Below are 288,358 nucleotides of genomic sequence, written 5' to 3'. Positions count from 1 at the left end.
CAGTGGTGAAAGTTCTGACTCCCCACTAGTCATCCTCTGATACTACTCCGGGGGGATGGGATGGGGTGTCTCAGCATTCTGGGTGGGAGTGTGACCCTGTGGGGAGGTGGGGTTACTGCCTGCCAGGGATGAAAGGGGCAACTTCTTACTTGGTCTTTTCTGACAACACCTGATGAGGGTGGGGGGTGCCTCATTACAGCCTGATTAGGTTAGAAATCTAGGCTCCTCGCGGCCTTTGCTGGCACAGGTGGAGATAAAGCCACAGTGTCCTCTGTGCTTTTTGGCAGGAGTAGAGCGATTATTGTCTAAAAGTCATCTCTCCTGCTAGATCGCCTCTTTCCTGCTCCTTCGGCTAGGGTGAACAGGCTCGCGTTGAGGCTATTTTTAATATGTGCCTGTTGCCATTTCTGAGCTTTTAGTTTCTTCAGCTCTGGGCCTGGCATACATGAAGCAAAAAGAAAACCCAGAGAATGCAACACTGCCTTGTCCTTTGGGTCCTGAGCCCCTAGCCAGCCTTCTGCCTTCTCTACACATTTCGGAGTCTTGTGTTTGTGTTATGGGTAATGTCCAGGTTTTCGAGTTGTAGTTTGTGAGGGGAATAGAGAAGTGTATGTCTCCTCCATCTTCCTGGAGGTGGAAATACGCCCATGTATCATTTTTATGATGAGAAAAAAAAAATACATATTTTTTAACAAAACAAAAAGACTTAAACTGCAGCTGGAGGGATATGAATCAATCAAGGAGTGCTTGTCTGATTTAATCCAGAAAGAACAAAATTGATCACCACGGTCGTGGGCGATGAGGAGCAACAGTAACCATACTTCATTGAGCACATCTGCGTACTTTCTCCCATTTTCATGAATCCTCACAGGAACCTGTGAGGCCAGCCTTATTCCCATTTTACAGTGAAGTAGACTGAGGGACAGATAGTCTAAGAAACTTTTTTCCAATGTTTTATATCTAATGAATGAGACAGGAGGGAGGGATTCACACTTTAGCCCGCCTTGATTGAAAACCTGAAATCTCTGTTTCATTGCCTCTGTGGACTTCCTTTTACAAGAGGAATCTTGGAGAACAGGCAACGTACAGTGTGACCGAGCAGTCCTCATTATCTGTGTTCTGTAGAAAGCACTTAGACCCCCGTGCAAGGAGCTGTGTTTGCCTAGACTACCGATGGCGTTTCTACAGAGCTTATGTTTTATACGACTTCCTGAAACAACTTTGGGATGTAGGTGTAAGCCAGATGGGGAATCTGTAGCTCAGAGAGGTCGAGTGACTTGTCTAAGACCATATGGCATTTAATGCTGGAAGCAGACCTGGAAAAAAGGTCTTTTGAGTCCAGTAGGAGCTGGTAGGCCCTCCACCAGCCCCCAGTGCTGCCTCCAGCATGGTCTCTGCTCGGTCACTCTGTTCTTACCAAGGTGATGGCGGAGCTTTGCTGCGGGAAAATCAGGGCCCCTCCTCCTGCAGCCTCCTGGCCCGCTCCAGTCTGCGGACTGGGTCTGATGGAAACCTTATGTGGAACAAAAAACAAACCTGAAAACCAGACCCATCTCAGTATCTCCATCCGCTGGATAAACATCTCTAAGACAGACGCACAGGGAGGCCCAACTCCCTTTGCCAAGTTTTTAACCTACAGTTTGGAAGCGGTTTGCATTTTCCGTAGAGCAGTAAACTATCTTCATTCCTTTTACGGGGAACGACTCCTTATGGGGTGATAATTTACTTTTAATCTCTCTTTCAGGAACTGATGGTTTTGCCTTCTTGCATGAAAGAAGTTGTGGGTTAAAAGAAAAGGCCCATTTTTTTTTTTTTTGAAGTCTTCTTCTTTCCCATCTTTCCTTTTTTTCCACCCCCCTTTTGAAAGCCTGCTTTGGGAGTCTTTGGAGACTTGCCTCTTTATTCGGAGAGAACTTGGCTCCTCCGTGGTGCCCCCATTCCTCTGCCGAATCTAATCTGACTGTTCTATTTATAATTCTTGAGCAAGATGAATCTCGTCTTTGTGTTTCTTTCTAAGCAACAGCGTCCCCTCCCTAGGACCACAGCCATTTAACCTCTACAAGAATCTCTTTAATTTCTCTGCAAATTGCCAGAAAGCAGGCAGCTGAAACCCTATCAGGTCCTGGATCATATCAGACCTGCTTTAAACTGGCACCCTCCTCCATCCCCCAATCTCCTGGGAGTTCATTTAGGAACAGGGCTGTGCAGAGAAGTTCCCAGCAGCCCTCTGGCGACGCCAGCATGGTCTGGGAAGTCTGACAGGGAGGGGCACGCTCTGGAGGGCAGAGAGGCTCGAAGACGGAAACCCTGCCCACTTCCAGCCATGCCTCGGTTCCTCCCGGATCCCTCAAGGCTTAGACATACATGACATGCTATTTACCTTAAACTTACATTCATCAGTTGTTCTGCCTGGAAACCATCTGGCCCCAAGCCCTCGTTTTACAGAGAAGACAATGAGGACCCAGAGAAGGCAAGTGACAGACCCAAAGTCACGCATCCAGTCCGTTCAAAAGAGTTCAGATTGTAAAGTCGGGAACCCACCTGGACCTCCTTGAATTTAAGGAGGGATTATTTAGAGGAAATGTGAACACTCCACTTAAATGCCATTTTTTAAAAAATGCACGTCTATTTTTATCCATTTCTAATGTTTATGCATCTTCTAAATTCCTCTTGTCATTCCCTGTCTCTCATTCCTCATTTGTGCCCATTTCTATATCCAGTACAGGTCTTTCTGTTCTCAGGGCATCTTAATAGACTCCCTTAATAGACCTCTACAACCGGCGTTCCAGAAAGAGTTGACGAGTCTTAGAACCCAGAACCAGAGCAGGCAGATCACTGGGTGTGTGGAGATCTGAAGGCCGTGAGGGACTTTCTCGGGGTGTCTTAGCCATTCAGTGACCATGCCGGGCTTCGAGTCTGAGCCTCTGCCATCTTCATCCAGTGCATTCTGCCCTTCTCCATTCCTGCGGGCTCTGTGTGGCTCCCAGTTCTGACCTGGGTCTGGCACATTCCTATAGACAATTCCCGTTAGTTAGGGCTCACACGGACCAACCAGACTTTGAGCCTGGCATTCATTTGTAATAAAAGAATGCACCATCACACTTGCGAAGCCAACCCCATTTTAACCTCATTTGCAGTGAGCGTCCCCGTAAAATTAAATAAGAAAGGGCCGCCATATTTACTTTGACCTCCTTAACATTACGGTCTTCTTTTCTATAAGACAAACTAAGATGGTCTTCTAAGTTTTTAAGGATCAGGAATCAGTGTGTCCCCTTGAACGTACATAAGCACATTTACCCTTTAAAGCTACCGAGACCCATTCGAACAGAACACAAATGCAACTCTAATCCAAGCATAATTATATTTAATTCATACTGAGATCCAGGTGGAGCAAAGGCTGTAATCAATGGCTTCCTAAGCTTGTGACTGTCTCAGGATCCCTGCCTCCCTCTTTCCAAGAAATACCTTTTGCTTCAGGTTCTAAAGTCTTCGGGAGGCATGGCATGGTGCACTCTTTGGAAGGCACCAGAAGAGAGGAAATAGAGTTTAAATGTTTGGAAAGAGCCCCCTTGCTTCCCTGTGGGACTCCAGGCTTGCTTACAATGGAGGCATTGCCTCTAGTCAAGTAAGAATATGAACATTCATTTAGGACACAGACAGGAGGGAGATTATACTCTTTGAAGGTATAGTAAGTATGAGACACTGTGCCACATTCTTCATAAACATGTTTCTCTTTTAATCCGCACGTTATCTCTGGTGGGCAGGTATGGTTATCCCCCCTTTTAATAATGGACAAATTAAAGCTGAGCGAGATTTGAGAAATTTTTGCCTGAGGCTCCTCAGAATAAATGATTTACACAAGATTTAATCCAGGTCTCTGACACCAAACCCAGCTACTACTATGAACGGTCTTGTATCTGGTGGAATATGTGTGAGAATTTCATGGTGTGTGTGTGTGTGTGTGTGTGTGTGTGTGTAGAAATGGAATAGCTCAGTCATGAGGAGTGTGCAGCTTCCACATGGAGAGACTTTGCCAAATTGCTCTCCGTAGCGATGGCGTGTATTTATAGTCTCCCTAACAGTGTTTAAGAATTCTTATTGCTCCATGTCCTTGCCAACATTTGGTGTGATCAAGATTTTTAATTTTTTTTCTGGCACCACTTGCTACTTCATTGTGGTTTTAATTTACATTTTACTTGATTACAATGAGATTGATTGTCTTTTCGATGTTATTATTGCCCGGTCAGGTTTTCCTTGTGAAATGCGTTTGTCATTTTGCCATGTCCTCTTTTTCGGTATGTGTATTTTATTCCTAGTTGATTTGTAAGAGTGTGTGTGTGTTTCTACATTATATATGTTATAGGTGTTATATATGTATGTTATATATATATATATATATATATATATATATATATATATATATACACACACACATATATATTCTGGATTCTAATCCTTCCATGATTATATAAATTTTAAATATCTTTTCCCAATCTATAACTTGACTTCTTTTTTCAGTGATGGCTTATTTTTTTTAAAGCAAGCTTTATAGATCTCTTAATTTGTAAACCACAAAATTTACTCATTGTAATGGAGAGATTGATGTGTTTTAATAAGTTCATGGTTGGACAACCATTGCTACAATTTTAGGGCATTTTCATCACCCTCCAAAGTTTCCTCTTGGCCATTTTCGGTGAATCTCACCTCCCAGGCCCAGCCCTAGCCCCAGCCAACTACTGATCTGCTTTGAGTCTCTGGTTTTGCTTTTTCTAAAAATATCATATAACTGGGAGTATACAATATACAGTCTTTTGTATCTGGCTTCTTTCATCCGATATAATATTTTAGAAGTTCATCCATGATGTTGCATATAGCAACTACTGTTGTTTTTCCTTTTTTAAATTGCTGACCAGTATTCCATTGTAGGGCTCTACCATTGTGTTTATCTACTTCAATATTTGTATCGTTTCCAGCTTTTAACTATTGTGAATAATTTGCTATGCACATTTGCATACACATTTCTGGGTAAATATATATTTTGATGTCTTTTGGGGGGATATCCAGAGTGGAAGTGCGGAGTTGTGTGTTAATTCTGTGTTTAACGCTCTTTAAGAAATGATTAAAATATTTTACAAAATGGTGGTACCATTTTTCATCCCCACCAGAAGTGTATGTACCTTTTAAAAGTGGGCACATGATTTGAGTAGACACTTCACCGAAGAAGATACGTGAATGGCTAATAAGAATATGGAAAGATGCCCAGCATGATTAGTCAATAAGGACATGTAAATTAAAAGCACAATGAGCTAACACTAAGTACCCACTAGAATGGCTGTAATTATGACGATTGGCAATACCAAGAGCTGGTGGGGGTGTGGAGAGACGGGTTCCCTTAAGGTGTGTTGTCACTAAGGTATCAGCTGAAATCTTTTATTCTTATTTTAATTTTTATCTTGGTTTCCTGAAGGTCACCCCTGTGTCTGTACAGCTAGTGGTCAGCCAATGATTTGGGCAGACATTGTGCTTGATTCTGTAAAGCTTTAACCCCGTGCTAAATGATCTATGGGCGCACTGGGAAATCATGTAGACTTGCAACCAGTTCTCAAGTCTCCCTTGGATTTATCTCCAGAACTTCTTGAGTCTCCCTTGCACAGGGCTGTAGTTTTGCAGTCACTAAGGTATGTGTGGGAAGTCTATTTCAGCTCTTCTATGGCTTTCTTATTTCCTGGATCTCTCCATTACATCTGACTGGTCTACCCTTCACCACAACTAAGGTTGCAATCTGGGACTAGCAAGCTGCTATGGGTTTCCCCCATTTATTTCCTACAGAATTTGCCACTTTTAGCTGGAAAAGCCCTAGGTGTTGGCTCCCCACGTCACCCCTCCAACCACCATTATGAATTAAGCCGGCTCTGTCTGGCAACGAAGCTCCTGGTTTTGCAGCTGACCCAGGACTGGCAAAACTACAATGCTTACCTGCCAAACTGGGGCAAGGGATAGGAGCAGCCCCAGGCAAGAAGACCACAGATGCCTCCTGCCCTTTGTTCTCACCCAAAGTTCTAGCAGCTTTTCAAGAATAAAGTTTTCAAGTTTATTGTCTACCATTGGTTGAATTCTAAGGCCTTGAAATGATTGATTTTGACAATTTGTCCAGCATTATATGTATTTTGGAAGAACTACTTCTTCAACACGCCATAATCAAAAGTCCCTGCAATGATGTCTTTTGAAGGGCAGAATATTCTGACTTCAGTATAGTCAGATTATGCTTTGAGTCTTTAAGGAATTCGTCTGCAATACAAAGCCATAAATATATTCTCTTCTGAGTCTTCCAAAACTTTTAATGTTTATATTTTTGTTGCGGTTGTAAATGGCTTTTAATGGGTGTGGAATAAGGCAGAAATCATTCTTTTTTCTTCAAGAGATTAGTTACCCTAGTGCCATTTATTGAATCACCCATCCTTTCCTCCTAATTGGTAATGTTTCCTCTATTATATGTAAAGTTTTCTCATGGAAACACGGATCTGTTTTTGAGCCCTATAGCCTCTGTGTGTGTGTGTGTGTGTGTGTGTGTGTGTGTGTGTGTGTGTATTTCTTCATCCCTTTTCCAACTCCAGTGTTAGTCTTGAAATCATTTAAGGCAGATGTTTTTTAAGATTATCTTGGCCTTTTCTTGGTCTTTTGCACTTTCATACAATTATAGAATTTGGCTTCTTAAGTTCCATGAAAAATTCTATTAGGACTTTGAATATTAGAATTTTTTTGACTGCGTAGATTAATTTAGGAATAATGGACATACGTAAGATATTGAGCATTCTTTTCCATGAACTTGGTACATCTTTCTATTTGTTTAGGTTTTTATTTTATTATTGTTATTTTTTAAAAGATTTTATTTATTTATGCGACAGAGAGACAGCCAGCGAGAGAGGGAACACAAGCAGGGGGAGTGGGAGAGGAAGAAGCAGGCTCCCAGCGGAGAAGCCCGATGTGGGACTTGATCCCGGAACGCCGGGATCACGCCCTGAGCCGAAGGCAGACGCTTAAAGACTGCGCTACCCAGGCGCCCCTGTTTAGGTTTTTAAAATATCTTTTCAATAATGTTATATCATTTTATCCTTAAAGATTTTATACATTATCTGTGAGGCTAATTATTTGGTTCCTTTATACTGGGTGTTGTAAATGGTATTTGTAAAATTACATTAAAATTTTTTTGCTGAATTTATAAGGGAAGGCAATTAATTTTTGTGTGTTTATGCTATATACAACAATAGTAAATCTATTGTTTTTTTCCTATCGATTCTTTTATTGTTTCATGTAGGAAATCACGTCAACTGCAAGTATTAACAATTTTGCTTTTCTTTTCAATCCTTGTACCTACTATTTCTTTGACTTTTCTTACTGTCTTGCTCAGGACTTCTATTATAAAGACAGATGTGTTGATAATGGGGATTTCTGCAACTTTCCTATAAAACTTTAAACATTTGATCATTAAAAAATGATGTCTCAGAGAAGTTTCTGGTAGATGTAAAAAAATCCCTTGTATTCTTAGTTTGCTAAGTTTTTTTTCTTTTTAAATTACAAATGAGTGTTGAATTTTATCGATTTTTAATATTTTTCTGTGTCTATGGACCTGTGGGTATTAGCATATGGTTTTTCTCCTTTAGTCTGTTAATGCAATGTAGTATGTTAATCAAACTTCAAATGTTAAGCCATATATAAATTCTTGGCATTCCCCCAACTTGATCATAAGGTCTTTTTTATTCATCGTTTGATTTCTTTCACATTGCCTAATAATTTCTTTCACATTGCCTTATCTATGTCTGTAAGTGAGTTAGGCTTATGCTTTTCCTGACTGTTGCTTATTTCAACTTTAGAATAGTAACAGGAGAGTTAATTACTGAATGGGTCATCCTCTTCGAGACCTCTACTAGGGTGGGAGCAGTGGAAATGGGGCATAGGCAGAAGACAGTGAAAAGGAAAAAGGCAAGGATTTTGTGAAACAGAGTTGGGAAGCAAGAGCCTGAATATGAGTCCCACCACAAACGAAGTGAAGAAAGTGAGGATTGGGAACGGTGTAAAATAAATATGAATGATAAAAAAGTTAAGTTTATGGAAAGATATGAGTTTGAGATGTTACGATAGCCAGTGAAACTGTCCAGTATGCAATTAGGAATTTGATCTAGAAATTGCCATGTCATGGCTAGAGATACGGCCACAGGAGTCGTTGGCAGTAACCGGACTGTGTAGGTGGATGAGGTCATCATCCGGGGTGAGTACACAGGCAAGAGGGCAGAGGATGGAACCTTGAAGGGTGCCCACAATGCGAGGATGGGGGAGGAAGCGAGAGAGAAGTTGTGGAGCAAAGAGCCATGAAGGAAGCAGAGGTCATAATTTTCTGAGCTAGTGTTCAATATAAAATGTGAGAGCAGATGGGGTCTGCTACCTCCTCATTTAGTTCACACAATTGAGAAAAAGAGACCATTACATTTCTCAAAAGATTTCTGGAGGAACCATTCTTTTTTTTTTTTTTTTTAAGATTTTATTTATCTGTTTGAGAGAGAGAGTGGGGAAGCTTTAGCAGGGGGTAGGGCAGAGGGAGAGGGAGAAGCAGACTCCCTCCTGACTTGGGGCTCGATCTCAGGACCTCAGGATCATGACCTGAACTGAAGGCAGGCACTTAACCGACTGAGCCACCTGGGCATTCCCGGAGGAGCCATTCTTAAAAACACTGCCTCTCGTGGCCTGGAAAAACAGACCTTATCCTGTAGATCAAAGATAGTCGTATGCATTCTATCATCCGTTGGTTTCCAGCTTATTTGCCTTTTTAGTTTTTAATCCAATCTCATGAAAAATCAGTTTAAGTATGACGGGAAATTCAGAACAGATTTTTTACTTATCCTGTAGGTTATCTTTTAGCCTTATCCTAGAGATAGTTGGTAGTAGAGACATCAGTGTATCCTTGATGCACCTCAATCAGCAAAGAGAGGCATGCAGTGTTTCAACGTTACAAGGGATGGTAGAAAGCATTGTTCTCATTTCACAGATGAGAACACTCAGAACCAGAGAGGTGCAGTGACTTGACCTGGGTCACTTGGGGAGTTAGAGGCAAAGTTTGGACGAGAGCCCAGATCTCCTGACTTGTCGCCTTCACGACCCAGAACCTTACCAGGATCAACACATGAATCCCTCTTGCTGATGACAACACTGTTTGAACTAATAATCTGTTCATTTTACTGATAGCTGTTTCCTAAGTTATGAGCTGTTAGTTTATCCAAATGGGATTTGCTGGTGTCTACAAACACACTGTATTGCATTCCATTTTTTAAATGTTTAAATGTATTCTTTGGATATATAGAGGGCCCATAATGGAGACAGTTAAATAACTATGCCATTAGTTTGTGAACAGAAATGTTAACCGAGGCAGGATGCATTAATTTGTTGATAAGTGATTCACTGGATGAGTCCTTCAGCCTATTTATTAACGATCCTTAATTCATCCTTCCTGAAGCACAAATTGAGTTCTTAAAAACATATAAGCTCACCTCATTGTATTTCCTGGACTAGAAGCTCTTAACGTCTGATATTCTTTTATTTGACAATATTTAAGGAGTGCCAAGTGCATGCTTGGTCCCAGGGACATAGCAGTGGGCAAGACGCACGAGGTCCCTACCCTCAGGGAGCGTATGTAATAAGAGCAGGGAGGCAGACAATACATGTGCAGGTAAATGGTGTTTTCAGACAGTGACAAGAGCAAACGGATGGAGAGTGACCAGAGGAGGAGTGGTTTCGCATCATCTGGAGTGACCGGGTGGGGCCCTGGCACGGGCTGGTTCATCAGGAAGACAGCTCTGAGATGGGGATTACCGTATAGGGAGTTTATCGTGGAGCTCTTTTCGGGTCAGCACCCATGGGGGAGTGCAGGCAACGGGATTTGGAAGAGGGAGTAGTTTGGCTGTTACAGAGTCGCAGCAAAGCCTCAGTCTCCAAAGCCACGGGGAACTTTGGAGCTGAGAACCCCGAGCCGGAGCTAGAGGGCTGGCCTTTAGATGCTCTTAGTGGCCAGAATTGTACATGGGTTGCCTTGGGGGCGTGGGGCACGGGTGAGGGCAATCTGTGAGAGGCCCCAGCTGTGGGTTGTCAGCTGCCAACACTCCCAGCAGCTACGGGAACGGGAATGACGCCTTAGTCCCGAAAGGGGGGGAACGGAGTGACACCTCGCAGCACCCTCTGTTGCCCCTCAGTGCAGGGGACATTTGAGCTGAGACCAGATGACGCGATCCCATTTAATCCTGCGTTTGATATTGTGACTTATCCCTGTTTGGCCTCTTAGAAACTCAGAGAGGTAAAGTGACTTGCTCCAAGTCACATAGCTAATAGGAAGCAAACCTTGGGGTCCCCTAGTCCGGGTTTTTTTCTATGACCTGACTTTGTGTTGTTCCATTTATGTCTATACTTGTGAGTGTGTCATTGGCATGGATTTCTGTAAACACTTTCATAAAGGTCTTGGGTAGACTGCCAGCAGGATAGAGGGTAGGGCCCTGTGCGTTTCACTGGAAAGCGTAATGATAGGGCAGGTCCATAAGGCCATGTTTACAAATTTGTTCAGATACATGATTAGATATCTTTCTGCAAAATAGATCTTCAGAATTTTAAAAAAGCTTTCCAATAATATGCTGACAACTTAGTTAAAAGAAAAACAAGTGGAACAAATATCACTAGATGTTACTTGCTCCAAAAGTCAAAAAGCTAACCACAGCCATGCCAAACATCTGCAAGTATTTTTAGCCTTCGAATCGGTAATCTTTGATCGGTTTCGAGTAAGAGCAGAGAGTACCGGGTGTTACAGCTTTTATTGTCAATATTGTCAATTGCTCAAAGTTTGTTCCTTGCCCGACTTTCAGCCTGTGACCTGTTCAGCCCGTCTCCTGTCTAGGCTGGGCTGCAGTCAGACAATATCATAAATGTCATGTCCCTCTTGTGTAAGTGCTTTTGTGTAAATTATTTCATCCAGTCCTTGTCAAAACACTGGGAGATGTGGATCTTTCTTCCCCTTTCACTGATAGAGAGACTGAAACCCCGAGAAGTGAAGTGACACAGACGCGTAACATGAACTCAAGTCCTTGGGTTATAAGACCGCACATTCTTCCTATTACCTTTCTGCCCACAGAGCTCTGAGCTGGGTTTCTGGGCCGGGGGTTGGGAGTAGGGATTTAAGAGAAAAAAGGAAGCCACAGGAATGAGGAGAGAACAGATCAGTGTTCTTAACTATCTGGGCAAGTCACGTAACTTCCTTAGGCCTCTGCTTTCTCATTGGAGAAGTAACAGAATGGAACTCGATTCTTTCTAAGACTTTTCTTGACTCTAAGCTTCTCTGGTGTTAAGGAAAAGGAAAAAAAAAAAAAATCAGCACAATGAGTCAGCAACAACAGCAAAGAACAACAACGCTACCCCAGGTCTACGGCCATACCTGCACCTGCGTAGTGACTCTGCCTTGCGGATGTTTCCCATTGGCGGAGAGCCTTCATTTTGAACACTGCTCAGGTAGCTGCTGATTTCCTGATACCAATGCCGCTGTTTTACACATAATGGTGAACAGACTGAGGAGATCAAATTAAATCCATTTCCACTTTAGGATAGGAAATTTGTTTGGAACAATCAAGAGGGTTTGGAGCAGTAAGCATGGGTTTTCAATTGCCATCAAATGGTAAATTGCTTAATGTCAATTGGCATTAAGTGGACTGATTTGTACCCAATTAATATACCGTGGTTGGAAAGGAAGAAAACAATTTCGTTTAGCTAGATTGTTCTGCCCTGGGTTCTTCCTGCATGAAGCCCCAAGCAGTTAGCAGGCATGCTCTTTCAGTCCCTAAATCCCCTACCCCTGTTGAGCCACATCCTCCCTTGTTGGGAACGAAGTGGCCTTGGAGAAGCTCTCTTTAGGTTTTTTCATGCTCCAGAGTCCCATTTAGGGAATGGCTGTTGCAGGCCCCCCCATGCAGCAAACATCGGTGGTGTAAGAGAGTTAATGCAGCTTGCAGAAGCATTTCGTTCCCAACCAGAGCTCCGTGTTGGGCCTGGACAAAGCTGGCCTACTGGCCATGAGGCCGAATTACAGGGCCAAGCCACTCCCAGCATTTGCTTGGAAGACTCCCGCTGGAGAATCCAAGGGATCAAAGTCTTGCTAGCGGTGACAAGTCAGAGGCATGAAGACTCAGTGTCTCTGCAAGATCTGAGCCCCGCCCCCACCCCCCATCCCCGGCTTTGACAAACAACCACAGAGGAAACACAGGTCACCCGATCACTGCCAGCTGAAAGGCTGGCACACAGAAGCTCAGCTAAATCCATGCTCCAGAGACTCCCCAGATGAGAGAAAGCCATGTGCGCCCACACTGGCCAATTGGAGCTGGATGAAGGACGATAGTAGTTTCATTTTCACATCCATGGATTTTATGCTCCCTTTGGTCAGTAATTTACATTTATATAGACTCTTTCAAACTCTGGCTCTAAAATGGATTTGCTGGTTTATATGTATAGGGCTCCACTTTGTATCAGCAGTTGGCTCTGTATGTATAAACCAAACCTGACCATCTGTATTTAAACAAAAGCATGTGGCTCAGTTTTAACTTGGTCATTTTAAGCCATACCATACTTGGATGGATTCCTCTGAGTGTTTTTTTTTTTTTTTTTAAGGGCACATAAATGTGGTATATGGTGCTACTGGAAGAACCCTTTAGTCTGACTCCATTTTGATGCAAGGTGGTTCTGTAGCTGTCCTTCCTCCATGATTTATGTATGAGCATAAAAAGAGGCAATATGACTGAGAAAAACACAGGCGATGACCCTCTCCTTCAGCCTAAGAGCCAAAAAGCATTTTCTGCTCTTTTCCATGAATTTGTCCAAAGAAACACCTGAAGAGAAACAGAATGTACATGGAAATCACTTAGCCAATTGCCAGGCTCCATCCATCAGGGCGCTTATGCCTGCTGTGACTATGGAGGGAAGCAGCTTCTCGTAGCGGGAAGATTTCTGCATCTAGCTAGAGTCAGAAGGCCTGGGTTGGAGCCAAATCAGTGCAAGCCAGCAGCAGAGAGATCTTAGCTTCCAAATTTAAGTGGCGATATACCGATTCTCTTTGCTCAAGACAGTTGGTGAGGAGGGATGGATGTCTGCCTGGGGCCTCAGTCATCAATGGCCACCAAGGGTTGATTTGGCTGGTTGGTTGGCTAGACAGAGGTCTCTACCCCGTTCTGGCTCAGCTGGAGAGAATGGCTTTTCCAAATGGAAGAGGGCTGTTCTTGGGTCACAGCTATGTGGACAGATGGAAGACCTCTAACTAGGATTGTTGCAAGGACTGCATATGATAGTGTATACAAAAGAGACTTGTTCCCTCTGAGAGCCATATGAATGCATACAAATCTCCATTCAGGAACCCGCTGGGGCTCCCAAGACTGCTAGTGGGTCTAACCACTGAACTCAAGATGTTGTCTCTCTACAAAGATTGAAGGATCCCTGGAAACATGAATTGGTGCTCCTCACTGCCTCTCTTGTGTTAGACTTATTCACACGTGTGTCATCGTGTCCCTTAGATAGAGTTTCTTGATCTTGGCACTGTTGACATTTTAGATCAGATGATTCTTTGTGGTTAGAGACTGTCCCATGCAGTGCAGGGTGTGTAGCACATCCCTGGCCCTCCCGCTAGAAGCCAGCAGCATCTTCCCCTAGCGGGACAATCAGAAGTGCCTCCAGACATTGCCAAATGTCCCTTGGGGGGTAAAAGTCACCCCAGCTGAGAACCACTGAGTTAGACTCTGAGATCTGTGGCAGCAAGTTTTATTCTTTATTTTTTTAAAGATTGTATTTATTTATTTGGGGGGGGGGAGACAGAGAGAGAAAGTGATGGCGGCGGGGGGGGGGGGCAGTGATAGAAGGAGAGGGTCAAGCAGATTCTGTGATGAGCTCAGAGCCTGATGCAGGGCTCAATCCCAGGACCCTGAGATCATGACCTGAGCCGAAATCAAGAGTCAGGTACTTAAGTGACTGAGCCACCCAGGCGCCCCTGTTTGTTTGTTTCTTTCTTTCTTTCTTTCTTCTTTCTTTTTTTGTTGTATCCTTGTACCAAGTAGCATAGTATCCAGCCCTAGTAGGTGCTCAATAAAAAGTAGTTGCGTGAAATTTCAAACTGAACAAAATAGCAAAGTTCCACTCAGGGATGAGAGCCACCTCTTGCCAACTTTTCAGCCTCCGTTAAAGAGGCCACATTGAAAAGCAGATGAAGCATGTGGTGGTGTTAAGCAGTCCCAGCTCAATGGGGAAACACTTATTAGCAAAGAATAGATGTTCACAGCTTCACTTGATATGGATTTAGAAGTAATTGACTAACCCACATTGCCGTAGGGTACCCAAGCTCTGAAATTTAGGGAGCTGGGGATTTATTTGTACCTGTCTGTTCATTGTTATTACCCTCACCCCCCACCTTTCCTCCATCCTCCTTAGCCAGAGATGTGCTCACAATACAATTCTCTAGTCAGCTTTGGGTTCTTGACCTTTTCTTATCTCAGGTTTCTTGCAGGGGCTCTGACAAACCTACAGGGAATTGTCATTGTGCTGGTGACCAGACCCAATTGTGCCGGCAGACCCAGGAAGGAAGAGCAAGGGAGATGTTAGGTGGTTTCAGTCATTCTGGCCAATATGGGACTGCTGACTTCGGGCATTCCAGGGAGCCTGAATCTTCTGCGATTTTAGCGGGTAACCGGAGGAGCCGTTTCCAGAGGTTCTAGATCATGGGCACAACCTCTGGGAGTGCCAACCGGCCTTTGGAACACGCTTCCCCTCCCAAGGCAGTGACATTTCTCCAGGTGGTTCTTCAGCTCTGCTCTCCCTCACAGTGAAATGCCTTGAAATAGTGACTGATATGCGGTGTTCCAATTCCCTCTGTCTCGCTTTCTCCCGAACACACCACACTCAGGATTTCACCCCATCACTTGACAGAAAATTATTCTTGTCAAGGTCACCATGACCTGCCAGTTGCTAAATGCATGGTCAATTTGCTCCCCCTCCCCACTTGATATATCAACAACATTTGACCCAGGTGACCGTCTGTCTTCTTTGAAATGCTTTCTACTCTTGGTTCTGAGGACACCACACTCCCCTGGCTCCCCACCCCCCAAGGCAGCTCTCTCTCAGTGATTGTTGCCAGCCCTGCCTCATCTCCTTGTACCACCCCAGGGCTCCTCTCTCCTCTCCTCCCTCTTCTCCCCACCTCCTCTTCTCTCTTTTATACACTAGTCTGGTGGCATTAAATATGTCTATAGACTGACCCCCAAATTCATATGTTGAACTCCTAACCAACCCCCTAGTGAGAATGTATTTGGAGATGAGGCTTTTGGGAGGTGATTGGGTTAAGATGAGGTCATGAGGGTAAGATTCTCTTGATGGAATTAGTGCCTTCCTAAGAACAGACACCGGAGAGCTGGTTTCTTCTCTCTCCCTCTGCCACGTGAGAACATAGAAATAAGGCGACTGTCTACAAGCTAAGAAGAGAGCCCTCACCAGGGAACTGAATTGGCCGGCACCTTGATCTTGGACTTCCCAGCCTCCAGAACTGTGGGAAATAAATTTCTGTTGTTTAAGCCACGGGTCTATGGTATTTTATCATGGCGGCCCAAACCGGCTAACGAAATACTAATTGCTGGTAACCCATGCATTTCTGTATTCAGCCTGCATATCTTTCCAGAATGCCAACCTCAGATGCCCAATTGCCCCCTCAAAATCTCTGCTTGGATGACTAATCAGTATCCCAAATTAACAGACCCCAAAAGGAACCCTCTCACTCAAAAACCTACTACCACAATCTATTCCACCTCAGTAAATGGCATCTCTATTCTTCTGGTCAATCAGGCCAAGAACCTTGGTGTTCTTTCTCTCAGACTTCATATCCAATCCTTCAGCAAGACTTCTAGCTCTGTCTTCAGATATATATCCCAGACCCAATGACGTCTTCCCACCGTCACCACTCACCGCCTTAGTTCAACCACCAGCATCCAGGATTACTGTCGTGCCTCCTAACGGGCTCCAGCGCCTGCAGACTTGCCCACCACTCCTGGTCTTCTCCTGTTTGCTTTCAGCACAGCAGCTAGCCCATATGGCGTTTCAGCCGCCCATCCTCCAAAATCATCCATCTTAGAGTAACATCCAAATCTTACTGCCGCCTAAGTTCCTTCATCTGACCCACTGCTGTTGCTCCAAGCTCATCTCTTGCCACTTGTCCCAACCTTATCCCTGTTCCATCCTATCCTAGTACACTGTGCTCCTTGTTATTCTCTTCCTCAAATACCAGGATTCTCCTGCTTCAGAGCCTTTGCACATGCTGTTCCTTTTACTTGGAATACTTTCCCCTCATGTATTTGCATGGCTCACTTACTTACCTTCATCAAGCCAAATAGTCATTTCCTCCAAACAGCCTACCCTGACCACCCATCCTACATAAAATACTATGCCTCCCACCACGCTCATTTATTTTCTCTGCATCACTGAGTCATGTTTGTTATCTGTTTACTTTCTTATCCTGTTCCTCCTCGAGAATGGAAACTCCCTGAGTTTAAGAAGCCTTATTCCACAGCTGCAACCCTAAGACTTTCACAGCTTCTAGCCCATAGTTGGTGCTCAGTAATCTTTGTGGAGAGAACGAATAAATCTATGCCGGCAACTCCCAAGAGCCAACGTGATAAAGCTGACTTTGTCAACAATTTCCTGGAAGATTCTAGGTTACCGATGCTTCTTTATTAAAGTAACCATTTGAGCTTCAAAATGAGATTGTACATGCCGCTGCTTCTTTCCAACGTAAAATGTAATTTTTTTTTTTTTTTAGTTGAAAATGGGAGATTTAAGTTTGGCGAACATTCCAGTCTCTAGCATTCTGTGAACGGGTTAATGGACCAAGGTGTCCTTTGATCATGTTCAGTTTAATTCAACAAACATTGATTGCTCCCCACCGCATTCCAGGGTCTGCAGGAGACAGAGATGCAGATTGCTTAGACAGGAGCCTGTCCTCAGGATGGTCATAGATGTCTAGGGATGTGGAATACAGACTACCATTCACTTTTTCAATATTTAAAAATTTTGATAAATAGTACCAGGTTTTGAGGGGCACCTAGGTGGCCCATTCGGTTAAGCATCTGACTTCAGCTCAGGTCATGATCTCACAGTTCTGGGATGGAGCCCCTAGTCGGCTCTCCACTCAGCAGGAAGTCTGCTTGTCCCTCTGGCCCTCCCCCTGCTTGTGCTCTCTCTCTCTCTCAAATAAATAAATAAACTCTTAAAAAAAAACTTAAAAAAAGCAGTATCAGATTTCTATTCCTATCAGGAAGTTGAAGTCCAGTGAGAACATTAATGTCCGCAGGCAGATTACATGTCAAACTTCCTCTAAAGGGAAGTGCCGGGACCAGATGGATTCATGTGGTCCAAAGAGCACAGCATTGATAAAAGCCATAAGGGAGATGTAAACAAAGTGTTGTGGGTGTTCTGCAAAGGGAACAGTCACATCTCTTGGGGGATATTACGGACGGCTGCATGAGAGAGCGCACAGGGAAGCGGGGCAGTGACAGCCAGGTGCGCCTCCACATGGACGGAACAGGCACCTGAGCCCAGGTGTGCAATGGGTGACTCCGGGACTTTTTCTAGAAATGGTGATGACCAAACGTGGCTAAGGCATGGAGCAGGAATGGGGCAGTAGTTAGCAATTGGGATGGAGGATAGCCCAAATCATGGTTAGTAATATTACCTGTTTCAGAAGTACTGGGAAGGAGGAACCCTGTGTTTGTGACAACAGCAGAAATGATGCTTCAGATCTGATCATTCTCACTTGCTATGTAGTGTTTGTGCAGAGTTTTGGACTCCTCAAAGAGGATTCATTTATTTACAGCAACTTTTTGGTGGATTTCCATGTCTCTTTCAATCTTTGAAAATTGATAATCCATATGCAGCATCTATAAAGACTCTATTCACCACCTACCAGAACAACCCATGACTCTCCCTTGATGGATAACAGAGTTTACTGTAAGTGCCTTTCCATGACCGTGATAGAATTCCCCCCATTCTTTCGCTTTTCCCATAAAGCCCACATCTGCTGACCTCCAGGGTTTGATAAAAGGTCTCTCTCATTAGTTCCTGCAGCTCCAGCTCTGTCTGAACAGGATTCCAGGAAGGATGGCTACAGACTCAATAACGGTCTGTCTCTCCAAATACCATGGACTCAAACGCTTAGAGCAGACCACATTTTAGTACTTGGACACAGACTATCTACCAAGAATAATTATAAACTGTTACGGCCCCAAATGCAGACCATTATGACAAGAATTCAGGGATCTGGTCTCCTGAATAAACCACAGCTGACATTGACCTGGATCCACAGTCCATTTAATACAGTTTTACCACGACGTGGGTCCCAAAGCAAAGCTCGGGGAAGGATTCACACGGTATTTCCAAGCTGGGAAACATATGTGGGTATTTGGTTGAATTGTCCTTGTTTATAAACAAGAAAGTTGAGGTCAGAAGAGGTTACACCTTTAAGAAAGGTCAGTGAAGGCGGGGCTTGAACTCGTGCCTGGGAATGCAATTCTTCCCACAGGGAAAGTGGCCTTTCAGTGACCATCTGTGGGAGACCCTCCTCGTGGGCTGGTCTTTGGATCTCATGCTCTTTAAGGGCCCCTGTAACTCCTACCCTTTGTTTTTCTGCTAGACCTTCACCTTCACCTTCTCAGCCTTGGTAGGCTGTGTATTAGGTAGGGGCTTTAGCACCAGCTCGGGCCCCCAGGCTACGGGTGACCATTGTGAGTACAGGGAGCTTATCTGTCTCAACGCATCTTAGTTACCTTTCTTTCTACCATGGAATATACTCGCTCAGTTGAACTGACGTGGTTGGGGAAGAGGGTGGGTATGTGATGCAGGGAGGTTGTAAGTCACTCTGTAATCCACCAAGCAGGAAGGCGTTGGAGAAAAAAGATATGTAAGGAGAGGATAGGCGAGTAAAGGAAAAGAGAGACAAAGGACGGGGGAAAGTCAGAAAAAGATCACATTGAAAAGCACAAAACTGGCTCCTGTTTAAATGCAGACATGAGTCCGGGGTGTGTCACATGTATTCAGCCTGTGCAAGTGATTATGCAAATTAATTAAAGAGAGGGAGGAAAGCAGAGGGGATGGGAGATGAGTCCACATTGAAATGCTCCCAAAGATCCCTTAGAACGGCTTCCTTCCCCACATCGGTGTGTGGAGGAGGCTATGGACCCCGTTTGTGCTGCTGCTGTGGGAAAAAGGAGGCATTAGGTCTGAGCAGTCACAGGGTTCTCACTGCAGAACCAGATGGGGTCTTATCACCCACACAGTGCAGGGCAGGGAGGGTCAACTCCCATCTCCCATGATACTGGCTCAGCAAGCATTCGGGGGCTCCACTGGCTGCTGTTAGATCATTTTCCCATGGACACCCCTCAAAGGTACTAATTCCACTGTCAACCACGCCCGAGCCGCGGGTCACCTTCGTGCTCCATCTGCCTCCTGCGGGTTCCGGTTGCTCCAGGAAGCAGGGGCCGGTTGGCAGTGGGAGTTCTCTTCCTTAGCTGCTGCTTCGGAGGGAGTCGGGCAGCAGGTTATCTTGGATACAAGCTGGTGGGGCTGCAGCGGCAGCCTCTGCTCAGGCCTTTCCCCTGCTTTCTTTCCAAGTGAGCTCCACGGAGCCTGGACAAGTTGGGACTGGGGCCCAGACACCAGGGATGCTTGGGGAGTGAACCCTTCCGAGTCCCTGACGTCATACCAGGCTAGAGCAGCCTGCTGCGTGCAGGAAACATTGAACATTCTGAGTCTTAAAGAGGGAACCTGGAACAGTTCCAAGATTACACTTAATACATCTGCTGGGAGCTACAGAGAAGGGAGACTGGGAGAATCTGTGAAAATAACCCTTGCAGAGCCAGGCAAGCACACGGCATCAGGATGGCGCAGGTAATGAGTCAGAACAAAAAGGCTCCCTTTCCTCAGGTAGCAGGTAAGCTTTCCAAAGCTCATTCATACGCACGACCTCTTTGTTCGTCCTTGTGGTTCCGGGAGGGAGGCCCGGAACGTGATTCTAGGTAAGCTGCTAGGTTATGCATCTGTACGTTTCCCGCAGCACTTAACCTAGCAGGCTCTCCAGTAAATGGCAAGTAAAGAAATGGATGGCTGAATGGACAGACTTGCATTTTGCAGGTGAGAAAGTCATTCAGACTAGTCAAGTTCATTGCAAAACACTGAACATGGGGTACTTAGTACATGCCAGGCACCCGTGCTAGACCCTGGGAAGCCATGGTCCCCTTGCTTGAGGAGCTCACCGTCCAGAGAGCGAGGTGGCTAGAAGTGATTACACGGTCTGATATGTATTCTATTTGAGGCGATCACAGAAGGCTCTGGAAGACAGAAATGAGAGAGACTGACTCCAAGCCAAAGGATCCCAGGTGGCTTGTCTGATGTAGGAACAAGTAGCAATGAAACTCCTATCCAGGCGTTCAGACTCATCCTTCCTTTGTTTTCCCTCTCCCCTGATCAGGAAAGTTTCTCACCCATTTCTCTTGTCCCCACCTCTACCCTTGACTCATTCTATCATCTTCAGGACTTTATCTTTCAGCTTTAGGCTATATTACTGTTTCGAGTAAACAATTCCATGGGAAAGACAGGTCTGTGAATAAGGGATAAGAGAGTCAGGTTACATGTAGATGACAGGGGATACAGAGGTGGGGGCTCTGAGCCATCTAGGGGTTTCTGTGGGACAGGAAGGCGATGAGGGAGAGGGAAATGGGAAGAGACCGAGGATTATTTAAGGGAAGCACTGCCTTTGCAATTTTGCTTTTCTCCCACGAGCACATCCCTGTATCAACATAAACGCACATATATATACAAATATATACATACACATACTTATATATAAACACATACATATACATACATATATATGTATATATACATACACATGCATATACATGTGTGTGTGTGTATAAGTCTATGTATGCACACACACGTGCACCAGCATCGTCTTTAAACCTGTCACCAAAATGGCGTGCAAAGTTTCTGCCAGCCCTTCTTACATTAAACAATTCTGTAGTGATGTATGTCCCATATTGGTGAGCGTGAAGCTTCATGTAGCTCGACAGCTGTGGGTTTCAAATTTTATTAAACTTCGGCCTTGTTCAGTCCGATTTCTTTAAGGCCTTATCTAACTGCCTTGGGCCACAGGACCGGTTACCACCTTGGCCATGTGCAAAGATACACATTTTACCATGTAACTGAGGGAAAGCCATAAACTATTGTATAATAAATAGCAAGGAATGGTGATGATCCGTGTCCTCGTGGAAGAACGGCTCATAAAAATAATTATGACATGATACATGCTTACGTTGTTTACAAGGTACACGCGTGCTCTCCTGTCTCCAAACGCTGTTGGGCATTTGGATCTAATCACCAGGAATCCAGGCATTTCCAAATGCCCACATGTGTGTTGATGTGTAGTCCAAACATCTGGGTTGTTGCCTGAGAAATGTGATTTTCTGCAGACCACTGAGTTCCAGGGACCCACAACCTGGGTTTAAGTCACTTCTGGGAAGAGGCGGCGATGCTCCTGCGTGACTCAGCTCCCCCCTTCGTGTCTCCAGAGTACCGTACGTGTGCGTTCACTGGTCTCTCTCTCCCCACAGGGATGGGAGCACTTGGAGGACAGTGATGGATCTCATTCGCCTTTCTTACTCCCAGACATCTGTTGAAGGAATGAATGAATGAATGAATGAATGAATGAATGAAGTGCCCACCAGGCACTTCTCCGTCTATACAGTCAATGTAGTGCCTTGCATAGACGAGAAAATATCGAATGAGCATCTCTGTTCCCGGGTAGAGAGAGTCACGTCAGCTGTGCTGCATTACACAGATTTTTGTTTAAGCGTCTCAGAGCCTGCAAAGGCATTTTTACACTGCCTCCTCCAGCCCAAGGGGGAAAACAGATAAAAAGAATGAAGAACTGGCAGCGCCAGGAGGGGTATGAATTCCCCACGTGCACTGGGGGAATGAGGCCCAGAACCCCACGGTTTGGATTTCGCTTCCCTCTGCTCTTTCCCTCCTGCATGTGTGCCTCCCTCGGCCTTTCTCTTCACATTAGAAGTTGGCCGAGTGTTTATATGTATTACGGGGCCTCTCTATGTAAACCCACATTCCATAAATCCCAAAGCTTTTCTTCTGTTGCAGAGCAAGAGGCCGAACAAGATATATGGTGGGTTTTTTTGTTTTTTGTTTTTTTGTAACCAGCAAATGGCTTTTTTACCGATTCACCTCTTCTTCTAACAGCAGGGTTGTCCTGATGCGGCCTTCAGGGCTCTGTGGTATCTCTCTCCCTGTCTCTCTGTCTCTCTGTCTCTCGCCCCACCGCCTGGCCCCTCTCTCCAGCAAGGCCCTTCTTTAAATTCCAAGACACTAATTGTTGACTCCCCGCCATCTCTCCCTTCCCGCAATTTCTCTGACCCCAGCCGTGTTCCTAAGCCCCCAGCTTCTCCGGAGTCGTGTACTTCCCGCCTGCTGTGGCTAGAATTTTATGGCCCTAATCAGATTTTGCTGTTTTTCTCCACACCGTGTCCTTTCCCCATCCATTCTGCCCTTTTGACTCTTTTCCCCCGACCCTCACCTTCATGGTGCACGGGCCTATTAAATGGTGTCCAGTCCAATTTCTGGCACCCAATAAATCTAAATTTTCAAGCTTGGGAAGCCAGGCTCACCCAGTGGCACCCAGATAAATGAGTCCTCCATGAGAAACCTACACTGGTCATTACTCAAGACTCTCCAGAAGCCCCAACACCGGCTTTCCTGCCTGGGAAAGTCAAAGTGCCCCTTTCCTCCCTCACCCCCCCCCCCCGAAAAAGAAAACGCCCCCACAGCACACGGAGACTGGTCTTCATCCGGGCGCAAGGATGCTCCGGACGGTTCCCAGCCTCCCACCCCCAGCACCCGGCCGCTCCCACGTCACTTCGCCGCAGCAGCGGCTTTGAAATGAGACTTAATATCCCGCACACGCGCCTGCACTGTTCAGCTCGCCGGGGCTCCGAGTGTGGAGCGGAACAAAGAGCCTCCGTGCAGACGTTTCATTGTCTGCAACCCGCGCCACCGACCAGGGCTTCCCTCCCCAGCCCTCCCTGTGCCGCATCCCTCGCCTTTTGGGGGGTACTGTTTCCACACCCAAAATCGACACCGCGCCTGAGGGACAAGGGCCTCCACGTGGTCTCATGGGGGGAGGAAGAGGACGGTGGGGGCCGGAGGCATTTGAAGCCAGCTTCACATCCTGGAGAACTGGGGGAAGGGGTTGCACAGAGTCAGGGCTGCCGAGGGGGCAACGCGGGTTATGATCTGTGCTTCTCGTACACAGACCCAGCGACAGTGGTCTGCTCTTGAGAACTTGGGCGCTATTTGTATTTACTTATTTGTTATTTTGACTTGTGAAATTACCCCCTTTCACTCCGCCAGCCTTCTGCTTCTGCACAATAAAAATTAATTACAATGAATTAGAACCTTTATAAACCACCCTCGGCAGTACAATGGCTTGGAGACAGCCCCTCCTCTGGCCTCTCACTGGTCTACGGCTTAAAAGCCCATTAGAAGAGCCATTCTAGAAGGCAAATGTCTCTAAAATAAAGTACCTGGTTTGGCTTCTGTGGAATAAATCTGGAAACTAATCGGATGCTGTGATGGTTGGTTTTATGTGTCAGCTTGCCTAGGCTTGGTAGCCAGGGACTGAATCAAGCACTAATCCAGGTGTTAACCTGGTGATGTTTTGTTAATGCGATTAAAGGGTGCAGTTGATTGACTAAGCAGATTGCCCTGAATAATGTGGGTGGGCCTCATCCAATCAGTTGAAGGTCTTAAGGGCAGAAACTGAGGTCTCCCAGAGAAGAAAAAAATTCTGCCTTGAGATTGCAGTATCCACTTTTGCCCAGGTTTCCAGCCTGCTGGCCTGCCCTATGCATTTCAGATTTGCCAGCCCCAACAATTCCTTGAAATGGATCTCTTCAGATAAAAATAAATATCTCTGCCTCGATATCTCCATGTACTGTTGACCTCACCTCTTCGGAGAACCCTGCCTGATCTGTTTAGAAATCTTATGCTTAATTTGAATTGTTCATTGTGTAAGTAACTCCTGGAAGGATGACCGCTCTTTTTTATTTCTCCAGCACAAAGCCCTGTGTTGTGCACACGGGCAGAGCTTAATAAATGCCTACTGAAGTGACGGAAAACCCAAAGAAACCCCATGCTCTTCTCAACTTCTGCCACTGCATTTTCAGCTCATGAAAGCATTTGCTCCTTCTCATCCCTGCAGGACTAATCAACCCTACTCGAGGCTCCAACTCTTCTCAGGACTTTCCCATGACATCGTCAAGTACCGATGCTCTCCCCACTCTCTGCCTTTAAACGATATTGAACAAGCCACATCTCCCCCAAAAGCCTCACTGCAGAGTCCAGGCACTTAACTTACCCCGCCGTCCTCAATGCTCGTACAGGGTTTATGGTAGTGGCGCTCTGCTGTGCCTGCCATGCCAAGATGATGTTCCCCCTTTCTCGTTAGCTGCTGGGCCCTCTGGGGCAAACCTAGGCTCTGATGTCGTGGAACATTTATGGTCTTTGGAATCAGCCAGACCTAGCTCGAGACCTGGTTTTCATATAAGCTTTGAAAACCTGATGAAATCATATAACTTTTATGAGCCTTCCTTATTAGCAAAATGGGGGTTAAGTGACTCATAGGAACCTGTCAGGGATAAATTAAGCAAATAGTGAGTGATCAATTATTTTTTTAACATTGCAGTAAAACACTCATATTTTCCCCGAGTGAAATTCTCCGTGGACCAGCAGAACACAAGGCAGATAAGAATTACTGTGGTTTGTTCTAAGGAAACGCTCCTTCTTGTGTGCTGGAACTCCTGTCTTCCCTCCTATTCAAGGACGTGCCTTTAGCAGCTCTCCCTCCGTCTCCTACATGAACCTGTAACACAGCTGTACTAGATCATTCCTGCCAGCCTGAAAATATGGTGGAAAGGTCTCCATCTTTCAACCAAACAGCCAACCCAAACCATCTTACTTCACCCTCTCCCCTCAGCAGTTATTACCCCATCCTGTCTTTTTCTCTACTATAAAACTCACTGACAGACTTGTCTCTACATTTTTTCTCCATAATCTCTCCTCCTGTTCTTTCACGAACACACTCCAGTTGGGGTTTTGTTCCCACTACTTAGCCACGGCTGTAGTCAAGGTTGCAAAAGACCTTCACGTTCCAGACGTAACAGCTGATTCTCCATCACCATCTTGCTCGGTCTACCAGCAATGTTGGGCAAAGTTGGGCACACCTTCACCTTGAAGTACTTGCCTCGCCATCCCTGGGATACCGCTCTCTCTGGGTTGTCCGCACCAATCCAATGGCGAATGCCAGATGCTCTATACATTCCAAATCTAACACTTCTCACCACGTGGACCGGCACAGTGAGTCTAGTCCAGTTCACTATCTTCCGTCATGTGGATTATTTTAACAGTCTCCTGACTGTCTCCTTATTTCCCCCTGTGTTCGACTATAGGTTATTTTCAATATACTATCCAGAATGATCCTCCTAAAACATTAGTCTAATCATGTCTCTCTTCTGCTCAAAATCTGCTGATAGCTTCCCATCTCACTCAAAGTAAAAGGTAAAGTACCATTAAGGGCTCAAGGCCCTGCGCCGTCTGTCTCCAGCAGATCAAGGTGGAAGGTTAGTTTCTATCACATTCCTTGTCCCCCCCCGCCCCACCCCTCCGAGTGTGGTCATCCACCTTTAGTCACGATCTCCTTGCTATTCCCCAAACATGGTGAAATAGACACGCACCTCAAGACCTTTATGCATGCTGTTCCCTCCACCTGGAACAGTTCTCTCCGGCATAAGCACATGAATCCCTCCTAGATATCCACAGGGATCCCTCTCTTCAGAGAAGAGAACTTCTCCGGGATCTGAACCTGATCAACCTGTATAGAAAGGAGCACCCTCCCTCGTCTCTTTGTAGCCTCCTTACCCTGCTTTATTTTTTATAGCACTTATCAATACCTGACATATTATATATTCCTTCGTTTTTCTACTTATTGTCTATTCTCACAAAAAAATGTAAGTTTGAGGCCTCAGGAGCTTTGTCTCTTGCTCACTGTTATGTTTACTAGCACCAAATACAGCACAGAGTCGATTCTCAATAATTATCTGTTGAAAAAGTGAATGAACGAAGTGAAATCAATAGGTCAAGAACCCCATTCACGGTAATCTCCACCCCTGGGCTCTGAAACCATCCCCTAGAGATGGTCTCATCCCTAGAGAGCTCTCCCGTGCCTTCTCAGGTCATTGCTACTTGACCGTAAACATCACCGGTTCTTTCTACAGTTCTGTAAAGACAATGGGGGTTCAGGCAGCATTTCTAAGTTTGTTCACACTCTGCAATGTAGTTTGTCTGGATTTAGGGGTCTGGACGCTTAAAATAAGTGAGTCGTTCTCTGACTATGTTCTGTTCCCTTTGGGCTTTCCTTCCAACCACAGCTGAATTGTCTCCACCCCCACCCCGTGTCTGAAGACCAGTTTGAAATTGCCACAGAGAAATCTGGACACAGAGCTGAAGTCACTTCAAATGGTAAAAGTAGCGTAGACGTGTCAAGATCATATCTTACAGATTTGGGATCACTTGTTATTGCGCTTTAAGATCAGGATGAATCAGTTGGGGGGGATGTTGTAAGTGTACTTTGATTAGAAGTGGGTAGCTGACGAACCCGCTAGCGACAGTTTATTGCTCGTGGAGAGGTTTATAGCCTACGCTCATGACGGAAGCAGAAGTAGTTCCCGTAAGATCTATTTAGAACTTAACGTGAATGGCAAGCAGGGGCAGAAGACAGACAGCACATTCACGTGGAGCGGCTGAGGAGCGTTTCATGAAGGGGCTATTGACCAAGGTTCGGGAAGGCTTCAGGAAAACCGACCAGAAGTGTTGAAGCAATCAGGGGGGAAGCCAGAGGTGGGAACTGTGACCATCAGGGCCTGGGGAGTCAAGGGGAGGGAGTCGTTCCTATGCCTGGAGAGAGTAGCTAGTTTTGGGAGAAGGCTGTGTGAAGTGTGGCTTTCTCAAAGCTACTCAACGGGGGAGAGAGCCCGGGGAGTGAACACTTAATGCCTAATTCACTTCTGCCTTCCCTTCGATAGCTGGTGCTCCTTTGACAGTTCCCAAGCAGACACTAGGGAGCCAGCGAGCCCCTGAGCTAGTCTGGAAAGGTCAGCCTCCTGGCGTCCAGGGCAGAGTGCAGAGGGATGGAGAGACATGTGAAGGAGTGAATGGGGGAGATCCAGCAGGGGTAAGCTTAGGAATGACCAACTTTTGAAGAAGTGAGGGCTTTCTGCAATAGTTTCCTGTGATGTCTGAAATATCTAATAATAAGTACGTATTTTATTCATTGTTTTCACGTTGAGGGTTTTTTTTTTCTTCCTTTTCTTTTTTTGGTGGTAGTGGTGGGATTATGGACTTTCCCATTTGATTTGATTTTCTGTATTAAAATGACCTTGTACTGCTCTTTAAAAATTAATGCGAGACTGTATGATTCCATTGTAGGGTTTTAGGAACCGAAGAACCCAGTGTATGGTGATAGAAGTGAAAATAGTTGTGAACACTGGGAAGGGGCAGAAGGGAACCTTTCTAGAAAATGTGTGTCTTGAACTGTGTGCTGGTTACAGGGGCATATATATTAGTAAAAATTCAATGATGTGTAAACTTAAGATTTATGTATTTTTTGTATATAAATTATACCTCCGTAAAAAAAGTGAAAAAAAAAAAAGAAAAAGAAAAACAGTATGGCTGTGTCCTTGGAAACACAATGTTTGTAGCAGTATTTTTATGTGTTTATACGACTTATTTTAGCATCTGTATGTCAGTCTTGCCCTGTCTTCTCTGTTCTCTCTACCTTGTAACCAGTACTCCGATTTTCGAGGGGCAAAGATAGGGGAGGGGTGTCGACTATCTCGGGGAAAGCTACAGACAATTACCCTCAGTTGAAAATAAACATAATAAAACTATAGAAGTCTAATTTTTGCAACTTGAGAGGGTTTTTTTCTGTAGCTATTCACTTCTAATCACTCTCACCTAATAAATGAATAGAATAGCTAATGTGATTAGACTAATTCACTATTCATCAAGAATATTAAATGAATAGAATATTTTGCATTTCGCCAGTCACACATCTTGAGTATTTACCTGATATTACAATCAGACATGTGTTAGATTTTCTCTCTGCTTCTGGGCCATAGCTCACGGATAATTATAGTGTTTAATTAGCCCCACACAGCACTTGGCTCTCCGGTGTGGATGGAAATTACAGGATGTAGAAAGAACAGATCAAAGACTGTAAAGGAAAGTAGCCCTTTGCTATGTTCCCCTGGAAGCATTAGCAGGGGCGATGGGCAGCACAGGGTGAATAGTGTTATTCCGCTTGAATAGAAAAGAAGTTGCTTTTCATAAAGATTTTAAAAGTACATTTTTTTTTTGAAATACAGCTAGCGAGCATGAAATGGAAAATAGGTAGTGAGTTTAATACACTTAAAAAGAGGATTTTTTTTCCCCCCTGACCATTCTTGACTGGCCCTTCCATTTGATGAAATAATAGGATCCTGAGTTGGTTGGGAGCTTCCTCTGAGCAAGGTGACTGTAGTCTCCGGCTATTGAACTGACTGTCAGAGGTTAAGGTGACTGTTTCTTGGTCCCTAAGGCCTGAAAGTGCCATGAACAGGTTGCTAGCTAAAAGCCCGATTTCCCAATTAAGAGCGCTAATTTGAATCAATCCAGTTTCATTCCAAACACATATAGCGAGCATCTTCTCTGGTAAGACATGGTGCTAAGTGCTGTGGAGGACAGAGAAGTCACACAATACCATACTCTCTAAGGTGGGGAACTGTGGGGAGAGGGAGGGTAAGAAGGCACACGGGAATGGCCATCTGGGATGGGGCGCTAGAGGGTACCTTCGGCAGGTGATGTGGGGGAATCAAGAAACAGTTGATGATGAAGATGCTGTTTTAGATGGATCTTGAAGGATGGGTAGGATTTTGAGAAGTCGAGGTGGGGACAGGCCAGGCAGAGAGCCATAGAACCAAGACGTGGAGGTGGGAATCTAGTTTGGGCTGGCGGAAAAAGGTGTAGGGAGGCAAAACAGCTCTGGTTTCCATCAAGGTTGACTACACTTGACCCAGACTTACTCTAGAGCCCTTGACAGGAAAGAAAATATATAGCTCATTTGAATATCTTTCTTCCATGAAAGTCTTCCTTTGTTCTCACTCTGATGTTATATGGATTGAATTTGCTCATTTTCTTTTTTTTTTAGATTTTTTTATTTTATTTTTATTTATTCGACAGAGATAGAGACAGCCAGCGAGAGAGGGAACACAAGCAGGGGACATGGGAGAGGAAGAAGCAGGCTCATAGCAGAGGAGCCTGATGTGGGACTCGATCCCATAACGCCGGGATCACGCCCTGAGCCGAAGGCAGACGCTTAACCGCTATGCCACCCAGGCGCCCCTTGAATTTGCTCATTTTCTAAAGAGAGTTACAAGGTTATCCTAAGCCGCCTTTAATTCTACTAAAAAAAAAAAAAAAAAGCACCAGTAGAGAAAACTCTATGTTCTCTGATGTGTAAGCTATTGGACATTTTTCACTCATTCAGCAAATATTCATTGAATACTTACTATGTTCCTGACACGCTAACTGGGGCTCTGGGACACAACATTGAACTGATAAGTGCCCTCTGTCATGGAGCTTACATTTTAATATGGTGATGGGAAAGAAAGACATACATTACGTCATCTGTATTACCTCATCTGTCAGGAGGTGATAGTACCATGAAGAAAATAAAACAGGGTACAGGAGATAGGAAGTCCCAAGGCTGGTGTTCTTGTATATAAGGTCTTTGGGGAAATTCTCTCTGATATTATTATTTGAACAGAGAAGAAAAGAGTGAGGAAGTGAGTGGGTATCTGGTGGGTATCTGGGAAAAGAGCAACAGGAAGAGCAAATGCAAAGGCCCTGCGGGCAGAACACACTTGGCGTGTAGGAGGGGCGTTGCGGTGAAATGGAGGGAGGGGTATACATCACATCGGGAGATGAGAGGGGACAGGGATCAGGTCATGAAGTGAAGACTTCGGCATTTTCTCTGGGCACATTTTCAGTGGAGGAGTGACGTTTTACAGGAAGCACTAGCTGCCGTGTAGATGTTAGACTGGATTGGGGAGGGGGGGGACAAAAATGGAAATTAATATGGCGGTTAGGTGTCTACTGTAAAAACCCAGGCAAGGCAGCTTGCTAGCAGTGGAGGCAATCAGTTACCAGATTCTGCACATATTTTGAAGGTAAAACCAAGGGACTTTGCTGATGAATTGGGTCTGGGGTATGTGAGAGAAAGAGGAGTTAGAAAATGGAAAAGTTGCCATTTACTGAAACAATGAAGACTTGGAGAGGAATAGTTCCGGGATGGGTTAGAATCAAGTTATTTTGAGAAACATTAAGTTTGATATTCTTATTGGACAGAGAGTGGAGATACTGAGGAAGCAGCTGGTTATGTGAGTCAGAAAATTCAGGGGAGAGATTTGAGCCAGAGATAAATTAGGGAGCCATTGTATGTAGGTGGTACTTCGGGCCTTTGGGTGGGATGAAAGCTTTAGGGAATGCTGTGGGTAAAAAGGCTAGAGTCCTGGGAAACTCCAGCACTTAGGGGTTGAGGGGGATGAGGAAGAACCAACACAGCTTATGGAGGAGAAGCCAGAGAGTTTGAAAAGGTTGGAGAAACAGTGGCTTTCAGAAGACAAATCAAGAGTGTTTTAGGGTGCCTGGGTGGCGCAGTGGGTTAAGCATCTGACTCTTGGTTTCTGCTCTGGTTGCAATCTCAGGGTTGTGAGATCGAGCCCCGTGCTGGGCTCTGCCCAGGGTACTGAGTCTGCTTGAGACTCTCTCCCTCTCCCTCTCTCTGCAACCGCCCCCCCCCCCCGTCCACTCTCAATCTCTCTCTCTCAAACAAATAAACATTTTTTTAAAAAAAAGAGTGTTTTAAGTAGGAGGGCAGAGTCATCCTTTGGAAAGAAAAAGAAACTCTCTTTAGGTATACTACATGCCGCACAAATGGAGTTTGCGTTGCTAAGTGTGGCAGGCAGAATTCTAAGATGCCCCCCTCCCCCCATCTCTTATGCCCCATGCATGCATGCCCTGTGTAATCCCCAGGGCTGTGAATACGTTGAATCTTACTGCAGTGATTTACTCTATGACCATTGATGGGCCTGACCGAATCGCGGCAGCCCCTGAAAGGCACAGTCATCTCCAGCTGGTTGCAGAAGATGCAGTCAGAGAGACAGACGGCAGGTGCTCTGGAAGAAAGCAAACACCACGTGGTGAATGGCCGATGGGGACGCAGGGCAGGAGCCTGGAGGAGCGTCGGGGAATGGAGAGCAGTCCTCAGCTGACAGCGAGCAGGAAGATGGGCAGCTCCATCCCATTGCCTCAAGGATATGGATTCTGCTGACAACCAGTCACCTTGGAAGAGGACCCGATGAGAACTGCGTCCCAGCGGGCCCCTTGATTTCAGCCCAGAGGGACCCTGAGCACAAGATCAAGCCACGCCCTTGCCAGACTTCTGACCTGGAAAGATGGCCAAATTATAAATTTGTGTTGTTTTAATGTGCTCATTTTGTGGCAATTTTTAATGCAGCAATAGAAAACTAATAGCCCAAGCGAGACGAGGATTTGAAAGCTTATGATAAAGAGAGAGGGAGCAAAATAGGGGGAAGGGGGGAGGGAGGAGACGGAAAGGGGAAAGAGAGGAGGCAAGGGGGAGTGACGATGAAGAAGTGAACCTGTATGAGTATTTTCAGGGCACTATTAATCATAAAGTAAATAACTCTCCTCATTGCAGAAAAGGAATTTGAGAAGAGAAACAATGATTTATTGCTGAGTTCGCGAGGGTTTCAGACTAAATGCTTGGCCAGAGCAGAAATCAGGTTGCTCTGGAAGGCTCATTTAGGGACTCCTGCTTCCCTCTGCTCAGTATGTGATTCAGGGCTTTCTCCCCTGAGAAAGTCACTGGCCTGGGCTGGGTTTCTGGGGGCACAATTTCCACTTTGGCTCTCATTGTGAATTACCTCCACAAAGCCTTCCTTATTTCAATATGGTCCACACTGACTTATTATTGACTTGGAGATCCAGAAATTCAAGTCTGAAGGACAAGGGCTGTGGTCCATGGCACAGGTTTTCAGTTTTTCTGGGCTATTTAGAGCAAGTAGAGGAGGTCACAGGAGCCCACAGACATGGGCTTTAGTTTGGTCTGTATTTATTTATTTTGTCTCTAGCTGTGTGACCATTAAGACATTGTTGACCTTCTTGGAATCTCACCCGTAATTCGGGGAAAATTCCAATTGGGACTTACTTCTAACACAGAAAGTAGGGATGAGAAAGTGAGGAGTAAAGCGAGTTGTACCATTTCAGCTTTGAGGGTGAGCTCAGCAGTGTATGGTTTCTTTTAATCCCAAAGGTTCTGCCGTACAGTCTGTTAACATCCCCGTCACCTAGGACCTACCCTTAAACATCACAATGTTAGGGTGTTACTCCGAGTAGAGACACAGAGAATGGGGCAATGAGATTGGCTGACACTGTAGATAATATTATCATAAAGGTAAAATTCCATTGCAATGACTATTACGGGACTATGCTTCAGTGCTATCTTGAAACAAGTACTCTCTCTAATCATCTAAAATAAACCAAAACAAAAGCCTGCATAAGATAGTGAGTTTCCTTTCTAATGATGGTATTTGGTTGTGAGCTGTCTGCTGGACACAGGGAAAACCTGAATGGAGCTTTTGTCTTCCTCTGAAGTAAACATTAGCCTGCAGTTTCTTCTCTTCCCTCTTCAACCTCACAGTGGCTGAAACGATATTTCACTGAATTTCCAAACCACCACCAGGGGTCACGGGGAGGAATGGAGAAGGGGAGGAGTCCAGACACCTTCCTTTAAGCAGGTGGAAAGGGCTCCTTTTGCCCTTTCAATTCACCAGAGAGAGAATGGACACAGCGGGTCTTATCTCCAACTCCTGCAGACGGGAAAAGTGGCAACATATCCTAACAGAACCCCGTGGTGCGTGCACGCGCATAAAGGAGAAGAAAATGCAATCTCAGAGCGCTCTTCACGGAGAGATTATACTTTTGGAACACAGCATTGTTTAAAGGGTTGATACAATTATTTGCTTTTTCAGATCAGGCAAGAGAAAAGGTGGGAAGGAATTGGATTTCTCTATTTTGCAGCACAAGTTAATGGAGCGCGTTAACATGGCACGCAGCCGTGAGCAATGCGGAAAAGGGTCCCGCTCACGTGGAATGTATGTTCTAGTGGGGGAGGCAGGACGAGTGGGGTAACAAACATGTAATATGTCAGGTGGTGGTAAGTGCTGTGAAAAACAACGGAGCAGGGTCAGCGTAGGGAGATGGCTGCGGGAGGGGTCGTTGCTATTTACATAGGGTGGCCAGTGAAGGTCACGCCGATAAGGTGACCTTTGAGCTGAGAACGGAAGAAAGTGTTGAGGGAGAAAACCGCATAACAGTTTTGGGGAAAACCACTGCAGACAGAGGGAACAGCAAATGCGAATAAACGTCCTGAGAGGAGAGCACATCCAGCTTTCAGTCATGTATTCGTTTATTCCTTTGTGCATTCTTTCATTCACCTTCTTTCTTACAAATAACAACTTTAATGCCAAGTGTGTATTTCTAGGGAACATCTTTTGTTAAATTTATAGTTCATTGTGGTTATGAAATGCATATTCGTTGGGGTGCCTGGGTGGCTCAGTCGGTTAAACGTCTGCATTCGGCTCAGGTCATGATCTCGGGGTCCTGGGAGTGAGCCCCCAGTTGGGCTCCTTGCTCAGCCGGGAGACTGTTTCTCCCTCTGCCTCTGCACCCCCTCCCCCCGTTTTTGCTGTCTCTTTCTCTCTGTGTCAAATAAATAAATAAAATCTTTTAAAAAATGCATATTTGTTGACTAGCTAATATATATTTGACATAGGAGGAAAACAGAGATGAGTCAGGCAAGACTCTTACCCTTAGAAAGAATACAACCCAATCTAGAAACAGACATAAGCCAATAAATGTAATACATCTGGAGGCTTCCTGGAATTGGGAAAATAGCATGGGCTTTGGAGAGGGACAGCCTTATCCAGCCGTGTGTAACTAACGTGGGCAAGTTAGTTTCTTCTTTGAGCCATAGAACCCCGGGCAAGCGATACCAATTTTGTAGGACTCTTGTGAGGAGTAAATGAAATAATCTATCTGAAATATATAACGAATAGAATGTCTAATTAATGTAACATCTCTTCTCCCTCTCCTATAATAATAGCACACTATGGTTAACTAGTTGAACACATACTAAGAATAGTATGTATTAATAATCCTAATATTTGGCACATTGTATTGTGGTTAACTGATCATGGGCCTATCTGCGATATTAAACCAAGGTTTTCTTCAAGATAAGCAACATTGTTAATAACCATTGTTTCTATTGGGCCCAGCCCAACACCCGTCACATAGTAGGGTATTCAGTAAATATACACTGAATGAGTGGAATTAACGAACGCTTAGAATCTGAGTGGTCAGCATTGTTTTCTGCCATAGATAATCACACGGAAAGACAGAAAGGTTAAACTATTTATTCTTGATTACACAGCAGAGGGCAGAAGTCAGACTTTCTATATGGTCTGTAGAGTCTCGAGCATTTAAAACATAATTTAAAATCTTTCTGAACATGGTATATTTCAGAGGCCAGTCTGAAACAGGGCCCCTCCATGCATTTCTTTTACAATGTGTTTAAATAATTAGGATATGGTAAACTCTTTCTTCTCAACAGTAATGGAAACATAATTGAATCCCATGGATTATGCAGAAGATCATATTGTCCATTGGTTTCAACTCCTCTTAAGTGGACTTAGTTAATTTCATTTTATCTTCCTCTTCTTGTTTACTCTCAGGCAGAGAAATGGAGCAGCTTTGAATTACACTGGCACACAGTCGATACTCCATAAGTATTTGTTGAATGAATAAATGATGAAAGAACTCTTTTAGCCACTACTGCTCCCTAAGATGCTGATCTTTACTTTCATGAAGATGCCAACACCCTCAGCCTCTCCTTCACCTGTTAAACTGCATCTAGGCCATCTTCATCCCTGCATCGCTCATTAACACTCTCATCCCCTCCCTCCTCCCACATGCTGCAGTGCCCGCTACAGCTGGGTCAGTCCCGCTCTACTCCTCGAAGGCACAGCATCAGGTGAGAGGATCTCTAAATGCCAGTGACATAGACCAACACACGTCCTGGCCTTCTGACGTCAGTGGGCATTTACTGATAACCTTATTATTCATATATCGTGCATTTTTCCTGGCCTTGTGTCACCATTTTCCCAAGTTTCTCTGTGTTCCCCCAGCCCTTAGCATCAGCAGACTACTTCATCTGCTACCCCACTGGGAGTTGGGAAGCCAGCAATGTCCATCTTGGCACAAGTGAGATCTGTCACATATGTTGGCTAATCCCCTCAACCAGCTTCCTTATTTATAAATCTCTGTCCATCTCTGTTCCTCCCTGGGCTGTTTCTGAATTGTCTCTTCAGTCTTGTGAGGACCGCTTCCAGAACTCCCATGTCTTTGCTCTGTTCTTGCCTACTCTTCCGGTTATCTGTTGCTCCATATCAAAATATCACCCCCCACTCGTCAAAATTAGAAGTTTTAAACAACTCCATTTTATACTATCACAAAATTTTGTCAGGTGTTCAGGCAGGGCCTGGCTGATTGGCATCAACCGGGTCAGCTGGGGTTTGGTCGGAAGGGTCCCAACCAGTTTCATTCACGTGCCTGCCATCTTGCTGGTGTATGGCTGGGAGACTGGGCTCCGCTGGCTTCCTCTGCATCTCCAAGGAGTCTCTCTATGAGATCTCTCCAGCAGGAGAGATTGGACTTGTTCTTTGACACATCCAGGCTCCCGGAGACAAAGTTATCTTAAAGGTTAGGCTTAGAAATGACAAAGTGTCTCTTCTGACATCATCTAAAGATCAAAGCAGTCATAGGCCAGCCCTGATTCAAGGGAAGAGGAGACAGACTCTGCCCGTTGATGAGAGGTGTTTGAAAGAATTTACTGCATTTAAACTTTTTTCTAACATAGTGAAGGACTGCACTGTTCTGTGACCAGGGTTATGACATTGGACATAACTTCTTAATAAATTCTCTTTAAAATTATTAGGGATGCCTGGGTGGCTCAGTTGGTTAAGCTCCCACTCTTGATTTTGGTTCAGGTTATGTTCTTGGGGTCCTGGGATCGAGCCCTTTGTTGGGCTCCCTCCTCTCCCTCTGCCCCTCCCCCTGCTCCCATACTCTCTCTCTTAAATACATAAATCTTTAAAAAATAATTAAAAAAAATCAGAAACCAGGGATGTACTGTATGGTGACTAACATAATATAATAAAAAAATTTAAAAAATAAAAAATAATAAATAAAAATTCTTAATAGACTTTTTTTTTTTAACAGCAATTTTGGATCACAGCAAAAGCGAAGGGAAAATTACAGAGATTTCCCATAGACTACCTGTCCCCACATATGTTGGTCTCCCCCATGAGAGTGGCCATTTGTTATAGTCAAGGAAGCTACACTGACACCCCCTTATCACCCAAAGCCCATAGTTTCCATTAGGGTTCACTCTTGGTGCTGTACTATTTATGGGTTTGGACAAATGTATAATGACATGTACCGCCATTGTGGTATCGTACAGAGTAATTTCACCGCCCTGAACATCCTCTGTTGTTCTGCTCTTGCGTGGTTGATCACCATCCAGAATGCCTCCTGAAGGAAGGACTTGCTACCCAGTTCTGGAGAATACTGAGAGCAGCTCTCAGCTGTCAGCATCTCCCAAGTCGGCCTCGGCTGTCCAGGGCATGATTTTTCCTGAGCTCCTGCCTTTCGGGGGGCAGCCCACATGCAGAGACTGAGCGATGCAGGTGTATGAAGGCCCAGGCACTTTGGTCCAGCCATTTCTGACACAAGACAATTCTGACTAGTGACGCTTAACTCCAGAGCTCTCCTCTGGGCTGATGGAGGTCTGCGTTGCGGCTTTGCTTCTCCTTTTGCCAAATATAGCTCCTCCCTTCCCTTCACAAGTATTGATCTTGCTAACAAAACAGTCTCAGCACCTGCTTTCAGAGTACCCTGACTGTTACACAGATCTGTAACCAGAAAGCTACATATATACGTACGTGTATGTACACATCATATAAGTGCATATATGAAATATACATGACACACACACACGTATATATTCACATCCATCCTGGTGTCTGAAGATGTGCTTCTGTTCCTATCTAACCACGTCTAGTTAATATTGGCTGTTTTCATCTGTCCTGTACCTCATTTCTTCACAGTCCGTTGGTCAAAGCACCCTCTGTGTTGTGGGAGAACGTAGAAGAGCTGCTTCCTCATCCATGTACTTTTCTAATGGGGACTATCAGCCCTAATCTTCTGTCTTCCCCTTCTTTCTCTGACTCTAGGGCTGGACACAAAATTTAGACTGAACCTATCAGAGTCTTGACAGCATGTAACAAGAGCTGAGGAGAAAGGCTTTCTTTTCTGATGGCAAAGTTGGAAAGATACATGCCAAGGGCAGTCCATGGAAGGGGTCTGGTCTCTGCTTGTCTTCATGGGAGTGTGAAAGATGCCTAGGGGGCAGCAGAGGTGAGACAGTGGTCCTGGAAGCATCCAGTCTCTGGGTACCGCCATCTTCAGCCGCATGCCCCCTGTTGCTGGTCGTGTAAGCCCATAGGTTCCTGTTTGGCCCTCGGTCCGTTGACGAAGATACACTGTGACTTGCAACTAAGAGTCCTGATGAATAGATCCCTCCAGTTTTGCTCTCTCTACTCTTTCTGTCCCTTACAGGACCCTTCTCCTCCAGTAATCCCACCTCCCACTGTCTTTCCTCTCTCCCTCTCTACATTGCATAGAATGAATGCCACCCTCACCAATGGATAGTGGAGACAGGACTGCCCATCGAGCCCTCTGTTTCTTTAGCTAAATTCTTTTCATAGTGGGCCATACCCACCCTTACATCCTTACTTCCTTCACTTAAACCCCTACCATCTGTCTTCTGTCTTCACCTCTCTGCTGAAACAGCAGTTTTGAACCAATTATCTAGTATTGGCCACAACAAAACAAACTTTCCTCAGTTTTATTATCTTGGGTCTATTTCTGGCACATGACACTATTAATCACTGACAACCTCCTTTGCCCTCCAAACAACACGGCCTCAAACTTCCCTTCTTGGAGGCCCTCCATTCCACCGGCATTCCTGAGGAGTGAGCTTCTGGTGGAGTCATGAGGGAGAAGATTCAGAGCATCGGAGAGGAGGATTCTCTCCTCCACTCTGGAGTCAGGAGGAGAAGCTATAGAGATGGTTTGGAGAGCCGTGGGAAAAACCGGAGGGAACGTGGTTGGGTTGACGTTGTTCTTAGTAAAGTAAGAGTCAAGGCCATTGGCCGAAAGTGTGGAGGACTGGATGGAAATATGAGTAATGAAGAAAATGGATTAATGTTAGGAATATTGGAAAGAATAAATTACCATACCCCCCCAAACGAATAATATGGTTATAAACCAGCAGCCAGGGCCCAGATAAGGTAGACAGTTGGAATTAAGTCAGCACAATTTCATAGCTTTTGCCAAAAGTCCAAATTTAAGGGAAACCAGGTATGGGAGATTGCAAGCTTAGAGGCATCATGTTAATGGCTCACTAGGAGGCCAGACTGGATGACATTGAGGCCAAAAGAGGCTCTAGACTCCAGACCAAGGCAAATGTTAGTTTAGCAAAGGTAGAAGAAATAGAAACAATGATGACAAATTGGTAAAGCAGGGATCTTAGAGTGGAAAAGCTCCAACTGATGCCATGACCCCTGCCGTGGCCATCCTTGGCACTAGCTGTTCTCAAACGTGCATCAGAATCACCTGGAAATCTTGTTAAAGCAGATCCCGGGCCCCACCCCTAGAGATTCTGATTCAGCAGATTTAGAGTGGGTCTGAGATTTGTATTTCTAGCAAGTTCCTGGTGATGCGGATGCTCCTGGTCCAAGAAGCATGCTTTGAGGGCTGTTGCTTTGTTGTGAGAAATAGAAAGGAGGTGAAGGTCATTGATGGTGAGGAGGTGGGGATCTGAGAGGCCAGGGTCATCAATCTTCAACAAAAGCTTAGCATACTGAGGGAGTCTCAGGTGAACAGGTGCTCAAGGCATCAAGCGTCAGAAGACTATATCAAGGGGGGAGGGAAGGGGGTTGCAGAGGAGAAGGGGTCATGTGCGATGGCCGTAGGACCATGCTTTGCAAGGAGGTTGAGAACAAGTGTGACCTTCTACAAATTGGGGCGAGGAAAGAGGAAACAGCTTCTTGGGGGAAGGGCTTTGAGAACTATTTATAATTAAGGGAGAGCCACATTCCCATTTGGACAGTGAGGTAGAAAGAATATTGGTATCAGGATTTGCAGCTATATGAGAGTTTGCTCATTGAACAGAACACGATTCCACAGAACACCAAGTCACTGGGTGGTGAGTGGAGCAGGTGGCTTGGAGTGTGAGGGCTGGATGGGAACCAGGTTTTTGGATGGAAATGGGACTGACAATGGGAAAGTAGGGAAGAAGACAAGGTGGGTAGGCTCTGGCTAGGCACTCTACCTTCCCCGTGGGGATTGAACCACGCCTCTGTCGTGTGCTTTTGCTTTGAGAATGTCTGCTTAGCTTCTGATGATAACAGTGCGATGGGGTAAAAGGTAGGCAAAAGGTACTGTGATTGGGGCAGGAGGGCAGGCTGAGGCTATGCCTGTATGGATTTTTTTTTTTACCCTTAATGCTTTGCAGTATAGTGGCCGCAAGTAAATATTTGTTGAAACAATTGATCCATATAACTGACCCCTTTCCCTGTCCTCCTTGTTGCATAGTACGGCTTGGGTCTCATCACCCGTGGAATTGCATTCACCATTGTAACAGGAGGATGCTAACGGGCAAACACAGCATTGGTCACTCTGCTATAATAAGACCAAGCTAAGAATCAAGGTTTTTGTTTCCAGTTTATTTGTGACTTTGGTAGTATTTGGGTCTACGGTTTTTAAAGACACTTGCAATTGGAAACTGTCGTGTGTAATGAAAAAAAGAGTAGTTTTAAAATGATAGAGATTGTAATCCTACTTCTATGTCAGCTTCTTCAACTCTGGAGAAGTTATGCAAACCATCTTGCCCCCAGTGTCTCTATCTTTACGTGGTAAAAAAAAAAAAAAGTGGTCTCATAGGGTTGCTGCAAAGATTAAACGAAACAACATATCTGGCATTCTTAAACACATTTCTGGGACATACTAAGTGCTTAATAATATGACTTATCTTTTTTTCTTTCCTTCCCCAGTCTGCACTTTTACCTTTATCATCCTGTACACTTCCAGGGGTCAGAGAACTATTTTACAGCAGGGATCGCAGGGTGCAGATGAGCAAAATACGATTTGAAGCACTCGCCTACAACACTACCTCTCACTGTCAGGGGAATAACTTTCTTGTTTGGCAGGAAACTCTCCTCCGTGTTATAAGTTCCCTTTTCATGAAGTACGTGCTTGTAAAGCAGGGCTTGGATGTTCTAGAAAGGGAAAGCTTTTCAGAAAAAAACAGGGATTACATTTCCCTGTACATACTCGCAAGTATGAAATTAAGAGGAAAAGGCTTTGCCAAATTTGTGCCGTGCTTGGACACTTGTTCTGAACCTGAATGTTCTTGGCAGCTCTTACAGCACGCACCTCCCTGCCCTGGATGGGACCTACCTGATGGTGTCAATTAGTTAAAAAAAAAAAAAAAAAAAAGAAGAAGAAGAAGGAAGGCCTCTATTTCCAGTGTCCCCCATTTTCACAGCGAGCCCATGTTGGCCACAACTTTCTCTGACTGTGAATACATGAAAACTGCTTCAAAACAGTTTGGAGAAAACCCTGCTTGAAACAGACTCTGTGTAGACTTGGTGTGTCTCAGGGAAACTTGCTTACAAGTCACCAAAGTGAACTGAGGGGGTGGGGGACCGCCATGCTTTCTACATAGTTCTTTCCTATTGCGGGACTCTGGGTTGGGGGTGGGGGAGAGAATTACATCCTGTGAAGGAAAAGGTAGGGCGTACTAAGGTTTATTTTGCACTGTGAATTGCGACGATAAAATTTAGACTCCAGAAAAAAGTCTTCTATGCACTTGAGTTGAAAATAAAATCAGAATGGAGGGAGCTGACATCCTCTTTCACTTAATATGTAAATGGTGGTGTTGCCAGCACGTGATTTACTTAGGCCTGTCTTACTTTGTTTCCATCACAGATCGTTTCTCTTTAGATTCCTTGAGTTCGATGCTGCAAGTCAGGGATATAAATTTATAGAGTATGATCATGAGAGAGCCGCCTTGATGTTTTTCTTTCTTATAGCGGTGTGTGTGTGCGTGTGTGTGCGTGTGTGTGTGTGCTTGTGTGTGCGTGTGTGTGTGCGTGTGTGTGCGTGTGTGTGCGTTTTCCAAAGGATATGGCCCTGAATCTGTTGATTTTTTAAAAGATGTTTTGAGGGAAGATGAGGAGTTGTTAAAGGAGGTGGGAAAGCAAAAAAAATATCTGAACAAAGTGAACGCCATGGTTTCGGGTGGCACATTTTCACCATCCCTTCTGGGAAATGGTCTTTTCCACGGTACATTGTCCCAACGGGCAGGTAGGTTTGGTTTCGTCTGTAATACCCGATGTGATGTTCCACATTCTTCTCTTGAGGGTGAAATTAGAGGAACAACAGCGGCAGCTTCCTTGAGAGCACATAGAGTTAAGAACCTAAGGAATTTGAGGCATGAGGACGTTCCAAGTAAAATAGGAACAAAAGCTGGGATGAGCGGCCCCATCCCAGACTGTCTGCATCTTCCCCTTATCAAAGCACTGCCCTTGACCTTACTATTTGGCTTCCTGGTTAGTTTGTGGGACCACCGCACACACTGTTCCCCAAAGATGGAGTCGAAGCTTACATTTGCTCGATGAACCTTGTCTTCTCTCTGTAGGCTCTGTTCCCAGAACAGGTTGGCCTCATTCAAGTTCTCCTATTCAAGAGCACCAAAGCAGTCTGTATTTTGTCCCTAAGATCTCAGGGAAGCCTCCAGCTGGGGCGGGGGGGGAGGGGGTGTCCATCTAGCTGTTCTAGATGAGTCTTTCCGAGCAAGCACTGACATGTTGGCATTCTGCTCTTGTCCTAGGATTCATCATGTCACATAGAACAGCAGATACTCCTTCCTCCATTACTATTTCAAAGGGTGGGGTGGGGGAGGAAGGAGTGGGTCATGAATATTTAATTGGGGAAAAGTAGGAGCACGTTATTTGGATAAACTATTGAAGAGCCGTGCTGGCCCCTCCTCAGATGTGGGTAGATGCCACATTGCCAGCCTAGCACCAGACGTTTGCAGGCTTTCATCTTTAATCATCTCTTCTGGGTTTGCTTTGAGTGGGGATATACGAAGGCTCCTGTCTCTCCATCAAAACGCATCTCTAATTTAAACAGCTGTTAATAAGGGTTAAATCTGCAGGCTGAGCTGGCCCTTCACTTGTTACTTGCAAAGGGGGAAAAATCAATGGAGCAGGAAGCCAGAGGGGCGTCCATTTTGAAAAGCCGTAATGAATTACGTTTCCTTAGCGAAGCTGGCAACCTCCAGTCCTGCTCTCACAGCCTCCCTTTCACATATCCAAGCCCTCTGCGACACATCAAATTTAATGAGACTGCACAGATCTCAAATAAGGAAGGGGAGCGCTGCTGCTGGGGCACTTTATTAAGGAGGATCAGAGAAAACTCGCTGGCTTTTAAAAGGAGCCCTTAAAGGCAAAGGATCTTTTGGGGGGAGTGGAAGGAGGTCCCTGATTTCAATGTTTCATGTCCCCTCTGGTCTGGAGCGCTTGAACGACCTAATTCATTGTGAGCTCTTGGGGCTCAGCCTTAGCAAACAGGTCCCCGAACCTCAGGACCACCAAAGACCAAGAGGATTAGGAACGTTTTGATTTAAGTGCCACCCCCACCCCCTCTGGTCCATTAGAAGCAAATGGGGAGAGTAGTTCTGCAACTGTCTTCCGCGTGATGAATCATTGTCATAACTGTATTTTCCAAATCAATAATTAAATCACTTATTTGGCCAATAGAACAGCACTTATGAGGGCGGCGGGCAAGAGATTCTGAAATCTAGAAAATCCACTAGATATATTGACTACATATTTAAGAGCCAGAACGTTATCTGGGCATCAAGAGAACTTTCCTTTCGAGTATCAGCTTTGTTGCGAATTTACAAAGCTTCCGTGATAAAATGCTATAACTCGGACCTTCAATTTACTCGTTTATAAAATGAGAGGGTGAGAATAATCTACAATTCTCCACTGAGACTTCGAGCTCTGAGTCAGTCTTGGAAAACAGAGGAGACAATGGCGCCAAACCAAGAACCCTTGTGTGAGCTAAACACAGCTCTAGAGAAAAGCAACCCATCTCTGTGGTGAGTCTTCCCTAGATCCTTCCAGAAAAACTGCTCTGACATGCGGAGCTCCAGGTGCAGTCCAGAACCGTTTTCTTCTCCTAATCTCTGTCGACGACAAGATTTTTCTTATGCCCTATGTAAGAAAAATAATAATAAAATGATAGCTGACATGTCCAACAGTGCAATCACAGTCTAGGCACGGGGCTGAATGATGGATGAGCGCTGTCCTGAGAAGGGGGGTAGAGGAGAAGGCAGGCAGGAACCAGTCCCCCCGCATTCAGATCACCTCTTTGCTACTTCCTGGCTGTGTGACCTCAGGCCAGTTCCTTAATTAACAACACTGGGCGCATAGTGGGTGCTACAGAAGTGCTAATGTTATGATCTCATTTAAATCTCAAGTTATTCCTACAAGGTAGGTATGATGATCTCTGTTTTCTGGACAGAAGCCTCCAGCTCGACAACTGCCCTGAGATACTGGGCTGGTGAGTGGTAGAGCTGGGGATCAAAACCTGAGCTTCCAACCAGTTTGGGTCTTTTCAAGTCTTCTTTGTGCTTTAGCGGAAGTAAAATCAACCCGTGCTGTTGGAGTAAGGTTTATTCTCTCCTCCGCGGTCTATCTCAGAGCTCTTGGTCAGCCTTCCCAGCCTTCCCTGCTTTCCCTGTCATCCCCTTTTCGGTAGGTTTGCATCAGAGTTCCTGTCTCCATTTCTTTCCTTCTTTGTGTGGCCTTCTCTTCAAGGTCATTGCTGCTTTTCCTTGAGATTCCATTCTGAGACCTACATATGATGTCTCCCTCTGAGCCACTGATTGGGTGAGGAGGAAGGCTGGCCAGCTCCTCCGGATGGGGATGGTCCCAGGGCTCCTAACTGGGACTGATAGGAAACCAACCCATCAGGTAGGTCTGGACCCCCAATGGCAGCTTTCTGGAACATAGAGGCCCGGGAGAGATAGCAGTTGAAAGGAGGGGTGGCAAAGGGATTTCGTGTGAATATGGGGAAAAAGCCCTGGAGTATGGGGTAGGCGAGGTCATAGAATGCAGTACTGTGCAGTTGTGACCTCGTTGGGAGAATGCACTGGAAGAGAGCAGCGACATTAATCGTAACTCTTTGAGGGTAACATTTTGTTTAGTTTCTGTTGGAAAATAATACGGGGTGTTCAGTGAAGAGACTCGGAAAGCAGGCCAAAGCGATGGGGTCATTTGCTTGGTCCATCTGCGTCTCTGGCTTCATACCTTAGCTCCTGGTCTGATTTTCATCTCTAGGTAGACAGAGGGGAGACAACTTATGCACGTATGCATGTAGTTTGCAATTTATTGATTTAAAGTCAAGTTTTCTTTGTGTCCTATGTCTTTGTTTTCTGGTGGTGCATCCTCTTTCTCTGATCATGCCACCATCTTCGTCTTGAAACTCGTTAAGACCACCTTGTTTCTTCTCTCTGTGTCTTCTGGCACTTCCCGCAGTAAAAGGTATTATCTGTTTGGACTATTTCCTTAGAAAAGTCTTTCTTGGAGTAACTGAGTATTCCCAGAGAGGACTTTCCTCTTTCTTCTGCCCTTTCTGGCTCTCAGCATCCTACCCTGGCAGTCAATAGACTTTAACAATACATGGAGCCAGAGTTATTCGGCTTATGGTGAGCTATCTCTACATCTAGGGATAATACCAAATTAATGAGTTACCGTGGGCTGTAGCAAGTGCCCTCATTCGATCTAGAGAACTAGGTGAAGGGTTTCTTTTGAGACTGAGCTAGAAATGGAGCCAATGACAGAAATCTGAGACATATCTTAGGAAAACACTAACAAATCTCTAATCAGCTGGTACAGCCTAGGACCCCAGTAGCAAGAGCTCCACTCAACTCTGAAACCCTGACCATGGGCTTACCCCTGCGTTTTCTCTGATCACATTGTTCTGACCAATGAAGTAGGGGACGCAAAGGAAACTTCAAGGATACAGATAGACTTAATGCCGGAGGAATCCAGGTTTCTAGGTATAAGAAGTTATCTAACATGGAATTGGTATGCGCCCAAGGTTTGCTAGACTTGATGGTCCCTGCAGATACACTATAGCCATCCAGGTATCTTTTTTCTCACACAGAGTCAAGAGGTTCAGAAGCTGAACCATGAGAAAGCCATCTTTAGCTGACAGAGGATAGTGGATATCTGTATTTATACTTCCATGGCTGTGGGTTCGTAGTCCCCAACTGGGGCACTGAAATCTGATGTGAGAGACCATAAAGTTCACTGCTAATGTGTTACAGGATTGCTACTGTTCTGCCCTAGTCTGAGAGTGGCTAGTAGGGCTCTAAAGATGGTCGATTTGGAAGGAATCAATATGACCTGGCTTGACTATCTCTTGGTCTCTGATTTAAATTTTTCCTCTTGATAAGTGGACATTTACCGGTGTCAATCCAGCACCTGCTGTGTGCAGAGCTGATATTATATGCCATCTGATGGACAGGATTAGGAAGAGAATGTCTACTTCTAACCAGGTACTTGAAGATATAGGCTAATAGGCATAGGTATTAGGCAAATGACATAACCTATCTGGGCCTCAGTTTCCATATCTGTAAAATTAATTAATACAGTACCCACTTCATAGGATTTTGGAAGATGAAACAAGATATTATGTATAAAGCCCGTAGCACATGACATGATATATAGAAAGTGCTCAGTAAGCCCAACAAGAATCACCGTGGAGAGTATACACAAGGAGCTCAGTGTAACAGACCAAGTCCATGAAAGAACTTCTTGCTGAAGAAACATAGAGATCCAGAAAGATCATCCTGAAGTTTAAGATGAAACTAGGGCTTATATAATGACAAAAACCATAAAAAAGAAAAAAGAAAAGAAAAGACCCCCTCCCCTAAAAACTATCGGATCAATTCTATGATTTCACAACTGGTCAGTTTTGTGAAAAATACTTGTATGTGTAACCTCACACTTGCTGCTTCACCATATTCAGCGAGACCTAGCTTGTGTGTGCATGCAAGTTGTGGTTCAAGGGTAAGTCTTTCCCGCTGTGCTGCTCTTCACGGGGATTGTGAGCTTTGGCAAGTCTACTGGACTTTCTAGGGGAAAATAATCCAGGATGGTTAAAAAAAATGGAGACAAAGGTATGAAAAGCATCTGAGTCTTTAAAAACTAACACCAGCCCTCGCTGGCAGTAAACTAGGGGACTTGGCCATTGTAGACGCTGGCCAAGAGAAGAAGAAAGTCTCCAGAAGGGCATTTATAAGGGCACAAGGGGACAACTTGACAACAAGCCCTTTCTGCTACTCAAGGGTAACACTTGACGACTGTTCAGTGCCAAAGTCTGCGACAACACTGGGGCCGAGGTTTAGAGCGTAGCTTTCTGAAGCGACTTCAAGCATATAGCAAGAAGGAATTGGGAAGTGGTCTGTAAAGAGAAGTCTGTGTTCTGGGCAGAGAGGCTCCCCCATCATCAGTGCGGGATCCCCACATCCCACCACGCCATGCTGGAAACATCCCCGGGATGCCCTGTCCCCGGAAAAGAGTTTCCAAGGGCTCCTCCATTGCTTTCCTCCTCCCCACTCCCACCCCTGCCCCGTCCTGAAAAAGTGAAATAAAGAAAGGAAGCAAAAATGGTGGGAGAGAGGGAAGGAGGAAGGAAGGAAGGAAGGAAGGACGGAGGGAAGGATGGCTCTCTTTCCAGGAAGTAAGGCATTTAGATGACTTGCAAAGCTGGAGTCAGGAAGTTGAGAGTTAAAAGTCTAAAAAAAAGAGAATGCAAAACATCAAGACTCATGGTGCCAAGAGGTTAGGTCTATTGAAAAGCCAAGGACATTTGGCTGAGTGTGTGGTGAGGGAAGTGGTATTAAATTCAGGCATTTCAACTGGGCGACTTTGGGCAAACATCAAAATGAACAGGCTAAGGCCCTGGGCTGTGGTGCGAGAGGTATGGTATGTGGGACAGTCCCCAGGGTCTGCCCTGCCTCCCCCCGTCCCCAGTCCCCCCTGACTCCCCCTCCCCACCAGGGCAGTGGAGGAATGTAGGTGGAGCCGGCCTGGGCTGGGGCTCTACCAGGGATAACCGAATTCACAGCCTCTGCAGCCAGTTCCTAGGGGCTCCGAGAAACAAAGGGTTTGCAAGACAGGGGGAATATTAACCACCTTGTTTCTGGGTTCTGTACCTGACTCCAACATTTCAAAATGTTTCGTTGTTTTCCTTTACAGTCCCAACTCCTTTCTTACATGATCTGTTTCCTTCTTTTGATCGACTGTGCTCTGGGTTTCTGTGCTGGGTGAGGACGACAGGTGGGGGGGTGAGGGGAGAGGGTCAGAGGAAGCCGGAAGGAACAACTCCACAACCCGACCTTCTTCAGCTGCGTGAAAATAATTCCAGATTTGAAAAGGGCTTTGGTGAGGTTGATTGTAGGTTGGGGGTTGGGGGGACTGTGACATCGCCAAACAAGAGCTTTTGTCTCTCTCTTCCCTGGTGCCTGGGCCTTTTAGTCTCCCTGAGCCCCACTACTTTTAAAGAGTTAAATCTAAGGGAAAACACAGTTTGGAGAAGGTGTTTCACAGAGGGACAGAGAACAGGCTGCCTGATATTTACGTAATCTGGCAAAAGGGAGGCTGTGTCATGAGACAGAAGCCAGGGCTCAGGAAATAAAGAAAAAGAGGAGAGAGAGGCAGGAAGGGATGGAAGAGAAGAAAAGGATGAAAGGAGGGAGAGAAGAAGGGAGGGAGGGAAAGAAAAAAGGAAAAAAGGGCAAATGAACCATAGTTGGAGGTCCCAGGAGGATAAGTAAAAGGGGAAAAAGAGTAGAAAGAACTAACATAAATGCATATTGCAGAATTTCTTACCACTGTCTGTTCGAATGATGCAGCTCTGAACAAACTGCCTAGCGTAGACGTGAACTTTACCTTCAAAACACGGGCAGGCTGGAAGTTTATAGCATTTAAAACATTTTAAACAACACTCCCTGATCTATGCAGTGAGACTACGGAGAGCCTATGAGCTTCATACTCAAAGCAACAAGAAGTCGGTCGCTGAAACATCATGTCAGTAAGAACAGAAGAAAAGCAGCAGTTTCTGACTTAAGTGGAACGGACTACAGCGAGCATATTGTTTGCACCGTGACTTACTTCTAATTCGGTTATTATCTTGAACCCAACCCAATCTACCTCATAAAAGCTTGCAACTCAACTCCCAGGCTGTTTTCATGAGGAAAAGTCCCTTAAACCCTTTCTTCTCCCTCAGGGTCTCGAACTCGGAGTTTGGAATATAGCTGACTGGTATCAGAAAAGACTCCAAGGCCCGCCCTGTGTGTGCACACGCTCTTAGGTGAAGATGCGGACATTTGTGCCCCAAGGTCGTTTCCTCTGCAAACTCAGACACCTACAGATGTACACACCACACAAAGCACAACTGAGCCCCCCTCCGGCCCCCACCCCGGGAAAATGCTTTTACAGTATTTACAACTGCTGTGCATTTGAGCAGGAATAAAAAGTAGAAGAGACCAGGAAATGAAGGGGAAATCTGCCACTCGCCGAGTACCTACTGTGTGTGATGAATTGGGCCGAGCACACTTTATATGGAACACGGCAATTCATTTGGTTTAATAGCTGCTTTTCGAATCATATTTTAACACATTGCACATCCGAAACAATCTCTTCGGGTAAACTGTCTTCGAGAGAGGCCATTTCTATTTGCAAAGCCAGCTGCGCGGAGCTGGGAGGCACACAGCTGCAGACAGCTGGAGGGCTGGTACTGTAACAGGATCCTTGCAGAAGTGAACTCTGGCTCACAGGCCCCGAGGCCGCGTGCGGGAAGGCTCGTCAGCACGGAGGAGTTGCTTCCATGCTCGCCCGTCCGCGCCTTCCACTGCCTTTCTCATTTCTCTGGTAGATCAGAACCGATCTGGAACTTACAGAACCCAGGGGCCCAAGAATGAGAGTAGGTTCCTCCGAGCCTTCCTCTATCTCCGTAACAGATTCCCACGTGGAGTATGGTGACTTTAGCCTCCTAAGACCACCCCACCCCTGGATCCCACTGATTCGTGGGTTGTCTCTCCAGGTCTGGAAGATGCTTTTTGTGGGCTCCAGCAGAAATGGGACACAGAAGGCTTGAACCAAAGAAGGCTCTGGAAGAATGCTTGCAGGGTTGGGGTGAAGAAGAGAAGCCGCTTCCACTTGCCAGGGACATATTTGCCCCACACACGAGAAGGGAATCTACGCTTACTTCTCTCCATTCAGTTTTTCTAGAGAAAAAGAGTGGCCTGAGTTCTGGAAACCCTGACTAGTGATTTGACCTCATGAGCCTTCTCTCAGCATAAATATAAAAAATAATATAGTTAGAGAAAGCTAATAACACTTCCCAGCAAGAATCGACTTTGGACTTTGTCATTGAGACTTACCATTGGGTAAGAGAAATGCTTTTTAAAACACATTCTGAGCAAGGAGAATAAAAAGGCTTGGGTCAAAACACGACCGAAGGAGGATCTCCTCATTTGACTCTGTGGCCGGGCCAGTGCCTGGGGTCTGTAGGCCCACCCTTGCCACTTAGAAGTGCCCAGAAAGGCCAAGGTTCTTGTCACTTCTCATCGTTCAAAGGTAACAGGCTAGAGGAACAATATCGAATGTCAGCTAGCGGCTGCAGAATTTCAGACTACAGACAAGAAGCAGGTCTAGGGGTTAGGTGCCAAGGAAATCAGCCATTGGTCAAGAAGGAGACTGTGAGGTGGGTCAAAAGCAAAAAGGTTCAGGACATAAGTCGAGAACCTAGAAAGAGTGACAGAGAGTTGGTACTTACTAGGGGTTGCTGCCTGGAAGCACGCTGGGTCCAACACAAGGTTTTATCTTTTACACCGAGGGAACCAATCCACTGCCTGGAAAGTGGGGGATGCTAATGGTTTACATTTGCTTTGTAGTTAATAAAACCTCATTGCAGAAATCATCTCATTTGTACCTTTAGCAATGTTGGAGGTAAGCGGAACACGTGGTATCGTTCCCATTCAGTAGACATTGAAACTTATTTTAAGAGAGATGAAGAGCTTTATTCCCAGTTACTAATGGCAGAGACAGCCTGAGAACTCAGTGCTCTCCCTGCTGTATCATAGGACTCAAGGACGTTATTTAGAAAGAATTGAAACACAAGATAAGGAAGAACTGGATGAGGGAAGCTTCTGGAATTTTGGTACCAGGAGTTGATCAACTTTTCCAGCTGTACTACCACTGACTGAAAGAGCTCCATCTTCTTTTTGCCCCTTAGTGGTTTCTTCCAACTGCACTATTACCAGAAATAATTTATTTGACCCTATCTGGTCCTGTGAGCCTGCTTGAGCTCAGAAGGTCTCCCATGACTGACAGCAGCACGCGAAGACAAAGAAGGGTCTCTCCCCCAAGGAGGAAGCCTGGGCCTGCCTTGCGTCTCTCTGAGGGTTACCAAAAGGTGCCAAGGAGACCACAGAGGCTAAAATTCTTTCTGAAGTGTGAAGCATTGTATATAGTCACTCACTTTTTAAATGGGGAAAAAATACTTGAAGGGGCACCCGGATGGCACAGTTGGTTAAGCGTCTGACTCTTGGTTTCAGCTCAGGTCATGATCTCAGGTCTTGGGATCGAGCCCAGCATCGGGCTCCACGCTCTAGCATTGAGTCTGCTTGAGATTCTCTCTCTCTCTCCCTCTGCCTCTCTTGCTCGTGCTCTCTCTCTGTGTCTCTCTAAAATAAACAAATAAAATCTTTGAGAAAAGAAAAAAAACACTTTAAGTGCCTGCATTGTACCAGATACCATGTTAGGTGCTGGGGATACCTGCATACAGAACAAAATATAACAAAATATCCACGAAATATACCTGAATAGAGAGTTTTTTTTTTAATTTGATGAAAGCAAGAAATGTATTGCCTGGTTGTTTTGTCACAAACATCGCACAAGCCCTGGACATAGATTGTCTTTTTATTCCTTACTCGACCCCCCCAAGGAGGCAGCTATCATTATCTCAATTTCCAGATGAGGCATGAGGTTAAATAACCACCAGGAAGGGGAACCCTGAATTGGAAGCCTGGGATTTTGACTCCACGGCTCTTGCTCCTGAGTCGAGCTGTCAGAGAATCAGACCCACAGACTCCGACAGAAGGGGAATGATGGGGGGAACTGGGACAGGCGACGCAGAGAAGGAAACACGGAAAGGTTGATGAGAAGTTAATTGAGGAGACAAAGTGATGGTCGGGGGTCCGCCCCAGGCTGAGAGAAGAGCAGATAAAATAAGGCGAAGCAATTCTGGGTGTGGGAACCAAGGGAAGCAAGGAGCTCCTTCCTCTACCTCTTCATTTCCTTAGTTCCTTTCTTATGGTTTAATATCAATGCATAGAAAAGTTCTGCTTTGAATTTCAGTGTTTGTCTTTCCATTGAGTAATAGTTCCATTCAAGGAAAAATCATTCTGGGTGGTAAGGAGGTCACTATTTATTTATTTAAGATGTGGGCAAACTCCTAATCAAAACTTCTCCCATCATCTAAGCTGGCATTTCCCCAACGTGCTTTGTGAAAACTTTTGCCTACGGCTTTCAGATTTGGTTTGCTAGTTAAAATAATATAATTTGGCAATTGCTGAGGCTTTGGGCGCATCTGTTGTGTGTTTAAGTGGAAACTCATGGAGGGTTTGGAAACGCAGGTCACAAAGGCAGCTTTCGAGCTACCTCCCTTTGGAGACATAGTAGGATTCCATCACTCTCCGTCACCGTCTTCGCCATCATTGGACTCAATGCCTTTAGCAGTGGGATCTGTAGACTTCAGTTTTCATCATGGGACCATGCGGTATCCCCTCTGGGGGAGCGCTGTTTGGAATGTGTGTTGACAGGCTCAAACAGGAACAGGTAGATATACACGTAGGATGCAACGAAGAACCCAGGAAACTCTGAAACAAGTTAGAAGGTTGCGCGTTTATAGAAGTTTAATTGGCAAGGGTCTTTGGATGGGGCCGTGGGAAGTGGTGCTGGGTAGGAAGCAAACCAGCAGACTCGCATCCTCTCTATCCTCACTTGAACTTGCACTAACTGCTAAGTTTGAAACTTCTCTGTTAGCTATTTAACGTTGAAATTCACCATCTTTTTTTTAAGATTTTATTTATTTATTTATTTGACAGAGATAGAGACAGCCAGTGAGAGAGGGAACACAAGCAGGGGGAGTGGGAGAGGAAGAAGCAGGCCCATAGCATAGGAGCCTGATGTGGGGCTCGATCCCATAACGCCGGGATCACGCCCTGAGCCGAAGGCAGACGCTTAACCGCTGTGCCACCCAGGCGCCCCATGAAATTCACCATCTTTAAAAGAAGTAATACATACACCAAAATTGCTTTATGCCTTATAAAGTTCTAATGAATGGCTAGCGGTTCCCACTTTTCTTTTTGAACAGAAGTCCCATGCTTATTCTTTTCGGGCTCTGGAAACCAAGGCTCAGAGTTTGGTGATTTGGACAGAATCACTGAACAAATGAACAGAAAAGGGTGGAACTAAAATTCAGGTCTCATGACTTACCTCTCAGTGATTTTTTGAGGAAAGCTTGCCACCTGTCTGTATCTTGCTTTCCCTTATTGGGAAAAACTCTGTGCAGAACATGGGATTTCAAGTAGAAATACGGTGGGCAGAGTAGTTTCATAAGGAGAACCCGGTTGTAAGGCCAGAATCTCAGGAAAGCTAGCTTTTGGATGTGACTTACCGGAAAGCCTCCCCATCGGAAGCAGGGTTGTGCCAGAAGTGTTCTTGCTCATGTCCTATGATCTTGAGATTTTGTTGAGTGGGATTTCTTGTCTTCCCAATGACAAAGAAAATGGCGGAGGACCTAGCACTCAGTCATTCCTATTATTTCTATTTACCCAGGCAAAGCACTGTTAATGTTACTACATGAAAGAGTCTAATTAGGAACATAAGTCTTGGACTGCAGACAACCCCTTAGCCGCTCTCCACGAATGTTGAGTTTAAAAGAAAGAGAATTAAAATGCCGAGTAGTATCGTGCTATCGGTTTCTCTCTCTCAGTCTCCCTCTCTCTCTCCACCCCTCCACTTCCTTACCACAGTGATTCCCTTGACTAAGTAGTCCCAACCAGCATCTTGCCTTTCGGATTTTCCTCTTGATGCATTCTTTCTAGTTTTTCCTATGCCACACAGATAATATGAAGCAGATATCTTCTGAAAGTTACTTCTGCTTTGCGCGGTAAATCATTTCCAGAGGCAAACTGTTCTCTTTTGTTCTGCAGGACTTTTTTTTCCCTCAGGTCTCATGTTGATCCATCCATCTCTCCATCCATCTTAAATAACAGTTTATCGAGAGCAGAATTATGAAAAGCATGCGTTAACCAACCCACGGGGAGCATGTTTAACGTTTGCACCCACCTCCCTTACTATCCCAGGTTGGAAGACAGGGAGCCATGTCCAGCGTCCAGCAGAATGCACATATGAGGTTCTCCATAAATGAAAAATTTGCGGGCACACACCATTGATAGTATCCTTTTCTAGAGGCATATTCAGTTGAAAGAGATTTTTTTTTTTCTTTAAGTTAGCCCCTGTTGGGGCGCCTGGGTGGTTCAGTTGGTTAAGTGTCTGACTCTTGATTTCAGCTCAGGTCATGACCTCAGGGTTGTGAAACTGAGACCCACGTGGGGCTCTGCGCTGAGCACGGAGTCTGCCTGAGATTCTCTCTCTCCGTCTCCCTGTTCTCTCTTTCTCAAAATAAAATAAAACAGAATCTTAAAAAAAAAAAAAAAGTTAGCCCCTGTCTTTCTCTCTAGGAGATTGATGTATTAGGAAAATAATGAATCAATTTGAAATACTGCATAATAAACAATTAGATATTAAAACAGAGAGGTTGATGCCTAACAGGCTGTGCACATTTAGGGAAGGCCTGCATTGATTAAAGATAGCACATTAAAGAACGAATTTGGGTTTTTATTTTTATTTTTTTTTAAAGATTTTATTTATTTATTCGACAGAGATAGCCAGCGAGAGAGGGAACATAAGCAGGGGGAGTGGGAGAGGAAGAAGCAGGCTCCCAGTGGAGGAGCCTGATGTGGGGCTCGATCCCATAACGCCGGGATCACGCCCTGAGCCGAAGGCAGACACTTAACGACTGCACCACCCAGGCACCCCTGAATCTGGGTTTTTAAAGATGGCTAATATGTGGATGATTAAAGAGGAGGCTGAAGGAAAATAAGGGGAATTTACTATTTCCTAGGCTATGTTCTACATGATACATATATAGAGAGATATATCTATATATATATATCTGTCTCTATCTATATACTCAGTTAATCTGTATAGAAAACTATGGTGTGATACTATTTTTTTTTTTTTTTGGTGTGATACTATTAACCTACTCATTTTATGGATGAGTAAATTGAAGAAGAGAGAGTTTCAGTAACATAGCTAGGAATTGGCAGTCAGAATTTGAACCTAGACAGACTGGCCATAGAGCATATGCTCTTCACCATTGTGCAATAGGACTCATACAGGTAGACAAGATGGATGGAATAGGAAAGGCTAAATGGGAGAGGCCTGTGGAAAGAAAGTATCAACCATGGCTGAGTAAAGGATGGGATGTTAGCACTCTTTACTTCACCAAATAAATGAATCATTTCAAAGATTAAGTCAAATCTCTGCCATTGACATGGTTTTTTAAAGGAATATCTGCTGCTCCTCACAAGCTCATCCCCGGGGCACCACAACAATGGGTTAACTTTTTCCCTTGGTCTACATTTTATTTTTTCCCTGGTAAAAATAATATTTAATATAGAGCTCAGACCATGTGATTAATCGCCTGTTTGAAAATCCTTTTCATCACTGTATATTTTACCAGTAAATATTTAATCCTTGGCACCAAATGCCACCCTGTTTATTAACTTTAGAGCTCATATTTTATAGTAAACCAAATTCCAAAATATCCTACGAAGAGAAGGATATTTCATCTACATAGTCCAAGTAGAAATTGTGTCAAAGCAACCCCAAATAACACTACTTGATCACCCCTTTAATTATTGGAGAGCTTGGTCACTGCAACAAACTTTCCTTAACAATAACAATAACAATAATATCTATATTATATTTCGTTTGCTGCAGAATCTCTAGTTTTCATCCCAAACAATTGTCTTGTGCCCAAAACATGACCAGACTAGATGACCTGGCTGGAGACTTCACGCCTTTGCATGGGTGGCCCCATCTGCCTGATGATTCTGTTTTCCTGTCTTTGAGGCTTTGGTTTCAAAAACTTAAAACCACCAGACTCAGAAAAGATAAATCTTTCTCAGTTTGCTTCAGAAAATCTAAACCCAATAAAATCCACGTCAGTGGCTTCTGGAGACAGTTACTCATCTGTCTCTCAGGAATGGGCCTTTTGGGTTTTAACAATTTCCCTCCTAGACTATTGGAGTTTTTCTCTACAGCAAGATTCTAAACCACCTCTCAGTTTTCTTGCCTTTTTGCCCTTGCAATACCCCCTACATTTTAAAATGCATGCTATACTTTCTTATATGTTGTTTATACCATTCACTCTCAGGGAACTGCCTTACCCTCCCACCCTCCCCCTAGTTATTGAAATCGTAATCATTATTTTACTCAAAGTTTAATATAAAGAGATCACTCTCATGAAGTCTTCCCTGATTTTAAGAAGTTAAATATATAATTCCTTATACATATCTTAATTCTTAATACAATTTCACCTTCTTTTTTTTTTTTTTTCCATTTCAATTCTTCTCATTTCCTTACATTTACTAGAAACCTTAAATTGTCTCAGTTTTTGAAATGGGGAAGATTACCGGGAAATTGCAGAAAGATCAAAGTTTTAAAGACACTCCAATCCTAATAAAATTAAAGTGAAGTAAAAAGATTGAGAAATAAGTATAAAAACAACTATTCACGATTTAGTTTGAGTATAGTTTATTACATTTAATAGACACTTGAAAAAAGGATTTCCCATGAGTAGTATATGTGTATGCCTGGAAATGCATGTGATAACATGTTATAAGGTATAAAGAAATTTGTCAAGATTCATATTATTGTGTATGGTAAGAGCTCTTTCTTTCCATAAGATTTTATTTATTTATTTGAGAGAGAGAGAGTGAGCACAGAGGCAGAGTAAGAAGCCGACTCCTCACTGAGCAGAGAACCTGACATGTGACTCAATCCTAGGACCCTGAGATTATGAGCTGAGCCAAAGGCAGATACTTAACTGACTGAGCCACCCAGGTGCCCTGTAAGAGCTCTTTTAACATGCCTCTAGTTAATTGACTTGGGTTAATGGATATTCTTCCTTTCCTCTATAAGACTTTCTGACTGATGCCAATAGCACAGTGAGTACTCATAACTAACAGGCTTCTTTCTAGTAAAACTATGAAGTTCTGCTCAGAGAAATTAAGTGTTCATTGAGTCAGTTGAGTTTATTCTTAATCTGTTTATTCCAGTTATATTTGTATTATGTCAGGCAATGAACTATGAATGTGAAAAACTGTTGTTTATTTGAAAACACAGTTGAAACAAAGTTGAAACATTTTCAAAAGACTCAATAAAAATGGATTATTTTAAAAAGATTGCTGTTGATTACATATGGGTGAGACAGCTATAACAATTATGACAAAAACATTTAAAAATCCAGAGTTCTGCATTTAGCTTTCTTTACAAACCCCTCAATTTATTAAGACAATCTACAAAAAATTCACAGCTAATATCACACTTGAAGCTTTCCCATGAAGGAAGATCAGGTACAAGGCAAGGATACGCCCTCTTACCACCCCCTTTCAACATTATACTGGAAGTTCTAGCTAGTGCAATAAGAGAAGAAAAGGAAATAAAAGGTATACAGATTGGGAAGTGGGAAATAAAACTGCCTTTGTTTGCAGATGACACGATTATCTATGCAGAAAATCCAGGAGAATTAACAAAACTCCTGCAACTAATAAGCGATTATAGCAAGGTTGTAGGATACGAGGTTAATACACAAATTCAATCACTTTCCTATATACCAGCAACGAACAAATGGAATTTGAATCTAAAAGCACCATACCACCTACATTATCACCCCCATCCAAAATGAAATACTTAGGTATAAATTTAATAAAGTATATTCAAGAGCTACATGAGAAAAACTACAAAGATCTGATGAATGAAATAAAAGAACGGAACAAATGGAGAGCTATTTCCTGTTTATGGCTAGGAAGACTCAATATTGTGAAGGTGCCAGTTCTTCCCAACTTGATCTAGAGATTACAATCCTGATAAGAATCCCAGCAATTATTTTGTGAATATCCTCAAACTTATTCTGATGTTTGTATGGAGAGGCAAAAAGCCCCAAATAGCTAACACAATATTGAAGAACAAAGTTGCAGGACTGGCATTACCTGACTTGAAGACATACTATAAAGCTACAGTAATCAAGACAGTGGGATTGAGGAATAAATAAATAACTAGATCAATGGAGTAGAATAGAGAGCCCAAGAATAGACTCACATGGTCAACTGAATTTTGACAAAGGAACAAAGGTAATACAGTGGAGCAAAGATTGTCTATTCAACAAATGGGGCTGGGCAACTGCACATTCGCATGGAAGAAATAAGTCTAGACACAGACCTTCCACCCTTTGCAAAGCTAACTTGAAATAGAGCATGTAAAATGTAAAACTGTAACACCTCTAGAAGATAAAATATATGTGAAAACCTACATAACTTTGGCTATGGCAATGACTTTTTTAAAAAAGATTTATTTTTATTTTAGAGCATGAAAGAGAGAAAGAGCACAAGCAGGGCGAGGGGCAGAGAGAGCGGGAGAAAGAATCCCAAGCAGACTCCCTGCTGAGTGCAGAGCCCAACACAGGGCTTGATCTCACAACACTGAGATCATGACCTGAACCGAAATCCAGAGACAGACACTTAACCCACTGAGCCACCCAGGTGCCCTGGCAATGACTTTTTTTAAGTACAACACAAAAGGCACAGTTCATGAAGGAAATCATTAGTAAGGAGAACTTCATTTAAATTAGAAATCTCTGTTCTCGAAAGACGAGAGAATGAGAAGACAAGCCACAGAGAGAAGAAGATTTTTTCAAAGGACATATTGCATAAAGTACACAAAACTCAACAATAAGAAAACAAACAACTTGATTTAAAATTGGGCCAAACCTTAATAGACGCCTCACCAAAAAAGATATTCAGATGGCAAATAACCATAAGAAAAGCTGCTCCACATCCTATGTCATCAAGGAAATGCAAATTAAAACAATAACAAGATACCACTACATATCTATTAGAATGGCCAAATCCGGAACACTGACAACACTAAATGCTTTTTTTTTTTTTTTTAGATTTTATTTATTTATTTGAGAGAGTGAGAGCGAGAGAGCTAGCCCAAGCAGGCAGGGGTAGGGGAAGAGGGAGAAGGAGAAGGAGACTCCCCGCTGAGCAGGGAGCCCGAGGTGGGACTCGATCCCGGGACTCCAGGACCATGACCTGAGCCGAAGGCAGACTCTTAACCGGCTGAGCCACCCAGGCACCCCCGACAACACTAAATGCTTATAAGGATGTGGAACGGCAGGAACTCTCTGGTAGGAATACGAAACGGTATAGCAGTTTCTTACAAAACTAAACATACTCTTCCCATAACATCTAGCAATTGTTCTCTTTTGTATTTACCCAAAGGAACTGAAAACATGTCCACACAGAAACCTGCACGTGGATATTTATAGTAGCTTTATTTGTGATTACCAAAACTTGGAAGTAACTAAAATGCCTTTTAGAAGGTGAATGGATAAGTAAACTGGGTTATACCATGAATATTATTCAGGGCTAAAAAGAAATAGCTATTAAACCATAAAAAGACAGGGAGGAAGTTTAAATGCAAATTACTGAGTAAAAGAAGCCAATTTGAAAAGTCTATATACTGTATGACTCCAACTATTTATTACATAAATAATACACTTTTAAAAATTAAGACTATCTTTTTAGAGGAGTTTCAGGTTCACAGCAAAACTGAGGGGAAGGTACAGAGATTTCTCATATATTTCTTACTCTCACATATGCATAGTGTGTTATCTGTGCAAAAAAAGCCTAAGCAGAACTCTGATTAGCAGATCCATATTCAAAGAAAAATTGTTGGCTTTACAAGGATTTTAAATAAGTTTACGTTTCTATTTGCTTTTAGTTAAATTAATACTTATGGTAATTTTTTTATAAGTCCCCATCTATACATCCTCAATTTGAAAGGCTTTTCTGATTAACTGTGAAACTGAAGGTTTCTACCAGAGCATGTTTCTGAATAGCTATCAGTGTTGGACAGAACTCATTCCTAATGAGGCTAACCTCGTCTGATCCCTTTTGACCAATGACCCCTTCTATACAGGAATATCTGGGCACTGGAGAGAGCATCAAACAATAACTTAGGTCTAAGAACGGAAGCAAGAAGTCTGTCTCTCTGCTGAAAGAGCCTCTTTCTCTCCTGGCATGACATGACTCCGTAGACCTGGTCTGAATCAACACTAACGGGAGCTTTGGTAGCCTGGAGAGGCCCTGTAGCCTGTGAGCCCCAATATGAAGCCAAATCAGGTGAGATGTTGACTCGAGATGATTGATGGCTCTGGAACTGGAGGGAAAATATGAATCATAGTTGAAGAGAGAATCAAAAGGTCATAACCAGGGAAGTTGTGCCAAATGTTGGTTCTAAGGGCTAAATAAGGTTGTAAATGGAAAGATGAGTCAAAGGCACAAAACTTGCCTGATTGGAAGCAGGATGAAAAGTTTTCTATGAGATCGTCAGAGCCAAAGCTGTGATCAATAAAGGAGTTTGAGAGACCTGCTTTTTTTTCTTGGGTCAATTTTTGATTTAGGAACCAAGCAGATGGAGAGAGACGAGGCAAGATGAAAATGTATCATCTTTTGTGGCTGCATTTATGTGTAGACTACATGAGTATATAGAACAAATTTATTGATGAACTGCATTGTGTTAGAGATGTAAATGTGAAAGGATTCAATTTTTCTATAACTTGTTTTTTGTGTCACGTTGAATTTGTTTTTTTTTTTTCTTGTTCTGGATAGTGGCTTACCTCATGGTATCTTGGCCTGGTATATAACCCCTACTGCTTTTGGTTATATAAATAATTTGGTATTAGTTTCTGAGAGCTGGTACGTTCAGTACTTCCCATCTCATATTATATTCAAAGTGGTCTTTTTCACCCACTGCTGGAGATTCACTGTCTTGGACTGAGGGTCCGGTGTGTATGGCTTGGCTCTCAGGTAGCTTTATCCTTTCCTGGCTGTAGTTTCTCAGGTGTTGGTCAAGAGAAAAAGAAGGCAACTTTCCTTTATGACTGGGCAATGGTGCAGTCTTGCCCTTAGGTAGTCATGATGGTTGTTCTAGCTCATTGTTCATGAACTCTAAGTACATGGATAGTTGCTCTCACATGCCTTGCTGATGAGGAAATCCCCCCTGGGGAAGCTTTCCTCATCATTGGTGATGTCTTAGAAAATTTGGCCTCATCTTCCTGCTGATTCCCAGGAGGTGGTATTAGGCTCTGCTTCTCTGATGTGCCATTCTCAACCTGCTGTGTCAGCTGTAGAGAGATCATAGCTCTTAATCGCTTCTGCTCCACGTGGCCCATACTCAGAGTGTGGGCATGTATGGGATGATTTTCGGAATCCCTCCAAACTAGGAACAAGGATGGCAATCCTGTCCTCACTCATCACTGGTGGTCGCCCGCTATGCCATCTCTCCCCAGTGTTTGTTTCTACTGCATCTAGTAGCCCAATGGATGTCTTCTGGTGAAGCAGATATTCAACCATGGAATGACATACCAGTCACCTCATGTTGCTGACACTCTCAGACTTTACAAAGCGTTTCTTTTTTGGGGTTAGGGAAAGAAATTCCTCTAAGATGAGGCAGTAAAGAGCTCCTCTTCCCAAGCCTTGCAATGGCACCAAACAACCTTTTTCAGCAAGTTCCTTTCTCATATTACAGAACTTGATAGAGATGCTGGTTTGTGGTGTGGTGCCTCTGAATTGGCACCTTTTAGTAAGCCTTAGGGTGGTAGATGACATGTCCCCCCCCCAATAATTCTCTGAAATCAGAAATGGGATTCTTAATTCTTTTTTTTTTTCCCCCTGTCCTTAGCTTTGAGTCTTAACCAATGAGAAGAGCTCAACTTGATTTTCTCTGACATATACTTTGGTAGCAATGATTTTCAATTATTTTTTTTCCTTTCTCACGCATTATCGTTGGAGATGTGAAGCACTTTCCTGGTTCCAGATCCTTTCTTGATTCCAGATAATCCTGGGCCAGACATACTCCTAATGAATTCGATCAACCCAATCTGAGAAGAGGCAAGTATAAAACACTCGGCATAGACAAATTCATCAGACATTTCTTTGAACTCAATTTAGTGTAGTTTTTATTGCTTTTCTACTGTGTGCAAGTACCGCATGATGACACAGAGTCATGGTTCCAGGCTCCAGGTAATCTAGGCAGGTAGAACTAATTTTTTCTTTTTTTGAAAAATCAGTGGATAGGCTTTGCCACAGATGTTGAGGCTGTCTAACTTTTAACAAACTCTCTCCCTCAGTATCCTGAGGAATTGGGCAAGTTAATCTCTAAGGGATCTGATATTCCTTAATAATATGAACCATAGGTGTCTGTTTCTTCTTGTTCATGTCCTCCTGCATTAAGGGTACCCTCCCTATTTCCTTTCTGCTTTAAAAATTTCCCTCTTCTCTTGAAGGGGATGTGACTCAAAAAAAAAAAAAAAGATTAAGAATTCCTGCAGTATACATTTTTCTTGAGCACTGAAAAGAAAAGATGTCCTGGAAATGTATCGGAATATATTAGATCTGTAGACAATTGGGGAGAACTGAAACCTTAACAATATTAAGTCTCCCAATCCATGAACATGATAGGTATCTTTATTGATTTAGATCTTTATTTATTCAGATCTTCTTTGATTTCTTTCACAGTGTTTTCTAGTTTTCAACACAGAGTAAGCACATATTTTTAGAAACTCTTATACCTAAGGATTATATGGCATTTGTTTTTTTGGTGTTTTGATAATTTGGTAAATGGTGTTTTAAAGATATTTAATTTCCAATTATCCATTACTAGTATGTTGAAATAAAGTTGATTTTTGTATATTAATCTGTAATCTTGCTAAACTTACATAATTCTAGTAGGTTTTTTGTGTCATCTGTGAAAGAGACAGTTTTATTTCTTTCTTGCAATAGGTATCTTTTATTTGCTTTTCTTACCTTATTGCATTGGGTAGGACCTTCAGTATGATGTTGAATAAGACTGGTGAGAGAAGACATCCTTGCTTTTCCCCCAAACTTAGGAGGAAAGCATTCAATCTCTCACATTTAAGGATGATGCCAACTACAGGTTTTTGTGGTAGATTCCCCTTTTTAGGCTAAAGAAATTTCCTTTTATTGAGAATTTTTTTTTTTAAGTAGGCTCCATGCCCGTTGTGGATCCCAACAAGACCTGAAGGTCAAGACCTGAGCTGAAATCAAGAGTCAGACCCTCTACTGACCAAACTACCTTGGCACCCCTTCATTTTCTTTCTTTTTTTTTTAAGATTTTATTTATTTATTTGACAGAGATAGAGACAGCCAGCGAGAGAGGTAACACAAGCAGGGGGAGTGGAAGAGGAAGAAGCAGGCTCATAGCAGAGGAGCCCAATATGGGGCTCGATCCCATAATTCCGGGATCACGCCCTGAGCCGAAGGCAGACGCTTAACCGCTGTGCCACCCAGGCGCCCCTCCCATTTTAAATTCTGACCAGCAATGGATAAGGATTCCAATTTCATAAACATCCTTATCTGTCTTTTTGACTATTGTCATCCAGTGGTATGGGTTTGATTGGCATTTTCCTGATGACAAATAATGTTGAGCATCTTTTTAGGTCCATATTGGTCATTTGAATATCTTCTTTGGAGAAATGTCTATTCAGATCCTTTGCCCATTTTAAATTGGATTATTTATCTTTGAGTTGTAAGTGCCCCTAATATATTCTAGATACGAGCCCCTTATCAGATATATAACTTGAAATATTTTCTGCTGTTCTGTGGGGGTTTTTTCCCCCACTTTCTTGATGGTGTTATTGTAGCACAAAAGTTTTAAAGTTTTGATGAAGTCAATTTATCATTTTTTTCTTTAGCTTGAACTTTTGGTGTTCCATCTGAAAAGTCATTGCCTAACCCAAGGTCATGAAGATTTGCTGCTCTGTTGTTGTTGTTGTTGTTGTTTTCTGAGAGTTTTATGGTCTCAGTTTTTACATTCATGTTTGTGGTCCATTTTGAGTTAATTTTGTGTATGGTGTAGAAAGGGGTTCAACTTCATTCTTTTGCATGTAGATACTCATTTTTTCCACAATCATTTGTTGAAAAGTCTATTGTTTTCCCCATTTAAATGTCTTGGCATCTTTGTCTAAAATCAACTGACCATAACTATAAACATTTATTTCTGACTTCTTAATTCTAGTCCATTGATATATATGTTTATCCTTTTGTCAGTACCATACTATCTTGATTACTGTAGTTTTATAGTAAGCTTTGAAATTGAGGAGCATAACTTTGTTCTTTTTCGGGATTGTTTTGTCTATTTTGAGTCTTCAAAATTATTGATGTAATGAATTATACAATAAATATTTTGACAGTAAATCATTATTATTGAAACCATAAAGGAAAAAAATTAGGCTATTTGACTGCAAACTTCTACAAGTGATAAAATATTGTAAATCAATCTAAAAGGCAAATAAAGCATAAAAGTATTTTCAAATTATGTAAAGACAGTGGGTCAATAAGCTTAATCTATAAAAATTAAAATAAATTAATAAGAACAGGATAAGCATTCAAATTTAGAAACAGCATAGGGCCTGAACAGATACTTTATGAGGAAAATTCCAGTGGCTAATAAGGTTAATCAAAAAATCCAAGGTCAAGAAAAAGAAAAAAATTAGAATTAAAACAAAATACTTTCATTTTCTCACTCTTCCAACAAGCAAGTGCACATATTTTTGAGTGATAATAATTGATGTCGGTAAGAATTATTTAAACAGAAACGCAGGTCTGGTTGCTGGAGAGTGGAAATTGGAGCCACCTCTCTGGAGAGTGATTTTCAATACTTGTTTAGTGTATGCTAAATACCCTTGTTCATACCCTTGTTCAAGTAATCTCATTTCAAGGTATTTGTACTGAAAAATTATCAGAGATTGTCACAGAAATTTATGTGCAAACAAATACAGCCCAGTGTTAGTTATTAGAGTGAAAAAAATGAAAAACTGGAAAAAATATAATAGTTGACCGAAAGTGAATAATCAAATCACTGGTTTAGCCATATAACATGATGTCTTGGAGGTATTAAAAATAAATAATTTGAAATAAATTTATGGTCACCACATTTTTATTTTTATTTAATTATTTTAAAAATATTTTATTTATTTATTTGTCAGAGAGAGAGAGCACAAGCAGGGGGAGCAGCAGGCAGAGAGAGAGCAGGAAGCCTGAAGCAGAACTCGATCCCAGGACCCTGGGATCACTAGCTGAGCCAAAGACCCTTAACTGACTGAGTCACCCAGGCATCCCACTTGCCACATTTTTAAATTTAATAATTATTTAAGATATAAAAGAATTATTTGGTACTCATAAAGTTTCTTTTTGTGGAGTCATACAACCAAATATTAGAAAGGAATTAGAATATATTACATCTATAAACTTAATGTAAAGTGTCTAATATATATTTATATATATTATTATTAATATATATATATAATCAGGATAATTTTATCTGAAGAGTAAGATTTGATGATTTACAACTGCAATGCTACAAATAATTTCATTTGCTTCCATTTATTACCTTGAACCATAGTTTATAGTTTATCTGAAGGAAATCTTCATCATCTGGGGCTGTAAGTCAACTAAAGCCATGTTAAAATCAAATTCACTTGGCTGTATTTTTAAATATTCTTAAAATTTGTGAAGTCATTGTGCTAATCTTAAAAAAAATCCTAGAATTAAAAAACATGACAACATTAGTATATCTATTAGAAGGTAAAAAATGTTAAGATGCCCACACATCTTTCTAGGAAGAGGATAAAGTTATTAGTTTTGGATTTAAGTATGCATAGTCTAATGCAACCTCTAAACATAAGAAAGAAATTGAATGATAACATACGATCTACTAAAAGAATACAAGAAAGGGGGGAGAACCAGAAAAATAAGGACAAGCAAGACAAAATAAGCAAAATAAAGCAAAAATAAAATATTAGGTTTAAATCCAAGTATATTAGTGGTTTCAGTAAATAAAAATGGGTTAAATTTTCCAAATTAAAACTAAGTGAAATGTACACTATCTACAAGAGACACAAGCAAAAACAAAGATATAGATAGATTAAATATAAAACTTGGAAAAATCTATCATGTAAATTGTATAAATGCAAATGAAGAGTAAGAATGTATAGCTTTGTTAACATCAACAAAATAGACTTGAAGTTAGGTCATATGAGAGATACAGAGCATCCTTTTGGAATTATTAAAACTTAAATTCACCTTAGAGATAAAACTATTTTAGGGGCGCCTGGGTGGCTCAGTCAGTTAAGTGTCTGCCTTTGGCTCAGGTCAAGATCCCAGAGTTCTGGGATCCAGCCCCCACTTCTCACCCCCACCCAGCGGGGAGTCTCCCTCTCCCTCTGCCTTCCTTCCCCCCACCCCCGTCATGCTCTCCCTTTCGCTTGCTCTCGCCCTCTCTCTCAAATAATTAAATAAAATCTTTTTAAAAAAAGATACAACAATTTTAAATTTACATGTGCCTAGTCTTAGAACATGTGAAGCAAGAATGGACAGAACTACTAGGAGAAATCAATAAATCTACAATTAGAGGGAAAGGATTTAACCCTTCCCTCTCTGTCACTGAACAACTAGAAAATACGTTTACTTATCTGAGGATCCCATCAAGCACAAAGTTCTTTAGAGTTAAAGGGAAAATACATGTCCATAAGAGCAAGAAAAATAACAACTCTAATGAAGTGTTTAGGAGGAAGTGGTACCTTTCTGAAAGTAGAGAATCAAAAATGTTTCATAATACTATGAAGAGGAGTTCAGTGTTATAGTTGGGTGGATGAGAAGAATTGTTCTCAGGTGATGTCCAGAGAGCTCCAGGATTCCTAAAGTTACTGGCTTCATGGGTAGGCAAGCTCAAGTTACTGTCTCTTTTGAGGGATGGGTCCATCTTTTCATCCTAGGAAAATGTTAAATGAAGTATAAAAACATGTAAGAAACTAAAGACTATACTATTAGTATTTTTACAATACTTAATAATGATACTAAATAATGTAATAAATTTTATAATCTGCACATATATTTTATGTACCTACAGTCTTTTATAGAATTTATGTCTTAGACTAATAGCCTCATAATGTCAATTTAAACAATATAATTGAGCAATTAATTTACACTTGCGCATTTAAATTGAAACGTTATGCAAAGTATTGGACTGCATATAAAAGGATTTTAGGGTCACCATATTTTTAAATTATAAGAATTATTTAAGATATAAAAAATTATTTATTACTTATAACAGGTTCTTTTTTGTTGGATTCATACAACCAAATATTAAAAAGAAATTAGAATATATTATACCTACAAACTTAGTTTAACTTATTTAAAGTGTCTAATTAACTACATTCATAAATGGGACCAAACATTATTTACAGATCCTTTAAAGTTATTGTTAAAACTTATCAGACATGTAAATGACTAATGAGATTTTTAACTTGAAGTTAATGAGGTTTTTGAATGTATAATTGAAATAGGTTGAATATCAGTCAAATTTTAAACCAAAAATAATCTTTTCTATATTCAAAAGCTCCCCCAAAAGCATTAAAACACTGCATATGAAGATGTTCAAACTTCCTTTATTTTGCTTCTTAATATCTTGGACAGATACTGCTTCTGTAGCCTTTCAGTTATTAGTTAATGCAGTCTCGTTCTTTGAATTTAATTTGTTTTAAAGTTTCTATTTCATTTCCAATGTAGTGCTCATCTTCGATCCTCCCTGTCCTGGCAAGAAGGCTTCAGCTCAATGGACTGATTTTACTTTCCTCCTCTCTCAATGCCACTGGAACTTCCTCCACTGGCTTGATGGGGGAAGTAAATCTCCCATCCCAAAGAAAAGGGAGAGAAAAAGCCACACGCTCCCCTGGGAGCCTATAGACCACATTTCTAGTCAATTCTTTGAATCCGGACCCAAATCTTTCTTCCTCTTAGTAATCTGCTTATGCCCCTACCAATACAGCATGTTGTCGATGTTGTGTTTGTGTTTGTGTGTGTGTGTGAGAGAGAGGACGTGCCTGACCCCACTTATTTTCGGCTTTCTTCGGAACATGGGGTACTGCAGTTCTCTTTGTCCTCAGTATGAGTTTCTAGCTACCAATAGGAAGAAAATAGGATTTTAGCAATTGTTGATCATCTCTGAGAAGTAGAATCATGGTTGAAAGTTAAACATAATTTTTTTAAATTAGCATTCGATATAGATATAAAACTTGAGCTCTTTTTGTAATAGTCATAGAAATTGTATATATGGTAAAGTATGAAAGCATTTTAATGTGAGGAGAAACAACATTTTGTATACTTTGACGTTGAGAGACACCTCCTCCTTGGTGTCTTCTGAAGAGATTCTTGTATGTTGGGTCTTCTTAATCCGTGTTCAAACATTCCCGAGTGTCTGGAGCCTTTCATGTCCCTGAAGTGATCTTCTTAGGAAGAAACTGTGAAGGGAAAACTTCCAATGGGACACAAGGAAGCTGAGTAGAGATTTCCTGACTGGAGGGCTACTGGATTGGAGTTGAAGGCTGAAGTTGAGAAGAGCAGCATAGCCGGCTGCTCGAGGCTTTTCTTCATCAGGGCAAGGGTGTGGAGGAACCGAATGTATAAGCTGGCAAGACTGGAAATACAAAGGCAGGAGAGGATGGGATGAGGACACTCAGAACACCTAATATTTCCCCACAAATTAGTCATCTCTTGTGGATGGACTCCATGACGTGAGAGTTACTTCCTGTCTTGTTTTCCAAGCGCCTTGTGATCCACACTGAAGGGAGCTGGCGGGAAGACACAGCCGACTGGCTGATGTAAGAGGGCTAAAAGAGGATGACATGTCAGCAACACAAACAGTTTCTGCTTCTGACTGGCTCTGAGTGTGAAAATGTCAGAGTTGAGCTCTGCCCCGCGATGCTGAGGAGGTGTGATGTTAATGCCGATGACACAGAAGGAGTCAGCAAGAAGCTTTGGCCGTCGATCCTCCAGCCCAGCTCCACCCTTCTTCTGTGGGCCTCTGGGGGCTTGAGTCGCTGTTACAGAGATGTCTGAATGAAGTTTCGCCCTTAATCTTGTGGTTTCCAGTTGCAAACCCAAAGAGCTGGTGTGAGCGGATTCCTAAAGTTAGAGTTTGTCCAAGTCTCCGGGGGAGTGTTGGGTTGTGGTGAGGAGAACACTCAACTCTAAACTAGAATTGTCTGATTACTTCACCATCTCCTTCAGCAGGCTGTGAACGACTGGAAGCAACAATAGCATTCACTGTCTTCTCATCACCTGGCACAAAGGAAGTGATCGATACAGCTAAAAAAACCAGGGAGTAAGCTCCTCAAGCCACTGTTTGAAATATTGGCTTTTACATTTAGTCTATGTAGTATCTGTGGCATCTCTATTTTCCCTTCCTTCTTCAAGCGCCTCTTGGGGAAGTCATTTGATATAATCACAATGTAGAAAAAATGTATCTTTTGAGCACCCATGGGGTCCCCAGAGTCAGGAAATTGCCTTGCCTTATGAATGAATATTAATCTTTTTCTGTATGGACAGTGTAAGGGATGGGCCTGTTCATCAGCTTTAACCCAACAACAAGGCCAGGCAGGTCCAACTTGTCACCATTAATGCGTATTCAAAAGTCAGATGCAGAGAAGTTTCCACTGGGGGAATTTGAACGCTGTGACTTTTTATCAGGCAAGAAACCATCCGGTGGTATGGCAGACAATGAAAATAATGCCACTGGGCTGATGTCCCTTTGTCCACCCCTGCTTCATTCCCAAAGGTTGGAAGTTAACACCTTTTGAAGGACTACAAATAAAAGAAGAAAAATTTTTATGGGACTAGAACATCAATAATTGCTGAGGAGGAGAACCTCCTTCCTCCTCCCATGGCCAACTTTGGAAACGAGTTTATTTTCTCCACAATAGTCTCAAATGATTTGGTCACCGTGAATAGTATGATCCTATGGTTAACAGGAATGCCAAGGACTAGCAGTCCTAGGTAGTCGTCAGCAAGTTAATAATGTCTGTGGTCTCAAAGTGAGTCCTCACTTTTGGACAGACAAAGCAGATGAACTTTGTTATGGAATTTGCTCTTGGTTACACTGGGTAGAGATAGTAAAGACACAGGAGAAGAGACACTGCAGGCCCAAAGCAGTGAACAAAATCCCAGAAGCAAAGGTGTCAAGGAGAAGAGAGCACGCCACGTCTTGGAGATTTAAATGAGATAATGTTCTGTTTCACTGTTCCTTCTGGGTCAATACCTAAGAGCTGTCCTCTAGACATTTTATGAGGGTCAGGAAAATGCATGCTTTTAATCCAGGACACGAATTCTCAGTCTAGGTCAGTTTTGAGGATGAAATGAATTTTAGAGCTAAAACAGTCTAACGATAGTATAAAGTAGAAGACACACGGGGCTAGAGATTTTAAATAACTTGCTCACTACTTAGTGCTCAAGTTACGATCAGAACCTACTTTTCTGGTCCATTGCTTCTTTCATAGTACCTGCTGAGTTTCCATTTTACAAAAACAACGTGTAATACCGTGTAGATTAATTAAAGAAAAGAAGAAGAAGAAGGAGAAGAAGAAGGAGAAGGAGAAGAAGGAGGAGGAGGAGAAAAAGGCAGCACGGCATTTATTAAAAGACTAGAGGAGGAGGCGTGATAGTGGGTAGTGGAACGGTGAGACAGGTCTGAGAGCCTGGGTCCGTGACACTCCTGAGCTGTATATAACCTCAGGCAAATTTTAAAAAGCCTGAATTCCATTTTCTGGGAAATGGGGCTAATGAGGGTATGTATCTCAGGGTGATGGGCTTTAAGTGAGATAATGCATGCAAACCGCCAGGCACAGAGTCATTATTTCAGTGTCTAGTCCGTCTTGACTTGCGCATTTGCCGACCCGTATACAGTGAGCATTCTTCATCAATCTGTTCTCCTTCACTGGCATGGCTGCAGTGGCCCTACGCTTGGTTCAGCACTTGCTGGGTGCCTTCTCTTAACAAATTAATGGTAATTGGACAACTGATAAAAAGGGTGAATGATGACTTCAGATACCTACTTATAAAATAATCAACACTCGGAACTTTAGAATGGTGTGGTTCTTAGAGGCGAAGTAGGTCAGTTCCCGAGGATGAAACAGAAAGATCTCCCGTGTAATACTCCAGAGTTAAAAACAGACAAACAAAATAACCCACCCAGATGTCTTGGTCCCCTTCCTCAATTCAGTCCAACCTTGTTCAGGTCCCAGCTAACATTTACTGAGCACCTACTGTGTCCTGGGCACTGGAGTCTATGCTCTCTGTGTGATCTCAGCTAATGCTCATAATAATCTTATAAAGCTCTGCTGTTTTCTCCCCAGTTTCAGAGATGTATACACTGTGGTTCAGAGAAGTTAAGCAATTTATCTTTGGACACACAGAGCACTCTAATTGCAAGTCCATTGACTCCAAATCCTAAGCTCCGTACCACCTCCCACATAAAGAATTAAGCCAGAATCATTCCTTCTGAATCATGTATATGCTCATTTGCTTCAATATGTCTGTTTCTAATAAATCAGATAGATGAGATTGAATTAAGGTAAGTTTAAGGAGATTTCTCATGCAATGCCTTAAATATAACACTTCATTTTACCCGTGAACAGATAGCCATAACTTTAGCTCACAGTATAACATGAAGTTTTTTAAAAAAAAAAAATTGCTTTTTTTTTTATTAGATATTTACATTCTTCATACTTTTCTTCCTTGACTGTAAAGATAGTGATGCCAAAGCATTTGGCAGAAACTCAAAGAAAAATATAATATTGTCAATTATTTTGATTTTTCTAATTCTCCAAATATTTGATCGATGTAGCCCAAACATCTAGATAATTAATCAAAGCTGCGTCTACACACATGGCAACCACACTGTAACTGAGCCATTTCAGCCAAACTGGTCAGCCCTGGCTCCATAATGACTACAATCTGTTGACCCTTGCCAGTTCCACCACTGTGTGGTTGCAGCAAGAGGGCCCATCTGCCGGGGTGGGTTCATTTCAACTTTGGAAGGAGCCTTGTTTCTCTCCTTTGGGTTATTACGTTCTGCTGCCCTGCCAGTCCAGTCCGCATCATCCGAATTGTAATTTTTCTATCCAGGAGCGTGGGCGGGGCAATCAGGCTGGGCAGTCCTTGTTCTGATGACCCCACCCCTTGGAATGCTGCTTCCTCCTCCTGGGATATTCAGATATTCTAGCTCCCAAACTCCTGCGTGAGATCGAACACCTTCCCCTCCCATTCTGCTTCAGCCCCATTTTTTCATGCAATGGAAACTGTTTAATCCTCTAGTGCGCAGTACGCTTTGCTGCCTTGCCTTTATCTGCCATGGTAACACGTCAAGATGCATCTTAACACGATCGCTTCGCTCTTCTTTGTGATTTTTCTCTCCTTGACATTAGGGTGAAGATAGTTTGCTTTTAAAACAACTCCCGGCAAGTCTCTGCCCTTTTGTTCTGCTTGGATCCGAGCACCCTGTCATTTCTTCGCGGTCGTCGGTTTTATTTTCCCTCTGGCATCCCAGGAAATGATGGTGTCTCCCTTAGCAATGTTTGCTATGAAGAGCTCATGAGCCACTTTATCCTTGTCTCAGCCAACTGCAGAAGAAACTCGAATTCCTCTGGAGTTGTTGCATTTGGGCAGATTCTCGTAGCAGTTGAGGTTATTGACCGGACTGGAGCCACGTTTCCTTCTCCAGCTTTGCCCCACAAAGCTTTTCCTGCATTTGACTTCACCTGGCTTGCAGTCTCCTGGCTCTTGTACCCTAATTTAACATCCCTCGGGAAACTGCTCAGTTTGCTTCTGAATACTCACAGCCAGCTCAGCCTTTCCTACATGGCCCTTCTGGGTCTAATATCCTGGGCTCATCAGTTTCCATTGGCCTGGCTGTTCCTCCTTCCTGTGAGTTCAGAGCATGGAACCGTGGTGCAGTGGAGGGAGCATTAGCTGGATTGGAACAAGGACACCCTTCATGCTCTGGTACAAATGGGTGGCGTTGGTCAAATCATAACACCTCCCTGGACTTTTGTTTCTTCCATGGAAACACACGGACTGTATCAGAGTATTTTAAGGGGCCCTGCCCGCTGGGGAGACATGTTACGGATTGTTGAGGTCTTCGAAAGCCTGGAATGTCCTGGTCGGTGGAAGGTTAGTTGGATCACTGTGCAGTAGTCCTTGATGATAACAAGTACAATCACCTTAATTTTCTGACCAAGTGAACTAATGATTTTCGGCAACAGTCTTGTTAACACCACCTTAAGATACACCAAGGGATTTCATCAGTTTTATTTATTACCGTCTTCAGCCATTTCATATAGTTTGGCCCATCCCAGCCTAATGAAAAGAGCTTCTTTAAAAAAATCATGCATTCATTCACTTACTCCCTAATCTGTTCACCAAAGGACCATTCCAGACATTTTCTATGTCCTCAAAGAATTTATACTCAAGCTAATTTAATTTTATTGGCTAAAGTCTGTTTAGAAATAGGGTAAAAAAATGACAGTCCTTGTGTTATTTTAGGAGGCAGAAATTAAAAAAAAAAAAAACTCATGAAAGATTCATTCAGTTTGGAGTGATTCCCTCAGGCTAGCTCTAGGTTCCATGTAATTGGTATGATTCAATTCATTGGGATCAATATTAGGGATTTACTTGGAAATATTGGCCTCACTAGAATCTCAATGCATTTTGAGAATGTTACTTTTTATTATTTTTATAATGAGGAATTGGCCTAATAGGTGTGATAGGTGGGTAATTCTGACACTAAGAACTATAAGACATTTACCTTTCAGATAGATTTTTCTTAGACCTCTTCACAGGTAAAAAAGAGAATTCGGTAGCACGTACATGTGAAAATGTACATTGATGGTGATGCATCATTTTCATGACCATGTAGGTTGCTGAGATTGGGTAGTGGGGGAAAAACATGGTCGGATCTGTCTGCAGAGTGCTAGAGAGTTAATTAAACAATTATTGGAACAGAAAGCCCATGCGTGCGTCACCCAAATCAAAAGATTTACTTCCCTCCTTGGATAAAGTAGATCTGCTTCATGGGGTGACTTACATGGTGGTATAGAATTTGAGAGCCAGAGTGATTTTTATGGGCCAACAGCACATGTCAGGGCCAATAACTTTGACTTGGAGAGAAATGATGCAAACAAGAGATAGAAATGAAATGAGGCCATCTGAACGCTATCACGTAAAAACACTCCTTGCTTGAGAGTAAGACATAACTAAAATAATTATAATCTATGTGCAAAAATAAAGCAAAGTTGAGCTCCCACTGGTCTCTCTGTCTACCACCCCCTCGTCTCCCTACGCTATGCTCATCCCACATACTCTCAGGCTGGGATGTCTCGACTCCAGCCAGGCGGGCCCACGGCCATTTTTGCTGGTGCCTGCTTCTGAACCTGCATCCCCATCTTTTCTCAGCAGCTGGGACGTTCTTGCGTTTAATCATGTTTTCAAAACCCACTCTTTCCTATAAAGACTCCTCAGATGCCTCTCCAAAATACTGCTTTATTTGGATTTTTAAGCCTCTTTCATAGCTATTTGTCTCATCTTGCCCGCTAGACTTTTAGTTCTTGGAGAGAAAAATCATTACTCCTCTTTTCCTCTCCTGACTGCATTTGGTCCTGTCTGTCCTGTCATTGGAGCAGTTAGTGAACAATATTATTGACAGAGAAACAGACTTCTGGGTAGAGCAGTTAAGTTGCAGCAAGATGCAATCCCAAGCTATGCAAGGCCTTGCAATGCTCACCCATAGAAAAGAAAAGACATTTTGGAGTGACATTTGATTCCCCATATACTAGAAATATAAAGGAGTCTAAATGTCGACCAAGTTTTAAGTTACTTACAGACAAGCTTTCCACATCAGTGACTTCAGAAATTGGGCGGATTGTTCTTTGTCTCATAAAGACTTCATTTTTAAGATGCTGATGGCCTTAGCTCTGGCTGGTGGCCGGGTTCAGGAAGTGTGGTTCACAAGCCAGCAAGGACTGCGCATACTCCACACTCCTTGGGTAATGCAATTCTGGACCCAAATCGATTCCAGAAGTCTGATCTTCCAAGAGGGGCCAATGCTCCGAGCCTGTTGAACTGCTCCCTCCAGACTCCCCCTGCCCACCACCCCAGTCAGCCCGGAAGGGTTAAGCAGCCAATCAAGGAGCTAAGGGAGCAGTTTGGTGAGACCAAAGTTGCAGGGATCTCAACAAGTTGATGGGCTTGGCAGCTTGTGTCTGAAGAATTTGTTTCATGTTTTGGATAAAGTCTGGGAATTTATCCTTCAAAATTCCTTAGATTTAGTAACATGTCAGTGCACTGTGTTAATGCCAGGAGTTTTCTTTTTCTTCTTTCTTTTCTTTTCTTTTCTTTCTTTCTTTCTTTCTTTCTTTCTTTCTTTCTTTCTTTCTTTCTTTTTTTTTTTTTTAAGGTTAAAAGCCGCCTTCCTTTTTAAGTATGAGTAATCCATCCAAATCCTGTCTAAGGGAACAAAAGGGGTGCCGGTAATTTTCTCTTTCACAAAATGCAGAGACTTCCTCTCTGTCCTCTCCAAGTACTATTCTATGAACTGAAGGGAAATTACACTCCTCACCATTGAAAAAGAGATTATGCAAAATGAGAAGGTAAAGCCAATCACCATAATACAAATACAAATGCCAGCTTAATTCCTTGCATCTGGAGAGCCCTGTGCCTTTCTCTTTCCAGATGTGGGGGTATAGCCACATCTACCTTAAAAAAAAAATCTATTATCTGGTATTTTCAGAGCTCGCACAGAATTGAATCCTAGGCAAGAACATCACGAGCTCCAGCTCTGTGCTCCAGATCTTACTAAACCCTCCTCTTTCCCTTAAACATGGAGGATCTCCATTGAGGCATCTCGCTGGGGGCACTAAAACCCAAGGGTTTCTTTTTTGGGTAGAAATTAACCAAGCAGAAAAGGATGAGAGGTGGAGGCTGAGAAGAGCATCCCAAACAGAAGATACAGTTGGATAATACCGAGTCGGGAATTACAAGCTGCTCAGCAAGATGGGATATCCACCATACTCACCACTCATGAAAGACTCACTATGTGCTAAGCCCTGGGCAAAGCACATTGTATATATTATTTCCTTTTACCTTATAGACTCTGTGAAGAAAGTTTATCTCTAGTTTATAAATATGGGCGCTGAAGTTGAGAGTGGTTAAACCATTGGCTCATGATTTAGGAAAGGATAGAGGGGCCATTCAAATCCAGGTGTATCTGGTTTCAACGCTATTGGAGGTGAGGAAGAGGGGAATGGACTCAGCCTCTGGAGTACTGTAGGAGTCAGATGGCAGACAAAGGAATGTGGAGTTAATCTTGTAGGCAATATGTGATGGGAAGAGAGTAAAGGTCTTTGGGCGAAGGGCATGATGAAATTCATGTTTTAGAAAGATGATTTTGTCAGCCATGTAGAGGATAAATGGGAAGGGGGAGATTCCATATTTTTATTTAATGCTCATATCATTCTACTTTATATTATATAATATATTAATATTTTATATATTAAATATATTAATATTATATATTATCATTCTACTTCATATCTACAGTGGTTTTTGCAATTACTCTGGTGAATAGGGGCGACTTAATTCTTTATCCTTCTCATAGAGCATGCTACTGAATGAATGAATGAATGAATGAACACAGTTTTAATTTATAAAGCGTCTAGGTATGGCAAGGAGACCAAATGGCCACTTATCTAATTCCATTTGCTGATCCTTAAAACTGTCTTCAATATAAATGAAAAAGGGGCACTAACTTTGGGAAGAAGTCTTATGATGTATAAAAATACAGCTAATTTTGGAGAAAGATCGCTAACCTAAAAAAAGGCCTAGTCTTTAGGAGACTTGATTTGAACTCCAGCTCTGCCACTTGTTGTGGGGGCTTACGCAAATCTCCTCATCTTTCCAAGCTAGAATTTCCTCATCTCTATAATGAGAGTAATCTTTGAGGAGGGCACTAATGATTCAGAGAAAGCGAAAGGGGAGATTCTGGGTACTAGTAATATTTAATTTCTTGATCTGGACAATGGTTATATGAGTGTATTCATTCTGTGAAATGTCATCAATTATACATTTACATGTATATTTTTCTGTATACGTTTTATATTTCAAGAAGAAACTGTATCAAGAACAACAAAATGAGGGAACTTTGATCTAATCTCATTTACTGTTTTTCCAGTTTGGGTACTTAGTGGCCATAATTATGATCCTTGACAGAAGTAAAAGTATAGATACTGTCATTTCAAAACACAACTATCATGAGAAACTAGTCCATGAATGCTCTGGAACAGCTATTTTAAGAATAAGAAAGAAATACACCGGAACAGAGGGACTGCCGGTTAAATATGGCAGAATGAACACAAGCATTAAGCCCTACCACTCAAACCTCACTAAAAGGGCAGGAAAAGAATATAAAGTGCACAAGTCTATTATGACCAAGAAAATGGGAGAGTAGATGACAGAAAATAGAAGTTAATAATATTTCAAAATTTATTTTTATTATTACTTTTTATTTGAAATAGTTCAGGATTCATGAGAAGTTGCAAAAATAGTAGAGAAATCTCCTGTGTATCCTTCACTCAGTTTTCCCCAATAAGAACATCTTAGAGAATCATAGTACATTGTAAAAACCAGGAAATTGACATTGGTACAATGCTATTACTTAAGAACAGATCTTTATTTTTTAAAAGATATATTTATTTTAGAGAGAGTGAAAGAGAGAGAGAATGAGAGAAAGAGAGAGCGTATGAACCAAGGGAGGGTCAGAGAGGGAGAGAGAGAGGGGCAGACTCCCTGCTGAGCATGGAGCCAGACCCAAGGCTCGATCCCACGACCTTGAGATCATGACCGGAACTGAAATCAAAAGTCAGGCTCTTAATAGACTGAACCACCCCGGCACCCCTACTTGAGAACTGATCTTATTTGGATATCACTAGTTTCCACGTGCTTTTTCTTTGAAAATTTTTTGGCTGTATGGTTTTATGAAGTTTTATCATATATCTAGAGTTGATGAACAATTACCACACTCAGGATACAGAACTATTCCATCACTACAAAGAAATCCCCTCATGTAATAATCGTATGTTTTCCCCAACCCCTGACAACCACCGATGGTTGATTTTTGTCATTTGTGCTATGATTTTTGTCATTTGAGAATTTTATACAAATGAAATTGTACAGTATATAAATCTCGATATTGACGTTTCCCCCCAATAAGCATAACACCTTTGAGTTCCATGCACGCTGTGCCATGTGTCACTAGTTTGTTCCTTTTTGCCGAGTAGTAGTCCATGGCATGAAATGTACCAGTTTCTTTATCCATTCAACTGTTCAGGTAAATTTGGGTTGTTTCCAGTTTGAGGCCATTATGAATAAAACTGCTATAAATATTTGCATGTAGGTTTTTGTGTGAACATAATCTTTCATTTCTCTAGGATAATACCCAAGAATGTGACTTCTGGGTTATATCGTCAGTTTATGTTTAACTTTGTAAGAAACTACGAAATTTTCTAATAGCTTTACCAGAAATGTATGAGAGATACGGTTATTCTATCAGTGCTTGGTATTACCAATATTTTTATTATCAGTATTTTTTTATTTAACGATTCAAATAGTGTAGTGGTATCTTAATGGAGCTTCAATTTGCACTTTTCTAATTACTAATGATATTAAACATCTTTTTGTGTGATTGCCATCCTTGTATCTTCTCTGGTGAAGTGTCCATTCAAATATTTTGTCCATTTTTGAATTGTATTATTTGTTATGTCACTACAGAGACTAGAGAGTTCTTTATATATCCTGGGGACCTTTGTTAGATATATGATTTGCAAGTATTTTCTCCTTGTCTGTGACTTGCCTTTTCATACTCTTATTAGGGTCTTTCATTGAACAAATATTTTTTAATTTTGATCAAGTCCAATTTATTAACCTTTTCTTTTATGAATCATGGAGTTGGTAGCATATCTAAGAACTCTTTGCCTAACCCTTAGTCATAAAGATTTTCTCCAATGTTTTCCTCTAAAACTTTTATATCTTATGTGGTGTATATAGATATATGATCCATTTTGAGTTAATTTTTGAAGAAGGTATGAAGTTTAAGTTCAGGTTAAGTAGAACTTCCCCCAAATTGGAGTCAATCCTTTCAAATCCTGCCACAGTCTTATCAACTAAGTTAATGTCATATTCTAAATCCTTTGCTGTCACTTCAACAGTCTTCACAGCATCTTCGCCAGGAGTAAATTTCATCTCAAGAAACCACTTTTTTTGTTCATCCATAAGAAACAACTCCTCATCCGTTCAAGTTTGATCATGAGACTGTAGCAACTCAGTCCCCTCTTCAGGCTCCGCTTCTGATTCTAGTTCTCTTGCTGTTTCCACCGCATCTGCAGGTACTTCCTCCCCTGAAGTCTTGGACCCCTCAAAGTCTACACGAGGGTTGTAATCAAATTCTTCCCAACTCCTGTTAATGTTGGTATTTTGAGCTCTTCTCATGAATCACGAATGTTCTTAATGGCATCTAGAATGGTGAATCCTTTCCAGAAGGGCTTTAAATTCACTTTGCCCAGATCCATCAGAGGAATCACTACCTATGGCAGTTATATTTCTTAAATAATAAGACATAAAATCAAAATTACTCCTTGATCCTTGGGCTGCAGAACGGATGCTGTGTCAGCAGGTATGAAAACAATATTAATCTCTTTGTACATTTCCATCAGAGCTCTTGGGTGACCAGGTGCATTGTCAATGAGCAGTAATATATTGAAAGGAATCCTTTTTCTGAGCAGTAGGCCTTAGCAGTGGGCTTAAAATATTCAGTAAACCTTGTCATAAACGGATGTGTTGTCACAAGGCTTGTGCTGTTCCACTTAGAGAGCACAGGCAGAGTAGAATTAGTGTCATTCTTAAGGATTTTAGGATTTTCAGAATAATAAGTGAGCACTGGCTTCAGCTTAAAGTCACTAGTCCCCAAAGAGTGGAGTCAGCCTGAGCTTTGAAGCTTTGAAATCAGATATTGACTTCTCCTCTCTAGCTATGAAAGTTCTAGATGACATTTTCTAACAGAAGGCTGTTTGGCCTACACTGATAGTCTGTTGTTTCGTGGGGCCACCTTCACCGACTCCCTTGGCTGGATCCTCTGAAGAACTTGCTGCAGCTTCTGCCTCAGTACTTGCTGCTTTGCCTTGCACTTGTATGCTGTGGAGACGGGCTTTCCTTAAACCTCGTGAACCAGCCTCTGCTAGGTGCTGTGGAGACGGGCTTTCCTTAAACCTCGTGAACCAGCCTCTGCTAGGTTCAAACTTTTCTTGCACAATTTCCTTGCACAATTTCCTTACCTCTCTCAGCCTTCATAGAATTGAAGAAAGTTTGGACCTTGTTCTGGATTAGAAAAATTCAAACAGCTACAAATATATAATGAAATGCTCAACTTCACTAATAATTAGAAAAATAAAATTAAAGGAAAAATACAGTAACATTTTGTATCCATTAGATCGGTAAAAATTAGAAAGTCATACAATATTTCTCTCCCTTATTTGACTAGAATGAGGGAATGAGAATCTTCATATTGATTATAATAATAAAGCCTGGTATAGTTATTTTACAGATGAATCTGGCAGTATTTCAATCAACAAATATTTGAGTGCTAACAATGGGCCAGAAACTATGTTAGATGCTAGGGAAATCAACAGTTAGTGAAAACAAAAACATATACAAACATGTGCCTTCATTAAACTTACAGTTTAGTAAAGAGAAAAGACAACAAACACAATTAAAAAGTAAAATTAAGGTATGTCATCTGGTGATAAATTATACGGAGAAAAGAAAGACAGGGTGAAGGGGTAGCGATGGCTAGAGGAAAATGCAACAGTTAAAATTTTAAATCTGGTGGCAAGCAAAGATTTCATTGAGAAGGAGACATTTGAGCAAAGACCTGTGAGGGAGAAAGCATGTAATTCTGGAGCAGAGAGTCCCAGGCAAAGTGAACGGCAACACAAAGACCTGAATTGAGAGCAAGCCTGAGATGTTTATGGAACAACGATGTTAGTGTGGCTTGAGATGAAGAAGTTGGGAGGAGAGTAAGTAGAAATGAGGCAAGAGAGCGAAATGGGGGCAGATAACAAGCACATTCATTGCACGTATTTCAAGACTTTGGATTTCATTCTGAATAGGATGAGAAGCCATTTAAAGGTGTGGTGGAAGGAGTCTTCTGGAAATTAAGTATGTATGTATATAGTCATACTTAGATTATAGATTCAGCCATTCAGCCATACTTAGTATATAGATTCAGCCATTCCATTACTGGAATTACGCAGAAAAAAATATACAGAAAAACCAGTGCATAAAAGCAGAAAACATGAACAAGAATTTTTTGGGGTGTGTGTGTGTGTGTGTGTGTGTATGTGTGTGTGAAAGTGAGAAATAGGAGGCAATTGAGGCATCCCACACTAGGGCAATGAATAAGTAAAACCCTTTCAACAGTCAGAGCAGTAAAGAAGAGATGCCTGTATCTTCTAAATAGTGCTGAGCGAAACAAAAAAGAAGAAACAAGATGAAATCTATGGCACAATACTATATATATATTTCATAAATAGCAAAGGCAATACTATTTTTCAAAGATACATAAATATCCAAGGATGTGGAGCACTTAGAGTGAGTGTCTATGAGGAGGTAGTAGGAATAAAATAAGAATTGGGGTTGTAAAAGAAAAATAAATACATTTTTAGAAAGAGAAAAAGCTTAAGGAGATGCTAAAGAAAACATGCCTGCAATATTATATTCCCTCTGACAGGATCAGTAGTCTATTTCTCTCCCTTAAAAGATATATACACCCAACCTTTTTTTAATTATAGGGAATTTTGAATAATATAGCAGATTACCATGTAGCCATTATCCAGCCCCACAAATCATTAACCCAGGCCAATCTAGGTCCATTCACACCCTCATCCACTATCCTTTGCTTATTTTTATTTATTTTTTGAGTATTTTAAATTAACTTTTTTTGGAGATATAATTTACATATCTAATAAAATGCACCCATTTTATGTGTACATTTTGGTGAGTTTTGAGTATAATCAGCACCCCAATCAAGTTATAAAATATCTGCCCCCAAAAATTCCTGGAGCCCCATTCTGGTCAATGTCCCATCAGCACTTCTAGTCATCTACTGATCTGTCTTCTGTCTCTATAGATTAGATTTGTCTTTTCTAGACTTATGTCTACAAGCAGCATGAAGTTTCCATTTTGAGCATGTTTTCTTTTAAATTCTTGAACATATAACAGTTTGTATTTTGCTGATTGTATCCCTATGCTGTAGTTTAACATGTTTCTTTATTAAATGCACCTTGTTGGTAGTTGGACAGAGAAGAGACAACTTACAATATTTCATGTTCTCATTCACGAAGGTCTTATCTCTTCATTTTTTAAATTCTATTTTTTAATAATCTGTGAAATTGTATGGGTTTTGTTTTTGTTTTTGTTTGCAATTCATGAATTGGACATTTCTTGCTTTCCTCTTGGGTTCCTTATGGTTTTTTCTCTTGCTGTTATATTTAGCCTACATTTTAGTTCCCTTTAGTTAGTCAGGTGGCTGTTGGCCTGGCAATTATTGGGCAAACCTCACTGTCTAGATTCATCTGCATAATACAGAGCAATGGTTATATGATACGTTTGAATACCCTGCATACAGCATGGAAATGCTTGTTCAAGGATCCCCAAACAGATACAAAGACCAAATAATTGCAATTCACATGTTGAAAAGGTCTCTAGGTGTGCATCTTGATGTGAACTTTGCTTGGGATATCTTGTTCTTTTAAGGCTTGTTAGATTCCCTTTAGCTGCTTAGGTACAGAATTAGTTAGTTCAGTTTAAAAGTCCAGGTGGTCCTTCTTAAGTTTCCTCTGTCATTTCAAGCCAACCAATGCACTGGAAGAGCTGGGATTTCCCTCAGAAGCCATTAAATCAGTCTCTGCCTCTTGTTCTGGGGTTTGGTGAGCACAACTACCTGAACCTTTGTTTCCATATCTTCAAAACAGAAATAATAACACTGGTTCTGAGAAACTCATAGGGTTGTTGTAAAGAACAAATGGGTTGGTATTTTTGAAACTTCTCCATAATAGTGCTGTCCAATAGAAATATAATGTGAGCCACAAAAGTATTTTAGATTTTTCTAAGCCACATTAAATAAGAGTTCAGTGAACTTAATTTTAATGATATATTTTATTAAACCCAATGTAACCAAAGTATTATCGACATGTGATCAATGTGAGAAGATTATTAAAGAGATATTTTACATTCTTTTTTTAATTCTAAGTTTATGAATCCAGTATATTTTACACTTATAACACATTTTAATTTGGATGCTAAATTTTAATCAGAAATACTTGGGGTGCCTGGGTGGCTCAGTTGTTAAGCATCTGCCTTTGGCTCAGGGCGTGATCCCAGCATTCTGGGATGGAGCCCCACATCAGGCTCCTCCACTGGAGGCCTACTTCTTCCTCTCCCACTCCCCCTGCTTGTGTTCCCTCTCTCGCTGGCTGTCTCTATCTCAAATAAATAAAGAAAATCTTAAAAAAAAAAAAAGAAATACTTGATATGTATTTAGATTCTATAATATTTTTAGTTGATGTAGATTTGTAACCCCCAATTTCCCCAAACTTAGACAGTTTTTCAGTACTGAATGAAGTACTGATTTTTAAATTAAAATGAATTAAAATTAGGCAACATTAGAAATTCATTTCCTTAAATATGCCAGCTGCATTTCAAGTGCTTGATAGCTGTATGGGTTCGTGGCTACCATATTGGATAGAGCCACTGCATAAACTGTTGAGCTCCATATACTTGACAGCTTTCCTAGAAGTTCTCAAATCTCAATTGGATGCTGCATTGTTTGTTTCACTTTGGGCCTCCACGTTAGAGAAATGAATTTCCTTTGCTTTGACCTACAAAAGAATTTCCCAAGGAAAACCTCCCAGCTTTCCTGACAACTGGACAACAGATTGCTTCCATTTCAGTTATCAGAACTTATTTTGTCTGAGAGTCACTACACATTCTGGGAAATAAATACATCTCTAAGAGTAGGGGAAAGATGACCAAAATAGACTGTTTTTAAAGAGCTGAAAAATCGATTCCTGGTAGTAATGCAATCTGGGATACATGAAACCATTAGCACAGGGAGCCCACAGTGAGGTCAGGATCTATTCTGAGCTATGGAGAATGAAGCTCCCATGTGACTTCAATGCATTACCAAGAACAGACTATAATTCCGGGTAAGGCCAAACCCATCATCTCAGGGTGAGGAACATCACAGGGGGTCACCTCACCTGTCTGGGATCTGGTGGCAGGGGTGTCAGGGCATTGGGGAAATGATGAAGGACACTCTACCCTAACCATTTATTTCATTAATTCATCACAGAATTTGGTACCAAGGTATTTCTGTCTTCCTTTTTATCTGAGTAACAGAATAGGAACTCCTCAGTTTTTGTTTGGTTTTGTTTTGCTTCTACAAAGGATCTTTGATCTGAAAGAACTTACTGCGTTCAGTCAGTTTGGACTCTATGAACAAACACTTATCTAACACTTACCATGTCCCAGACATTGTTCTAAGCACTTTACCTATATTAACTCATTTAATTCTCATAACAAGCTTATGAGGTAAAGGTTACAGTTTCCCTTTACAGATGAGGAAACTGAGGCCAAGGGCGATTTAAATAACTTGCACAATGTCATTCTGCTAGTAAGTGGTGGGGATGGGATATGAACCCAGACAATACAGGCCATAGCATTTACATATACCCTCCATAAACACCATGGCCTTTGCTGGTACTGGAAATGGATCAGAAGCTAGGCTTCCAAGCCAAGTCCAGAGTGTCTAACCCTGCACTTGGTCACCAGAAATTCAGATGCCACCTTCTCTAATTAATTAGTGAGGTCAGAGGGGAGCTCAGAAACCCATCCTCTCTCTATGGCTGCATCCTGCTGATCCAGATTGCCCTCTGTCTCCATGGCTACTCTCAAAATTCTACTCATCCTTCAGGGCTCAGATCAAACAAGACTTCTCCACTGGGTTTTCTAAATCTCTACAGTGAAATTACTCCCTTTCTCATCTCTCCCAATCTTTTACTGCTTAATCTCCAATCCTGTAGTTTTTTTGAAAGCTGACTTAAATTACAGGGCTGTTTCCTCCTCTCCTAGGCTATGAGCCCCTAGAGGGTGGCAAGTGCATGTAATTCATTTTTGTATCCCCTGCAGCACGTAGCATGGAGCCTTTTGCCTTCTAGCAGTCAGTAAATATTCATTACTAATTCATTACTACTTATATATTTCTAATTTGAATAGAAATGTGATATATTGAAAAATGTACTGTGGTGGGTTTCAGGAAACTCGAATCCTAAACTTAGTTCTGTCACCAAGTAGCTACATACATTTGGGTAATTTATTTCACCTCTCTGAGCCTCAGTTGTCTGTAATTGGATGAGATAATCTCTAAGGCCTCATGACATTTATGGAATAGGCTATTATTTGCTCTGAATTTATGTACACAAAAGGTTTTTAAACAAGTCCCTGAAGGATGTTTCATATATTCTGAGATCACTCCTGGGCTGCTGGGGTGAGGTACTTCTAAGCAGGAACACATGAGAAGGGTCAGCAGAAACAGCCCCTTGAGATAGGCCAAGGCTGGTTGGCTGTGCTTTAAAATTCCAGCCTGGTTAAAAGCCTCCATCTTTAAGGAAAGGGCCCTACGGAAAGTGATGGATAGGGTAGGAGACAACTTCAGTGTGCTTAATATGTGGTGGGGATCACTGGCTAGCGAGGCTTCCCTCAAGAACACTCTGGAAATAGCATACAGATAAGAGGAAAGCGCAGACAGGTGATAAGGCACTCAAAAAAGAAAAAGGTAAAAAGTGTGGGTGATTAGAACCCTTCCACACCGTTGGTGGGCATGTAAAATCCTGCAGCTGCCATGGAGAACAATATGGACGCTCCCCTTCCCACAATAAAAATAGAACCGCCAGGGGCGCCTGGGTGGCACAGCGGTTAAGCGTCTGCCTTCGGCTCAGGGCATGATCCCAGCGTTCTGGGATCGAGCCCCACATCGGGCTCTTCCGCTATGAGCCTGCTTCTTCCTCTCCCACTCCCCCTGCTTGTGTTCCCTCTCTCGCTGGCTGTCTCTCTCTCTGTCGAATAAATAAATAAAATCTTTAAAAAAAAAAAAAAATAGAACCGCCATATGATCCAGCAATCCCACTTCTGGGTCTATATCTAAAAGAAAGGAAATCAGTATCTCAAAGATATATCTACATTCCCACATACATTGCAGCATTATGACAATAGGCGAGATATGGAAACACTCTAAATGTTCATCGACAGATGAATGGTTAAAGAAAACATGGTATATTCACACAATAGAATGTTATTCAGCCTTTAAAAAAAAAAAGGAAATCCTGCTATTTACAACAGTATGGATGAACCCGGAGGACATTATGCGAAGTGAAATAAGCCGGTAACAGAAGGACAAATAAGGAATGATGTCATCTCTATGAGGTACCTAAAACAGTCAAACCCACAGAAGCAGAGAATAGAACGGTGGTTACCAGGGGCCAGAGGATGAGGGAAATGGAGAATTATTATTCAATTGGTATAAAGTTTCAGGTATACAAGATGAATACACTGTAGGGATGTGCTGTGCAACACAGCGTCTATAGTTGACGTTACTGGGTTGTACACTTAAAAATGTGTTAAGAGGGTAGATCTCACAGTAAATGTTCTTACCACACACACACACACACACACACACACACACACAACCCAAACAAAAAACAAAGGGACACAAGGAAACTCTTGGAGATGGTGGCCGTGGTATTGGTTTCAAGGGTGTTTGCAGAAGACCAAACTCATCAAATTGTACACGTGGTATCTGGGCAATTTATGTGTATCAGTTGTGCCTCAATAAAACAGTAAGTAAAATTAAGAAGTAACTCATAATCTTTGCAACCTAAAAATAAAAATATTTTCAATGCATAAAAGAAAAAAATAGGTCTGACTGGATCCCTTGCTTAGAGTTACGTTCAACTTCAAGAACACATGAAGAGAGTTAGGAGACAGAAAATAGCAGGATTGATGAAATATTGGCCCGGGTCAAATCGTCTCCAAGTTCCTAAATGTCCAATATAAATTTGTAGGTGATGAAATGTTGGATTTAAAATGTTTATGTATTTTGAAATTACTTCTTAGTGATCTACCCTAATTCTCAGATCCATAGAACAGAAATTGCTCATGTGTTTCTCTCTTCACTGGATAAAGCAACAGTGGAGAAACTTTGTTTTTTTGTTTTGTGTTTGTTTTCATCCCCCCACTAGCATACAGTGGAACAAACTCTAGATTCTGAACCATAGAGCCCAAACTCTAGTCCTTACTCAGCTGTTAGGAAGGTAGACCTTGGCTAAGTCACCCTACCTTGCTGGGTCTTTGTAGTACCATCCGTAAATTAAAGGGATTTATGGTGAATGATCTCTGCAAGTCCCTTCAGGCAGACAAACGTTCTGAGATAGACATCTGCCTCCACAAGACTATCTCCCCCTGGAAGGCAGGAGGAGCCAGTGAAGCCCCTGGCACATATTGGGAACTCAATAACTGTTGACTGGATTGAATATAATAGACGAGGAAGCCAGACATGAGAGCCAGAAAGTTAAAAATGTGACCGTAAGTCTTTCTTTCTCTCAGAGGACTAAAGCTAATAAGAGACTACTTGGTTAACAGGTGAAGACCCCCTACTGAAGAAGAATGGGAGGGACATTCCACCCCTGCGGCTGTAGAAGCCTCGGGGGTGTGCAAATGTCTTGGGGAAGGCTGTGGGCTATAAAGTAAGAATGCTGATAAATTACAGATGATAAATCTAACCAAGGTAGGTGTATAAAGCTAAGCCTTGATACACAACACCACATTAAAAATTAGTGGGGGGCACCTGAGTGGCTCAGTCAGTTAAGCATCCAACTCTTGATTTTGGCTCAAGTCATGATCTCAGGGTTGTGAGATCGAGCCCTGATATAAGCTTTGTGCTCAGTGGGAGTCTGCTTGTCTGCTTGAGATTCTCTCCTCCTCCCTCTGCCTCTCCGCCTGCTAGTGCTCTCTCTCTCAAATAAATAAATTAAGTCTTTAAAAAAAATTAGTGGAAAAGCTTCAAAATTGTTGCTTAGGTTTTCAAAATGTAAATAATTAATTTTGAATAGGTAATGGAGGCACAGAAGATAAAATTTAAAAGATTCACACAGCTTTTATTGGAAATATTTATTCTTGATATAGGCCATTAGTTGTTTGAATCAAAAGTGTACTTCCTGGATTGGAGTTAAGATGGCGGAAGAGTAGGGGACCCTTTTTTCAGCTGGTCCCCTGAGTTGAGCTGGATAGGTACCAGACCAGCCTGAACATCCTCAGAATCAGCCTGAGACGCAGGAAGACGCATCTGGATCTCTACAAATGAACATCTCCAGCGCTGAGTATTGAGGTACGAAGCGGGGAGCCGTGAAACCGCGCACAGATATCGGAAGATAAATGGAAGGGGGAGGGAGCCGCCGCGTTCGGGCCCCGGAAGCGGTAGCCACCTGCACGGGGAAGCGGGTGGACTCGCGGACCAGCACCCGTGAGAGAACAGACTGAGAATGTGAGCCGGAGCACAAGCCACTAGACTGAAAACCGGAGCTCCGGTGTGCTCACTGGATCCAGACTGAGACCGGGAGCTCCGGGAGCGCGCAGGGCGGCTGGCGGCTGGCGGTGTTAGAAACACAAAGGACAGAGACGCGCCGGCCTGGAAGTGAGGGCTGGTACGCTGGGTATGGGGCGCACATCCCGGGACACTGCAGGGTTGAGCAGCACCGACAGTAACAGAGTTAAAGTGGCCAGAACATCAGTGGAGAATGGTCCACGATCCCTCTGTTCTGAGACAGGCTGGGATTCGGCCACTGCTGCTCTGACTCTCAGAAGAGGCACAGCAAACCTCCAGGGAAAGCCTCCAGAGAACAAAAGCCTGGAAATACCGGCTCACAGTGTGCCCAACCCCATCCCCCCTTGCAGGGGACACGGAGACTCTACCCAAACAGGGTTGCCTGAGTATCGGTGCGGCAGGCCCCTCACCCAGAAGGCAGGCTGAAAAATCAAGAAGCCCACATCCCTAAGATCCCTATAAAACGAGGGCGCACGGCCTGGGTCCCGGTCAATAATTTGGGCTCTGGACAACCCCACAACCTCTCCTCATCAGAATGACGAGAAGCAGAAATCCCCCCAGCAAACAAAAGACAATGAGTCTGTGGCCTCTGCCACAGAACTAATGGATATGGATATAACTGAATTATCAGAAATGGAATTCAGAGTAACAATGGTCAAGATGATGTGTAGACTTGAAAAAAGTATTAACGAAAATGTTAACGAGAATATAGAATCTCTAAGGGCGGAAATGAGAGCGAATCTGGCAGAAATTAAAAATTCTATCAGCCAAATGCAGTCAAAACTAGAGGATCTGACTGCCAGGGTGAATGAGGCAGAAGAACGTATCAGCAAATTGGAGGATGGGTTAGTAGAAGACAAAGCTAAAATAGAATCTGGACTTAAAAAAATCCACACTCAAGAATGTAGGTTATGGGAGATTACTGACTCAATGAAATATTCCAATGTCAGAATCATAGGCATCACTGAGGGGGTGGAGAAAAACAGAGGTCTAGAAGAGATATTTGAACAAATTGTAGCTGAAAACTTCCCTAATCTAGCGAGGGAAACAAACATTCGTGTCCAAGAGGCAGAGAGGACCCCTCCCAAGCTCAACCACGACAAACCTACGCCACGTCACGTCATAGTGCAATTCGCAAATGTTAGATCCAAGGATACAGTATTGAAAGAGGCCAGGGCCAAGAAATTTCTCATGTACCAAGGCAAAGGTATCAGAATTACGTCAGACCTGTCTACACAGATCTGGAATGAGAGAAAGGGTTGGGGGGGGGGCATTTTTAAAGCTCTTTCAGAGAAAAGCATGCAGCCAAGGATCTTTTATCCAGCAAGGCTGTCATTCAGAATTGATGGAGAAATAAAGACCTTCCAGAATTGCCAGTCATTGACCAATTTTGTAACCACGAAACCAGCCCTACAGGAGATATTAAGGGGGGTTCTATAAAGGTAAAAAGGCCCCAAGAGTGATACAGAACAGAAAGTCACAATCTATAGAAACAAAGACTTTACTGGCAACATGGCATCATTAAAATCATATCTCTCAATAATCAGTCTCAATGTAAATGGCCCAAATGCTTCCATAAAATGCCACAGGGTTGCAGATTGGATAAAAAGACATGACCCATCCATTTGCTGTCTACAAGAGACTCATTTTGAACCTAAAGATACATCCAGACTGAGAGTAAGGGGATGGAGTACCACCTTTCATGCCAATGGACCTCAAAAGAAAGCTGGGGTAGCAATTCTCATATCAGACAGATTGGATTTTAAACTAAAGACTATAGTTTGAGACACAGAAGGGCACTATATTATTCTTAAAGGATGTATCCAACAAGTGGATATGACAATTATAAATATATATGCCCCCAACAGGGGAGCAGCAAGATACACAAGCCAACTCTTAACCAGAATAAAGAGACATATAGATAAAAATACGTTAATAGTAGGGGACCTCAACACTCCACTATCAGAAATAGACAGAACATCCATGCAAAAAATCGACAAAGAAACAAGGGCTTTGAATGCCATACTCGACGAGTTGGACCTCATAGATATATATAGAACACTACACCCCAGAACCAAAGAATACTCATTCTATTCTAATGCCCATGGAACATTCTCAAGAATAGACCATGTTCTGGGACACAAAACAGGTCTCAACCAAAACCAAAAGACTGAGATTATTCCCTGCATATTCTCAGACCACAATGCTTTGAAATTGGAACTCAACCACAAGGAAAAATTTGGAAGAAACTCAAATACTTGGAGACTAAGAACCACCCTGCTCAGGAATGATTCAATAAACCAGGAAATCAAAAATCAATTTAAACAATTTATGGAGACCAACGAGAATGAAAACACAATGGTCCAAAACCTGTGGGATACTGCAAAGGCAGTCCTAAGGGGGAAATACATAGCCATCCAAGCCTCACTCAAAAGAATAGAAAAATCTAAAATGCAGTTTTTATATTCTCACCTCAAGAAGCTGGAACAGCAACAGAGGGACAGACCTAATCCACACACGAGGAAGCAGTTGACCATGATTAGAGCAGAAATCAGTGAATTAGAAACCAGGAGTACAGTAGAGCAGATCAACAGGACTAGAAGTTGGTTCTTTGAGAGAATCAATAAAATTGACAGACCACTGGCAAGAGTTATCCAAAAGAATAGAGAAAGGACCCAAATTAATAAAATTATGAATGAAAAAGGAGAGGTCACAACCAACACCAATGAAATTGGAAGGATTATTAGAAACTTTTATCAATAGCTTTATGCTAATAAATTAAGCAATCTTGAAGAGATGGAGGCCTTCCTGGAAACCTATAAACTACCAAGACTGAAACAGGAAGAAATTGATTTTTTAAACAGGCCAATTAATTATGAGGAGATTAAGTCAGTGATAAACAACCTTCCAAAATACAAAACTCCAGGCCTGGACAGTTTTCCTGGGGAATTCTACCAAACATTCAAAGAAGAAATAATACCTATTCCCCTAAAGCTATTTCAAAAAAATAGAAACAGAAGGAAAGCTACCAAACTCATTCTATGAGGCCAATATTACCTTGATCCCGAAACCAGGCAAAGACCCCATCAAAAAGGAGAATTACAGACCGATTTCCCTAATGAATATGGATGCCAAAATCCTCAACAAGATCCTAGCTAATAGAATCCAACAGTACGTTAAAAGGATTATCCATCATGACCAAGTGGGATTCATCCCTGGGATGCAAGGGTGGTTCAACATTCGCAAATCAATCAGTGTCTTAGATTTTATCCAGAAGGAAAAATTCAAAAATCATATAATTCTCTCAATAGATGCAGAAAAAGCATTTGACAAAATACAGTATCCCTTCCTGATTAAAACCCTTCAGAGTGTAGGGATAGATAGTACATTCCGCAATCTCATAAAAACCATCTATGAAAAGCCTACAGCGAATATCATTCTCAACGGGGAAAAGCTGGAAGCCTTTCCCTTAAGATCAGGAACACGACAAGGATGCCCACTCTCGCCACTATTATTCAACATAGTACTAGAAGTCCTTGCAACAGCAATCAGACAACAAAAAGGGATAAAAGGTATCCAAATCAGCAAAGAAGAAGTCAAAATGTCTCTCTTCGCAGATGACATGATACTCTATATGGAAAACCCAAAAGAATCCACTCCCAAACTATTAGAAGTTATAGAGCAATTCAGTAATGTGGCGGGATACAAAATCAATGCTCAGAAATCAGTTTCATTTCTATACACGAATAATGAGACTGAAGAAAGAGAAATTAGGGAATCCATCCCATTTACAATAGCACCAAAAACCATACGTTACCTTGGAATTAACTTAACCAGAGACGTAAAGGACCTATATTCTAGAAACTATAAATCACTCTTGAAAGACATTGAGGAAGACACAAAAAGATGGAAAAATATTCCATGCTCATGGATCGGAAGAATTAACATAGTTAAAATGTCCATGCTACCCAGAGCAATCTACACTTTCAATGCTATCCCGATCAAAATACCGATGACATTTTTCAAAGAACTGGAACAAATAGTCCTTAAATTTGTATGGAACCAGAAAAGGCCCCAAATCGCCAAGGAACTGTTGAAAAGGAAAAACAAAGCTAGGGGCATCACGTTGCCGGATTTCGAGCTGTACTACAAAGCTGTGATCACAAAGACAGCATGGTACTGGCACAAAAACAGACACATAGACCAATGGACCAGAATAGAGAACCCAGAAATGGACCCTCGGCTCTTTGGGCAACTAATCTTTGATAAAGCAGAAAAAAACATCTGGTGGAAAAAAGACAGTCTCTTCAATAAATGGTGCTGGGAAAATTGGACAGCTACATGCAAAAGAATGAAACTTGACCACTCTCTCACACCATACACAAAGATAAACTCCAAATGGATGAAAGACCTCCATGTGAGACAGGAATCCATCAAAATCCTAGAGGAGGACATAGGCAGCAACCTCTACGACATCGGCCAAAGCAACCTTTTTCATGACACATCTCCAAAGGCAAGAGAAACAAAAGATAAAATGAACTTGTGGGACTTCATCAAGATAAAAAGCTTCTGCACAGCCAAGGAAACAGTCAAAAAAACTAAGAGGCAGCCCACGGAATGGGAGAATATATTTGCAAATGATGCTACAGATAAAAGACTGGTATCCAAGATCTACAAAGAACTTCTCAAACTCCATACGCGAGAAACAAATAAACAACTCATAAAATGGGCAGAATATACGAACAGACACTTTTCCAATGAAGACATACAAATGGCTAACAGACACATGAAAAATGTTCAAAATCATTAGCCATCAGGGAAATTCAAATCAAAACCACACTAAGATACCACCTTACACCAGTTAGAATGGCAAAAATTGACAAGGCAAGAAACAACAATTGCTGGAGAGGATGTGGAGAAAGGGGATCCCTCCTACATTGTTGGTGGGAATGCAAGCTGGTACAGCCACTCTGGAAAACAGTGTGGAGGTTCCTTAAAAAGTTAAAAATTGAGCTACCCTATGACCCAGCCATTGCACTACTGGGTATTTACCCCAAAGATACAGAAGTAGTGAAGAGTAGGGCCATATGCACCCCAATGTTCATAGCAGCATTGTCCACAATAGCTAAATCATGGAAGGACCCGAGATACCCTTCAACAGATGACTGGATTAAGAAGTTGTGGTCCATATATACAATGGAATATTACTCAGCTATCAGAAAGAACGAGTTCTCAACATTTGCTGCAACATGGACGGCACTGGAGGAGATAATGCTAAGTGAAATAAGTCAAGCAGAGAAAGACAATTATCATATGGTTTCTCTCATCTATGGAACTTAAGAACTAGGAAGATCGGTAGGGGAAGAAAGGGATAAAAAAGGGGGGGTAATCAGAAGGGGGAATGAAGCATGAGAGACTATGGACTCTGAGAAACAAACTGAGGGCTTCAGAGGGGAGGGGGATGGGGGAATGGGATAGACTGGTGATGGGTAGTAAGGAGGGCATGTATTGCATGGTGCACTGGGTGTTATACGCAACTAATGAATCATCGAACTTTACATCAGAAACCAAGGATGTACTGTATGGTGACTAACATAATATAATAAAAAAACATTAAAAAAAAGTGTACTTCCTTTTTTTAAGCAAGCACCGAGTGGAAATATCAGCCCATCTGATATGAGACCACCAGGGAATGGAGGCCAGACCCCTCTACACAGCTGTGTAGCGGGATGGCAGGTGAAATGTCCGCCTCTTGATGCTGGTCGGCTTTGTTAGATTAGGGTGAAATCCTTATCCCATTGCACAAAATGGGAGCTTGAGGCCTAGGAAGAGGACGTCATTGAGACAAGGTCGCTTGAATGCACAGTGTTAGCAAAGCTAGCTAACCTCACTCTGTCCATTCATCAGGTGCTGGATCTTCTGTCTTCCTGCCCAGGTCAGTTTCACTGAAAAGGAAGCGCACTGCAGCTCTGGGGTCAGGACGGGCGCACCTGATCGCTCAGCGCCTGCCTGTCCTGGTAAGAATGCTTCTCTGGCCCAGGCTTATGACAGTTTTGGGGGAAGAGTCAGGTTCCCTTTGGAGAGGAACACATTGGGATCTTTGTTCCCCAACGGGTTACATTTCCTCGTGTTTATTGAATTCTCTCAATCACAAACTTGATCTCTGGGTCCCAGGAAGGGCGTGTGTGTGTGTGTGGGGGGGGGGGGAGTTCACTCGCTAGAGAATGTGCGAAGTTGAACTTTATTTACTCTTGATAAAAGACTCAAAAAGGAAGTTAACTTTTTACCCTGTCTCTTCTCAAAGCCATCAAAAGAATTATGAAGTCTTTTCAAGATCAAACACTGAGGTTCTTCACAAAGGGTGTCACGATGAATTAATCTGCAGACCCTTCACCCCTCTTTCCCACTGGGCAGAAACGAGGGGACAGTTTCTCTCCTCTCTGCGTGGGTAGCAAGTATGGCAGGATTCCGTGCCCTCCTCTCTGCACTCCCCCCTTCCACCACACTGCATGCCTCCGCACCTGCACCCCGCGGCCGAGTTCGAGGACTAAAGCAGAAACACAGGAGTAGGGACCTGCCTGTTCTGCCCCCATGAGAGACTGTACAGGCAGTTTGATGAGGGACGTTTTGAGGTGGTAATTCCGGAGGAAGGCACTAGTCTGCCAGTCAGCCAAGTTCACTCGCTTAACTTCTTTCTGCTTCCACGGCGGAGCTGCCTGTGCGCGCTGAATAGGTTGTCTTTATTGTTAGTACTCCCGACTTGCTCCAATCAACACATTTCTTAAACTCCTTTAAAACAAGCTTGTTAGAGCTGTCTACGATGCCATGAGGTTCTAACTTCCTCTGATTAATTAGGAGGCTTAGCAATGTGTGAGTGTGTTTTAGGAACTGTGCTGCGGGTTTTCGCGGCACCGAGCAACTTCACTTACTTAATATTTAATGCTGAGCTATTTTCTACTCTAAAGGTAGGTTGGGGGGAGGGGCCGTGTGCTAGCTAAAAACCTGTATTTTCATCGCTACTTCTTTTTGGCATGTGTTGCTAACCCACTTGGATCCCCGACCTCCAGCCACATAAAGCCGTGAAGAAAAGCAACACTGGAGAGAAGCATTGTTCTTCAGGAGGGCACCGAAAGAGGGCGCTACGAAAATTATCCAGGCCACCTGAATTATGTGCTGCTGCCTTTGGAGAGGAGACGTTTAGTATATGCGCCATGGTCATTTATTACAGGTGGCAAATATACCTGTTATCCGGTGCACCACTGAGCTTTCTACAACCCTGTTTTGCAGACCTCATGCTCATAGCCCGTCTATCCTGGTGGACTGAGCCTGGGCTTATGTGTCTCTCCATCTGTCTAACTACTCATAGGCTGTCTGGTCCCTAGGTGGCTAACCTAATCTATTTTGCATCTTACCATTTCATTATTGGATGTAACCCTGTCCCAAAATCTGAGACTGTCACCTCCATGAAACTTCTCGAATTCTCTCTTTACAGTTCATTGATTCATTTACCCAATAAATATTTATTTGTTAACTGTGCTGGGAGTTTGGTGTCCAAGGATGAAGAAGACAAATACATCCCCTTCTTACCTTTGGAATGAAGAGTTTAATCTGAACGATGATTGCTGAACGAGAAATTGCGCATGTGATTAATGTCATGCTGATATGCAGGGAACTATGGGAATGCATCAGAAGAGACTTAACGTAGAATTCCATGGGTCACGAATGACCTCCCGACAAAGGGCGATCTCACTTGAGAACTAGAGGAAAAGAATGAGCAAGGAGCATCCCAGGTAGGTAGAGAGGAGTCACATGTTTGAAAGTTCTGAGGTAGAAAGGAGGGTGGTGTGTTGTAGGTAGCGGAAGGCCAGTGTAGCTAGAGGATAATGATAGCGAGTGAGTGACATGCTAGGTAGCTGGTAATATTCAAAGCGGTTTACACGTATTTATTGAACCTTCACAATGAGTCTATGATGAGTGAACTGAGAACGCAGAGGAGTTAAGTAACTTGCCCAGGGTCACACAGCTAAGAAATTTCATAGCTGAGATATGAGTCAAGACAGTTTGGCTGTAACCCCTGCCCTCTGAACGCAACTCCAGACTTTAGAGGTGGTAGAGGGAGATCAGATGAGGGCCACATTGCACGACTCAGGAAAAAAGAGGGAAGGTTATGTAATTAATTCAATTTAGATGACCCTGAAATTTAAATATAACACTCAGGTCTTCTAAATCCGAACTTCAATATCTTTCTTCATATGGACAATTGGGGGGGGGGGGACTTGCTGAGAGTTTAACTCTAGGTTAGGGGCTGAAAAAAACAGTCAATTTGGTCCTCAAAGGGTGACTCAGTCCCCTCCTAACTTTAGGGGAAAGTAGAAGTTCAAGGAGGATAGAGAGCTGAAGAGTTCACGGGGCAACCCGTACTCATTGTGACCTCATAGGAATCACTAGGATTCTAGTCCTGTGAAAGCAATGAAATGGGTTTCAAATTATGTCCATTCCTTTTTCATTCTCCCTTTTTTTTTTCTTCGGTATATACTTATTGTTTTTCTTCTATATGCCCGGCTTTCTGGCAGGAATGGAGATTGGAGCAGTGAGCTGGGCAAATAAAGTGGAAACCAGCATGAGCAAGGGCCCAGGAGGGAGGGTCTGTGGATGTGGGTGGTACTGAAGAGGCTGGTCTGGTTGGTAGCCGAGGCCCACGTCGAGAGTCATGGGCTGAGCTGAGGGGCGGGTGCTGAATATTGGTATCAAGAGTGAGAATTTTGTTTTTCTGACACATAATGAGAAGCCATTGCTAATTCTTGTGTCAGAGGAAAAACAATTTCTAGAACACTTTGCCCAGCCACTGGGCACAGGCTACTCCACATAGCAGGGAGAGGCATGTGTTAGTGCTACTTTGGGTCATGGGGGAGAAGGTTCAAGGAACAGATGAGTAGATATAAATGTCATGTACTCTTATTTCTCACTGGCCCTGAACGTGCTTTAAAATGAAAGGTGCTATGGATTAATGTATACTTTTATTCTTGAAGATCAGGGTTAAACCAGTTTCTCTCAGTCTATAAAAGTAGACAGGATTTCTGGCTGATGGTTTGGACCAGTTTTATTAACCAAAAACTACCTTTCCACTTGGCCCGTCTTTAGCCAGAAACAAACATATTATTCACCCTGGACTGCCCTGAACGGGGTAAGAGAAATGAAGGTAATTCAAGAAGACGGTCCTTAATTAAAGGAGCCACTTGCTAAATTTCAATGGCTGCCTTGTTTTGGGTAAGCTCTCCTCCCTCCCACGCCCACACCCCCACTCCTCCACCATTTTACTATACTTTTCCAAATCATCTCGTTTGTTGCAAAGTTTATCGCATTTGGCTTTTACCCGGTCAATTTTTGTCTAATCTGCAGCGGATGCTGTGTCAGGTTGACTCTCACTCGAGACTGGCATGTGCATTGTAGCTTCGCGCCAAAGCATTGGGAGGATGACGGCCGTGAGGCAGTGAGTGCCTCCTGTTGTGTGGCTCGGAGTTCCCAGGTTGACCATGCGCTGCCCTGGCCTTTCAGTGCAGCCAGAGGGGCGAAAGGGGTGGATTTCTCTTCTTTTTTTTCTGGCGTACACAGCTCAGAGCCTACCTCCTCCAAGGAGCCCTCGGAGTGGGCTTTTCTCCACGCCACATGCATATTTTCACTGTCAACCGAACGTTACGCATTTGGTTGGTTGGCATTAGATCGTGTGTGGGTAGAGGTGTCTTTGCAGTGAGTGCTGCCCGCAGCCAAACAAGTTAAGCAAGAATGCTCGTACTGTTTTAGTGAGCACCCTGCATCGCCCATTCACTAGTTGCGGAGCGAGGGGGATGTGTGCCCAGACACACACATACACGCACAATCTGTTTTTGCCCTCGACTTTTTTTTTTTTCATAGCGTCTTAAAATTCTGAAACTGGAAGGGATTTTATAGAAGGTGAAGTTTATCCCTGTTATTTACAGACAAGGAAGTTGAGACCTAGACAGGAAAGGGGCCTGGAGGCCAAAGGCCACACGGCTGGTTAGGGAGAGCAGGAACGACAATACAGATTTCCAGACTGTCGTCTGGGGCTCTCTGGACAGCTCACCACCTGAAGGGTTCATCCTTTATGCCTAAAGAAACGTATATTTGCAAGATGGGTCACTTATAGTGTGAAAAAAATGGACTTAAAAGTTATTGGCATAGAAAGATCTCAAACTCAGGTCTCTAGACTCCCAGACAAGGATGATTCTATGGCAGAAACAGTGGGGGGCTGTTTCGATGTGCTTAAAATGCAGGGGTGGAATGGAAACAGTTAAAAAAAAATGCTCTGAGTCTCATGCTCTGTAATTCCTGACACCTTCAAGCCCTGACCCCATCATCCCCAAGAAGACTGCTGGCTGTATTTTTCTTAAAAATGTCAAGAGACCACAGAGAACATGCTCAGAGTGTTCTGAGACAGCCCACTGAATACATATTCCAGCACAACACTTCTGGACACCATAGTTAATTACTTCAAATGTGCAGCTTAAGTGTGGCTCATGATTCAGACCAGGACCAGTTCCTGGAAATTGGGCTTTGATAATGAGAGCCTTGGGTGGCAAGAGTCACAGTGGGGGGCGGGGAGAGTAGCCCAGTGGGGTTCCGGGTCTTCGGTACCGCCTTGCCAGAGCCAGGGTAAGCAGGAAGTGAAGTGGGTGTCTGGAACCTACCACCTCTGACCCTCTCATTGCAGAAGGCCCTGTGGGGCCTCCGAGGAGGAGCTGCCCGGGGCTGCCCACTCCAGCATGTTGTTTTCATTGGCCTTCCCTTGGCAGCACTCTCTATGCTGAAATATTCTTCCCAATCTGCTCTCGGTACCCCTTCTTCCAGCTAAACTGGCCTGTTTTGAGTTCCAGCACTGTCTTCTGTTTTCCTTTGTAATTATCAGGTCTTATGCATTGTTCTATGGAGGATATTTTCATCAATATGGAGAATTTATATCTTGTGGCATTTGCACATGTGTTAGGACCATTGTAACAAAATAACGGATGAGGTGGGTTCAACAACAGATTTGTTTTCTCATAGTCCTGGAGGCTGGAGGTCCAAGATCAAGGTGCTGGCAGGGTGTGTTTCTCCTGAGGCCTTTCTCCTTGGCTTTCAGGAGGCTGCCTTCTGGCAGTGTCGTCACATGGCTGAATTTTCTCTGCGTGCAGGCATCCCTGAGATCTGTCTCTTCCTATATGGACACCAGCCAGATTGGATGAGGGCCCCACCCTTATGACTTCATTTAACCTCAATTACTTCCTTAGAGGCCCTGTTTCCAAATGCAGTCACATCGAGGGTTAAGACTTCCACATATGAATTTTGGGCCGATACAAGTCAGTTCATAACAACACTGTAGGCTGTTCCTCTCTGATAAAGAGATCTGACCCGAGGCAGGACCCTCCAGGAGCAATGATGTTTCGGACAAAGACTTCTACTTCTCAGTACATACCTCCCAGTATGTATGATCACGGCAGACAAATAAAGCTAGCTATGAGCACCTGAAGATTTGTGTTTCCAATCTCCGTGTGATGGGTAAGCAGGGTAATAAAATCCCAGGATTATGACTCCAGGAGCTGCACAGATGGCCCTTTCAGTAAGGGGAGGGAATTACCAAGGTGCTATGACCACATTCCTCAGGAGCCCAGCAACCATTTTGTTTGACAACTTAAAATTCATTTTAAATATTTAATTTTAGAAAGTATGAAGATGTATATTGATATGTATATTATTTATAAATGTGTGTGTGCTCTTGCTGTGAGCTTTGAGTAGGTTACAGAGAGCTCACAAATTAAATCAGAGCGCTCACAGTTCTGAGCTAAGTTGTGGACTGAGAGGCCGTGTTATTCTGCAGTGAACCAGGCATTGCTGCGTTCAGCACCATGTGACAGTAATATCTAACATTTAATAAGCGGTTGCTCTAATCAATTTTCATTGTGATTCTATGAGGTAAGTATTATATGATCCCCGTTTTATAGAGAGAAAACTGAGGCATGGTTTGGTCAAGGTCACACAACTACTCGGTGGGGAAGGGGTATCTGTTTGATGTAAGCATCCAGATGCATTTGTAGTCCATCTGAAGAGACAATGCCCAAACACCTAGAAATCAAAAACAGAGGGCTCACCTGTTCACAGACCCAGTGCTGTGGCGTAAGAAAGAATGGGGTGATTGGTTTGAGGGTAAGCTGTTTGAGAAAGCGCTGCAAGAGACATCACCTGAACCGAGCCTTGAATCGTAGAAAAGGGGGGATGTGTTCATGTTTGTCAGGATTGGCACCAGACTCAGTCTTCAAGTGCAGGGAGCAAAGCTGGAGTTAAATCTCAGAAGGGGTAGGGTTTGGAACTAGTACGTTTTCATAGACAGCAGTTCACCTGAATCCTGGGAATGAGCTCTCCAACTGGTGGGAATATTGAATATTGTCTATTGAAATTACTGCATAGCAAATAGCCACCAGCCCGTCTGCCTAAGGAAAATAATAACTATATGTCAGGGAAGTAAAAGAATAAAACCAACTCTTGACATTTTTGTAGCTTTGCCCTCTCTTGGGTGCAGATGGACTTGTGGGGAATTGTTCTTATTTACAAGGGGGCCACAGTCTGAATGAAAGTGTGGGTCACAGTTCAATGCCTTCTTTGAGCCAAAAAAAAAAAAAAATTCTACACAATCAATCATCTGATGTCCTCACTCAAAAACTTGTTTAAGATGGTCAACTCAGACTTCGAGACTCCTTGAATTACCTTGAAGTCATTTAACTCCTGTTCACCAAACAAAGACGTGTATGAAGATGACCTCAGGATTAATTATTTTCCAACACACTGTGTCTTCTTTCTCATGGGTTTACAGGATCAACTGCTTGGTCATGTCACTGAATATAGCTCTGTGTTTCTAACCAAAGGCAGCTTCTTCTATATTCCTGGATCTTTAATGTAAATCCAATGGTCATGTTGTCTTTTCCCCCTGCTCTAGATTTCTCTTCCCTTGGGAGACGAAGTATCAGAAGAGAATGGAGGACTTTGGTGAGAACGTTTGTCATATGGTCATTGTGAACAGAAATTGTCTCACCGAAGTGGTATAAGAAGGATCAGGAGCAGTTGATTTGGCAATAAGAGAGCACCGGCATTGGTTGGATGTGGGGCGGGGCGTGTGGACAGCCTAGAGAGGAATTGCTGGCTGGGAAATTCTCAAAATTCCAATCCCTGGGGGTAAATCTTCAAGCGCAGAGTGCTTACAGATTGGTAGACTTTGTGACTTTCCTAAAACAGAGTCATGGAAAACCAGCACGACCTCAACCTGTCATTCTATAAACTTGACAAAACCCAAATGATCGCAGCATCATCTACAGACATTTTCTGAGCACTTCTTTCTGTGCCAAGAGAAGGGAAATATCAACAAAAATAAATGATGGGCCCAGGATAGAAGTATGATCACGGCTTACTTTGGACGCTTGACCTAGCTCATGAAAAATTAATACGGAATATAGGCTGATGTATAGTTTAGTCCTAAACAATCACACAGAATCCAAGTGTTCTCAAATAATGTGCATCACCTGTGGATTTGTGAAAGTATAGATTCCCAGGCTCTATTCCTGAAACTTCTGAGTTTAGGCTTTTGCATCTGGGACTTTTAACAAGGTCCGAATCTACTAAAGGACTCTTGGTAAAGAGGATAATAGGAGAGGGGAAGACCATCACGGGTTGGGACGTAAGGGGAGTTCCCAGCACTGAGCACAGAGGTGGAAGAGGCAAGAGCCTGAGAGCAGACAATTGGGGTGGAGGGAGGAATTTAAAGGGAGTTGGTAGATCCACTGGGTAAATGTCCGGATGGCTTGTAGATCATTTCCACCCTGTGAGAGCAGGAAGGTTAAGAGTGGTTTAATTCTTTCAAACAAGGGCGCCGCCAGAGAAGGCGATGGGTTAGACAGGCAAGTGGAGGGGAGAGGAAAATGGGTCTCAGATCTTAGCTGGGCTCTCATCTGCTGAGGCCCCTGGAAGAAAAGAAGATGGCGGTGGGCACCTACGGCCTTTCCCCCTCCCTGTCTGTTCAGTAAAGCTGCGAAATTTCTAGCACAATGCAGGGTGCACTTTAAACAAAACACTAAGATTAGCCAACCCACTTACCTCCCCCCAAGGATCTCACTCACCCCGCGGAAGCCTGACAAATGATCATGTAACATATTATGCTTTTAAGAAGGTTCCTTATATCTCCGAGAGTCAATATAGTCCATTATGTCAGTTCCTATCCACTGGCTTCTTTCTCAGCTACTTATATTTCCATTTAGTCGAATCTTAAGGAAAGCTCACCAAGGCCCAGAAAATTAAAGTTATCGGAGACTCGTTAGTTATCTTTTCTAAAATCATCTATCTTCTTCATTCCGTTCACTCAGGGCCTGGCGGTGTGTCTTTCCTTCTTACTTCCTTCTGAGCCTCTCCTGGGTGAGATCCTGCCCTTCCTGGTGTTCCCACTCCTGTCCTTTTGACCGTATCTTTTCCTCCATTGGTCTTCCTTCCTGTTTCTGTTCTTTTTTGGTGGGCGGAGGGGAGGAGGACAGAGGGAGGAAATGACGAGGGGAAGAATCTGGCCTCCTATGTTCTCCGGCACACTCTCATTTGACTTGGCTCTCTTGTACCATTCTGCTTACATTCCGTACCTTGCACACCCTTGTCTGTGCAATCTTCCTTAAACACTGCTCAGAATCACAGGAGAGATGACACAGGTGTATATTGACCCAGAGATAAACTGACAGTGCCTGGAAAGACAACGTTAGGAAGGAAGAAGAGAAACAGGAGAGAAAGAAGAGAAAGGGAGGTCTTCAGAGAAAGGGACGGGAAAGACAAGTATAATAATAACAACAATAACAGCAACAACTTCTGTGTGTGAACTACTTCATACCTGCCAGGCAATGTGATAGCATTATTCTCACAATGCTCCTTTGACTGTAGGTTATTTCTTCATTTATAAAATGGGGAATGGGGATAATAAGACTCCCAAGAGTTTACCCATATTTCTTAGGGTCATACTGCTAGTATGAGGCACAGTTGGAAGTCAGACGTAGTAAGCAGGTATTCTTTTTTAAGGTTTAAGCACAAGATGTATTTTTAAAAAAAGAGTTTATTTATCTATTTGAGAGAGTGAGAGCACCCAAGCGGGGGGCAGGGGAGGGGTAGAGGGAGAAGGAGAAGCAGAATCCCCGCAGAGCACAGAGCCCAGACTTGGGGCCCGATCCAGGACCCCGGGATCATGACCTGAGCCGAAAGCAGACACTTCACTAGCTGAGCCACCCAGGTGCCCCTCAAGATGTATTTTTTAAAAGAAAGTTTCCAAGACCTAAATATTTGGCGATTTCAATTTGACACACCCATATACCCACACACACATGTATACACAAATACACAAATCGAGTGAAAGTTATTTATTTAGTTCAGTAATGTGCTTTCACTTTATTTCATAATCTTAGAGTTGGAAGGGACCACAGGATTCTTGTAGTCCAATGGCAGGAATCTCTCCCCCACATTCCCTATTTTACCTCTGTTTCAGTCATTTCAGAGAAAGGGGAACTTGCTACCACAAAGACAGTCTGTTCCATTGCTGCTCGGCTCAGATGTTTATATAATTATTCCTCGTAGGGTGCTGTGGGAATGATTTCAGAGCTGGCCAGCTACTTTTGCCCTCTGAATGTACACAAAATACATCACACCGTTCTTTCTCAGGATAACATGTGTGTGTGTGTGTGTGTGTGTGTGTGTGTGTGTTGCCAGGCATGTCCCCACACCCACATGCCCACACACGCACACACACCTACACACACATGCGCACGCACACACCGAGACGTGAAGTCTCTTTTCCAGCTAAGCACCACTAGTCTTGCAACGATGACTCACACGACATAATTTGCATCTTGCTTCTTGTCCTCTTGACCAACCTTGCCCTAAAACTAAGTATAAAGCTCAAAGTAATGGTCAGATCAGCACAACCCAGAGAAGGACTTTCCCTTCTTATTACGGAGCATTCTGCCTTCCTGGAGACGGCGTAGGTTACGTCAGCATTCCGGCAGTCAATGACACCGTTGATTCATGGGCTTTCAACCTAAGGTAAGGATTTTAGAAGTATCTTTGTGAAATTTAATCTTGTTAGTCTGGCCCTTGTTCTCTTCTGGAAGATCTTTCTAGATTGTGATTCTTTCCTCGGTGACTGTCTTCCCTAGCTTTGTGTAATCTGTAATTTCGTAAGAACATTTTCAATTTTGGGGGCACCTGGGTAAAGTCGGTTAAGTGTCCGACTCCTGATTTTGGCTCAGGTCAGGATCTCAGGGTCTTAAGATTCTTTTCCTCTCTCTCAGCCTTTCCCCCTCTGCTCATGTGTGTGTGCGCGTGTGCTCGCTCTCTTTCTCTAAAACACGAAGAAAGTATCTTCAATCTTGTTCATAATATGTTATTGAATATAAATAATTAACTTAAAATTCGTTTTATGATATAATATTTTCGTTTAAAATACCTTTTATTTGGGGGTGTTGGGTGGCTCATTCCGTTAAGTGTCTGAATCTTGGTTTCGGCTCAGGTCATGATCTCAGGGTCATGAGATTGAGCCCCTCAATCAGTTTTCATGCTCAGCCGGGAGTCTGCTTGAGATTCTTGCCTTCTGCTTCCCCCCACTTGCTCTCTCTTCTTCTGTCTCTCTCTCAAAGAAATAAATAAATCTTAAAAAAAATGCCTTTTATTTCCTCAGAAATGATTCTGGGGATGTACCAAGCGTTAATAGTCCTAATCTTAGAAGGATCATATTACCTATAACTTTTAATATTTGGTTATATATTTTTTCTGATTTAATAAATGGATATTATTTCTAAAAGGAGTCCTTCGACCTGAAAATGCTGATTTATTCCACATCTTTTCATTTTGGCTAAATAGTGTCTTTATTATTTCCTAATTGCCATGCAGGCCTTGACTCTTCAATTTGATTCAGAACTCCTTGAGGACAGGGCAGTGGTACTTTCGTTATCGCTCATGGCAGCTGGTCTGGTGCTGGACCGATTGGTTTCCTTTAAGTTAACTTGTCTTCATCCAGTGCTAAAGTCATGGCCTTTTTCTGACTTTATCTCTTGTTCAAATCAATATCTTAAAATGATGGGAACATGATGTTTTATCTATGACCTACACTTAAACAAATTAGTCTAATTCATTTACTGGTGAGTAATTATTTACTCTGCTAACAAATCTATTTAGCCAATTGAAAGCTGATTATTTTGATTTATCATGGTTGGTTGGTAATCGTACAATGTAAGTGTAAATAATGGAATAATTTTGGGGAGAGACTGGTGAGCCTTCCAAGTAATGATTTATTGAGACCAGCACTATGCTAAGAATTCCTACAAATAGAGATAAAGACATGACTCTTGATTTCAAGGTGCTCACAGCATAGTTGGGGAGGTAAGACTCTGAAAAACCAAAGGATGTCAGCTTGCATATTGGCATGCTGGGCAGTGTTTGATACTGTCTCAAGGTCATTATATTTCTTTCTTCTACAGAGCATTTGGTTAAGGGGAGTTGAGGGTAGGGATAGGACTGGGTCCTCTAGTTGTAACCATTGGGACATAATAAACCTAAATACACAGAGAAGCTATTTGTATAAAATATTTCTATATATTCTTCATACTTGTTTCAATATAGAAACTACAATTTTTTTATAAGGTAGAAATAATTTACCATGGCAAAGTACTCTTCCCCCTCCCAGCCTCCCTTGCTACCCACACACTGTTGTCCACCCTGTATCTATGAGGTAGTCCCAGCAGGTTCTGGCTCTTCCCTCTTCCACCATTGGAAGAAGAATTGGCACCCCAATTTCCCATTTATCTGGGGTCTCTGGGAAACATGGACCAAACAGATCCTTTGTCCTTCAGTGACTACGCAGATTACCTGGAAAATCTGGTTGTGTTAAAGCTATATGTATTCACAAAGGACAAAGGTTAATAGGAGGTACTATAAAATTATGAAACTTCTATGTAATTAACTTTTAGCCCAATTGTTGTATCCAATGCTTTACTCTTAAAGTTACCTCCTTGGGCAAGGATTTTTTGTTGTATTTTCTTCTTCATTCGTATCAATTTTTCTCAGTCCTGAAAAGCCTAAAGTGGCCTAGAAAACAAATAATTCTTTTCCCCCCTCCTTTCTCTTTCTCTCCCTTTTTCTTTCCCTCTCTTTCTCCCTCTTTTCTTCTTGGGTTATTTTTATCATTCTTTTTAATCCTCTAAACAATAAAAAGAAGGAAGAGTTATTACCTTCCCTTTAAAGATGAAAAATCTGAAACTCAAAGAGGAAAAGAAATTTCCCCAAGGTCACACAGCTAGTGAGAGGCAGAGGCAGGGTTCACAGAGAAATCTTTCTGCTCCAAAGCCAGCATCAGTCCCTTGACAAAGCAGTGGGTACCTTGGGGAGAAGTACTTGGGACTTCATCTCCGTCTGTTTAGGACCTGGTGTAGGTCTTGGCACGGGGTGATCACTAATACATTCTTTTTTAATTGAATTAGGTTGGATTTTGGAACCCTAATTTGGGAGAGCCTCAGAGGTCATCCAGAACCTTATTAAAATAGTTTCATAGTATCATATAGTGTGATAAGGGAGGAACTCCTCTGACAACCTCAAGGAGGGGGTGGGTCCCGGAGATATCCCTCCCCAGCTCTTCTTGCTTCTCCCACCACTCCCACACAACTCTTTTGGCCAGCTTCCCATTCTGTACAAATCAGGGAGCACACCTGTTTGTCTCTTAACTAACCTAAATTTTTTCCTTTAAACAAAATTCATGTATCTTCGTTGTAGAAAATGTAAAAAACCAATTTGGTAAAAAGAAAATTAAAAACCACACATCATCCCACTAACAGGAGATAATCGCTATTATCTCTGCTGTACTTCCCAGTGTTTTTGTTACACACAAATATTTTTTAAACAAAAGAGTGCAGTCATACTGTGCAAACTTTTATAACCGAGTTTTCACTCAACAATATATTGTGTACATCTTGCAATGTCAATAATTATAGATAAACATCACCTTCGATGACTCCATAGCTTTGTCTGTGCTGGACAGGTGGGCGGCTGGGTCATCATTCATCACCTAGTTCTCTGCAGATGAACATTTAGATCACGACTCTCTTAAAACTTTTTCAGATAAATTGTTTCTTGATGATGTCACTTGTGCAGACATTTGCTAGCAGGAGTGAGGAGTTGTGTAGTTTACAAGTTAGCCTCCCTTCCATCTGAGCCATGCTACATCTCTGCAATGGATACTTCTACAGAAGAACACAGCGTTTGTGTGTGTGTGGAAATATCACATTTAATTTGGTACATTATGGCAAGAAGATGTATCTAATGGTTCAGAGAGTACAATGAGTTCAGATGTAAAATATTATTCATAATTAATTTGACCTACGCATAAATTCAGTTCCAATGGAGATGACATATCATATATGGACGTGTGTTTTTACTCAAGAAAAATAATATTACAACAATGATCTAATTTTATGATCAACAAGGTAGTGCTTAGGTAACTGTAATAGAAGATAATGTATTAATGTGTTAATTTCATTTCTTATCTATTCTTCTTCTATGTCTTTTGGGAACAAATGAGAAAATTGTTTTCTACCTACGAATAGCCATCTTCCTTAATTTTTGTGCAGCAGACCGGATATAACTAGAAAAACAAACAGAAGGCATTTAATACAGGGAACTAGTTATAAAGGACTTGAAGAGATGAAACCAGGCAGAAGGGGAAGAAGTAGCCCAGAAATTACTTACTGTAGGAAGGAAACATGGCTAGAGAACAAAAGGAAGGGATTGGTGTTTCCAGAGTGCAGAAAAGACTGCCATGCTGGTTTGTGAGCGAGCTGTGCACCATGCAGTTTCTGTGGAAGGTGTGACACTTAGCAGATACTGGAGCCATGGGATGGGCCACCCAGCAGTGCTGACCCCATAGAGAGGGGAGCACGTGGTCATTACTAGGACTACCATGGAAGGACTGCTGCCACCAAAGCTGGGATCATCAAAGCAATATAGCCACTTCCACAGTTGCTGCCAGAAGCAAACGAAGAAAAAGAAAAAGAAAAAGGGGGAATAATAACTTCTTTCCACTTGTAATTTCTTTTCTCCCCCCAAGATTTTATTTATTTATTGGAGAGAGAGCATGCAAGTAAGTGAGCAAGAGAGCATGGGGGGGGGGAGGGGGGAGCAGAAGAAGAGGGAGAGGCAGACTCCCTGCTGAGCAGGGAATCCAATGTGGGGCTCAATCCCAGGACCCCGAGATCATGACCGGAGCTGAAGTCAGATGCTTAGCCAACTGAGCCACCCAGGCACCACTCTACTGGTAATTTGTGATCTCCCACCAGTGCCCCCTAATATACAGAACCTGTTAGGGAGGCAGCTGGAACAGAAGTCTGAGCAGAATATGGGGGATGAGGATGAGGATGACAGAGAGCAGATAAATAGCTAACCCATGAGCAAGACATCATTATCTTCCTGCCACTTGGTGACACAGAGGAGGCTTCGGGACAAGGTGAGATCTCGGTTGTGATTGGATTGGAGCCCTGGCAGTCTCACCTGGAACTTTGGCAGGAATGCCAAGGCAGGGAGAATAACCATCAAAAAGGCCTTTGACCTTCCATACCCAGCCACAAGTCATGGGGGAAGCAGGTGCCCCGTTACCTGGTTCTGCAAAAATGGGGTCTGGGTCTTCTGTGTCAGTTATGGTAGTCATGGCATAGGAAGGGTGGTGAAAGGCACAGCCCTGGAGAGCTTGAGGACCTAGCCCCAGTCAATATGTTTAGATTTCTTCCATCTCCACTGTCCTAACCTCACCTACCTACTCCCAGGCCTCCTGAGACAAGCCTCAAGAGAATCATCTAGTCCTGAGCTTGAACAAGGCACTGAGCTCTCAGACGAGGCTAGTGGGCCCCAGATTTCTGACTCCAACTTCTTGATCCTTCTCTTCCACCCTGATCCATGCTCCAAATCTCAAGGCAGGGATGATGTTAAGAGTCTTCATTTAACTTCTCCGAATGACCACTGTCCCAAGCACCTGCACACGACTCCCACGGCATCGCCAACTGGGTGGGTTGGAGGGGCGCAGAGTGAGTCACAGACTTTGGTCCAAGTTAGATGTGTGTAAACAGAAAACTGGGGAAGGAAGTAGGGAGGCAGAAAAGAAATATAGCTATCCTCCCACCTTTGAACAACTCCTACATGGCCCTTGAGAGAATGAATGACTGCAGAAACCTCAATCCATTCATTTTTTCATTTGATGCATAACTATGGCCTAATATGTGCCATTCCCTCTGCTGGGTCCTGGGGATACTGTGGTGAGTAAGCACTGCAGAACAAGCTATAACACAGGTAAGAACCACCTCTCTTTCAAACTTCGGTGAGGTTCCCCCTCCCAGTGCCTTCTCTAGACCCTTGAACATCCTAAAGGTGATTCTATTTTACAGATAGATATATACTGAGGCCTAGAGAGAATTATTGACTTCTTCAGTTCCCATTGGGGGTTAATCAGTCTATTAGAATGGAACCTCTGAGTTGCAGGTTCCTTGATAGAATCACCTCCCTCCTCTTCATTCTCTTCTATGCTATGTCCCCAGGTAAGTGGAGCTGTGTGCCACGATGTGATCAAAGGTTTTTGGTATTGACCTATTGTCCAGGGGGCCGATCTTGCTGTTAGTGACTTGCAAGGCTTGGGATGAGATATCCCTGTCCTTACAGCTGGTATCACTGGAAGTCTAAGTAGAACAGATACTTCTGGCCAACACAAATCATTTCAAGCTGTGTTTGGCACTCTGGAGCCACTGTGTGGGATAGCTGAGATATGGTCAGTAGGCACTTCTGCCTGGGACAGACCCTTCATCTCTCCGAGTGAGTGTGGCACGATGGACAAGGACAGGTAGCCCTTCAGCAACAACAAAGTCTTGCCCTTGTTGGTGGTAGAGGACCAGTAGGAAGTTTCTGTTCTCATTGTGATCCCCTTCCTTTGGGTCTTGTGGTAACTGCAGTTTTGTAGCTTCATAGTCTGTCCCAGAAAGCTCTGGGCTGAGGTGTTTCCCAGAATCCAGTTACTCACCCCCTGGGCTAGACTTCAGAGGCCAGAATAAGATCCTCAATGGAAAGTAGCCTCCCTCTCCCTAATTCGGGCATGGGTGCAGGACCTGATGGATTTCTGTCCTGTGTTCATGATAGGCCTCGTCATGAGCAGGGTCCTGGGCAAATGCTGGAGTTTGAACACATAAAGCTCAACTTTTCAAGACTGTCTTGTGATTGTCCCCTGAATAGATGTTAAAGTAGTTCTGGTTGACATGACCCTTCTTAAAACATCAAAGCATATTGCCTATGAGGGTGTTGGAGTGACTGTTTACCCTGTTGGGTTGGTCCTTCTGAAAGAGGTCTGTCGAGAAGCTGAGTGGGCACGAGCGTAAGTCTTCCATGACACAGCTCCTTCACTGTAAACATGGGTTCCATACCCAAGTTCTTGAGCCAGGCCTGATCCTTTTCAGCAAGCACCACCAGGCTAGGAGCAACAGGGCCAGGTCAGTCCAGGACCTAGGGTGAGCAGCAGCATAAAAAGCCACCTTGGCACTGGCCCCATGCTTTGTGGGAGTTCATGCCTTTCTGCAGAACTCAGAAATGAATAAATAAATGCATTAGCAAAGGAACACATTAATCTTGTCCTTGCCCAGAAAATATACCCTTGCTATGACAACTTCACTAAAGGACTGTAAGATTTTTTTCTTACTCAACCATTCTCCACCATGCCTTTTTACTTCCTGTGATCACGATGGGAGAAAGGAGCCATTGAGTCACAAAATCCTATAGGAATTCAGAGAAGGCAAAAAGCATTATATTGAGACTTTGATAATGCATGACACTTGAAGGAAATGTTGGCTTGAGATGGCAGAATCACTGGGGAAAGTTATTCCAGACAGGAAGAACCACAAACATAAAAGCACGGGGGTAAGAAAGAACATGTTAGTGTGAGGATAGAAAACCAGTTTGATTGAAACACTTAGTGTTGTTGGAAACCATGAGAGCAAAGGTCATATAGAGAATGTTCTTGATGAGTAAGGACTCTTCAATGTTAGATTTAGGATATGCCCTTTGATTCTGTATCTTTCGTGCCTCACCCGGAAGCTGACACTGAACAGGTACCTAGTAAGCGTTTGTTGAGTGAGTGAATAAGTGGATGAGTAAATGAATACATAGGTAAAAGAACAAATCTGATGGGAGAGAAAGTAGTCGAGTTGAAGCCAATGAGCCCAGAAGGATGGTGATGCTATTGATGGGGATGAGAAGTTTAGACATGGTAAGTTAGAGATAATGGTAGAATCTTCTTCAGTGGAAATTTCCCATAGGAAGGCATTTGGAATTAAGACGTGCGTGTGTCTAGGGGTGGAGATCTGTAAGTGGTAATTACAATGGTAATTGAAACCACAAGTCTGGATATGCTCTTGAGGGCAGTTAGTGTAAGAACTGGAAAGCAGGAGGCAAGGGCTGAACAGTGGGGTTTACACCTTAGGCAGTGGTAGAAAAAGAGGATGAAGGAGAAACTGTGGCCCTTGGAGAACCAGGGAAGTAGTGTCAAAGGATCAAAAAGAGAGAAGCATTTTTTTTTTTAAGAAGCGGGGATGGTGGCTGTGACAAGGCAGCAGAGCTCAGAGACTGAGAAGGTTGAGAGTAGCCACGTTCATTAGACAGTCAAGGACACAACAGTCAGCAGGTGGAAGCAATGTTGGGACCTGGCTGGGGAGTGTTCTGTTGGCAAACCTCCAGGATACAGAGAGAGAACAGGCAGTTGGGACCAAGGAGATTGCTCCAAGGATGGGATAGCAACTGCAAAGTCGAGGTTTGAAGCCTCCTATGTGATCTTCTGGGGCTGGAGATGGTAGTGTTCTTCTCAATCAGAAAAGCCGGTCGGGAGCAAAGGCATGAAGAAATGCAGAATTAACTCATACTTGCGGTGATGTTTATGAACTAGGCTTAGAACAGTCCTAAGACTCTCTGACTTGACAGCTTTGTCAGAATAAACTTCTCATCTCCAGTATAAGTAGGCAAGTCAGTTAAGAGAGGACTTGAGACTCCATCTAGAAAGGAAATCACTAAAAAACAATGATTAAGAAAAGTCAGGACTTCCATCTGATGGATCAATGATTATCAAAACCCTGAAGTCTCTCTGAAACCTTTTGGTTTCTTACAGGTTTTTCCTGCAGTGGTGGTCTTGATGGTGATCTGGAGCAAGAGGAGGAAAGAAGGGAGCAAGGAGACTCCCTGCTGCTTCATTGCCAGCCTTAGAGGAGAAGAACATGAGGATAGAGGCATGTTCCAGAAAAGTAAAAGAAGAGATAGCCAGGAGCAGCTGAAGCCTATAGGAAGGAAGGAAAGAAGGATGTGTGGGAGCCAATGCAGAACTAAAGGGCTGCCTGGAGCCTCGGCCAGTTGTCCCTGCATGTGAGACCAGTAGTAAAGGTGAGGTTACAGCCATGGTCAGCCTCAGGGCTTCAGAGTCCTACAGACCCAGAGACAAATTCTGCCTTTTCCACTCTGAGACAAATGATTGAATCCTCCATTTCTCACCTATAAAATAATACATGACAACAACATAATAGAATTTACCTCCTAGTGCTCTTGTGAGGATTAAATAAAATAATGTGCCTAGTACAGGGCCTGACATTCAATAAGTGGTAGTTTCTAGAAATGTAGGTACTTAACAGCAACATATTAACTCTTTGGATCCTAGTGGTCCTACTGGATAAACGGTGACTCCAGCACCCATTTACCTAAGTCCTAGCCCTCAAGACTGCTAAACAGACTCTGGACACTAGAATCCTCTCTGTGCCAGGTCGTGAGAAGGCTATGTCAGTTGTTTTCCAGGATGGTAGGCAATCTATGGGGTGCCATTTAAAGCCAAGAAACTCAAATGAGACCCAAAGGAGAGAAATCTGCTAATGAGCCCATCAAGATAAAGAGGTAAGAGTGTCAGCTTCTGACCATCTGTCTTGTTCTGGCAGCTCATGCTGTCCAGACCCCACCCCCTGCACCTCATCCGAACCTTGCCAATGCCATTGATTTGTATTAATCTGATTGAGCATTCATTATCCCAAGTACCAACCTGTCACTGTTTGCTTAGCTTGCATGAAATCAGAGCTACACAAAAATCAATGTGTGAAATCTTTGTATCAACATATAAGAAATGAAAAGGTTTCTGCTGGCAGATGCAGGTTTTTCGACAGATTAAAACTGACAAATTGGCATGATCCACGATGAAGGCAATGATGAGGCGCAGTGAAATGTCAAAGGTTTTGAAAATGGCATGCTGAGGAAAAGAAACGCATTGCTGCCAGGAGTGGAAGAAAGGAAAAAGAGAGTCTTGTTTATAACAACCTGCTTCGGGGTTTGCACAGTGCTGAAGAATTTTTTTTTTTTTTTTTTAAGAATGGACTTGTTTTCAGCAAGGTTGGCTTGGTGTTATTGTCCTCTTGGAACCAATAAGAAAAACAAGGGGTTAATAACTTCAGCAAGTCACGGTGCCCGGTGGCAATGCTAGGATGGAATGGAGAAGACTGGATGGCCATTTTCCCCCAGTCTGAATTCTCTGACCCTCAGATGGGGAGATCGCACCTCTTGCCCCCTGTGTAACTTCTCCCTCTAAGAGATGATTGAGGGAACTCCGTCCCATTCCGACAACTGCAAGCCGCCAACAGAATTCTATAGCCCACTGAAAGCCAACTGATGAGGACAGACATCTGCATGTTTTCTAGGCTTCAACTTACAAGACACTCATGCACTCGGGCAAAAGGTCTTTGCTTTGATTCAAAACACCTTTACTAAGGATGAGGGCCAACTTAACAAAGAAGAAAAAGCCACTTCTACTTATGACATACACTGTATACTAGGAACATATATATGGTGCACCACAGCACTCCGTAGCTGTGGCAAAAATTTCTTTTAATTTCGATTCCCCATGACTCACAGCATACTTGTCAACCATCTGCTTTCAACACCGTTGAATTGTATATGCTTCAGGAATGCAAATTCTTTTTTTTTTTTAATAATAGGAGCCAAGAAAGGTAAATAAATACACTGCTGCTGAAGCAAAAGGAATCTGATCCAAGCAACCCAAAAGCATTAATAGCACATACGTGCAAAACTCAAAGAGGAGTCATCTTTGGCAAATATGGAGGATGGTGTAGCGGAAAGAAGCGGAGCACCGAAGTCAGACTTGAGGTTGAATCTCGCCCCTACCGCTCATTAGTGTGACATTTTTTAAAAACTCAATTCTCTATTCCTTTTTCTGATCCTGTAAAATAGAAGTAAGATTTTGTCGAATTTTTACCAGGATCAGATGAGAAGAGGAATGTGAGATATAGTACAATGAAAATTTTGCCTAAAATGTAGTTGACTCTCAACGCAGGTTGGTTTTCCGTGGATCATTCGTAATCGTGAACGATTATCTATAGCCTCACCTCCATCTACTGGAGTGCATACTGTAGAAAAGTTATGGTTCGTGCTTTGTTATGTGGTTGTCAATGGAGGCAGACATATTTGCCAGTTCCACAGTGTTCACATCTCAGAGCAATGAAGATGCAATCAAATAAATAAAATTGACCTTTGTTACCATTTGGCTGGGATTCATCTTCTGTTGGCCCTGACCCTTTTTATTCTGGTTATCTACTGCTGCATACCAACCCCCACCCCCAAAACTCTGTAACTTGAAACAACAGCAATCATTAATTTTGTTCACGTATTTGCAGTTTAGGCCTGACTCTGCTCCATGTGGTATCACCTGAGGCAGCTCCACTGGGGCCTGAAGGGTCTGCTTCCAAGATGACTCACTCACACTGCTAGTTAGTTGGTGCTCGATGTTGGCAGGGAGCTCAGGTGGGGCCAACTCTAAGGGCCTCAGTTTCTCTCCACATGGGCCTCTCTGTGTGGCCTGGTCTTTCTGATAGAGCAATGGCTGACTTCCAAGGACAAGCATCTTAAGAGAGACAGAACCAGGTGGAAGCTATGTCACTTTTAATGACCTAGCCTTGGAAGTCAATAGTGTCACTTCTGTCATACGCTATTCATTGAGGCAGCCACAGAGGCCTGCCCAGGTTCATGGGGGAGCAGTCCTAGACTCTACCTCTCGATGGGGCATGTGGGATGGGAATGTGGAATGGGAATGGGAAATGGGAAATATCATTATGGCCATTTTTGAAAAATATAATCTGCCACAATTATTTTTTCCTGATCTTTTGATTTCCATCTTGGTTCATTTTTGTTTTGTTTTGTTTTTATTTATTTTTTTATGTTATTAAATTCCAGTTAGTTAACGTACAGTGTAATATTAGTTTTAGATGTACAATTTAGTCATTCAACACTTCCTTACAACACCTGGTGCTCATCACAAGTGTCCTCCTTATTCCCCATCACCTATTTCCCCCATCCCCCACTCACCTCCCCTCTGGTCACCATCAGTTTGTTTTCTATAGTTAAGAGTCTGTTTCTCGGTTTACCTCTCTTTCCCCATCCCCTATGTTCATTTGTTTTGTTTCTTAAATTCCACACATGAGTGAAATCATATGGTATTTGTCTTTCTCTGATTGACTTATTTCACTCGCGCTATACCCTCTAGATCTATCTTGGTTAAAACCTTTATTATTAAACTCGCTGGAACTAAGACATTCCCCTCCTTTCTATTTGCTTTTCCATTTGATCTCTTCTTACTCTCTTCTTCTCTCTCTTTTTTTAAAGATTTTATTTATTTATTTATTTGAGAGAGAGAGAGAGAGAGCTTGAGGGGGGAGGATCAGAGGGAGAAGCAGACTCCCCTCTGAGCAGGGAGCCCGATGCAGGACTGGATCCCAGGACCCTGGGATCATGACCCAAGCCGAAGGCAAAGCCTTAACTGTCTGAGCCACCCAGGTGCCCCGCTTCTTACTTTCTTCCATATTGAATTCCACTCTTAAATGTAGGAAGGAAAATTCTGATTATTCCCCACCTTCATCCCCACTCTAAAATCTTCTTTGACGGCCCATTACCTATGAAATATACTTCAGATCTCTTCACATGATGCTCAGTGACTCCATGTACTTCGTGACCTTGATACAACTTTATAGCCCAAGCTCATTCTAGTCCAATACACACAGCCTACTGTCTCAGTGAAAGTTAAACTAGGTTCTGTTTTCTCAGGGTCACCACGTGAGATGGGAAGATTTTGGATTTGATGACTTTGCACTCAACCAGACCTGGGTTCAAATCCCAGCTCTTGCCACTAGGCTGTCTCATTTGTAGAATGAACTTAGTAATTCTTACCTGGCAGAATTGCTAGGAAGATGAAATAAACAATGTAGGTAAAGTGACTGTCACAGAGTAGATTTCGAGTGGATGTGGCTTCCTTTCTCTCTCCATGTTCCTTTCAAGTATCTTATTTCAGGACCTGCCTGTGAGGAGTGTCCTTCTGAAGCCAGACCGATGCTTCCCCCTGCATTGCCAGCAGCAGACCAAACAGGACTCACATGCAGGTTGGCAACACCTGTGAAAACACCAGGCCTCGTGTCCCTAGCCACAGAAATCCATAGCATGAGTTGGTGGCACCAATGCACAGGGTAGACCACTTACAATTCTAGTCTGGGCACCTTGAGTGGTTTGTCGTACATGGAGAGAAGTGTATCCTTATTTATACATCCTTGGAGATAGTTGCGGTGGCGTGGTTTCTTTTCCAGAGATACACGCTGGGCTGGGCAGATGTCAAAAGCATTCCCTGAGCACATCCAGTAACTTCCCTCTAAGTGTCCTTACTCTTTGGGAACTGTTTAAACATCTCAAATCAATTAAGGTATTTTTGGGTTACTCCTCACATTTTGCCTAAACAGTTCCCTTATTAATTCCTTTAAATGTATACCTTTCAGATTAGATTTCCATTTAGCAGACAATTTACTTAAGCGATCAATAGGAATTTTCCAAGAATTGCAATCTCCCTATTTCCAATAATACGTAGAGTCTTGGAGAGGTCATTGCACTCATCTCCATCAGAAGCAACAGGTCGATGGTGAGCAAGCCAAGTTATTAGACTTAACCTTTTTAGAAGTTATCCACGCTAAGAATAGCTCCACATTACAGTACACTCAATTTTTAATGGCGCTCTACTAAAGCTATTCTTCATTCTAGGATAGAATTTGCTTTAATGCTGGCATCTCCCCATGTCTCTTGCAAGCCGTCCATCCACAGCCTCTCCTATGGCATTCTGCTATTTTGCGGTTCCAGACAGTGCTTAAAAATCTGAAAGTCTGTGGAGACGGGCAGTGTGGGCATCCACATCCAGAGACTGACCTGTCTCTGCTTATGCGAGGCTGAGGGCAGAGAAATCATGCCCCCTCTTGTCTTCTTCACCAACCCCCAATCCTGCTTTCAAATTCCTATTGCACGTTTACTTCCTCCATGAAACCTTTCCTCATTTAGCTCCATCGACTTCATCACTTTATTCACTCCATAATATGAATAGCTACTATTTCGACATTTATTTAGCTTTCCTACCTGTCAGACCCTGCGCTAAGCACTTTATATTCATTATCTCATTTATTTCTCAAAATAACCCTGTGAAAAGGTATTCTTCTTCTCGTTTCGTGTCATAATGAAATTGAAGCTCAGAGGTGAGGGAACCAGTCCTGTGAGCACCCTGCAAAGCCGTCCAGACCGGGAGGGTTTCCTGCTGTCCACCCTGCCACCAATTTCACAGTCCCTGGGACGGAAGACTGTATATGTGTTTGTGCTTTTCAATGAGTCTTAATGCCCATTTCCTGTGTACCTCTTTCTCTGTTCCTGAGACTAAGAATTGAAAAAACAGGAAATAGATGATCTGATCGGTGGTCTAGAGCTTTATTTACTCCCCAGGTAGCACCTCTGGTGAAAAGTGTTGAACTGGACACATCATGATTTGGGAGCCAACTTTGGGCGTCCCCTCTTATCTGTGCAAGGTTGGTTGAGCCAATCTTGCTGAACCCATGTTCTCATCTTTAAAATGATGGTTATTGGGGCGGGTGGGTGGCTCAGTCGGTTAAGTGTCCAACTCAGCTCAGTTCATGATCTCAGGGTCATAAGATCAAGCCCCCTATCCGCATGGGACTTGGAGCGTGCTTAAGATTCTCTCTCTCCTTCTCCTTTTCCCTCTGGGCCCCTCCCCTCCCCAAGCCACTGGCACATGCGCACATGCTCTCCTTCGTTCTCTCAAAAAAAAAAAAAAATCTATCTATCTATCTATCTATCTATCTATCTATCTATCTATCTATCATCTATCTATAAAATGATGACTGTTATACCCATAGTAGAAGTTGTGTATCTACAAATGTTAGGTAAAACATCATAAAGGTCTGGAGAATTCTTTTATGTCATCTCTCAAAGCCCCTTGCAAAGATTTTTGTTTTCAGAGGGTGATAAGTCACTTGTGATAGTTTCTCATCCTGGGAGAACAGTGCCCCTAGTATAGAAAGTAACTCCTCAGAGGAGCCTGGGGTTTGGGCCTGGGTTCCTGCTGGGTGGTGGGGAGCCAATCAACAAATGCCCAGAGCTGTTTCCTCCCCGGAACAATGGGAACACGGAATGGTGTGACTGGCCAGGGGCCAGACAGCTGTTCTTTGAGTCCTTGGAGGATAGCAATGGTCTCCCATGGCAGAGAGAGGGATTTAAGTTAAACCTGAGGACATATTTCCTGAGTATAGGCGCTGTGAGACTCTGGAATGCAAGGTTAAGGAAGGCTGGAATGTCCTTCTTTGGAAACGCTGAAAAAAAAAAAAAAGGGGGAGAACAAAAAAACAATCTATTTGACTGTTGTATTGCCTGGAGGCAGAAGAATGGATTAGTTCCTTTCAGACCAAGGAGTTAATATTGAGAAAAGAGATCTGCTTCTTGTCTGTCTCACCTTACATAATAGAAAACTTCTTTTCAGTGCTTGTAAGAAGGGACACATGTACTAGACCCTGATAATCATCCCCACACTTCTCCCCTTCCCCAAACATCTGGTGCAACTATCAGTGTTGTTGGATGGGGGCGGGGGGTGTGTGTGTGTGTGTGGCAGCTGACTCCTTGTCCACAGAATTCTCCAGGAAGCACACGCTCCCAGGAGCCAGATCCTGACATCTAAGCAAGTTTCCAGGTCCAAAAACACAGTGCGATACACGACACGAGGGCTGCAAGAACTACCTTCCCTAACGTGTTTTTATAGGTCGCACTTGACTGTGGGTTTTCCTTTGCAGCTACAGCTGGAAGCTTCCCACCAATCAATCAGGAACCAACAAACACACAGCATTGGTTTTGTGAGCAAGAATGCACAAACTCTTTCTCTTTATTGTCTCATTCCTGCCAACAGAGAATACACTTAATTAAAAGTCATTGGGAAATGCTCCAAACAAAAGAGAAATGAAGCTTTTGAAAGGTGGAACATGTGTGAGCTCTGGGCCCATAAAATCATTAACTCCTTCAGAATCCCGGGAGCTGCCAACACAATTGTGAAGAGTGTGGCATTTCTCCCCACAATGTGGCAAGCACATCAAGGAAATACACAGCCCCCCCTCTACCCCCACCCCCAGCAACTTGCAAAGTTGCCTTATTTTTTTTTTTTTCAATGTTTTTAAAACTTCTCAGTGTCTCCGAGATACAGTCGGTCCAGGTGGGTGATGAGAGCCATGTCTGGTGTGACAGCTTAAAAGAAAATGTTGTTTCCAAGGTTTGCTTTGTCCCCCCAAGACCAGACTAGTTTAATTGTTGTTTTAGTCCATGGAGCTGTACCATTTGCTTGGTCCTCAAAAACACCATTAAAGCAGGGACCTTAATTTGCCATCTATGGATGGGTTTCAGGAGTCTATGAACCTATTAAAATTATGTCCAAAATATCATGTCTATATGCTGTTTTCGAGAGGAGGCAGTCCAAAGCTTTCTTCAATTCTCTTAGGGGATTTGTGATTGTAAAATACAAAGAACCACCACATTGAAGGCCACCTTCTCTCCAATCGCCCCTCCGCCATCAGAGCTGCCTGGCATATGCCACATAGGTGTCAATGTCTTGTCAATGATTTGCGAGGGGAGGCCCCTCCCCTTGATGGTAATATCCAAGGAGAAGCAGAACCCTGTGCGTCAGGCAAGACAGGGGAATTTGTCATCAGATGCAGCCCTGACAGAGAGATCACAGAGGATCTCTCTAGGGTCTCTTCCAATCCCAAGATTCCACGACTCCGTGAATTGTGCCCTAGGAATAGGAATTTGGGGCCACATAATAGGCATTTTATTCTGGCTTTTCCTTGAAGGGAAATTGTTCATTCTGCTTGCCTTCCTGCTCTTCGGGGTCTGAATCTGACAAGTAGAGTGGGAGATGGGGTGTGTTGGCTATCGGCAGAGGCTGGAGGGTCTCCAGGACAGGGGATGTGGATAGGTGAAATGTGCAAGGGACAGAGCAGATGTTCTTAGAAAATGTGGGTGTCGCCGGTGTGACATCCTTGTACAGGAAAATGCCTGTAGTCTGTGTTTGGAAAGGGGCTATACGAGTTTTTTTGGCATCTCCAGAAAACTGCTTTTAAAGAGTTAATTGAAGTTGTTGCTTCTCCTTTTCTTTTCATTAAATGAAGCTAAGAATTGATCTGGGTATAGTCCTCCACCTGCCACCTCTGGTCCCGCTTGGCTTTGGCAGGAACAGATCTTCGGAATAAAACCAATAAAGCATCACGGCATGGTTACTGCAGCTGCACCCAAACCTTCCTCACCTTCTGGGCTCCTGGGTCTGACTGTGGAGGGGGAAGGGTGCCCCTCCAATGACTCGAATCAGCAACCACAGGCGGGGGAGATCAGTGGAAAGTTACAACAAACCCCTGTTGCTCAGTGGGAGAAACAACAAAAGCCTAGCATGAGAGAAACAGGAGGGGGAGTAACTTAATTATTAATTAATTAATTTGTTCAAAAAATGTTAATGTTCTTACCATGTAGATAGCTCGGCAACACCGCAGGAGCCCACTGTGGGAGAATCTGTCCTCAAGGAACTTGTAAAGCCACTTACAGGAACCGTAATACTTTGAAAGCTGAAGTGCAAACAGCCCAATTAACTAACTGGGTACAGACAGTAACTGTTCTGGGAATTTACAGAAGGGAAAGATCTCTCTATGGGGGATGGTCAAGGAAGCTTTTTGGAGGTGGGAAGAATATAAGTGACTTGAGAAGGTGGCTAAGATTTGGGGAAGGTGGCTGATAGGGGGATTTCCCGGTTGGGAGGGAAAAGATGAGCAACATTGGAGTGTGTGAAAATATCAGGTATCATCGATCAATAGTGAGCTAGCAGGAAGCTATTGTGAACGACCTTGAACATCATGCAGAAGGGTTTGATTTTATCTTGTAGGCGAGAGCTTTAAAATGTTTTAAAGGAAGCAACACTTTACAAAGTTTTCCTTTTTCCTCTTCCCTTTCTCTTTTGTCCCCCTCCTTCCCTTCCCTCTCTCTCTTCCTTTCTTCTTTTTATTTTTCTAAATTCGATTTGTAGGTTTTGCCCAATCGTGACTGGGTACATCTCATTCATGGGGCAGCCGTGTAGTATACTGGGATTACAACATTTTTCCTCTCTGCAATTCATAATTATACTACTTAAAAATTCATTTTCAATGCTTTCCCCACTAATTTACCCCTAGACATAAGGGCTCAGAACTTCTGTTCAAACATAATCCCGTACTGTCTGTTCTAAGTTTTTCTGGAGACCCCTCTGGAGTCCTCCAGGTCCCTGCTTCCAGTTGGACTAGACGCTTTCCAGACCTGCTACGCAGCATCTCTCTGGCATTTTGCCTTGATCCTTCTGGATATTCCTCGCACCCTTCTCCTGAGTTGGATATCCTGTTTCTTGCATCTTGCATTTCCCCATTTTTTGTTTTATTTTCTCATGTTGGCAGAGCCCATCCCCTAGCATCTGAAGAATGAGCTCAGAGAAACTGCTTTCAGGAGAACTTGTTTGTCTGAAAACATCTTCCTTTTACTTTGACTCTTTATCGATGGTTAAGTATAGAATTCTAGATTGGAAATCATTTTCCCTCGGAACGTTGAAGATATTTTTCTGTCTTCCAGCTCCCTGTGTTGCTGTGAGAAGTTTTGTGCTATTCAGATCTCGATCCGCCTGCCTTTGCGGCTTCCGGGCTTTACCTCTCTTGCGGGATGTTCTCTCTGGCTGTGGTGATCAATTTTGCTGGACACTTCCAGCCCTTTCTATCTGGAAACTCCAGTCTTTCAGTCCCAGAAAGTTTACTTCAATTATCCTTTTGATATCCCTCTCTCCTCTCTTTTCTCCATTCTGTCTTAGAAGAGTTCTTCTAATTCGGATGTTATGAATCCTTTCTAATTTCTGTATGTTTTCTATTTCCTATCTCATTGTCTTTTTTGCTCCACCTTCTGTGGAAATTTCTGTGATATATCTTGGCACAGCCTTGTTTTCCAATTATTACATTAAATCTCTTATCTCTTCTATCCTTGCTAATCCTCCCAAGGGTCTTAATTATAGTTTTCTTTCTCCTTCTCCTCCTCCCACTTAAAAAAATATTATTACTTCTGGCACTGTTTCTATTTCCTCTGACTTTCTCTGTCCCACTAACTTTTGGTCTCTGTTCCGTGGGAGGTTTTCCTCAAGTATATGGGGATCTTTGACTCTCTCTTCCTCCTGAGAAGATTGGCATCATAAAACCTCTTGGAAGCTCTTTTAATTTAGGAGCTATTTGTCCATCGGTAAGCTTCATGGTATGTTAGCACATGTGGGAAACCCCAGTGGTCAAATCTCTAATCTTTTGCTTTTCATGGGATGTGAACTTGTTTCTTTTTTTTTTATTTTTCAGAGACAAAGCCTCCCAATTCTTGACTGGTTTGAGGAAGGGGTACATGGACCAAAACCCGTCTCTTAGTATTCATGACCTAATAGGAAATGGTGCCCAAGGATCAGTGAGAACTGTTCCATGTGGAGATTTTATTTTATTCTGTCTTCTTTTCAGTAATATATCCCATCATCAGCTTGCCTGATGTTCCATGTCCAGAGTCCTCCTGGTTTATCCTCTCGAAGAGAATAAATCTTCAGTCTTCATCCAGGGCAGAGGAGGGAGAGCTACTGTGTCTTATGCAGACTCTAATTCTTTAATTTTTCAACCCCACCTTCTCCCTTGGTTTGAGAGGGATCTCATGTTTCCAGTTACTGAGCCCTAGTGAAGTTCTTTGGAAAAAAAGAAGCTTTATAATATTGAAAATCATCCAAGTCAGCTACTGTTCTCTGTTGGCTTTCCAGCTTCCAAATTTTGGGGGTTGTATCTCTTTTTCTAGTCTCTTAAGGATTTGTGTCCTTTCTGTCTTTCTGCTGTTGTTTTCGTAGAACTACAGGAGGGAGCGCAATGTTTTAATCCATTACTGTGAACCAGAATTTAGGACAACGTGGGTAAGTCACACAAGCCACACGCTTGAACGCTAGTTATGCCTACTTGTGCCAGACTCGCCCTTCCTGCAGCGTGGAGGTAAGTCGAGATACGTACATGGATCTGTAGAAGTGTGCTGTATTCGCAGTAATGCCAGAGCTCACAGGCTGGGGCAATGTCTTCATAATGCTGCATGCCGCTGGGAGCTGCGGAGGGCTTCTGCCACTGAGACATTGAAAAGCAGGGATTTGGAAGGCGGATCTGCAGAAAATGGGCTGAAGGATAAACCGGATATGGGGAAGGCTAATGAGAGAGGCAAGCACAGCATTTTGGTCAATAGCTAGGCATAAGATAACAAGGTCTACGTGGGGGATGAGGGTCATTCATTCAATCAGCCATTATATTTAGAGAGAGATCATTAGGTGCCAGGTATTTGGTCAGACCCTGGGTTTATAACCAGCAGGTTGTACTTTCCAAAGATGGCTGCACTGACATATCCCATCCTACCTGCTCTTCTTACAGTGTGATTTGATTCTCCTCCATGGGGTCGAGAGAAGGCTCATATCTTCTCCCCACTGAATCGGGTGGCCCAGGACGTGGTAAAGGAGGCTCTGGGTTTTGGGCTACATGACACAAGGCAAAGTGGCCTCTGCCTTGTTCACCGTCTTTTGGATTACTTGCGTTCAGAGCCTTGAGTGGCCATGTGAGATGTCAAGTACCCTGAGGCTGCCGTGAGGGAAACACTGTGAGGACAGACCACACAGGATGGAGACAGCCTCAAAGGGCCCCAGCGGCATGAGTTTTCCTAACTTCGTCACCAGCTGTGAGTGTGATGAAGCCTTGGGGATGATCCCAGCCCCAGCCCCAGAGAGTAGTTGTGGAGAGACGCTCTGGAGGGTGAGAACAGCCTCCCTGTGCCCCATGACACTCGGGATCTGCCGGAGAGAACACTAAGAATAAACGGGGCTGTTGTTTGAAGCCCCTAAGTTTTGAGGTGGCTTGTTATGCAGTCCTAGAGGAGGGTAAATAAATAATTACAGTACATGTGATAAATCTCATAGTAGCTGTGCTGACACTGTGGAGCGAAGGAAGGAGGGAAGTGCCTGATTCTGCCCGCTCGGGGTGGGAGGGGAGGTGCTTACGGGAGAGACAATGGATGAGCTGCAAGTTACTGATGAGTAGATGTGTACCAACTAGGACTGGAAATGGAGAGAAACAGACAACTATAAGAGGAGAAAAAAGAAAGGACTGCTAGCATTTTGAGACTGCCTGGCTCTGGGGCAGGGACCCCGAGGAAGAGAGAGGGCATAAATGGCCTTGAGGTCTTACTTGCTTTCTCTTACTCATTTAAAGATACTCTACTCCTGGTGGCCATTGCCTACAGAGCCTCTTTTGTCTCATTTAAATTAACTTAACCTGGGGACGCCTGGGTGGCTCAGTCAGTTAAGCATCTGCCTTCAGCTCAAGTCATGATCCTGAGGTCCTGGGATCGAGTCCCGCATCGGGCTCCTTGCTCAGCATGGAGCCTGCTTCTCCCTCTGCCTGCCGCTCCCCTTGCTTGTGCTCAAACTCTCTGTGAAAAATAAATAAATAAAATCTTAAAAAAAAATTAACTTTACCTGAACTGGATCAGAACGTACAATGTTCAACAAGAGTCTTTATGGGGGGAAAGGGCAAAGACTGTAATCTAAAGGTGCAATAGTGACTAGCATGTGACCTCCCCTCTCTGTGCGGGACCATAAGATTCACTGCAGTGACCTTGAGGTGCGATGTGACTGTGTCTGTGATTCATGCTCCGAGCACCCTCTTTGCACCTGCCGGGGGTTCGGGCCGTGCTCCTCCAGTGGCACACACACCTGCACTCATTCTGAGATAAAGGGGATGCACTCCCAAGTCCCTTGGCTTATTTACCTCTGGGCACTAGCCCATGACTAAGTGACATGTTGGGGGTGGGAAAGTGAGGTGGGCGTGGAGGAGATGGGAGGAGAAATAAGCATTTTCCTGGAAAAGGACTTCTTGGTATTCTCTTCTGATCAAGAGTGCGGAAGACAACTTAATTAAGAGACAGTGCTTAATAACAAGGAAGGAAAATGTTTTCTTATCTTGTGGATTCCTCTGCTAATGGAATCTTCCAGCTTACCCTGGCTAGGTCGATTGACTACGCTGGGAGGATTCATTGCCTTGAAAGCTCTAATGTTACATTGCAGGGCAGGAACCCTCATGATGTGGGCAGGGACTGTAGCCATCCACTCTTTTTTGGGTGCTCCTCGACTTTGGAAATATACCTGCAAACACGCCTCCGGGACTTTCCCAGAAAATGGAGGCATTGTGCAGGATCCCATTTCCTTTAACCCCATACATGAGCCTTATTTATTCCTGAAGCACAGCATATATGTTTATGTCTTTCATAGGTGGCCTGTATTTCTGTCTGGATTTCTCTTCCCTCCCTTCTTCATTCAACACACTCATTCTCATCCTCAGAACCAGACGTCAATGGCACCTTCTCTGTAAAAGAGGTCAAGTTGATTGCTTCTACTAAATACTACCTTAGTCCATTGGCAGTAAAGCATAAAAGCTGTGAAAATGGATTTGGGGGGGTCAGATAGACATGCATTCAAATCCTGACTCTGAAGATGATGAGTTCTGTAATTTGGAAGAAGACAGTCGTACTTGTTTACTCGGGTTCTTGAAACAAAGTGCCATAAACTGGGATGGTTTAAAACAACAGAAATGTATCATCCTACAGGTCTAGAGGCTAGAAGTCCAAAATCAAGGGTGTCGCAGCCCATAATCCCTCTAAAGGGTCTTGTCTCTTCTAGCTTCTGGTGTCTTCCTGGCATTTCTTGACGTGTAGATGCACCACTCCAATCTCTGCCTCCATTACCACACGGGCATCTTCTCGCTGTGTGTCTACACTATCTTTCTTCTGTACATGTCTGTCTCTGTGTCCAAATTACTTGTGAGGACACCAGTTTTACTGGATTAGAGTCCACCCTAATGATCTCATCTGGACTTGATTACATCTCTGAAGACCCTATTTCCACATAAGGTCATGTTCACAGGTGCTGAGGGTTAAGACTTCAACATATCTTTTGGGGAAACATAATTCAACCCATCTTAGCAACTAACCTTTCTCAGCTTTAGTTTTTTTTAATCTGAGAAGTAAAGCATTACAATAGCATCAAAGACAAAGAGATATTGGGGGGAAATATTTTGGGAGACACATCTGAAATGTTAGACATGATGCTTTGCAAATAGCTCTCAATAAAAGGTGACCCTTATGAAGGAAAACATCTATGCCATGAAGGGCAAGTCCGCTCTGCATTCACCACTCCTAGCCTCCAAAATGCACCCTCACTATGAGATTTTTTTCATAAGATCCACTGCAACTGGCATATGTTACGGAAGTCCTTCTGAGGCCTGGGTGGTGGGGACAGTGCTAATTAGTAAATAATGACAAAGTGTAAGTGGCTTTCAAAGAAGAGAAGTTGAGGCATGGTCTGACCCCCTTTTTCATCTCAAACCATGGCTAATTCAAGTTTTATTTTCTAAACGGAACTGGTAAGTCTCCTTACACACACACACACACACACACACACACACACACACACACACAAAGTATATTTAAAGAAACCACAGGCTTGAATTTCTCTTCTTGCATGGTTCACAGGAGAGACTACATTGGAGGCTTCTCCATCTGACTTGACTCTTGCCCTGAAGATCCCCAAGATTTCAGCAACTGAGGCCCTGAACAGAGGTCTGGCTGTGCCAAGACTTATGTTCAAGTGCCTGGGCTCAGACTCTGTGACATTGCCCAGCCTGGAGGAAGAAGAGCTGACTATGAAAAGTGACCACATGACCAGCCTCGTATGCCTGGCCTTCCCAGCCCTAAGGTAGCATCTTGGAGCCCTGACAGTTCCTTCACATCAGTGCTCAAATGAAAGCCATCAGCAAAAATGTATTTCATCCGGGGAGCCCTTCTGGTTCAGACTCTGCTGCCTTTGCTACACGATCATTCCTTGGCCTTCGAAATCAGTAATAGTCAAAGCAATAAAGACTAATTTTATGCTCTAGAACCTGACAGTGAAAAATATTTTAGGTGATGGTCTGTGACTGGTTGATTTAGGAAACCAACAAACCTGACAGCTGAACATAACGCCGCACTGCAGGAGTGATGGGCTGATCGTATGTTCTGTTTTGCACCATGCAAGACAATTGAGATGCAATTCGGCAGATCAAGTATGGCTCTTGTTGGCTTTTTCTCTTCCTCTTTTAGAAAATAAATACTTTAGATTATTTCCAAGACATCCCCTTATGTAGGTCAAGTTTTTAAAATACTATGCTTGATTTTCACAGTTAAGAATATAGGCCTTTGATTCCAAATGCCTGAATTCAGATGTGTGCTCAGCTATTTGCTGACTCTGTGGCCTTGGACAGGCCACTTTTTATATTATGCCTCAGTTTCTTCAGCTATAAAATGGGGTAGTCATAGGATCTACCTCACATGGTTGGTATAAATTTGTTCAGGAAAGATACTTAGCACAGTACATAGCCAGTGGTAACTCTTTTATCCCTCTTTCCCGACCTTCTTCCTTTTCTTCCTTCTCTGTAATTTATAAAACACACACAAGACAGGAGTATAAGACATGATGTCTGCCCTTGAGGGGTTCATGATATAACATGGGAAGACAAGCTTGTGAACAGAACCGTGTATATAGAATTTGAGACAGAAGTCTGTAGGTCCACTGTGGGGCATAGAGAAAATCCACGTGGTGAAATAGTCAGACATCCCAGAATGCTTGTTATTCTGATGTAAGTGTAGGATAGAGCTCCCCACAAGGAATGGCGTCTTCTATGGGTAAGGCAACCGGGCTGAGACAGCAACCGATAACTGCCCCTCAATTACCTCCTAGTTCCTTCCTCTCTTCATAGTCCAGCTTCTAGAAAGCACCTTCATTCTATCTTCCCACCAGCAGATTTCCCCTCATGCCCGCAGCTCCTGTAGTCAGGCTTCCATTTCCACTCCTCCACTAGACTTCTCTTCTGGAGGCCAACTTCAATGGTCTTTTTAAAATCCTCTTACTCTACTGTTTTTGCTTGACTTTTTGATTTCTTTTTCCTGCAAATCTTCTGGTTGATTCCTGTTCTTTGGACACTGTTCTTTTCTATTTCCTCCTCTCTTTCTCATTTCTCTTCCCTTCCACCTGCCTCTCCTCCTGTTAAAAGATTTTATTTATTTGTCTGTTTAAGAGACAGAAAGAGAGAGAGAGCGGTGGAGAGGGGCAGAGGGAGAGGGAGAGGCAGACTTCTTGCTGAGCAGGGAGCCTGGCGCGGGGCTCAATCCCAGGACCCAGAGATCCTGACCTGAGCAGAAGGCAGACGCTTAATCCACTGAACCACCCAGGCGCCCCCCACCTGCCCCTTAAGTGTTGCAATTCTCCGTGGTTCCACTTTTGGATATCTTTGTCTCTTGGCCTGTGCATACTCCCAGGCTGATCTCCACTCTGACTCAGTGATCGTGTCTGCGTTACACTTTCCACTCCAACTGTAGATCCATACCTTCCCAATGTTTCCCTTTGGGTATTCTGTAATGCTTCATACTCAACATGTGCTGTTGATCTTAGCTCATGACACTATCCTCTTCCATAAACCATGCTAGAAACCTGGGAGCCTTGAAGCTTCTCAATCAAGTCCTCTCAGTTCTATGGACTAAAGGTCTCTCAAATTTGTCATCTCTTTGGCAATCCCCACTGATGGGGGTTTTGCTCTGACCTTTATCAACTTTATCTCACCTCGCTACAATAGACCCCTGACCGACCTTAATGTCTTGTTTTTCCTGGGTCTGGACTGCAGACCTCCTACTGTCCATCATGTTCAACACACATCTGATCAAGGCACACCCTTGCTTAAAATTATTGTCCATTAGTTCAGGAAAAAGTCCAATCTTCATAGTTCTCTACAATCGGACTCCTACCTTCCTTTCCAGCCTACTTTCTCCAAGACTCCGAAATATAATAGCTTATTAGGGGATGAATTTTATCTCCCCCCCCAATTCATATGTTGAAATTGTAACACCTGGGACGTGACTATATTTGGAAATAGGGTCTTTAAGGAGGTAATTGAGTTAAAGATGAGGTCGGCAGGGCCCTAATCTAATAGACTGGTGTTCTTGTAAGAGAGGAGATTAGATACACTAACAATGAACTATCCAAAAAAGAAATTAAGAAAATAATCCCATTTATAATAGCAGCAAAATGAATACAATTCTTAGGGATAAATTTTGCCAAGAAGGTGAAAGATCTACATACTAAAAACTATGATAATGACAAAAGAAATTGAAAAAGACACAAATAAATGGAAAGATACTCTGTATTCATTGACTAGAAGAATTAATACCATTAAAATGTCCATCCTAACCAAAGCTATCTGAAAATTCAATATAAACCCTATCAAAATTGCAATGTCATTTTTCACAGAAATAGAAAAGATAATCCCAGGATTCACATGGAACCACGAATAATCAAAGCAATATTGAGAAAGCCACACATAGCTGGAGGAATTACCCTTCCTGATTTCAGTCTATATTATAAAGCTATGGTAATCAAAACAGTATCGTACTGGCATAGAAGCAGGCACGTAGACCAGTGGAACAGAATAGGGAGCCAGAGATAACTCCGTGCATATAAGAGCAATCTAAAGGATGGGGATTCTGGTAGCTGTAGAGAGGGAGTTCTAGAGAACTGGTCTTGAGAGAGGATCAGCTAGTTCTGTGTTGTACATGGTTATCTACGAGAATCCAGAAGGATGCATTCTGCAGGCAGGTGGATGTACAAATCTGTGTTTCTGGAGAGAGATGTGTTGAAAAACTGGCCTAATAGTATTCATTAGTTCTTGTCTTGGGTAGCTATGGTTCTTTGGGCACAGTTTTCATCAGAAAAATCTTCAATTACTTGCATAAAAGGACTCTCATTGACTTCTGCAATTCTCATAAAAACTAGTACAGTGCTTTCAACAAATGCTTAAGCAAATGTATGTGTGTTTGTTTTATCGTTTTAAGTAACTTGTATTTCTTTTTCTTGTTATATTGCCCTAGCTAGGACTTCCAGTATGCCGTTGAAGAGGAGAGGTGAGAGAGGCCATATGTGTGGTTTTAAAAGAAATATTTGTATGTAATTATAGAATGTACTAGCATAATTTGACACAATTGGCTAGTGAGGTTGCCTTAAAACGGGAATAATATCGTCCTCTAATACCCATCCCCTCTTCCAAGGGATTTCAAACCCTTCCACTAGGATTTCATCTGAGACTATGCTCCCCCAGAATAATGACTGCTTTTCTTAGCAACCTTAGAGCTGTGTGCAGTTGACTAGACGTTGGGCTATAAGCCAATACGTGAGGCAGAGTCTAGGGATATTTCATAGAGGTGGCTAGCCCATACTTCCTCCTCAATTCTTTGCCCTTTTCCCCTATCCGCATCCTAGAATGAGGATGCTGCCAAGTTGGACCTTGCATATGAAGGCCAGGGTAGAAGTATGAACTGAAATGAGCCTGGGAGCTTTGTTGAAACAGAGTCAGTCCTCGGACTGCCAGCCTGACGTGACTTCTGTATGAGACTGAGACAAACTATTCATTCATTCTTTTTCCACTTTCTGTCAAGATGATCCTAACTGATAGACAACAGTGTTAGCGCTCACCCATTTCCTGCCACTTCCCACTTCCTTCACTCTTTCTATGAACATGTTGTTTCATACTCTTGCCCCAAGAGAAGTCTTAAAACACTACAAAATCCCTTGATTTTCCGTGTGTTCCTAAAGTCAGGGGCTATGAGAAATTTGTGCATGAGACGGTAAGGGAGCTCTGAGATGGGGACATCTAAATAGTGACAGACAGGACAAGGACCATTCTGGGTGATGGAAATAGCACCTACAAAGCCATAGAGGCAGTGGATTGCAAGGAGTTTGGCATGACTGGAGCATAACATGGGTAGCTGAGGTTGAAGCTAACGAGATTGACGGGGACCTAATACCAAAAGGTCTCTTCTATTGTGCTAAGGATCTCAACTCTCTCATTCTCCCTCAAAATGTTCTTTCCAAAGAATAAGAAGAAGAGGAGAGTTTCCTGGCAAGCTACTTACCAGTACAGGCATGGAAGTTAAAGCAGCCTCATATCCTGACTGGTACTTACCGGGCAAATGGAGGACCAAAGCAATGATAAAGAGGTGGGGCTAGAAAAAAAGGGATAAAAATTTCAGAGCCAACCCTGCAAATAATCAAGCACCCCCAGGAAGATCGCATTCCGAAAATTGTTCTCCTGTCCAGTGATCACAGACCTCAAATTCTACCGCCAGCAGCATATCTATTAATTCTTTTTTTTTTTTTAAGATTTTATTTATTTATTTGACAGAGATAGAGACAGCCAGCGAGAGAGGGAACACAAGCAGGGGGAGTGGGAGAGGAAGAAGCAGGCTCATAGCGGAAGAGCCTGATGTGGGGCTCGATCCCATAACACCGGGATCACACCCTGAGCCGAAGGCAGACGCTTAACCGCTGTGCCACCCAGGCGCCCCATATCTATTAATTCTTAATGAAAGTGTTTCTGAGTTAGGACGAGAAGCAAGGGACATTAAAAGCAGGTAAGAATATTAACAGTTTCTCTGTCAGCTGATGCTGGGGAAGGGTCCTATGACAATGGAACAATCAGAAATTGAAGGGCAGGGTTGCCTGGGTGGCTCAGTGGGTTAAGGGTCTGCCTTCAGCTCAGGTCAGGATTCCAGAGTCCTGGGATCGAGCCCTGCGTTGGGGGGGGGGTCCTTGCTCAGCGGGGAGTCTGCTTCTCCCTCTTCCCCCGCCCCTCCCTCATGCTCTCTCTCTCTCTCAAATAAATACATAAAATTAAAAAAACAAATAAATAAATTGAGGGCCAGAAGGGGTAGACCAGGATGGAAATGGGCTGACTGGAAGGGCAAGCTTCTGGCAACAGCAGCAGGCATGGGTGAGACGCTAAGTCTGAGAGCTACTGTTGCTGACCATATCTCCCTCACAACTGTTTGTGCAGACAGTCTGGCTGGGTAGGAAGGGAACTTTCCCAGTAGACTGTTAAGAAGAGCTGACAGATTAAGGGGAGAGCCGTGTGCAACTGATACTACAGTGTGGAAAGCAAACATGTTGGCCGCCTAATGTGAATCTTCCTCGCTACCATTCTGAATACATTTATGTCCCCCAGCGCAGGCTCAGCCTCGCTTGCCAGAAGAGGCAGGGGGTGGGAAGATTGTTGGCCTCATGCCCACCTGGGTACCTGCTGGGAGAATTTTGCACATGCCGCTAAGTGCCCAGTGGCACTCAGGGCTCCCTTTTACATTCTTAATTACCTTGAAATTCAGCCACATGGTCCTTCTGCGTGTCTGGACCCGTGCTCAATGGCAGCTGGTATTAGAAACCTACTGTGCTCCCAGAGCCCTCAAGTTCCATCCTCACCGTGTCCCAAGTCAATGAGAGGAACGCGTATCTATGTGTGCACGTGTGCAGACACATATGTGTGGCTGGGTTTATGTATGTACGTCTGCATATATGTGTGTATGCGGGGGATGTGAAGGGGGTGCATGCTCAGCTCTGAGACTTTCTCTTGACTATTGATGATGATGTTAGGAGAATGTTTTCAACTCTTGCAAGGAAACAGAAATGATCCAATCTCAATGTGAGGAAGCACAGAAATAGTCTGGTAAATAATGACGGATTGTGTTTATCTTTCCTGAGAGAAAGGAGGCAAAGGGCAGAGTGGAGGGAAGTGAGGTTGAAGGTGTTCGGAGAAATTTTTGAATTGGAATCACTTCACCCTCCCTGCGCAAATTCCCCACACCCCTTTCCTTCTGATTTTGTTTTGAACGGAAGCCTTTGAAATGTGTATTTGGATGGTGTGCAATTTTACACACACACACTTCTTTATGCCCATGTATATACATTCATGCATTAGCATGTGTACTCAGTACATACGAGATGCAAGGTGTTTTTCTAGAAACTTTGGGGGATGAAGAAGTAGCTTTCCTTCCGTTCCAAAGACCTCAAACTCTGTTGATGAGAAAACTAGTGGAGAACCTTAATCGTTAAAAGTCAAATGGCTGGTGTGGCCATTATGTGAGGAAGAAGTTCAGAGATGGAGGGAATCACTCCCACTGCTGTGGTCAGGGCGGCCTCTAAGAGGGGGTTGGACCATGAACCTGATCTTGAAGTCTGAAGGGGCCCTGCTTACAAGAGCATGTTGCTGAAAACTGCCACTGCGAGAAATGAAGGACGAGGGCAAACCCATTACTAACAGTTGGGACAAGTTGCAGAGTTCCCCAAAGACCTTGGGGTACAGCCTGACCGTCGTTCCTATAGCAGAGTGATTCACCTGCTAACTTACTAGGGAATCTTGAACATGAAATAATATGGCAAAAATTTCAAAGAATTGTCATGGAATGATTCTATCAGATAAAACTGATATTGAACAGATAGTTCTACTGATGAGCTCTTGAAAACAAGCAAAAGGAATATAATATGAAAAAAAGTTTAAGAACAGAAAAAATATTGAACAATACTTAATTCATTTAATAAAGTAAATAATAAACCAACTAAATGAAATAATAACCTAAATACATTTAATAAATAAAGTGAACATATCTAACAATAAAATGAACGCATCTAATCAAAAATCTTACCTCTAACACCGACAATAAAGCTATAAAATTCTCTTTTGAATTTATGAAAGTGAATATGAAAAACTCAAAATAAAACACTGATAAGGAGATAACAAACTAAATAAACTAAAAAATAAGTTAAACAGAATGGTTCAAAAAACATTTTGACACAGAGGACTATATTTCTGAATGTAAGAATCCAAGTTTATTAAAATTCTGTGCCTCTAAGTAAGTCAAAACAAGAAAGGTCCCATGATCATATCAATCACATCTGATAAAATTTAGCATCCATTATTGAAAAAGAAAATCATAGCCAAGTAGGACAAACAGTTTCTTTCATAGAATGAAAAAGGGTCTATATCTTAAACCAACGACAAATATCAAGCTTATTAAAATTGGAAGACGGTGAGGAGGAAGTTGCTGACAGAAATAAGAAGTAAAATTATTTGAAAGAAAGAAACTAAATACTCATAGTTTGCAGAATATTTGTCTATTTGAAATCCCTAGACAATGAACTGGAAAAATATTAGAATTAATTAGTGTTGAATCAGGTGGAGGGTTACAAAATATATATATGGTATTCAATCTACTATAAATATTTAGAAAATGTAATGGGTAAAAAAAACATTTAAAGCATAGCAAGAATATAAATATAAATAAATATAATAGAGCATATAAGAAGCTTATATTAAAAAACAGAAAAATAAATGTAAAATAAAAGTGTATTAAAAATTAAACACAAATTGACAAAGCACATAAGAGGTTATCCTCCAAAGAATAAATCAAATGCTTAATGAATATAAGAAAAAAATTCTCCATTTGATCAGAAGTTAAAGAAAAGAAAATGGAAATATGAAATACTATCTCACACCTATCAAATTAGCAAGAGTTTTGAAAATAATGCTACTTAATTCTGAAAAGAGTGTTGAGAAATGAGTATTGTGAAATCATTTGTTAAAATGGGACTGGGCACTAACTTTCTAGAAAGTGGTTTAACAATAGTTATCAAGAATCACAGAGGAGTTTCTGCCATTGGTCCTGGTACTTTCACTTGTGAGAATACATCCTCATAAAATTATGAAGAATGTCTGAACAGAGTATAAGGTTATTATCATCAGGGCAATTATAATAGCAAAATATTAGAAGCAATGAATATGTCCAATAATAAGGAAGAGTCTGGAATAATTATGGTATGTCCACATGAGGTAACATTTTAAGACCATTACAAATCATGTTTGCATAAAGTAGTTAATGACGTGGGAGAATACTCAGGATATCTATCATTTAACTATCTATTTATCTAATCATTTATCATCTATCTAATCGTCTATCTATATCTATCTATCTATCTATCTATCTATCTATCTATCTATCTATCATCTATCATCTATTTCCATAGAGAAAGAGAGACAAAAACTGGGAGGAAATGCTCCCAAATATTAACAGTTGTAAATCTCTTTGTGGTGGGGTTACAGAGTATTTTGAAATTATTATTATTATTATTTTTTAAAGATTTTTATTTATTTATTTGACAGAGACAGAGACAGCCAGCGAGAGAGGGAACACAAGCAGGGGGAGTGGGAGAGGAAGAAGCAGGCTCATAGCAGAGGAGCCTGATGTGGGGCTCGATCCCATAACGCCGGGATCACGCCCTGAGCCGAAGGCAGACGCTCAACCGCTGTGCCACCCAGGCGCCCCTTGAAATTATTTTTACATCTTTCTTCATTTTCTAAAACTTCAAGAACCCCAGGCAGACAAAAAGCAAGGATAAAGAGAAGAACATTCCTGATTACATTTTCTTTTTGCAGGACTGAACGGGACCCTGTCACCCATGTCCTGGCTGGCATAGTTGTATTGCCTTTTTCTTTCCCTCTGATTTTCAATTCCCATTTTATAATTTAAAATTTAGAGATCTTCTGCTTCCCCATTCCAGGATCTGTTTCAGTACTCTGTGGAATGAAACGAGGGGAATGGGAAGAAAGGTGAGTTGTATGTCCCAATGATTTCCATACTCAGTTCTCTTTGGTTTGAGGGCAGACCATGTCCAGAACCTGGCCCTGGAGCCTTCTCTTCTGAAGTTGGACTTGTTCTTATATGTTGGATTAAAAAGCTCAACAGAAAAAGCCTGGGAGCCAGCGACTGGTCAAGCTCAGAGCTCCTGGGAGCTGTAGTCTTTCTTAGCCATATGTCAGTGCTGGGCACAGAGCAGTGACATTTGAGAGAGGAGGGATGGGCAAATCCTACTACATCTTCATTCTCCACTGACTACGTCTAAAACTGTGCTTGGAATCTTGAACATGCTCAACGTTTAATGGACAAATAAGAGGGCCTTTCTTACTCGCTGGCATTCTTCTAGCTATGAAGCCAGATTTAGGCAGACCCTTTCTCTATATAGATTAGTTACTGTTTTTGTTTTAATCATTTCAATTTTTGACATTAAAACTACATTTCAGTTACAAAAGTTTAAAGGGGAGAGCCACAAAACCACCTTAAATGTCCCCTTTCATCACAAGAAAAAAAAAAAAAGAAAAAGAAGAAGAAAGGCCATTCTATGAAATACTGGACATAATGCTACTCTGATAAGTCTGAAGAAGTGTGAGTCAGTACAGAATCATTCTCTCAGCTCGGAACAAAAAACTTCTTGGAATTACTATGCTTTTAATCCAAAGAGTTGGGTGTTTGGCATTCCACAGAGCTTTGGGGTGTCCTACCAACCAGGGGAGCCACTCATGAAAACAACCTATTGTTGAATTTTTGGTCTTGGCTCTATTGGTTGATAAATAGCAGTCAATTTTTATTAAGACCCTTCTTGATTGGAGAAAGGATTAGTGGATTAAGGTGTGTCTGGGAAGGTTTAAACATGAATGTAAATTACATTGAGTCCTGGGGATTAAGGAGGAACTGGGTGCTGTAGAAAGTGTTGTTTGTTTGTTTATTTATTAGTTTGTATGTAAGACAGAATCTAACAGTGTAGCAATTCTTGGAACTAATGTTGAAGGAGAATTATAACCTGCTGCCTCTCAGTGTGCTTGTGTGGGACTATGTATGCTTCTATGTGCCTGTGAGATGTTGTTGGAGTGATAGTCGAGCAAGCGGGAAGCAAACAATCCTGATTTTCGTTAACAGGTGGGGTCACATTCTAGCAGAGTTGACTGGTTGGAGTCATGGATTGAACAGTAAGTGTTGCTTTGTTTCCTACTTGAGTCTCAGCACTGCATCTGCCCTTCTCCCTCCCTCTCCCTTTCTTCCCTCTATCCTTCCCTCTCTTCATAATATACTGTTTTGTCACATAGTCCTGGGTAGCAGTAAAAAGCTCAAAAGCAATGTGAAAGCCAGGTGTGTAACCAGTTGGTTTAATTCTAAAAGATCTTGTGTTTATTTCACTTTCTGCTTGACTGTGCCTCCTGACTTTTCTCAGACCCACTTACAAAAAGGAGATTTTTCATTATATGGTCTTATATTTTTCATATTTTCTCTAAAAACAGGAGGATTTTTTAATTGCATGAGCAAAACATAGTAGCACTATACGGGTTCATGAAGATTTAATTTCAAATTTTCTCTCTCTCCCTCTCTCTCTCTTTTTTAACCTCAAACAAGAAACTTGAATCTCAAAACAAATGAAGATGCTGTGCTCTTTTTTAGACACTCCTGACAGGAGAAAAACATCCTAAAACTCTTAGGAATCTTGAAATACCACCATCCAGTTCCTTTACATTCAGTGGAACAGACTGCATTAATATTATTGTTAATGCTTGCTGCTATAACAAGTAAACCCAGAATTACATAAAGGCTCAAACACGGAAGTTTACTTTTCTTTCAGATAAAAGATGAAATGGCTGATCCCGACTGATACACAGCTCTCTTCCAAATCATGACTCCAGGATGCAGGTTTCTTCCATCATCAACACTTGGCTTCCAAAACTGTCATCCTGAGTCTGTGTCAAACAAATGGACAAGGAAAGAACATGATGAGTGGTATAGGAGAGACTTTTTAGGGCCAGGTCTTAAAGTGAAGCCTATGTCTTAGGTTCAAATTCCTCTGGCTAGAGCTCAGTCCTACCACCACACCTGGTGGAAAAGGCAGGTGGGGCGTGTACTCTAGCTCTGAGACAAGGAAACATAGGATATAGGCTAAGGGAACAGCTAATCCTACTCTGTTTTCTTAGCTAAAAAATTCTACTTGCTTAGTACACTTTCACTGATGTTTGGCTTTATGAGCAAATGCACTGGAACATGGTAGGGAGAAGATTTAGCTATTTACAAACATGTGAATCAGAGCATAGCTCCCGTGCAACTCAAGAGTGTCTCAGGGTGGGTTCTACTGACAGATGAATGGACATCTAGAGGTGCCTGTTTGGAAACTAAGACTCTGAAAAGAGAGGAAGAGGATGTCAGGAGGAGGCAGAGAAGCATCATCCTGGTCAGAGGTTACCACCTGCAGGAGCGCTAGAAACCTGGGATATCTTTCCAGCTGTTGTTTTAGCTAAGATTTAGGATGTGGACAACTGTCATCACCATAGTATAAGAATGATGGCAGCCCTGGGGTTAAAAATTGAAAACCCGAGCAAAGTTGCATTTGTCTGTTCCAAAACCTGTATTATTTCCATCTATCATTTCGCTCCAGTCAGGCAAAGTGATTTATAAGTTATAGCCTCTGAACCTCAATTAATTTCACTTAGGGCATTTTCACACTTGTACAATAAATGTTTGAATTAAGACATTTCTTTTCTTCTGAAATTGAATTGCATGTTAACTGGTTATTGGCTGTCGCTGGTGGTCTACACAATTACAGATAAGAGCATTGATCTGGCAAGAAAACAAATTGGTTCCTAAAAGAGGGCAGTTTGGATTTGACAGCTGCAGATGATTACGTGTCTCTCTAATGGATACTGAGCATTACCATCGGAGGTGTGAAAGATCTGCAAATCCCTTTTCTTGGTTGGCTATTTCTACCAAGGCTGCTTACATCTGCCTACCCCCTTCAGGGCAGATGGCTGAATTGACGGATAGGGAACAGTGCCCCAAATGAACTGAATGGCTGGTGAGTTACTGATATCTAGATCATACCTTGAGATAGGTGTAAGTTTCTGAAAGAAGCCTTCTTGATTTGAGCAGATAGCGTTAGAAGTGAGGTTGGTTTCCACTACAAACGCTTGACAGGCAACAGGCATAAAAAACCTCAGTCAAGCATGACAAAATACTTCCCTGGGAGGCTAGACCACGAAGGGTACTACCTAGAGATTTCACTCTATTGGAAAGAGCCCGGATTTTGGTCACCCTGGCTAAAGGATAGTTAGATGGTTTGCTCAGCAGTTGGTGTGCTGGCTTTTAGGAACTTGATTTGAGTTCAAACATTTTGGGGGAGAATGATTTAGGTTCTGGCCCTATCCAATGACCTCAATATAGAGACAGGACCCCCTGCTTCCTTCTCATGAACATCAGCAACTTGACCTCTGCACTCCTTCTCTATCCTACCCAAGGTAGGAGGCCTTTGGTGAAAAGCTCAGTACTGCCAATCAAATATCCCAACTGCCCCCAATAGAAGCCATTTTGGGATAGGTTCCTTTGATTTTTAAGAGTCATCTATACAACTCCTCCAGTGTAAGATGATCTCATTGTAAAAATCTCTCTGTCCCCAGGGGAGTGATAAGCAATATCCTCTTTAAGAGCTTCAGGTCAAAGTCCAGCTTCCCAGCTTTATTCCGGCTCTGGGTACATCTAAAGGAGGATATTATGTTCCCGGGGTCAAGCTTTCAGATCTTACCCCATCGAGAAGATAATAAAAAAGCACTTGTAGTTGGATTTATTCATCATTTATATAATCACTGAAATTACAGATGAAATAGGCCATTATGTCATCCAGCCTGTCTTGCTAGCCAGTGTGTGTATATTTTTCTTTTATAATATCCCATAAAAGCATCCTACACAGGGTTAGCTCATAATAATCTCTTGGCCATTGGTGGCAAGTGCAAACGATTCCAAATTCACTGGATTTTTGCCTGATTCCCATCTGGAAGACTCTTGAAATTGCTCGGTCTGAGCAACCATGCATTTTGCTTCATCCCCCACATCTCTGCCATGCCAGCCTAGTCCGCTCTGCCTGGACAGTGCGTCTAGGACCCATGTCCTTATGGGCTCTGATAGAAGAGACTAGGCTGTTTCCCTGGTTGTATTTTTCAAGCAAGAATGTGTGGATCGTTGGTGGGGGACCGGAGGCATATTCTTAGAAAGTCGAAGTTCTTCGTGAGACGTTTTCAATGCTCTATTTTTATTTCGATGATTTCAAAACACAGGTGAGCACACCGTGGAGCATCTGGAAGACCTTCTTTTAACTGAACAGTAATTCCAGTGCCCCGACTACATTTGCATTAGGGCCAACTAGTACCACCTTGTCTCACCGATGAGAAAATCGACGCAGTAGAATTCACTTGCACCCTTGTGGAGACCAAAGGACATCAGAACGTGCTCAGGAAACTGTTGGCTCTCGGAGTTTGCATCAAGAGTTACTGTGCAGCACCTGACAGCACAAGCAGACCAAACTCAAAGGCAGGTGTCCCACAGCACTTGGAACCATACTCACAGTGTGAGCAAGAACTTGTTTTTATCAAGCTGTCATCTATCATATGGAATTAATGGTGATAATTCCATTACTAATTTTTAAATTTCGTTTGTATTTAATTTACAAATTAATTTTGCATAGCCCTGTGAAACTAAATAAAACATTAAATAAAATATTAAAAGAAAAAGAATTGAAGTCAACCTGGATCTCCATGGGGCTTATATTTCTCTAAAAAAGACATCCATACATACATTATTTAAGTTGAAGAAATACTGCTTTATAGGATTACCTTGTGTCTTTCTAGGGGCCACTCTACTCAGTCTATTTACATCTCCATGGGCTGTCTACAGAAAGCATCTTTTCCTGTACTCAGTGAATTGTGAAGCCAAAGAATTGGATGACACTAGACCCTATGTAAGGAGGACGAAACTTGATCTTCTTGTATTCTTCTTGCGGGATGTTCTGGCTGCATCCCTAGAGCAAGCCCTCCCATGGACCTTTCTGAGCAATTGCCCACAAATACTGTGGACTAACAAAAATAGATCAGTTGTATATGCTCTTCCTAGTTACTGCCCGCTGACCTCCGATGGGGGCAGTTGCCTAGTAGCCCGGCTTTTGATAATGACTTGTCTCACAGAAAGTATTCAATAAGCTGAAAGAGAGAATAAACTCAGGTCAACAACAAGAAGCCATTAAGACACGAAGTAGATGTTAGCGATTGGTTAGTTGATCAAAGAATAATCCAGTAGGATGGAAAACATCCTCCAAAGCAGTCTTTGGAAATGTCCCCTGATGCACAGTCATTTGAGTGGGATTCCCAGTGCCCTTGGTGTATATTAAGCTCCTTTCTTTGTGTTATAACCACAGGAGAAATCTAGTCTACTAGTCCTCTAGGCAAATGCCTTAATTTTGTTCCCTGGCAGAAATTCCCTAACATATCAGAGTCGGTGGGCTCGGAGAGAGTGAACCATGTGGAGATTTATCTAGGCACACAGAATATAAAGTAACGAGCAGAAAGGCGCTCAAGGGCACCGTTGGGAAGGAAGTATGGCACAGAGTGTGAGAGGAAGGAGGAAGATGAGGAGGCCAAAGGCTGTGGAAGATCACATTAATGCCCCTATCATGTGTACTCTTTTCTTAGATCCTTCTTGATGATAAGATATAAAGAATTTGACTGAGGTGGAGATGCCAGGGACAGTCACCCTCGTCCTGGTCTCTTCCTGCTTTCCAAAGTAGCATGGTGTACAGGATGACTTCTCTGGAAGAAATGTCTTTTCTTCTCTTCCACTGGGCACCCAGCTCTGGGTGGGAGAGGACATTGCCCAGTGAGTCACAGAGGTGGTGGCACTGGGTGGCCCCTGCAGGGTGAGGCTGCACAGGAGCTGGACCCCTGTCTGACAGGGAGCCGATGGAGCTTTATCTCCAGCCTGGGAGAGATCTTTGGGCAAAATACTTCTTCTTTTTATGCCTCAGTTTTCTCAGCTATAAAATAAGGGCAGTGATGCTTTTTTATTTGGGGGGTTATTATTGGGATATGTCTATCCTTAAATTACTTTGAGCTTTATGGAAGAAAATGTCCTCATGCAGTTCTTTCTTCACTCTCCAGGTTATGGATTAGTTGCCTCCTATGTCCTTTGGCTACCCCTCCTCATCCTCTACCACTGGGAATATTAATAATTAGGGTTTTCCTCTGATATTTCTGCTACACTCTCAGGAATTTTGTCTTTAAAAAAACCCCACAAAAACAGATGATGTCTGAAGAAGTAGGGAGCTAATTTCTCTTTTCTTCCACTTACCGAAGGACTTAATCTGTGTGACTTCGTCTCATTGGGCTTCTCTTTTCTCATCTATAAATCGGGGCCATGTAAACAACCTTCGGGATTGTTGAGAGGAATAGGTGTGAGTGAAGTGTGTAAAGGGCCACTCAAATGCCAGGTACCAACAATTGGCAGTTAACTGACCAAAATTATCATTCAGAGCCATCAAACCAAGAAGCCCTATTTTAATTGGCTTTATGAAATCAGTTTTTGCTGCCCCCTTGATTCTGCTCTTTCTGACTTTCCCTAACCCAGACACGGCTTGAGGTGGGAAGCTTGAGTGCCCCAGAGATGCCCAATAATGTCAGTCCCTCACCCTTTCTGATGGAGTCTCTGTCACCTGTATAGTGTCAAAGTCCCTGTACATTTAGTACTAAGGCTTAAAATGGGGACTCTCTGGGCAGAGTTAATAATTTTTCTCCTTTGCCTTGATAACATCTTAAACCTGCCTTGTTAAAACATTTATGACACTGACTTATAATTGCTTGTTTACCTGTTCGTCTCTCCCATTGGACAATGACTCTTCTAAGGGAATATAGACATTCCCTTGTAATGTCCAGATCTTAGTACAGTGTCCAGTGCAGAGTAGATGTCCAATACCACATGAAGCATTGCTACTAGAATTTTCTTTCTTCTTCTCTTACTTGTTACCCACAAACACCTGGTCCAGACGGGCAATTTGGCTATGGCTTCTATTCTGAGTTCAAACGCCAGCTGCTCCCGTAAATCTGATTATGCTCCAAACCTTAGTCAACCTCTTACCTCCACTGCTCCAGATCCCACATGGAGTACAAACTCTTTTTTTTCTTTTATTTAAATTAAATTTAGTTAACATATAATGTATTATTAGTTTCGGGGTAGAATTTAATGTTCCATCAGTTGATTATAACATCTGGTGTTCCTTACATCAAGGGCCCTCCTTAATGCCCATCACCAGTTACGTCATCCTCCCACCTGCCTCCCCTATAGCAACCCTCAGTGTTGCTGGTGTGCATATATATATATATATATATATATATATATATATATATATATACACTTCTTCTGTAGATGGACATCTTCTGTAGATGGACATCTGGGCTCTTTCCATATTTTGGCTATTGTGGACATTGCTGCTATAAACATTGGGGCACATGTGTCTCCTCAAACGACTATTTTCATATCCTTTGGATAAATGTCTAGTAGTGCCATTGTTGGGTCATAACGTAGTTCTATTTTTAAGGTTTTGAAGAAACTCCATACTGTTTTCCGGAGTGGCTGCACCAGTTTGCATTCCCACCAACAGTGTAAGAGGATTCCCCTTTCTCCGCATCCTTGCCAACATCTGTTGGAATACATACTCTTTTCTCTTTTTTTTAGGATTTTATTTGTTTATTTGACAGAGAGAGAGGGAGAGAGAGAAAGAGCAAGCAGGGGAAGCTACAGAGGGAGAGGGAGAAGCAGGCTCCCTGCTCAGTGGGGAGCCCGATGTGGGGCTTGATCCCAGGACCCTGGAATCATGACCTGAGCCTAAGGCTGACACTTAACCGACTGAGCCACCCAGGTGTCCCTGGAGTTCATACTCTTGATGGTGAGTTCCACAAGCCTGTATGTTCTGCTCTTTGGGCATTTTTGAAGAACCTGGTAGAAAGGTTGCACGTGTGAAAAAAGGAAGGAAGAAAACAAATAAAAGGAAAAAAATAAAATAAAATAAAAAAGATAGGCCCAGACAGTAGTGGGAGAGTTTTAGAGGGAATGTTTGTGCATTTGCTCAGCAATAAGAAGGCTAAAGGAAATAGACAAAAACAAAAACTCTATTGGTAGAATTTAGTTCAGTCTATAGACGAGTGTTTCCCAAAGTACATTGCACAGAAACTAGCTCTATTGATATTAATAGGTATCAACTTTAAAAAGTGTTCCAATAAGGCAGCATGTTACATAAAGTTAAACCAGTTTTCATACCCTAGAACACCTAGTGGACTTTCAGATGACAGTGTAGTTTAGATATCTTCAAGGAGGAATAATCATACAACTTTGAAAAGTTTTTGATCACCCACAATTGGAGAATTCCATAGGATTAAGTGTTCTTAGGACACATTTTGGGGAATGCTGCCATAGAAAGATGTATTTGAATTTTATCAAGGCATTTGACAACTGGTTCCATGGTAATATGGAGTAACATGGACCTAATGACAATGTAATTAGGTGGGTTCTTGCCTGATTAAACCACTGTCTTCAAAGGGTTTGAAATAGAAGACTGGCAAGCTGGGCATATTGTTTCTGTTCATTGGCCTCCAGGCTGTTCGTGTCCCTATCCTGGTCAAGCCATTCATAAACACATCATTTTACACAGTGTTTCAAAAAACAAATGCTAAGAAAAAGAGGCTCATATGACAAACGATAGTCTGTAATGTTCAAGGATTTTAGTTGTCCCCAAAGTCATTATGAATTAATGTACAAGGTAGTTACCAGAACGCATACCCAACCAAAAATTACACTGATAGTTATTTAGTGCTATCAGATCAAGGGGGATAACAATCCAATTGCCATTTGCCCTACCAGAGCCCAATTTTTGGTGGAGACATTCATAAACTTAAATGTTTCTATGGGAGAATAACAAAGATGGTGATGGGTCTGGAAGTCACATAATAGGATAAAAACCCGAAGATATTGAGAATGTTTACCCTGGAGAAGAAAAAGCTTAGCGGGAGGATATAAGGTATATTTTTAAATATTTGAAGGGTTGCATGAGGAAAAGACAGTATTATGGGCTGAATTGTGTCCTCCCTGCCACTAGGACAGCAATGGCCACACCATGCATACCTCTGGTCTCACTGAACAAACTTGGCATCAGTCTTGACCGCAAGTAGGTTTGTGTTAAGAACCCTCAGGAAACCATCCTAATTCCCCGTACTTCAGAATGTGACTTTATTTGGAAATAGGGTCTTGAAAGAAGTCATTATGTCAAAATGATGTCATTCTGGTGGGCCCTAATCCAGTACGACTGATGTCCTTCTAAGAAGAGGAGATTAAGACATGGACATGCACAGAAGGAAGAAAGACATAGGAAGACACAGGGAGAAGATTGTATTTACAAGCCAACAAGAGACGCCTCAGAAGAAACAACCCAACTGACACCAAGAACTTGGACTCCCATTTTCTAGAATTGTGAGAAAATACATATTTGTTGTTTAAACCTCCCAACCTGTGGTACTTTGTGATGGGAGCCTTGGCAAACTAATGCAGTGAGTATACCAAATCCACAGGCATGAAGGGTCAACTAACTGAGGATTTCTTGAATACACAAATGGGTAGGGATGGTCTTTACTTCAACCCTGTGATACGGTAGACATTCCTGTTTTTACTTTTCCCATAAGTTTGTTAAAATAAAGTGGCTTCCCCCAAATTCACAGGTTGGGTATTCAAAATATCTCCCGATTCCAAGTGTTTGGCTCTTTCCCCTCTGGGTCACAGCTATCTCTACTGGTAAGATGTGCCTGTGCTCTCTGGGACATTAATAACCTTGATGTTGACCCTCTGGATATGATTGTCCCCTTTGTAACTTGGGATGGAGATGGATCTGAAGAATAGGGATCTTTCTAGATGGTAAAAAGAAATAAGATAGTATTATTTGGCCTGTGCACACTGCCAAATTCATTTTTCATGAGATACTCTAAGGTAGGGTGGGATGGTTTCCTGAGGGTGCTCAACACAAACCTACCTGCGGTCAAGACTGATGCCCAGTTTGTTGAGTGAGACCAGAGGTACGCGTGTGTGGGCATTGCCGTCCTAATGGATTTGGATCTGCTGTCTGCATCGATGCTGTCTTCTGCATACTTAGGCCAATTAGAAATCAGACCTTGGAAGTTAAGGATATAGATGTAGGTGTGGGGACTCAGGAATGAGGACGAGAGTGGGGGAAGAGGAGAGATAAGGTGGCACAAATCATGGGCAAAGGAGTATGACAATCTGCCTAGGCCATGTGGCTGACAACCCGCCTGACGCTTGTTTTGACTTTTCTCTAACTGCACAACCAGCACATGCAGATGACTTTACATCTCATAGCAAAATGTGCGACAGCAACGTGCTAAGCAAATGCAAACAAAAATATGCTTCCCCCACTCCAAACAAATCTCTCACACATCGCGATGATGCCGTGGCATGGCGAGAGACGGGAGACAGAGACCACCAGGAACCAAATTCGCTCATTGTTTCAACGACTCTCCAGGATCAATATATATGCTCTGGGACACCAACTTCAGCTGCGCTGGATCCCTTGCTGTTCGGTGGTCATAGTACGCCCTTGGATTTCACCCATTCATGGAAGCAAGGAAGCATTACCCGTCCAATTCTTTCCACATTCATTGTGCACCTGCTGGGACCCAGGCGTGGCCAGGCACTAGAGACAACACCATGGAGGACGCAGAGACAAGCCACATGCATATCCTGTCTTTTAGGAGTTCTTAGTTTCTCTGCTTTTACTCAGGCATGTCCCTCAGCCCCGGATGTACTTCACTCTACTTTCTCCCTAGGGAAATCCTTCCCATTTCTTAAAGGACAGCCTGGGAGCATTTGCTTTCTCCTCTTTACCTTTCCTCCCCACAGGGAGAATTAATCATTCTTTTTCCAGTGCCCCCACAGCACGTGCTTCTCCTCTGAAGTTGCACGGTAGGCTTGTGATAAAAGCCCCTGTGGCGGCCGTATTCCTCCTGCCTTTATTTTTCCCATCTCCCCACAGCATGTAGGATGCCATCTTCCCTAGTTCTGGGAAAATTCTAACAGGAGGAAGCATATTAGTGGCCTAAACCTCATAAAAGGGAGTCTTGTAATTAAGTTTGTATTTTTTGCATTGAAAATCTCTTCTGGTTCAAGTATAGCTGTGGGGCTCCCATGTGCCTTTCTCAAAACATTGTACAGAACTGGAATGATGGCAAGGAGTCACGCTGCATTCTCCTCCAGGGTAGCATAGTATGGTGGCTTAGAGTATGGGATTGGAAGTTCAGATTTGGCTGGTTTCAAATCCTGCCTCGGCCATTTATTCAATGTGCTATTCTGTGAGAAGATATTTAATATATTTGTGCCTAGGTTTTCCCATCTTTCAAATGGGTATAGTAACAGAATGTATTTTATAAGGTTGGTGTCAGGATGAAATGTGTTAATACATGCAGTTACTTGGAAGTACCATATGGCACTTCACACGTGTCTAAGAGATGCTGGTTATTCGTTGCTATTCTCCACGTAGAAGAATTCCTACCTGGAGCTTACTGGTACTGCACTCTGCTGGTACTTTCATATCAGGTTATCTGAATTCCTTGAGGTTCGATTTTACGAAAAAACCTGCTGCTGGAAATAGATACTTTGAGTCCTCTTAGTATTTTTGAAACGTAAGTCCTTTGAAGTTAGAACTCAGAATTTGGGTTTCAGTATTTTTACTGCTGTTGCATATCTTACCTGGAAGAAGTCACTCAACTTCCCTAGTTTTCTTTTGCCTCAACTTAAAAGGGAGAGGTGATCCTACAGCTTTCATGGGGTTGCTGTGAGACTGGCATCCGTGTGGTGAGATTTGAGTTAAGTAAATAACATGGAAGTGTCTAGCATCCTGTGTGACAGTTTTAATCCATGTTTGCTCTATTCTTTTATTGTTTTTGGTTTTTTTTTGAAAGACCTTTGTGGCCACTGAATCTGATCCACTGGGGGTGAGCCCTGAGCACTTTCATAGTGCCCAAGATGGTGACAGTAACTTTGATGGTGGCTTTCAGTGTGCCAGGTGTGATCACACACACACACACACACACACACACACACACACACACACACACACAGATCTAGATCCAGACATAGAATAGTTTAATCTTCGCTACAGCTCTATGGCGTAGTACTATTACGATCCCTTTTCTAAAAGGAGGAAGCTTCTCAGGCTGGGGCTGCTGCTTGGGTCTGCTTCTCAATCTTCGCACACACCTACTCCAGTAGCAGCTCCGTTGTCTCTGAAGACTGAGTCGTGTCCCCAAAGCCCAGCTGGGGGCAGACCCCGCTCACAACAGCATTCTTTTCTCTGGGGTGGACCCTGCGTGTTGGGCTTTTGTGTTGAATGGGCTGATCGCAGGACCCCATTCTTTGCCCTCCCCTCCTTCCAAATGCCCACAGGGCTGGGGCTCTGGTCCTAAGACTTGCTTAAACCATGCCCTTTGACTATAGTGTCTTAGGTGGTCTGGCGGTCTTCTGTCGAGTCTGCCTCTACTACCAAATTAATCTCCCTCCTGTGTTTTCTGGCTGAAAAAATATGCCTTTTCCCAGACCTGGTCCCTCCTAGCCTTTGAGGCTCGTGTTGCTTGCTGAGTTCACAGCACGCTGCAGGCCGTGGGGGCTGGCTGACTAAATGTCTGCATTATCTCGTCCAGGTGCTGGGGGGGTCTATGCTGTGCATTAGTGAACCAGAAGTGACCAAAGTCATTTGCAAGTCCTTAATTCGTGAATAAAATTATTCCGAAGGTATTCATGTAAAGGAGAGATGCGATATGTTTAGCGAACAAGTGACCACGGAAATAGCAAGTATAAGAAATACCTGAGCTTTGTATCTGGGTCCTTCAGGAAGTTTTGAATTGGATTGCCCTGCAGGTGAGAAATACAGGCGCGTCATGCTATGACACCACCTCTCGACTAATAAACATGGATTGTCAGGCAACAGAGGGAACCCTGATCAACTGACAATGACTCTTGGTACAGAACCACTGTGGAAACCATACAGAAGAGACAGCTAGTGTGCCTTATGGCGAAGCTTTTTCTCATTGCCTTTGGAGAATGAAATCCACATTTCTTTCTCAGAGTGGTCGATTTGAGTGAAAATCAACATGAGAGAGAGGTGGGGTTACTTTCTAAATGGAGTAAGAGGTGAGCCAAGGGTAAGCAACTTGGACAAAATGGCGGCAGGTATAAAGCAACAAGTGGTTGCTGTCTCCAGCATCCAGCTAAGCAGTCATTTGCCAAGACCCTCACTTTTGACCTGTATAGAGGCCCTCTCACCGGGTCAGAGCAAAGAACAGCCTTCTGACCATTCATTCCATGTCTCTCGCCTGACCAAGGGAGGCCAATTAGGTGCAGTTGTGATGGAAGTGGGAGGGGAAGTTTCCTCTATTGCTCTGACCCTTGGGGTGACTCCATCTGTCTTAGAGGCCATAGAGGTGGAAGGTTGGGGGGCTAGTCTCCACCTCATCTGTCCACAGGCAGCCCTGTGTGCAGTGATTGGTTCTGTCCCCTAGCCTCACCCTCAGCCCCCTCAGATCTAAGGGGTTGACAGTGCTCTCACGTCTCCCCCAAGTATAGAACATTACTGTTTGTCATTTCAGAAGCTGGATGTTTGGGGGTGGGAGGAAGAAAGATAACATATAAATACCAGTTATTGGTTCAATGTCTGTTTTGTTTCAGAAGTAGCACTTACATTGGTAAAGGGTGGCAAATGTCAGTCCTACTGCCCACCACCCACTTCCCACTGCCTGCCTTTTTCTCACTGTGGGATACAATGAATTAATTCATCAGAGGCATTTCAGATAAATGCTGAAAACCAATTTATCAGAGTTCTTCCAGGACTTCCAACTAGTGTAAAAGCTAACAAGCTTGCTAAATGTTAGGGCTCCCAAAGTACCCTAAAACATATTCATCAACTACCAGAGATTAAAATCAATGTGCTTTACACACACACACACACACACACACACACACACTACCAGCTGCCTTTGCGAGCAGGGCATTGGGAAAGGAATATAACCGCATCCTGTCCCTCTATGTCCAGGAACTTCGGCGGCTCCTGTGCTGCATCAGGTATGTAATGAAAGACAAATGACAAGGAATCTAAACAGAAGAGGGGAGCTTGAGTAACTGTAGTTTTTATGTCAGGGAGAGCCGGAGAGAGAAAAGAAGCATTGTATTTCGGATTAACAGAACTGCAGGATTTCATTAATGACAGCCCAGCTTTTTAGCAAAAGGAAGATAGTGAGGGCAGTAAAAGAGAACGCGACTAGAATGTGCTCCACTAATTGGAAATGTATATTATCTTGGGGCGATGTGTGCGTGGGGGAGGGGCCCGGGGAGGAGGAGGAGAAGCACAGAGGGAGAGGCTGGCAGGGGAGAACTGGGCCTAGGGCACCCCAGGTTGGGCTGAACCAATGGGGCACTTAAAGGGCCCTTTCTTGTAGACAGGAACGCTGGTACCCAGAGCCCTCCCTCCCCCATTCCCTTTTAATTCAGGGGCTAGTAGGGGCTTCTTTGATGGCGGCTTTGAAGTTGGTGGCTTTGAGATTACTCTTCCTCTGTGACCTTGACCACCAGCCATGAGGTTAGGGGGGAAGGGGAGGGGAGGAGGAAGGCGCTGGAGTTGGAAAAAGGAAAGGAAGGAGAGGGGAGGGGAAGGGAAGGCCGCCCTGAGACATTTCTGCAGCATTCCATGACTTTTCTGATCACTCTGCAAAGTTGAAATATGATTGCAGCCTTTGCACCGGGAAGGAAAGAAACCATTTAAATGAAAAATTAGCTGCCTTAGCAGGTCAAGCACATAGTTACATTAATGTCGTGTAGAACGATAAATCAACTTCGATCTCCAATTGAAAAAATGCTAATTTAGCTCAGCGATTCACTGATTGTACTTTCCTCTGATAGAAATCTTTTCTTTTATTTAATGCGAAGCCGTGATTTGACAGCCTCCTCTAATGGTGCTTGCAGACTCTCAGCATTTCAGTGGAATTCTGATCATGGTTTTAATATTCCGTGCAGCTCTGCCCCCTCTGATTTCACGCTCACACATTAACGAGAGCTGACACTGGAGATTAGACGCAGACAGCTGGAATGCCAGGTCTTTGTTGCAGCATGGACAGGAGCCAACGTCGTTCAACCACAGCCAAGAGGGACCTGGGAAAGTCTTCTTAAGAAGGAGGGGAAGGCGGGGTGGGGGGCTTGCGGGAGGGCGGGAGCGGGGGATGGGGGCAGAAAGAAAGCCAAGGTAGTTTCTGAAGGGCATAGGAAAAGAGATATTTGCAGAGAGCCCTTTTGTCTCTGAAATCCACATTCGAATCAATTCTGATTTATTTAGAGGAAGTGGATCATTACAGGGAAATCCCAAATCGGTTGCAGTATTTTGCTGTAAACTCTGAAAATACAAGAGCGATGCCCGGAAATAGAAATGACTCCCTGCTTCGGCTGTTCCCCAGCTTGTCTAAGAAACAATGGTGATTAGGAGCTGGAGGAAGAGTGCTTACAGAAGGAAAGGTGTTCTCCTCTTTGCCTTAAAAAAAAAAAAAATCACTTAGTTCCAGGTGAATAGATGGGGAAATAAAACTAGATTTATGAGCCAGGGCTGCCTACTCAACTAGTGACCACCCAGGCAAGAAAGGAAGTCTTGTAGCCTAACTGCCTTGATCCTAATAAATTGTTTCCTGATACCAGAAATCAACTAAAGATCCATAGTCTCATCAAAACCACGAAGCAACTTGTGCTCAGAGAGTGTCCGTCTGGCAAGGGGAAAGGCAGGGTGCTGCCTGAAACAGTGGCACAACTTTCTCAAAAAGAAAATGACAGATGATCAAGGTTGCAAAGCCAGCACATTAATACTATGTCAAAAAAAACTGTTTCTGCTCCCGGGGGAAACCAATTGAGTAGAAATAACAAATGTCCTTCTTGCTAACTGTATCATTAATAATAATCGTACTTTGCATTTTTATGGGATACCAGGATTCTAGAGCCCTTTATAAATATTCATAGGGGAAGGCAGGAGGAGAGAGGCAAATGTACCCATTCCCAGTGGTGCGTGGGTGGAGTGACTGAGGCCAGAAGCAGCGAACAAAAGGCAAGCCCCACCTGCTGCAGGTGGAGCCCCAGGCACTCTGTGCGGCTCTGTCCTTTACTTTGGGGATTAGAAGAGCTGAACTGTCTTGTTTCACTTTGGCCTCTTCTTATTTGTCCTTGTTCTTGTTCTTGGTGGGACCACGGTCACTGACATAGGTTTGGAAAAAGAGTATTCATTGAGCACTGGACTAGGTGATGTTTTAATGAAAAAGAAGTATGAGTTAGGATGGAGATAAAGATACATACACACACACAATGACGTATGATAAATATTCCATGTATCACTAATATTTTAATAAAAACGCAGAGATCATATGGTCGTGGTGAAGAGCATAGCTTCTAACAGCATGTAACAGAGTGATTAAGAACAAATCAGACGAATTTGCACATGACTCTGTTCTTTGGCTCTGTGACCTTTAGCGCGGTCCTTAACTCCTCTCTACACCTCAGTTTTCTCGTCTGTAAAATGGGAATTAAAATGAAATAACCCTTAGCTCAGTGCCTGACCCGTAGGAAGCACTCAGTAAAAGCTATTATTGTTGTTGTTATTTTCATATAGTTGTTGGGAGGATTCAATGAGAACACACACACACACACACACACAGACTGCTCGGTCACCGCAAACAGGGAGTCCTGGTTACGGTTCTGCAGCCCATTAGAGTATAAAATCCTAAAGCAGTCCTATTGCCTTCCAAGTAGGCTCCTTGATAGATTTATGCTTATTTCCAAGATACCACGAAAGCGCTCAAAGCATTTTTGGAACTCTTTTCTAGAATTCCGTGTGGACTCTCTCTGAAATACCTTCAGACGTGGCACATCTTCATCCTCAGAGCGTGGAGGTCGCCCTGAAGTTTTGTCCAATGGCGATGGTGGGCAATCAAGCCGAGGAAACATTGTTTTGGAAATAATGCGCCTATAAAGAAATGAGCCTGGGGTTCTTGCATGGCATATAAACTGAACTTGACCACACTTCTAAAAGAGGCCCGTTGAGCAAATGCAGCTGTTTCCGACTATACTCCCAGCCTCCCAAGGAGAGCACTTAGAAGGGATCATAGTTTCTGATTCATTTGTGAGGGAAAAAAATGAAACTCTGCATTTCACGGTCACATCGCACACTGGCCTTCCTGGCAATGGCTTCTAGGCCCATCTAGAAGGGAAGGGCACGCCCACACCTGCATCAGATGATGCAAAAACTCAGGTTCACTTCTCTTGACTTTGCCCTCCTGGCTTGTGGGAGGCTTTAGTGCGGGGTCAATTTGCTCATTTATTTAGAATTGCTTAAGCACTCCCTGGGCTTCTGATAGGTACTAAAGATGAGTTTACTAAGTTATGACCCCTGTCCTCAGGGACCTCCCAGTCTAACAGGGAAAGCCTACAAAGAGTCACAATGCGGAGAAGTGAGTGCTACCGCAGCGGGGCACGTCAGGTGTGGGCTGATCCTGGAAGGCCTTAGAGATACAGCGTGCTCCGGTGGTGCACGTTATCTTAGAGGCGATAGGGAGCCATTGATGGTTAAAGCTCAGAAGTGATATGCTGCAATCTGCTTTTCCCTTTTGTTCTATCTAACCCTATGCTTGACTTCCATGTCTTAAGAACTAACCAAATCTTAGACTCCCTGCCTTAGCCCTGAACATGGCTGAGGCCCAGTTGTCCTTTTTCTCGATCTTTCTCCCTTAGTAGGGAACAATTTGGCAGAGAGAGAGAGGAGACCTTTCCAGTGTCCTCCCTCCAGGAAGATTAAGGAGGTGTGATTTATTATCATCTCAATTATAAAAGGTTTGTGTTTGGCTTAAAAGTTTGTTTTTGTTTTGTTTTGTTTTGTTTTTTTGGGTTTTCTTTTTAAACATACAATGTCTGAGTCTGTTCCAAGGGCGGTAAACCATGACAGACTTCCAGTGGCCCCAGGTAGCATCCCCCATAGTCACATTACTTACAATTGGTAATAAATGGCTTTAACCAAAGGGGAGAGTAGATTAGCTGAATAGAATACTTAAGTGCCTAAAGATGTGCGAGGCTGCTTCTAGTGGTTACATAGCATTGATCATAGCGGTAGCAATATTGGACATACAGAATATGCTAGAAAACAGGAAGCCTGGGGTAGTTTGAGTCATACCTCATTGCTTTGCCTCTGTGGCATGGAGGCAGGAGTACCATGTGTGCCAACACGCTGTTGTTGAAATAGATGCCTTTGTTGAGTGCACACAGCAAATTATCCAGACTTTGTGCATTCACTGGGGGTCACAGCACCAAGAAGCACGTAAATAAGATGTAGGAGGCTGAGATTGTCTGCTCAGATCTGAATTGTCAGGTGGCTTTGGAGTATTTTCACCATTCTGAATGGTGGCGATAATAACATCTCTCGGAAGACTGATTCTCAACTTCAGTGTCACACTGCACAAAAGTCTCAGGTGGGCTACGAGCATCGCATTTGCGGATAAGCTGCTAAAGTTTGCAGAAATTTTAATTGGAAAAATATTAAGAAGGTTATCCCTATAATGTCACCCTCATCTCCTTTCCAAAATGTTTTCTTGAGCGGGAGTGAAAGGAGTGGCTACAGGGAATTAGGGAATCTCTGATGAGCCCCTAGAGAGTGGCCCGTATATGCTAATTTATGTTAATGTCATATGTGTCCCAACGAAAAAGAGGTTGAGAACTAGTGTGCTGGAAAATGACATTCAGTGTAAACACAGGCGTATCATGTCTGCAATTCAGATGGAGTTTTGTTATTGTGAGATGAGGAAAGATTACATAATGATGTAGTCTTTCCGTAACTGAGTTTCAAGATATATCCTCGAGCCTGGCATCTGCTGCAGGGTCCAAAAGGACAGGGTAGGTACAAAGCAGTCTACTTACTTGTTCCATTACTTTTTTTTTTCAAGATTTGTTTATTTTAGAGAGAGAGAGTGCACACAGGAGGGGAAATGGAGAGAGGGTCTCAAGCAGACTCCGCACTGAGTGCAGAACCTGACGCGGGGCTCGATCTCATGACCCTGAGATCAGGACCTGAGCCGAAACCAAGAGCCGGAATCTCAACCAATTGCACCACCCAGGTGCCTCTGTGCTGTTATTGTTTAATCTTCGTTAATTCATTAGGCCTACAGATTTTCCAGTTGTTTTTCCCTTTTGTTTTCCGGTTTATCTCTGAGTGGTTCCTGGAATTGTTAAGGACTAAGTAGAACTCGTGGAATGAGCTTGGGAATCAAAATTTGTCGAACACCTACTGCATGTTGCTTATATATTATGCTTATATATATGACATTATATATTATATATATTGAATCCTCACAATAATTCTACAAGGTTTTATCCTCATTTTGCAAATGAAGGATTCTAAGACACAAAACCCTAAATAATTGGTCCCATAAAGTCAAACCTTAGAAATAAAGGAGTACTTTGAATTCAGATCTTTTTAAATCCCCAAACCCTTGCTTCTTTCCTGACTGCATGCCTTTCATGGGGTTGCTGGGCATGGTGAGGTAGGGTGCGGGAATTCTCAGTGGTGCCCCAGTAGGATATAAGGGCAGGATTGGGTCCCGTCTAAAATTTGAAGTCTGGGGACCGATTTAAATAATCGGGACCAAGTAGGGCTCATCCATGACAGCATCGGTATGCAGAGGTCCAACTATGTGAAATTGCCAATATTTGATGATTTTCATCTATAAAGATGGAAACTTTATATTGTTCAACCTGATAAAAGTAACGCAATCAGTGCTAACCACACTTCATGTCTTTTTCACACATGAAAATAAAATAAAAAATCTGGGGGCACCTGGGTGGCTCAGTGGGTTAAGCATTAGACTGTTGATTTCAGCTCAGGTCATGATCCCAGGGTCGTGAGATGGAGCCCCTTGGCAGGGTCCGAGCTCAGCAGGGAGTCTGCCTCTGTCCCTCTTCCTCTGTCCTTCCCCCTGAACGCACATGCTCTCTCTCTCTCTCTTAAATAGATAAATAAATCTTTTTAAAAAATCTGGCTATTGAAATAGAAAGAGAAGAGTCACTAACTTTGATCCCCAAAGTGGTACATTCTATGGCTCTAGGACATTCTGAATGGGACAGCCCAGCTCGAGACAATGGCATCTATAGACACAAGCCTCGTATAATGAGAAAGAAGAGAGATGACTTCTTCCCCTCTAATACAACCACAGGCTCTGGGATATAAGGCACAGTCCCTCTGCAACAACTAAAACCTAAAATCACCTTCTTGGCTCTTTGGCCCTGCGTCACTCTAAGCCCCGGGGAAGGCTAGTTACCCACTGTTGTGGGTTGAGTTGTGTCCCCCGCAAAATACTTTTATTGGAGTCCTAACCCTAGATACTTCAGAATGGGACCTTATTTGGAAAGAGGGTTGTTGCAGAAGCAATTAGTTGCATTCCCACTGGAGTAGAGTGGGCCCTTTATCCAACATGACTGGTGTTCTTCCGAAGGGAAGAGATACATGGGGAGGAGAATGCCATGTGACCAGGGAGACAGAGACTGGAGAGAGGCACCTACAAACCAAGGAACGCCAAGGATTGCAGACAAACCCTGGGAGCTAGGAGAGGCAAGGAAGCAGTCTCCCCTACAAGTTTCAGAGGGAATGTTTTCCTGCTGACACCTGGATTTCAGATTTCTATCATCCAGAACTAGGAGACAATAAACCTCTGTTGTTCTAGGCTCCCAGTGTATGGGACTTTGTTATGAGAGCCTTAGGAAACTGTGACACCCATCTTTTAGGCTCTCCATCTATGATCTCAGTCACGATGATTAAGAAAATAAAATTGTTTGGGCGCCCAGGTGGCTCAGCCGCTTAAGCATCTGCCTTCGTCTCAGGTCATGATCCTGGGCTTCCAGGATTGAGTCCCACACCAGGCTCCCTGCTCAGTAGGGAGTCTGCTTCTCCCTCTGACCCTCTCCCATCTCGTGCTCCCTCTCAAATAAATAAATAAAAATCTTTAAAAAGTAAAAGAAAATTGTTGTATAAAAAAGAAATTCTAGATTTCAGAGAACATGGCTCACTAGACAGACTCATTTCTGGAGTGTTCTGAAGAGTTTCTTTTCGTTTCTTTTTTTTTTTTCCTGAACCTTAAGTTTGGGGGCTATGTATGCAGACTGTTTCTACTTAGCAGACATTTTTATTCAGTTTATGACAGTCAACCTACATGTTAGATTTCCTCTGAGCCTAAGTCACAGCGTAATGAAGTTTGGACAAATGGGCTGCCTTCCCAGTGAACAGCAAGGTAAGGGATGTTGATGAGGCCTTCCCTAGCAGCTGTGATGGGCCTTCGTACCAGCAGCAATTAATGTGAGTTATGTTAAATTGTCAGTGTTATTGGGAGGCACAATATTTTATGCTATTATCATCGTTGGTAACTAATCCAGGATTCATTTATCAGGTTAGTCGATCATTAGCAGGACCCAGACACAAGTCGGCCACAAATAGATTCACCCAGTATTTATTGAGTACCTGCCATATATATCAGACACTGGTCCAAAGACTTTGATTGGATGATTCCATTGACTCTGCACCGCAATTCCAACACATAGTTATCTCTGTCAAAAAATGACAACAGTGAGACTCAGAAAGGTGAAGTGAACTGCCAAGAGTCAGTCACTAAGATCAGAGATGCGGACGGTAGAGGGAACAGCTCCCAGAAAGTGTCACACTGGGAGGGTTTGGGAAAATGAAAGATCACCGAGAGTACCGGGGAGTGGGAATTTGTACCCAAAAACTGTGGGGACAAAAGCTAACAAGTGTCGGAGAATGTGGAGGAAAGGGAACCCTCATGCGCTGTTGGTGGGAAAGGAAATTGATGGAGCCATTGTGGAAAACAGTATGGTGTTCTCTTAAAAAGTTAAAAATAGAGCTACTGTGTTGGCCAGTCATTGCAGTACTGCGTATCTACCCAAAGAAAACAAAAACACTAATTTGAAAAGATACATGCACCACTATGTTTATTGCAGCTTTACTTACAATGGCCAGATTATGGAAGCAGCCCAAGTGTCCATCGATATGTGAATGGATAAAGAAGATGTGATACATACACACCATGGAATATTATTCAACTGTAAAAAAGGATGGGATCTTGCCCTTTGCGACAACAGGGATGGACCTATAGCGTGTTATGCTAAGTGAAATAAGTCAGACAGAGAAAGACAAATATCATGAGATTTCACTTACATGTGGAATCTAACAAACAAAGCAAATGAACAAACAAACCAACCAGAAACAGACCCATAAATACAGAGAACAAACTGATGGTGGCCAGAAGGGAGGGGGTGGGGCAAAACTGGTGAAGGGGAGAGGAGATACAGGCTTCCAGTGATGGAATGAATAAGTCACAGGGATGGAAGGCACAGCACAGAGAATATGGTCAATGGTATTGAACTAGGGTTGCGTGGTGACAGATGGAAGCGATACTTGTGGTGAGCACAGCGGAATGTATAGACTTGTGGAATCACTATGTTGTACATCTGAAACTAATGTAACACTGTGTGTCAACTAGACCTCAATTAAAAAAAAAAAAAAGAAAGAAAGCTGTTGGCATGAGGGAAGAGATCTAGAGTAGACCTCCCCATGCTGTGATTGTCAGGGCTCTGAACTTGGACTCAGAGATCTGTTGTTCAGGATTGCTTTCTACTGGCTTTGTGTCCAGGGGCTAGAAACTGACTCTCCCTGAGCCTCAAGGTCCAGACTATAACACTGGAATAACTACACCTTCCTCCTCGATCCGTTCTCAGACTTGCCCAAGATAATGCAGGTACCCATGTACAGTCCACCTTAGGTCATCAGTAAGATTTAGCTCCATGCTCCCAATTAATTACCTCTGGGGCTGGCCCAGAGCTGAAGTCATATCTTTCTGGGAAACTCCCCCGTGCAATGTGTTATCACAAATTTAATTTTTCAAAGACAGCCATCTTGTTTTATTTTTTTAAGTGATAAACAAAAGATTTTCAAAAGAACTATAGTGATTTATTCATTTATTCATCAGATGTTGTTTAGATCCTACACATACCGAGCAAGGTTTGACCAGGCATGGAATTATGGGACATTGCGTGCCCTTGAGAAACACTCATCTTTATCCCCTTATTAAAACATTGCAAGGATTTATAGTTTTCATTTGTCAATTTTGATATATAACTCTACATATACATAATCATAGGGAATATGTATTTTTGTGTTTCAACTGTTTTCTTGTCGTTCTTTTCTGCATGCTTTTCCTTCATCTGTGTGGTAAAAACCACGTTTCAGCCTCAGGGCCTTTGCACTATCATTTCCCTCATGATATATTTTTATGGCTTACTCCTTAACTTTCCTCAGGTCTCTAATCAAATGTCATTTCATCAGAGAGGATTCCCTGATCTCTTATCTAAAATAACCCCTACACTAATACTACCATGTGTCTTTCTCTTCCCTTTCCAGGCAAGTTGACTCTTAGATGGCTCGTTAGATAACGTTATCTGGTAGGTTTGTTTTCTTATTTGTGTATCATCTGTTTTCTCCATGTTCACTGGCTGCTTGAATGTAACCAGCATGAGGATCGAGACTTTATTTTGTTCTCGGATGTGTCCCTAAGACCTGGGCCTGGGCCTGCCTCATTGAATGTGTTCACAAAGGTTCTGTATTTAACATTTCTAGTGACTACATAATTAATCACAGAGTTTTCCTTGTGTTTCCAGAACCACAAGACACTTGCTGATGAAACTCACCCAGCTCTGTTCACTTTACACTTTCCTCAACGTGTGGCCAAATTCTATTTTACATAATTTGGTAAAGATTGCCCTGTCTTCCCTCCCCTTCTGCAGAGCCCCCCTTCCTCGGCTACCCTCCGAGTATGTGCCCTCTATATCACTGAAAGGAGGGGCACCTGTTCCATGGCATCTCCTTGCGGATAGACATTGTTTCTCTGCACCTAAATCTCCATTTCCAAGCTACCTACAAAAGATCTAAAACCAGTTTTGCCAACTGCCTTGTGCTTGCAGTGCTCCCAGATTCCTCACTAATGGCTATAAATGTGCAAGGGAAGGAAAAGTGAAAAGTTCAATGTGCAATGAATCAAAATTGACCCGGTCTCCGTTGGTGTCCTTTCCCGACCCCCACCGGAGACCTACCCACCTTGCTATCATTATCTCTCATTAGAAATGACTCAGGAAGCACAAGGTAAGCAGTTCTAGGATGCCGATCGGATTTGTGGAGCTATGTTAATAATAAGCCACATTTCCATCCCTCCCCCCCAACTCTAACCCCTCAACTGGCTGCGTAGCAGGACCTTTCCGGGGAAATGTTTAGAGGTTAGCAAGAAAGTAATTAGGGCCAGGATTGCGTATCAGCAATACTCCTCTGTTTTCCAATGGCTAGCACTGTGGACTCTGAAATGTATACCTTGGTACTAAATTAAATCAGAATTTTTAGTTTTTAGAGGTTTCTTTTGTTTATTTTTGTTTGTTTGTTTACATAATTCAAGCTTCTCCTGCTACTGGAAGCAGTCGCATTTATTGGTTCCATCCTTCTCCTTTAGGAATTTTCTGGGTTTAAGGAAGCAGATATATACACGATTCTTCTTTCCCTCTGCAAATGGTAACACACACACCATTCCACACATCCCTCTTTGCTCTACAATTTATCTTGCAGCTTTTTTCTTCATATATACACATAGCGATGGCCCTACTAGTATTTGACTCAATGGATGTATCCTATTTTATTTTACCAAGCCCCTATCGAGGGATATTTAATTTGCTCCTTTTTTTTTTTTTTTTGCAATTACAAACAGTGTAATAAATCATTTCACCTATGTGCAAGTACATCACCAGGAAAAATTCATGGAGGTGGAATTTCCTCCATGGGCTCTTTACATTTTGATAGATCATCACAGATGCCCCTTAGTAAACAATCTGACAACACACACTCCCATACAATTTGGGCAACAGCATGGGAGAGGGACTTCACATCCTCACCAACCTTTTCACCTTTGACAACCTAGTTGGCAAACATAGTCATTCATGGTTTCCACGTGCATTTCTCATATACTTAAACACTATATTTCTGCAGATCATTAGTTCATGACTTTAGTCTATTGTTGTTCTGGGTTATTGGTCACATGACTTTTAACAAGAAACTCTCTCTACATGAAAGACATTAGCCCTTGGGAATATAGGACTATTTTCCCCAGTTTTGTTAACCTTTACATTTCATTTATATTTCATTACCATGCCAAAAAATGTAGTTAAATGCATCACTTCTCCATTCTGAGATCATTTTAAATTCTTAGGTAATTTCAGCTTCTTCCCTTGTGTTTTATTTTATTTTATTTAAGATTTATTTATTTATCTGAGAGGGGGGCAGGGGCAGTGGGAGAGGGAGACAAGCAGACTCTTTGCTGAGCCGAAATCAAGGGTCAGATGCTTAACCGACTGAGCCACCCAGGCGCCCCATCTTCTCTTGTATTTTAAATGGGATGTTTCCTTCCATTACATTTTCTGAAACTATTTTTACTATGAAACCACATTTAAAAAGCCGTAAACAATAATAAAACAATTGCCCGTGTGTCCACCACTTAGTTTAATAAATGAAACATTACTAATAAAGTTGCAACCCCATACATGTCTCCCTGTCACTTTCTTCTCATTCCCTTCCAGAAGTAACCATTATCTGCATTTGGTTGCATCATTCCTATGCATTCTTGACTTTTTCTACATAGGTATGTATTCCTAAACAACACATGGAATTGTTTTGTATGTTTTTAAACTTTACGTAAATGTGTTCTCCTGCAGCTTGCTTTTGTCGCTCAATATATTTGTGAGAATTCATCCATATTGATATGCATAATTCTAGTTCATTCATTATGTTGAGTGAGTGGTTCACAATTTATTTACCCATCCTTCTGGAAGTGTACATTTATTGTGTCCCCTCCCTCCCTTCCTCTCCCTCCCTCCCTCCCTCCCTCCCTCCCTCCCTCCCTCCCTCCCTTCCTCTCCCTCCCTCCCTCTCCTCTTTCTTTCTTTCTTTCTTTCTTTCTTTCTTTCTTTCTTTCTTTCTTTCTTTTCTTTTCTTTTCTTTTCTTTTCTTTTCTTTTCTTTTCTTTTCTTTTCTTTGCTTTTTTTCCTATTTAAAACACTGAGCTGAGGGACATTCTTGTTCAGATCTCTTGGTACACAAGAGTGTTTCTCTGGGAGTGGAAATGAAGGGTTTTGGGGTAATTTACCAACAAACTTACCAGATAGGTCAAATGGTTTTGAAGGTGCTATACTCCCACCAGCGAAGAGTTGAAGAGTTTCCTGTGTCCCACATCCCGGCTTTCACTTGATATCGTGGAACTATAACATTGTTTCTAATCTGAGAGGGTATGAAAGAGTATCACATTTAATTTGAATTTCCCTAATTATTAGCAAGTTTAAGCATTTTTCATATGCTCATTAACTAAGTTTCCTTTCATTAATGAATTGATGGCTCATATCTTTTGTACATTTTTCAGTTCCTTTTTCTTTTTAAGCCCATTTTATTTTTAAAGTATTAGGAATGTTCTGTTGCGTTGATTTATACCTATGAATTATGAATCACACACCATGGCGATATGTGATAGGGCACCATGATGGTATTATATTCTTCAATATTTTTCCTTCCAGGAGGTGGAGCTTAGTTTCCCTTCCCTTGAGTGTCTAGACTTAGTGGCTCGCCTTTAATGCACAAATGATGGTGTGCCACTTCATAAACTGGGTCATAAAAGGCACTGCTGTTTCCTGCTTGCTTGTACTTCCTCTCACAACCAGCTGCTATGATATGATGACATTCAGGCAACTCCATAGGGAGGCCCAGGGAGCCAACAGTGAGAAACTGAGGCCTCCTGCCAGCAGCTATATGAGTGAGTCATCTTAGATGGGAATCCTCCAGCCTCTGTCAAGCCTTCAGGTGCTTGTGGCCCTTTGACTCCTCAATTAATTACAATCTTTCCTTCTGTCTTATCCATAACCTTATTTATCTCCCCTCAAAGAGAAACAATTGGAGACCAGCAGAGCATTAATGTCCCTCTGTAAAATAACAAAAATTCCAGCAATGATAGTAAGCATGGCTAGCATCCACTGGGCACTTAGTATGCATAGTTTTTACATACTTTACATAGATTACCTCGGTTAATCCTCCCTGCAAGCTTATCAGGCTCTATAATGGATTCCATATCATAATCGGTATGGAAACAAAATTTATTGATGTTTTTCCCAGAGTACATTCCAAGAATCAGAGTAACAGTAGCAATTTGTCAGTCATAGGGCACAGCTGATGTTTTAAACAGCCCTTTTACAAGTTTGCTCTTGAATTTCTTTAAACTCCCTTCGATGAATATAATCGTATTGATTCGTGTTCAGAAGATCTTGTAGACTTAACATTATTTCATCTATTAACTTTGAACCACTTAAAAGACAGTAAATTAGTTAGAATAAATTAGGCTAGCTGCTATAACAAACAGCCTTCTAAGCCCCAGTGGTTAAAAAAAAAAATAAAAGCTTATCTTTGCTCATGTTAATTCAAATCAGATGGGCTTGTCAGGCAAACTTCCAAGTGCTCTTTTGAAGACCTGGGCTCCTTTCCATTATGGCTCCATCCCTGAGTCATTTCCAGTTAATATCTCCATTCAATAGAGAAAAAAGAGGGTGTGCAGGGGTTTTCATGGGGCAAGCCTAGAAAGGGTAGGCCCACCTTTCACCGGCCAGAATTCAGTCTCACAGTCCCAGGTACCTTTAAGGAGATTGGGAAATGTAGCTTCTCGCTCTGTGCCCAGAAAGAAAAGGAACTGTGTTTTATGAACCTTAGGCTCAACTAGAGAGTTTGAGATCTAGCCAATTTCTTATTCAGAATGAGCAAGAATAAGTGTCCCTTCTGATTTTATTGTCTCCTATCCATTCAAGATCTTTCATAGCATGACCACCAAAAGGCTGGTGGTCTTTTTTAAATTGAATTCTTAAATTGAATTGTTTAAATTGAATTCTTCCGTTCAATGCATGTGGTGGTTTTAAAGATATGTCTATACTTTCTTTGGTATATACTTTCTTCTTTCTATACTTTCCCTCAAGAGGTCGAGCTTAATTCCCCTCCCCGTGAGTGTAGGCTGCACTTCATGACTCAATTCTGGTGAACAGAATAGAGCAGAAATCGTGAGATGCCACTTCCAATATTAGTTTATAAAAAGACTGTCTAGAAAGAATTTCCCATCTTCACCCTCACCCCCTTTTGATTCACTTATTCTGAAAGGAGCCAGCTGCCATGTCCTGAGTAGCCCTGAGGAGAGGGAAGACAGTTGCTAAGGTGTGAGGACACTCAGGCAGCCTATAGGCCTGGCAACAAGCACGTTAGTGATCTTAGAAGTGGATCCCTCCCAGCGCAGCTTGGAGATAACTGCAACCCCAGCCAGCACCTTGACTTTAACGCACGGGAGATCCTGAGTCGGTTGTACCCAGCTAAACTACTCCTGGATTTCTGAGCCACATAAACTGTGAAATACTATTTATTGTTTTAAGCCTTGGAGTTTGGAATAATTTGTTACACAGCAATGGATTACCAATACAATGCATTTTTAAAAACTTGTTCTATTTTAGCTCCTTCTCTGCTGCCCTGCGGGTCTCCCTGGGCATTCTTCCGGAGACAGTATAATGGTTTTTAAACTTTGACATTATTTCCCTGTGACTCTCTCAGAGCTGATACTATTGGCTATTGGCTGCAGGATTATGTAATTTGTCCCCAGAACCACGCGTTAGTGCCACTGGCAGGTATATGTGGAGAATGTTTTTCTCCCTTCTGTGTGTGAAGCCCGCTTTCCCTCTTAGAGAGACGTGCCACATGGGAATAGAGTGGTGATGATTTTTACCTTTGAGTACATAGTTGTCTGGGATTAGGGAGCACCATTCTCTTCTACTTGGTTATACCTGCCTCTCCCATGACTCCATAGATTCATTCATTCTTTTAAATTAAAGAGAATCACAGAGATGACAAAATCCCTTATGATTCTGGTCTTTGGGTCATGGAGGGATTGCCATCTTTGTTAACACGTTCTATTAACAAGCATTTTGTTAATTGAAATGTGGACACATTTCAGCTTCGTATCAGCCATGAGAGGCCCATATTTATTGCACCTGTGATGTGGGGTAGGCAGAATTTGACCCCAAGTCCACGACTCCAAACTTCATGCTCTATCATGAAATCTAGAGATTGATAGGCATACATCTCCCTTTTCTTCTAGGGGCAGAAGCTGTTATATGCTGCATATCAAAAAAGACTCATTCCAATCAAAACTCAAATAGTCACATCTGTACGTCAGAGCACAAACTTCTCTAAAGCCATGGATGGAAGCCTGGCAGGGGCTGAACAGCTTGAACTTGGCTTTTTTTTTTAACTCCTGCATAATACCTTTAAATTTTTACTTAGGAGTTCCTTAGAACTTTTGCCTTAAAAGAGATCTCAAAGTTTATGAAATATATCCTCTTTAGTTTTTAGATACATGTATTCCTTAGCCTAAGTTCTGTAATTAAAAAGTCATGTCTTTCTTCTTCAGCTCCCATGGACATGAGCTATTCTCCTGAAAGGTGAGCTGAGGGCCACACATGGGCTGTAAGGAGAGCCAGATGGGGCTGCTTGTAGAAGGGCATGCTGCATTTCATTTCTTCAAGTCCTTCTGCTTTCAAAATGACAGTGTCCAAATACTTCTCTTGCTTTTGGAGTACCGTAGTTTGTCCTCAATGCACGTCCTCAATTTCCACTGTCATTAGGAGGGCACATGACTACCTGGTCAGCAGGAGAATATTCCATCAAGAGGTGTGCCGAGAGCCATATGGAGTCAGCTCAGTACACCTCATTGACTCTTGTAGCTGAGCCTGGGTACATGCCATGAGCTTGGAGACGGGGCCTTGATGCAGTCTGACTCTCAGCTTGCTCATCAGCTCTGAATACTCATTTGCTTGCTGAATACATTTAGAATGATTTTAGGCTGAGAATAAAAAGAACCAATACATATTTAATAAAGTTCAATAGCACTAAATATATTAGTGTTGATCTTCGAAGAAAACACCTATTGACTCAGATTTCCAGTCCCTCGAATTGAATTGTCTGCCAACTCGAGCAAGTTTCCTTGCCTTCCATCAAGACCAGTTCCAAAATATTCAGCTTAAATTCTTAAATGAGCATTCTGGTGATGTCAGAGGGTGGTAGAAAAGGCCAAAGGAGGGACAAGGAGAAAGACAGCCTTTTATCCTGAGTGGAGCCATCAGACCTGGGAAGCAACACTTTCCAGCCTCTGTACTAGACCATGGACCTTGCCTGCAGGGCGTCTCCTGTGTCTAGGGCATTGTGTTGGAATTCCATGAGCGGCATGTGTAAGGACTGAAAGGAGGAGGTGTGGTGTGAATGCTCTGAAGGACCACAGGGAACTGGGTCAGTAATTCCTTCTCTTTCCTGCATACAGTGGGGTGAACTGGAGACAATCCCTGAGCATCAGAAACTGTGCCCTGTTCCTAAGCTATCTGGACCCATCCACAAACCCTCTAGTCAGAGAGGTGAGTTGTGGATATATATATCCCCTGAGGTCTTCAGAGATTGTCTCATCATTTTAGTATTTTTTTAAAGTGGGCTACATGCCAGGCTTGAAATCATGACCCTGAGATTGAGACCTGACCTGAGATCAAGAGTCGGATGTTTAACTGACTGAGCCACCTAGGTGCCCTGTAATTTTAATATTACTATAATAAAATTCTCAATTCACTTTACTTGTTTCCCATTTGCTCTGATTTTGATGCATTTCGGCCAGAAATACATCTGACAAAAGTTGGCTTCTCTGACAAAAGTTGGCTTTTGTGGCCGCCATAGAGCTAAGCCCCTCAGAGCTGCCTTCAAGAGGACTGCCATGAAGAGTGCATCTGATGACCTCCAGCTGCTGCACCTTTGGGTCCTCTATAGCGTTGGGGCCAAGGCCACGGTCTCTAAGGGGAGGCACTAGAACTGGGCTGCCCCTGCCCAGTGTAGTTCTTTCCTAACAAACTTGTGCTCAGGGCTCCCCATCAGCCTGGCTGACATCTCCATGCTGTGCTGCCACCTGACCTCTTCCTCCTTACTCTTCCTCTCTGCTCTTTTTCCTTTACAAGTGTCAGAGCAGCATAGCAATCAGAAGACTACACCCCATTTTTTGTGCTCCCCAGCCCTTACCCTGTAAGGGTGTTTCCTCCAGTAAACCTCTTACATATTTACTTGTGTCTTGGTGTTTGCCTCTTGGAGAGCCTACACCGGTACAAGTCCTTTTTCTGACCCTGGCACTCAGAGTCCTTGCTTGCTTTCTCTGACATTTGAGCCTCACCTCTCTCCAACCCACCTTGGCTTAACCATCCCGGTGGCTAACCCTTTGCAAGATTTTCATTCCAGCTCCAGGCCTTCTGAACTCTGCATTGACTGGCAGGCTAAGTGATAGGGGTATCTGGGTGGCTCAGTCGGTTGAGTGTCTGCCATCAGCTCAGGTCAGGATCCCGGGGTCCTGGGATCAAGCCCTTCATTTGGCTCTCTGCTCAATGGGGAGCCTGCATTTCTCTCTCCCTCTGCTTGCTGCGTTGCCTACTTGTGTGTGTTCTCTCTCTCTGTGTGTGTCAAATAAATAAATAAAAATCTTTAAAAAAAAGAAAGGTACTATGGTATATAGACTGAATATTGTGTAAGACACCCAAGGAGTCTGTGGTAGCAAAGCAATAATATTTCTGCAGCCAATTTCATGAATATTGGGTAAACCAGAGTTAAAGACACTTTTTAAAAAATAAAAAAAAGTAGTACAAAAGTAATTTCAGATCCACTTAGGTTGGGTTTTGCTATGAAATAAATTATTTAAATTTTTTTGATTTTCAGAGATTTTTATATTTCTGAATAAAAGAAGGACGAATGTGACCTTCTTGTGATACAATTCCATTTATTGAGCACCTACTGTGTATCAAACATTGTATTGAGCCTGAGTACTCTACAGGCATGATTTTTTAAAAATTTTACTTAAGTATCATGAATAGACATTTTAGCTCCATTTTATTTTATTTTGAAGATTTGTTTATTTTTAGAGAGAGCTAGAGAGAGTGCATACAAGTGGGAGGGGCGGAGGGAGAAGGAGAGAGAATCACAGCAGACTCCTCACTGAGCATGGAGCATGACGTGGGACTTGATCTCACGACACTGAGATCACAACATGAGCCGAAACCAAGAGTCAGACACTTAACCGACTGAACCACCCCGGGTGCCCCTTCACTCCATTTTATAAGTGAGAAAATAGAGTTGAGACTTGTCCAAGGCCAAGCAAAGAGCAGGAATCAAAGCTAAAACTTGAACCCCAAGGAATCTGCCCCCCACATTTTTCATCTGAACCACTGTGCCACATTGCTTGTCCACGTAACTGTCATCCAGCCCTGACCACACAGCCCGATATGATGTAATAAGCCTCACCTAGAAGTCAAGAGGCCTGGAGCTAGCACCAGCTCCATTCTCTGTAGCTTTCCTCTTTGAGCCTCTATTTCCTTATATAAAATCGGTTCAGCAATACCTAACTCACGGGGTGGTTTTCATAAGGATCAGAGTATAAATTAGGTGTGGAAGCATTTTGTGATCACACCGTAAAGTGCCAAATAAGCCCATGACGGTGGTGATGATGATTTAAGTCATTATTATTGCTTATGCTTCAGAAAACTCCTAAGCCTATAAATAATTATTCCCTCGGCAAAGAGGTGGGCAGATACTTGATCTTCCTTGAGCGGCTTTGCACTCGAGCACCAGGGAAGAGTTGGGACTTAGAGATGATGTAGGAAATTGGGCCAATTTGCAATAGCTGCACCACACCATTTGAATTTAGGAAGGAAGAGCTGTCTGTTCTGCATGGTAATTGCTTCTCTAAAGATTCCATTTCCATGTTCAAGTAAATAATTACACACATACACACAGCAGGGAAGGCAGAATTTGGAGCCTTCCAATTTGAGTGGCTATGATCCCTGCAAGTGACGTCATTGCCTCTGGAACAAAATTGTTGACAGTTCTTTATCACTGTGGCTTTTCTTCAGAACGTCTGATTTCTGATTTCTCATTAACATTGCCACATGGCCCATTTCATTAGTCTCTTTGTCTGGGCCAGTAAGGGGTGTCTGCTGAATACGGCAGGGAGATAGGAAGTGGTTCCAAGGTGGGTGCAGTGGGTGGCAGAAAATACAAGACAGAGCCCTTGCTGGAGAGTGTAGAAAGCCCTTGCTGAGCTTTGTGCAGAAAGAGAGGCTGTGTGTTTCCATGAATTCAGAGGCTGCAGTCAGCATCATTAATTTCAGGTCAAATTGGAAAGATAGACAAGAGGCAGAGAATATTGATGAAGGGGTGTTAATAGACTGAAGCCGGTCCTGGGAGGTCCCAAAACACATACAAAGATAGAGGCAGAGCCTTAATCTATGGCAGTGGGCACACAGGTGTCCTGGGTGGGGACTTAACATACAAAAGGAGAAGACAGAATACAGGTGTCTTGATGGGAAACAGCAGCCTTGAGTCTTGAATAGCAAGGAAGGTTCACGTAACCCTGTAGCCTGACTTGCTGATGCTAAGAAAGGCATGGAAATTAGTCCCACCTAGTTCTGAAATTCAACTCTGGGACATGAAGTTACCCAACTATCAAAACTTCAGTGTATTCATCTCAAAAATGGGGATGATAATTCCTATGCTAGAGGGTTATTGTGTGATATACAAAACAGTTGAAGATGTGCCCAGAACATGGCACAGGCTTCATAAACATTGATGATGATAATGAACTGTTATTATAATCTTCATTTTTTGAGGAAAGGGACAGCCTGCCTCAGGACCTCGTTGGCAAGTCCCCTGAGAGTCGGTTCTGAAGAGAGGTACGTGGCCTCTGGAGATCCCTTGCATTGGCAGTATTACACTAAATCCAGAACGGATTGATTATTTCGTTTTACATCTGAAGATGATTTGTTTGGTTCAATTGTTGGAAATAAGCAAATCAAAAGCCTGTGCAATGCATGAGGAATCCTCTCAAAACTACACAAGCAAAGGATGCTGTTGTCTCTTTACTACTTCCTTCTCCCCCTAAAGCCCTTAATCCAAAGGGATGACAAGAAGTAAAACACGTTTGAATCACATCTATTATTTTTGCTTTGGGCCACATACAAGTGACTACATGTCCGATCGACACTTCTCCCACTCCATCCTTCACCATAGAATGCTCTGTTCAAGAGAATTACAAGAGTCTTAGCTCTGATCAAGTGCTTTGAGGTGAGAAGCGTTATTCTCCCATCCCAGTAAAGTGCTCTGTTGGGCAAAGGAACTAGAAAGAAGAGAAGTCACTTTGAAGCAGAAAGAGCAAGAGCAAGTGTCCAGCAAGTATTTAGCATGAGCTGCAATGAGCCAGGCACCTTTGTATGAATGGTTCTGGTTGCCAAGCATGACAGAAAAGCACCTTGAACCTGCTAATCCTGGCTGATACGGACTGTTCGTTCTGTCACTCCCTTGCTGTGTGATCTTAGGGGGAGCTCCTTTATGTCAATGAAACATTGATAAATATATCATTGATTTAACTTATTTATTTTAATTGGGATTAAACGAGGCATTATCAAGAAAGCAACCAGCATGGCGACTGGCACCAGGTATGTGTTTAATATATGCTAGCTCCTGGACTGCTGCTGGGGGAGAGAGTGAGAGTGGTGATGGTAGAAGAAGTGGTACCAGTGGTCAGAGGGGTATAAATAGCAGAAAGAGATTTGGAAACCAAGTAGATCTCAGCTCTTTCTAACAGAATGGTAGACTCATACATCTGTACTTCGGAAACTAGACTATGTCTTACAGATGACATTTCTCCAGCAATTTCCTTTTATTTCCCTTTAGCATTTAGTAAAGCTCTATTTGAGAAGTGGAAATGATTCCAGCTGTCCCAAGAGTGGGGAAGAGGAGAGGCAAGGAAGGGAGGCTATGTTCCCACCTGGGTCAGAGATTAAAGCCGGAACAGTAAATGCTAAAGCCGGGCAGGGTGCTGGTAGCAGGAGCCCAAGGAGAAGACGACACTGCACCTTCCCAGTTGGCAACTTCTCATCCCAAGTTATTCAGTGACTCCCCAAGGACTTCAGGATAAAGCTCAAGCTCTTACGGTAAGTACAAGCCTCTTCACCATTTGGCCCTGCCCACTTCTTTGGTTCTGACTGCCAGTGGTTTTACCCTCCTCATCTTTAGGACACAAGGCTGTTTGAGACCCCGGTGTTCGTTCATGCAGCATCTTGGGCCTGAGCACGTGATGAACACCAACTCATCATTTAAGATGTGTCTTGTGCCACCTGTTTTTGAAGATTTCTTGAATTTCTCTCTCCTCAATGATACTGACCATATCTTACTTGGTGTTCCAAATTTTGAGTATTTCTATCATTATCTGAAACACTTCATGCAATTCTTGTCTCTTCCTACAAAATTCCTTAAAGTCAGAGATAATGAGTCTTACTCATATTTGTATTCTTGACAAAATAAGAGGCATAGTTAATGCTTTTTGAATGAATGAGGAAAGGAAGGGAGGGATGGAAGGGTGGATGGATGGAAGGATGAATAAATGAATGAATAAATGGTGAGCGAATGAATAGGAAGTGAGTAAAGATACAAATGAAGAGATGCCCCTAAAAATGCCCTATAGAGGGATGGCACAGATTCGTCGATATTGTTCCCCTCCCCCACTCCAGCTCTTCACTGCTCAGAACTTGGAAGTTTCTGAATTATATCGTCATGTGTCTCATTCCTTCTTTACTGGGAAGTCAGGATGAGATGCGGGTATGAAGAAATAGGTGATGATTTGGTTTTGAATCATACTGATGCTGAACTGCTAAGAAGACATCCGTGTGGAAGTATCAAGAAGGTAAATAAGAATGTGGGGCAAGTGCTCAGATGAGAGGCCACATAGAGAGTACAGATTTGAAAGTCACGTGAAGCAGTGACGATTAAAACCAGAAGAAAGGAGGAGACTGCTGAGGGTGAAGGCAAAGGGCAGGAGGCAGGAGAGTCAGATAAAGGCCACTTGGGAAGCATGCTGAAACACACAGCAAAGAGAAGTGAGTCAACAAAAGAATAGGAGGAGTCCTTTTCCTAGAAGCCAGAGATGAGATACTCAAGAAGAAGGCCAGGAGTAACAATGCCCAATGCCAGGAGAGAGCAGATAGGACAAGGGCTGCGAAGAGGCCATGGGATTTGGCAAGTTACCTAAGTGATTGTGGCAGAAGCTAAGTTACGTGGTGTCAACAAATGAGTGCATGAGTGATGGAAGAGTGAAGAAGCAAATATAGACCCTTTTTTAAATGATCTTTCTTATGAAAGAAAGGAGGAGAAATAGGATATTTCCATGGACCAAAAAGGGAGACACCTCAGCCAAAAAAGAGTGGAGGAGATTGTGATTGTTGGGAATGTTCACAGAGCAGGGCTCTGGAGGCTATGGATGGAAGTCAGTGGCACAAGCCAGAGGGAAGAGAGGCCATGGCTCTGCAGAGGAAGAAGGAGAAGGAGGAAAGGAAAAAAGACTTGGAGAAGCTCCCCCATGGATCAAGTATTTGAAATTCACTAAGTCGTCCCAGGGCTTCAGATACAGTCTTTAGAAGTGGGGAGCTTCCTTGCACAGTCCCAAATTCAGGTCAATTCTCATGGAAAGGAAAGAGTTACAAAACTATCGAAACTATTGTTCAAAAATATCAAACTGGCATTTTTGTTCATCAATTCAGATTTAAAATTTAATTTCATGGTACAATGAACCCATACACAGTTATATCTATTAAGGTCACCCACTCCCAGTTCATCAGCCTACTGTGAGCATTGATGATGGTAAAACTCTTCAGGAGATAAGAATCACTGCTTCATACTTCTCAGGGCTCACAGTTTTAATGCGAGTCAAGATTCTGACTCTGAAATACCCAATGAAGTTTATCCCCTAGCTCTCCCTCACTGCTCCTCAATCCATAGTTTTAACAAAACAAGCAAGAAACAACAACAACAACAACAACAACAACAACAACAACAACAAAAACCATTCTGTGAGATTCTCAGAGGTGTGAGTCAAAGAGAGGTAGGAGGGGAGTTTTTGACTGATCACTTCATTGCTTCAAAAGAAGACAGGTATATTTTGTTTGAATTATTTGCTTAGTTTCTCATTTAAAAAAATCATCTATTTCTTCTTTCTGCTACTCAAAACACTATGACCAAAATCCAACCAGTTTTTATTGTGCTTCTTATTGTTGTAATAGTGGGTGCTTCATCGTCCATTTTTTTTTTTTGTCTTCCACACAAAGGAAATCTAGAATTTTCCTTTAAGGCAACATGGTAATTAGGCAATTTGGATTTAAATTGGCCTGAAAATGTATTCACATCCAAGGTTAAATGAACATGGGCACACGTACACACAAACACACATGCTCTATTACTTCTCTCTCTACGTATATACATATATACACACATAATATATATATATATTTATGTATAGTCACATATATGAAATATATGTGCCTATTTGTGCATGTGTGTATGGATATACATGTGAGACATATATTTTATGTAAATATAATTATATATGTATATACATTTATATGTGAAAAATCATTAAAAAAAAACCCTGCCTGCTCTTCCCCTACCTTCCCCAGAAACTATGCCTTCAGTTTAATTGTTGAAAATTCAGCACTTTCAGAGATTTGAACTGGGTTAGCAACAAGCCTTAGAGAAGGGTAGAGGGAGGGAAAGAACAACCTCAGAAAAGTTATAAAAGCATAATTATGTGGAACATTGCAGACCTGGAGAGCAGTTGAGAACTGACTCTCCACCCTATCCAGACTATGTTACACTGTCTGAATTCCCTGGATAATTGGCTGGCTTGCCTCCTTTCTTTCTGCTTTCTCTTCAGTAGGGGTGTTCTCTCTCTCTCTCTTTCTGTATTAATTTGAGAAAATGTTAAATTCTGAGATTTTTTATTATAGGTGAAACTTGGAACCTCACTTCCCCAATCCAGAATATATATATATGTGTATATATATATACACATATATATATTTTTTTCTCACTGCAATAAGGATCTGGTAATGACGGTTCAGTGTCATTTAGCCGAGTACATATTTAACCATTTATTCAACCAGCGAATGGTGGTTGAGGCATCTTATTCTGGCAATGAAATGGAAACTAGGACAATAAGGCCTGTTACCTGCCCTCAAATAGGACAAAATCTATTGGAGGAGATGATTCTGTGTATAAATAATTATAACACCAGGAGATAAACGTTAATGCAAGTAGGCGCATGGCCATGTGGGAACACTGGAGATGAAGCACGTAATTGCATGGAGATCACAGGGGAAGAAACCTTTTAGCAGAATCTAGAAGGAAGAGCAGGAAGGCACCTGGTGGTCTAGGGGATAAGGGCATCCCAGCGAGTGAGAACAGCATTTGCAAAGGAGAAGACACAGGTCATGTTTGAGGAATTACAAGTGGTTTGGTATTGAGGAAGAGAGAGTAACATCATAATTCAGTGTAAAGGACAAAGGGCTAGTTATGCCACGCTAAAAATGTTTTATATTTTCCTAAATATTAAAGAAGCAAGATTCTAAACTTACTCTTCTTATCAGTTAGAAACAAGATACAAAATATTGAAGTTGACCCGGTTGCAAAGAAAAGAATTAAGTGTCCGTGAAAAGAGTAGGTGCCTGGAGAATTGTTGGACGCTAGGGTTTTGAGTCTTTCATTTTCTTGAAAGAAATATGTCTGGTTCCATACGGCTGGACATTGTGGTTTAATTTGGCAGATGGCAATGCAGTGATGATAAGAGGCCACATTGGGAGGACTTTTCATTGTGGCCAAGGGGGAGGGGCAGTCTGAGCTGGGGACCTCACCACACCCCGAAGGAATGGACATACTTTCTTTCTTTGAGGTGCAGACCACAGGAGAGGCAGCTTCCCAGTTTGGGAAGGAAACTATGATTTCAAGATCTTAAAACATCAAGTGATTCTTCCAAACTGTATTTTGATGAGGCAAGTGTAAATGAATGAGAAACACATGGATTCCAGTTCCCTGAAGATCCGTACAGATTTAAAATGAAGGAACAAGGAGCTTGCCCCAAAACATGCTTTAGATTTAATCCAAACATCAATGCTTCAGAAATCATTTGGAATTTTCATGAATCTACATAGAAATTCAGTTATGCATCTTTCCATTATGTGCTCTGTAAATTTCACTCCGAATCCAGCCCTACAGTGTCATTTGTAGGGAAACGGCCTAAACAGGCTCAGGAAAACTTAGTATATTATGTTGGCCACACAGTCACCTCCGGCCGGGCAATAAAAACATCAGCTCCTAAGACAGGCTCTCAGAGATCCTCTCAAAAACCTCCTTCTGGGGCGCCTGGGTGGCACAGCGGTTAAGCGTCTGCCTTCGGCTCTGGGCATGATCCCGGCGTTATGGGATCGAGCCCCACGTCAGGCTCTTCCGCTATGAGCCTGCTTCTTCTCCCACTCCCCCTGCTTGTGTTCCCTCTCTTGCTGGCTGTCTCTATCTCTGTCAAATAAATAAAATCTTTAAAAAAAAAAAAAAAACCTCTTTCTGTCTCCCATCCCAACACCCAAACATACACTTTGTACTGATCAGATCTCACTAGGTCGTGCTGCAATCACAAGCCGTCCCCAAATCCTAGTGGCTTCCAGCCCCAAAGGATTTGTTCTCATTCTTGTCTCATTCACATTGGCTGTGGGAAAGCTGAGGTTCTCCTCCATGTGCTGTCTTCATTCACAGAGGCGAAGACAATTCCTATCTGGGACACTCAATTCTTTTTGTTTTGTTTTGTTATGATTTTATTTATTTATTTGAAAGAAAGAGAGAGAAATCCCAAGTGCGGGGGAGGGGCAGAGGGAGCGGGAGAAGCAGACTCCCCACCCTGACAGGGGGGCCCAACACGGGTCTTGATCCCAGGACCCTGGAATCATGACCTGAGCCGAAGGCAGATGCTTCACTGACCGAACCACTCAGGTGCCCCTGGGACACTCAATTCTTGACCCAGAGGGGAAAAAAGCAATGGTAAAACCACACAGTGGTTGTTTAACTTTAGCCTAGATGTGGCAGAGATCACGGCCACTCATGGTTCATTGGTCCGAGCGCATCCTACATCCAAGCTGGATCTCAGGGAAGTATGAATGCACTTCGTACAGGGAGAGGGGTGCCCAGAGATATGCCCCATAGCGAATGGCATGAGAGAGGAGCAGTAAAAAATTTGAACAAATAATGCAGTCTACAATACTCATTGCCCTTTACTATTATTGGAATTTGAAAGCGTGTTTACTCATTTACTTGCTTATTATCTGCCTCCCTCAGATTTGCAAGCTGCGTAAGAGCCAAGATCCTGTCTTATACTCATCACGTAATAGGTGTTGGTACTTGATAGGTGCTCGAAAGCTATTTGCTGGATAAATAAATGAACTTTCTGCTTTCCCTCCCAAAAATCGGGCACGTTGATATCTGTTCTTTATAGGAATGCTGAGGAAATCAAATGAGATAATGAATCTTCTTTTCCATATTCTCAGGGCATGAGATTGCAGAAATGTTTTAGGACAAATAATGTGAAAACTTTCTAGACTGATGAGAAAAAAATTACACTCCAATAGTCTTGCATACAATTCCCAGACTTCCTTCCAGTTTCCAGCCTTCTCCCCACCCCCGACCTCCACCCCCAACTACAACATCAGTGGGTTCATTGTCAGCCGGGATTGGTCCGTTCCTGTATTTTGTCTCCAGGTGCGCTCGTTCCAGGATATCTAGTCACATAGATACAGGGTGCCTTATCAAGGCGCTGGGCTTCTCTATTAACGGGATAAGGGTAGTCTTTGCTTGCAGTCTTTAGATACCTCAGTGCCGGACAATAACTCATCTGTGCTACTGAAAAATACCTCTATGAGAGCCTCTTCCAGGTCAGATGGACAGAAGTGGCTTGAGAGCCCATCTGATCTGTTGCTGGGGACGTAAGAGTTTTTAAAGAAATGTTTTCAGGTAGGACATTCAAGAGCAACCCATATTGTGTTCTTAAATTTCCCAGGGAAACAACTAATGTTCGTATATATATCATAGACTAGCCTTGAAAGCAGGGAGCTGACAGGACCCACCGTGCCATGTCTGTACTACTTTTTCTATGTTCTGGAGCTTTAAAACAATGTTCACTATTAGCCATAGCTCAGTTCATTCAACACAAGAAATAATTTGGAAGCTTCAATGTGTCTGTTATACTTCTGGGTGCTACTATTACAATTGCACATTTCTCTCTCTCTCTTTCGTTGTATGGATACAGATCACACATACTTGTTTTTCTAGTTTCCAACAGAGTTTATCCTTTACTAACCAGGCTATTTGGGGGTCCTCGTTGTCTTGGAAGCTCTTTGGGGACCTGGGCATTTACCAGTTCCAACCCACTCTTAACCAGTTCCAATTACTCTCGGGCGATTCCTGTCTTAGGAACACAGATCACTTTTCTCAGAATGCCACTTAATGACCCATGTCTTAGCCCCACATGAAGGATAGTGAAATCTATTCAGGGACTGTGGATATGGCTAACTGCTCCTCAGTTTCCTCCTTCCACCGATACCCAGAACAACTCAGAGGAGAATGAGTCCTCTCGTGCCTTAGTAGCGGAAGTCATGACTCTGGGCTTTCTTGATTCTTTTTCCAGTCGCAGCATGGAGAGATACCCAACGGCTGCCTGCCTGGGCCAACAACACTACAGGAAGATCTCTGAGGCTCTAGGGAGAGAGGATATGCATACGTACCCCTTCTCCCATGCCTTGTACACTCCAAGTCAGAAGGATGCGTTTGACATGACTCAGTATTGTTCCCCTTGTCCCATAAGTGCTGATTTCTCCCAGACCCCCTTTGAATCTCTTCTCCTTCTATCTATGATCTCTGGGTAGCCTCAAGATTCAATCTGTCTCTCTATCTAGTAACCCCAAAAGTTCAGCCCATGTTTCTCTTCCCTCCCCAGGCTTTTCTATCTGACACGTAATGGACACCTTTATCTGGAGATGCTGTAGTTACTTCAAATATAATACGTCCAAAATGGTGCCCCTTATTGTTCTTTGCAAATCTGCGTTTCTTCCTATGTGTACCCCTTAGGGAATTGAATCCTACCTATTCACTTATCCTGGGCTAGCTTCCTCATAACAATGGCTCTGCTGTACGACTCTGTTCTTCCCTGTTTCTTTTTTAAAAGATTTATTTATTTATTTGAGAGAGAGAGAGAGAGCATGAGTGGGGCAGGGAGGCAGAGGGAGAGGGAGAGAGAGACTCTTAAGCAGACTCCTCACTGAGTGCAGAAACTGACTCACGGCTCCATCCCAGGACCCTGAGATCATGACCTGAGCTGAAATCAAGGTCAGACGCTTAACCAACTGAGCCACCCAGGAGCCCCATGTTCTTGCCTGTTTCTTCTGCTAGATCGTGAGCTCTTTGAAAGTCAGGTTTTATTATTCATCTCCATAAACCTCAATGATGGAGCCCAAAAGGTAACGGATAGTAAATGTTTGTATAAAAAGGACTGCAAACAGCGAGTATCATCATAACGCATGACGTAATTAAGCACAGCCTTCTCAGTTTCAGCAGCTCGGAGAAGCTCTGGAGGGGTCTGGATGAGGGCCTAGATTAGTTCATTCTCTGAGTGTAGGGATCCAGAGAAAGTTTAGCCCAGCAGCCAAGATACAAAATCTGGAAAGTGTGGTGCCGATGGACCTTATTTCAAGCAAGTAGTGACCCAGGCCCACAGACGGCATCAGGAATCCATCCGGGCAAGTAGCAGGAGCTGGGCAGAACCCCTGGGAGTCATAGAAAGGGCAGACAAAAGTCAAGGTCAAGGGACTGAGTGGTTCCCTATGCTGAGAATTAAGGGCATAGTTCTTGACTCAGGTGGGCTGATGAGGACACTCCTCCTGGGGAATGAGGCAGATGCCCCATGTGCCTTTGCTCAGATCTGGGACCAAAGGGCTGACTGAGCTGTCCATAAGGGAAGCTTGGGGCTGAGGGCCAGAACGTGTGGCTGGGTCTGCTTTCATTCTTCTTACGCTGGTCAGTCTTCACCTAGAGCCGGAGGAGGGCTTGCGGAAGGCACTGGGAGGGTTGTAGTGCTGAGGAGCAGAGAGATGCTGCTGATTAGGCAGACCGAAAACAGCCTAAAAGTCTACTTTGGTCCTATTTAAAGCGTTAGCCTAAACTCAGTTAAGTATTAAAATTGATCTCCTAGAAACTGCGTGAAGGGTCTATGGGAATTGTGCGTGCTCAACTTTTCTGTAAATCTAAAATTATTCCAAAATGAAGTGTTTATTGAAAAAAATTTATTAAAAGTCATTGACCCCCTATTTGTAACCGAACTAGGTTTGGAATATTGAATTAAAATTAAGCATCTGGGAGTCTGCCGTAGAACCCAAATAGGTGGAGTTTTTTTCTTACTGGCATCAGAGACTCCCAGCCTCGCTAGGTTTGTGGTAGAGGATAGAGAGACATTTACTGAGAAGACAACTTCTGGAATGGGTGTGCTTCTTATTATATTTCTTACAATCGGACCCTGCTACCACGACGGGGAATGAGAGGGAGGTGAGCTCCGGAGGGGAAGGGAGGTGCAGAGGGAGAGGGGGCCATGGCACTACAGGCACCACGGAATTCAAGTCAACCCTTTCTTTGCTTCTTCTTCCACTTTCAAACTCATCAACCCCTGCCTGTCCTCAGATGACCCAGGGAGCCTTGTTTCTCGAAGCTGCCAGTTAACAAGCAAGGTTGCCAACGGAAGCCAGTTGCTCTCTTCTGATGCTGGAACTTACAACCTGTCATCTTTTGTTGTCTGCAGAACAGAAAACACAGCCAAGCCAGCAGGCAGGGAGAGTCTGTTGTAGGAGTCCAGATCTCATTGGAATGATGCAATTTATTCACAGATATCAAGGAAGAGAAATAAATCCTTGCCACTGTTACCCTTTCTCCGTCTCCAAGTGGTCAGGAAAAATTATGATGAGCGTGGGCTGGAAAGAAGCAAAGATGGTGATCATTTTCCCGAGATGTAAACATAGCACAAAGAATGGACACCGTGGTCATGATCCAGGCATCCTTACTAGCCTGCATATTTCACAGTATCCCTAGTAAGACACCCTGACCTGTCTGAGAGAAAAAGCTCCCAAATATCTTGGTGAGGAGAGATGGGGGGGGGGTGTCATTGATTGAGAAGATTTCAAACAACTGAGAGAAAGAGAGAGTGCAAAGAACACCATAACTAGGGAGGGAAAGCGTGAAAGAGGAGACCCAGCAAACCCAGGTACAAAGGAAAAATCCCTCTTGAGAGTATTTTATCAGTGCAGATGTGAATGATGGACAAATAATCCGTGAGCTCAGCAAGAAAACCTGAATTATTTCTACCCAGGGCTGGCTTGCAGTTGGAAAGCGAAAGCGTGCCATTTGCCAGGAATTTTCATATGCATTTGTTTAAGCAGCTCGCAAATTACTTCCTTCTTCTCACCCTGCTTTTGTTGGCTTACCTTTGGTTGGGCACTGACCAGAAATTCCAGGCGGGGAGGTTGTCCAGGTAGAATCAGCTGGAGAGAGGGTTTGGAGACCCGCCAGGGCCGAAGGATGTATTGTTGTCAGGGCGGCCCTGGGGAGTTTGCTGACTCAAGAGGAAGGTCTTATTTACAGAGAAGGGGCATTAAATGAGCCTAGGGTACCAAGTCATTGAAGAGGGACCATCGAGAAGATTTTCTGCAGAAAGAGGATAAAGTATTAAGGCAGCACTGAGGCCTCAAAGAAACTATCTAATTCCCAAAGCAAGTATGGAATGGTAAGAAGTGCCCTAGTTCAAGAATGACCTGGGATTAAGTCTAAACATTCCTGGGTGTACATCCTATGATCCTGGGTAAACCCCAGCCGGCTTCCTTGTATATAAAAAGGGAACGTAGCCTGGCTGCCTTATAGGAGTGTTAGGAGAATCAATTGCAAGGACACTTAAAAGTCTTTCAAGCAAATGCAAATTGCGATTGTAATTGTAGATCAGATAAGACGCCTCTGACCTTGACCAGGACCAATTTTATCTGTTTCCCCCCATACTTGCCTCATCATTTGTGAGGCTAATTGTGGGTTTTATTTTATTTTTATTACTTATATGCAAAGATCTTCCTTTCCCCTTTTAATTCACACGCATTACAGAGAGGCAGTATTTTTGATGACTAGTTAGGCTGTTAGGATATTGTATTTACAGTGAAATCCCTACTGATATTTCTCTATTGATTTCTTTTCCCACATCCATCACAATTACTTTAAAGTACTTCCAAATTGACCAAAACTCCCTGCTCAACAGTTCTCCTTACCCATAGTTCCTTTGTTTCAGTATCTTGAAATAATCACTGAAGGATTATCTATGTATCTACATATATTGCATGTTCATCTATACACCCACAGCCCTGGCCTCCACACAACACTGAGCCAGCTGGAAAGATTGCCCAACAAATTCTCTTGGCTTCACTTCAAACAAGGAATCGCTATTTCCCCCCATTTTATGGATGGTAAACAGAGGCCCAGTGACTCATGGGATGAATATTATTACTGATGAGATCCTACTTCTCTGGAAGCCCCGTCCTCTTATATCCTATGCCATAGTCTTTCTCAGTCATCCACAAATAAAGGAATTAGTCATGGCTCCTTTTAATCTTTATTTCACTCTCTGTGGAAAGCTGCGATCTCTCTTTGGGCTAGGGCAATTTACACTGGAGGCAGGGGGATGGAAGAGGACAAGGCAAGGGTGTTCATCCACTACAGGTCTACCCAAAATGCCCCTAGCAGACACTTTCCCAGTTGGTCTGTGTGGCTGGGAAACGGACGCTGTGCTGGCTGAGTCTCGGATGCTCCCTCATTTGAACCTGCAGTAACTCCACCAGTTGCCTACAAAGCATGGAATCCTCGGCTATTCTATCATATTCCTTCAAGGCACAGACTGTGAATCTTAAGGTGCTGGGCCAGAAGAATAGATTTTAAGAGCTCAGGGGAAGACAAGCATGCCTGCAACCTGCTTTCAGCCCAAGAGTCAGAGGTAGATGATTGGATGTCATTACAAGAGAATTCCTAAGCCTGGGGACATAATTAACAGAACTGTGGCCACCTGCTGTCAGGTGCCAGCATTGGGGGTAATTAGTAAACCGTGTACCTGAGGATCACAAGGTCTAAGACAGAAAAGAATCAGAAAAAGAACATTTAAAGAAGTAGAATGAAATCCCAGAAAAGACCTTGTGCATTCAAAATAGCAGTCTGGAAAAAAAAAAAAAGAAAGAAAGAAATCAATTGGCTCCTTTATGAGTGCCTGATGCAACAAGCCTGGTCTGGTATCACTGGACCTATGTGCCCGGGGTCAGAGGCTGACCTAACCATGTCCAAAGCCAGCGTCATTGCGCTGCAGGGTTCATCCACAGCATCCCGCAAATAAAGAAAAGGGTAGCAATCGATACGGGACATGACGAAAGCCCAGGAGAGCCAAAAGGAGTTGGCAGGTCACGGTGGAGAGAGGCAAGAGAAACAAAAAAGCCCCGGAGATGTCAGCCTCAGATTTCTCAAACAACACAAAGGATGTTGGATTTCAATGCACACTGCTTGGCTCTGTTCAGAGTATAAAAGGGAACAAGGTGGTCAGTGTTAAAGGAAAGAGGGAAAAATGGCTGACGACAGCCTTGGAGCTGAATTAAAAAACATCAAATTAAAGGCATGTGTATTGAACTGAGGAGCTGAGTGGGAGGGCTCTTCCCAAAACTCTACAATTACCAGATTTGGTACCCAGGCTCCCAGGCAGCACTTCCACCACGTGGGGGTGCCGGGGAGCCCAGGAATGCCCCCAAATTGCCCCTTGCCCACAGCATTTCCCTCAGTTAAAGGTTAAGTCCTTTGGTTTATTGCTTTGATTTCCACTAACATGCAAACTGTCCTGGGGAGACATAACCTTAGTGTGAATTTCAGTGTTTTTCCCCAGAGCGTGTTTGATAGTAGACATCACAAGGAGAGATTTCCTTCCCATCTTTCATCTTTAACCTCTTGAAGACACTGGCCAATTCCCTAGTGTTTCTGACCTGCTCTTCACAATAGGTAATAAGAATGATGCTCTCTGGAGTTGTACAAAATGGTGACCCTGGACCCACAGGCCCAAAGCTGGTTTCTCCTTGATGCTGGTATCTACTTCAAGGTCAAGTATGTTTTGCTCCTAGAGCTTTGGGTTTGCTGTGCTGTCTGCTTGATTCCTGATCTTCTTTCCAGCCTAGGCCCAAATATAGACTCTGTGGGTCTCTTGTTCCTAGATCTCTAGGTTTCTCCTAACTTCTAATTCCTAGGACCCTCCGGGTCTTCCCTACTCCTGCCTTATCCTTACTTTGATGTCTCTAGCCTTGTCTTATCTCCTTCAGTCTTGGTTTGTAACTGCCCTGTAGGATCATGCCCTGCTCATGGTCATGGTGTGAAGCCTAATACCTGAGAAAGATGGCAAGGGGGATCAGAAAAGAAGAAAAGACAAAAGAAGGGAGGTGCAAGACCAATGCATAAATTACTCTCAACAGGATCTTCACCATTAGAAAGCATTCTTTTAGCAGCTACCAATGAAATAGTTTGTCGGGTAATTTTTAATGCATTGTATACTCAGGTCCTTGTTTTCTAGGATTTCAAAACCAAAGCAATTGTAACTATTAAACAGCCCTCTCAAAGAAGAAGATGTACGTGTTGGGAGGAGATAGGCATTCCCATTGATTATCCTAATATTTGGATGCCTTAATAATTGAAACACCGCACCTTGATAGACCCATGTTCTAGTCCTCGTTGTGTTATTAACCAAAGTGCACAGATTTATTCAACTCAAATTTGTGTTCTCATACCTACATAAGAGAAAACTACATTGATAATTTATTAGAGGTACATTTTTAAAGAAAGAAATTCATCAGGGATAAATAGAAAGGAGGTCTATAGGTGCCAGTGCAAGAACAGAAGGATAGAAGCTGGGCTTTACAAGGGCCATGGCATCTAGATCAAAGCACTTAAACTTCAATTTAATACAAAATTAACCCTAGTATCTCTTCCAGCACTAAAATTCTAAAATTCCGTGATTCTAAGAGACTAGAGATAAAAGAACGTTATTTGAAGTTTTAATTTAGTTTTGAATTTGAAGATTAATTTAGTGTTCATTTTTCTTTCTATTAAAGACAATATTTTTTGGAAATGGGTATTTCTCAGTTAGATGATGGGAATCTAGAATTCCTGCCTTCTACATTGAGAATATTATAATAAAGTCCTTTCTATTAAAGACAATATTTTTTGGAAATGGGTATTTCTCAGTTAGGTGATGGGAATCTAGAATTCCTGCCTTCTACATTGAGAATATTATAATAAAGTCCTTTCTATTAAAGACAATATTTTTTGGAAATGGGTATTTCTCAGTTAGGTGATGGGAATCTAGAATTCCTGCCTTCTACATTGAGAATATTATAATAAAGTCCTAATTTTGTTACATGGAGAATTTACTTTATAAGTTTGTTTAGGAAGTCTACCGTATTCTGTTTTAATTGTGACTTAGATGAAGCTGGGTCACATTGGTGATTGAAGCCAACATAACTAAAGTAAACAGAACAGTAAAGTCTGGATCATGGAAAGAATAAAACAACAGAGTGCCTGGTGGCTCATTCAGTTGAGCACCCATCTATTGATTTCGGCTCAGGTCATGATCTAGGGGTCGTGATATAGAGCCCGAAGTCGGGCTCCGAGCTCAGGGCAGAGTCTGCTTGTTCCTCTTCATCTGCCCCTCCCCCTCCCCCAACAAACTATTTCTTTCTCTCTCTCTCAAATAAATAAATAAATAAATAAATAAATAAATAAATAAATAAAACAAGCAACCATATTTGTAGGAAGCAATCTGTCCCTGCATCAGTTATAAGGCTGCCCTATCATCTCTCCCTCTACAGGAACCTCCTGCAAAAGCATGTTGAGGAAAAGTCCAACTCATTAAATAATGAATAATAATAGAACAATTAGAAAGTTATGTTTAGAATGATGCTATAATAAAAATCTGTGGGGAATATATCAGAACTTAAGAACAAAAACCATAAACTTATTATAAAAAACACAAATCTACAGAAATGGAGAGAGATTCCATGTTTATGGATTGGAAAAGTCAAATTTGTTGGTCTCCTCAAGTGGATCTAGTAATGGAAAACAATCCTAATAAAAACTCCAGCAGTATTTTTTGCAGAAATGAACAAGTTGATTCTAAAATTAGTATGACAAGACAAAAGACCAAGACCTTTTCTTAAAAGAAGAAAAGGGCTGGAGAATCATACTATTTGATTTAAGGCTTACTACCAAGCTAGAGTAATCGAGACAGTGTGGTATTGGCACAATAATGAACATAGAAGACAATGTAAGAAAATAGAATCTAGACACACACACACAATTATTTTTAGCAAAGGTGCTAAGGCAATTCAATGGGGAATGGAAAATCTTTTCAACAAATGATACTATTACAATTGGATCAATATATGCAAGAAATAAGAATGAACATGACACTAGAACTTTACCTTACACTATATACAAAAATAAATTTGAGATGGATTTTGAACAAAATCCAAACCCAGTTCAATTACTGACAACATTGAAATAAAACTTCTCTATAGATACATGCATATGACCTGACAGAAGGAGAGACATGACCATTTCTGGACATACATGTTATTTACCTCTATATTTATTGTTCTTCCTCACATAATGTCTGGCATTCAGTAAAATACTAAGACAAACAAAAATCAAAGAATAAAGTGACCCATTGTCAAGAGATAGAAGAGTATACATAAAAAATTTGGTTTGGATGTTGAGACTAATGACACCCCCCCCACCACCACCACAACTAAGAGGGTATGAAAAAGTTTATTACTCACATAATGAAGCTCTCTGGGGAGAATAGACAGAGCTCCCAAACTGAATCTGAATTGGTTTGAGAGAGTAGGGAAAGGAGCCTTGCTCAGTTATGATGTTGTTTAGAGGATGGGGCTAGGGCTGGGATCCTGTGTGTGGCCGAGGCTTCCTTGATTTAAAATTCCCATTATTGTTGAAGAAGAGAGCACCTGGGCTTTCTCATCAACACTCTCAGATATGGGACAGCAAGAGAAGGGAAAAATGGTGGGGCTAGAAAATGGATTAATTAATAATTAAATGGATTAATTAATTCCTTGAAAGGCATAAATTACAAAAATGAAAAAGAATTAGACACAATTATATTACTGTATACATATATAATTTAATATATACATTAGTTTGTATATATTGTTTGTATAATGTATATACAATCTAAAATATATATTAGAATAATACGATACAATAATATATATATTTCATATCTTTCAAAGTTCCATCAAAGAAAAATTCAGGACCAGAAAACTTCAGTGGTGAATTTGGCCAATCATTTATGGGGAAAATAAAGCTAACTCTACACAAATACTTCCAGGAAAAGAAAAAAAAAAAAAAAGAAACATATTCAGTTCATTTTATGAAGAATTATCCTAATACCAAGCTAGACAGACATTACAAGACAAGAAAACTACAGAATAATCTTTCATGAGAATAAATGCAAAATCCCTTACCAAAAATTTGGCACAAATATATCAAAAGGATAATACATTATAACCATATGGAATTGATCCCAGGAATGCAAGTTTGGCTCAGCAATAGAAAATCAATAATGAAAACAAAATCAATAAATTAAAAAAGAAAAAATATGTATTCATCTAAAATAGTTTCAGAAAAAGTGACAGTTTAATATTTATTTATAATCTGTATAATAAAATGCCTCTCAGCAAACTACCTGACAAAGAACATGTAAAAAAAAACCTTTACCTAAAATTATCTTCAATGATAATTAATGTTTTCTTTTTTCCAAAAAATCAAGGAACAAGACAAAGATGTTCATTTGACTACTGTTATTCTACACTATATTAAATGTTCTAGCCAGAATAAATAAACAAACAAATAAGTAACATCCAGATTGGAAAGGAAGAAGTAAAATTGTCTTTATTCTTAGATGAAATTATTATATATGTGGAAAATCCTATGGAATCTGCAAAAGAAATATAAGAACTAATGAATGAATTTAACAATGCTATAGGTACAAGATCAATGTACAAAAATCAATTATATTTCTGAATATTAATGATGAATAATCAAAAATTGAAAGAAAACAAAACTGAAGCATGTAGAATAGCATCAAAAATATGAAATACTGAGTGAGAAATATTACAAAATATGTAAAAATCCTTGTAAACTGAAAGGTACAAAACATTGCTGAGAGATTTAAAAAATACTTGAATAAAGGGAGAAATAAATGTCTTCATAGATTAGGACAATCAATATTGTTAAGAATTATCCTCAAATTGAACTGTATATATGCAATGTGATAATAGTGAAAGAGCAGGCATTTTATAGAAACTGTCTGATTCTGAAATTGGTATGGTAATATAAATGACTTAGGATAGTCACAACAACTTTGAAAAAGTATTACAAAGTTGGAAGACTTACACCGCCTGATGTCAAGACTCATACACAAAGAATTGCATTATTTGGCCTTCCTGTTGGTTCCCTGGGAGACCTCACTTACAAGAAAGCATGGTATTTGATCTGACTCAGAACTTGCCTAATACGAAAATCCTTCTTCCCAGGGTGCCCTTATAAAAAACAGTTACTGACAAGTGTTTTAACTTTGTGGCTGACTGAGATGGGGGATAATGACTGGGGTAAAAAACAAATGAATCAAAAGTCTTAAAAGAAGGGGTGCCTGGGTGGCTCAGTTGGCTAAGTGTCTGCCTTTGGCTCAGGTCATGATCCCAGGGTCCTGGGATCAAGTCCTGCATCAGGCTCCCCGCTAAGCAAGGAGCCTGTTTCTCCCTCTGCTTGTGCTCTCTCTCTCTCTGTCAAATAAATAATAAACAAAATCTTTAAAAAAAGTCTTAAAAAGAAAAGCTGGGGTAAGGTTTGCTTAAGCAGAAAGTGAAGGTTAAAATAGAGTTGTCAATGATTTGGCTGAGTATTGAAGGTGTTCACCAACACACACATACACACAAATACACAGCCTCTTGGCAAAGACTAGAAGATTTATTGATTCTTGGCTATGGTAAGCTGAATAACGGTCATCAAAGATGTCCAAGTCCTAATCTCTGGGACCTGTGAATGTTACCTTACATGGCATAAGAGATTTATTGATGTTTTGAGATACTGGGATGGAGGCATTATCTTGGCTTACCTGGATGAATCCTAACTTTACGATCAAAGGTGTCCTTGTATGAGGGAGGCTAAGGGATATTTGACACAAAATAAAAAAACAATGTGAAGACTAAAGCAAGATGCTACACTGCTGACTTTGAAGATTGAGGAAAGGCCTATGAGCCTACAACTCTAGACGCTGGAAATGACAGAGAAACAAATTCTCCCCTTGATCTAATGGAGAGATTGCAATCCTGCTAACACCTTTATTTCAGCCCAGTAAAAATTATTTCAGACTTCTGACATGCAGACCTATAATAGAATAAATGTGTGTTGTTTTAAGCCACCAACTTTGTGGTATGTTTTTATAGAGCCACAGAATTTATAGAAATCTCTATCCAATCATTAGGTGACCACTAAGCTAGCCAAGTAGAGACTGCAGTGGCCACACATGAAAAATAATAAATACTTTATAGAATTAGTTCAGAAAAGTCAGCAAGCAAACAGCTACTATAAGTAGAAATGACAACAAACCCTGGAGAAGGAGGAGAACCCGATTTCCAGGGTTGCCATATTTAATTATTTCAAATATGCAGTTTTCAGTAAAAATTTATGAGACTTGGAAAGAAACAAGTAAGTGTGGCTTATATTCAGGGGAAAAAGCAGTCAATAGAAATTGTCCCTGAGGAAGCCTAGACGTTGGACTTAGCAGTCACAAATTCTAAATCAACCATTTTTTAAATGTTCAAAGAACTAAAAGAAATCATATCTAAAGAATTAAAGGAAAGTATGAGAATTATGTTTTCTCAGAGAATATCAATAAAGAGATAGAAATTGTGAAAAAGAATCAAATAGAAATTCTAGAATTGAAAAATATAGTAGCTGAAATAAAAAATTGAATAGAAGCAATCAGCAGGAGATTTGAGCAAGCAGAAGAATTAGTAAACTTGAACATAAATCAATTGATATTATCCAATCTGAAGTAGCAGGAGGGAAGATAAGGAAAAACACAGAGCCTTAGAGATCTTTGGGACAAAGATGTATAGAACACTCCACCCAACAACAGCAGAACATATATTCTTCTCAAAGTACATGAGACCTTCCCCAGGATAGCCAGACGTTAGTCCATAAAACAAATCTCAAAAAATTAAAAGGAGTGATATCATATAAAGTATATGCATTGACCAAAATAGAAAAAAATTACATTTCAATAACATAAATATATTTGGTAATTCAGATGTGTGGAAATGAAACAACATATACATAAATAACCAATGTGTCAAAGAAGAATTACAAATAAAATTAGGAAATATTTTGAAGTAAATAAAAGTGAGAACACAATCAGACCAAAACTCTTGGGATGCAGCTAAAGCAGTTATTAGAGGGAAATTTGTAGGTGCAAACCCTATATTATAAAAGGAGAAAAATTTCAAATAAATAAACTAAACTTCTACCATAAAAAAACCAGTAAGAGTAGAACAAATTAAATCCAAAGAAAGCAAAAAGAAGGAAATAAAAAAATTATAGCAGAAATTAATAAAATAGAGAATAGAAACACAATTGAAAAAATAAATAAATGAAACCAAAGGAGGTTCTTTGAAAAGATCAGCAAAATTAGATAGACTAACCAAGAAAAAAAGAGATTTAAATTGCTAAAATTAGAGAAGACATTACTACTAATCTTTTGTCTTTATATTATATATTATAAATTATATTACGTAAATTATATATTATTCATATATTATATAATATAAATTATTTATATATTATGTATTATATAAATTATTTATATAATTTATACATTAGTGTCTATATATCCAAAAAAATGAGAATAATATCTCATATCATATATCAACATAGATGAAACCTAGATAGCCTACATGATATGGAAAAATTCCTAGAAAGACACAAACTTCTAATACTGACTTAAGAAAAAATTTAAAAATTTGAATAGATCTATAACAATTAAAGAGATTGAATTAGTAATAAAAAATGTTTCCCCAAAGAAAAGCCCTGATCCAGATGTCTTCATCAGTGAATTCTACCAAACATTTAAAAAAGAATTAACATCAAACTTCCTTAAACTCTTCCAAAAGTAACAGAGGGGAACACTTTCCATTTGATTAATCCAATATTACTGCTTTCTAACAAAAGCAGAAAAAGACATGAGAAAAAAAATACAAACACTGATATGCCTTATAAATAAAGAGACAAAAATTCCCTAGTAACATACCAGCAACCTGAATCCAGCAGCCTATAAAAAGGATTACACACTATAACCAAGTAGAATTTAACCCTTGTATGCAAGTTGGTTCAACTTATAAAGGTCAATCAATGTCATCATTTCAATAGAACAATGAGGGGAGCACATAATAATCTCAATAGATGTAGAAAAGATATTTGAAAAAATTGAACATCTTGTCATGACAAAAACATTAAAGAAACTGAAAATAAGGGAACTTACTCAAACTGATAAAAGACATCAATGAAAAATATACAGCTAACACATACTAATGGTGAAAGACTGAACGATTTTACTGTAAGCACATGAAAAGATGCTCAGTGTCATTAGTTATTAGGTAAATGCAAGTCAAAACCACAATGAGATACCACTTCATACTCAACAGAATGGCTATGATTTAAAAAAGAAAGAAAGAAGAAAGAAGAAAAAAGAAAGAAAGAAGAAAGAAAGAAAGAAAGAAAGAAAGAAAGAGGAAAGAAAAGAAAGAAAGAAAGAAAGAAAGAAAGAAAGAAAGAAAGAAAGAAAGAAAATAGCAAGTGTTGACAAGGATATGGAGAAACTGGAATCTTGTGTATTGCGGGTGGGACTGTCGTATTGCACATCTGCTGTGGAAAACAGTTTGACAGTTTTTCAAAAAGTTAAACATACAGTTACTGTATGACTCAGCAGTTTCACATCTGGGTCTACACCATGACAAGTGAAAACATATTCACAAAAAATTTTGTGCATGAATTACAAAATGTGCAATCAATTCAATGTTTATCAATGGAGAGGTAGATAAACAAATCTGGTACATTCACGAAATGGAGTATTATTCAGCCATAAAAAAGACAGAATACTGACACATGCTTCACTATGGATGAGCCTGGAAAATATTATGCTAAAGGAAAGACGCCAGACACAAAAGACTATGTTTATATACATGTATATATATATATATATAAAACTGCATGTATACGAACAGATCAAAAAAAGGCAAACCCATAGGGATAAAAGGTAGAATAGTGGCGGACAGGAGCTGGGTGGATGGACGAATTGGGCTGACTGTTAATGAATACAGGATTTCTTTCTGGAGAGATAAAAATGTTCTAAAACTAGATATTGGTGATAAGTGCAACCTTGTGAGTTTATTAAAAACCATCGAATTGTGTATTTCTTAAAGGTTGAGTTTTATGGTATGTGAATTATTTCTAAATTAAAAAAAGAAAAAAGAAAAGTTTGGCATTTCCTAAAATGTTCAATATACCCCTACCACGTGACACAGCAATTATACTCCCAGATATTTTCCCAAGACAAATCAAAGTACATGCCCACACAAAGACTTGTACACGAATGTTCACAGCAGCTCTATATGTAATAGCCAAAATCTGGAAATAAACCAAATGTCCACCAACAGATGAACGGATAAACAAATTATGGTGCATCCATACATGAAAAACTACTCCACAACACAAAGGAATAAGCTATTGATACATGGAACAATATGGACTTATTTCAGAATAATTATGCCAGGGAAAGAAGCCATACTTAAAAAAAAAAAAAAGTACATTCTGTATGATTCTACCCTACACTCTAGAAAAAGTAACCTAAGAGCTAGCAACAGAGATCATGTCATTAGTTACCTGGGGATGAGGGCAAGAGTCAGGAGGTGTGGGAGAAAAAGATGACAGTGGGTCAAGAAGAAACTTTTAGGGATGATAAATATATTCATTATCTTGATTTTGGTGATGTTTATACATCTGTCATAAGTTATCAAGTTGTATACTTTTAATATGTGCAGTTTACTGTTTGTTAATTACACTTCATTAAGTTGTTAAAAATAATTAGAAGAAGACAAAAAGTCCCAATTAAGTGATGGGCAAAATATTTGAACAGATACTTTACCAAAGAGAAGATACAAAGGGCAAAGAAGCACATGAAAAGATGCTCAACATCATTAATATTAAGGAAATGCAAATTAAATTCACAGTGAGATACTACCATGCACCTACAAAATTACCAAACAGGAAAAAAAAAAAAAAAAAAGACAAGGCGAAGGACTGGCGGGAATACAGAGCAACTGTAATTTTCATACAATGTTGGTATAAATGCCAAATGGTATAGGCACTTGGGAAAACAGTTTTGCAATTTCTTATGAAGTTAAACATATATTTACCGTACAAGTCACGGTGTTTACTCCTAAATATTTACCTCAAAGAAATGGAAGCATAAGAGCACACAGAGGTCAGTAGGTTGTTTATAGCAAACTGAAATCTGGAAACATCCCAAATGTCTGTCAGCTGGTGAATGAATGAACAAACTGTGCAACCGTACAATGCACTCCTCAACAATCACACAAACAAACAAACTACTGATAAATACAAGATGGATGCATCTCCAAAGGGTTATGTTAAAAGAAAGAAGCAAGATACAAAAAAGCTATACGCTACAGAGTTCCATTTATGCTGGAAAACACAGAACCATAGGTAAAAAAAAACATCACATCAGTAGTTGCCAGGGGCAAGGATGTTAAGGACACTGACTATAAAGTGGTACAAGGGAACTTTTTGTGGAGATGAAAATTCTTATACCTTGAATGTGTGAGTAATTAGAGAACCATAAATATTTGTCAAAATTCTCTGAGCGGAACACCTAAAACTCTGAGTTTTACTCTATGAAAATTACATTTCAATAAACCTGGCTTTTAAAAAATCCGGCAGTTATTCTTGATTTTTAAAAACTCAATAAAATCGGGCTGGATACATTCTTGAGATAGTTAAATATTTCTAAGCCCCAAAATGAGCACCATTTTTTTAAACTGAAAAACCACAGAGGAATTCCAACAAGAAGCATCGAGAAGATGTTCACAATCATCTCTGTTCTTTAACATTGTACTGAAGTCACTAGTGAACACAATTAGACTAGAGCAAAAAGATACAGGTACAGAATTGGAAACAAGGAATAAAATACAATAGGTGAAAGCATTGGATGGTAACCTGGAAAAGCCAAGAAAATAAACTGAAAAAAGTAAAAATTCAAAAAACCAAGTCAGTGGGGCTATGCAATTAATACAAATAAATCAGTGATTTTCATGTATACAAATAATAACGAGCTGGAAGATACGATAGAAGAAAAAAAATCCCATTTACAATAGCAACACAGAAAGATAAAATACCTAAGAAGAAAATTCACATGAGAAGTCCAAGCCATACTAAGAAAACTTTGTAAAATTAACTAAAGATAGCAAAGTTTAACAAATGGAAAGATATGCAAATTTTAGATTGGGAGACCCAACATCATAAAGATGTCATTTTTATCTAACCTAATTTTAAAAATTGATGTAATACCCATAAAATTACCAAATCTTCAATTTTTAAAAAAATATCATACCTCAAACAAGGATAAATTCCAAATGGATCAAGATTTAAATATAAAACATGCAACCATAAAAGTACTGAAAGAAAACATGGAAGGATTCCATTATAGGCTTGGATAGGGAAAAGCTTCTCTAAATATAAATCAAAACTCCAAATTTAAAAAAAAATGGTTATATTTGACTACATAAAATTAAAAGAAAATTTCGGCTTGAAAACATACCATTAAAAAGGGAGAATAAAATTGTTAAATTGCATTAAAATACTTGTAACAAGTATCAAGAAAAAGAGCTTCTCTCCCTAATATATGAAAAGCTCCTAAATTTTGATAAAATCCAGTGGGAAACTGGGCAAAGAATATAAAAGGAAATGCAAAGTATTTTTAAAATATGTATGAAACTACTCATAAAAAATGCAATTTAAAAGCTACACTGAGATACTATTTTTTCACCTATCAGATTGTCAAAAATCTAAAAGGGTGATACAATCTGTTGGTGAGGCTGTAAGAAAAGATTTACTTTCATCCATTGCGGATGGGAATGCAAATTGTTACAACCCTTAGGGAGGGCAATTTGGTAATATCTATTAAAATTACAAATGCGTATACTCTTTGACCCAGCTATTCCACTTCTGGGAATGTATCCTAGAGTTATACTAGGTCACATGCAAAATGATACACACGAGTATCTATTGTAGCATCGTTAGTAATAGTAAAAGGTTGGAAGCGACCCAAATCTTCCATCAATCTGAGACTGATTTTTCTTTTAGCTTGCTTTTACAGTTTCAAAGTGGAAAGGGGAGGAAAAAAAAAAGAACTCCTTTTCCTAAGCCTGGAGCAGAGCTGGCCTTAGGTATCTCCATTCCTCTTTGTCCTGGACGGCCCCTTGGTTCTATCAGTCTTTCCAGGGTAGCGGAGCCCTCCCAAGGGGAGCTGGCCTCAGGCCCCTTGAGCACATCAGCGTCATGAGAGGGATGGACAGAAGAGGGAGCAATGCAGAACTCTATCCTCTAAGAATGAGCAGATTAGAACTTTTCTTTGCTGGGGTAAGTCAAGAGGAAGAAGAAAAAGTCGTGTGTGAACTTTCCTTTGATGTAAGATGTGCCACTAATATATTTTTTTAAGTCTTGCTTAACTTTTAATTAGGGCAAGATACAACTAACACTGCTTAAGATTTACACTTGCATTTTGGTAAAGTGGTCCATTTTTCTAAAAATTATACAACGGGGAGGAAATGCATGCCGGTATTTTCTTGCCCAGATACTCATGTTTATGGATACCTCATGGCACCATAATCGGGGCAAAAATATTCACCACTGACAGCTTTCTAACCTCAGACAAAATATCTAGAAGGTATAAATAGTGTCCTGAATGACGTTGCAGTGAGACTATAAAATGATGGAAAACACTAAAATTAGATGTTCTTCTTCGCGTTCACGTTTACCTCCGTTTCTTTTTGAGAACCGTGTGATTTTGGTAAAACGTACTGCTGCTGTTTGCTTCTCTGCTGTTTGCTTCGGTTGTGTCTTTCGGTAAACACAAGTTTTTCAACAGTCATTCAGAGAAATATCGTGGCACCTCATCAGAGGGTGGCCAGCAGGAACTCTCCTGGATGGTCCTAGTTTCAATAGAAACCACTTTGCGTAAAAAGGCTCACTTTAAGTGGGTCAATCTGTATTAGTTGCACCGCTTGAAACACTGAAGACACACTTTTGTGTATCTAGTGTTTGGGGACTTTTTGGGAACACACTATATTTATACTCTATTAAACTAGGTCAGCTCCTTTGTTGGGACAATCCCAGAGGGAGCTATACATTTCACCTAAAGATAGCAAGAAGAGTTCTGGTATTTTCCTGGTTTGTCTATCCCAGCTCATTCTGCGAAGTCTAATCTAGTGAAGTCCTATGTCTCAGTGAATAAACAGTGACTCATTCATTAAAAAATATTTCTTTAGTGTCTAATGTGAATTCTTCATTGTGCTAGGTGTTATGGGAAACATGAATTCCAGCTGTCAACAAAACTGCTCTCTAAAAGGGTAATAAGGCATATATATACATATATGTATATTCATATTTATATATATTTATACGGAAAACTCTGTGTGTGTGTGTATCACTACAAAAAGGGCAGAAAGTTGAGTTAAATAAAGCTGATGAGTCTAAGCTACAGGAAAGTTACTCAAAACAAAGTGTCCTACAAATAAATCTTTTTTTAAAAAAGGGGGCACCTAGGTGTCTCAGTGGGTTAAGTGTCTGACTCTTGGTTTCCACTCAGGTCGTGACCTCGTGGGTTGGGGGATGGAGCCCCATGTCCTGCTCCAGGCTCAGTGGAGATTCTGTTTGAAGAGTCTATCCCTCTACCCCTCTTCCCACATGAGTTTTCTCTCTCTGTGTCTCAAATAAATAAATAATCTTAAAAAAAAGAAGATGAAGTGTCCTACAGGTAGCTAGAAACCAAGACTTATACTGGAGAGAGCTCAGGGCATGATAGATAGATAGATAGATAGATAGATAGATAGATAGATAGATAGATAGATAGATGATAGATAGATAGATAGATGATAGATAAAAACTAATATGTATATACAGTTTTTGGTGGTAACAGATGAAACCCTTGAAAGAGAAAAGAGAGATCTTGACTCACATATAGTTCTTCCCAACTAAAACAAATAAGTGAACAAGCAAGATGTGATATCTGATATTTTTTCAGCATACTTTAAAAATAATTGTTATAATACTCCTATAAATAAAATATGCGTTAAGCACAAGAACAACATCAAAACTATAGAGATCAGCTGAAATGTACATGCAGTAGGTCGCAGATTTAAGGAGTCACAGCCCACTGTTTCTTGTGGCATCTAGTCCCACTCATTTAGAGAATAATATTGAATTGCGATTTTGTATCTTCATTAGAGCACTAGTAACCAAATGTGCATTAAAAGCAGATGAAGTGTCTAAAAATCAGGTTATGTGAAGAATGCCAATTCAAATAAGTTTTCCACCTTTGAAGAGAGAAGGTGTAGTATCATTGATACCTATCGTTGAATAATTGTGGTGGGTGGTGGGGCAGTAGTTTTATTGTTATTCCAGAGACAACAAGTGTAGGGTCCAAGAAGGCATTATCAGCTTATGATGTAGGGTGACTTGCTAACAATTACAGCTGTCCAAGAACACTTCGGCGTTTTTTGTGTGTTTGTAAGCAACCGAAACAGCGGTTGAATGGCACTTGATTAGAAATGCTGTGGATGGAATGCTTCTCAAACTTGAAGATGCATTTGAATCGCCTAGAGTCTCGTAAAATGCTGTGGATCTGCAAGTATACTTTGAGTATCAAGGATATAGAGAATTTTCTTTCAGCGTATGGAGAGTTTGGGATTAGAGAAGTTTTAAATTCTTCTCATCTTGAAAAGTCTGTTGTTCTATCATTTATTTTAGTCCTAATGCAAGGTATTCGTTAAATGCTGTGGGACTAAAGAAAAGTCAAGGTTCCTGAAGTAATATGGTAAATTCTAGAAACAGGAAAATGCATAGCCCATGTGGAATGTGTTAACTTGATCACAAAATATGTTTCTGGAGAAGTGTTGTAGAAACAGGCTTAGAGGCAGGCCAGGTTTCCACTGTGAATATCAAGTTAAGAACTTCCTGCACCTCGGGGATAATGGTATATCAGCTCAGATTTGTATTCACCTGTAAACAACATAGCCCCAGGATAGTGGGTTAAATGGACAGATGGGTATTTTTTCAGGTAATTAAAAAAGTACGGAACTCGGCAGTCCAGCCTCGGTTGATCTGACAGCTCCCTGAAGTCATTAGAACCATATTCAGAGCTGATGTCTACTTTCAAGATTATCTTAAGATTCAAGATATTTGCTGGAGTTCCAGCAATATGGTCACATGCCAGCACTGGGAAGGAGGAAAAGAGGTTGAAGAAGTTACTCCTTTCAAAGGAAACAACTCAGAAAAAAACCCCATGCAACTGCTGCTTAAATCTTACTGGGCAGAACTTGATCACATGACTGAATGTAATTGCAAAGATTCCTGGGAAAGTTGGGTTTCTGAGCTAAGCACATTGTCTAGGGCTTTGTTTCTAAGGAATAATGAATGGGCTAATGCACACTGGGAGTCATCCAGCAGTCTCCCGACAAATGGTGTGTCAAGAAATAGCTCTGAGTTGAAAAGGGTCACCTGCAAAGGACTGTTTTTGAAAGACAAATATGGAAGTAATAAAAAGAATAAAATTGAGGGGGTGCCTGGGTAGCGCAGTCGTTAAGCGTCTGCCTTCGGCTCAGGGCGTGATCCCGGTGTTCCGGGATCGAGTCCCACATCGGGCTCCTCGGCTGGGAGCCTGCTTCTTCCTCTCCCACTCCCCTGCTGTGTTCCCTCTCTTGCTGTCTGTCTCTCTGTCACATAAATAAATAAAATCTTAAAAAAAAAAAAGAATGAAATTGAATGTTGGGAGAGTCTGTAGTCAAGATGATTCATTTCTAGATGTAAAAGAATCCTGGAGATGTTGGACTAGACCAGAGTTGCAACAGATGGCGTAGAAAGGCAAGGGATTTTAGGGTGGCCATAACAAAGGTATGATTGACGGGGCTTGGTGAATTAACCTGGACAGAGAGAAAGAAAAAGGGGCCCAAACTACCCATGGGATTTAGAACCTAGGTGATTTGGAAAAATGATGAAATTCACAGGAAAAACAGAAATGGCAAAAATAAAGCCAACTTGCTGAAGGAGAAGTTGTGTTTTGTTTCAGACATAGTAGATTTGCTGTGATGATGGAATATCCGATGGGAGCTGTGGGAATGTCTAAACCTTCTATGGGTAAGATTGTAGGACTGTTGCTTAGGAGATAATCCAGGGCTGAAGGGATGAGTTTTGAGGTTTTTCGTATACTTCCCACTTCCACTTGGATGTCTATTAGTCATCTCACATTTTATGTTTCCAGAGAAGAACTCTCAACCACCTGTGCCCCACGCTAGGTGTTGAGGACCCAGAAAATGTTGGTCTGTTTTAATATTCATCTCAACGAAATACCAATGCATAGGCAAATATGCTGCAAATGAGTCAGATAAAACTCTAAAGACAAATATAAATTATCTGATATTATCTACTCTTTGAGAATAATCCTCTTTGAAGTTTGAGTTATTTCCTATAATCCACTCTTCGGATGCCTTCGAATTTAATTTAGCCATCTGTTTAAGGGGAATGATAACGCATAAAAGCAAGGTGTCCCCATTCAGCCAGCTTCCAGAGCACTCTCCTCATAGACAAACTCAATTTTCCAAATACCAGCTCTATATGCATCCGTTAATTGAGGTGTAGACGAGGTTTCCTGCCTTTTCACTGGCTATGACTCTGATTTTCCCTTGACAGTATATTCCTAATGCCAGAGGTCAGGCTTGTATTAACCCATTCTGAACCTGCCTTCAAGTGGTTAATGAAAGATCCCCAGAGCACAGCCTTGACCTTCACCTGAGCTGCATTTTCTCCAATTAGACTGGATTTTCCCCTTCCTCTCTTTGTTCCTTTAGGCTCCAACCAGAGAAAGAAGCCAATTGACTTCCTCGGATTTATTAATTACAACATGTTTTGGCAGACAATGTTTTGGTTTTCTGTTATGTTCGTGTCATCTTTTTATTAGCTATACAACAAAACATCCCATAGACTAACTCTCTGGGAGTTTTCTACTCGCATTTAGTCAGGAGAGGACACCCTACCCCATGTGGGTGGAGAAACTCTTATGATATCAAGTCAAGAAGCTGAGGATTTCCTTTCCACATTCCTAAAGCTGCAGGAGTACAGGTCATCCCACAGACAACCGGGTACATGCTAGACCATTCTCTATGGGAGGTCTGAACTTTTTGGAAGAGACTGAAATTTGTTACTAAACCAGAAAGCTGGAAATGTTGAAAAATAAATGAATTTTGCATGAAAAATTTTCAAAATCCAAGACAGCCTTCCTATTAATAATGTCCTACCGATGCACAGAGCCCTGTGGTTAACACCACTCTCCCTTTATACCTCTCACCATCCTTTAAAATAGGCCCGATGAGTACTACATTCATTTTATGGCTAAGAACAGGATACTGAGAGAGCTTAGTTACTTGCTCAAGGCCACATGGCTGAGTCTGTTGCAGAGCTGAGACAAGTCTTACACTCTTTCCACCCTGTCTTCTCATTTCCCTCTAGTGAAAACATTTGCCAGTGTTTGCTTACCTACCAGGAGGTACGGTACAGACTGCTCTAAGTCACGGATGCGAAGTGTATTGGATCCGCTGAATAAAACTGCCTATCTGAATTAACTCTACTCCTTTCCTCCATGCACAGAAACAGCATTCCCTCCTCACCTGCAAAACACCTCCAGTGTGTGCTTAGACTACACCAAACTACTTTCTGCCCCCCTAATAGATCACACCAAATATATATATAAAATATATATATATATAATATGTATATATATAATATGTATCTATATATGTGTATACACACACACACACCTGCAAATTTGCTCACAGCACTCCTTGTGCTGGGTTCTTCCTCCCTAACCTGTCTGTCTGCTCTGAAGCCTATTTTGTTTCATTTCTCTACTGCAAAGTTTGTTATTCCTTCTTTATAACTCTCATAACAGAAGGTTTAATCATGTGTTTATATTAATGAGATAACAGATCTAAAGAGCTAGCACAGAGCCCAGGACATTGTGCATATTCACTAAATGTTAACGATGATGATGATGATGATGGTATCTCTTCTATTAGTCTCTTAAACATAAAGGCTATTTTCTCTGTATGTAGCACAATATACATCACATGCTAAGAAATCCTTAGTTATTTTTAATTAATTTATAGGTAATCTATACAGGCATCGTATGGATAGTAATAAAGGCAACATTTATATTTATAATGGAGAGTGAGGAGGTGGGTATAATTAACTGTTACCATGATAATTTTAAAGGAATGGAACTGGATCATAGGCACAGAGTAGTCATGAACTTGAAATGAGCTTAGAGAGAGCATCTAATTGGGTGGTTCTCAAAGTGTGGGCTCCCCATCAGCAGCAGAGCCTGGGAACTTGTTAGAAATGTACATGTCCAGCCTCACCCAAGATTCCCGAGACAGATAGCCTCTGTTTTCTCAAGGCTTCCAGGCGATTATGATGCACAGTAAGTTTGAGAACTACTGCTCTAGTCCAAACCTCTAACTTCACAGAGAGAATGGAGGTGCAGAGAGATCAGATCACTGACCTGGGGTCACACAGCTAGTTAATGGCAGCAATGAGGCTAGAACTGTAATCTCATGACCGCTTAACTTGAATAGTTCTCCCCATTGCTTTTTTATTCTTTCTAAAAAATGTTCTTCTTTCTCCAGTCAAGGAAGAAGTGAATGGTTTTAATGGTTTGGCGGTGGCCCACGGTGCTTGCTGAAGTAGCAGAAAGTGTTAACGCCGGGACACTGGAGTGTGCTTGGGGCTCACCCTATTACTCTCCGTGTAGCGATCAGTGGCAGCCCTGCAAGAGAAAATCCGCTATGAGGAGCCGTCAGCTGACAGCCTCCAGCTGTTGTGCCTTTGGGATCTCTCTCCGTGTTAAAGCCGAGAGCATGGGCTCCCACCTGCTGACGGAGCATGGCACGGGTCCAAGGGCCTGGCCATTTCTGCCCAATGTGAGATTCTGCTACTGTTAATCTTTTCTTTAGAGCTCCCTTTGGACTGGCTGGGACCCACAGAGGTGCTGCCCAGTCTGAGGCTGCTCTTCCCTTCCCCTCTGCTTTCGCAGGTGTAAGACCTCCACTGTGGTCCGAAGCCTTTCATGCCTGCTTCTGCTCCCTGTCCCCTTTAGGTTTCATGGGAGTGACCCCTAATTCATCTCTTCTGCTTCTAACTCCTCCATGGCATCTGATTATAGCATGACCTGGACTGACACACTATTCTCCTTGAGCCTCAGTTTCCAGATGAATAAATGATGTTGCAAGAGTCCATTCCCTAATACGGAATGGCAAGACAATAAATGATTGTTATATTGTCACTAGTGACAAGATTGTCAATATCTCAAAGTTACTAGGCTTATATGAAGACATTGACAGAAATGTGTGTGGCAGAGACACCTGTTGCTTATGGAATATTCAGGGGATCACCCATATTTCTAGCCCAGGTGGGGTGATATGACAAGTTCCAACCAATGTGTTATAAGCAAAAGTGTTGCTTTTCTTATTCAGGCCAAAATATAGAAGAATATATATCTTCTACGGCTGGCATGGCAAACTCCGAAAGCATGTGTTTCGTTAGAATAATGAAATCTTCATCAGCCTGTGATCTGTGAGCTCATGTGGAAGCCGGCCCCCCAGCAAACCTACATGACATAGGACATATGACAAAAAATAAAGCTTTAGTGTGTTAAGCACTGAGATGTGGGGATTAATTTGTTACTACAGCTTAAACGATCTTATCCCGACTAAAACAATATGTTTTGCAAAATGTATAGTGCCATGAAAATATAAGACATTTTCATTTTAACTGCTCACTTTCTAGCATTATTATTGGCTGCACTGGGGAGAAAATGTATCACCATTGAGTAAAGATGAAGATCTCATTCAAAGACAGAAGAAAAATAAAAACTTGACTTAGGAAGAAAATTGTCAAGCTTAAGATAAGAAAAATCTGTCATTTTCAGGGGAATCAATCTCATTTGAATATTCTTACTAGAAAAAAAATCTTAGAGTTTTACTTGAAAAAAAATTGAATTGGGTATAAATTCAACATAGTCATAGCCTTCCATGAACTTTATAGTCTAATTAGGCAGTGGAAGTTACTCTTTTCTCCAATGAGTTTTTAGTGTGAGATCATCAGTAATATTCAAATTCTTCATTTTTTTTTTAAATGCACTAAAACCGGAACAGGACATTTCTTAAGTGGTGCCAGTTTCTGTCTAAGTTGACTTGCGTAGACTAGGGGTGGTTCAACTGAAGCTAGAGATCAGCTGGTTTTGACCTTTTCAATAGTTGGTATGTTGATTAGCTGGCAATTCTGCTCTTCCAGCCCTTAGAACACAGCCAGCCTGCAGGAGGGGTGGCGACAGCCAGTCAGTCGGAACAGAGAATAATGAAAAGGTCAAAACAGGATAAGGACCAGATTTCACAGCCCCGATAACATTTGAAATTTCATCTCATTCTTGCCGTCGGACAGATGACAAGGAGAATTGGTACATGCGCTGCCTTCCCAGGGATAAGATTTCAACCAAAAATGTCTTGGAGACGGCCAACGTCTTGGATTTGGAAACAGAGAAGTGGATACTTCAATGTCTCTTTGAAGACAGAATCAAAACTTACAAAACTTGGAGCTTCTAAATGGCATGACCTAGGAAAAGCATTTATATGGAGAAGACCATTTAACTACTCTTGGGTGCTCTTAACACGAGAAAGTAATGCCGGGTCACTCACTCTGTGGTTATGCAAAAACTAAGGAATGAACTGGAGTTATTTGTATGGCCAAAGTGGAGAAGGGGTGAGTTCGAGGGCTCTGAAAGCAGAATCCACTAAATAAATATCTAACTGAAACAGAGATATGGAGAGAGCTTTTACCCAGGCAAGTGGTAGTAGAATGAGGAATTTCCTCATTTTACAATTAGTAAAACTGTTGTTTCATAGTTACAGAACTGTACTCAATCTAGTTTCCTTTTAAAGTAGTTCCACTGAAAATGTGTAGCATCTTGTCTGGGCACGGATTCCATGGAATCTTATATTTTAGGAAACAGTTGCTCTCCCATCTTTCTTCCTTCACCCCTCCCCGCTTCCTTCCTTCCTTCCTTCCTTCCTTCCTTCCTTCCTTCCTTCCTTCCTTCCTTCCTTCCTTCCTTCCTTCTTTCCCTCCTTTGGGATTGTTTAGTCTGCACGGTTGTCTGTGGATGTTTCTATCTTAGAGTCATTGGACTGTTTGGTCAACCTATAACAGGAGGGAAGGAATGGCAGGAAGTTTGTCTGTGTTAGGTACAAAACAAAAACAAAAATTAAAATGAACAAAAAAGAAAACCTGTTGATTAGTTGTCATTGTCTGGTTTCAGTTTATTTCACTTGGTGCTATTGAATCTTAGCCATGGAAGCTAGAAAAGCTGTGCGAGATTCACAATCCTTCCACTAATTTCCTGGGCAACTTGACCACAGGTTCAGAATTAACCAAAGTTTATTTGCTCCTTCGATGTTATGTGCCAGGCATTAATCCAGGAACTTTGACATATGCCATCTCATTTCATTATTATAAAAGTTCGAAGAGGTTAAAGTAACTATACTGTTGACTCTTGAACAACACGGGGGTGAGAGGTGCTGACTCCCAGAGCAGTCAAAAATCTGTGTAACAAGGGTTGACTCCCCCAAATCTTAACTACTAACAGCTTATTATCAGACAGAAGGCTTACTAATAAAGAGTCGATTAACACATGTTTTGTATGTTATTTGTATTCTATACTGTATTCTTAGAATAAAGTAAGCTAGAAGAAAATGTCAAGAAAATCATAAGGAAGAGAAAATACATTTACATACAGTATTCATCGAGAAATAACTGCATATAAGTGGACCGGCAGTTCAAACCTGTGTCGTTCAGCGTCAGCTGTAAATCGTGATCTGTCTGGAGTAGTCCCAGTGCCCATTTCCCAGCAACCCACCCTGTTAGAACTTCTTTCACTCTCAAAAGTGTTGTAAATTGGAAAATGGATGACACAGTCATCCTAAATAGAGTAGGTATTACGATAACATTCTATTTATAGGCCTTTCTGGTCTTAATTTCTTTACTGATAAAAATGGGATGCGTGAGCAAATTACATTAAGGGTCCCTTCTTGCTCTAATGGCTCTGATTGCTTAGGTAATTATAGAGACCTTAGCCTCAAAACTTTTTATCTGCTTAAAAGGGCTCCACCTCAGCCATGTGTCAACACTGAATAGAGGAAAGGAAATCCTCTACTTCAGTACAAGAAATGAGAAGTTTTAGGACAAAAAGAACGCCTACTGAATGTACATGCATTATGATGCAATACTGGTATGAATTCACCACAGTTTATGTGAGATTCTGCAGTACGCAGAGCAGAGAGAGCACACCAGAGGACTGTGGGATGGAATGACATATACCTAAAATTAAAAAAATGTATACCTAAAATAAGTTTCACCTAACATGCCCGAGTAATAATGCGGTAAGTTCTAATACATTTCAACTGAGAATCATTGTAACAATTAAGAATTATGAACTGTTTCAGTTGTAAGTTACTTTTCCTATATCCTGTTTTTCTTTCGTATGTTTGCTAATGCTCTATCTAGAACATAATCTTCATTCTACCCACAGGAAGCACCCTGGAAAGCATGATGTAGTGGAAAAAGCCTGGGCTTTGGGGTAAAATAGTTGAGTTATAATCTCGGCCTGCCAGTTATGAAAATCCATGCTGCTTAACTTTTCTTTCAAATTCAGTTTCCCCGTCCATAAAACAGAAAGAGCAACCCAAGTTTAAAGGAATGTTCTGAAAATTCAGGGAGGTAGTGTTGGCACATGGCGGACAATGAGCAAATGTTCCTTCTTCCCAACCTGCCCGCAAGGACATGTGTATATGTAACGTATCAAGTGAGGAATGTCAAATGAGTTATGTCTTTATGGGCCTAGATGATCCGTGTTTTGATGGCTGCTCGAACACCAGCAGGTAGAACCTTACCAGGTAATGGGTTTATGGTTAGCAGCAAAGTTGGCTTGGTTTTCAGCTCCACCTTACATTGCCTTAGTTGTTGAGGAAAGATTCTCTGCCTTCTAAAGGCTGTCTGTAAGTTTATTGATCTTTCAAGGCTGAATGTAATGTTCTCTTTACATGGCATACTTAATAAAGGCAATCTGTCATCAGCTCATGTCCACTATATCCCCCCAAATGGAATTTATGTGTCTTTCAAGCTAGGAGAAAGCCAGGATCAGATCTCACCTGTGGTGTTGGGTTCTGTCCTAGATGCCACCCTTTGAAAGCATCACGTGTGTAGCTTTAGGACTCATGGGCCTGGGATGATCAGAGAGTAAACTCTTGAACAGCTGTAGCCAGGGAGAATGTTTAAAAGGGTTTGGTATAGATGTTACTCTAATGGGAGCACATCATTTGGCCTGAAAATGACCAATTTGGGACTAAAATGAGCAGGATATGCTTTCCTCCTGGAAACACAATACAGGTAGCTCAGAGAAGCATCTGAGGGAGAGACCAAGAGACAAAGACACAGAAGAGAATTCAAAGAAAATGCAGAAGAACGTAGGGAGAACAAATCATTGTCAAAATAAAGAGTAACAAGTAGCAGACACTTCACAGGGCACACTGGAGAGAAGTATTTCTCTACGACCACTTCTAAGTCTTGCTATTTCAAGTAAATGTCAAGCACTCGCATCTCAGAGACTGATAGTGTTTTGCATTTTTTTTTTTTTTGTAATCAGTGACAGTGATACCCAATGTAGAATCAACTTAAGACAAAAACAGTAACATACGAGGAATCGAGTAATGGAGTCTCCAATAGCTGTCTTGGTAGGAGAATGACTTTTACCTTCCCAGAATCTCCAACACCTTCCAAAGCTACCCTAAACAAAAATAATAATCTTTACTATGGACAATGGATAATTTCTTCGTCTTAGCGGAAGGCTGAGTAAAAGCATCTTTAGAGGAACTTACTACATTACCTGATCTGTCATATACAATGGAGATAAAAATGTTATTTGCTATGCAGTTAGAATTTTAAGACAAATCTTCTAGCTCCTCTTTCTAACATGATCGCCCCCTCCTCACCTAATCTCCACTAAAGACATTCTGAAACCACCACAGAATCTCCTAGACAATTCTCCAAGACCTTCCACAACATTCCCATGCCTTTGTGCCAGTATTTAGTGGAAGGGAAATTGAAATACATATCAAATGCTTGTTATTTATTTAACAAATATTTACTGAATACTGACTAAGTTCCAGAAACTAAGCTTGGTACTGATTATCACTGCTTTATGACATCTAAAAATGTTCATTATCAAATTTATAAAAAACCGTACCAAGTTTTATCCTTTTGTATGAATTAGTGAATCCTATTTAATCTCTTTCTTTTTAAGTTTTTTTTTTTACTTTCCTAAAGCCCTATTTAAATTTTAACAATATTTAAGATAGTCATATACTCTTAATCATTCCAGTTGAAAATCTGATGCCAAAATGGAAAAATTGCCTAACCTTCCTTCCAAATTATTGCCAGATATGTAACTCAAACACATAATGAACCACCAACTGGATGGTAAGGAAATTCACAATTATATTCTATGATGAATGATAGAAGGAACTAGGGATATTTAGACCACAGAAGCAAATGCTCCTAGTAACTATTTTAAATATCCGAAGGGTCATGGAGTTAAAGAAAGATTTGGTTTGTTCTAAATGACATTAAGACATAAAACTAGAGTAATAGGTGAAAACTACTTTGAAAGAAAATCTGCTCTTCTGATCTATGTAATAGCAAAGACAGAATTGGCTATGGGAAGGCAATGAACTAAGGATAGAGGAGGAATTTGGCAGAGAAGACGTAGAACAGTTTCAAACATCAGATTAAGGTGTGGGCCATAAAGCCACTTCAATTCTGAAAGGCAATAATTCCAAGGAAATAAAGTGAAGATTAGGAACAAGGCATATAACAAGTTCATCTGAGTTACAGAAGATAGAAATGTATAAAATTTAAAGAAGAAAACCCACATAGCTGTAAAAAGCTTTCTGCTGGAGAAGTCCAAAATCACACAGAGATGAGAAGCCTGATGTCCCTCATGAATAATACCTAATGCACTGGGATTGGGCAGCTGGGCTCTGATACTGCGTCTAAGGCAAAGGTAATTGAATACTAGGAGAGAGACATACAGTGGTCCGAATAATATAACATCTGAGCACATTAATATTTCTGTCAATGTAACCAAGAATGTTATGGCATATGTGTCACTGGGAATGACAGAAGCTATTACTGAAATGAGATTAGAATCTTTTTGAAATATCAACAGAAGCATTATAGTTGGGAGCATTCCCATCTGAAATAGACGACACTGATGCTACACAATCAACATAAGAGGGGGAATAGGATACAAAGTTACAGACCACGTTGTTTTGTTCTATATCGATTTTTCCCCTCAGAGTTTTTGATTAGCTGTCAAATCAATTAGTTTTCCTCAATCCCAAGTACGATGTCAAATTTCTCCGTTTTTTGGAGAGAAATGGGGTATATCTGGTTTCCTTCTTTTTATTATGACCATCAGGGTGCACATTGATTGGCCAAATAAATGGGTAAACAAGCTGTGTGTAATGTCTAGTGTTGGAGTTAAGGGGCTTCTTCTGTCTCATCTTTGCAGAACACTGTTGCTCAGGACTAGCTTGATTCTTGGTTGGGTCACCGTAGTGTGAGTTCTGTGTTCCAGGATTTACAAACCCTTAAGAGCAAAATGTAGTAGGAGGATATTTTAATGTTCAAGTCTGTTTACCTCATCTTCCCCATCCTCTAATGATTCAAATAGCATCAAGAACTTGCATTATTATAATGCTGCCCGGTGGTAGGGCTGATACCAAACAACCAGTTAAATTCCTGACTGTGGACCTCTTATGTAGATTTGGGTAAATCTAAAGCAGAAAAATAGTCTTGAAAGCCATTCCTTTTATTGTAAGAACCAAGTATTTGAAATAAAAAATGAATTGTTTGACTTCATTGGCTTTAAATGTGGAAGAGCCAAGGCCTACAAGATTCAAAGCAAAATATAGCAAGAATGGGTAGGTTATGTAAGCAGAGATGGGAAGTCCAAGAAAGAATCAAAGGGAAATGCTAGAAATTAAAAACACTGTAGCAGAAATGAAGAATGCCTTTGATAGGTTCATCAGCATGGCCAAGGAAAGACTCAGCGAGTTTGAAGATATGTCAATACTTCAAAAACTAAAACATGAAGAGAAAAAAGAATGAAAAAATGGAACAGAAAATCCAGGAATTGTGGAACAAAGTATAATGAGAATACCAGAAGGAGAAGAAAGAAAGGAACAGAAGAAATATTTGAAGTAACACCGGCTAAGAATTTTCTAAAATAAACAACAGGCACCAAACCACAGATCTTGGAAGTTCAGAAAACACCAACCATGGCAAGTACCAAAGAAAATCTACAACCAGGCATATCATATTCAAACTGCAAAAAAATCAAAGACAAAGAGAAAATCTTATAGGAAGTAAATGGTGGAAGAAATGTCTTACTTATAGAGGGATAAGGGTAAGAATTAAGTCAGACTACTCTCCAAAAATCTTGCAAGCAAGAAGTGAAGGAAATATTTAAAAGTAAAGCAGCCACAAACTAGAATTCTGTATTCGGTGAATTCATCCTTCAAAAGTAAGGGAGAAATACTTTTGCGAACAAACAAAAATTGAGGGAATTTGTTGCCAGTAGGTCTGCCTTGTCAGATATGCTAAAATAAATTCTTCAGAGAGAAGGAAAATGATAAGAGGTTAGAAGCTTGGGCCTACATAAAGAAGAGAAGAGTGTTAGGAAAAGAATAAATGAAGGTAAAATAAATGCTCTTCTTTTTCTTATTCTTAATTGACCTAGGTAACAGTTTGTCCAAAATAATAACAGAGACAAGGTGTTTGGAGGTTATGGAGTATCTATAAGTGAAATAAATGACAACAATGCTATAAGGGACAGGACGGAAGAATTGGGAATACTCCGTTATGAGGTACTTGAACTACCATATATGGTAGTATTTGAAAGTGAACTTGGATTAATTATAAACACATGTTGCAAACTCAAGGGCAACCACTAACAAACAAACAAACAAAGAAAACCCCACAGTATAAATACCATACACCAGAGGAAGGAAGACTATTACAGCACTAGAATGCACAAAATGAGAACAGAGCTTGATCAAAGAAAGTAGAAAGGGTAGATTAACAGGGATGCTCTCAGTCTCTGAGAAATGGCCCAAGTCTCAGCTGTAATTGGAGATAAAAGGGGTAATAGAACCCCTGATAGAAATACCAGACAAGCTGCAAGGATTCCAAAATAGAATGTATCATCTTCTAATTTGCCCTATGCAGTCTGGGAGAGTGCAAACCTCCTGGAGAAAAAATCCAGGTCCAATACAGCATTTGAGTGATCAAATAGCAACTGTGGAAGGAAATTGACAGATGGTTCTGAGGGCAGCTTTGAGCCCCTCCAACCACGACGTGGCATGAGAAAAGCGGCTGGGTATTCAGAGCCCCCCAGGAGGAGCCTCATAGTTGGGATGATGAGGACACAGGTGCATGGAATTTTTAACTGGGGGCCATCGAGGGACTGCAATCATAAGCAGCACGTGCAACTTCACGGCTGCCACTACATTTTAGCTTCTGTTTCCTCACAGCTCTACTTCAGGATCTCTGTCTCTCCTTTCAGAATTCAGCTCTTACTGTTAACAGCCTAATCTTCTCTACAGTTCCCAAGACTAATTGCAGAGTTGAGAGGATCTTATTAGCTAATTCCTGAGTAGAGATTTAGAGATTTCACAGCCACTGGCTAGCCTAAGGATTGGTTACTCTCAAGTCAGTTCTTCACCCTGGCCTGACTTGTGAAGCTGGATGCAGGACCCTTGGTTGAGACTATGGCTGCCCAGGGTGTTCCTTTAATCCCTCAGGAATTTCTGTGTGCAAAGTGGTTTCCTTAGAAAAAAAATCGTGGGCATGGCAAGCATAATGGTTAACCTTGATTTGTCTGATGATAGATAGATAGATCAATCAAAACTATTCTGTAATCAATAACCTATGGTACAACTATTCTGTAACACTATTCTGTAACCAATAATCTGTGATAAAAAGAAATTAAAGGTACAAAAATAATAATATAGGAGGGTCAGAAGTTACATTGTTAGTATATTTCTTTATCCTTTTCATGTTGTTCCTTATAAAAGTCATGTCAGTATTAACAACAGTAAAAGCTAACATTTGCTAAATGTCTAATATGTGTCCAGCATCCTGTTAGATACTTTATATAGAATAATTAAATTCCCACGACAATCCTGAGAGGTGGGTACTGATATCCCATACCACTAATGACACTGAGTCTGAGAAGTTTAGTAATTCATACGCATACATTTTCTGCTTATAGAAGGCAACATTTACACATTTTTCTCTCACAAAATACCTCTGCTTGTACTTGGAAAGAAATTCATTTGTGAGAGCAAAAATAAAAGAGTAATTTAGAGATAAGAAGAGAGAAGGAAACTAAAATAAGCAGAAGAAAGAAGCTTATTGCAGATGTAGTACTTTTATAAAAACAATTAAACCTTAATTGGTTTTTGCAAAAAAAAAAAAAAAACTTAAAGAATCCTAGGAAGCTTTAAATTAAACCTAGGACCCAATGAGATGTGAATTTTATAATCTTGGTCTATAAGAGGAAGTTCTTTGGGAAACGGAAAAGTTGGATTTTTGTTTGGTTCTGTAACTTAACTGCAGACCCTTGACCAAACTCCATAACCTTCCTAGTCACCACCACCACCAATAAGCCCTCATCAAATGTTTTTACGAACGTGGAATACTAGATAGGAAGGGAGTTGATATTTTGGATGAGCGAGTCTGAGTTCTTAGCCTGAAGTCCAGAGAATAAGCATTATGCCTATTTTGTGACAAGGATGCAAAAGCGAGAAAGAGACAATCCTAGTGAGCCCTCAAGAAACTCGCTACTTAGCATAATGAACACATAAGTACCATGCATGGCCTGCTATAGTGAAAGTCTTTGGTAAGTATCTATGAGAGCAGAACATTATTTCTCTCCTCCCACCACCCTGGCCCATTGGTACAGGCACAGGGATTGTATCTCACCTGCCAACTCCCACCAGTTGTTAGCAGCCTGGAGTCCTATGGGGAGAGATCAGTGCCTTGGTCCAGGCCAAGCAGGAGCGAATGCTGCAAGTTACCAAGGACGCAGGCGAGAAAGGGCAGGGGGATGTGTGTCGAGGAAGAACCCTTCAAACTCCAAGATGGCTTTGGAGTTACACTGAGCTGGGTTGGCAGTCTTGCTGTGTCATTTAACCATGTGACCTTGGACAGCCTGAGTCTCAGCTTCTTTGAATAGATGACAAAGTATCTAATTTTTGCTGTGATAGCTATGTCATTCCATAAAGCACCTAGCCCAGTTTCTGACTAATAGTAGTTGGTCAACATATGTTAGCTTCTTTGACTCGCAATCCAACTTTTTAACTAGACGACAAGGTAGCCAGGAAGTTCTTGGTGCAGTGGTCATTGTAAATGAGGATCCAATAATCACGCATCTGTGGGGACTCTAGACTCTTCTCTTCTCTGAAAACATCCCTTGATATTTACACTAAATATTTGCCTTTTCATTGGCAACTTCACCCATTATATTTATGTATTTTATTTTATTTTATTTTATTTTTACTTTTTAAAGATATTTATTTGCATGTGGGCACACATGCAAGGAGGGGCAGAGGGAGAGAGAGAGAGAGAGAGAAAATTTCAAGCACACTCTTCCCTGAGCTCCGAGCCCAACTCTGGGCTCCATCTCAGATCATGGCCTGAGCCAAAACCAAGAGTTGGACGCTCAACTGACTGAGCCACCCAGGCGCCCCACATTTACTTATTTTCTTATCATCTTCCTCTGTTTCTCCTTCCCACAGTTGTCCTCTGCTTTGTGTATTTGCGATACCAGTCAATGGCACTAAAGTTTCTCTAGGGACTCAATGCACAAAACCTGGGAACCAAGGGTGCCTTTGAAGGCCACCATTTTGATCACAGGAATCCGAAGTCCGAAGTTAGGAAGGAAAGACTGTCACAAAGTTACCTTCCCAGAGATCGGCTCCGGTCTCTGAAGAACCTGAGTCTCCCCGCAGTTAAGTCCATCACAAGCTCCCAGATCACCATGGAAGTCTCGAGTAGCTATGATGAAGGCCTTCAAATACCCACGACACAGTTTAGATCCATTGTATGACTGAATAAATGGAACCAGCCAAATGTTTTTTTTTTTTTTCCCTTTCCTTTATATGTGGGTTCCCTTAGACCTCCTGGCCTCTCCATGCCCTTTGCCGCATGCATGAACAGAAACTGCCTCCCAGAGCAGCTCTGCAAAGGATTTTTCTGGCGAAGGCAACCTGAGGTCAAGAAACCACACAGCTGTCAGCTCATAGTTACAGTCTGAGGGGAAGAGAAGCCTGAGGCTTGGGTATTAGGCTCCCACACCGTCAGCCTCCTCCCCAACATTTCAGCTGAACAATAACCACGATTGAAAGAAGAAAGAACAAAGCGACTTCCCAAATATTTCTTTCTTTTCTTTTCTTTTTTTTTTTTTGCCCAGTATGCAACGCTTCCTGTTTCTCTCGTGATGAAAATGTGTTCATCTGTCAAACGGAAAGCTGCCCCACTGCTTAGGTGCAGAGAACTTCAGTCACAGCAGCTGCTGCGAGCAGACCAAGAGCCAAGCTCCTCATTTGTTTTGGCTAACGCTGAAGAATCAGTTTAGGCATCCCCTAGAACAAAATGGTGCACGGGAACGGAGCCAAGCTATGGAAGAGAAGCAGCAAAGTTGCAACAGATTATTTGTCTGCTGAAACAGAAGGAGAAAGATATCAAAACCTGGATTCATTTGAGTCCAGCCTCCCTAACATATTCTCTATTTGCAACACAGATGATTTCCTCTAATATCATTCAACAGGTGCTAAACTGTAGCTTTTCTGGAGATTAATCATTGCAGCCCTGGTAAGAGAGAATCAGGAAGAATCTGGGAGCCACCCAGAATCCTTTGGCTCTTTCTGCCAGGGACTCAGCACGGGACACAAGGGCGTATTTTGTAGGTGCTTGTTAATGGTAATCATCGTGAGGAAACTATCCTTGCTCTCTGCGTTCCCAAAGCACCATATTGATGGGAAAATATGTTTGCCTTTGTGACTCTTACTGAGGTTGTAAGCTTCTTAAGACAAATCTATCTTTCACTTAACTCTTATTTTCAGACACTAGCACATAGTAGGCACTCAGTAAATACAAGTTGAAAGGTTTATTTGTTGAAGTAAATTTCATGAATACATAACATGCCCCTCTTTCAATTTCATTAGGGAGGGTTTGAGTAAGTATGGTCATTCTGGGTAATTTACCAACACTGTTTATCTTAGAAGTTTCATGTGCATTTCTGTTTTCACCCATTGGAGACAAAGACCAAGGCCACACAGATGTAAATTATTTAATTGGGTCATTAAGCCAAACCCATTTGGGAATTTAGTTGGCCAGCTAGCTGAGAAAAAAGTAGAGCTTAGGAACATGACATGACTTCACTTTTTTCCCAGATTTATCAGAAAATGGTTCACTCTGAACTCCCATTTGAATATTGTAGATCTGATTAGAGAAGGGGAAAAATGAAGCCAAACTCTAAGCAGGACAAAAATGAAATTAAATGGCAATTTCAAAATACTTAAATGCCTCCAAAACTTTGATGTGCTATCTCTTGTCTGGACAGATTTTACAGGATTGCTCTCAAACTGGTCAGCCTGTTCTATGTAGGCTTGTGTCCCAGGAAAGGTCTAAATTAGGCAACACTCCAGGAGAAGATAGACCAGTGCTAGCAGTATTGTAGTAGTGGGTGTCGTAGGGGTCTGCTGCCTGCATTTCCAAGTCTCAGATTCTGCAGCTGTGGAATGAATGGATCATCCCTACAGCCTGGAGTATGTCCAGTGTGTGCTGAGGCACTGGCTGGAAACCGAAGGAGGGAGAACCTTTAGCTCTGACCTAAGCCTGTAGTTAGATCCTCCACCTTGCACGCTTCTCTTCCGAAACCACAGTGCTGGCTGGGATGAAGACATAGCAGGAGTAGCCTCCTTTGAGTCAAAGATAAGAGGACCAGAGTTCTTGCTCGACTACTGGACCCAGCCAGGTCTGTCTGGTCCCTCCATGGAGGTGGAGGAGAGAAGTTAATATTCTTTGCCTTGCCCGACACATCTCATGCTTGTTTCTCCAGGCTCTGCCCTCCTTCCACATTATTTCAATAGGGAAATAGTCCATTTATTTTGTTTGGCACATTGTATTCCACACACAAACTGATCTGATAACATTTGGGTGGAATTATTAAATTTAGCAAAATATTGGAGTAGGGTTGTTTAGTTCTGGGACACTATATGGTTTGATCAAAAATGATTTTCATTTCATGTTGCTTATTTCTGTTTTCCTACAATACTATGGCATCTAGCTGCAAATGAAAATAGTTAGACATCCAGGTAATTTAAGTCCGTCTTATCAAGTATTAGATTTGGGGACATGAGGATAATAAAATAAATGTTTATTATTTCCAGATGGGTATTTGGCATTGTGGAGTAACAGCCTATGTAGGGTAACATTTTAAGAATTAACATTATTGGAGCAGAAATAGAAGAATGATATGATTCTTCAGCATAAATGTGACATATATGTCAAATAAGCATTGGATTGAAATAAACCAATTTAGTTTTCAAAAGCCCATTGCACTTAGCAGAAAATCCTGCATAATGCATGCAAGCCTGGGACATTGACCTGTAAGCCACTCTTTGAATTACTACTGAAAATTTCAATCCAACCCAACCAAATGCATTATATATGCGTGTGTATATGTGTGTGAAAATTTGAAGGCTCTGAAACAAAAGGTCTTAAACCGTGTAGCAGGTGTCAACTTTGCACCAAGACAATGGTGGGAACCCTAAATCAGAATATTACATACTTAAACCAATTTGTTCCAGTGAAATACACTCAAGTATCAAATGTTTATTCAAAGAGAGACCCCATATGCCTTTTCTGTGGAAGACGGTCTCTGTTTATTTTCCCTCCTTTAAGTATGCGCCAGTATCCCAAAGTATATTCTTAAGACTGAAGCTTAGCTATCTATGGTTTGGGGACAGGATTGGGAAGAACTTGACCCAGTTCCATCAGGGATTAGTTCTTGAACTCCTGAAAAGTGTATTTAACGTGGCCTACGAATGGGTGAGAATTCTTGCCTGATATTTGAGATTGAAAACCCGTGATGGGAATCTGTTTGGACTCTGGAACCACAACTTGAGACTCCTCTTAATCACCAGGCAAGAACTGCCTGCGAATTTGATTCTGTCACGATTGGCCACTTGGAATAAAATTTAAGATGTTGGAGAACATGTATTTGCCTTGAATACCATGTGTTGACGAGAGTCATGCCGTGTAGAGCAGACGGAGCTCTGCAACCGTACCCAACTGTAAATGCATTGGATACCATTGGCCCTTCTCCCCATGTACAACTCCACGACTCTTGGGGTGTAATGTATCATAATGACCAGTATGCTTCAATATCAGAGAACTTTGGTTGAGACTTGACTCTTCTTATACTCAAATCTTAAGCAAGGGACGTTCAGGATGTCAACAGCTCTGAAGTTTTCTACACTAGAACAGCAGTTCTCAAACTTTTCTGTCTCAGGACCCCTTTATGCTCTTCGAATTATGGAGAAGCCCAAAGAATTTCTGTGCTTGTGGATTATATCTCTTGATATTTACCTTATTAGAAATGGAAACTAAGCTTTAGAAAATATTTATTCATTTAAAAGTACCAGCAATAAACCCATGATAGGTTAACATAAAAACATACTTTTAGGAAAAATAACTATTTTTCAAAAACGAAAAGAAGGAGAGCATTGTTTTTACATTTTTCCAAATCTCTTTATTGTTTAATAGAAGCAGCTAGAGTCTCGAATGTACATCTGTAGGTCTCCTGCGATATCGCAGTACTTTCAAAAGAGTGGGAGTGAAAAAGTCACAACATTTTTTTTTTTAAAGATTTTATTTATTTATTCGACAGAGATAGAGACAGCCAGCGAGAGAGGGAACACAAGCAGGGGGAGTGGGAGAGGAAGAAGCAGGCTTCCAGCGGAGGAGCCTGATGTGGGGCTCGATCCCATAACGCCGGGATCACGCCCTGAGCCGAAGGCAGACGCTTAACCGCTGTGCCACCCAGGCGCCCCTAAAAGTCACAACATTTTAATATGACTACGAAAATAGTTTGGGCCTCAAGGACTGCCTGAAAAGGGGATCACCTGGGAGTCCCCAAACCGCATGTTGAGAACTACCATCCTTAGAAGTAAAATGGAGGCTAAGGACAACTATAGTAATTACAGCCAAACTTACTCGAATCCCTACTCGGTGCTTGTCTCTAATTTCAGTGTTTTTCCTATATTGTTCTATTTAACCCTTGTAGCAACCCCAGGAGGGAGATATTCTATCATCTTTCTTCATTTTCTAGATGAGAAAACCACGGCCCAAAGAAGCTAAGTGACTTTCCCAAGATCCGGGAGCTCGTATATGGTAGAGTCAGGCGCAGAGCTGTGACAAGGGCAACAGTGATGGCGGTGGCGGGTGTGGCCGTGGTGGTTACAGGAGTATTTTGCATCTGTGAAGCATTGAGTATGTAAAATGCCAGGTTGCCGGACGCGAATCCTCTTTTTGCCCTCACGACAGATCTATGATCTGTGCAGTATTACAATCATCATTGTACACATGAGGAAACGGAGTCTTGACTAAGGTCATATTTAGTGCATAGGAAAATTATATAAGTTCTCTAACTCTGCAGTGTTGCTATGATGGTAATTAACTTGGTAATCAGGCTGAAATTAGGAGAGGTGATCTGATGACCCATTTAACTGGCATCAGGGCAGAATAAGATACAGTTTTTTCTGCAGAAGTGTATTTTCCCAAATAGTTCGTCTCCACTATATTGTGGGCCCAAACTGTACTGACGGAAGGGATCATTATGAACACTAACTTGGATTCTGGGCTTTCCTTTGGACAAGCATTGTAGGCTACAGGGGTGGGCAGGCCTCCATTTCCTTACTAAATCATCCCAGGATGCTTTCTATGCTGCACGTGGGTTTTCGTTTTGAAGTTTGTAGATCTTTCCTTTCCTAGTTCTTTCTGTCTTCTCCTTACCAAACCAACAGCATTTTCTTCTCAGAAGAATCCCTGTACTTGGTTCTAGCCCTCCCTCGGTGCCCTTGTAACTTACTGGTTATGTTCTTTCTTTTAGGAAATCAGGCAACCCGGTAAAAGAGGAGCATTGTGGGTAAAAGAAGAGCAAAACCTGTCTGAGTTTGTGGACTCTGCACGGGATTTGATTGTTCTAAATGCTTCCCCCGTTCACTTTCATCTGATTGGCCCTGCCCGGATAAATGCACTTGCTGAGGAAACCCTGCTCCTACGAGTGATATGTTACTGAGGGATCACAGCTTTTGCTAGTTCGAAAGTTTGATGCCATGGATTATGAGACCATTTGCCTATGGGCTTTCTTTTTATGTATTTTTACATTTGAGAGCTCTGCTCTTAACTACACTTTTAAAAATCCTTTAGAGGAAACCAAATATGCCTTGTTCCAGTTCCAATAAGGTTGCTTTGAATGTTTTGAACTTGTAGTCATGGTTGAGATGACCTAATTTAAAACACATTTGGAAGTTCAACTGAGCCTAACCTAGGTAGCTTCGATGTTTTCTTGTATGAGTTTGCTTTTTTGTGGTTGTTGTTTTGTCTAAATTCATGCCCCAGTGTTGTTTATGTTCTTCTGTAGCTGAGATCGATCTCCAGGAAAAAAAAAATAAGAAAGCCACCAAAGAGGGAAAAGAAAAGAAAACAAAGAGAAAGAAGGAAGAAAGAAGAGAAAGAGGCGATATGTGAGCAGGGAAACAAACACAAAACATTATTTACTAGACATAAATCGATTGAATAAAACAATTCTAGGTGTTAAGGACAGGTCTAAGGGGTGGACATGAAAATCCTTTCAATCACACACATAATAAAGATCACATTCTAGAGTCTGACTCCTGCCTACCCACCTACGCTCCTCACCCACTCCTCCTGGCCTGGTAATACACGCTCTATGATAGTCCGATGGCATATTGTGGCCTCCCTCCAACTCCATGCCCATACGGCTCCTCTGCTTTGAACGTCCTTAGGACTCCCACCTGTTGTTTGTCAGGCAAACTCTTAATCATCCTTCAAAACTCAGCAGAAGTGTCACCACTTCTGAGAAGTTTTTGTCTTCTCTTTAGTTTGGTTTCACCCCTTTCTTCTTTGTACCCGTAATTTACCCTCGAGAGTATTCTTCTCACAAAAAGACATTGGTGTGTTTGCATGTTTGCTTCTCCGCTAATTTGCAAGCTCTTGGATGAAAATGTCTGCAGCCTTAGAGCTACATGATACTGGACACACAATGGATAAACAGCATATAGAGAGTAAGTTTAAATTTGAATTATAAGAGAGTGCCTGTTTTCTAGGAGCTTGCAAACCTGTGGCGATACCGATTTATGCTTTGGAAACTGTAGCAAGATGAGCTCTCGCCAACGTTCTCTTGAGAGGCATGTCTGCAAATATCAAAATTCTAGCTGACTCACATAGAAATCTTCACATATATGATCAAAGATTTTCGATAAGGGTACCAAGACCATTCAGTGTGGGGGAGGGAACTGTCTTTTCAACAAATGGTGTTGGGAAAACTGGATATCCACATGCGAAAGAATGCTGTTGGGCCCTTACCATGCACCATACACAGAAATTAACTCAAAATGGAACAAAGACCTAAATATCAGAGCTAAGACAGTAAAGTTCCCTCAGAGGGAAACATGGGAGAAAAGCTTCAATAACATTGTATTTGGCAATGATTTCTTAAATATGATACCAAAAGCGTGGGCAACAACAAAATAGGTAAGTCGAACTACATGAAAATTAAAATGTTTGTACGTCAAGGGACACTATCAACAGAGTGAAGAGGGAATGCATGGACTAGGAAAAAATATTTGCAAATCATATATCTGATAAGGGGTTAATATCTAGGATACATAAAGAACTACAACTCAACAAAAGCAACAAAAATCAATCTGATTAAAAAGGGGCAAAGGACTTACACAGACGTTTCTCCAAAGAAGAGAGACAACTGGCCAATGAAAGACTCATTGGAGAAATGTGAATCAAAACCACCGTAAGATACCATTTCACACCCATTAAGATGGCTACTGTTACAAAGCATGGGGGGTGGGGATGGGATTTGGCAAAAATGTGGGGAAATTGGAACCATTATGCACTGAAGGTGGAAACGTAAAATGGTGCAGCCATGATGAAACGCAGTATGGCTGTTCCTCCAAAAATTAGAGAATTACCACCTGACCCAACAATTCCACTTTTGTATATGTGTGTGAGTGTATGTGTGTGTGTGTGTGTGTGTGTGTGTGTGTGTGTGTGTGTATCCATCCCAAAGAAGTGGAAGCAGGGATGCGGGCAGTTATGTGCACACCCATGTTCATAGCAGCAGCATTCACAATAGGCAAAAGGTGGAAACAGCTCAAGTTTCCACCAACAGATGAACAGATAAACAACATGATATACAATCAAATATTATTCAGCTTTAAAAAGAAGGAAATTCTGGCACAGGCTACAGCATGGATGAATGTCACAGACATTATTTTAACTCAGGCACAAAAGGACGAATATCACAGGGTAAGACTTACATGAAATACCTAGAGAAATCAAATTCATCGAGGCAGAAAGCGGTGGTTGTCCGGCTCTGGGGGGAGGAGATAATAGGGAGCATTGTTGGATGGATGCAGAGTATCAGCTGGGAGATAAAAAGGTTTTGGAGAAGGACGTACAACGAGAATGCACTTAACATCACAGATCTGTGCAGTTTAAATAGTTAAAATAGTAAACTTTATATCATACTTATTTTACCACAATTTTAGGAAAAAACAAAAAACAAAACCCAAGCAGACATAGCTCTGCGGTTACCACCCTATTGTTTACTTGTCTTATAGGCGGGACGCACGAACGCCCTGAAGAACCTGGTAAAGACCTTACTTCAGTTTGTGTTAAGGCAGGCAGGCAGCAACGTGCTGCCATCACACCGAAGGTCCGCGGGAAAGCTCAGCAACGAACCCAGGCGAAGTGGCTCCTGACTCCCGGTATTGTGCAAAAAGCCAAGGGGCTCTGCCGTTTCCCCGTGAGGAACAGGTAGACCCTAGGAAGGGATCTGAGCAGACTGCTTCGCCGATTCCAGACCGGCGCCCCGAGAAGACACCTGCGATGGGATTTGGCCATTGCTTCCCCTCCCGGGATCACTGAGCTCCTGCACTTCCTAGGCTCATTAAAAGTTATAGTTCTATAGTCGAAAAAAGAGAGAAACTCATCTGGCTGTAATTCAGGGCTGAGAAGAGAGCCTCCCCTTCACCCTACCCGGCAAGCCTCCTTCCGCCTTCTCTCTCCACCCAAGAAATGCAACCAACGACTCCATCAGAGATTCCTTTCCTCCCCTCCACCACCCCCTAATGAAGAGCAGGTGCGCCTGCAGCTTGCCGAGAATGCGAGGAGGGGGCTTTGCGAGGGGTGAAGGGCGACGACATTCCTGAGAAATTCAAGTCCTCACATCCACGGGTCTTCTAGTCGCCAGAGGTTCTTGGTTTGGGTAAGATGCCAAGTAGTCAATATTTTACATTTGGTGGGCCGTAGGGTCTCTCTCACAGCTATTTTATTTGGCTCTTACAGTACAAAGTGCCATAGACGATATCTGAATGGACATGGCTGTGATCCAACGAAACTTTATTTGTGGAAATTAAATTTGAGTTTTGTATAATTTGAATGTGTTTCAAAGTATTATTCAAAAAAGTTTTTTTCAACCATTTAACAATGTAAAAGCCATCCTTGGCCCACAGGTTATACCAAACAGGCACTGGACCGTATTTGGCCCATGGTATATTGTTTGTTCACCCCTAGTTTAAATACTTTTAATCTACCTACTTAAAAAAATTTATACAGCAGGAATTTCATGTCTCTGTGGATTCCCCATACATATGCCTATTATATTTGATTCTCTTCTGTTAATATATATAATATATATTATACATATATATTATATATATTAACAGCTCACTTGTTCTTGCAAATATTTATGCATAATTTGTTCAACAAAATTTCGCATAGCGTGGTGGCCCTGGGAACAGAGCAGATGGGTTTAAATGCCAGCCATTGCCACGCAGAGGCTGTGTGACCTTGAGGAATGCACATAAACTCTCTGAGCCTGTGTCTCCTCATCCGTAAACTGAAACTAAAACAGAACCTAGCTACCAAGGTTGTTGCATGGCTTAAATGAATCAATGCATGTTGGGTGCTTAGACCGGTACTTGCTGCCTCATAAGTGTTAGCTGTTATTTATCACATGCCAGGCCTGGTAGTAAGTCCCCTTATTCCACTGCCTCACTGACTCCTGCCATACGGGTATTATGACCACTTGGAAAATAAACACATTTCCCATAGTTCCGGCAGCTTGCTACAGGTTAAAGCAGAAGCATGGCCCTAAGCCGGGCGATCTGCTACACTCAGCATTTCTCACTTTGACTCAAAGTCGGCTGCCCCATTGCCCCCTTCCAAGATATTTCTGCAGCCTTTGATGTTGTTGAGAACTTGCTCACTGACAAAGCTTCCTCTCTCAGTTCTGTGATTCTCCTTCTGTTGGTTCTCCTCTTATTTTCTCTGCAGTTCTCGAGAGAGTTCCTCTTCTTCTACTTATCTCCAAGATGGTGGCATCCCTCCTTGCTCAGGTCAAGGACCTCTACTGTTTTGTCCTCTACATTCCTCTGGTGTGTCATTCATGCCTGTGGGTTCAATTATGAACAGCTGTCTTTCGCAAATGAATCTCACCGTTACTTCTCCAGTGGTGATCTCTCTTCTCAACTTCAAATCTATATGTGCTGGGCTCTTAGATGTTTCCAGAGGGCAATGTGACAGATGGGCTGCAACATCAGAGTGACCTGGCTTCACCTTCCAACACCGCTCATTCACTGTGGGATCTCGGGAGGATTAAACAATGCCTCTCCAGGCGTTGGTTTAGACATTAGTAACATGAGGGTGCTTAGAGAACCACCAAATAGAGTTGCTGTAAAGGTAAATAAAATGATGGGCATAACACGATTATAAGGCCTATTCATTCATTCTTTTATTCATTGGTTCAACAAACACGTGTTGAACATCTCCTTGTCCTACAAAGTGCATGCCAAGTGGCGGGTGATGTTACCAAAGCCCTAAATCTCCTCACTTCATCATCTTTCCTTGCACATGTGCTCTTCTCTATTTTTGTCATTGTTCAAGATTTGAGCCCATAGTTCTTAGTAAGGTTGCCTTCTCTTATCCCCTGTATCCCAAACATCAAGTCTTGTTTCCCCTTTTCTTTCTTTCTTCCCCTTTTCCACCATTACCATCCTATGACTGAGCCCAGATTCTCTCAAACCTGGATTTTCCTTTCATGACAATCCTCAAGTTTTGACTCTATTTCAGTTGGAAATTAGCATCTAGGGAGACTTCTTGAGTAGAGAAGGAAAAGAATCAAAGTGGTGCTTTTTTTATTTATTTATCTTTTAAAGATTTTTTTTTATTTACTTGAGAGAGAGAGGACGAGTAGAGAGAAAGGCAGAGGGAGAGGGAGAAGCAGACTCCCTGCTGCACAGGGAGCCCCATTACGGGGCTCAATCCCAAGACCCTGAGATCATGACCTGAGCTGAAGGTAGAGGCTTAACCGACTGAGCCACCCAGGTGTCCCGGTGTTTTGTTTTGTTTTTTAAATTAAAGTTTGTATTTAGATTCCAGTTAGTTAACATACCGTGTATATATCAGGTGTATAGCGTTGTGATTCAACACTTCCATACAACACCCAGTGCTCCTCACGACAAGTGCACCCCTTAGTCCCCATCCCCTATTTCCCCCCCATCTTCTTCCCCTCCTCCCCTCTGGTAACCATCAGTTTGTTCCAAAGTAATGCTTTCGGAGCTGAACTTGTGCCCCCTCCCCCCATGAATCAGGGCGGGGAGAGACCAGTAAGAAGACAGTGAGGAGTTTAAGTATTTAAACAGAAGTTGATAAAGACTGAAAGTAAGGTGCTGACATGAGGAATGGAAAGAAAGAGGAGCTGCAGGAGGGGTTTTGAAGCCGGCTGTGGGGGCGGGGGAGTAAGTGTGGGATTTGGGGATATCTGCACAATTCAGAGACTTGGTAACTAGGAGACTCGCGATCCGTCTTCACAACTGCTGCAGCCCCTGCGTATTTTCTCGGCTGCTCCTGCGTGTCTTCTCTCCTACTGGCGGGTAGGTATTGTTTTCTATGTATTATTACTGTCCTTCTCTTAGCTTGGTTCTGAGCGCCAGAAAGCATGGTGTATGCTCTTCATCCCTTTCTGTTTATATCAAAATTGCTTACACTGAGTCCAGGTCTTGCTAATAAGTATTAGAAAATACTCATCACGGGGCGCCTGGGTGGCACAGCGGTTAGGCGTCTGCCTTTGGCTCAGGGCGTGATCCCGGCGTTATGGGATCGAGCCCCACATCAGGCTCCTCCGCTATGAGCCTGCTTCTTCCTCTCCCACTCCCCCTGCTTGTGTTCCCTCTCTCGCTGACTGTCTCTATCTCTGTCGAATAAATAAATAAAATCTTTAAAAAAAAAAAAAGAAAATACTCATCACTAATTGGTCCATTCGTGTTGTGAGTATTTGGAAAATTGTTGTAGGACTGGAGGGTGGGTGGCAGCTTTCCTCCCCAGAGAATTACAAGTATGTCAGCTCCCTTAGTTTATGGCTCAACTAAGTCTATTCCATAAAGATCGCTTAGATTATTCATGAAATTTATTTTCATGTGCGAAGTACAACCCCCATGAAAGCTCCCACGACAAACTGGGTAATCTAGTGGACTGGTGGTGCCTCAGAGAAAGGAATTCACAGTGATGTTTAAACAGTCTTCATGGAAAAGTCTCGATGGAAAGGATCGCTCATGTTCTGTCCCCATCTTCACATGCATACTCCATCTGCCTGCTGCTTTTCCCTCTCAATTGAAAAACAAACAGGCACTGCACAAAAAAAGAGGCCCATTTCTTGACCCATTCCCTCTACGATGAGGTCAACTTATGCCATAGGCAGGCAGTGTGGTAGGTCCGAGCAAATGCTTGCATGACTCCTTGGAGCATAGCTTCAAACAATGTGCCGGAGGTACAGAGGCCTGGAAAATGCCTGATGCGGGCAGAGCAGGCTGGTATGCAGCCGGAGAGCATCTGGGGGGGTCTTTGGGCTTCGTCTTTAAGCAGATGCCAAGTCTAAGCATCTGGGTGCAAATCACTCCAGTCACGTCTGAAAGCCAAACAAGAGTCTTTAGAACTGTGAAGACTGCAGTGTTATTGGTTCTGTAGTGATATCAGAGAAATTGCTTCACATCCTTCCTTCGGAGCAGGGGAAAACAAGACAAAACACAGTAGCCAGGAGGGTCGAGAAATCAAGGCTAAGTAATAGAATGACATTGCCTGGAGATTGGGTCCTAGAAAAGAGAAGGCAAATGTCTAGATTAGGTTGGAACAGTTAAAAGAGCCTGGGTAGGCCGGAAGTGTAGGAGCACACGCGGGGCTGGAACTGGGTGAAATCATGACGCGGATGACAAAGCGGCCAAAGAAAGGATTTCAGACTTACTAGCATCTCGCATGTTATCTTGGGCTGGTTACCTGTGCAACACATGGAGAAGGCACGTTCTAGAATGGTGTGATAGAAGAATCAGAGGCTCTCTCCGCAGAGAGGCCTACACGTCACCTGTTTGTGACCTCGGACAGTTGCTTCACTCTACTGAGCCTCGGAGTCCTCCTCCGTCAACAGAGAGGAGAACGTTGATTCTGAAGGTTATCATCCAGATTCAGGGAGTTAATGTACGAAAGGCTCAGCCCAGCCCACTCCAGTGTGGCAAACAGAGGCCATTCAATAAATAGACACTCTTTTCCTCTCTCCTCTTTTCCCAGAGGAGATAGGGCCTTTAGGTAAAGAGGACAGAGCATTGTCAAGAATTGTGAAAGGTCTGAAACTTGATGCTGCTGTTAGGCTGACCGGTTAACCTGACCGTTTCATGGATGAAGACACAAAAACTCCCGTATCAGAGACAAAGTCCTTGCTTCCTCATAGCCCAGCAAGCAACATGGATATCAGCGTAATGGCACTGTGTTTCCGAGCCCTGATGCCACAGGGTAGTGGCGAGAGAGCCAGGGGAGGTGATAGCTGGTCACGCTGTGAGGTGCATTATGGCAGAAGAGCCCCGAGTGTAGAGAACATAAATTTGTGTAAGGGGCAGTAAGCTTACCTGCCCTGTGATCTAGACTCTCTGTTTCTTCCAGGCCTGTTCCCTGTAGAAACATCCTTGAAAAGATAGTCCAGAGCAAAGGCAGGCAGGCTCCTGCTTGCCAGACGTAAAAATGTGAGACACATGGAAGACCGTCTCCCACAAGGCACAACAGAAATCATGCATTTCCTGCCTGTGCTCTGACCAGGCTCATTACCGGTGTCGGGCTTTCTGTACAATGTCACTTTGCTCTGTGACCATGGGACTCTCCCGCATTACAGATGTCCCGCGTCCCGCTCCTCTTCTCTTGTCCCCATCATGTCACAGTTCAAGGCACCCCATTAGGAAATTTCTGTCCCATTTTGAGCTGTTTAGAGCACTGTCAGAGCCCATAGCTGTGCAGGCTGCTGGCCTGACCAGGACGGCTTTTCTCTAGAAACCTGGTTTAAGCTCCATGAAAAATGTGGCAGGAGAGGATTTAGGTGAGGGGAGGAAGAGGAAGTCAAAGGAGAAAGCAAGACCCATCTCCTCTTCTCGCCACATTTGGAGAACATTTGATCCCAGCTTGGAGGTGAGAACCGAGCCAAACTGGTGTCACTGGAATGACGCAGGAAGTATTAAGAGTCTCCGACATCTCCCCTTCAGGTGCATGGGCCCCGGGCCAGCTGGACGTCTGGGGAGAGCAAGAGGCCACCTACGTGGAGTTATTTGAGGGACACCATGAACTCCACCTGTTTCAAAACATCTTCCTGCCCCTGACATTTCCATTATGGTCTCTCCTCCAGGAAAGAAGTGGTCTAAAAAAGACACTGATCCAATATAAATATGCTCTCTGGGAGAAACAATCTCTACTATTTATAAATGCTCTCAATGGCCCATTCATTCAATACACATATTTTGAGTACCAGCTACATACTAGACATTGTGTTAGCCACTGGGCTTCAAGCGTAATCAGCTAGAGTCCTTGCCCTCAGGAGCCGTGGGTTAGTGAGCATCAGGAAAGGGAACAGGGAATTTGGATGCAAAGTTATGGGCTTCATGACAGTGAATCACAGGGTGATGTAGCAGCAGAGGGGAGAGGCACCCTGTCTTATTTTGGAAGATCAAGAAATGTTTTGAGGGAAGTTAACTTTAATCTGAGGCCCTATGAGTTAAATATTTCTGATCTCTATTTCAGAGGTAAAGAAATGGAGGCTCAAAGAGTCTAAATGTCTTACCTGATGTTGGTTGGCATATGGATGACAAAGTCATGATTTAAGTATGTTCTGACACAGTTTTAGTGGGTTTTCCCACAAATACATATTTTATAACATATTGGTTCATCTAAGCAGCTAATGCCTTAGGAGACAGCATCTATGCCGGTTGAGTCTTAATGGTAGTAGGAAGTGGAGGGGTATGGACAGGGATCGGATGAAGACAAGTATGTGGGCTGGAAGTAGGGAGAAAGGCCCAGAGCATGGGCTACTACTTGGGAAAGGCCAGCCTCCTAGTTGGATACTGGGCTGTTGGGGGATTCTGGACAACCTGGAGCCAAGGACTGAAGACTGTGGAGATTATGATAGAGGATTTTTGGGAGAAAAAAAAAAGAATAAGAAAAAGAAGTATTTGAGGAAACGTTGTAATAGAAAATCTGATACGAGCAGCAAAACCTAACTTTCTCGGATTTGCAACTTCATCCAAACCAGTGCTGCAAATGCTTGCTACCCATTGCCACTATTCCAGGAAGCAGGAGGCCAGCACTTTCTGAATACCCAGAAGAAAGAAAAAAGAATTCAATGAGGACAGCAACACACAAAGCCAACTGCTTGCTGGAGTCTTCACAGGCACTGAACCCGGGGCTCCCCTAGTCTTCTCTCCATCCTTTGTCAAGGCAACAGGTGAGGAGAGCCCACTTCCCCACTGTGACCCCATAGGAGCCCCAAGTTCCCTGGAACTGGCCTTGGCATTTGGAATGAGCTTAGTGACCTGGGTGGATTGGCAGGGTCAGACGCAGACCTGAAACCACAACCAAAAAAAGTGGAAACTCTTTCAAGTTGGACCAGGGCTTATATCACACACAATGGCTCAAAACTTTCCTCCCCGTCTTCCAGCTGAGCCAAAGTCATTTGAGTTTCAAATGTCACCACTTAGCAGTTGGTCGGCCCGCGCCTTCTCTTCCGTCTGAACTCTCAGCCAACCTAGGCAACATTTGGATCCAATTTGATAGAAAAATTGGGTGAGCTCCTTGCCAAATTCCTGTGAATCCATGTCAAACTCAGTGATTTAGGCTCAGATCTGGGGTGTGGCTGAGTCCCCAGAGGAATTCTGTGGTTGCATAATCCACAGGAAATGAAGCAAAGGGTATTTTCAAAACTACCTCCAAGGAAGTGGGCTCTGTAGACTCTTAGTCTTATGGGGCTTTAGATTTCAGAGCTTTCACCACAAAGTTTAAGTGTTCCCACAGCACTTAATAGTCTTGTAGAGACTGTTTAGCCCTCTGCTGGCTTTTTTTCCCCATCACCCCATCATATAGGCTATTACCTATTTTGAACCAGAGGAAGCCAGTATGTACATACGTAGGAACGATGTACGTTCGAGGTCAAGAAGTGAGATGGCTGGACTGGCTCCATGAATACTGTCGTACTTAATCTACCAAAAACATGATCTCTGACCCCTTCAAAATTTGCAAGTTTTTCTTTCATTATAGGGCGCGTGACTACAGCAACAGCATAGAAGTCACAATAAGTACGGGCAATGGGAATGTCATGCATCGGGTTCTCTGGGAAACAGATTGTAAAGTCAAATCTGCATTCAAGGAGTTCTTTAGGATACTTTCAGGAGCAATACTCCCGAGAGAGTCAGAGAAGCAGGACAGGGCAAAGGGAAAGGCTGAACATTCACAAGAGGAAGCATAACTGATCTCCTGGGGAATTCTAAAGCTCTGATAGCCCTTCACATTTGTCTGGAATCGTGACAGTCATTAAATATGAGCCATCTCCAGGAAGGGGATGTGGCCTGGGGCAAGGAAGTTTCCTTTGACAGAGGGTAAGTTCCGGGAAGGCTCAGCTCTGGGAGATCAGCAGTCTATACTCCTGGCAGCCGAAGTACCTTGGTCCTGAAAGCAATGGGGAACAGCAACCTGTTACAGGAAGGGGTAGAGCTGTGCGGTGGGAACCCAGACTTCTGAGGCTGGTTTTATAGAGGTCATGTCCATGGTGATGTGAAATTTTTTATAGGCCAAGAAATGGGGCCCATACACTAAAGAGACAGAGACTCAGGAGATGAAAATGGTACATAGAGGAAAACCACTCTGTGGTTCCTGCATTTTCACATAGGGGATAAAATCAAGTTTGACAGAGTACGTGGTGCAGGGAGGTCAAAGAAGGGATCAAGGGCAGACAAAACGGTCTGTCTGGGAAAAAGAATATGGTTTAGCTAAGATGACCTTGAAAATTTCCAGAACTAATTGAAAACTTCTAAGCCTGGACTTATATTTTGTAAGTCTCTTCCTTCCCGAAAGCTGCTCTGAGGCTTCCTGGGGCTTGGCCTAAGTGCTGACCTGGTGCCCCAAACCAGCCTGGCTAGTGGAAGATCGCTAGGGCCGAAGTCAGAAGACATGAGTCTGGGGATCCACGCGGCCAATTGGGTGATCTTGACTTAACCAACTCTATCCTTACCTATTTTCTTCATCTGCTCCCCGTACTAGAACTATTGAAAGATATACTCACTGTCCTGCACTAAAAAAACAAAGTGAGCATTTACACTTTCTAAAACATGAGAAAACACGAGGGGTTTCAAAAACAGGCTTCCCCCTTTCCTCTTGTTTCTCTCTTCCCCACAGTGATTTTTTTATGGCAAGACCATTATGCCATTGAGACACTTCTTATTGTCATTACTTTCGTTTTCATTTCTATTTTTTTGCCTCGAGCAGATCCTTTTTTCAGATCAACTCATGGCTCTCTGAACATGGCTGAGGTTTTCTAACCTATGTGTACCTGCCACAGGTATCCTCGTGACTGGGAATCCCATCCTGTCCACTTCACAGCTCTTAATAAAATCTGATTAAGAGCTATCTGATCATTATGGTTCATCTCAATGGTATTATGGACTTGGTCCTTTAATAACATCACACGTATTACATTATAATTACCCATGTATTTACATTCATGTATTCATTCATTCATTCAATCTTCTCTTTAAAATCCTTTCTGGGTTTTTCCCCATCCTATCCTAACCTAGACGAGATAGTCCTGGGCTGGAATTTAGCTTTTTCCAGTGACTAGGTCTGTGACCTTAAATTAGTAATGAACCTGTCTGAGCCTTAGTTTTCTCATCTGTAAAACAGGACCAATGATGGTAACTACCTTAGTAGATGACACAAAACTTAGTACATACTCTGGCATTTTATAAACCTACATGTTCAACTAGAGAAAGTTGTAGGATGGAGCTGGAGGACATGAGTTGAGGACTGACTCCCCATCGCCTGGACAATAGGGTCCTGACTCCTTCACATAGTGCCAATGCCAATGAACTGTGAGCAGTGAAGAACGTTGAGGTCATTTGTTCTTACTGCCAGGGTAACTTCTCTGCAGAGGAGAACCTGATTTTTTGAAAAATGTGGGCTGGAAAATTGTCCACACTAATTTACAAGACTGAATTATATTGCAGTCAGTGCTTAATTATTCATAGGGGCATTTTCCACTTCTCGATTTATCAGTGGAATTCTTGCCCCTCAGATTTCAGGCTGCCTTCTCCCTGCCACCCAGCATGTGGCTGGGCCACATCCCCCCTCAGCTATTTAGTGTGGGCTTAGGGAATGCAAACTCATTTCAACTTTTTCCTGAGCAGAACATCACTGGGAAGGAAAATCTGAATCCCCAAAAGCCATACAAAGCATTCCAAAGTAAAATATAAGAAACATTTTGATTGTTTTTCTGTTTCGGATTATCTGTGCCACTATTCATTTCCTTTTTGGTGGATAATCAAGAACTGGCCGTATTATGGTTAACAGGACTTTAAAATTGCTGAGAAAACTCTGCGGGGCACTGAAATGTTTTAAGGGTAAATTCATAATCCCCAATATTTGCACTCAATAGCACATACAGCCTTGGACAAGGGGAGTTCGCAGGTAGTTCCAATATTTCCAACTTCAGATATCATATTTTTTTAACAGGCATTTCAGTCAGCCTCAGCTGTTTCAAATCATATTAGGCCAGTGCTGATTAAAATCAGATAAGGCCCCCGAGACAAAAAAGGAAAGAGAAACTCCATCTTGAGCTGTAAAGATTTTTTTTTTTAGATCAAGTTATACAAAATTTTAAAAGGAAAGAAGAAAAGAGAGATTATTTTTTAGCCAAGGAATTTTAAAACAACATTTAGCCAAATGTAGGCTCCACACCCCTCAACGTTTTAACTTTAGCCATCTGAATGTCCTGGACATGTGCACTATGCTCCGATAAGCACACAGCAAAATAAGCTAAATGGAACGTTCTCGTGGCCTCATGATCTCCAGGGTCCATGTCATCAAGGCACCAGTCCAAGTATTGCACATGGGTTATCTCTAATTCCAGCTTCAAGGGACCTAGGGCCACCTTGTCAGCCGTGGAGGGCCTCTGAGATCCAGAGACAGCTTGTGGTGGTGGTGGGGATTCAAGCCAGAATTCAGGGCCCTTGGGCCCTTTCCTCGGTTGTGTGCTCCCAAGGCAATCTGAGGGAAACCTTAGAACTCTCAGGAAAGCAGACCCATTCCTTCTTCCTTTGCAAGACTGAATTCAATTCAATTCAATATAAACCATTCAATTTCCTTTGCCTAGTTCCATGCTGTACTAAGCACAAGTAATTAAGATACAGGGTGCCAAGGTGAATTCAACCTAACTCCTACCTTCCAACAGCTCACAGTCTAATCCAAGATAAGGATGTACAGAGAGATCTCACAACCGATACGCACCCAGGATCTCTAACACAATCATACTTTATCGGTTGCTAAGAGTGAGGTGGGAGCACAGAGAAGGCAGCTAGAATGACATCTTAGAGCAGCCCAGGAAGACTGCATGAAGGAGATAATATTTGAACCAGACCAGGAAGGATGAATAGGATTTTGACAGATATGGGAAGATAGGTGAGACTTTTAAGCCACCCAGCTAATTTTCCTCAGAGAAAGCTCTGGCCCAGGGACCATATACAGAGAGAACAGGCAAGACAAGCTCCAGAAAGAGAAGCTCAAGAGGAATAGAAAGAGGTGGGCAACTGGCAAGTGAGAAGACATAAGCTTTACAGTCCTGGGCCTCTGTGTGGGCACAGTCATGCCTCTCCTCTGCTGAGCTCCTTTTTTCAGAGCAATAGATACCCCAAGGAGAAGTCCTGACTCCTCCAGCCCCCGCTGAAGTTCACTTCTTTCGGGATTACTACTGTTATTTTACACAACAAAAATACTAATGATGCAAGCTACTCTACCTTCTCTAATGATAATACTAGCTAACATTGTTTAGCATGACTTAGATGCCAGGCATCTGAGCTCAGCAATTCATAAATATAATCTCATTCAATTTTCACAACAGCCCTTTGAGTTTTGCACTTTTCTTAACAGGTTGTATTTTACAGGTGAGGAGACTTTGACTTGAGAGCTTTAATGTGCCCTGCCCACAGTCACACAGCTAGTAGGATCAAAACTCATATTTTTTTAATTCCAAAGCCCCAGCTCTCAACCTCTACGTTATCCAGTCTTCGTAGGAATGCCATCCTCTCATAACAATAATATCGTTTTTATCCAGGGCTTTACAAATGCACAAGGACTTAACTCCTTTGTATTTGGTCATTTAATTATAATGGCCTTGTGAGGCCACTTCAAGGTTTCTTTTGGTTTTTATGTTTTCTCCTTGAGAATGGAGATACTCAGTAAATATGAGGTAAGGGAAAGAAGAGAGAAGGAAAGGAAGGGAGGGAAGAAAGGGAAGAAACGGAAGGAAGGAAGGAAGGAAGGAAGGAAGGAAGGAAGGAAGGAAAGAAGGAAGGAAGGAAGGAAGGAAGGAAGGAAGGAAGGAAGGAAGGAAGGAAAGTAGGAAGGAAGGAAGTAAAAAAGGGAAAGACAATTTTTTGATGGAGAAATCGAAGGTTAGGAGAGATTAAGCAACTGGTCTTGAGTTGTAAGAAGTCAATTACAGCACCAGGAGCAGAATCCAGCTCACAAATTCCTTGACTTGACCATTTTTTCATGGCACTGTTGACTTTTGTGATAAAGGTCCAGTATCCTTTTTTGGGGGGTAGGGGTGGGGGAAGGGGATATAAACACAGGGTGAAGAGAGATTTTAAAAGTTTTGTTTTTATCCTTGGTTTTCATAAATAACATCATACTGAGGTAACAGAATTAGCTTTAGGGCAGCCACTAATTCTCTCCGGGGAAAAATGGTGTCTGATATGATAAATGTCACCTGATCTGTTCAGGGCCTTTTGTTCATGGCAGCAGTCACATACCAAGCATTACACAAATAGACGGAGGGGCCGAGAGATGAGGCTTAATGAGAAATGCATGAGAGGAATGTAAGAAGTGCGTGAAGAAGGGATGTTAAATATCTGAGAGAATAGCTATGCAGAGTTCCTGTGAGTCACGATGCAATAGAAGAGGCTAATAAAGGAGTCAGAGAAGAAGAATTCATTTTTTTATTTTAAAGATTTATTTATTTATTTGAGAGAGAGAGTGAGCGAGGAGGAGGGACAGAGGGAGAGAGAAAGTAAAACTCAAGCAGACTCCATCCACGCTGAGCATGGAGCCCTAGGGAGGCTTGATCTCATGACCCTGAGATCATGACCTGAGCCAAAACCAAGAGTCAGACACTCAACCGACTGAGCTCCCCAGGCATCTCAGAGATGAAGAATTCGTTCTGAAATCCAAACGGAAGAAAGTTAGTGGTTGTCACTATTAGTCTAAGACCTTCTCGAAGAATATTCCTTGTTCCACCCCACTACTTAACCCCTAGAATTCCTTGACTCTGAAGTTCTTTTATAACCAGATTTATAATACTCAAAAGGATATTATGACATCAAATTTAAGGGGAAAAAAATCCACCCATGGGCGCCTGATTGGCTCAGTCAGTTAAGCATCTGCCTTCGGCCCAGGTCTCCACGTCGGGCTCTCTGCTCAGCAGGGACTCTGCTTCTCCCTCTGCCTCTGCCCTCCCCCCTGCTTGTGCTCTCTCTCTCATGCTGTCTCTCTCAAATAAATAAATAAAATCTTTTTAAAAAATCCATCCATGCATAATGGGATAAAAAGTAGGAGCTGTACCAGTGGTAGGCTTGGAAAAACTAAAGAATGGGCAAAAAAGGATACACGTATACAAGGACGAATCAAAGAATCAACTGGGAAGATATGATTGTGCCTGGAAGGTTGACCACTTTTACTCGCCCCGCCAAGCCTCAATCAAATGACCCTTCTAACCCTGCTCCGCCCCCACAGTTTATGCAGCCTAATGATCGCTACCTTGACCATGAATGTGCTATCAGTATCCTCTTCTGAGCTTTTCACCCTGAAAATTCACTTATCGTTGCAATATTAATAAGGTAAATGTTACCAATGGAAAAATTCCCTGGGTTCATTCTATTCTACATACATTCTTCTCATTAGGTCCACTTCCCTGTTGTCTGTATCAGATTAGAAAACCGTGCAGTGAAACAACTATGTCATATATTCTCCTAGAACAATTCCCAGCTGAGAAAAATAAGCCTTTACAATGGTTGGTAATGAGAGTGAGAAGGAGGATGAAAATAACAATAAGCATGAGGGCAGACAATGGGATTACGCGAGCCATGGGAAGGGTGGCTAGAATCTCACTACCTTATATAGCTTGAGGCAGCATGGTGTAGAGAAAAACAGCTGGGATTTGGAATATAAAACTGAGATGGATTCTAATCTCACTCTTTTCATCCTGTGACCGCAGGGTAGCGTTTATTCCGTGGGTTTACAATACGAAAAAGATCCACTTCTAGCAGATAAGAACTTTATCCATACCTAAATATTTAAACTTTTTAAATTTCACTGGGGAAAAAGTGTCAGAAGTATTCTCCATGTTAGTTAAAAAAACAAAACAAAACAAAAAAACAAACAAACCAAAAAAACCCAAAGAGCAAAAGTGAATAGCAACCAACTTCAGGGGAAAACAACAATAAAAATCAACCCAGAGACAAATCTAGGAGAGAAAATTCCTTCCCCCCACCTGACCCGAGGAGGGGTGGACAAGGGCTCACTGGCATGCGTCACTTTAAGCCTGGCACAAAAACAGGGGCCTGTTATAAATTGTGCGTTTTCCTAACAAAAGTACTGCAGGCAACCTCCCTGTACGGGGCATGGCGCGGTTTCTGAAAATCAATCAAGTCCTCTCATTCAGTGGAAGCCCAACCGCATTGTCTGTCCCTTTCCTCCAGAAGCCGATTTCTGCCAGGTAGAAAATTAAGTTTCCTTTACTCCTCTTTCAGACACAATGCTTCGGCATTGCAGAACTGTTGTTCCGTGTGGGAAACCAACTTCCTGTCTCAATAAACAAGCACACACAGGCTTTTCTGGACGCATAATGGAGCCTTTTTTATTTTATACAAAAATCATTCCACACTTAACACATCAATGAAGCCACTTAAGCTCTTCTGCATCTGAATTAAAGAGGAATCGTGTGATCAAAGGGTGTGAAAAGAACCACACAGGGTGTTCTTCAGAGCCTCTACTTTTGTTACATTTGATACATAACAAACCCAATAAATATGCTTATCCCAGGAGCTAGTTTCATTATCTGGTACCCTTAAGCCTGGTGAAAGTATTCCTGTATTACCCTTCATTCCGCAGTGTCCATTTTATACTGACGATTTAGGTCAGGAAATGAAAAATGTTGGCATGTTTCAAGGGGCCGTGGGTAAAATTGGGGCAAGGGGGTTGTTTCTGTTTCACTGAATACAAATGTATACTTACATGTATATACATGTATGTAGATGTGTTATGTGTGTATCTCTCTATACATGCTCACTATAGATGAAATACACATGTAAATACACAATATGTCTGTTACTACACACAGGCGCACACTCCAACAATAACATGAGAAATTGTTTCCTTACCAAATAATGAAATATAAAGCAAAAAAGACATAATGAAAAATTTTTAATGGCCAGACTTGAATAGGTGAATAGGACATTCTATAATCCTTTTATAGCTTTTCATGCCAGGAGCATAGCTTCTGTGAAGGTTACTAGGTATTTAACATTCACTGTATTTTTTTTTTTTTTTTTTTTTTGGTATCGTGTATTCCAGAGAGACTGAAAAATTCCTGAAGAGTGTTCAGGCATGCTCATAAGCCACGTATCACAGCCACACACATACTGAAGTGTATTTTGTGAATAATAATTCAAGTACTATAAAATGTGTCTCCCGTGCAGTTGCATTAAAAAAAATGAAATGCAAAATTTACAGTCAATGAATTAAAGTTGATTGAGCACGTTATTTAAATTTACATAATCAAATCAATATTGGATTGAAATATATACCGTTAGCTATCATCTATATAGCTGGAGTGAGTTGTTGAACAAGGACCCGAAATTATTCAGATAAAAATTCTCTCATTGAGGAAAAAGAGTGTAAACTGGAATTCATTCATTCAAATATCATCTGTGGAGTACCCGTGATAAGTCAGTCACTCTTGTAGGCGCAAGGGAGTCACAGATGAAAAAGACATGCCTCCTTCTTTGTTCATTGTCCAATAAGAGAGAGAGATGTGTGGATAAATAATGACAATGGTAAGTGTGTTAGCAACTCTCGTGGCATGCCCCACAGTAGCCCCATGGAGGAAACACCTAGTTCAGTACAGGAAGTCAGCAAAGGCTTCCCCAAAGGAGTTAATACACGTATATGATCCTAAAGATGGATGGGAGTATAGAGTTTATCAGACAGAGGAACTGGAAGAAAAATGTATAGCAGGGAGAATGCACTTGAGCGAAGACAGGTTGAAATCATGAAATAGCATAGTGCTTTTATTTATTTATGTTTATTTATTTATTTAAGCATAAGCACTTTTAAATGGGTGCATTGCTTGTGTAGCTGGATTGGAGAATCCACCGAGTGAAAAGAAGCAGAGGTGAGTTCAGAAGGATAGGCTGGGGGGGCGCCTGGGTGGCACAGCGGTTAAGCGTCTGCCTTCGGCTCAGGGCGTGATCCTGGTGTTATGGGATCGAGCCCCACATCAGGCTCCTCCACTATGAGCCTGCTTCTTCCTCTCCCACTCCCCCTGCTTGTGTTCCCTCTCTCGCTGGCTGTCTCTCTCTGTCAAATAAATAAAATCTTAAAAAAAAAAAAAAAAGAAGGATAGGCTGGGATCAAATAACAAAGCTCATCCCCTTGTAAGCAATGAGGAACCGAGTAGGGTCTTAACAGACCCAGTGTCCGAATTAGATTTATAATTTGTCCCAGTGAGGTGTCTCTCTGGACCAGCCCTTGAATAATTACTCAGATCTAGCAATCTATGTATCTCTAAAGTCGTCAGTTGCAACTTTCTTTCCTAGCACTCGGTTGCTCAGCACTGCTGTACCAGCTATATGCAGAAGATGGACTAAAAGGTTCAGTTTATATCCAGATGTTTCTACTGGTGTGTGGACAATTGAAAACATTGAAAGAAAAAATATTCCATGAAGGTGAAAGTCCCTTTACCGTGCTTCCCAAATAAATCATCATTGATGGTATCACTAATAGCAGTTCAGCTCTGTTTAAACACAGTTATTAAGATCAGATGACCATCTGTTTTCTGCTACAGTTTATGTCATGCAAACCTTTCCCATGGAACCTATGGACTGTTCTCTGTTGCATAGACAAATAAAGCTCAATAAATAACCATAAAAATAGCAGCATATTGATATAGTTGCACATTCGTCTCTTGATTAATTCTGTGTGTGTATATACACCCAAGGTCTGTATACCTTGTTTCTACCCAATCTAGCTTTCTCCCTGGAAAAATAAACCAATAAGGCTCTTTTCCCATTAATTATTCCTACCCTGAAATTCCTGTCCTCTTCTCCTTACGCTCACATGAAACAACGATGTTTCATGTTGCTTTTGAATGATATGCAGTCTCTTGGCTCCTTATTTTCATCTGGGGTTTATTTGTCCTTGAGTTGTATGGCCTGCACTTGATGTTAGGATTTAAATGTGGTTTCAGTCAGGATCTTTCACTCAACAGTCTGCAAGAATTTGAAAATATTGAGAAGGGAATTTTCCAGTAAACAAATGCCTACAAACATGCCTCTTAGATGTAATTAGCACAGAAATATCACATGTGTTGACTACAGGAGGAGAAAGCTCATGCACTAAGATGTAGCTACCATTCGTTTTAAAGATACTATGACTTCATCATGGATTTCTCAAGGTCTGAGCACAAGAGGTCCATACCTTTATTCTAAATGACACACAAGGGATCGAGTGACAAAAAGAAGGATTTGCAGAGAAAAACAACCCAAAAAATGAAAAGATTTGAAGCCACATCACATAAGGAAAAGCAGAAGGATCTGGGAAGCTTCTATCTAGAGAAAAGAAGAATCAAGAAGATCTCAATACTTAGGGCCTAACACTGATGAAACTAGGTGAGATAAAAGGATTCAATTTATTGTGTACAGCTCGAAAGGAACCATGGGTAGAAGTCCCTCTGATTCCAACTGATCTGAATCCACTGATTTTCCTTTGGTTCAGCCCAAGATTACGAACTGCGGGGCTTTCTTTGCTCAGCATGAGTCTGACTGACGTCTGCTTCCCCTGACTCAGTCAGCCCTACGATTCAGCCCTCAGTTCTGGACAGCACGTTTGTTTAGAGGTATTGGCCTTACCCTAGAGTCTGGGATCTTGGGGTTTTGTTTTGTTTTGTTTTGTTTCCATCATAGCTTGCAATCTGACACCAACTTCTAACTGATGCTTTTATTTGAAGATTTGATTTTCATATTCTTGATCTTGAACTCCACGGCACAAAGAAGCCAAAACGGAAGACCTCAGCCCTTTCTTGTACAGAGCGATTTGAAGGCACTGAAAGTCGAGTATGGGGTTTTCGCATAGGTAATAATGCAGTTCATGATTTGAATGGATTCTTTCTTACCGCTTTTCAAAATGATCATGATTTTAGTTGAATGTTTTTCTTTTCCAGGGCCTTTGACCGTTTTTACACATTTTAGCCTCGTGCCATAAATCTGAAACCAATTAAGAGTGAACAGCAAATTGGGAAAAGCTTAGAAGTTCTGATGTTGATCACTAATCTCTTGGGAAATTTAATTAGCCAGTGACCTATTTCGTCTACAGAACTATTACTCCCCCGACCGCCCCCCACCCTGAATATTAACCTGTGCTGGGAGAAAGTTTCAGGGCCCACTGACGAGACTCTTTGACTTAATAGGCTTGGAATTTCCCTATAAGTACCTAAATTTTAAGATGTGAGTTATCTCCCAAAACACAAACTTTCTTGTCAAGAAAAGGAAGCTTACACAGGCGTCAAGCACTCTTGCAGCCAAGCATTTGATGAATGAAAACCAACTGAATCATAGGCATATGAATTACATTACTTTCTATGCACTTACATGTTGCGACATGAAGGAGTAACAAGTTGGACGCTTTGTTCTTGAGTCTTGAAAGCCAAACTTATCTGAACATGCCATTCAAGCCCACTTGAAGCTTAACGTGCCCTTATGTCTAATGCAGATGACTGTCTGTTGTGGCTTTTCATTACTGAAATATTTTCAGATTTCTGGAAAATTCACAATGGTGCCGATGGGAGTGTATATACAAGGACCTCAGAACATACTTTTGAGTCCAGCAATCTAGCCTTCTTTTTAAATTTAGGTAAGTCATACTTAGTCCACGTAACAAGTCTGCTAGTCCATTTCCTTACTCTATGGGTGTGGCGGGGGTGGCATTGTTGGCCCTTCAAAAAAGAAGAAGAAATCAAGCAAGAAGTTCGCAGAGATTTGGGGGAGCTAGAAACAGTATTGATTCCCTTAACAGGAATTTATTGAAGGCCGAAGACATACAGTATGAGATACTATGCAGGGGTGTGTGCAGGGTACCTTGGGAACACAGAGGAGGGGAATCCTCCAAGAGGGGCAGCGGAGGACTGGAAAGTATTCCTGGATGCACGGATCCTCCGGCCAGATAGAAGGGTAAGAAGAAATAAGACAGGGAGCGCAGAGTGGTGGAAGGTAGGGATGTGCAGTCAGGCAGCTATGATTACTGGGAGTTTGGGGAGTTTAGTACGGATGTTACAAAGGGTTTCAGATTCCAGTCAGGGAGTGGGGAACGCCAAGGCTGGCAAAACAGGCTGGGTCTGGATCACCAACAACCTTGTCTGCCAGCTTAGGAAGCATGGCCCAGGTCCTGGCTCACCCTTGGCTTCTCCTGCTCTCACTCCAGTTGGGTTTGTATCCTGTTAGCATTTGGGTTAACCATGCGTCCTCACATGGCCATGTGTTTCTTTCACAGATGTGTTTCTCTTAAAAAATAATATGATTTATCCTACAGGAGATCAGGGTAGGAGAGGGAGTGGGTTGGGACTTGCTATTATTTAGTCTTGAGCCCCGATAGAAACATTTTGACACCTGAATCTACATTGTTTGTTCAACTTGGTCTGGTCCTTTTGCATCCCCGGGCCTTGGTTTCCCATCACTGTGATCTGTTTCAGAGGTGTGTTGTGTCCGTCGGGGGCAAGTTGTTGGTTGACTACAAATGCTCTCACGTTCCTCATCAGACTGAATGAATAATTCACTACCAACATCATCCGGGGCTGTATTAGATCTGGAGTTTATACATCGATCAGTTCTCAAGCCAGACGGCTGTGATTCATCCCAACCTTTGATGATATTTTATAAAAGGTAAAGAAAGGGAAACACAAGGAGTTCTCCCCGAGATGAAGAAAGCATTATGGAATAAAACAGCATCAGGAGCCCGTGGAGGCAGACTGACAACAGCGCGTTCTTGCAAAGGTCCTCAAGGAGCATCAGTGAAAGGGCTTGGACCACAGATACAGAGGACCATGTGAAGTGGAGTGTGGAACCATGGCTAAAAATCTTCTCTGCCCACATTTTCTTATTCTGGAGGTCATCTTAATGAATAAATCTTAACACGTGTTGAACATTTTCTACAAACTAAGTGCACTGGGCCTTTGTGACAGCATTCTTATAACCTTTCCAAAAGACAAGCTACTATCATCTCTATTCTACTGTGAGAATATGAGGGTTTTCGAGGCTTTGTGATGTAGCCAAGGACCCACAGCTCGGGAGTGGCAGAACAGGAATTCAGAACTAGGTCTTCCGGGCTCCAGAGCACTTTCCCACTCTGTTCCAGTGCCTTGGTGACCGATGTTCAAATAAGGAGATAGTTTGGCAGGAGAATATGAGGACTCTGCAATATGGGAGATTCAGCATACGGACCCGAGAAGCGAAGTCAGGAGTTCTGGAGGAATCACAACCTTCCCGGGCCTCTTCATGGGGATCAGAAGCTGTTCGGTAAGATATCCTGAGTATGGGTAGACACTTGTGCTGCGAGCCCTCGTGCAGTTTTCTACCCCCATCCAGTCACACTGCGCATCTCTTCTCTGTCTTCACGATCAACTTTCCTTCCTTGTTTTGTGAGAGCGGGTCAGCAGAAAAAGAGAAGATGGGTTTTATTCAGTTGGCCTTTAAGAGAAGGTCCAATTATACTTCAAAAGAAGAATTTGCATAATAAAAAGGATCTTTCCCATTTTATGGGTAAGGAACCCAAAGAACAGTCAAGTCAGGGACTTGTTTACCTGCTTAGTAAGAGCCGTTATCAGAACAAAGACAAAAGTATAGGGACTCTAAATGGTGCCCGAAATTGTGCATGAAAAGCCTAGGGATTTTCTTCTTCTTTTAAAAAAATGTGGTAACATAGACATGAAATTTACATAAAAGTATACAGTTCGGTGGTGCTGATTATATCCTCCCTGTTGTGCAATGAACACCACTACCCATATCCAGAATTCTTTTCATTTTACAAAACCGAAACTCTGTAACCACTAAACCATAGCTCCCCATGCCCCCCTCCCTCAGGCCCTGGCAACCACCTTTCTACTTTTTATCTTTATGAAGTTGACTTCTCTAGCTACCTCATAGACGTGGAATCATACAGTGTCTGCCCATTTGTGACTGGATTAGTCCACTTAGCCTAATGTCCTCCAGGCTTATCCTCACCATGGCACGGGTCAGAATTTCTTTCCTTTTTAGGGCTGAGTAATAGTTCATCGTATGTATAGATCACATTTGTTTATCCATTCATTCCTTTCTTCTTTCTCGTAATCCGTCTGAAGAATACAGTTGACCCTTGAATAATGCAGGGGCTGAGGTGCCAATACCCGTGTGCGGGTGAAAATCTGCATGTAAGTTTTGACCCTCCAAAAACTTAACTACTAACGTTGACTGGAAGCCTTACTGATAACATAAACAATCGGTTAACGCATACTTCATATGTTATATGTAACAAACAATCGGTTAACGCATACTTCATATGTTATATGTAACAAACAATCGGTTAACGCATACTTCATATGTTATATGTATTCTATACTGTTTTCTTACAAGAAAGTAAGTAAGCTAGTGAGAAGAAAATATTAAGACAATCCTAAGGAAGAGAAAATACAAATTGACAGTGTTGTCTTTACTGCAAAGAAAAAATCCACACGTAAGTGGACCCGGAGTTTGAAACTGTCGTTCAAGGTTCAACTATATTGGCAACCTGAATCTGAGTATTTGGGTGGCAATGGAAAGGAATGGAAAGGACAGAAACTGTTTTCCCAAGTTCGTTTCTTTGCTCTTGTACTTGTCTGTCTGACAGGGCAGAGAGCAGGACCCCGTCTGCAAGGCTTTGGGTCAAGATCCCCTTCAGGCTTCAGGGTGAGAAACCCTGTCCCTTAGGATGGGTTTCAACACTTCCTTTGTCAATCCTGCTACCCAACCAAGTATTTAATGGTTGATATATAGCCTCATAATACTAGCCATAGATCGCCTGGGGGGGCTCAGTGGGTTAAGTGTCTGCCTTTGGCTCAGGTCATGATCCCAGGGTCCTGGGATCGAGTCTCACATCGGGCTCCCTGCTCAGCGGGGAGCCTGGTTCTCCCTCTGCCTGCTGCTCCCCCAGCTTTTGTGCGCGCTCTCTCTCTGATGAATAAACAAATAAAATCTAAAAAAAAAAAATACTAGCCACAATACCTTTAGACATTAAGCTCAAGCATCAGACTCTGCTAGGGCTTAAGGGGAAATGGGGGAGAGGAGTTAGGCCACAGCATTCAGACTGCTTGGCTCCAGCAGACAGTAGAGGGGCACTTGTGGCTCCATCGCCTCGTTCTGGACCCTCTGGCGCTTTCAGCTCTCCTGCCATTCTCCCCTCTGACTTCCACTCTTCTCTCACGCATGACTGCAAATCCTCCCTTCCCCTCCATGCCTCATCAAAATCAAGTCCTCTCTCCTTTATCTCTCAAAAAAATGGAAGCACAGTAAACACAGGAAAATACGTGGTGAATGTAAACTTCAGTTCTGACTCTTCTACGCAAACATGAATTGGCCTCAGTTTCTTAAAAGCAGCTGGTTGACTTCACCCCCTTTCATCCTAACACTACAGAAACAGGAGTCCAGCACTGTGAGGTGGTTCTGGTCCCAGGCAGCGGGGTGGGGTGAGAGGAGGCAGAGGTGGTGGGGACAGTGGCCGCATCCTGGGCTCTGCTGGTCCCTACTCCCTGATGGGGGCCTTCCGCCACCCCCACCATCACTGGGAGGCCCATCAGTGACAGGTGGCTGTGGACAAGAGGAGGTGGCCGATGGCCCAGCAGCAAGAGTGGGTGCAGGAGAGGGGCCAGATTCTAAACAAAATATCGTTTATAGTATGTAATATTTATTTTAAAATTAAAGCATACTATTGGAATATGTTGATTTTTTTAAATGCTAAAATATAGAACAAAAGAAAAGAAATATGGACTAAGCGCGTGAAGAGCACCCTTTTCCGCGCTCGTGGGTAACTTTACTGCAAACCTCATAGGTACAGTGCTTATTCTCGCGAGGATTTTAAACGACATCTGATTAGTAATCCCATGTTATTATGCTTTTTGGTCTGCTTCTTCCTTTGGTTTCCTAGGAGCCAGTTTTATTTTCTCCATTATTCTGAAGACAATATCTTCTAAAGAAAGTATCCCTTCTATTATTTTTATTTTTTAATTTCTGTGTGGAACTTTTCTAGTGAGGGTCTCTTTCGAGCGCTATCGGTCCCTGAGAAACTCTCTTCCTTACACTGAACTGAAATAATTCTGCTCTTCACAATCCTTTTATTTTATTTTATTATTTTTAAAAGATTTATTTATTTATTTTAGAGAGAGAGAGTGAGCAAGCAGGGGGGAGGGGCAGAGGGACTTTGAGAATTCTGGAGCAGACTCCCTGCTGAACGTGGAACTTGACGTGGATCTCGATTTCAGGACCCTGAGATTATGACCTGAACCGAAATCAAGTCAGCAACTTAACCTACTGTGCCACCCAGGCTCCCCCCTTCACTATCCTTCTAAGACTGAAGATGGTCTCCTTTACCCTTTTAAGATTAAAGGTGGTATCATTCTTCCTTAACTGATTTTAAATGAAGTCCTTATGTTAGAGCTGAATGAATAACTTAACAAATTGTCTTTTAAGCATCTAGGCTTTTTAAATATAAAAACAGAATATGTTACATACAAAGTTAATTATTTCATAATTACAAGCAGACTTATCTCTTCAAAATGTCTATGTAATATCAAAACAACTGGTCGGATTTTGCTATTGAGTATTTACCCAAAACTACAAAAACACTAAGTCAAAGAGATATATGCACCCTGTTTATTGTAACATTATTTACAATAGCCAAGATATGGAAGCAGCCCAAATGTCCATCAATGGATGAGTGAATAAAGAAGATGTGGTGTGTATACACACACACACACACACACACACACACACACACAATGGAATACTACTCAGCCATAAAAAAGAATGAAATCTTGCCATTTGCAACAACATGGATGGATCTGAGGGTATAGTGCTAAGTGAAATAAGTCAATCAGAGAAAGACAAATGTCATATGATCTCACTCATATGTGAAATTTAAGAAACAAAACAAATGAACAAAGGAAAAAAGAGACAAACCAAAAACAGAACTCTTAACTATAGAGAACAATCTGATGGTTACCAGAGGGGAGGTGGGTGGGGGGATGGGGGATGGGGATTAAAGAGCACACTTATCATCATGAGCACTGGGTAATGTATAGAATTGTTGAGTCACTATATTGTACACCTGAAACTAATATGACACTGTATGTTAACTATGCTGGAATTAACATTTAAAAAATAAATAAATAAATTTGGTCAGTTCTATGAAGAAGATCAGCCAAATGAAATTGCATAAATGAAACTGACTAAAGACTTTCGGTCTTTAAAACTAAAGACTTTTACTTTGAAATTAATTGTATTTCCTTCATGTTGATTTGACATAGCCTGGATATTTGGAGCCTCAAGGGCAAACTAATATTTAGCAGAATTTTAAAATACATACATTTATATTTGTGTGTATGTATTATATGTCCATCATTAATTATATATAGGCATCCCAGGATATCAATGAATTATTTCATAATAAAAGAAAGGATACGTAGTACAAATTACATCTATAGTTGTTATATTTAAAATGTTTATATGCAAGTTCTCATAAAGTATTAAATACCAAATACACATCTGTATTTTTTTCTATATGGCATCTGTTCAAAGTGTCATCTAGGACAGATATAAAAACAGCCTGACCAGGTCTGAATTCTTACTAATCTCCGGTAAAGGAGAACATTTGCTATTGATAAAGCCAGTTAATCTCCGGAGTACAACTTGGGCTTTATGTATTTTTAGATGAGAATCGCAGAATTGATTGGCATTTGCTTCTCATACAAGCCTCAAGTGCCAGCCACGATGAGATCTGTGACGACAATTCAATGTTCCATCTCCATGAAGAAAAAGACTCCAAAGCTGATAAAAATGAATGATCCTCTTTCTTTAATTTTGAAAATGCCTTACAAACATTAACTAATTAACAGATGCATCTGATGAGAACTCTACACCATCCCGTGGTCCATCACCCAGAGGGATCTGCAATTGCATGCGGTGTGATACATTGCCAACCACAATGGAAAATTAACTTAGCTCTTAACCATAATTCTAGAAGCTATGTGGAAACTGAGATTGACTCCATGTAGCATTTAGAAAAAAGATTCCTGAGTAGCAAACTCTTTCATCCATTACTTAGGCCAAGGACGTGATGGCTTCAAAAAAAAATATTTTTTAAAAAAGGAAAAAAATCAATCCACAGTTTCTACTCAGAGCTGAGATTGATTTTAAGTTTAGCAGGTCTGAAATGTAGAAATGGCTGCTAATAATGCAATTCCACTTTCAGGTAAAGGAAGTTCTCATTGGCCAGGTGAGTTTTTTCCATGAAATGAATGATAGCTTTCACGTTCCTGGACTGGGAGATGGGGAAGATGGGCTCTCAAATTCTTGGTTTGTTCAGTGTGTAGATAATGAAAATAGTCATTTATATTCATATCTTGACACATATATAGGTTTTTCTCTAAAAGATATTCTGTCTCTAGAGCAGTTCACCATTGTTTTTCTAGCACCTCACATAGTACCTGGTAGTCAAAATGTGTTTGTTGAATGGCTAATTAAATTAATGACACCCAATACCTATTCATGTTTACATTATCAAAGAAATCTATGTATTCACAACTTTGGTTTTGACCATGTTTACTAGGGGATTACTAGGGACTCAAAATTTACAAGGCCTAAGAACTATTCTCACTAAGAGAACCTCCAGAAAAATTGCTAACCATGTCTACATCATAGAAATCAGGTTCAAAAAGGTACCAGATAACATACGACTCAATATAATGGATACATTTTTGGTTCCAGTTGCTTACAAGCTAATTCACATGGATTTTTATTATCTAAACAATAGGAATCCATTTTTGTTCCATTAACCTGGACACTCCTTCTGGTGTCTCACAAATACTGTGAATGATGTTCTCCCTGAATCAACCATATGAGTACAAAGGACAAATCCACTTTACATTGCAGTTCATGTAAAGTCTGTCAGGTCTATTAGGGTATAATTGACTCTAATTAGCTCTCCCACCAATAGAATTGTTCTCTACCTTTGGTGAATAACACTCTGAAAAGAGATGTAGTTTAGTATTAAAGAAAATGGCAAAAATCGCTTTCATTCTGAATCTCAGCTGTAATTCTCAAGGGTCTCAGAAAGGTCCAAGCTAACCAAAATTGATATGAAAAAGAAAATTGATAAGGAGATTGCATGCATAAAACTAAATGATTATTGCCTCTTGTGATTACTGAAATCCCATTACACACACACACACACACACACACACACACACACATTTATACAAATGTACACACACACATACACATATATGTATAAAACAAATTTAGAGTATAATTACTAGGGTAGTATTTCTTGTTATGAAAGAATATTGCATTGCCTGGCTTTTCTTCCAAGAATCTGAAAAACAAAGTGATTTGGCATTAAAATACCTGCTTACCAGTGGTAACTACGTAATTGGTATAGAACTATAAAAAACAGGACAACGTATATGAAAACCATTTTCAGTTATTGAACGACAGGCAACACAGAACAGTGATTGCTGTAGGAAAGAAACTAAATTAGGTGAGCTCCATAACCTCCCTGGCTTTCTGCTTGGAGGCACTTTCTGAACCTTAGGGCAGGAAAAGGGAACCCACAAAATAATGGTGTTGTTTAGTTAAGGGAACAGAGTCTGGGGTTTCTTTGTTGGTGGAAATTTGTGGGTCAGGATATCAGATAAAAGGGAGCTCTATAGAGGAACTTCAGAAATCCATATACGGATCGCTTGAATGTTTGAACGCAAAGCTCCACAGGCACAGGACAGGAAACCATGAGGTCTTACGAACAACATCTACTGAGCAATGACAACTACTGGAGAAAGAAAACTACTGGGGAGTTGTGAGTAGAACAAGTACTAGAGCTCGCGCAAGACAGAGAGACAGTCAAGTTCTAACCAACCAGAGTGCGGAGACCTTGTAAGGAGCCCAGTGCTTGGTAGAGAACCAGAAAAACCATGTTTTAGAAGGGCAAATTTATCCCTAGAGTAAAGGCTACTCTAGACCTGCTTAAAAAGTTTAAAAACAAGACCCAAAAGAATCACGCTCCCTTGGTTTAACTGCCTTCCAAAACAAAATCCAACACTGTTACGAAGACAACCAAAGCCAGACACTCCATAGCATAAGATCTATAATATTCAGCATCAAATCAGGAACTACTACAAATAAAGAAGCTATAAAATGTGGCCCATAACGGGGAGAAAAATCAGTTAATAAAAACAGATCCAGAAATGACAAAGATAATGGAATTAACAGATAAGAACCCCAAAACAATTATTATAAATATGTTCAAAGGTTCAAAGAAAAATATGGACAAAGTGGGTAACATGTAGAGAAACACAATAGAGCATGGAAATTTTACTAAAGAACATAAAAGAACCAAAGAGAAATCTGAGAACTTAAAAGAGCAAAGATCTGAAGTAAAAATTTCACTGGATGAACTTAACAGCAAAAGAAAAACACCAGTGAAATTAAATACAGGAAAATAGAAATTATCTAAACTGAAATACAGACCAAAAAAAGCTGAAAAAAATTAAAAGAGTCCAAGTGTAGATGTTAAATGTGTAACAGCAATAGAAAGGAAAAAAAAGCCAGGAAAAAACTTAAGTTTCTATGTTTTACATGAGATGGGCTGATATTAATTCAAGACAGACTGCAGTAAGTTAAGGATTCTAATAAACAAGGTATAGATAATAAGACAACAGAAGATATAAAATGGAATTCTCAATCCAAAATTGGGATGCAAAGAGGGGAAAAAATAAAATACAGGTGACACAAGTAGAAACAAATAGCAAGATAGCAAAAAGGCAAACTTAATCCAAACCATTTAAGTAAATACATTACATGTAAATGGACTAAATATATCATTAAAAGGTGAAACTGTCATGCTATGTTAAGCATGACCCAACTTGTGCTGTTTATAACAGACTCACACATAATGTAAAGACACAGATAACTTAAAAGTAAAAATGTAGAAAAAAAGATATACCATGAAAACTCTCATCATGAGCATGATGAAGTGGCTGTATTAATATTAGACAAAGCTGACCTCAGGATAAGCAGTTTTACCAGAGATGAAGACAATAATGATAGAATTATGAAATCTTAAAGAAGGCATAAAAGGGTATGTATCCAGTAAGAGAACATCAAAATTCATGAAGCAAACATGGATGGCAAAGGAAGATGTGACAGATGTGACAGACAAACTCACAATTACAGCTAGTGATTTCAACCTTTTATCTCAACAATTGATAGGATAGCTGGATAGAAGCTCGATAAGCATGTGGAAGATTTGAACCATCCTATTAACCCACACAACCTTAGCTTTTCAAGTGACCATAAAACACAGCCAAGATAAATGGGATGCCGAGCCATAAGACAAGTTTCAATAAATTTACTATAATTTAAAACATTTACAGTATGATCTATGACCACAAATTTAAATTAGATTAAATCAGAAATCAATAACAAAAAAAGCATTTGGAAAATCCTCTAATATTTGGAAATCAATCAAAATACTCCTTATTAAAGCTTAAGACAAAATTAAAGGGAAATTGGAAGATATTTTGAACAAAATAAAAATAAAAACATAACATGAGATTTGTAGGATGAAGTTAAAGTAGTGCTTAGAAAGAAACTTACACCTTTAAATGTTCATGTTAGAAAATAGGAATGGTTTAAAAGCAATGATCTAAGATTTCAGCTCAAGAAGTAGAAAAAGCAGAAGAAAAAAAAAAATGAACCCAAAGAAAGAATATAGAAAGAAATGTTAAGAGCTAAAATCAATTAAATAGAAATTAAATAGAAAACTGGCAAATAATAGAGAAAAGTAATGAGAAAACAAATTGGTTCTTTAGCAAGATTAATAAAATTGATAAACTTTTAGCTATAATAATCAATAAAAAAGAGAAAATATAAATTATTGATGTTACAAATGAAAGAAGTATTAATATAAGTCATTCAAACTTAAAAACTTCATGTGAACCATTTTATGAAGATAAATTTAACAATTTACATAAAAAAGGAAAAGCTCTTGAAAAATACAAATTATTAAAGCTAACATAAGAATAAATAAAAAATCATAATAACTCTATATCCATTAAGAAATTGATTCATAATCTAAAAATATCCTCACAAAGAAAACTCTAAACTCAGATGACTTTACTGGTGAATTCTATCAAACAATTAAGGAAGAAATATAACAAATTATACACTAACTTTTTCAAGAAAATAAGAAGAGGGAAAACTTATCAATTCCTTTTATGAGGCCAATATTACCCTGATACCAAAAACATTTAAATGCATTACAAGAAAAGAAAATTACCACCCAATACCTCTCATTAGCATAGATACCAAATTCCTTAAGAAAATACTAACAACCCAATTCAGCAATACAAACAGGTAAATACATCATGAACTAATGAAGTTAGTCCAGAAACACAAAAGCATTTTAACATTCAAAATAAAATCAGTGTAATTCAACATATTGATAGGAAAAATAAAAATTATTAGCTTATTCCATTAGTTGAAGAAAAAACATTTGACTAAATTTAACACCCAGTAATAATAATAACTGCCCAATAAATTAGAAATGGAAGAAAACCTCAACCTCATAAAGGACATTTTTAAAAGCACAGTTAACATCATCTTTATGTAATTGTAAAATATTGAAGCTTTCCTTAGATAGGGAACAAAGCAAGGATGTCCATTCTCACTACTCTTATTCATCATTGTACTGGATGTTCTAGCTAGTACAATAAGACAATATAAAAAAATAAAAGGCTTTTAGACTGAAAAGAAAAAAACAAACCTGTCTTGATATATGGATGACACGATATATATAGAAAACCCTAAGGAAAATACCAAAACAGAACATCTCAACAAGAGCTAATAAGTGAATTCAGTATCACAAAATTTAACGTCTATGTATGAAAGGCATTTGTATTTCTACATATTAGCAATAAGAAAATTGAAAACTAAACTATAAACATACCATTTACCATCAAAAACATAGAATGTTTCTGAACATTTAACAAATAATTTAACAAAAAAATTTCAAGAATCTAACAAAATGTTGACATAAATTGAAGATGACCAGATAAATGGGGAGATATACTATGTTCATGGATTAGAAGGCTCAATGTTATTACGCTGTCTATTCTTAAATTGATCTATAGATCACAAAATTTCAGTTTAAAAAACTGAGCAGGCTTTTAAAAAATAGAAATTGATAAGCTGATTGTAAAAGTATTTGGAAATGCGAGAATTTAGAAGAGTCATAATAATTTTGAAAACTATAACACGGTTGGATGATTTTATGCCTATAATGAAGTTGTAAAAATTAGGACTGTGTGGTATTGGTATGAACAAATAGATTAGTAGAATAGAACTGAGAGTAGAAAATATATCCATACTTACATGATCTATTAATATTTGACCAAAGTGCCAAAGTAATTGAATGGTAAGGAAATTATTTGCGACAACTAGTGCTAGAATACTGCCCATCTACACGGAGGAAGATGAGCAAATTGAAACCCCAGTTTCATACATACACAAAAATTAATTTGGGATTAATTATAGACCTAAATCTAAATAAAAAACATACCTCTACAACTCTGAATCATCTGCAAGAAAACAGAAGACTATATCAGTGACTTGGGGATAAACAACAATTTCTTAGCTACAACCCAGAAAGTACTAAGTATAAAAAAGACATTGTTAAATTGGACATCAATTTAAGCATCTCTATCTCTCTATCATTTAACTAAGGGTGTGTGTTGTATTTATATATCACATATATGACAAAAGACTTGTTTTCAGAATATATAAACAACTCCTTCAACTTGATAATAATTAGACAAACATCCAATGAAATGAATATAAGGCACCACACACAAAAAGACTATATGAATAGGTGGTTGGCCCTTGAAAAAGTGTTCAACATCATCAGTTGTCAGGGAAATGCAAATTTCAGTCACAATGAGAAACCTCTATGCGTCCAGCAGAATCACTAAAAGATGAACCACATGAAATACTGCTGAGAATGTGGAGCAACTCAGTTTCATACATTATTGAGGGAGGTGTCAATGGTACCGCTCCTTAAGAAGTTTGAAAACTTTTCACAGAATTAAACATACACCTACCGATGACCCAGCAATTTTACTTCAAGGTATTTACCCAAGAAAAGTGAAAACATATGTATACAAACAGGGATGGACAAAATGTTTACAGAAGCTTTATACTTGATCGCTCAAACCTGGTAACAATCACAATGAGCACCCAAAGGGAAATGTAAAAAACAAATGATTGCACAGCCATACGATACAATGCTTCTTGCCCGTAAAAGGAATGACCTATCAAGGAAAGCAACAACACAAATGAACTCAAAAACATTTGAGTGAAAGAAGCCAGCCCCAAAGAGTACAGATTGCATGATTCCCTGTACATGAAATTCTAGAAGGGGCAAAACTAATCTATGGTGATAGAAATCAGAACAGTGCTTGCCTTTGGGGTGGGAATTGGCAATTGATTGGGCAGAAGTATGAGGGATCTTTGGGGGTGATGAAATGTTCTATATAGTTAGTTCTGTTACAGCCCTTGTTTTGAAAATGTGAATTTGTTCCAGTGCAACTGATACATGGGGGAAAATTTTGAGTGCTACGTGGATTTTTCATTGGCTTGTGTGTGATTCTGCCAGCAAGAAACCTATGTGAAGGCAGAAAACTGCATCCAGCTGAGCCGGGCTGCATAGAAAAACATAAATCTCACACAAGGAACACACCTGAAACATCTAATAGCTACCTGGGGCACCTGGGCAGTGCAGTCGGTTAAGCTCTTGGTTTCGGCTCAGGTCATGATCTCAGGGTCCTGAGGCTGAGCCCTGCTTTGGGCTCGCTGCTCAGTGTGGAGTCTGCTTGAGATTTTTTCCCTCTCTTTTACCCTCTCCTTCTGCCCCTACCCACCCCTACGCACCCCCACTCCTCCTCCCCACTGCACCCCACCCCCCGCGTCGTGCATACTAGCTGTCTCTCTCATAAATAAATTTAAAAATAAATAAATAAAATCTTTAAAAAATAATTTAAAAAATCTAATAGCTACCTAAGTTCATCTCACGTATTATGAGCCACAACCGGCTGCATACGGTGTTACGTGTTTCTGTCTCATTCCAAGAAATTCTCCTCCCTCCACTTCACAATAACTCACAAACTGCAACCCTTCTGATGCCCACTTTTACAAGCAAACTTCAGGTCTTTTTCGAGGTAGAGTGTCATGTTTATTACAGCACTTATGAATTTCTTAATCACCTAACATGTGTAAAACTACACTACTGTTTTTATTAGGCTCTTACTTATTTTTATGTGTCACTGACAAATGTTTGGTTTTGCCCCAGTACCATTTTTTGCCTAAGACTTATGATGGGATGTTTATTGCTGGTCTGGTGTGGCAGTGGTGATTTTCAGGAACGTGTACTTCGCGATGCAGCAGAATTGACTGGATCTTGTTAGGGTGTGCGTTATGCAAGTGAATTCAATGGTCAAATCTAATCGAACTGCATACCTACAATCTGTGCATTTCCTGATAGCTAAATGATACCTCAATAAAAGAATAATCACATTATATTCATATTACCACACCTATTTGTTTATTTAAGGTCTACATTTTATGAGTATGTTCATCCTTGGTTTCTCATGCATTTCATTTTACTTCCCAGTAATAAGGAGCGAACTACTCGCATTCATGTGACATGTTCTCTTATGGCATTCTGAACTCAACATTACTTGTCAGATTAATTTCTACTAATCATTTGAATTTTAGTTCAAATATCGCTTCTTCCAGGAAGCCTTCTTGGCTATTATTTCCTCCTCAATCTGATTAACTGTGCCTCATCTGTGCTCTCCCAGTATTGTGTGCTCAGTGTTATCACACATAGCTTTTACCACATTTTGTAGGAATTATTCATCATTGCTTTGAGATCATAGCTTTCAGAGTAAGAATTATGTGTTTTAACCCTGCATCTCCACTCCTCACTCAGTGCCTGGCATGTGTTAGATGCATAAAGTGATATGATCTGAAAATTATCTGAATAAATGAATGAATGTTCTTGAGCTATTTTATTGGTTTCCCATTCCTAATTAACAAACTCAAAATTATTGGCTTAAAACACAAATTTATTATAGTTCTAGAGGTCAGAAGTCCAAAATGGGTCTCAATGGGCTAAAATCAAGGTGTTGGCATGGCTATATTTCTTCTCTAAATGTTAGTGGAGAACCCCTTCTCCCCCATTTTCCAGCTTCTAGAAGCTTCCTGCATTCCTTGGCTCATGGCACTTTTCCATCTTCAAAACCAGTAATCACATCACTCCAACCTCTGCTTTCTATCACACGTCTTCTCTGACTGATTCTCCTCCCTCCATCTTTCAGTTATGAGGGCACTTGTGATTACACTGGACCCACCAGGATAATCTATTTCCCCATCTCGACATCCTTAACTTAGTCACGTCTGCAAAGTCCCTTTTGCCACGGAAGGGAACATACTCACAATTTCCATGTATGACGATATGGACCTCCTAATACTTCTGGGGGCATTACTCTGCCTGCCGCCACAGGCAAAGTGCTCAGTCTCCTTTGTGCCTTTGCAAGGGTTGTACCACCTGCTTGGAATACTCTTATTGCATGAGTTTGCATGTCTAACTTCCCCTTGTACCTAACACCTTTGCTCAAACACTGTATTGGTGAGACAGCCCCCACACACTTTATCCATCCTATTTAAAATTGCAACCTGTACCCTGTTTCTACTAACACTCCTGATTACCCTTTCTCTGTTATTTTTTTTTCTTTTTTCCACAGCCTATTTATTACATTTATTGTGGTTTTTTAAAATTGTTTATTTTACCCAATAGAATATAAGCACTTATGAAGGCCAATTAATTTGGTCCATTTTGTATGCTCATACAGCTCAAGAATCTAGAGCATTACCTGGAAGACCAGTAAGGACTCAATAAACACTTGTCGAATGAATTGGATGAATGGCTGAATACATAAGGCTCCCTTCTGCTGCAGAGCACTGCAGAGGCATGCAGAAAGCCAGGCGTGAGGGCTGCGCACATACACAGAGAAGCCATTCTTTGGCAAAAGTAAAAAAGCATAAATTTTGCAAAGGCCATTGAAAGAAAGCAAATTCCTTAGAAAGAAAATAATCATGACTTTCTATCTACAAAATCTGAGAAATTGCAGACCTCGGGACTGCAATTTACCTGAAATGCTCTGACAAGGGAGCTATTTCAGCACAGACTGTCGTGGAGCAGGGATAGCAAGGGACAGTGAGCAGGAGGATGACTGGCGAAAGCAAAATAGGTTTCAGAGCGGATCAAGTAGTAGCGAAAGGGCTTGGTTAATGTTTGTCTCATCGAAACCTAGTGAGAGGGGGCTGGAATTTAATGATCAGATTCATAGATTGAATTCTTCCCCATTTGTTGATCTATAAGGACACCTCAACTGACTGGGTTTTAACTCAATATGGTCTTCATACCAAGGTGTAAATTCCACCATTTTCAAGCAATCCTTTCACTGTATTCATAAATTTCTGTGTTGAAGAACATTTCGAAATCTTCCTGCAGATAGCTATGTGAATAATGTATCTTATTAGCAAATGCAGGTCATAGTCTTGTGCTCAAAGTAGTCATTTAAAGCAGTATTTCTTACAGAATAGGGCCTTAAAAAAAGCGTACCTGGGGTGCCTGGGTGGCTCAGTCAGTTAAGCGTCTGACTCCTGATTTTGGCTCAGGTCACGATCTCAGGGTCATGAGATCCAGCCCCACGTTGGGCTCCGTGCTCAGTGGGGGGTCTGCTTGAGATTCTTTCCGTCTCCCTCTCCCCCTGCTCTCTTTAAATCTTAAAAAAAAAAAAAAAGCGACCCTTTTCTGTGAATGCTACATGTTACAGGTTGTGTGTCTTTGTGAATGTACATTTGCGCATATGTACGTAACAGTATGGATAGGTCTCGTTGGTTATGATTGTGGTATCCTCCAGAAACTAGAGGAGATCTTTCTGGTTCAGAGCAAACTGAACATGTCGTTGATCTTCGAAAACTTCAGAACACAGGCATGAACATCAAGTTGCTAGAAGCTTACAAATTGAGCTGAACTATTGTCACTAGACATATCCATAGTTGCTCTTATTCTGGTCCAACCGTGGCCCAAAGAATGCAAAACCTTTCTCTTGATTTCCTCATTGCACCACTGAAGCAAGTGGGCCTTTTCACAATCTTTTCATTATGTAATGAGGGATGGCAAAAGAAAATAAACACAGGGTAGAGGGATATAAACACAAATGGCTTAAAAATTAGAGGGTTCTGATCCTACCATGGTTTCTTTCTCTCCTTCCTGACAGCTGTCTCAGAATAACTACATTCTGGAAGCTTGAGGGCAGGCAAAAAATCTTGCAAGTTCCTAGGCTGGGTCTCTCACATCTTTATCCCCAATGCCCTTCTTTGCACCTTCTTTTTTGACACCTGTTGCCCTAGGTTGCAATCTGATCTAAAGCGTACTATCAGTGTCTGTTCTGAGAGAGGTGCTTTTTCCTTAGCTGAATGACACCCTTCAGGTGAGACCTTATTTTATATCCACAGGAATGGGGACAGATCGTATAAAATGACAAAGGAGCACTAACCTGGTAGTTGAGTAACCTAAATTCTTGCCCCGGTTTTCTTACCAACTTAACTTTTGAAATCTCATCTACAAAAATGACGTGATCGACCTTGTCTGACTTTAAGGCCCATTCAGTTTCTATCCTATTATCATCCTTCACCAACTTGATCGAGATCCTTCTGTATGTACAGTGACTGTATCCTTATTTTTCAAAAGAAGATAAAGAAGCTCAGAGAAGTCAAGCGACTTGCTCACATCACACCTCTAGTAGACAACAGAGCCTGGACTCACCCGCAGATCTTATCCACAGAACAAATGTCTTTGCAAACGTCTTCGTGGCTCCAGCATCGCAGATGGAGAAGAAAAGATCCCGTGTGTTGAACACCTGGGCACCAGCACCTCCACCTCTCTATCTGGTTTCCTCAGGAACTGCCATAGTTTGGATCTTGGCAGCTTAGTCTTGGTTGATGAGTTCGGAGATAAGCATGAACCAAATTAGGAGAGTAGAATCTTTTCAGAGAAATTGAAAATATGAAAGGTAATTGGTCTGTCTGAGATGACTTGAAGCCATAAAATGGAAACTTCAGGAGATGTTAGTGTCCGTGTTTCCTGTCAAGTGAAGGAAGCCACTTGTCAGTGTGGGCCAATGAAGCAGAGGGGAGAGATGGAGAGTCCTGGCAGAATTTGGACCCCCAGTTTTGGTCATTCATGAGGTCCAGCTGCACACTTGACCTTCAAACAGCTTGGTCGTTCTGGCCTCCCTTGCATTCTGCGTGCTAATGTGTCCCCTTCTTGCTTTAATTGTTAAATGACCTTGTATTAGTTTCCCAGAACTAGTGTAACAAATTACCACACACTGAAGGACTCGAAACAACTGAAACATATTCTGTCACCATTCTAGAGGCCAGAAGTCCAGAATCAAGGTGTTGGCCAGGTTGGCTCCTTCTGGAGGCTGACAGAACTTGTTCCATGTCTATCTCCTAGCTTCTATGAGCTGTTGACAATCCTTGGTATTCCTTGCCTTGTAAACTCATTGCTCCTCTGTATTCTCTGCCTCCTTCTTCATGGGACCTCCCCTTCTCCATGTGTCTCCCCTTCTTTTATCTTACAGTGTGTTTTCTCCCCTTCTTTTCTCTTACAAGGAAGCTTGTCATTGGACGTAAAGCCCACCCCTATGCAGGATGATCTCTTCAGCTTACGTAAATCTGCAAAGTCCCTTTTTGCAAATAAGGCCACATTCACAGATTCTGGGTGATATGAACCTCCAGAAAAAAGAGAATCTTAAATGATAGTGATCAGTTTTGAGATGTAGTGATATCCATCTCAATAAATTCTTTCATATATTTCATTATCCTTTCCCTACCTGCCACCACTGCCCATATTTTTCTTCCTGTAAGAGCATTTGGATATTTAATAAATATAACACCATAATCTAAAAAGTAATATTGTGTCGCAAAACATTTTAGATTTACTTTCTCTTGTGTTACGGAGACGAGAAAGATGATGAGGTGGTCTCGATTTGCTTAGTTCAAATGCTGCCAGTGACACACAGCTGCAGGTAAGATTAAGAAAATGTCCTCTCCCACTTACGGCTTCGATGGAGAGCTGAAAATTCATTCGTGCTTTTGTAAGCGCGCTAGGACTAGTATCAGGACGACCCGGAAGAAGAATGGTTTACTGGAAGAGTTCTCATGTGTAGACAACACCTCGGTGAGGTTTTTGTTGTTGTTGTTGTTATGTTTAGAAGTAACAAAGAAGAAGAAGTGTGTCAGTGTTTGGTATTTTAACCAATATAAATTGCCTTCTTTTCCAGGGAAATGTTCCCTATTATATGAAGTCAATTTCCACATAAAACCAGCCGTTTGTTAGGGTAACAAATTTATCCCATCTTGGAATCTCAAATAAAAAAATCCATGTTAGTGCCATTATGTAGCTAGTTTTATGTTTACCAGGAGCTGTCTTCAAATCCTTACTACTGCAGAGTAAAACTATTTATACTGGTATTAAAAAAAAAACCAAAACCCTATAACAACAAGAATACAAAGTCCCTGGCTTACGAGCGGTGTTTCATTGAGAAAACACTAAGGGATGAACTCAATAAAAAACAAAACCATGACTCCACTCAGTGTAATCTTATGGCTGCCCTCCATCTTCCAGACTCATTACTGGGGTATTGTTTTACCCAACCCAGGACCTCCACAAGGTTTAAACTTTGTGCATATTTTTGGTGTTCTGACCCTCTCACAAGGCAATTTCCCACTGCATACCATTTTAGAAATAAAGTTTGAATTTAAATGGGAACCAACATTGAAGCCATCATACAGATCTTTTGTCAGATGAAAATATAGTCTTCCAAAATGTATGCAACGATACCTCATTCTCAGCTCCCTTACCTTGCTGTTATAACCAGTCTCTTATGTATCACAGCAGATGACTTAGTTCTGTTTTAATAAAGTAAATCCAAAAATAGGAATGCCAAGCTCCTGCCATGTAAAATTTCTCAGTTTGGTGCTAAAAACGAAGATATAGCTTTCATAGAGTGACAAAAATGCTATAAACATGCGATGGCAGATTTGTTTGGGGTAGAGTTAATGACTTCCTTGTTAATTCCTGATAGAACTTAGAAGGCTCTCTAACAGTTCACTTTTGGCTATTGATTTATCTCTTTACGGGAAGAGTCACAGATTATTAAGTTTTGTGGGTTTTTTTAATGCACACTTTTCCTTGTAGGTTACAATTCTATCTGATTTTATAATTTTCCATCTTGAAACTGACTTGATCCTTTTTAATGATGTTCGTGCCCTTAATCAAGAGTGTATAAACAACCCATATTAGAAGTCTCATAAAGACATATGTGAACATTTAACAGGCTTTGGGAGACATTTGCAGTTTAAAATATCTAGATGAATTCTTTTTTTCTTGGAGATTATCCTGTACGGGTAACAGGCAGTGAAAATATTTCCCATGCCTGTGAGTATTTAGGCACTCCTTTGCGTGCCTAGGTCTCCCCCCCGCCCCCCCCCCCCATAAAGGCGAAGTGGTGTGCGTTGGGGGTGGGCAAAAGAAAAATGACAAGAAGCAAGAGCTTTGGTCCTGTAGGATCAAATTCCAAGCGGAATTCCTTCATACACTTCCATGGGTGCTGTGAAAGTGCAGGGTGGTGTTCGTTTTCACTGTATCTGCTCGCTTAATTGTTTCTGCCTGTTCATTTCATTCTTCAGTGAAAACATTAGCCTAAGGGACATTTGAAAATCAAAAGGTGGGCTTGAAGTTTCACAGGAAATGAACAGTGGTGTTGCTGCAATAGTAAAGTAAAAGTTTAGAACCAACAGAAAATAGCCATAACTCTAAAGTTCATCTATCTTTTCTCTTTTTCGTTGTTTCCTTTTGCTCTCCCAAACACCGAGATAAAAGAAAAACATCCCATGGCTTCTACAGTTTTACATGCCCAAGGTATATAAAGGATGCTGGGAGGTCTGCAATCATGGAACTCATCTTAGATGTGTTGAAAATCAAGAGGTTTTGAATGATTAGGTAGCAGTCTCTAAAACCCAGGACAAATTTCCTGACAGCTGTAATTATTTAATTCTGTTAGAAGTATCCCTCTCCACCCCCAAACCTCCTCTTGCCAGAATTATCCAGATAATTAAGGAAGTGGTGGGAAGGTTAGAATCTGAACCACCTCCAAACCAAAACTGACCGGATAATTGTCCAACTCTCTGCTTCCCTTCCAGTGTAGAAATAGGATTTCAGCATCTCCGTGTATGCTAGTGAAGCGTGGCCTCTAGGAGGGAAGTTGTCTTCCAACAGAATAGAACTTGAACTTCAGAAGTTCTTTATTCCTCAACCAAGTCGCCCATTTACATTCAAGGTGAGACGGCTTAACCACAATAAACATCAGGGATGTTAAATGGTGCTCTTGAACCAGCTCGGAATGAAGTGTCACCATTGTCCAGCTGCTCTCTGATCCCCGAGACAAAAGATCGAGCAGATATTCAAACACCAAGCTCAGGAGATATCAGCTTAAAACACCGCCTCTTTTACAGCTACTTTGTCCCCCAAGGAAATCAAACAATTCAAGAAGGGCAAAGCGACCAGCAGACCAAAGTTATTTGCAATGGCCCACTGGCTACAGATCTCTGAAGAGGTGAATGGAGAGGTGGAAAATATCAGACTTAAAAAAATAATAATAAATAAAAGCCTAGGTTCTTAAATATATAGAATTTATTAGATCATTTATAGGGGGGAAATAATTTGGGTTGATTCAAATGGCCATGCCAAGAAACAGTTAAATAACAAGTCATTACCTTTTCTTGCCTTGAAGAACAATGGATTTGGGATGGATCCAAATTTGCAAAGAGCAATCATGAGTTTGTATTCGATTATCTCATGCAAAGATCGCTGGACTTTTGCATCATTTTGCTAACACTCTACTTCATAGGCACCGCGCACTTGGAGAAGTCACTTGATCAAAAGTAATGTTCATTTATGGATTGATTATGTATCTCACTAATTCATTTTAAGAATAGCAGGACAAGAGAACTGTTGCTTATAAAACACAGTTTTGGGAAGAAGTGGTTTGTTTAGCTACCTTTACGATGATCATTCTCCGTGGAGAGTATCATCTTTTGGCTGTTCCTGTTAGTGGAGTGGAAGCAGTTGTCGGTGGGGGTGGGGGTGGGGGTGCAACACTAGGTGTAGGTTTGAAATGGGAAAGCAAGGCAAATGAACAAATTGCAAGTTAAATACTTTAGGGGGAGGGGATGTATTTTTACAGGTATCAATTATTGTCGTTACAAGTAATAAATAATGCTAAATAAAACATGTAACTAAACGGGCATTAAAGACCTTTTTACATACATAGAAGAAAAGAACCTTTTTTTCCTCCTATGCTGCAGACTGCAGGCATTTTCCTCTCCCTCTGTCAAGTGCAATTCTTTCTTGATGAATGACAAGGCAGGATAATAGGCTGTGGTCGCCATGGCAACCAGACAGCAGCACTGTGTGCCTAGCATTTTTTCATCTGAAAATGAAACCAGAAGCAAAGGAAGGCTGAAAATGTAACCAACAGATTAACTGATACAAAAAAAGAAAAGAAAGAAAGAAAAAAAGGAACAAAAAGGCAAGTTAGATTACAAGCAATTAAAATTACAGTACCTAGCCTGCCTCTCTCTCTCTCTCTCTCTCTCTCCCTCTCTCTCCCCCCCCCCCCCCACACACACAGGCACTCACACACCGACTAGATATTTTAAAATTCTATTTGATAAACATGAAACAATCATGTTTTATCTTTATTTTGCAAAATGCCTCATTTGTTTTGAAATCTAGGAATAACTGATCTTTTTTTAAAAGAGGCATTTAATTTTACTAGACACTGCAATTTATTAAGCTTGAGGTACTGTGTTTGTCCTGGAATTTCTAAATTCCTTTCCTCTCTAGTGCCTATCCCTGAACTATGCAGAGACCAAGGGCTCCGTGTGCAACAGTTTTATCTGAGGGCGGGATTGGTGGGGGAGCAAAGGAAGAAAGGTGACCTGGAGCTGAGAAATAAGAGGCCGGTTCTATATTAACCCTCGGGGACTCTACATACTCCGACTACCATATTTACTAGAGTCAGAGTTGCTCTTCTGTTGAGCTAAAATAAAGCTACAGTGCTTTGCTGTATTCTCCTTCCTAACATTAGAAGGTCCCTGAATTCCCATACAGAACACCGTATATTCTGTCCATATGATTTCCTTTTATTTACTGATAACAAAACCTGTATGGCAGCTTTCCTTTTAGATATTCCCTGCCTCTGCTGTATGCATGGATAATAGAAAACAGATAGAAAGGAGGATTTTCTGAGAGCAATAGCCCCTCTGCAATGGATATTTGTAGAAGCAAAGAACACGGAGCTGGAAGTTAGAGGACAGGAGTCCTATGAAGCTCTCAGCTTTGCAACCTGGGGTTGGCTAGCATTTGGGGTGGGGGAGAAGGAACAAATAGGCCTTGGAATCAGCATGCTTGATTGGAATCTTAGCTCCACCCTTTTGGTGATATGATAATAGGTATCAACATCTATTCTGAATGAACCCTAGAGTTCTTCACTTCTCCGAGCTTCAGTATTTTTCATCTCTAAAATGGGCACATCTTACCTACTTCCACGGGACTTTTGAGAAGGTTAATGAGATCATTTGTTGAGAGTGGTATATTATAGTAGGAGTGAGTGAAAGAGACCTCTTCCCTGCGGTCAAAACTCTCAGTTTTCTAATCTGTGTAGTAGAAGTATCCGTACAGTGTATGTGTGTGAGAGACAGAGAGGGAGGGAGGGTAGGAAGGTGTGCTAACCACCTGTTTCAGGAGGCTGGAGATCAAATAAGTGAATTTATGTGAAATACTTTCAAAGTATGAGATGTTGACAAAAAAGAAAGGTGGTGTCACCCAGATGTTGAGAAACTTCTTCTCCAGGAGTGTCTAAAGAAAGGTGTCTGACTCCGACCTGCCCTGAGGCAGAGGGATAGGCTGACCAGCTAAACTCCAACGGTTCCCATCTCAAGAGCTCCCCTCTTGTGGACAAGAAGATTGAAATGTTTGAGGCCCACAGAGGAAGACCAGGGACTTAAGCCGGAGCATCGGGGTGTCTGAGTGCTGACGTGTACCCAGGATGTGTCAGCTCAGAGCGCTCCTCGTTCTCCCTGACATGCGCAGTGGCTCTGTGACCACCCACGGTAAGGCCTAATAAATCCTTCCTTTGTCCCCATTTCCCCCAACACACACAAATGCAAAGTAAACAGTCGGATCAAAGCTTTTAATGTGCTTTGTACTGTTTTATTTGAAAAGATCAGGTCTGATATTTGAGAGGAAGAGTCCATCTGGCTGGGCTGAGCTCAAGAAGCCTCAGACAAATTGTAAACAGGACCAGGGCACAAACCCCTCTCACGGCCCACAGCGCGACGCTGCCATCACCAAGGCACGGTCCCAGGCTAGCCGACTCTCCCTGAGCACTCGTGCAAAGGGAACTGTGGAGTGAAACTGAAACTCTTTGCAAGCTTTGCCTAAAATTTCCTAGCATCTACTTTACCCACTACCATCGACGACATTCTGTCAAAGCTTCTGTCATCCTGGGACTATACCTGGTCATAGTTTTAAAATTTCCAACTGTTGCTATCATGGTGCTTTTACAAACCATTAGGACCCTCCATTGTTCAAATAAACTCCTTAGTCATTTAGAGTAAAAAAGGTGAGGAATGGACATGTGAGGGGAGAAAATAACTGCTTTATTACATGAGACATATATTTTTTAAAGATAAGGATTGCACTTTGCCACCTATGGAATACGAGGAAGGGGGACACTGATGACATTTCCTCCAATGCAGTATTTACCACACATGGTGCCGTTATTTACTGAGATACCTGTTCTTGCTGTACTGAGAGCTCCTTATAGGCAAGGGTCATGCCTGTCTTGTCGACGGAACACACCTCCCTGGCCCGACTGGGTGAGCAGCTCATCGGAGGCACTTACTACATATTTTTCATCAAATGGATGAGGTTTGCAGTCAGACACGCCTATGCTCTTCCTGGAGCCCTACTGCTTCCTCCCTGTGGCTGTGGGCACCTTTACTTTTCTGAACTTTCCTTCTTATCTGTGAAACGAGCTAACTCTTCATAGAGTTGTGATTATTAAATAAGACACGTGTGTTGGGATGCGTGGATGGCTCCAGCGGGGAAGCGTCTGCCTTCAGCTCAGGTTGTGACCCCAGGGTCCTGGGATCGAGTCCCACATCGGGCTCCCCGCTGAGTCGGGAGCCCACTTCTCCCTCCACCAGCCACTCCCCCTGCTTGTGCTCTCTCTCTGACAAATCAATAAATAAAATCGTTAAAAATAAATAAATAAGACACGTGTGTAAAAATGCAAAGTTCCTGGCATGATATAGTAGATATGCAGCAGCTACAAGTTTTCTCCTTTTTATTTCAATGCTTTCTGTTGAATTTTTCAAGCGAATCACTGCGCCATCCTAAAAAGTCTTTCTCGGTAATTCTTGGAAGCCATATAATGCTGATAAAAGACGTGTAGGTTCCTAAAAGTTTCATTTCACGGAAACTGGTTATGTGGACCTACTCCAAAGACCACGAGTGTTGCAAGAGCAGAAGAGCAAATGCCATCTACAATTCGATTGGGAAGACCGGGTTGGAAGGTGAGGCTAGTCACCCCCCCGCCCTGGGGGGTTGGCAGGAGATGATGGATCAACATAAACACACAGGAGCATGGCCATTAATCTCAGGTTGACCACCTGCCTATGAGCATCTGGAAAACAAATCACAGACCACAGAACTGGTACAAGTGGGATCCACACAGCATTAGCTGCGTTCAAAGAGTGCACTGGCATTCAGCAACATTTATTGAGCACCTACTATATATTGGATGATGACCAGGTGCTTTCACGTTGTGTGTGTATCTCTTAACTTTGGAGGCAGTAGCACAGCAACAAAGCATGAGTTCAAGAGTCAGACTGTCAGGGTTTCTCTCCAGACTCTTCCACTTACTAGCTTCCTAACTGGGCACGGTACTTAAATTCTTTTATTAAAGAACAATGGTATCTACCTACAAAATTTTTGTGGTCATTAAATGATTTATACATATAAAAGCACTTCGAACAGGGCCTGCACATAGAAGGTGAAATAAAATTTCAATAAATTTTAGCTGTCGTGGTTTGATTTCGACTCATTTTTTTTTTATTAAGGTTAACAGAGATTATGAACTTATGACAGGAAAGAGCTACAGACCAGGGATCAGAAAACCTAGGTTGGAAAATCGGTTCTGCCACTCATAAGCCTTGGGTTCCCCATCTGAAAATGGACGTAAGAAGACGTGGCTCAAAAGATGTGTCATAAGAAGTCCACCTATTAAGAGACCAAAGCTAAGTGTGTCCATGGAGCCCCTGCAGGGGATAAGCGAGTTTCAGACTATAGGCAATTAGTACCAGCGAAGCTGAGCAGCTGACCTCAGGCCAGGGCAGCAGGAGTTCAAGCTCAGGCTCCCCAGAAACTGAGAGGCAGGGATAGGTACCCGAGCATTGAAGATGAAGTTGCTCAGATCAACACAAGAGCCAACTTAACCATGAGACACAGTGATGTCAACTTAATCTTCCAAGCACACCATTCAGATGAGATCGTCACTCTCATAGGCCTCCAATCACTCCCACTGGCCTAAGAATAAAAATCTAAGCTCCTGTGATAAGCATACAAGTTCTTCCAGGACTTTCTTTCAAAATCCACTTTCTGCTTTATCTCCCTTTCAAGATCACTAAGATACTGGCTGTTTCCTGTACAGGTACATGGCATTCAAGGGATAAAGACACAAACTTTGGTCTCACTCTTCTTTCCATCTAGAGCACTGTTTATTCCTTTCCATCTCTACCTAAGTTATCCATGACCTTCAAGTCTCAGCTAAAGGCAATGTCCTCTATGAAGCTGTCCCTACCCCTCCACACTGTGACTGTTGTTTAGCTCTTGGGTGTTTAGTAGTCTCTAGTCTGTATTAGAATCATTTCTATTTTTTTAAAGATTTTATTTATTTCACAGGGAGAGAGAACAGAAGCAGGGGGATTGGGAGAGGGAGAAGCAGGCTCCCCACTGAGCAGGGAGCTGAAGCAGGGCTTGATCCCAAGACCTAGAGATCATGACCTGAGCCGAAGGCAGTGCTTAACCATCTGAGCCACCCAGGTGCCCCTAGAATCATTTCTGTATCTTCCTTTCTCTCCTGAACAATTACAAGTTCATTCAATAGATAGAGTTTTTAACTGTTTCAGCCTCATTTGCTTGAAAAGGAGCTTAAACATAGTGGTCAAGCAACATATATTTGTGTTATTTGTCTGATAGCTGTACTGAATGAATGGATGGATGGATGAATGAATGATTGATGGGAAAAGCAGGTAAATTTATAAATCCTTCACCTATAGCCAGGTTTTGTTTTCCAAGGCTGATCATAGACGTTAGTACTCATTATAATAACAATAATAACTATGAATAAACATTTATCAATACCTATTATGGGTTAGGCATTGAACAAAGAGGTAGGGACACTGTGGTGAGTGAAACATACACATCTCTCCTCTGTGAGGCTCATAGTCCTATGGAAGGGACATGCGTTATCAAATCACTGCTCAAAGATATAATTGCAAACCATGAATGCTATAAAGAAAAACATTACAGCCAGTTATGATAACACAAACAAAGGGACAGGATCTAATTGGGGAGAGGTCAGAAAACCTTCCTTGAGGAATCGATGTTTCTATTCAGATTTGAATGATGATAGCAGTTGATCATGGACAAAGTAGTGACTTGACAGCAGGGGACTGAATAGAATGGCCATTTAAAGGCATTTCTACCCTGCAATCAGATGTTTCCAGCCTGTGTGAGGATGGGAAGTGGTCTAGGATCACTGCTAATAATTTTGAGTGTATGTTGCAAACAGAGTGGCCAGACAGTAAGAAGGATGTCCAGAGAAGTACACGAGAGGGAAAAAAGTAGCTTGATGAATAAATAATAAACCTGAATAAGCAGAGAAATAAACATGAGGCAAAAAGGAGGAAATGATGAGTATACTATCAATCTCCATCCTGATGTCTCCAATAAATTCCATAAATCTATAACCTCCAAGTATTTTTGGTTTGCAGTTAAACATTTTGCATTTAGAGTTTAAGGAAAGAGCTTGACTAAAGGCTATCCTAACTTGGCCTCCCATGAGAATACACGTGTTTGCGTCTAGGTCCTGGCCCAATATGATGCTGTCACCCTTCTGGATGTGTCAAGCAAGAAGAGTAAGGGCTGGATGGACTTAAACATGAGGCGTTTACGGTGGTTTGTCTGTGCCTCTGAATCTGGCTGGATATTTATTTATAAACATATTTCCAGCTGAACTTAGGAAAATAAATGGAATAGCCAAAGTTCTGCCTGGAAAAGTAGGAGAAGCAGGTGGAATTATTTGGATGACCTCTGAGGTCCATGTCCGCAGTCAAAGTCCTGAAGAATTGAAAGAGCAAAGGGAGAAGGTGCATCGAGAACTCTGAGACAATGCATTAACTATTCAGTATCCACAGGGAACTTTTTAGGATCTGAATGGTGTCCTTGGGCTCTGAGAGACATCCCGCACGTTCCAAACAAGTAGCATATTTTCTCCACTTCCCTATGTGGCCTTCATGAACTTGTCTAGCTCTTTGGACCCAATGATGGACACGCCTACTGGGAGAGAAGAGTCCCATTTCTGGGCACAGCACTATTTAAACTTCAGTGGTTTTGAATTTGAGGGCAGGTGGAAGAAGCCGAGTGTTCGGATTAGTGAGAACAAAGAGGGTAGAAAGTAGAAACACTGGGTACAAAAAAAAAGCTTTGTCTGCTCAGCAGTTGTTCTCGGGCAAGTGGTGATGAGAGACATGAAGACAAGTGGTTTAGCCTGCCTCATTCCCTTCTTCACCCACAAGACTGCCCGGGTGCAGAAAACCTATCCAGAAAACCTATCATGGGAGAACGCTTTTCTGAGATGTTAAGTCATTTCAGCGTTTGAGGCTGCTTTATTAAAGCACTAATACCCAGGGGAGGAACTCACCTTATTCAATAATATCTTAAAGAAGCATTAATATATCAGTTATTTTTTTTAATGGGGACAGAGAGCTGAACCTGAGGCCTTGGAGAGAGGAGATGCGTGACAAAGCTAAGGGTTGGGCGCAGGCACTTGCAAGGGGGATAATGCTGGAGAAAATCCCATCCAACTTCACAAGGGAAGCTGGTCAACCAGGCTCTCTGTTGTACTGTAACCCCCGTTGGCTCCCAATAAAAACAGCTCGTGGTCTCACACAACGTCACCATATATGCAAATGCTTTATTCATAAAAGGGTCACTCGCATCAATGAGACAATAAAAATAAACGTGCACATATTGGGAGCATTTTCTCCTTAGCACGCATAGAACTGCACGCTGTTGGGTACTTAGCCAGATGCAAGAAAAAGTGATTATGAGCTACGCACAAAATAAAAAGCACGCAAGACTTCCTCACGGCAAGCGTGATTAACTCATCCCACGCTTTTGTGAATGGGCAACACTGACTAGCAATCAGATCCTAAGCAGATTGACCAATCAGAACTCGGCAATGCCTTGATCCCAAACTGGTCCCACAAACAAGAAATGCCAATTTTCGGAGCCTGATAACAAATCTTTAAAAGCTCTTGATACCGGTACTTTATAAACGAACATACAAAATACCAGTTGGAGAGGTGAATGACTTACTCATGGTTATGAGCTCATAAAAAGACTATAATCATTGCAAAAAGTTTCAGAGAATATGTAAGATGACGAGTAGGGCTGGAAATGGAAACTAGTTATGTTTAAAAAGGCAAAAAGGAGTGACTTTGGGAAAAGATGACTTGTTTTATTGTATGGTTTTTGTTTTGGGTTCAAAAGCCACCTCTGAAGTGTTTTCTCAGCAACTAGATTTAATAAAGGGTTAGCATTTCCTTTCCGGGCCCCCGTGGAATAGACTTGCCCCCCACAGACAGTAGAAACTCTTACCTTAAAGGTGTGAGGAAGGGCTCTGTGATCCACCTTGGGGGGTTCAAAATCAACATTTCATCTCAATTAATGTGTTGTGCTGGTGTCGTGCTTTTTTAAAGAAGTTATTGAAAAGTTAGCATTGGGAAGATAAGCTTCTCATTCATTACATGTCTCTATGATCAACTGGATTTGGACTAGGTATTCATAAGTTTAGAAGTTCAATCTCTAAATAAACCAGTTAGGTTTATTCCACAAACTCCTGTCGGTCCTCACCAGAACCATGATCTCAGTTCAGTCTAGGTCCAGCTGGCAAATGCCATTGTTTAAAGGAGATGAGAGCATTGTTTAAAGAAAGTGTGGGTGGACCCGTGTGCATCGTTGACATATGTGTTCAGCTATGCATGAATCAGGCAAACCATCTTGATATATAGAGGAAAGAACATATTATTACCTAAGTAAATGGCCTGTCTTGAAATAGAAACATAATTCGAAGAATAAATGTTACCCCATTGCTAGTGATTCCCCTGCAAATGTTTTTAATGTACTTAACTTAATTATCCATAAGAACAGACAGAATGGGATCGCAACATTCTAGATAATCTAAAAAGCACTTCTTTTCTTTTTTTTCAAGAATTTATTTTTTTTAAATTAAATTAGCCAACATAGAGTACATCATTAGTTTCAGATGTAGTGTTCAATAATCCATCAGTTGCGTATAACACCCAGTGCTCATCACATCACGTGCCCTCCTTAATGCCCATCACCCAGTTACCCCATCCCCCCCAAATCATTTCTATTTGGCTTTAGAATACAGTGTTCACCATTCCTGCACAGACCAATCTTTCCCATTGTATTTTGCTTAACCCAAAACCTGCATTTGCTAGAGAAAGTCATTGGAAGGCATTGGACAGGAACCTTTATGCAAATTTTCATCTTCTACTTTCCTTTGGATATTTATATTTTCACCAGTCTCTTCATCTTTTTTTTTCTCATACATAAATCAGGCAGGAACTCACACCATTAATTTTCCCGGAGTTGAATGCAGTTTAGAACCAGAAAAGGGCAATAATTTCTTTACATGTCTATTTCCCCTTACTAGGGGAGCGTTTTGATGACCAGGATCATTATTACTCATCCTTGTACTCCCAAAATGTAGTAGGTCCTCAATTAATGTTTATTGAATGAATTAAGTACAAAATATGTAGCAACCCATTAAAATATTTTGCCAGTCAATTCTATAATTTTTTTAACTGTTGGCTTAGCATAAAGCATTACATTGCTCTAGGCAAGCAGGTAAGTGGCTATTTACAGGGCAGATTTATATATAATTGGATATAATGTATTCTAATGATTTGAATTGATTTGGTTAGTCTAATTTGGATGAAAGACACTCAGTCCATTGGTGTTATTTATTTCCTTGGTGGTAATAAATGAAATTCCTTCTAATAACTTGCTGATGGCAATTTGTGTGTCAGAAAAACAGTTGGAGCCTTTCACTTTTGCAACAATGGTTTAGGGGCAAACAATAGGACCCTTAAAAGCCCATCTAATCCAGCTTTATTGTTTCATAAACTGTCACACTCTTCATTTTCTTTGTCATCGGAAGACAGGAAAGGATATAAGAAGAGCAGAGAAAGGACCATGGGGCTTAAGGAGAGAAAGAACTTTGAGATAACATAAATAATAAAATTGGTATGTTGAGAAACTGCTTTCCCTCTAATCTCTGCCTCACTTTTGTTTTTGGAAACATGTAGTACATAGAACCAGATAAATGACAAATGTAGAAATTCCTAATTATCTTGTGAATAGCAAGATTGTAACAATGACACAATGTCATAACCAGTTTGTAGAACGAGGTAGAAGGGTATTTTACTACAGCAGGAAACACTGGGTGACAAACTATGCCAAAATTAGTAAGTTTAGTGAACTGAAAGCCAAAGGTGGGTTCACAGTTAAAAGCTATTATTTGTGAACATAGAAATAAAATTCCAGGTCAAAGAGTTTTAACTTCTCACGTTGAGTGGAATGCTTTAAATTAGGCTTCGTTTGTATATGAAGAGCCAATGACAACTTTTACCTAAAATTTGGCAATTTTCTAATTTTTTGACAGCGTATTAATAGATCAAATAGTTCATCTTGTTCCAACGAACTGAAGTAGACTTTGGATTTTAGAAATGAAACAAATCCTTCAAGAATTCAAATAGAACCGTGACCTAGGAGTCCGGAAAGGTAAGTTTGAGTCTTGTACTGCATATCTGCACAGTAATTGCCCAATATCTGTTCCCTCAACTGTCTCCTTTACCAAAATGAGATAATAGCACATGGACATTATGCAGACAAACAAGATAATAGATAAGAAAGTACAGATCTAACCCTTTGGGAGAAATGCATCATAGAAATACAAGAGATTGTTATTTTTGTGATGTCAGAATCAGCTAGAGTCTGCATTCAGTTCTAGCCATCCAACAAAATATGAATTTGGAAATAGATTACAAAACAGCCACTCAATAATTACAAGGTCTAGAAATAGATGTTACTAAGGAAGATTAAAGGAACTGATATTTATCCCATTGGAGAAATGGTCAAAGGAGAGCAAAATAATGGTTCGGGATTAGAGCAGTGGTTCTCAGACTGTGGTCCCATGACCAAAATAGCAGCAGCATCACCTGAGAACTTGATAGAAATGCAAACACTAGGTCTGTACCCCAGACCTACAGAGTCAGAAACTCTGGGGAAGGAACGCAGCAATTTGTGGTTCAACAACTCTCCAGGATGATGCGGGTACACATTCTAGGGTAAGAACCATTTAGAGAGTAGGAGTGGTGTTCTCAAGGAGAGTCATGAAAATGAGTGGCGTTAGCCATTGGAATAGAAAAGAAGGGAGGAGTGGATCCTTGACTGTTGAATCTTCCCCTGGTCAAAGCTACCAAATAGTGACAGATGAATGTGAGGAAGAAACTAGGGGGAAAGATGGCACAGAAGCCATCCGGAGAGAGCTCCTTTCTCTCTCTTTTTCTTTCTTTCTTTCTTTCTTTCTTTCTTTCTTTCTTTCTTTCTTTCTTTCTTTCTTTCTTTCTTTCTTTTTCTTTCTTTCTTTCTTTCTTTCTTTCTTCTTTCCTTCCTTCTTCTTTTCTTTCTTCTTTCTTTCTTTCTTTCTTCTTTCTTCTTTCTTCTTTCCTTCCTTCTTCTTCTCTTTCTTTCTTTCTTTCTCTCTCTCTCTCTCTCTTCCTTCCTTCCTTCCTTCTTTTTATCTTTCAAGAAATGCTCAGAGCACTGGTAATATGTGGTGGTATCCTCAGATGAAATTGTAACCTAGGTTTATTCAAAGATGAAGTCCCGGGAGAATAGTAGCATGAGAAATAAAGCCACATGCACACACCAAACTCAAGTAGCTCTGGCTCTTAAATCGTTCATAATTAGTGGACAGAGCCATAACTTTTCAGAAAATCAGTTTGAGACAGAGAGAGAGGGGTGGGGAGAGAAATGCCAACAAGAACAACAACAACAGAAAAAAAAAACAGGAAAGAAAAAGAAAGAGAGAAGAGATGGAAGAGGAAGGAAGGGGGAAAGAAAAAAAAAAAAGAAAGAGCAAGAGAAAATGGGGCACAGAGAAAGAACTGCCAGTCTCAGCACAGAAGGAATGAGAAAAAGAATGAAAAAGGACTTTCAGTGTTTCTGGATAACATTACCATCCGATAGCACAGTACACTGGAGACTTGCTAAGAATTCTGTCCTCTGGGACCAGACTGTGGAACTGCTTTATCATGAGTTTCAATTCATTTTCACAATTTGAATTGAGTTGAAATGCCTTGTTATATATCTTTAGGCACTTTGGTAACCAAACCCCTGAATTATTGCCAGACCATACTCACCTCATATAACTCCCTCTCCTCTGACAGAGAATTGTTACTACAGTGAGGACACAAGCCCTTTTTTGGGACACATTGACTTTTATTTTATTTTAGGTGGGATAGATAAGTGCAAAGATGAGTGGACATATTAATATCTTTATGACTACAGACAAAAGATTTCCAACTCCTTCTACCAGAAAGCTCCTCTTTCAAAGAAGGTTATTTATCAACCCAAACAGAGCAAGAAATAAGAAAATCCAGTTACTTAAAACATCAACACATGCATTAGTGATCTCAATTCTTCACATATGAAATGTCCCCTCTTTTGATTACATGACGCAAAATATTGATCCCAAACCCCTTGTCATTCCTCGTTCATTTAGATGGCTCCTTCCCAGCGTGAGTAATTGTTAAGAAGAACATGTAAAAATAATATAAAAATGAGACCAAACAAAAAAAATGCTTAAAATGTGCCAGATTAACTCCACTTCTTTCTTCGACAGTTATCAGACTGATAGTTTTGGGAGATGACATTTGGGACCCTAAATTCCACAAGTCACTCTACAAGGATCCCCGAGATCTCCTTTGGGAAAGTTTGAGTCAAATATGTGCATTAGATGACTTTGAGAGAAAAATCTGATATATCAGATATCTTAATTGAGGTTAAAAAAAAGATACTAGGAGACAGAATAATGGGCTGCATCGAAGGATGAGAAAAATGGTGTTTGACAGCGGCATGTATAAAATAGACATAAGTGTTTTAATAGAGAGGAAGATGATATGGGTCAACACTGCTAAATGGTTGCCAGGAAGATTAATATGAGGCTTTATTCATAGAAATCTTGTACTTGGGAAAAAATCCTTTTTAAAAAGTGATCATCAGGGATGCCTGGGTGGCTCAGTTGGTTAAGTGTCTGTCTTCGGCTCAGATCATGATCCTAGGGTCCTGGGATCGAGTCTTGCACTGGGCTCCTTGCTCAGCAAGGATCCTGCTTCTCCCTCTGCCTGCTGCTCCCCCTGCTTGCGCTCTATCTCTGACAAATAAATAAATAAAATCTTAAGAAAAAAAAAGTAATCATCACATTCTGCTCTCTATCCGTCAGTACACATCCAGAAAATTGCATTCAATTCTGAGTTGGCACATTTTAAACGGCAAATAGACAAAAGGGAGTGTTGAGACTAACATGAATGATGAAGGTATTTGAAATAGCGCCCCTATTTCAGGTGAGCAGGAGGGGTGTTGGAAGGTGCTAGGGCCATGTAGCCTAGAGAAAAAGAGATTCTGGAAAGCATAGGATTTCTTCCTTTAGGTATCTGTAGAAGAAGATAGTAGAAGAGATCAGATTTGCACTCTGTGATCCATAGGTAAAACCAAGAATCATGGAAAAGCCTCCTGTGATTCAGTATAAGTAAAAAGTACTTAAACAATCTGAGTTGTCCACAGGTGGAATTGCTAATCCACAAAGTAGTCCATTATAGGCTTGCAGAGATAATCTAAGCAAAAAATGGACTAGATGATCCTTTGGCTTCTTTACCGTTGAAAGTCTATATAGATCTAGAATCCAAAAGGAAATTTAGCCAAAGCAAAATCAAAAGGGCATCTTATAAACCGTATTAATTTTGTATAACATCTGCATCCCTGCTCTGCTCTATTAACATAGGTAGTTAAAAGCCAATGGGATGTAATCTTGATTGCCTGGCTCTGATGTCCAAGAGGATTTGCATTCCTAGGTCCCACGGGACTATGGCAGTCAGAGATGGTTCTTGGCAGAATGCCATCCTCAGGCACTGTGCAGACAGCAGACTGGGGCACACCGCCTGTCTCCCCCCAGTCTTTCTGTAAAGGAGGCCTCTGGAGCTATTAAAATAGGCTACTGGACAAGCACAAAATTTTGAGAGACAACAAAGGGCTGGGGCAGGTTTGAACAACAAGGTTCACCTCCTACGTGAGGTCACTTCTTCAAGACTGGGAGATGTTGGTTTCATCTACTGCAGAGAAAGCAGCACAGGGAGTCAAGCAAAATAAAGAAACAGACATGTGTTTCAAATGAAAGAACAAGACAAAACCTCAGAAAAAACCTTAATGAAATGGAGATAAGTAACTTACCCAATAAAGAGATCAAAGTATTGGTCTTAAAGTTGCCCACTGAACTGAAGAGAAGAATGGATAAACACAATGAACTTCAACAGAGATAAAAAATATAAGGAAGTACCAAATAGAAGTTACAGAGTTGAAAATACATAACCGAACTGATGAGAAGGGGTTTAATAACGGACTGGAGAAAGCAGAAGAAGAATCCGTCTACTCAAAGACAAGGCAGTGGGATTCATGCAGTCAGAGCAGCAAAAAGAAAAAAGAAAGAAAAAAAAGGTGGAGATAGCTTAAGGGGCCAATGGGACAACATCAAATGGACCAATGTTCCCATTAGAGGGGTTCCAGAAGGAGAAGAGAAGGAGAAAGGGGCAGAAATCGTGTTTGAAGAAATAATAGCTGAAAATGTCCCTAACATGGAGAAGGAAACCAACATCTGGATCCAGGAAACCCAGAGAGCTCCAAATAAGATGAAACCAAAGAGACACTCATCAAGACACATTATAATTAAAATGTCAAAAGTTAAAGACAAGGAGATAATATTAAAAGTAGAAAGGACTTCTTAAAACATTTTGCCACACTTTCAAGATCTTTGTAAAACAAGAATAAGTCATGTTGCTCATTTTACAGAAGAGCAACTCATTCACAGAAATTTTAAAAGAAATAATTATTGATAGAGTTAGATCTAGAACATGGAACCTTTATTCATGAAAATAAACCTGTCAGCTGTGCCTTTTGACCTTCCCTATCTGGCACGCCTTCTAAAATTCTCCTTTATGTTGATTGAGATCATTAAGTTGATAAATTCAAGTTCATTGAGTGTTATCCAAAGCCATAACCCATTATTCTATAACCATAGTAGTACTTCATGAGAGAGAGCAAGTGTTTGGTCATATTCTAAGTGAATGGGAAAGTTCTAAAGAATCCTTTTCTAGAGGTCTTCAAGATATTGTGACCATTCTGCTATTGGTTAGGTCATACTTTTCTACTAAAGCTATCAGCTATCCCAAAGGGGGGAAAGTAAGAGAAAATTTTGGGAATCGGGAAATGCTAATGACGTCACTTGTGCATTACAATGCCAGCACATTTTCATTTTCTTCATTGCACTGTTCTGAGCTATGATATCATTCTCCTCAACGCCATACTTGACCCCATGTATAATAGTGGCATACTGCTCACAATCTCTGTGGCAAGCACTGAAATTGCTCTACGCATCAGCAAAAACCAAAAGCGTTTTCTTAATCCTTGAGCTTATGACAAGTTTAACACTAATCAGATTTACCTGATGTCAAGAAATAACCCTGGTCCTTTGGCAACGAATATCCCAATAATAATAATAATAATAATAATAATAATAATAATCAGAAGTTTGAGAGAAGAAGTGTCAGGCGAGAGTTCTGTGGTGCTAACTCAAGTGACTTCGGTAACTAGGTACAGAGGGTACAACCAGAGCTAAATTTTAGCCTCATGTCCTGTGTGATTTTTTTAAAAAAGATATTTATTTATTTGTGTATTTATAAAAACAGGGGGAGGGGCAGAGGGAGAGAGGGAATCTCAAGTAAACTCCGCACTGACCGCAGAGCCCGATGCAGAGTCCCTGTGATTTTTTTTATTTTTTTATTTTTTTTGCCAATAGAGACTAATCTGAAAAGTCTCATCCTTAAAGTACTCTCCTCTCCAGGCACACACCTGTCGAGGGATCCCCAGCATGCTGAGACTCACTCCACCATCCTTACAGCTCTGCCATGTTGTGAAATTCAGGGGGCGCGGTCAAACCAGGGTAACAAATGTCTCAAAGTGTTGAATCAGTTGGTGGTCAATATATGCACAGGATAAGTTATGCATAGTCGGTAATCACACACACACACACACACACACACACACACACAATCTTTTTCTGAAGATTGTCTGGTTTGTCTGAAATCTTGGCGTTGGGCGATGTCAAGTGACTTTAAAATGTGATTATCTGAGCCTTCTGAATGGAGACACAGTGAACTGGAGAAAAATGGGCATAAGATGATAATTTAACATTCCACATTTTGCTAGCCATACGGTGTCATCCTTGTGGTTAACAGACTCCAGCATTCCTAGATCAATTAAGTACAGTATCCCCTCCCCACAGCTTCCTTTACGAAGACTGAATATACTAACAGGATGTTGATAATAGCAAGGATTTTGCTAAATATCCATTTTTTATTTTTAAGAGTATCCCTATTTAAAATGTCAGAACCTAAAAATATACACAAACCAAATGTTGATGCATTTCAGAGCTTGCATGTTATGATTTCCTCATTGCATCTGGTAACTGCATGTTATTAGCTACACTTGGTACAACTCGATACAGCTTGACATATTCTGGGATTTATTAAAATGTAAATGACAAAGCAGAAAAGAATGTTCAGACAATTGGATTACTCCATTGACTGAATGTTCCAATACTGTATCTATTTTTGTCAAAGCAATGGTGGCTCCTGCTGTGGAATGCTGAATGGAATATTCCATCGCAGGGCACGGGGAGAATTGCATAAAAGAAATTGAAACCTAATCGTCGAATTTTTAATTCACCTCTCCAAAAGCAACAGATTGCCAATACTTTCTAAAAGAAATTATGATAATTTTGGCACATGATTATTGGGAGATTACCGTTCACAGCTACGTATTTAGCACCTATTATTGGATCTGTAACTTCATTCATGAAAACAATGATCCGTTTGCTTGTTTTTGCTCTTGGCTTTGCTTGTTTTGGTTACGAACATTATGTGATAAGCATGAATATATGTGATATGGCAGCAAATAGGCACACTCCAAGAGAAACGTTTTCCTGATGGGAACTGTTATTATTTAATCCAGAGGAGAGAAGGCTGGGAGGTAGGTGTCTTTAAGGACTTGAAGGGATTGAGTTTAGAGAGAATGGAGACCAGCTGTTCTTTCTCTCCACAGGGAACAACAGAAAATGGGATTAAACTATAGCGTGAGGGATTTGGGATCGAAATAAAACAGAATTTCCCAACTGTGTAGGCTCTCAAACACCGAAATATGTTTCGAAGGAACTATGGGAACATGAGTTTTATTCTGATACCTTAAAAAAGGGAAAGGCGCATTTTCACCACGTGGCCTTGCACGGACAGAGAAGAGTGGACTCTGGTTCCCGGATTCTCTTCATCTACGGGCGGCATCTACAAAAGGGGAGTGGTGGTTGTGAAGAGGGGTAACTGTTTTTAAATGGCGGTTATTTTTCAGAGTCAGCTTTTCTCATGAGGCCAGATTGGAAATTTTTACCTGTGCTGTGAAATGTTAAACTGGATAGAATGTCCTGTAACAAGGTGAGTGGGGACAGAGAACGGGAGAGCACAATGCACTCTTACTTTCTCCTCCTACCATCATTTTTGCTGTTAAGGAGTTCAAGTTTAAAGGCAAAATGTCCTTCCTAGTGATGTGTGGAGTTGAACATAACGCATATCGATTTTTTGAATTCGTAAGATTGTGGTTAGGGCCCCTGGGAACCTGAGCTCTCTTTTTACAGTGACATATATATATCGTACAAAATAAATTTATAGTGCTCACATTTGATTAGCAAGAAAATTTGAGTACATGGGATTCAAATTGGTCCAAATTCAATTATTACTTTAAAAAAGCATGACCACGGTGTATTTTGGTTGTCTCTTGCCTTCAGGATAATTATATTTTCTATTTCCCTGAGATGGCTTAGTGGGGCAAAAAGAGCATGGTGTTAGAGTCAGAAACCCGGGGTCGGGTCTTATCTCAGTCATGAACTGGCTATTCCACCTGGACACCTTAGTGACTCTTATGCACCAGCTTATATTCTGAGGACTAAAGAGTAGAATGTAGATATAGTAGGTGATTCTTAAAGTTTGTCTTTTTGATTCGAATAGGCTATCAATTATCAATACCAAAAGCTCTTAATCTTTGAGCTCACTCCAAGATTATGTCCTCATAAATTAACAGTTCTCAACTTTGGTTGCACCTTGCAATTACTCGGGGAGCCTTTAGAGAATTCCAGTTCCCAGGCCATACTCCACACCAGTTAAATCAGAGCCTTTTGAAGAAAGACCCAGGTATCCATATTTTTTAAACTCCCCAGGTGGTAACAATATGTAACCAACATCGAGAACTCCTGCTCTGGGTAAAAGGCAAGGAGAGGAAATGAAATAATATGAATGCTTCATTATGAGCACAAAAAATTGTGTCCATCTCGTTACTTCCTGTATCCTCAGGACCTAACATAATGTCTGGGACACAGTAGGTGCTCAGGATATGGTCAACATTTTTAGTACACTTTGGCCAATTCCTAAAAGAAATAGGCCATATCGAATAGCGTATCTACTTTGATCATTTTCACTTTGATCTTATTCACCGAAGAGTGACTCAATTCTCTACTATTGGTTGCCAGTGTAAACAAGAAGGAAAGTGAACAAATGGGTAATGCCATTGCACTGATACAATTCAACTATCCCTCAGATGAAAGTGAGAAAATCATGTATCACCACATCCTCCAGAGAAGAGGCCCTTTGGAATCTAAAGTTGTGTCTCCTACATGACTCCACACATCTAGGTGAAAAATGAATAAAATGAAACGCCCAAGACTCCAGAGGTGTCATTCATTCATTCGGCAGATAGTTAGGAAGTACTTACATTCCACCATGCACTACGACAGCCCGTTGTAGACTTTCTCGGTGAAGGTTTTATACTAGAACTAAATCTCTCTATCCTGGGCATCTTACCATGTAGTGAATTAATTTCCTCCCCATGCATATAGTATAGTTTTCATTATATATCATCCCTGGGAAAATTGAAAAAAAATAGTCACTCAATTTTTTTGCTCTGTGGTTCAGATGACAAAATCCAGTTTAAAAAGCCTGTAAGTCTAGGGGATGAAATGACAAACAAAACGGAATACTTGCCTTTCAGAACAGTATTATCCCATAGAACTTTATTGGTGATAGAATTTTCTATATATGTGCTGTTCAACAGGGTGGCCACTAGTCACATCTGACTACTGAGCACTTGAGAGATGGCCAGTGCGACTGAGAAACCGAATTTTTAATTTACTTCAATATTAGTGAATTTAAATTTCAGTAGCCACTTGCGGCGAGTGGTGCCCCCATCCAACAAGGCAGGTCTAGAATTTCACATTCAAATGGAGGAGACTGGCATATAAATTATCATAATCAGGGTGATAAGTGCTAATATGAAGTAAGCACAGAATGCTAGGAAAGCTCCTACTTGAGGAAGCCCATCCTAGGTAGGGGTAGTAATGAACTGGGGTGGAAATTTCCAAGAGGAGGTGACTTCCAGAATGAGACCTGAAGGATAAGAGATGGTGTCTGGAAGGGTAGTAGAAAGAGTACTAAGCAGAAGTGTTAGGTGTATGAGAAAGCCCAGAAGGTAAAAAGAACATTAAGAAATGGCAGACATATGGCGAGAACCTAGAAAAGCAGTGGGAGACAGGCACCCGAGGAGTCCAGACAGGGATGCTGGGGGACAGGATCCAGGATATGAAGGGCTTTAGGTGTCACGATATTCCAGGGTCAATGGGAAGCCGGTGAAAAGTTTGAAACTGTGGAATGATATGATGTTTGTGGTTTAGCGAGGTTTCCCTGGCTGCTGCTTGGCAGTGTGGAAGGAAAAACTGGAGGCATGACTCAGTAGTCCAGGTGAGAAATGAGGGCTGTCTTAATAGGCGCACAGAGGACGAAGAGAGGCAGACATATTTGCAAACAGTAGGGAAAAATCTAATTGATTGTCCTGACTGATTGGCCTTGACAGGTGGCAGGAGAAAAGACAAGGACTACACCTTGCTTTCTCACTTGGGCAGATGATAGTGTTGTTTATTGAAGGGCCAATATAGGATTGTTAGAAACGGGCTCCAAATTTAAGTTTTTTCCATCACATCGGATCAACTGCTCCTCGTGCATCCTGAAATTAGCTTTGATATACCCTAGTGAAAACAAACAAATTATGAGAGCACGCTCTTCCAAGAAATCAACACAGGCTCACAGTTGATACAACATTGCTTTTATTGGGGATTCAAGGGACACATGACGAAATCTCATAAAATGTCAACAAAGTCACATTTTGTGCTTGGCTACTCTTTAAAAAAAAAAACCTGTTTATTTATGAACTCACTTAATGAGAACTGTGTGAGATGTGGCCAATAATCATCGTTTTGAAAACAGGACAACCTGAGCCACAAAGAGATCTATGTCGGACAATGCCAGATTTTTACGTGGAAATTTACAACAGTCAAATATTCAGGTACTTCCAGACGTCTAGATGTTTGTCCTTAAGTAGACCCAGCTTCACTGACTCCTTCAAGATGGAATTGCGTACTGAACCTCTGTGTTATCCAGCTGACCACTTTATTAATCAGTACTAAATGCCAACTAAATGCAAAGGAGCTGGTAAAGAAGAGTGAGATTTCCTCAATTCTAGCTTTTTAGGGCTGAAGTATTCTTGAGTTAGTTACATGGATAAGTGAGGATTAAAATAGCAAATAACCATTGATATTTTCAAAAACATAAGGACTATCGAAATAGGCATGTATAAATATTCATGCAGAAGCACTTACAAATACATACAGTGCATAAAATTGGGTAAGAAAATGCTCGTTAGAAGATCTGGTTTGTTTAGGTGAGCTAAGAATTCCAAATAACTTAAGGATATCATTGAAGACATTATACGCAGAACTTGAGCCATTATGTGTTCTCTGAGGAGGGATCATTGAAAATTTCTGCGTCAAAAGATGTTAGTTCTTAACTGGCTATTTTTCATGTTGAGGTGGGAAGCCTTTGGCTCTTTGAGGTGCCAACTTGAAGCAATCTACTAGGTGTGGTGCTCCCGGATCACCCAGAGAGAACGCTTTCCTTGATCAAATGCAAGTTCATCCTTCATTTAGGCAGGGCAGAGTCGTTTAAGAGCCTCTGAGAGGAGACTGGGCAGCCTGGCTTCTGGGCCTGGCTCTGCCAAACACTAATGTGTGATCTTCCGTAAGTCGCTCTAACTTTGATTTGTCATCTGTAGAAAAGCACATTGCAACAGATGACCTTTAAGTGCCCCCCTCTTTGAATTCTCAAGAATTTGAGATTTCATGCAGAACACAGTGAACAATTTCCTCAAGGTCTGGCAAAGAACAATAAAAACCAAAACAAAAGCCTACAATGCTGATAAGCTCTATTTCCCAATTCCTTCCATTTTCTATCATGAAAATTCTTTCCATCATTCTAACGTGATGTGAGCAGACCACCGAAAAAATTAAATCATTAAAGTGAATGTCATAGCTATTTATTTACCGTAAAAAACTATCAAGGAATATTCAAGCAGTAATATTGCAACGTTGATCACAATATTGTGACTTAGTGCTTCAGAGCGCGAGCTTTGCAATCACAGTTCTGAATGTGAACCCTGTACATGGCAGTTTGGCGAGTTACTTGACCTCGTTAAACCTTATCTTTAAAACAGGGATCATAATACTTACTTTGCAGGGTTGTCGTGAGTTGCAGGCTTAAGTGAGTGCGTATGTGAAATGCTTAACCTACAGTAGGAACTCAAGAAATACCAATTAGTATTAAGTTAACAGAAAAATCCTAAGTTCTCATACTACCACCGAGCACTGTCACTTGCTTTAATGACAAAGAAATACGATGATAATCCTAGGTGAACCCAGGGTGAGGGAGGGGAAGCGTGTGTGTGAAGTCCTTACCGTATATGTATACATACACTGAATGTCAAGTAGACATGTATATGCGTAATTCCTTAAATTCACGTAGATTCCTTCCTCCATGGCTTTGCTCACAATATTGCATTCATTTAAAGAACTCTATTTTCTCTTTCCTTTCCATTTATCTAAATCTTTAATATTCTTTTTTTTTTTTTTTCCAGTATGCTCTATGCCCTACGTGGGGCTTAAACTCACAACCCTGAGATTAAGAGTTGCACGTTCTACCACCTGAGCCAGGCAGGTGCCCACTAAATCTTTAACATTCCTTAAGATTCCTCTTGTATTTTCCTCTTTTGGGAACTTTCTTCCCTAAACAGACTAGTTTTGCCCAGATAATGGTGACCTCCTCTGAACTCCTTGTTTTTATATTTTGTTTTGTTGTGGTCTTAACATCTATAGACCTGATTTGTTACTGTCGTTTCAAGAGTTTATGTATCTCTGTAGACCTAGTTTTACACTCTTTAGAGGCAGTGACCATGTCTTCCGGAACCTATCTTGCTTGATTAATAGAAGAGTTCATTGGCTGGTGTCAGATAGGACAATGTGGTATTTCTCGGCTGCCTTATGAGTTTCCACCGTTATTTCAGCCTTTGGATTATCTCTGACTACCTTGTTATTTCAAAAGTACTTTATATTCTTTTAGGTCACTCTTCAGACCAAACTGTGTGTGTCTAAAAATCAACCTACTTATAGCATGAATTTTGTTCCTTAAACATGAATACATTTGTGTGATTTTCTATTTTAAAAAAATCGGTGCGTTAATAAGCATATCCATACTGGGGAAATAATTTAGAAATGAATGTCACACTGCATTAAAATACAAACAGAGGAATACACACGAGGAAGGGAAAGTCCTTGGCTCTTTAGAAATCTAGATGTCACTGTGAAGTTTTTTCTGTTTCTTGAAAAGCTTGCCTCGTGTTCTGGGAGTTCTCGTGCCTGAAATCGCACCATTTGGGGGTGCTGCTTAGCAGGAGAGGTGTCTTCAGGTGATCGCTTCCTTTGTTTCAACTTCATAGTTGGCTGGAACGTCCCCCAGTGCAGCTGTGTCCAGTGCCGTTTATGTCCTTTCACTGGGGAGACCTTCCCGAGGAGGGGGGCTATAGGACCAGCTGAAAGGAACATCAACACAACTAAAAAAATAACAGAACATGTCACAGAAAGTTATCACATTGACTCTTTGATAGAAATAAGTGCACGTAAGGATGCTTCGGGGGCCATGCTATTTCTAAGTACACGTGGAATGCTGCATCACCACAAAGACGTAGGGCTCGCTCACTGTTCACGTCGTTGGAGGATCGGTCAAGCAACAGCACTGCTTGAGTGTGTGACCACCCCACGCTCATCACTCTGGGAGAAAACGCTCCGTAAGAAAAGCTTCAGGTTTACCCAACAGGCAACTTACTGAAATAGGACACGTAGGAAAAAACAAAAGAACGCAGGACTCTAAGGACAAATTCAAAGAAATCTAAAGACTAAAGGCAAAATCAAATGATTGTGGAGACAGAAGTGCTTAGCAACGCAGAGGCGAATGAAATCACTGAAATTGTTAGGAGTTAATGTCAGTTCCTCGTATTTGTCTTTGTATTTCTGGTGCCTGGCTCAGAGCATGACACGTTGTGCCCAGTGGAAGAAAGAAGGAAAGAAAGAACAAAAGGGAGGGAGGAAGGGAGAAATGGAAGAAGGAAGGAAGGAAGGAAAGAAGGAAGACAGAATGGAGGTGGAAGGAGGGAGAGAAAGAGAGAGGGAAAGGTTTCTGAAATGTACAAGTGGCAGAGAGACAGAGTGTGCAGGGAGGAAAGCAGGGTACGAGCTCCTTCAAAGACTTGGAAGCCAGGAAGAGCAGGCTTGCTTAACCCAAGGAGAGATTATACATTTGGAGTGGCTTTAGAAAATAGGGCAGGGCAATTTTCAGGAGGTTTTGAACATATAAAGATTTAATTTGGGAAGCGTGGTGTGTTAATGTGACTACTGTGGGTTTTGAAGGGGATATTAACATGATTCAGATGAATCGAATGGAAAGGGAAACGTGAAACTCAAAGGCATCAACCCAATGGGGTAAAACAAAACCACGCTGCAAGAAATTAAATGAAGGCAGAAGGACCAAAGAATATGGTCTTAAAATAGAAAGGCAGGTGCTTGTCTGGGTTTCTTCTGTGTTAATGCTGAAGGACATGGGCTTAGAAGTCAGATCAAGAATTTCCTTCTCCCACTGTGGAGCTTTGTTCATTCTTCAGCTGTTCCTCTTTTTTGTCGCTGCCCATCCTGAAAATGAACGTCAGCCTTTACTGTTTTAGCAGCAAGGCAAAATATGTTAGTAAATAAAGCACCTGGAGGTGGAATCAAATATAACTTTAAAAGACAACTGTTGGTGCAAATGGACTCTGGATTCGAGGGTCCTGGGGTTGTTCTTCTATTTCTGTTTTAGAGTAGCTTCAAAAATTCTTAAAGCTGTAAAAACATTTAGAGACCAACTAATCCAACCCACTCATTCTGCAGATAAGGATATTTGGGGAGAGCTGTATTAATGTTTCTTTTATTCTATGAAAGTTGTTATGAATGAAATATACTTTGCAGGTGGATTTTAATTTAACTAAAGCCTTTATTGTCAGCCTTTTCATTACGCCAGCACAATGAAGTCAGGCACAGCAAAAGGGATAGATGACCCCATCTCACTGATATACTGCCACAGATCTGCCCTAAACACTTTGGATACATTGAAGATGGGTCTCTAGACGGCAGGTGTATTTGTTTTCTAACACCTAATAAATAACCCAGTATTACATATTGTTAACAGGTATTTTTTTTGTTCTGATCAAGCACGAGACAACTGATCCTCGATGAGAAATTAAAAATGTATCTTACAGATTTTAGACCTCAATATTTTGTGAACATAGATTGGGAAGGTGGGGGTGCTAAGCTCTTGAGACACGTGTGTAAGACTCCTTTGTGAATAAATTAAAATGTTATTAGAGTAAGGAAGGATGCTCCGCACAATATTTTGGTGACTCCTTTGGGTGGCATAATCATGGAAAGTCCTTGTACATAGGAGCAAATGAAAAGTAAAGCAATACACTGCTTTGGTGCTATATGGATACGGCCCATGCAAAATGCCCCCTTTGTAACATAGGCCCCAGCATTACAATGAATTTTGCAGACTACACAGTATAAAAATATGAACCACCGTATTTTGGGGTCTATTATGAGTCAAATGTTTAACAAATCAGCCTTCTTTGGGGCCTCTGCCTACTTAACTGGAATGAGTAATATCTTGTATCATCTCAACATGAGCCTCCCTTGGAATCCTTTTTGTCTCCCAAACGTATAAGCATAAATTGGGACTCTTGCGTAGCCTTGCTCAGGGTCCCTCTGTGATCTGATGGTAATGATTCTCCAAATTTGCATCAAGAGCACCTTCGCCTACCGAGCATACAGCAAGTGCCAAGCACCGGGCTGACCAATCAACTCACTGTTTCACTGCCTGGGTTTTTCCTTAATAGCTAGGTCTTCGGGGGCCAGCTCCTTGGTGGGGAGGGGTCTTCCGTCCAACGCAACACCATGTTGAGACACCAAAAGGGAAGTTGGTGTTAGCGTGTAAATGACCTAAGGCAGAGTTGTAGTAAATCCTCACGCGCCGTGCAAAATGGGGGAAAGATGGAAAATAAGTTGTTTATTACTGTTATGATTTTGGTCACTCTGATTAAATTAAAATGATCTCTGCCTCAAGCCATTTCCCTGGTATTTTATCTCATCCTAGTGAAGGAAATGGATTTCTTAGGAATAAGATTTACTATTCTAATATTCTCCATTACTTCACAAATTGTCCAAAGTCTGGATGAAGACTAAATCAGTCAAGAGGAGGCAATATTTTACAACTAATTCAAGTGTCCACAATGACAACCCTCTTAGAGATCATTACTTTCCAATATCTGGGTCACACGCATTCATTCATTCTTGCACGAGAACACAGACCGTAGAGCCCTTGTATTCGTATATTAATTAGCAAGGACTTTTTTTAAAAGCTGATTTTAAGAACATTCTACTCAGGAGCCATTTCAAATGATGCGAAATGCCCATGGAAAAAAAAATCTCAAGTAGGCAACATGTAAAGCAACACACAACTCTATGCACATTAGTATAATTACACATTGCAAATTATATCGGATGCATCTAATATCTAATTTTTTGAAAGCTGATTCCACTTGAGATTTCAATAACAGCATCAACATTTTGCAGGTGGCTCCTTCTGTATAGTATCCAGAGGGAATTATTCCTCTAATGTGCTTACAACCCTCAAGTAAAAGCTGAAACTCTCCCCGAAAGGACCAATGAACAATGAAACTGGGAATATTACCTTGATAGATTAAGCAAGGGAGGGGGGCGATTCCACCAGATACAATATTCAGCATGGTGATTTATCCTATGCCTTCCGTG

General features: G+C 41.7%; 1 protein-coding gene across 18 annotated transcripts in view; it reads right to left on the bottom strand.

Moving 5' to 3' along the window:
* Positions 1-282,200: 282,200 nt before the first annotated feature.
* LOC123792676 (uncharacterized) overlaps positions 282,201-288,358 on the bottom strand; it is a 205,638-nt gene continuing 199,480 nt past the window's right edge. For 7 of the 18 annotated variants that reach the window (XM_087868347.1, XM_087868341.1, XM_087868342.1 and 4 more), the window contains one exon: positions 282,201-285,036. The gene's annotated coding sequence lies outside the window, so the exon portion shown is untranslated. The other 11 variants (XM_087868346.1, XM_087868337.1, XM_087868338.1 and 8 more) reach the window with 2 other exon arrangements.

Source organism: Ursus americanus, chromosome 16 (assembly GCF_024610735.1).
Source record: "Ursus americanus isolate L20-20 chromosome 16, mUrsAme1.1.p, whole genome shotgun sequence".
Taxonomy (NCBI): Eukaryota; Metazoa; Chordata; class Mammalia; order Carnivora; family Ursidae; genus Ursus; species Ursus americanus.
The sequence above is the reverse complement of the archived record's forward strand: the minus strand, read 5'-3'. Positions and strand labels throughout refer to the sequence as shown.